Below are 288,358 nucleotides of genomic sequence, written 5' to 3'. Positions count from 1 at the left end.
CTTTTACATTTTTGACTATAGGCTTTTAGTGCAAATAAGCTGCCAGTAGATCATGTTATGTATGCATTGCTTCATATCCAAAACACAAAGTCAGATATTTTTACATACAACTGTGGCACTGGTATAAAATTCTGTACTTTCAATCAGCTTATTGGTAATTTATACAACTTACTGAAGATTTATCTGAGACTTATAGAGAGATTTGTTTGTTGTTTGTGCATAGAGCCATGCAAATCATGCAGGACTATATATATATATATATATATAGCCTGTTTAAGAAGTGTTGAGAGTGTATGCAACAATATTTCTGTGTAAAGTGGGGCAGCTGCTTTTGTGTGTTGTTGCTTATCGGTTGTGATGTTGCAAGTGTTGTTTATTAAAAAGCGATGATGTGAAAATGAAGAAGTCTCCGCTGACACCGTCTTGCTTGTATAAGATGTTTATTACAAAGTAAAACAGTATCATGTCAAGCACTATAAAGTACCTGAGAGGGGATCCGTGCCAATTCTGAAGTGTTCCTTGCTGAGCAGTATGACCTACTGTTTATATAGGGTGGTTGTTATGGAAAAAAGGAGACAGAACATATGGTCCTTCATAGAATAGTCTCATTCATCTGGAACTAGTGGTAAGTGGACCTTTGGACCAGGGGTCCCCTCACTTAAACATTCCAATCCTGCATTGTCAGATAACACCTGGAGCTCCAGATACCACACAAGTCAGCCAGGACGGCAAAATTTATTTCATCAAGAATGACAGAATGTCTCTTTCTGTCATTCAGAAACCTCATCACTTGTTAAATTTAATGTTTTTGGCCAGTTTAAAAGGTCGGTTAATCCCACTATGATGCATTGTACTTATATTATGAAGCTTTACTGATCCTACAATGTAAATTTGTCATTTTGCTGCCTACCTATGCTTAGTCTGGCAGCAGCGCAGCCAGCAGAACAGTGCCGCCTGGGGCAGTGGGGGGTTAAGTGCTTTGCATAAGGAATATCCAGGAATACCTTGGGAGTCCTGCGATTTGAACTTGCGGCCTTCCGGTTTCTGGCTCGCCTCTCCTACCCCTAGGGTACAGGCCAGCCACTTTTTTTCAGAATGGCACATCTTATGTTTAGTGCTTGAATGTTTTTTTAACTTTAACTCTGATACTCTTTGTTTTTGAGGCCTTTTATTCAAGTACAATTTTGATAGCATATTTCCACTCCTACAAAGTATCATATCTGTGTATTTTTTGCACCATTGCACACACACACAGACACACACACACACACACACACAGACAGCTGTCACGTCTCACACAGTCCTCTGTCTCGGGTGAGGGGGTGGCCACTTATTGATCTGACGGCAAACTCTTTACGCTGAAGGGCCATTAGGGCCACGAGCTGTTTCCTCCCTCGTTCTTTCTCCTCCTTACTTACAGCTCATCTCTGGGTAAGCGATCTGTGCTGTGAGTGACACTCTTACACTGTTATGACTGGACTTGTCACTCATCCAGCTGTTCTCTGTCCACAGCTCTGCTGATGGGAGGCCCTGTATTACTCACATTACCAAGGACAAGCACGAACAGAAAAACCAGCAGAGCTGCAAACATCACTGTACGTGGTGGAGTTGTATGAGCAGAAGACCTTGCACTCCTACAAATAAAGGTGCCAAAAGGGTTCTCTATTGCTATAAAACAAGCTAGCATTTTTCAACCTGGAGTATTGCTTTAAATAGGTCATAATATGAAAACTTTTCCTAGCTCTTTATGATTATATAAATATTGGTAAAGTTTCAAAACACAGCATTCACTACCCAGTCCAATTGTGGATACTAGCCTGTTTTGATATCCTTGTTTTTGTGATGTTACAAAAATTCGTGCAATTTCGTGGGCAGTTGTGTATCTGCCTAGTCAGCCTATGGCAGTTTAGCCCTGCCCATTTACACAGAAGCTATAAGGACTATTTCAGCCTGGACTGCTTTTTCAATGAAGCACAATACAGGCCAGAACAGGGGTCATTTACAGCACTGTGCAAAAGACAGAGACAACACTTTAATTCATTAAGCTTCCAGTCAAAATGGCTTTTAAGTACAATTTCATCATATTTCAGCATCAGTAAAAAACATAAAACAAGTATTCACCAGAAAATGCCACAGAGGCTTCAAGTAAACTTCAGTTAAATGTTTGAGTATTTAGAGTGTCCGTTCTCTGCTTCTGTTCTTTTTAGGAGTCTTGCTTTTAGTTTTTCAAAGAAATCTACAGGGATATCTTTCCATGCTTTTTCACACTTTCTCATTATTAAAAGTTGGCTGCATCTCTTGATCCAGTTATGATCTCTCAAGGATGAAAGCTTTATTTACTTTTTATGTGCTGGTAGCAGTTGTGGTGGCACCACCAGGTTGTGAGGTATCTCAATTTTCCCATCTTTTCATCATTATTGAACTCCAGTTTTGGAAACACCTCTTTTTATGGAGCATGTATTTTACTTTGACTTTCACCTTCCTTATGCAAGTGGTTATCTTATTAGTATATACTTAGAAATATCTCCTTTAGCCATTTTAGACGCACATGAAAGAGAATTTTGCATGGCAGCATATCATTTGCATAGTTGCTTATGTGTATGTTAGTGTGTCTTTAAAGGTCAGTGACACCTTTGGGATTTTTAGATTGGAAGGATGGAAGAGTTAAAGTGGCAGTAGAGTCCACAAAGGAAAAGCTTGGACAAATTAAACGGTGATAGATTTGATAAGATTCTCAGTGAGGGGTTTTTTGTATGTGTGACACTGAAAATTAATAACTTAATATTAAAATTTCATACCTTTTTTCCTGACTTTTGCACAGTACTGTACATATACCAGTCTGTATAAAAGGCCTGTTTCATTTTAAGGAATGTAAAAGTAAAAAAAAAATGAAAATAAAAAGGAAAAAGTCATGAAAGGTTAGAAAATAAAAAGAAAAAGTCATATAAAATGACTTTTGTTGCATAAACCTATGCAGATATCGTGTAAATTGGACCTTTCTTTATAGAAACAGAAGTGGTTCCTCTATAGAGGGTAGAGTAGAAGGTAGCCTTGGAATGCTAATTGTAATGCCTTGAATGATCCTCACTGTATATGTCAGAGGTAGTTATTGGCAGTTGTTGGCACAAGGTGTTCTGGTTTAAATGTGAAAGCTCCTTTGATGTCTGTTTCCTTCGCTAAAACTCCCTTGACTCGTGGAACATGCTCAAAGGCATCAGTAAACATTCACAGACTCTCACACATAGCGAAGTGTATTGGAACCACACAAGGAGACAACTGTTTCTGACTTATTAATGAGAAAAACAAATCTCCCCTCGAGGACATTATCTACAGCTTAACTTTATTAAGGGAGTCTGACCATGACAGCTTTAGAACTGAGGAAACAAAGATCAGCACCGGGGACAGCATCCAGATTTCAGTGCAAAGTGCTGGTGCAAGTGTAATTCTGGGAGGAACTTTTTTAGTCCCTGAACGAAAGCCTGTATGTGTGAGGAGGCTAACGCCTGTGTGTAGCTGATATTCTGAAAGTGTGGGCAGTGATGGATATATATAGAGAGAGATTTATTTATTTATTTTATTGCAGATGGCCTCCCAACAAGACTGAGAGCATACATTTAAATGCAGGATTCTGATCAAATCATTTTCAGTGTTGTTCATTCCATTACATGGGTGGTAGAAAACGAACTCAGTCAGCGATGGTTCTGTTGAAAGCAATGTTCTTAAATAAAAGAGCCCATATCATGGAGAACCAGAGGTTGGCAGAATACTTTGAAGACATAGTGATGATTAATGAATACATCCAGGACGGTGTACTCCGTATTCAGCCATCACATATTCTGTTACAATAGATAGAAGTGTAACATATTCAGAATACATTTATAATACATGAATGTGCCAAAACATTAAGACCATGCTTAGTATGCTGTTGATCCTACATGTGGTACTAAAACAGCTCCAAACAGCAGAGGCATGGAGTCTAAAGGTGCCCTTTGTCATGTTCCTCAAATTATTTCTGAACAATGTGTGCTGTATGTGCACCACCATTGGGGAATACCAATGCCATGAAGGGGCTTAACTGGTCCACAATGATGTTGAGGCACATGTCAAATTGACATCCACTTGAATGCCTAGACCCAGCAGAACATTGTCCAGAGCATCACATTCCCTCCACTGGCTTGTCTTCTTCCCACACTGCATCCTGGTGCCATCACTTCCCCAGGTAAACTGTGCACACATATCTTTATCCTTGTCCATGTGCTGTAAAAGAAAACAGGCCTCATCAGACCATGCATTCTTCTTCCATTGCTCCAAGTTCCAGTTCCAATTCTTATATGCCCATTGTAGGCACTTTCGACAGTGGACAATGGTTAGCATGGACACTCTGACCAGTCTGCACTTATGTAGCCCCATACGCAGGAAGGTGCAATAGACACTGTGTTGTGACACATTCCTCCCATAATCATCATTAAAAATGTCTGTGACTTGTGCCACAGCAGTCCTTCTTTCGGCTCGGACCAGAGAGACTTCATAGCCCTTGTGCATTGATGAGCCCAACACCATGGTTTTCCCCTCCTCAGACCACTGTTGGTAGATACTCACCACTGCTGACTGGGAGCACCCCACAAGTCTGGCCATTACAGTTTAGCCCTAGCTTACATTTTTGTGTCCTCCCATTTCTCCCACATCCAACACATCAACTCTGAGAACCAAATGTTTGCTTATTGTCTAATACATCTCAGACCTTCAGCCATTGTTACGTCATTCTCTTCATCTGTGTGCATGTCTTGATGAGGTGCGGGGCAAAATTCTTGTTGTCATTTTTATTTAACCCCTTAAATGGCCACAGTTGGGCCCAAAGGTTTATTATACACTTCTACAACATAAGATTAGCTCAACCAGTTTTCATTGAAGTCCCTGCAGTTACTGAATTATAAGCCTGAGTTAAAGAAAGTTAATTCCACTATTTTATAAAATGCTGCATAGTTCTGTCATTAAGAAGTTAAGAAAGTCTCTAGAATTGAGCATTTCACATCAAACCACTATGAATGATGTTTTTAACTGTTGTTAGTCATTTTTAATTATCCAGATGTTTCAATCAATTTTCTTTTAATTCACTCAGTTCCTCACTGTCACTGGTTGGTAGTTTCCTTATGCAATTCTTCTGTTAAGCTAATCATTTGAATGGAGTTCAGAAATTCTCAACTTTTGTTTCTTTGCTCTGCTTCAGTTCACTGCTGCTCCCACAATCCTCCTGTCTGCTGCCTGTCTCATAAACCCAGCAAAAGGCAAAAGCAGGGCACATTTTGTTAAATGCTCTCTGACTCTATCTGCTCTCTGTAGTCCATCATACAACCTTTCATTCTGTTCTCTCTCCACTGCTTTCAACCCCTTCCTTCCTACCACTGGTAGCCTGATATTGATATACAGGGAGATTCAGTTGAAAGAGCCCCGAATATTCTGTTGTAACTCCCGTTAGGATGAAGCAATCAAACGCTAACGCAAACGCTACATACCTTGACGTATGTGTAATCAATTGCATTACATGCGATGCTGGAAGTGATCTCTGTTTTCTGCCAGACACATTTCAACACGGCGCTCCATGTTCCTGAATGTGTTGGCAAGCATTAGAGAGGTTAAACGCCGTGAGGGCTGTCTGGCACCTACCTCATCACTCCGACGCAGGGGCTTCCCAGCTTGTTCAAAGCTCCATATACAGAGGAGTACATTGCATGTTGTTTCGTCCAGATTGCTTCATTCTAGCGAGAGTTATTACAGAATATTCAGGGCCTCTTTCGAGTGAATCTCCCTGTATATTTGCTGTTTAAAAAGTGTTACATGCATGGCAGTTAAAATAACAATAAATGATTGTAATAAATTATAGTGGTTTTAAAAGTGTTCCACTTTATCTAGTATGTTCAACAAAAGTAGGACAGTAGCTACATAGAGCCTAACTAGCCAAGCAGCTAATATATAATTAGACAATACATATACAGGTCATCCACTTTTGCTCAACTCACTGTACTAGTAAATTAAATTAAACAATAAATATTTTCAGTAAACAATTCAAAGAAGGTTTAATGATTTCTGAAAACTAAAAAAAAAGAAATCTGTAATTTTTTAGTTCACTTTAATTGAACAATCGTATTTGTATTTAACTCTTAGTTCTCTTAGTTCATTGTTAAGTTCTGAATGGGGAAAAAAAAGAGTTAAATTCTTAAAATGATTAGTGGAAAATTGGTCAATAGGAAATTGTAGTTCCCTGTGGTATCTAGGTAGCTTTCTAGAGCTTTCCTGTTGGTTAGGACTCCAGGAGCTGAAGAGAAGGCATAATCAGCATAATTAAAAAGTGACAGTGGAATCAACCAGTTACATTTTGATTTCCAATAGGTGAGATGGAATGTCCTTTACAAGCATCAGATGTCTGTGTTTGATCTTGAATGACCAAAAAATATTAATGCGAATTACCCTTAGCCAGGGATGGAGGAGTAGCTAAGTAGCGTGCTACTTTTTGTAGCTAACTACAGTTTTTGTAGCTAATAGCTGTAGCGTGTACAGTTTTATGAAATGTAGCTAATAGCTGTAGTGCCTACAAATTTTTGTGTAGCTATAGCGATAATTTTCACTACAATTTAGCTACAGGCTTCAGGCAGTCAGCGCAAAATTTGAACCACAGAACGTGGTCATTAACTGGGCTGGTGACGACTGTGCAATCCTGACCGAGCCGCAAACAGTCACACGCAGGTCCCATGCGCTGATCACCTCTTACTAGTAGGCTTAGCTCAGGGGTCACAACCAAAATTTGAACGAGAAGCAGGAGAATGAGAAGCGACTTCAGCTTCACGACTTGTTGCAGATTAAACATATGAGGAAACCAGCTGAGTGCTTATAAATGCAAAGAAGTCCATTCATCTCTAAATTATCAATGCTCATCTTAAATCTCTCTCTTTGCCATTTCGTTAGCTATGATCTAGGTGAGGTTATCTGCATTGCTGTGTGACCAGCAGTCTGTGCGTCAGTCTTCAGCGTTAAAGGTTGGTGAATTAGCAGTTACACATCAACTCCAGCGTTTAAGACCATTTATTACAGCAAAGGAGGATTATGTTATGTTATTTTACCTAAAAATCTAGTTCTGCTGTGGTGCCGCAACAGCTCTGCAGCAGTGGGGAGAATATTCAGCTGCTCAGGCCTGATTCTGACCCCAAACAAAGCCAGAGTCACTGATGAGAGTTTTAAGGCTGAAGTGTTGCTGAAGTTTAACAAAGGACTCTGAATGTCATGTCTGTACATATCTTGCTGAAATGTTTAAATTGGAGCAGTTTTATTTCAACAGTTTGACAAAATTTCAATTGTATGTTTCTGGCACATAATTAAAGGTACTGTCTTGTTCACACTGTCAGTTGGGCTTGTTTGGTGTGTCAAGTGGAGATACACAAACATTCTGACAATCACGCTCTTAAAGTAGCTAAAAAGTAGTGCATTACTTTTCAAAAGGTAGCTAAAAAGTAGCCACTACTTTTTCTGGAAAGGTAGCTAAGTTGTAGCTAGCTACAAATTTTGGGAAAGTAGTTACAAAGTAGCTAACTACTAATTTTTCAGCAGCTATCCCAACCCTGCCATTAGCTTAGCGCTAACAGACTACTAGAATCCCATAGGGATGCTAACAAAAATTAGCAGTGATGTAGAGTTAAGTCATACTCAAGTTTTGGCTGAGCTTTTACATATGTGGCATGAATGGTTGCAGGTTGCCCCTGATTCAGTACAGGACAGCAAATTACATAACCAATAGCTCAACCAATGTGCTTTGAAGTTACTGAATAAAAAGCCTTAGTATGCAATAAGCCTGCAATGCAAGGCAAGGGGTTAAAAAGAAACATAAACTTACACAAACATTATAAGTGAATCTCATAGAAAAAGTAGGCCCTTTTATTAACACTGTGACAGCAAAATATGCACCATCTCAAATTTCAACACTAAGTAATAATAACTTGATGCCACAAGGAGTACAATAGCTAAAGATGAATGAGATGTCATTTGTCTAGAAGAATGAAAAATCTTTTGATCTGATGGAGACCTCAAAGAAGGGCAAAGCAACTCACTTTCATTCTGAGAATTGTTCTGCAAAGAATTGTTTGCTGGGCGACTTGGAGCATCCAAACTTTAAAGACTGTCATCCTATATCACCACCACGATACATCACAAACAAAGCCAGACTTCACAAATGTACTTCTCCACTCTCTGTGAGGAAAATAAAGCCATCTGCTCAGGGTCACATACTGCAGTCATAAAGCAAGGATCACTTCTGTACACGAATCTATAGAGAAAAATGGCTCTTTAGTGTTATTCTGAGGTCAGTTCAGCCTTTGATCGCTGATGAGGGATAAAAAAGGCTTGCGACTAGTTCTCACGGGAGGAGATATGGAGAAAAGCATGGCATTGTAGAGGTAGATGCGCGGACGACAGATAGGATTGGCTTTTAGTTGCTTTAGTGCATAAGATGATTGGCAGGGACAGGCAGAGGGAAAGTGCTTGTGTTTCCGACAGAGCGCTTTAAAATCCATAAGCGTCATTGAAATTACATGGCACAGATGTCCACTGGAGAACAGGGCTTTGTGGAAAACAACATAGAAAAGCTCACCTGAAAAGGTTTTTAACATGCTTCGACAGAAGGCTGAAGTAGTGGTTACCCCCTTTAATAGACATGCCAGGGAATGAACAGAAATGTCTGGAGATTGAATGTTGTTGCTTCTGTTTGAAATGGCCTTGGTTCTGGCTTTTGTCAGAACAGTAATTCTAACCCTCAAGTGGCTTTCATGGTTAAAAATGATCTTTTACTTTAGCCCTTACCCAGATTGTTCTTAAAACGTTGTTGTCAGGATGTAGGGACAGACGATTTCCTCTAAAACGGAGTGAGGGTATAATTGGGCCCACAGTTAATGGTTTATTGGAATGAATGGCAGTATCTATTTCAAGACATGACTGTAAGCTTAACTTAGACCAAAAATGCAGCAGAAAATCTATTAGATAATTCAGTATCTATCAAAAATATTCGTATCCAATTAGACTTTTAGGTTATGTATTTATGTAAATATGAATATTGATTTGTTGCAAGGTCACAGTGAGACTACAGTACCTGTATGCGTATATTCAAGTCATAACATTGGTAGCAATTAGGCCAGTCACAATTATTACATAATCGTAATTGAAAATTGTAGCTCTGAGTAAATGTCTACTACAAGGCCCACATTGAATGTGTTTTATGGGCTTGTGTCCAGGGGCCTGAGCCATTAGGGGGCCTCCACGAGCAATTATGACTCATGGTGCTAGTAACGATGGGAACTTTACTAGCAGCACAGCTGAAAAAAAAAAGACTACTTTGTCATTGTGTCACAGCCAGTAATAATCCAGACGCACACCTAAATATTTGCTGCGTTTTCTCCTCCAATAACTGCTTAGTAAAGTAACAGTATTGCTATTACTTTGTTCAAGCTTTCAGGTTTTAGCAGTGAGCTAGTGTTACTTTGAACGTACTTTGAATTTGAAGCTCTAGATCTTCAAAAGCGAGACCTGAAACTAGAGCAGAGGATGCCCAGTTCTAAAGCCGAATATAAAATGTCACCTGAGTTAAAGAAAAAAGTTGTGTTTTCCTTGTCGACAGTGATCTGTGTCATATCAGGTAAGATATACATAAAAGTAAAAAAAAACAAAACAAAACAAAAACATTTTCCAGGGCTGTTGTGGCAGTATGCTTTAGCTAGGATGCTTGAGCATCTGGAGCGGCCAGTCAGATTTCAGAGGCCCCTGGCCAACCTGGCCACCCCTTTAAAACCACACAGGGTGAAAAAATTCACTGACCACCTGAAAAGGTTGGTCAGCTAGAGGCAAACCAAACAGTTGTGCACAGTGGCAGATAACTTGAGGATCCAGGCTTGGCTAGTACCTACCTCTAGTTAAAGCAAAGCAATCACTAAACTATGCAGTGCTATGGCCTTTCAAGACTGGACATGAAGAACATTGCTCAACCTTTATTGTATCCTGTCAATAGAATACAGATAGAGACATTGCGAGGACAAATGGTTGCAATTGTGTCAATGCACAACTTACTGAGAATGATAACATTGAGTTACCATTTTTTAATGTTAGTGTGGAGCTCTGGACAAGGTTAAATCTGCTGTTCCTGAGGCCAAATAGTCTTCTCCATGCTTGTAATTCTTCCCTTTGTGTGTGTGTGTGTGTGTGTGTGTGTGAGTTGCACACATGAAATAGCACACTGCCCTCTCCTCTGCTGGGGCAGAACGATGTAATTGAAACCTTTACGAGAAAGGAGGTGCAGCCATGGAAGGCCAGGGAAGTGGGCAGGGCTGGGACATTGAATCCATAACTCAATTTAATGGAAATATGGAATTGTGGTTGATGAAAGTAAAACCAGAACACACGTCTTTATTTTCATTTTCAATAATGGGCCGATGACGCAGCAAAACTGCAATCGATTTCGCGGTCAGTGCTTGCTCTCTCTCTCTCTCTCTCTCTCTCTCTTTCTCTCTCTCTCTCTCTCTCACTCTCTCTCTCTCCATAAAGCACCTTGCCGATAAAGAGATAAAAAGTCTCACTTCTCAAACTATACAAGATGTTCTTTTCCTTTATCGTTGCTCTTTTGTTATATCATGCCTAACGGTAAGGCAAATGCAGCCATGCTGATGCCTGAGGCTGGCTCAGTTTGAAAGGAAATGTATGGCAATACTATTGAGAGATTTTCATCAGGGTTCCTTGGCTGCCTCTGCTTCGAGAGGTGTTGGGAGTAGCCAAACGCAACCCGTGACATCAAACAGTAATACTTTTCAGGCCAATTTCCTCACCTTTACATTCACGCCAGATCTCTCACATTCATCAAAAGTCTAATTCTTCATCAATACAGCACAACTGTGTTTACATCTTTATTGAAGAGTTTTTAATAAACGCTGCTAGCTTGTTTTTCTCTTCTGCTGCCCAGAGAAGATCATTATGTGTGTGTTTCTGAACTTAGATCTAACCTAAAACAGTGATTAATTGGCTTGTTTTTTTCCATAAGCTGGGTGTCAATCCAGTGGAAGCTTAATAAGATCTGGTAATTAACGTTTACTCAATATCAGCCACTTTCCAGACTGTACAGCCTGGGTCGATGAGGTCACAGCTGTCATAGCACGATGCAGATTTCTAATTCCCATCTCTTCATTATCTGATTCTTTCTTGGTGAGACAATAATTGGTGTTAGTGGAGAACCAGTTTTAAGTGAAAGCTACAAGTTTGTCATGCTTTTCTATCATCCAAAATAGCTAATAATGTAATAAATGCACAGGTTTTAGTATCATTAGTAACTAGCAGGTCAGAAAATAATGTACACTTTCATTTAGCCTTTCACATTTACAGTCATACGCAAATGTTTGGACGCCCCAGACAAATTACTTGCTTTACTGACAAATGAAAAATAGGTAACTTCTATAGGGAACACACTTCTGCACATTTTAATGCAAGTTACCATTTATTTGCGAAAATTAAGCATATTGGAAAATAAAACCTAAAATGTGCCCTGTGCAAAAGTTATGGCACAGTTTATACTGTATGTTTATTTTTTTCCAATATGTCAAACTCGTCAAATACATAGAAATTGTGCACTAAAATTTGCAGAAAAACACATATTTAAGCGCGTTCTCTGTAGAGAACATGTTTACTTATTTTCAGTTAGAAAATCAACAAAACATGTATTTTGACCCTGGGTGTTCAGACTTTTGCATATAATTATATAATTCATATAACTGTATAATTCATAACTTCTTTTTTGTTGGTTTAGCTTCTTTGTTGTTTCTAACTCTTCTCACTTTGGAACTTTAACCTTTTTAGACCAAAAGGGCATCAAAAAGAGCAGAATAACACCTAACAAACTTTATTTCCCTGATCATCTAATTACTGATAGATGCTGATGTTTCATGAATTTCAACCAGTGATAATGATTTTTTTAATAGGCAGCTACTTTTGCACCTCAAGACTATTTATAATCCATATCTGAGAAAGCATATGCAGCCAAAAAGTTTTATATCTCTATGTGTGCATTTAGGTAGCACATACAACAACAACAACAACAATAACAATAATAATAATATTGTTGTTGTTGTTGTTGTTGTTGCTGTTGACTTTATTTCTTCTTGTGCCAGTTAAGGGATAGCATACATAGACATAACATGGACAAAAAAGAATATAAACAAAAGTGCAATATCAAAATAAACCAAAAATGTAAATAAGGCTACATCTCAATACTAAATTAACTGAGCATTATAAGTTCACTGGCAGTCTAATCTTGTGTTTCTATATGAAGTGTGGCTCTTACATTCTGGCTAAAATGAGTGTTTTTCTAACATGGAGGATTTTCTAATGTGGCCCATTCACTCCTAGCAAACTGCAGAATCCACAACCAAATAGAGGTGGACTCTACAACCGAATACAGGTGGACCCTACAACTGAAAATCTGTAGCTATTAACATTTGTTGGGTTGCTTTGGATGATATTGGGTTCAAAATAACATGCAATTATATAATCTTCAAAAAGCTTCCCTCTTTTTTGGGAATCTAACCTTTTATAACCATACCTGGAGTGAACCACTGATAGTTCACACGAAATGGGGGAGGGGAAAACAGAATTCCCACAAGATCTTTGATAATTCCCAGAGGTTTATATTCCTGGGGTATCCCTGGGGCATTACCGTATCCCTTTAAATGTAAAACAACCATATCTTACCATTATTTTTGCATGATCCGGCAATGGACTGGAGGGTGTTTCCTGGGATAGGCTCCAGCACCCTCCATGTCCCAGAGGGATAAGCAGCTTAGAAGATGGATGAATTGATAGTGATGCACGGTGATAGAGGAATCATATAGGTATCACCAGATAATTCCATAAAAAATTGACACTGAATATGCTAACCAGGTGGATATATCCATAAAGAAAATTGGACCCACAATTCCTATATCAGTGCATCCCTTCTTGTTACACTAACATAGATTAAAATACTATTTTAGTCCTTCTCCTATAAATCACCATGATTTTATTACAACAGCGGCAATACTGTGCAATATTACATTGCTATTATATATTTATTACTATGTTAAACAGATGGAATTTCTTATATAAGTAATTAAACAAATACTAACATAAACACAAGTTAATGTGTTGCATCACTTATTAAAATGCAGGCCATGATTAAAAAGCTTAGACTGAGCTACGATAATACTATTGATTGGAGCATTTACTGTTCACGCTCAACTTTAACATGCTTTCATCCAATTGATCTCCGCTTTCGGCCCGCGCCACTCTCTGTATTATCCCTCTCTCTCTGGACAGCAGCGCGCCTTTCTCGCACAGCAGCTTGCGAGACGGCACCAGGCTTAGGCCTCATTAAAGATTCATTCCAGTGCCATTACCACTGCTTTACGGCTGCTGCTGGATGAGGGCTCAGGTGCCTCTGCTGGTCCGCTCATGTGTGAGAACTCGGGGAGGAGGGAGGAGGAGCGCTAATCAGGGAACACGAGGTGACATTGCTTTCAATTAAGTTCTATTGTTGATGTGTCAGGCAGTGTCATATTAAGCTTGCAAAGCCTTGTTTAAAAGGCAGGTGAAATACAATGAGTCATTTTGAAGTTTAAAAGCAGAAAGAGTGCGTATGTAACCTCTGGAGGTCTTTATAGGCCTAAGCAACTAATGCAAGTGGTGCAAATGTGCGGGTCGGTGTTATAAATAGCACTGAAAATGTAAAGTGCTGCTACAAACTTAGCGCTTGTCAATGCTCTCCTCTTCTAGCGCATTAGAGCGCCTTTCTTTACAGCAACATGTAGTCTGACGTCTAGGAGATACGCTCTAAAAAGTCTGAGCATATTTAATGCAGCAGCCATTCATTTTTTTCAGAGGGCAGTCACTATCTCTGCCCTTTAAAAACTGCCTGATGTCTAAAGTAAAGAAAGGAGGGGGAGTGGGAGAGAAAACAGCCTACCGTAAATGTCCTTGGTGCCATTTAAAGATAATGGAAATTGTGTGCTGTGAAGTACACAGGGTTTTTGTGCGGTAATTCCATTCTGCATTATGGGCTGAGGACTCAGCACTTAGCTGCCTTGCTGCACTGATCATTATTCATGGCTGTCAAAAACACTGTGCGCAAATCCACAAAACACACACATACGCAAAAAACAAACACTCCTATTGATGGGGGACCACCACCGGGCAATAGCCTGTAGCCTGATTCAGTGTTAGCCTGTAGCCTGATTCAGTGTAAACCTATGTCTAGGCTGAAACAAGGCCCTGTGTGTACTAATAGAGGAGTACAAGTACATGTGTGTAAGAATACGCTTGGGTCTGGCTGGCTGTGGCTCTATATCTCCACAAACACATTGTGCAGTGGGTTGCACTTTGGTTTCAACATGATGTTCCATATTAAGGAGGAACAACAAGCAAAAATGCGTGAATGCCCACTTAAAGCCTGAAAAGCTGCAAATCGCCATGGAGCATTCTGCTGATGCATACACATTGCCCTCTGACCTAATGTAAATAAATTATGTGCTGACACAAACAGAACGACACAGAATGAGTAATGCACCAACAGTTTTACTCATGTCTATCAGCATTCTAGACCCTGCAGCTTCAGGTACATGTATTTCCCTAATCGGTTATAGCAGTTATTTACTCTTCATCCACTTTATTAGAAACACTTACCTTGCATTTCCACTTATTGATCATTTTATGAGCTCCACCTACCTTACTGGTCCATCATGTAGGTGCACAGTTACAGACTATAGCACATCTGTTTTCATGGATAATTTTCAGCTTTACCACATTCATTGACCAGTCCAGTCCCAAATCAACTCAGGCAAATCTCAAGTCCCAAGTCCTGAGTCAATACAGGCAAGTCTCAAGTCATGTCCTAAGTCAACACATGCAAATCTCAAGTCAAGTCCCAAGTCAATTTTGCAATCTCTAGTCGAGTCCCGAGTCAATACATCCCAGTCTCAAGTCGAGTCCCAAGTTAATGCAGGCAAGTCTCAAGTCGAGTCCCACATCAATACAGGTGAATCTCAAGTTGATTTCCCAGTCCTGATTCAATACAAGCAAGTATCAAGTTGTGTCCTGAGTCAACACAGGAAAATCTCAAGTCAAGTCCCAAGTCAGTACAGACAAATTTCAAGTTGGGTCCCAAGTCCTGAGTGAATACAGGTGAATCTCACATCGAGTCTCGAGTACTTAGTCAGTATAGGCAAGTCTCAAGTCAAGTCCCAATTGAGTACAAGTGAGTCTCAAGTTGAATCTGGAGTCCTGAGTCAATATAGGTGAATCTCGAGTCCTGAGTGCTGAATCAATACAAGCAAGTCTCAAGTTGAGCCCTGAGTACTAAGTCAATACAGGCAAGTCTCAAGTCGAGTCCTGAGTCAATACAAGTGAGTCTCAAGTTGAGTCCTGAGTACTGAGTCAATACAGGGAAGTTTCAAGTTGAGTCCCAAGTACTAAGTCAATGCAGGCAAGTCTCAAGTCGAGTCCCGAGACAATACAAGTGAGTCTTAAGTTGAGCCCTGAGTACTGAGTCAATACAGGCAAGTCTCAAGTCAAGTTCCGAGTCATTAAAAGTGAGTCTCAAGTTGAGTGCCAAATCTTGAGTCAATATAGGCAAGTTTAAGTAAAGTACGGGTCAATAAAGGCAAATCTTAAGTTGAGCCCCAGCGTCCCAGGTCATAAACTTCAAGTCCTGAACAAGTCAGTACGCATTCTTCAGCAAATGTAATTCCCATTTGAGCACTGACCACTAGAAATGTGTTTATGTTTTGTGCCCTCTTGTCCCCATTCAGCATTTAATCCCCCGAGGTAAATCTGAATTTAGTTGACAAACAGTAGAAACTAAAATGACTGTATTGATGATAATGAAGAGCTTGAGAATGGCACATTGTGCATCAGCAGATGTGTTTTAGTATGTAACTGTATACCAGCAAGGTAGAGCTACTAGGCAGGTGTTTCTAATAAAATGACCACAGATTGGTTTTAGCTACTGTAGATAAAAATCTGACAATAAAATTCAAATTTTAATTTATGTTTTTAATTGGTCTCGTGGCGAAGGAAACTGGTACAAAAGCGAGAGTCCCAAAAGTGTTGGATACTAATCAGTCTAATCTTTCTTCCAGAAGTCCTCATGTTCCTTTATTCTCTTTCCTCTTTTTCACTGGCATGGCTTTCCCTCCATATGGTGGATGCATTATCAAAAGCGTGAGAGCAGGAGATGGTCTTTAATTGGTTTCATTCAAGGTGCTAATTAAAAGGAACAACAGAGGAATCAAACTAGCCTTCATCTGTGGTGATGAGTGACTAATTTGACTAGGTGCCTGATTTACTTTATCACATACTTGGAGGATAAAAAAAAAGGAAAGACTTTTTTTGAATGTCAATAAATAAACATATTGGCTAATAATATTTACCTCTGATGAGCTTCATCTTGTGATTGTAAACAAATTAATGAAGAATTAGCATCGATATTTGATATGTTCAATGCAGATTTTTAATGAAGCTAAAACAACACTGTATACATTAGAGTATCATTTGCAGTTTCTGCTGGCTAACCTTAATGGATCACCACATTTTAGCCAAACTGCTGAGGCAATGCCAGAAAATGTTAGCTGGAGCACTTGTACTGAGTTTGTACAATTTGTAAACAGGAAAAGAATGAAGCTGAGTATCTACTGGAATTTACATTGGCACACTGGATCATTTAACACAGCATGTACGCTCCCTACTTCCACTCACTGTCCACTTTGAGCTCAACCTGCCTAACAAGTACACTGTCTCGGTGTACAATTACACAATTAGAGACTGTAGTTAAGTCATTTATCATTGGTCGGTTTCTGATCACAGGGCCACTGTTGACAGGACATTGAGTGGTGGACCATTCTCAGCACAACAGTGACACTGACTTTGTATTATACAGTCATATGCAAAAGTTAGAATACCCTTGGTCATGATACATGCTTTATTGGAAGTCTAAGTGAAAATAAGTTAACATATCCTGTACAGAGAACACAAATATTACATTTTTCTGCACTTCCGATGGTACACTTTCTATTTAACATATTAGAAAAAATAAAATATAAAATATGCCATAACTTTTTTTACAGGCTGCATCTTATATTTTTCTCCAGTATGATATTTTTCATATAATTCAGAAAATAAATAGTAATTGTCCAAATTTTAACCAGATTACTTACTTTCTAAGTTAACACACTGAATGTTTGTTACTGTGTATTTATTTTAGAAAATCAGTAAAGCATGTACTTTGTCCAGGATGTTTTGCATACATACTGTATGTAGTGCTGGTACTCTGCACAGCTGTGTTGGTGGAGTTTTACAAAGTAGCTAGAGAACGGTTCATCTGGGAGTGGGCAATATGATACTTATTTAAACATTGTGTTACATTTGCTTTAATGTTGGTAATGCTTCCTGCCGAAAAAGCATTAAGTTAGCCTTTTGTGTTACAGATAGAGCCATAAAACTGTTGCAGTATTAAAGGCTATCTTAATATTTGCCAGATTAACCTGAATGCCAGGTTAGTCGGTCTGTAAAACACAGACATCTTTTTGCTGAACTGCGTTCTTTCTAATTCCAGTTGGGTTTATCTGTTCCCACTGTCACAGCTTCCATTTGCTTCAGGGCAAAGATAGGTTTAGAGTTTGATGTTAGCTTGCTGTCACAGTCTTCTTCATCGAACCAAACAGTCCATATGTTAAATATCTTACAGAATTATCTTATATCTCCTTCTCTTTCTTTTTTATTTATTTATTTATTTTTTTGGTATGTTAGGGCATACGTCCCAGCAGGGAAGCTCTTGCGGCCGTCATCGGGGCCTGGGGGACGGGCACATGCCACTTATGTACTAAATCAAAAAAATGGTAAGTGGCATGAAGAAAGTCTTAGCAACCAGTGCTTAGTGGCATGATACAGTTATTGTTAGAATGCTTCTCAACCAACCAGACTGCGATATTGAAATTGTATCATTATTGTTATCATGATTTAGTAACAGTATACTTCTCTGAAAATATTGTGGATATTGTCAGTCGTCCCTGACCAATTACATGTTTAATTATAAATATAGCATATTTAGGGCTATTTATAGGCTTATTTAGGCATATTTAAATGTGGAACTACTGCTGCTTTTTTCAGCTTGTCAAACCTCAGAATCTTAATGTTATGGGCCAAATGATGTATCATGGAAATCATACTTCAACTTGAAGTATCATGATAATATATTTCGCCCACACCTACATCACCACTGAAAAACATTCAGCCAAAAGTAATTTTGGCCAGACACTAACCATTGGTGAAGGATGCCTAACACAAACATTATCAACAGCTGGGCTACAGCGGGGATGTTCTATCCTGGTCCTGGAGGTCTCCCACCCTGCAGAGTTCAGATACAGCACACCTGGCTCTAGTGTTCAGATGCTCCTGAAGATCATCATTAGCTGGATCAGGTGTGGTAGATTATGGTTGGAGCTAAACTCTGCAGGGTGGTGGATCTCCAGGAAAGGACTGGGCTGTACACCTGTGAGGTGGAGCTACAAGGTTGGTGAGTGCAAATGAGCATTGATGATGAAAGCACTAATATAGCTAATGATTTAGCCTGGAATACAGCTGTGGTGCTAAAGGTATATTTACAGTAGTTTGTTGATAACATATTCAGTAACAAGGGCTCAATACGTCCAGAGATGCTGAAATTGAATTTGTGTTGACTACAAACAGGCAGTTGTCTGTACTACAGCAAGTCCATATAGGAAAGTTAAAGCAAGGTTTTAAATGCATTGATGTCCAGAGTGCACTGAATGGAATAATGATTTAATCTCGTACTCATCAGGTTCATTATTCGGTTATTAATCTTATTTCAGGCCTATTATTCAGTAATTACTATGAAATCAATATGAAAGTTCTTTAGTTATGAAAGTGAGGAATGGATGTCTGTAACTACCCATAATTCCTTAAACTCAAAAGGGTTAATCATTAAAAGTCAGACTTTATTACTTTTATCTATTGCTATATTATTATTAAATGTAATTATGCAGTTATATATTTGCGTAGTGCCTTATGCAATGAATTAGATTTATAAATGATTTATAGTTTATTAGCATACGTAGCATAGATATGATTTTTCTCCTTTTATTTTGATGTCAGTTCTTTTTATTTTTTTGCAAAACAAGACTATACAGACAACAATATTTCATCAAATTCGAATGATGTAGCCTTTCTCCTACCTACAAGCACAAAAGTGGTATTGATTGTAAGTGTAAAAAACTTTAAAACCATGCTGTTGACAGAATTTCTACACCTGTAATGAGCTACAAGTGAGAAACTAAAGAGCAAAGGTTTGTGAACGAACTGGCTTGACAACTGCTGTGGAACCCAGATGCTTGCTATAGTGTTGCCAGCCTGTTTCTATGGTATCCCTGATGTTTGTTTAGGTGTTGCAAGGCCATTGCTTGCTATGGTATGCCAGGTGTTTGCTAAGGTGTTACTAGGCTGTTACTATGGTTTCCCTGTTGTTTACTAACGTGTTACTGGGCCATTGATATGGTATCCCAGGTTGCTAAAGTGTTGCTAGTGTCCAAAAAATATTTGGCTCCTTATTTACTGACTGTACTGGAATAAGAGGTAGGATATAAGCATTACATATTTTATAAGTGGAATAACTTTGAGGGTTCCAGCATGTTAAGCATTTCCCCGAACTCCCCTACACTCTCCACTCATCAGCGTTTGTGTCTGGTCATTGAGAAAAAAAGGAATGACCGTAGTAAAACCATGCTATAAAATTTAAGAGTGTGAATCACTCACCAAGGCCAAAGTAAACAGCTCTGAGTGAGCTTTGAAACCAGAGTCTCTCAGTGATGGATGAGTTTTCAGAGAGTGGTGACAATGTAGAGAATGGAGGTAGAAACAGTCACACTTTTCCTCCCTCATTCCTTCATCATAGCTGAGCCTACTTTGTTTCTGTGCCATCGGCTTCCACCTACAGTTGCCTTCTGTCACCGCCTGCCTGAGTCCTGACTGTGAAGGATTCATGCGTGGAGTATTGCAGTAACCTCTGAACAGTTGCTTTTTCACATTGTAGGCTGGCTTTACAGCGTAAAACTTTCAGACAGCTTTTTTAGTTTGAAATCTATGTGAAACTAAGTTGCACCTGAGCTCTTGTAGCATTATTCGAAACTCAGCTGCAACTGTTGCAAGTTTCATGATACACCCAATCAAAATGGCAATAAAGCGTCACATGATCACTTCGAATGACATCACTTCAAATGGTTCAGATGGTTTATCTTAAAGTTATCTGACGTTATGCAAGGTTGGTAGCTTGCATTTTGTCAGTGATCTGATCCTTGACAACATATGTAAATTTCTCAAAGCTAACCTTTCTGTAATCAGATGTTTTAACCAACCAGCTAATGCTAACAGTTGTTTAAACGGCAGCCTGTCGTCACCATAATTTCCGTAGCTGGAGTTATTTTCTCCTCTTTTGATGTACTCCACTTTTATACAGGGCTCAGATTCAGTTGGGGACAAAGAATGAAATTTATTGCAGAAGAAATTGAGAAATGTGGTCCTCACTGAACTTGCAGTGCTTCTAGGACAGGATGAGCAAGACATCATGTACAACTGTAATGACTACTCAAACATTAATTTTCAGAGGCTTAACATAAAGAAAACCATTTCAAAGAGAATATGGTAAAGAATGATGGATAACAGATAGATCGATAGACAAAATATATATAGATATAGAAATACATATGACATTATACCAGAATCGACATGGTGTTTACGAGCTGCTAATTTGGCTAACAAGTGGTACAATCAAAAGTGTTGCATGTAGCTTTGTTTTTGAATTGCTTCATATATCAGTTACAACATGCACCTAGTTGCGTGAAAGTTTCATTGTGTAAACGCAGCATTAACGAAAAGCTTATTTCTGAACTAAAAGAGTTTGATGTAGTAGAAGTATCATTTTACCCAGTTGGTTCAAAGTCAGACAAAAATCTTCTTTCTTTGATGACCCTCTACTTTAACTATGTTTACTTTATCAAAATAAATGACTGAATATTCCATTTTGCCATTACCAAAACAATCATAACACTACTGACACTTTACCAATTGTTTTGGCAGTGACAACTTTAGCTAATTTTGAGCATAACTCAAAAGTACTAGCCGTCACATGACTGGCAAACACAGCTCTGAACAGTTGTACACACAAAATCATAATATTTTTTCATTAAAATGCTAAAAAGTTTACTTAATTGCAGAAAATATGTGTTTCAGTACTGACAGTTCTTAACCTGACACACTGATTTTCAGACTTCGGAACACATTTACTGTAAAACTATGGGATCTAACGGCTCACCATGTGGCTGTGAGGGACAGGGATGCAGTCTCACTTTCTGTTTTTAAATGCAGAGCTGTGACTGAAATAAGGCTCTGACTATGTATTAAATTCGGTGTTTCGGTAGTGACATGAAAACGTGGGACAACAGTTTTTGAATAAAGTTTTTTTTTAGTTGAAAATTAAAGTTCTGATAAATTTGAGTTCACTGTGAAAGAAATCAAAGGCTGTGTCTCAATTAGCTTCAAGTTCTGTTTGTAGTTAATCAGTACATAGTAAAGATGATTCGGGCACTCCCTACATACCTGAAGGTGGGAGCATTAGGACACTGATGACTCAACTATGTGTGACACAGAAGCAAAAACAGTATGCAGTGACAAAGTACCAACAACAACAACTTGGAAGCTCGTCCACTGTGCTGTGTTTAGCCATACTGTCATTTTTATTCTCATTTTGTTTACACTGAGTCCCAAATATAGCACTGTGTCAGTCCGTATAGCAATGTTTCAATAATATTAAGCCTTTTTCAGGTGATAAAAATCGCTAGCATAAATGTTAATTCTTTAGCATCACTAGCACCAAGCTAACCGTGGTTCACCTAAGCAATTCTGAGCTGCTGTAGCTAAAAGTCAGTCAACTGACAACCAAATAGACATTCTCTTAACATTTCACTAACAGTAGACCTCATGCTTTCAAAAATGTAAAGATTTAAAATTAAAATCTGTATCTGAATATTTCTGAAGGGGCCTAGTTAGCCTGTTAGCAGGTCAGGTTACTTTTATGTCATGCTTTGTTCATAAAATAAATAAATAATGTACAATACTTGTGAAATACAGCATGTTATATTGTGTTATACTGTGTGATACTATTTTGGAGGTAGTATAGGTAGCTAGTGGCAAACATGAAAAGTGTAAATGAAAGTGTAAGGCAAAGTTAAATCAGGGACAAATGCACCTGGTTAGCTAAGTAGCAAACATGGCGCTATGAACATTTCCGTTAGTAGAAAACTGATAATGAATGAGAAACTATGATAAAGTGGCTTGCTAGACCAAAATTAGACCTTATTGTTGGTGGGCTTTTTTTCCATTCACAATTATGAAAAATATGCATTTAATAATTGTTCCCTGGTGAAGAGGCAAGTGAGATAACATACAGATTTGTCCTTGATTTTAAAACTTTCCAAACGTTGACCTGGATCCATGAGGTCATTCTTGGATTTCTGGTCAGGAAGCATAGCGAACAGTCAATGCTCACTGGTTTTTACAGTGCATTGTGAGAACTTTTAGGGACCGAAAGCTCCAGTGCACTGGAATAATTTTGACAATGAGGCTGAAAATGACAACTGGGCAAATCCCTGGGCAGTACCCTGACTTTGATATATACACGCATGGCTGCATTTCAAATATTATCTTAAAGAAGTTCTATAACGTATTCATTTTCTGTTATATATTCTAAACTACAAGTTCACAATGGCTGTCTACAGTGAGTTGTTACTTAGCACTTGGTTCTCAGTGGAATGATGCAGCTATTGTGCTATTATTTATGGTAACACTCAACCAATCAGATTGTACTTTCATAACTCACTGTCATATAAATGGAAATTGCACATTTTGAGTGTGTTGTTTCCGTGATGTCATGACAACCAGTGCATCTATGCATCTATGTACATACATAGATAAAGTCAACACATTCATATTGAAGTTCATGATGGGCTGTTTTAGCATGGAATGGCAGCCAATCACAAAATAGCTCATTAACATATGTCAACTTCAAGTACACAGAAACAAAAATAGCCTGTTTAACTCTAAGTGGTACAGGAAAGTTGGAAAATAGTTTAATAAAAGTCCTATTTTTCGGTACATATCCTAGGCTTTTTACCCTGCCATATAAAACGAGAGATCATACGGTCTAACATATGGAAACCCCGCAAAAATAAATAAAATAGGAAAAAAAGTGATATATGGTCTTTTTGCAAATGCGTCACCATATATAATCACCCAAGTGCTGAAAAACAACAGAGATGCATTGCACTTGTGGAGCTAAAGAAAACAGACAGTCCAGTGTCTTATTCATGGACAGCAGTGCTTTATGTGTTAAAGGCGTCAGTGATGTATCCGCCTGGGGGGGGAGAAAGGAGTTATAATGCAGACGGATGAATTAAAGAGAGCTTTGAGCGAGGAGGCTCCTGACAAATTGGCCGTTAACTTGATACACGCTGCTAAAACTTGGTTTCCGAGCAGCAGGGCCCATAGTCTGACAGTCGCCGTGGCGACAGAGGGATCGCGCTAACGACTCTGAGTGTTCCAGTAAATGTTATTGGTCAGACGCTGGAGCCATCGGTCTCTCCCCGGCCCAGCGCACACACACCAACATTAATCTCTCGCCTGCACTCATACACACACACACTCATGCACACAAATAAGAGTGGAGGACAGTCAATAGAGTGCAGAGTTATGAAAGACTAGCACTTTTCACTCCTTCATTCATCTCACTCACACACTCATACACATACACACACGCATATTCTCCAACCACAAATATGTTTTGTCATGGCAACTGTTGCCAGGTTGGACAAGCTTTACAGAAATCTCATTCAAACTAATGAGAGCCTGTAGCACACACTCGTTTTTGTTTAAATTATTACTACTAGTACTACTTGTGTTGTAGTATTTGAGTACAGTCTTGGTCTGGAGACTTGTCTTGGTCTCCACATCATTTGTATCAGTCTCTCGGTAAGGTAGACTCGGAAATTTTCTTCCAGACCAGCCAAGAGCAATGCCCAGGCACGGATCATCCAGTGGGCTTTACGGGTGTGTGCCCAAGGGCCCAAGCCACTAGGGCCCCCCCGTGAGCAATCATTAGAAAATCTAAACAGCTGTTTTGAATTGTGGTGGGAAATTTTACTAGTGACACAGTGAAAAAATAAGCTATTTTGTCGTTGTGTTAGGGCAGATCAAAATCCTGACACTTTCCATGTCTTTCCTAAATGTCCACTTCATTACTGCTTAGTAGCCATTATGCTATAGCCTTTACTTCGGTCAAGCTTTCAGGTTTTCAATAGTGACCTATTGTTCCTCTGAAAGTACTTTGAATTTGAAGCTTCAGATATTCAACAGCTGGGCCTGTGGGATCTGTAAAAGTAAGACGTGATACTTCGACAGAATAGAGGATGCTCATTTCCAAAGCCAAATTTAAAATGTCAGCAACCTGAGTTAAAGAAAAATTTACATCAGATCTGTAAGCTGTCATCAGAGGTAAGATATAAGTAGAAAAAAGACATTTCCATGCCTGCTGTGGCAATATGCTTTAGCTAGGATGTTTGACGGTTTGGGTTTTTAGGTTTGCTCCTTTTTCTGTCTTTAGTACATTTCAGCTGTCCGATTTTAACATCATCTTTATTGGTGTAAATGTGCTTGTGCATATGCTTTATAGAGAAGTGTTGTATTGGTTGTTGGCATGTTAACCAGTGCTCTCATTAATGAGTACATTTTCTTGCTATTGTTTTGTATTGATTGGACAAAAATATACATGCTTATAGCTGTGACACGCCCACAGACCAATAACTTGATGATCCAGGCCTGGCACTGCTTCAGTCTGAGATAATTTGCAGCAGAACTTTTTTTTTTTATATATCATTATTGAATATCAACAAAACCTTTAAACAGAATAAACCATTCTTATCTCTAAACATTTAAATTAAATCTGTTCACTGCTGGTTGAGAAACAAAACGATGCTTTTCATGACGGCTTAACTGGTTTGGTATTGTAATATTTATAGTATTATTTATTTGTTCATTGGTTCCAAAATTAAATTCAAACATCCCTAAGGGCAAATTGGAATGTTTTTCCCCCCAGTTTGATCATGGCCAATTCCTCCCATTAGCTATGCCTATCCCATGCAGAGGGGAGCCCGCTGGGTCTACTAGGCATTCAGAGAAAGGCCTAATGATTTCTGAGAACTACAAATGCATTTGCAATTTTTATTGTATTTTAATTCAATAGAATCATGCTTGTACTGAAACTCTGCTAGTATTACAGCACTACTCTTATGTCATTGTTTTAAATGGAAACAGAAAGATTAAAATTCTTGAAACAACCATTGTAAAACATATTGGCTAATCAGGAATTGTTTTTCTCCATGGTATCTATATAAATATCGTTTAATATGTAAGAAGCTTCAAGTACAACATAGAATGTCTTTTAGAAGTATCAATTATTTGTGTTTAATCTAAAAGTGCCAAAAAAAGTTCTTGTGAATTGCCATTAGTTTAAAGTTAACAAACTACTAGAATCCTCTAGTAATGCTAGCAGACGTTAGCATTATCATAGGAGTGTGTTTTTTCCTTATGCTTTGGACTGAATTTTAACATTTACAGTCCAAATTGAAGGCCTAGCTCTTATAGTCATGGTTCACCACTGCCCTATCACATGATGCTACCAAGCTGGGAGGATGAAGGCTAGCACATGCTTCCACTGAGACACGTGAAGCTCCACCATATATTTTTTAACTGCCACTAAGGCTACGTTTACAAAGCAGGTAAAAGTGGCCCAAATGTGATTTTCTCACCAAATCCGATTTTTTTGTTTGGCTGTTCACATTATCTTTTAAATGTGATCTGTATGCAACATTAGTCTGAACAGATCAGCTCCTAAGCCGACCCGCATGCGCAAAAGAACAATGCTTCATGTGGCGGGTCATCCAGAGGTGAACAGTCGTGATGGCCAGTGAACGCCTGTCACTCCTGGAGCTTTCAGTTTCGTCTTTGCCAGCATCACAGGAGCGATGATGAAGTTCCAATGGTTGACAGCTGGACTCATCACCCACAGTGTGTTCGAGTTCCCCGTAAAAGGGGCACGTTATTCAGCCACGGCCACTTTTTTGGTTTGCGTCCTTGGATTCTTTAAACTGTTCTCTGACACTGCAGCCTCTGTCTACTCCAGCCGCGTTCGGCCATTTCGTTCGAAACCTCTTTGAACACGGAGCGGTCTGATAAGTCTCTTCTAATTTTTTGGTACAGAAACATCAGCCTAAATGTTTATGAGTCTCAGCAGCGTAAAATTATGATGAATGTTGAGCTGGACTGACGTAAAAACTGCATGAATTCCGATCTGGCTGTTCAGACTGAGTCGCATTGTTGCAGATTGGATACATATCGGATTTCAGGACCACATATGAAAGCGTCTCAAATCGGAATTGAAAATGTCAGATTCAGTGTGTTTTTTGCTGTTCACACTGTCACACAGATGACACATCTGTGTCACATATGGAGAAAAATCGTATTTGGGCCACTTTTACCTGCTGTGTAAACGTAGCCTAACTCAGTGTCACAGAATATTTCAGCAAGCTTGGAGGAGACCTTTAAATGCTAAATCTGTTATGTTATCCCATTGGCTGTACTGTGGTGGATTGCACCTGTAGCCAGCTAATTATTCTGTTTATATTCTATTTTTATTCTATTTTTATCTTTCTGCCACTTTAACACCAGATATTCAAATTTGTCATCTTATATATGAGTCTTTATCCTCTATCGGGTGTTTTATAAGCATCTATTTGCTGGAACCGAGCCTATACTGAGCATTGTACAGTTGCATCAGCCTAGCCTAGCAGGCTACAGCTGAAAACACTACAGAACAGGTTTTGTTTTGGCTTTCTGTCACATCAATCACTCAACTTTACTCTTACTGTTATAAGTTTTTATTGTCTATACTTGTGATAGAAGAGCACTGGTTAGTTGGATTGAACCTATACTAGGGTGTTTTGACCAAATTAGCTAAGCTAAGTTAGCTAGGAGAGCGAAGCTGGCTAGCATTAGCTTAGCTAGAAGGCTACAGCTCCAAACACCACAGAACAGGTTTAATTTCAGCTTTCTCCACCTCTAACACCAGCTGCTCGACTTCGCTTCCTCAGAGTTGGATTATTATCTTCCAAACCTGTGTCAGTAAAGCTTTTGTTAGTCAGAAATAAACCTGTTCTGTGGTGAGTGGAGCTGGCAGCTAAGATAGCTAAGCTCATACTTAACAGTTGCTCTCACCTGATTAGCAGTGTTGCTTAACAACTAGAAACTGGTGTTAAATTGAAGCTTTGACATTTATTGAATGGTGGATTTAAAAACTTGCACTGCTTTAATTTATTTGGCAGCTGTGTGAGCAAACTGAACTTAGTTAAGTTTGTTTTTGGGTTTGAGATAACGCAGCAGGATGTAGTGGCACAATACCAACATAAATGTTGAACCAATTAGCGAATATCTAGGTAGTTACACCATCCCACTGAACATTTCTGTGGCCCTGAACATGGTTGGTTAACCATGTCAAAAAAACATGCTGAGCCTGGTTTTAAAGCGTTCTGTGTTGAACTGTGTTCGTGTGGAAATGCCACTGGAACAGTTATTCTCTGTGATCAGAACTGTTTGGCCTTAGAGTCCCTGCCAAGGATGGCTGTGGCATCACTGGGGATCGAACATGCAATCTCCCATCAACAAGGGAATACCAGCACAACAACCTTCCATAGTACACTTGTAATTTCTAGTGAACACCATAGATCACTACCAATCGTGTAACTTATAAATGGGTTCCTCATACAAAAATGACATTTTTTAAATAAAAATGACAATAATTTGCTTGTTCACTTGCTGTTGTTATGTCTCAAAGAAGTTGATGCACTCAAGGCATGCCACTCCACCAACTAGCATCTGACAGTAACCTAAATGTTTGACTATCTATTTAAAATTTTAAAATGATAAATAATGAATATATCATTATTGTTGCAGGCTGTGAAAGATGCGTTTGAAGACAGTTACCATGGATGTTATGCATTATAAATAAGAGAGAAATAAATAGACATCAAGGCTTACTGTGCAGTGTTGATGAAAGCTAAGTGGTGAGGTATGTTAAGAAAGTTGTAAATGTATAGAATTTTGTAAGTATCTTTATCTAAATGAGGGGGGCAATAACAATTTTGGGCCTCGTTCCATCTGTCCTAACGTGATTGCCCCTGCCCACCCAGTAATTACGCAGCTGACCTCTACATCAGCTCAAACCAAAGTGCATTGTGAGTCTAAAAACTGAAAGAGGAATATTAGGCTCCCTCACTTTTTAAAATGTTATGCTTGTAATATTTTTTACGACTATGAAAAACAAAGCCAACTTCAGCCTTGCTCAAGTAATTAATGTTGGTTTGTTGCTGAAACAGGTTGATGGTGAGAAAGTGTTTGAATTAATTCGTTGCTTCATGTGTTTTTACTGCTGTTGTAAACTAACTTGTTCCCCACAATATAGCACAGAACTAAAGAGGATCCATTTCAGTCATTGCTTATTTCATCATTGTTTCTATCCTACCTACAACAACATAGTCCAGCTTCATGGCTCAGCATCGTAAAAAAAAAGTTGATGAAACTCAACTTTATTTAACAACACTAAACTTTTATTGTAGTGGTTGAATGTGAAACTTTATTTTACATAAACTGACAACTGACTAACAACTACGTAACTTTCATATTAGTTTCACAGTAGCTACCAAGTAATTGATAGTATTACTAAATAATCAGTCTTAAGTATTATAATAAAATCAGATAGAATCAAGTTATATTTCTTTAGAGCTACTGTGCTAATCTTGCTAATAAACACTAAAAACCAATATTCACCCAAATCCTTTCCTGCAATTACACCCCTTAAAATCTTCTGTCAGCCAGCTCAAACTGCATCCAGATCTACATTAAGGTCACACAGACTTGTTGAAGATTTATGGGACACAGTATGGCTCACTATGAACTATAAAAATGAACAAAACTTCACTATGTAGTTGAACACCATAGGCAACCATTTTAGACAACAGTGTTGAAATTTGACTATCCTGCATGTGCACATACAGAGTAGTAGTTAATCTTGAATTTTCATATTGAGTTTACAGACAGAAACAATAGAAATTGAGAATCTTATCTAGTGTCCATATGCCTACATGCAGGTGAAGAGCAGCTGGATTCTGAAGTGGAGGTGGAATTTGGCACAATGCCATCGTCTAAAATGGCTGCGTTCAACTACACGGTGAAGTTTCGTTCATTTTTAAGTTTTACAGTATGTCATACTGTGTCCTAAAGCACATTTATAATGTCTGCTGAAAGAGCTGATGGTTTGAGAGTTTTAGGGATTCATTTACAGAAAACATTTGGGTCACTGTTGACCTTGCTGCATTAGCCTCATAGCTCCAGCGCTAACCTAAAGAAATGCAATTTGGACATTGGACATGTTTAAGTGTGTTCTCTGTAGAGGATGTGTACTTTATTTTCACTTAGAACTTCAACAAAACATGTAATTTGACTGAAACTCTTTCATATGACCATAACAGCTAGATGTTTTTGTGAGCCACGAACACAGCTGGGTCTCAAAAACCGCCTGCATGTGTAAAGCCTGTTTCACTCATTCCTCCTCACTTTGCTCATGTTATTGTTTAGTTCTGCTTCAGTGGTGTTGCAGGCTGAGAGCGTGCTCATCAGAATATTAGGCCATGCCCAGGTAGCTCTCAGATAGCTCTTTTAAGCCATGTTTTATTACATTTTTATCTCATTTTTGTCATTCAATCTTTGCTGGATGTTTAACATAACATTCAATTCTAGATTTGTACATTTTTAATAACTTACACGGTGACTTAGCATCTAATTTTCTTATTTTTTGCATGCAATAACTTTTCTGCAAATTCATTTGTTTGCTAAAGACATGCAAGTTGAATTTGTGCAGTTGCATCAGATTGACTGAGTTAGATCTACTCATATCAAGACTGTCCCTCAGATGATTTTTATGCATGCTGTTCAAACACAGCAGTGTAGAAACTGGAGAGAATCAAAAATATCATCCCACTGTGAAAAGAGACCATTATTATTATATAAAGGACTCAGTCAGTACATTGTACATGGGACATTTTGTATCAGTGCTTTGATTACAATCACCTTCTCACATCTCCCAGTTTGATTAAATATCAACTTGTAATGGACATTGATTGTTCTTGTTTTTAGAAGGCATGTTTGGGTCACGGCTACAATGCTAAAGTCCAGTGATACGTTTAGCCACAGTGACACGCTCAGCGGGACATGGACATGTTTTTGAATGCTGCTTAGTGCATCATGCTAACGCTTTATTCGTCTCTCAGTGTGGGATCAGCTGATGACACACTGTGCCATTGCTCTAGGGTGTTGAGGTGTGAAGACCCACAGAGAAGACGGCATGTTTAATACATGCAGAACACAGTGGGACATCAGGCCTGTCCTGATTAATACTTTAAACTACACAGCGTTTATCCACACACACACACACACACACACACACACACACACACACACACAAACACACACAAACACACACACACACACACACACACACACACAAACACACACACAAACACACACACTTTGCTGTTCTTTCTGTTTATTCTAATCACTCTTTCTATCCAAATCATGCCCCCTCCCACACACACACACACACACCTACACATTTTTGCCATAACAGAATTTCATGTCTCTGCAAACTTTTTGGGAAGAACAAACATTCTGAAATTAATGAACGTAATGTAACATAACAATTTGATTCATTTTTTTAAATGGTAGAAAAAAAGTAAAAAATAAACAAAAAGTGTCTTCTACAGCATGTTGGGGTTAAAATTAAATAATGAATATGAGTTCAAAGTGGATTTATTTGCAATTTGAAGGTATTTACCTCCAAATTGGATGAATCGTTAAGGAATTTCCTTTTTAGGGGCGCCAAAGTAATTGGACAGCTGGACAAATCTGAAGTCCAAAGAGCAGTCCCTGCCAGTGAAGCAAGCCATCATTAGGCTGAAAAATCAAACCAACCCAAGCAGAGAGACAACGAACATTAAGTGTGGCTAAATCAACTATTTGGTACATTCTTAAAAAGACAGAATGCCATGGCGAGCTCAGAAACACCAAAAGGCCTAGAAAATAACAGAAAACAGCTGTAGTGGATGACAGAAGAATTCCTTCCCTGGTGAAGAAAGACCCCTTTACAACAGTTGGCCAGATCAAGAACACTGTCCAGGAGGTAGATATATCTGTATTAAAGTCAAAAATCAAGAGAAGCCTTCAGCAGAGTAAATACAGAGAATTTACTACAAGATATAAACCATGGTCATTTGTAAGCCTCTGAAACAGGAAGACCAGATTGGACTGGAAAAAACATCTAAAAGCCCTGTGCAGTTCTAGAAAAAACATCTTGTGGACAAACGAGACAAAAATCAACTTGTACCAGCATGATAGGAAGAGAAGAGTATGGAGAAGGAAGGAACTGCTCATGAACCAAAGCATACCATCAACAGCTGTGAAGCATGGTGGAGGTAGTGTTATGGCATGGGCATGTATGGTTGCCAATGAAACTGGTTCCATTGTATTTATTGATGATGTGACTGCCAACAAAAGCACCAGGATCTACATACATACACATATCTGTGTGTGTGTGTGTGTGTGTGTGTGTGTGTGTGTGTGTGTGTGTGTGGATGGAGCTTCACAGTGCAAATGGACAATGACTCAAAGTATCTCGCAGAAGCAACTCAAGACTTTTCTAGGGCAAAGAAGTGCAGTGTCTGCGGGTTCCATACTGGCAGTAATTGATTGCAAAGGATTTGCAAATGACAATTTAATTTATGATTGTTAATTTATCCAGTTACTTTGAGCTCCTAAAAATGTGTGTGTGTTGGGGTAACTACTGTGAAATGAATGTGTTATGTGGTTATGAGAATGAGGAACAGAAATGTGGACACATATATGGATTAAAAGGGTTAAACTCAATTTAAAAGAGACATCCATAAAGGATCCGTTTAAGGTACCCAAATGGCTATTGATTTGTGTGTTTGTTTCAAGGAAACTTTTTGATACCTATACATTAAAAAGGTACTTCACACTTGCATAGCACATTTACAAAAATGGTTCTTTAAAGAACCATACATTGACAGGGACCAAAAGTGGTAATTTTATGGCACTGCTCCAAAGAACCCCTTTTAGCACCTTTATTTAAGAGTGCTTTTATATAAACTATCATTTGATACCAATTTTTTTATATGACAGAGGGGCACAACTGATAAAGACCATTATTTGAAAACATCTACGTTCTCCATCCTCAAAGAGAAGGGAGAATTGAAGGGTGGGCAAATTTCTCTATTCTTTGAACAGGAGTCCTTCAGGATGCTTCAAGCGCCAGACAGCGACACAACAAGAGTGTGCTTGAATGAGAGAGGAGCTGATGAGAAGGCTTTTCTAGAGGGGGAGGGGAGCAGAGAGAGCTGGGGGAATGGAGGGAAGTAATAGAAATGGCACTATAGAGCTCTATAAGTGCAAGATGCTATTGGAAGGTTGCAGTAAGAAAAGGAAAGATGTGCTTGTGGCAAATTGATTATCTTTTACTTGACCACATGAAGATAAGCAATATTTCTTTATACTGTAGCGCTACTGAAAGCAAATGAATAACAAAAGATGAGTGACAAAATTTCCTTGTAACTCCCTTTCATTACAATGATAACTCATCGAACCCCAGGCTCTTAAAAATAAAGGTGTTAAAGGGTTCTTTGCACTCACAGTTTACAGAATCTCTACATGGTATAGAACCTTTACATTATATAAAGGTTCTTTGAATCTTGAAAGGGTTCTTCACACTTACAAACACATTTTTAGTGAATGTGAAGTTGTTCTTATATGGCATCAATGAAAGAACCCTTTGTGACACCTTATTTTTTAGGTTTATTATACAGTAATTACTATGAATTATTCAGTAATTACTGTGAAACTAATATGTTATGTGGCTATGAGAATGAGGAACAGAAGCATGGACAAATGTATGGGTTTAAAGGGTTAAACTCAATTTAGAAGAGACATCCAAAAGAAGTTCATGACCTATATCATGGAAAACTCAACTCCACTGAAATAAAAGAGCTTGATGTAGCATGTTCCATACAGTTCGAGTATAGAAACTATACTGCCAAACAGCTGTTTTGAATTTGTTGTCTTTGTGTTTTCATGAAACCAACACATCTGCAGACATATCTGTCTGTTCAGCCTATAGCAGTTGAGCTCCACTCATTCATACTACAGTGCTTTTTTCAATGAGACACATACTACAGGACAGCCAATCAGAACAAAGCTTATTTACATTTACAGTCCAGTCTTAAAAGCACAGTAGCAAAAATCTCAAATTATAAGAGTTGAAAAATTAATTATGACTGTTTTGCTTAAAAAAACAAAACAAAAAAACAATGCAAACACCATAACATCATGACTTCATATTCATATTATGTTTTAGTATGAAATACAAGAAAAATATGGGCTATAGCCACTTAAATAAAGGTACTGTTTCAAAGTGTACCATTCTCTCTATATATGAAAATATATGGATCAATATGGAAAGAAAAAAAAAACTCTTTTTAAAACAGCTCATTTTTAATTTATTAGAGTTGTGATGTCACAACCAGGGAACACATTTACATATGTAACTTCCCATTCCCACTGAAGTGATGAGGAGTGCTGTTACTGCAGACAGTCTATAGCAGAGTGGGTGAAAATGATTTAACATCATGCTGTTTTTTGGCTATTAGTCTGATCTTCACAGGTTCTACCTTTCAGCCTGGACTGCGTTTTTAATGTGATGAATCTTCACTTGTGAAGACACTGCCCAGTCAGAACAGAGGTATTTTACATATATCAGCCTCCAAGCCATAGTAACAAAGCAAGATTGTTTAATACTCAGGGATAAAGAGAGGAAATTTGTCATGTAAAAATGAATTACTACTTTTTTCACATATAAAACCACACAAACATAATAAGTGGACCTATAAATTACAAGAAACATGTAGGATTAAGGCCCCTGAAGGAGCAACATTTTAGCTTTGGCCCCTACAGCACCTCTTTATCAAAACTGCTGAATCACACCAAGACCTACCCAGACCTTTAAATCTGCTGGGTGTTGATAGGCAAGGATATAAAATGCTCATCCGACTGCTGCTCGCTCCTCAGATGACCAGGTGAGCCCCTCCATTTGCCTCAGCACTACTGCGCCCGGTGCAGTCCGCTCTCAATCATTTTGACTGGCCCCTGCAGCCCGTGTCCTCTGGAGACCTGCGCATGTGACTGTGACTCTGCTTATAGCTCATCTTTTAGCTGTGCGCCTGGGGGGAAGTGCTTGATGGGGCCCGACAGCGTTACCATACAGCCTGACAGGTCAATACCTTTACAGCAGGCTCGTTTTGGCTTTCTCTCCATAGGCTCTACATGACTAAGCTCACCCTGGCTTGATTGACAGTTCAGTTCCAGAGGTGACCGCTTTGCGGAGAGAAGTGGAAATAGGGAGACTGGAATTCTACCAATTATTCAATATTTGTGCATAATTTAATATTTGAGAGGTAAACAAAGTCATTCAGGGTGGTTTGAAGTGAAATGTTCTATTGTAGAGAATCTTACTGACTCAGATTTCTTTATAGTGGTGGTGAGAGAAACCAAGAGTCTACAACACCGTAACATCCTGTCTTGTTCCGTTCTTGTCTTTCTCTGTTTTAGCCTTGGTTTTCTTGTTTCTCAGTGCCATGTGTTTTGGTGTAGGCCTGTGTTTTGCCATGTGTTTTGGTCTGTCTCCTCCCTGAGCCTGCCCCCTTGTTATCTGTTCCACCCACTTGTAGTCTGTAGCCCCTCCCTCTCATTAGTCCCAGGTGTTTCTTGTTTCCCCTCAGTGTATATATACCCATTGTTTGCTCAGTCCCTTTGTCTTGCATTGTCTATGTTACCCTGTTGCTTGTTGTCACTGATCTTGTTGTTAGATTTTGTTTCTAGTTTAGTTCTGTTTTGTTTCATTATGGACTTCTACAAACCTCTGCTACTTAGTTTCTAGACTCTGATAAATCTGATTTAAATAAAAGCAACTCGCAATTGCATTCAGCCTCATTGCTCCTATGTTACAAAAACAAATATAGCCATTTTATTTTCTATACAAAAGAACCAGTAAACCTAAAAGAGTGCTAAATTTTGGTCTGGGACTATTTTATATACAACACCCTACATGTTCCTCTCCTTCATAATAATAATAATAATAATAATGATAATAGTAATAATAATAATAATAAATGTTTTTTTTTTTCCAGATCAAAACCTTATCAAAACTGTTTCAACCATCTTGGTAAAAGGTTTCTGTGAGGCAGGTTATAGAGATCAGACATCTGGTTCCTATCACCACCACTTTGTACAATTCTGATCTGTTTGTTTTTGTTATTTTTTATTTCTAACTTGTTAATTTATTTTACACCGCTCTGCATGACTCTTCATTCATTATCATGAATGTTTACATGATAATGATTTGATTATGCAGAAATCTTGAAAAATAAGTGAAGTTCTCCTTTAAGCGTTAATACTCTTTACTACTTTAAATCTACCCCTGTCTTAAAATAGACTCGCTAAACCTACACTAACCCAAATCCGGAACAGAGGCAGCTTTCACCCACAACAAACTGTAAACAACACTTTCCCAAAAGAAGGTCATGGAGATTCTCTTAGTTGAGGATGGAAAGGAAGGAGAGAGAGGGTTTGTACAGTACATTAAGTTATATGATTTTATTATTAAATATATAATGATTCTTAAATGTAGGCTATCCATTAGGGTTCTAAAAGGGAAGGAGTGAGAGGGATTCTTACTGCAGGGCTTACAGTTTCGTGCCCTTACATGTGGTTCCTTGTGTAACTGGGGGTCCTATGAGTCCAAGGTGCCGATGCTGTATTTGTTTGGCATTGTAACACCATTTAATTAAATACATGTTAATATTTAACATTAACTTCATTACAAAGGACTACCTTCCACCTAGTTTCACCTTAATGTAATGGTCAACAATTAGAGACTGTAGCCCATCTGTTTATCAGGTACCCTCTAGTTCATTCAACATCAGTTTCTAACTACAGGAATGCTGTTGAACAGATATAATTTGTGATGGACCTCTCTCAGCAGCAGAAACTGACCACTGATAAAGTGCTAGTTGGTGGTCAACACTAATTGTGGATGGTAACAGATGAGCTGTCCAACCATGTTAGACAAGTCATTTCGAGTCTGAGTCTCTGAGGCCCGGTTCTGAGTCTTTGAGGTGTGAGTCTGAGTCAAGTCACGAGTCTCTGAGGGACAAGTATGAGTGTCTGAGGCCTGAGTCCGAGTCTTAGAGGCACGAGTCCAAGTCGAGTCATGAGTCTCTGAGGTACGAGTTTGAGTTAAGTCACAAGTATCTGAGGTGCGAGTTCGATTTGAGTCGTGAGTCTCTGAGGTGCAAGTCCAAATCAGGTTGCGAGACTCTGAAGTGCAAGTCTAAGTCAAGTTGCGAATCTCTGAGACATGAGTCCGAGTCAAGTCATGAGTCTCTGCGGCGTGAATCCAAGTTGAGTCAAGAGTCTCTGAGGCATAAGTCCGAGTTAAGTCATGAGTCTCTGAGGCCTGATTCTGAGTTGAGTCGCGAGTCTCTGAGGCATGAGTCCTAGTTAAGTCACGAGTCTCTGAGGGGAAACAAAGGGTTTTATCCATTTCCCTCATTAAGACTGGCGGTTCTATTTCTTCAACTGAAAATTTCACAAGTCTGAAGTCTCAAGTCCAAGTTGAGTCATGAGTCTGTTAAGCGCAAGTCTGAGTTGAGGCGCGAGTCAGGTCAACAGTCGACTCAAGTATGACTCTAGTGCGACTCGAGATCTCTGTCTCTAACTGTACACCAGCAGCCTATGATAAGATAGCAGTGTCTGATAAAGTGGCCAGCGAATGTATTTCAGTGGAGGAAGTTATTTAAAGCTGTAATGTGTGGTAAATGTGATAGAAAGTTTTTGTCATTACGGTCATCATTTGTGTTTTTTATACAGATCCTGATGACCAAACATTTTGATTATATTTTCGTTTGCTTGGCTGCCAGCAGGTCTGAAATAACCCTCACTATTGGCTTTCAGACCCTTCTTTTCAGCTAAAAGCCGATATAAAGTATCAAATGGTTTTTAAAATGATGAACATAATGAGTTCTTCCCAGAAGGTAGTTCTATTTTCATGTGCGTTCCAATTATTGTAAGCTATACAAAGTTCTCAGGGTTCAAGCAAATCATTTGTGAGTTAATAAAACAAGACGAATATTGAATTAGAGCAGAAAATGCCGGCGACAATGTGTATTTCCTTTGCTTAGATTAGAGAGAAAACTCTAGTTGGACTTATGGGCAAGACCTAGATATTGACAAAGTTATTGATCAAAGTATTGACGGATCACTTGTCAGGTGTCTCCAGTCAAGGATGAAGAGTTTCATAAGATATTGTTAAACGAGCTCAGACTCTATTGATTAAGTGTTATTAAGAGAAGCCATGCTCGGGTATTGAGTGGCCATAAAATGCATATCAGCAAGCAGTGAGTATGACAAATGATTGGGGTATTTACAGACTTTATTATTCATAAGCCATTCCTGTAAGATACTGTAAGGTAATAAAACAAAGCTGAATGTGGAACAATGTGGCCTGGAGACAGAGAACAGAACAGAAATAATGGAGAAGTTGGCTTCTCAAGAAGTATTTAATGTGTATTTAAGACTATTAGAATCTTTTAAAGTGCATAATCAAATGGAGGTATTTTTCTCTACCATATAGATATGGTTAAAATGGACTCGTGTATGTATTTCTTATAAATATGATTAATATAGATGCATTTACAGCACTGTAGAAAAGTCAGATACCACACATTGTTAATTTAATTTCCAGTCAAACCAGCCATTCTTTAGCAAGTTTATTTTTCAGAGTGGGTGAAAAGCAAAAAACATGTATTTAACAGAAAATTACACAGAAGCCTCAACAGCTGAACATTTTTTTCAGGCCTGCAAAGTTCAGTCTTAGAAGTTGGTTGCTTTTTTGCATCTCACGATCCAAGTAATCCCAAACGCTTTCAGTGATGTTGAGGTCTGGTCTGTGCTTGGTATAGTGTAGTGGGTAACACCTTCTGTGCTGTAGACACCTCTGCCTTTTACGCTGCAGACTGGGGTTCAATCCCTGCCTGGGTGAGCACCCTGCACTATACTAATAAGAGTCCTTGGGCAAGACTCCTAACCTTGCCCTCATCTACCTGTGTAAAAATGATCAAACTGTAAGTCCCTCTGAATAAGAGTGTCTGCCAAATGCTGTATATTGATTCTGGGCTGGCCTATTGTTCTGAGAGCACCAGCAACTTCTATGTTTGATTCATTTTTATGATTTATTTATTTATTTTTTGCTTACTTCCTATTTTCAGTTACGACTACCCCAATGGGGAAAAACCTAGATCTGAAGCTTTGAGCTTTAATTGTATCCACAAAGATGGTGACAATCTTTGTGGCCTACCAGGTCTTGCATGGTTATTAGGAGGGCCATTTTCTCTGTATCTTTTCTCTGTAATTTTCTGAACACCCCCTTTCACATTTTTCAATAATGTTCCCCTCCCTTGTTCAGGTGGATTAAATATCCTGAAAAATGAATAATTTGTACTTAAGGGCCATTTTGACTGGACATTTAAACAATGACTGGTGGTCTCTGACTTTTGCACGGTATTGTATATTCATTTTCTTTATAAATATGGTCAATTTGGACTGATGTGTTCTTTTACTAACACATTTGTGCATTTTCATCATCTTAACAGTGGTACAGACACCAAAATGTGCCTTTTTATGGTAATGAATTGAGCGAAAATGCGAAATGTTTTTTATCTTCTTGACAAGGTAGTCATAGTTCCATATGTTCCACCACATCATATGCTCTGTAAGTTCAGCATATGGCCTGCATAACGAATGGATTTATAACAGAATCATTTAGGTCATAATTCTTAAACATATGGAAGAAACAGAACAGCTCATAATTTGCAGTAGAAACAAATCACAGTAGGTACACCACGTGCATAATCATTGAATGATGGATTATTATAGCACATACATAATAATCATTGTCATACATCTTAATACAGTGTATGTAGGTTAAGCAAACAGCTATCAAAGATGATTTGTGGTCATTTTGTAAAGGGCGTCAGTAGACACACTGGTGAGTGTGGGAGTTCAGTAAGTCACAGGCGGTTGAATAGGAGGACAAGAGGAGTGCAAAAGGGGACAATTGACCTGTATTACTTGTCCCCACAAGGGGAAGGAGGCTGTTCAGATGCCTGCTGCTCCTGGTATTGATCAACCCTAAAACGTTTTCCAGTGGGAAAGGTCTAAAAAAAAAAGTCTTTCTTTTCCCTGGATTCTTCTGTAGACTGACATTGCAGTCAGTGTTTCTCAAGTTTGACAACACAAAAAAAATGCCATGCCATTTGTGATTTAGAGTTATGAAGCATTTCAAATCTAACTTGGCCAGGGATTGATCATAACAGACAACGAAACAGATTACAAGTGCACTGGAAAGGAGACCAAAGGGAATCAGTTTAGACATGAGGCTCCCACCTCAAACTTAGAAAACAGGGTTAATAATGCACACAGAACAAGAAAGCCACAAACGCAAATACATGTAATACATTTTCTATAGAAATACTTGACCCTTCTTACAAATTATTTATGTTGGCATGTTTTACAAGCTTTATTGAATGTTGGCAAAAATTCCGTTCGGCCTAAAGAGAGATTGTAGCACACTCAGGGCCAGATGTAGGTGCAAACGCGAGAGCAGCACAAGATGTGCCTTAATGTAACTGCAACATATGTTCACAATGAGAATTTAACTTTTTATTTACTAAGCCTTTACGGTCAATCTGCATGTAGCCTCGTCCTCACTGTCAAACACGATATAGGTTTACTTCCTACTAACTAGCTTTCTACTGCTTGTTTCCTATTTGATAAAAACCAGTTCACAGCTTTGTGTATTTATAGCAGTGCAGACAGACACGCTGTTCAAAGTGAGAGGTCAGCTCAACTCAAAATGATATAGTAACTGATTACATGGCTTTTCATGAGTTGACTCAACTTGAGGACACAAGAGTTCACACACCTCAAACTTCTCAGTTGAGTCAAAAGCTCTCTTAATTTTTTAGTTCTTCCTCTCAGTTAGGTAAATAAAAACAGCTTGTATTTTTATACTCAACTTCCCAGTAGTCAGGACTCTTTCAATCACACAATCCTGCTAGATGTATTTTCTACTTGGGTACATACTTATGCCAGTGGCATTACTGGGGCTCAAACTCACAACCTCCTGTTGAGGTGCTGGCTTAGTCCACTGCACCACTCAGGAACCCATAAAACAGCTCAGATTTTGTTTCTAAAAATGTTTAATACACTGGAGAAAATATTTATTGTTTTAACTTTTAAGCATGGCATCATCTCATGTGCTCCAACTGTCTAAAAACTCATCCCAACATCAGGGGACTGTGAGTTTGAGTCCCAGCAATACCATCGCTGTCCATATCTGGAAGCCCTAGAGGAAAATATGCCAGATGGGAGTGTGTGATAGAAAGAGTGCCAGCTAGAGGGGAAGTTGAGTAACAAAACACAGATTTGGTTTTGTTAATCTAACTGAAAGGCAGACCTAGAAACAGTAGCTGGGAGAATTTTTGACTCAACTAAGAAGTTTGAGCTGGGTGAACTCTGGTGTCCTCAAGTTGAGTACACTCAAGAAAAGCCATGTAATCAGTTACTAAATCATTTTAAGTTGAGCAGACTTCAAAGCACACAGTAAATATCAGATGACCTACGTACCTCTGTGTGTGTAGCATCTAAGGCTGAGACTAATTTAGTTTTAGATCTCTTTTGGAGTGAAAGTAACTCTATACTTTGTCCTTCTGTTGAAAGACAAAGATACCCAACTTGTAACTGGTCCACAAAACTTGGACTATGTGAATTAAAGCTAATTGGAGTTTGGCCTCGGTTTGTTTGGAGAGAAAATCTTTATAAGTGCCCAAAAAAAGTTAGAAAAAGTTAAAGTTAAAAAAGTTTAACTCTGGGATCTGTAGTGGAAACTGAGGATTGGAAGACGAGTTTATCTGAGCTGGCTTTCATTAAAAGATGATGAAGGCCTGAAAGCCTTTCCAGAGAGAGAAGTTGTTTTTGTCAGCAAAATGTTTCAGTTCTTCCTAATGTTTCTGCTTCGTAAGCATGTTTTTGGTACATTTGTAACAATCCTACATATTGTTTATATGGATGTCCACTTTAGCCAGAAAGCCTGCTGCACTTAGGAGGACCAGAAGACTAGAATCCAAGCCTCTTCACAGAAATGAATATTAGGTATTATACACAGTTTGCTTTATTAGAAACCTTGTGCAAATGCACTTCCAAAGTTCATTATGTAAAATACTAATATTGATGTCATCTAGAAGAAGAATTGGTTTTGTACATCCACTTCTTGGCCACTTCATGAGCTAAACCTAAATTACAGTTCACTGTAATTACAGACTGTAGTGTATCTGTTGTCATATCAAATCACCCTCTATCCAATTCATCATTGGTCAATTTCTGACCACAAAACCACTGTTGTCCAGGTATTGTTTGAGTGGTGGATCATTCTCCACACAGCAGTGACATTGACATGGAAGTGGCAGGGTAGTGTCTTGTACTTGTATGAGTATATCAGGCAGAGTGTTGCTGCTGGGGTTTTTACACATGTCAGTGCCACTCAGGCATATGCACAGATAGACCCAGGGGACTTCTTGGTCGGCTGTTATTTTTATGCCCATTCTTCAAAATATGTTTCAGCGAGGCTCAGCTTATCCTCACCCTGGGAATACAGCTAGTGGGTCGGCTTGAGTTCCACAAGCTTCATTGCTCTTGGGTACCCCCTCTTTTGCAGTATCTCAGCATATGGAGATGTCAGCTCAGTGACTTTGACCTGTCATGGATGCATGCCTCACTACAACCCTGGATATCATGCCAATAAAATACTGCTTTTTTTACAGTCCTTTAAAATCTAGGTATTAACCAGGCAAGTCTGAGATAGAAACTCCAAAGTATTGTGTAATTAATTTGGATAACATGATGGCAAGTTCGACAAAAGTCTTATCAAAAACACTGAAATGACAGGCAAGATCTAGATATTAGTTTATGTCGTACAAACTCCAGAGAGCTATGAAATTATTTGAGGTAAAAAGTATCGGGTAGTTACAGGATTGTATATTGTACCATATTGTTATATATATATTACCTATAAACTGAAACTGGGCTGCAAAGAAAGCAATGATTCTTGCTCTGGTTTTACTGGGTCCTTAACATGTACTTCAACATATCTATCTGTCTTTGTGCAGTCATTTTGTACTTGGAGTGTTTTTACGATTTACTTTCCTGCTTAAAGTGTGTGACATTATATTGAAATTTAGTGCATGTTTGTACTTACCACCTTGTCGCTCCAAACAAACATGATATATTTTATGTTCTTTATCAACTTAATAGTTAGAACCTGTTTAATTTATATTGTAATTAGCCTGGCTGTCTTGGTACTTACCATCATTTTACCCATCGTAATAACGCAGCACTTTGAAATGTGTATTACACACTTACTGAGGGAATACCAAGAACTTATTGGGCATTTCATTGTTCTGTCTTGAAACTTGCCATCATTTTAATCAAAATAATATTCTAGTATTTTGGACTTTGTACCATATAATTACCTAATTCATATATAATATTTAATTATTAAGTAATAAGAAATAAGAAGGGATTGTAAACGAAACTGTTATCCACATTCCATAATGTGGTTATTTTGAATAACAGCCAAACAAGTGGCAGTAAGGGGCACTAATTACTTGCTAAACCAAGTTTTTTGTTATTGTTAAAACAAACAAACAAAAAACAGGAATTTTTGCAAGGCTCTGGCAGGCGTCATAGTTATACCTCTGAGGTTCATAAATGTTGGATAGCCGAGTGGATAACATTACAGCTTAGAATGCTGGAGATTGGGTTTCAGATTCCTGTTTGTGTGGTAAATTCTGTCTGTTTCTCTTAATATGACATTTGCTTTCCACTGAAACATCAAAGCTGTCTCTCTTGATCATTGATGCTTTTATGTTCAAGTTACCCTTTTTCCTCTAAGCTTTAGCCCCCCAAAATGTCGCACAGGCCTGGCATCACTATTGGCTTGTAAGTTGTCCAGCACCAAAAAATATCCAGCCAAGAGCAGTTCTGTGGTCAGAAACTGACCACTGATAAAGAGCTAGGGGATAGCTAACTCAAACTGTGGCAACAGATGGGACTCTAAATGTACACCAGCAAGGTGCAACTTCAAGATGTGTGTTTCTAACAGGCCAGTAAGGGTATGTTGTGTGTTGGGTCAGAAATGCTTATATGTAGGCGATTTCACTCATTTGAAATCTTAGCACTCAGGAATTCCAGAGAAACCTGCAAATACTTCATGCACTCATGCTGACCTATCCTGGGTGGAACAAAACTCTGCTCAGTGTGAAAAATGGTTCCACTCTTCTATAACCAGGTTGTATGCCATCAATGCACTGTGTCAAGTTAGAATAGTACAGGATGGCTGAAGCTGTGGGACAGCCCCTGGGGCTCTTTTATGGCTAAGTGCCTTGCTCAAGGCCAAAATAGGACAATTGCAGGCAGAGACATACCCTACCCACCAGTAGTTTTCTGGTCGTAAGATCATTCTGTTTTTAATTCCTTTGTCAACTGGAACTTATTTTTGATTTGAATCTACATTTTATCAAAGGAAAAATTAGCAGCATCTTTTCATTTAAGACACATTCTAAAAGTATTTCCTCAGACCACTGCCTACTACGCAACATCACATCATATCAGAACATTACATCCAACTCCTACTACTATGAGAGATACACTTAGTGTTGTTTTATGTTTCACTGTTAACCCTTAGTTGAGAGGTATTACTTTTGCTTAGCTACCCTATTCAACCGTAGTTATGTAATTATATATTTAATAAGATACTGTGTGGGTGGTGCAGTGGGTAGAGCTGTTGCCTCACAGCAAGAAGGCCTTGAGTTTGAGATGTTTTTGGGGCTGTATTCACAGAGATGAGTGTGGTGACAGTCCATGTCCAGTGTTTGTTAGCAGCGTTAGCAAATGTCAGATACCAAACAGGTCTTGGCTGATTGACCGCATCTGGGGTTAGTGATAATTCATGTTTGTTTGATTTTTTTTGGCAAACTATTCCTTTAATTGCATTAAAAAAATGTGGGTAATCCATCAATAAATTAATCAATAAATTAACACAACTTTTTTTTTTCCATAATTTGAAAATTCCAGCTGATCTTTACATTTTGTGAACATTTCATGATGAACGTACCAATAGAAATTATCCAAATATACTTGGAAAGAAATATTGTTACATTTCACTTATATTTTAGAGATATTAGATTTTGTCCCGAAAGCAATGATGTTTTTCCTACTTACAAACACACAATGTGGGGCCGACTGAAAGTTTAAAATCAGCACTTTCAACAGAATTTCTCTGCTTATTTCAATAAACTACATAATGAGTGATGATGAACATTGACTTTAAACACACTTTTGTTATTGTCTGTGTGACCCCAAGAAAAGATGCACTGCTGTGATTCTGTACTTCTCTGACATTTTTAGATTCCAGGATGTTTCTACTTTAATGGCCGTGTCTGCTTTGTGGCTGCATTCTCAGTTTCTCATATCTGAGCTGACCTGCAGATCTGCTACAGGCGATTGCAGAGCTACGGAGTGACAGCAGTCGAGTCACGGCTGCAGCTCTCTGTGCGTGAGTGTCTGTACTGCACTTCGTATCTTCTATCACTTCCTCCATCTCAAAGTGCTCTTTCTCCCTGTCTTCCATCTCTCCTTTTCTACGTCTACTCAGTTTATCATGTTTATCACTTTTCCATCTGTTTTTCTTTTGTTCTGTATTTAATTTGTTTATTTGTTTCGTTTCTTTCTTTGCCTTTTTTCCTTTTTTTCCCATTCTTTCTTTTTCTCTTTTTTCTTCACCTTCTTTCTTTCTTTCTTTCTTTCTTTCTTCTGTTTTTTGTTTTTTTTCTTTAGTTTCTTCTTTTTCCTTCCTTTCTCATTTTTCTTTATTCTTTCATTCATTTGTTCATTTGTTCATTCATTCCTTCTTTCTTTCTTTCTTTTGTTATTGCTTCCTTTATTTTCCTTTCCTTTTCTCTTCTTTCTTCACCTGATCTTCTCCCTTCGTCTTCTTTCTTTCTTTCTTTCTTTCTTTCTTTCTTTCTTTCTTTCTCTTTTTTCTGTTTCTGTCCTACATCCTTCTTCTTTTTAGTTTCTTTTTCTTTCTTTCTCTTCTTTTTTCTTTCTCTCTTCCTGTCCTTTTTCTTTGTCATTCTTCCTTCCTTCCATTTTTTCTTCCTTTTTTGTTTCTCTTATTTTTTGTCTCTCTTGCTTCTTTCCTTTCTTCCTTCCTTCCTTTCCTTTTTTATTGATGTTTCTTTGATGTTTTATTGATGTCTCTATTGATTTCCTTTCTTTTTTATGTTTCTTTCAGTTGTTTTTTCTTTCTTTCCTTCCTTCCCTCCTTCTGTCCTTCCTTCCTTTCTTCCTCCCCTTGTTCCACCTTCTCTTCTTCCTTTCCTTTTCATATTCTCTCTCTCTCTCTCTCTCTCTCTCTCTCTCTCTCTCTCTCTCTCTCTCTCTCTGGAGTCTGCAGACGGGGCTGTAATGAGCTCAGCTGTATGTGCACATCAGTGAGACATTTAGTTCAGTCTGAGAGGTTGTTTCAGAGGAGAGGCGTCTTTTACCATAATCCTAATCATCTCATCCGTCTCTCAAAACCGCACCGCTCTCTTTCTCCCTTAATCACCCCTCCTTCTTCCCTCTTTCACTCTCATTAGCTCAGTCTCACTCTCTCTCTTACTGTCTCTCTCTCTCTCTCTCTTTCTCTCTCTCTCTTCGTTTATCAGATCTGTAAATTCGAGCAGTGCAAAGCAGAATATATCAGAAAGCAAATCATGTTTTGTTTTTCTCCTACACTACACTACTCTTTCTTTATAGTGCTCTTCCCAGCACGCACTACAACATTTACAAATTTTGGCTGTGTGTGTGTGTGTGTGTGTGTGTGTGTGTGCGCGTAGAACTATGCCTTTAACACCGGGTAATATCAATATTTCTTATGAATATAGAATTCATAGGAATATATGGGTAGATGACTTCACCCTTTATATCATAAGTTGAACTGATCATGCCTGTGGGGATTCAGTCAAAAGAGCATTAGTGAGGTCAGGCATTGATTAAGAAGGCCTGGAAGCATATACTTGTCTACAATGTTTTTGTATGCTGTAGCATTAACATTACCTTTCAGTGGAAGAGGCCCAAACACTGAAACACAGCCCAGACCATTATCCCTCCACCTCCAAACTTTACTGTTGGCACTATGCATAGTGTTCTCCTGGCATCCAGAATTCGTCCAAATCCAGATCTGTCCATCAGACTACTGTAGTGTACAACAAAAATAATCTCACGTAGTATTTCTACACTATTAAAGTATTTTGGGCTTTTTCTTCTGTCCTACAGCCTCAGTGCTGTTTTTACCACCTGTGTATTTAAGACACAGTCTTCAACTAGTCAACTGTTGCCCAGAGCAATTAGTGGATTTACTAGCCAACTAGTTGACTACTTGACTATGCAACCCTTAGTGCATACACATCCAGATTTACTCATTTTGTTCATTAGAACAACCCAAATCTCCTGAAATCTCCAAGTTAAAGTATTTTGCATGTGTTTATATGTATGTACTGCCCTAACTCTGTATGCATAATACTATAGCTTTTCGCCAGTCATCCCATGCATCACAACGGCTTCTTCAGACTAAAGAAAACTACAGCAAAGATGCTGTCCATCATGTCAGACTTGTTTCAACCTACAGAGCAGAAGAAGGTTTTCTCCAATTCTGCACAAGTGTGAGATTGCAGTTGATGGGAACAGCTGTTGTGTTAACAAGCAAGTTCTATTAGCCTGGAACATTATTTTTTCTTCTTCTTTTCTTTTGTGATTTTTAAAAAGAAAATCAGCGAGCTTGAAATAGGAATGGAGAGTGTAAGATTCATGTCAGTGGGTACATCTCTTTAAATAAGTACTGCTCTTTCCAGGTAACAAGCTCTGTGTAATGATTGCGTTTATAGAAATCTGCTTTTGCTCTGGACTCTAAACATCGCTTAAAGTCATTCACTCATTCATCCATTTTCCTGCCTGTGTGAAAGGCTAGTCACGGAAAGTGTTCAGTTTTCCTCCACAGGAGCAGGTGTTTTTTGGGTCATTGGGTTGTGTCCTTGAAGACTAGACTGTCTGGCTCAAGGGTTGCAGAGGGGTCTTTATTAACTTTTTATTTTAGAAATTTTCCATTTGTGGAAGCAGGAAACAGAAACTGCATTAAAAAAATCAATCAGTTTGCTTTGAGCAGAACTAATATTTTTATGTTTCCGTTCTTGCCTTACAAAAACAACATAATGTTTCAGAAAATGAACACATAATTCTGTCCTTTTTAGCATAGGCTGTATGTAGGCCTAAAATAATAATATAGGTAAATAAGACCACCTTTTATTTATTTAGTTTCCATTAAGTACAATTTATTAATTTCTCCAGAGATATTTCTAAAGATACAAGGAAAGTCAAAGGAAAGTGTTTTTTAGGTAAAATTAAAATAATCCTAAAGCTTTGCTGATCTAACACAGTTTTAACAATAAATTGTCTTAAATGCTAGAATAAATGTATAACTGCTAATTCACCAACCTTTAACCCTGAAAGTTGGCACACAGACTGCAGGTCATCATAGCAACGCAGACAGCAATCTCACCTAGCTAGTAACGAAAAGGTAAAGAGAAAGATTTAAGACAAACATTGATCATTTGGTGACGAATGGACTTTTATAAGAACTCAGCTGGTTTCCTGATGTTTAATCTGTAACAAGAAACTGTCACTAAAAAGTCATGAAGCTGAAGTCAGATTGTTGTTTGAATGTTCACGTTCCACCTTAAATGGTGCCTGAGGGGACGAACGGGAAAATTAGTACAAGAAGCTGGCGAAAGAGAAGCTGACTTCAGCCTCGTAAAAAAATTGAACGTTGGGAGACATTTTACAAGAAACTGTTGTGAAAAGTTTCCTGCTGGAGATGTGAGAAAAGCAGCAGAGCAAAGTAAGTGTGTGTTTTTGTTTAGATTTTTTAGCCAATACTAGTACATTAACACACACTGACTCATATTTACAACCAAGATAGTAAAATGGACATGAAATGTTGTAACTTCCAAGGTGGTTTGATTTTTGTTGAAAGGACAAAATGTCTCTTCTTAACATTTGGGTTGTGACCCCTGTAATAAAAAGAAAATGAAGAACAATAAGTCTGCTAACTTACCTCTAAAATATTGTATCTTCTTCTGCTTACCAACACAGAAGTGGTATTAATAGAAAGTTAGTAGAATAAACAGTTTTTCTTTGCTTGTTTCAATGAGCTACAGTTGAGAAATATGTAAATAAAATATCAGAAGATGATTTGATGGCATGTAGACAATAGGAGGACATAGGAGGGTTAACAGGAATTACATGCAGCAACGTGAATATTACAGTTTCGATCAGATTGAATATGTAACTTAAAACACATTTTTGTTTATCTGATCTGTTCTTAGACATTTTCACATCCTCTTTACATATTTGTCACATCTCCATGTATTTAAACATCAAAGCAAATATGTAAACAAAATTCAGCGTATATGAACATACAGGCAAAACGTGATTCTCTCAGCATTCAACGTGAAGACTTCCTCACCTCAGCTCAATTAGCACAACTGCTCTCTCTTTCTGCTTAGCTGAAGTGAAGGGGAAGCCGACTGTCTGCATGCATGTGTGTGTGTGTTTCTGTGTGTGTAAGCTGACCCCCAGCCAGTTGTGGTCGGCCACCACAGTATCAGCTTTTCCTCTGACATTTGTTCTCTGATCAGATTAGCGAGGAACAGAGTCCTCCCCGCGGGGCCACGCAGTTCTTCTATCTGACCAATAAGTCATGCGATGCCTCTTCTACAATCAAAGGCACCCCTAACTTCTTACACAAGCCATATCTCTCTCTGATACAACCTCCTCCACACACACATTCACACCGTTACATACGGACAGTTTAATCATGTTTCAGATTCTCTCTCTCTCTCTCTCTCTCACTCTCTCTTTCTATTTCTTTCTCTTGCTCTCACTCTCTTTCCCGCTCTCTCTGTCACTGTCTCTTTCTTTTTCTCTCTCACATTCTTGCTCTGTCTATTTTTCTTGTTTCAAGAAATATTATCATGTAAAATTCCCCAACTGCTACCCAATACATTTTTTTTCCTATATTCATTTTCATTTTACGGACCTTTTCACAAATTCAGTGTCTTGCCTGATCAGATTGAAGTTACAAACAATTACCACCCTTAATTTCCAGTCAAAAGAACCATTAATGACCAAGTTACTCATTTTTACAAGATTTCTCTGCAGAGATCAGATATAAGGTAATTCACTTGTAAGAGGAAAGTTAAAGGAAAAAACAATCAACTTCTAACAATCATAAATAATAGATTGTAAAACAGTACTGTAAAATGTAATGGTCAATCTAAAATTACCCATTTTTGCAACAAAAAAGTTAAATGCATGTAAAAAGTCATACATACACTGCATTGTAACTGCTGTTGTTAATTTACAGAAATATACTGCAAATTCACAGAAAACAAGTGATCACCTTTATTTCACAGATGTGCATTTATTTTAATGGTCATTACTATTATTGTTATGGTAAAATATAGTAAATTGCAGTATTTCTATGAAATTAAATGACTGTAATTTACAGATCTTTTATAGTACTCCTTTATTTATGAGAGAAGCTTTCATCCATGAGAGAGGGGAGAAAATCAAGCGCTGCTCTTGCTTCTGCTCTAAAAAAATCCCCACGTGTCTCTGTCCATCCTTCCACTGTGAGAAGCTGCTAATGATCAAGAGAAATAGACGAAAAGAGTAGCAATCAAACAAAGAAGCTGCTGGTGTTCTTAGAACAACGGCTGGCCACTCCAGAGTCCAGACGTCAACATCATTAAATGTGTTGGGATTTACTCGGATGATGTTACAGTCCATCTTCCCCCTGTTTGTTCTCAAATAAAGTACCAGTTCGACTATATAAAAAGTGTTACAGAAAACTGTATTAAGATTCTATGTTTTTAAACAATTTTAGTAATTTAATATTTTACTCCGAAGTTAACTTTCCCATTTACTAATGCCCAGCTTGATTTGTTTGTCATATTTTCTTGTTTCTGTGTTTTAACTAAAGAAGCAGAAAACCATCCCAAGAGTTTTCAGTCTCAAAACCTACAAGTGATGTAACCATATTAAATAACTGTTTTTTGTCATGCTCCCCCAATCATTTTCTGAGGCATTTGCATGTTCAATGTTTGCTTGTTGTCCTAACTACAGTAACCATAGTTACACCCATTTGAAAGTGTTACTTACTACTAATCTTTGTCCATCCACATTAGGCATATTATCTGCCAAACTGACCTGATGTTAAAAGCTGACCCTTGCATGCAATACAAGCGCCTACCCATTAACAAACGCTAGCAGATTCAGATTAATCTTTGTGAAAACATGAACATTTTCCTTTTCTGACTTTATCAAATAAAAGATTAAAGTGGACCTGTTATGCTGTTCTGGTTTTCCCTATTCTTTTAGTGTGTTGTAGCTTTTTGTGCATGTAAATAATCAAAGTTACGAAGCTCAGTACACACCAGAGGGAGTAACTCTCTCCCATAGAAACCACTTTTTCTCAGCTGCCTGAAATGCCTTGTTGGAATTGCAGCAATTTTCATTTCTTACAAAATGACACAATCTCGTAACACAATTATTATTGCCCATGGCACGCCCTCACGCAATGCACAGCAACTACTGAAAGCCAGGAAGAGTTCAGTTGTGTATTTATGTTGAGAAAACGCTGACCTGAGTTTCAGGATCAGAGTCTGGCTCAAACTGATACGGCAGAACTGACACAGTTGGAAAAATAGCCACAGCAGGGTTTACAGCTGCTCAGGAGAGAAGTCTGTCTGCAGACTGCAAGACAGGGCCGGAAAATGTAGAGGCGGAACTGCTCTGGCGGTTGACCAATCAGAACAAAGTGGGCGAGTTGACCAGTCAGAGCACACTGGGCTCATCGGGAGGCAGGGTACGAATAGAGATGTACAGTGTGAGAAAAATGTGTTTTGGAACACTAATGCATGTAAATCTATTCTAATAGACCCCAAAAATAAAAGTATGAACACCGAAACTGAGCGTAATAGATCCCCTTTAAAAACACAGGTTTTACTAAATGTGGTCCCAAAAGTACCAGCTTAGTACTGCAAGCCAAATGTAGAATGGCTTCAAATGTTGATTATCATCATCATCATCATCATCATCATCAGCTCTTGAAAAACAACTGAAAAGTCATCTTAACTGTGTACTTGTAAAGAATTTGAAAATTTACAAGGTTAACGAACTTATAAATATAGAAGGAATACTTCAGGTTTCCCAAAGAGAGCCACCTGGAGGCTCATTTCATTGACAATGTCAGGTACCTACAAGAGCACTTACATTTAGTTTTATTAGTATTGATGGGCCAATAAATGACAACACAAAGTGATTCATTAGGCACTTAGAGCTACAGAGCAATTAGAATACACTGTGACACTCCTGTACTTTATAAGTGGGAGGTACCATTAAGCTTCTTTCACGTTACAAAGCTGAAGTGACACAAATCCAGTCCTTCAAAGTGATTTTTTTTTTCATTCTTAAGAAAAGAAAAAAAAAAACAAACTTTAAAACAAATACTTTTCATTTCTTAAAAAAGCTATAAAAGTTAACATATTTTTTTTTCAAACTGTTTTACTCATGTTTACCAGGGGTGCCAATATTATTTTTGTCACCTAGAAAGATTAAGGACAATCATGAAAAACAATAATCTGGTGAATTATTAATATTTTCCTTAAATCTGTATGTGCCACAATAATTGGCACTGCTTCATTTAGTACTTCGTGCAGCCTCCCTTTGCAAAGATAACAGCTCTGAGTTTTCTCCTATAATGCTTACTGAGACTGGAGAACACATGACAAGAGATCTGAGATCATTCCTCCACACAGACTCTCTCCAGATCCTTCCGATTCTGAGGTCCACACTGTGGACTCTCCTCTTCAGCTCTTTCCACAGGTTTTCTATGGAGTTTAGGTCAGGGGACTGGGATGGCTATGGCAAAACCTTAGTTCTGTGGTCAGTGAACCATTTTTGTGTTGATTTTGAGGTGTGTTTTGGATCATTGTCCTGCTGGAAGATCCAAACTATGGCCCAGTTTGAGCTTCCTGGCTGAGGCAGTCAGGTATTGATTTTATCTCTGCTGGTACTTGATAGAGTCTGTGATATTGTGTGTCTCAATCAATTATCCAGGGCCTTTGGAAGAAGAACAGCCCTACAACATCACAGATCCACCACCATACTTCACAGTGGGAATGGGGTTTACGCCAAACTCACCTTTGATGTTTGTTGTCAAAAAGCTCTACTTTGGTCTCATCTGACCATAGAACATGGCCCCACTGAAAGTTCCAGTAACATTTGGCAAACGGTTGGTGCTGGAGTTGTTGGGTCTTGACAGCAGAGGCTTTCTTCTGATAAACCCTCCCAAACAACTTGTGGTTATATAGGTGGTGTTTGTTTGTAGTTTGGGAGACATTCTGACCCAAAGACCTAACTAATGTCTGCAATTCCCCATCTGTGATCCTAGGAGGTTCTTTTGAGCCCATTCGAACCATCCTCCTCTCTGTGTGTGGGGTCAGTGCATCTTCTTCCTGGCAGATACTTGACACACTTGACAGCTGTTTTAAACTCTTTAATTATTGCTCTGGTAGTAGAAATGGGCATTTTTAACTGTTTAGCTATTTTATTGTAGAAATTTCCTGATTTGTGTAGCTCAACAACATTTTGTTGTACATCATTGCTGTTTGCTATGGTCTTTGACATAGTGAAGGATGACTGAGGGAATTTGGCCTGTGTTTTATATCGTATGTATTGCCCAGCGAAAGTCATGGCTGACCATTTAAGTGTTCCTAATCGCTGAGGTGAAGTTTAAAATATTAAATAGTCCAGTTACATTTCACTCTTAAGAATGTCTAGGGGTGCCAATAACAGTGGCACATATAAATTTAAGAAAAAAAAAGTCATGACAAAATTTTCGTTTTTTCTTTTAGTCACTATAGCTTAAATAAAGGTTAGATTTTTGCAAATATTTTGGGAGAAAAATCAACAAGATTATGGAATTAAGTATATTTTACAGCTCATTTTGCTCATGATTACTGGTGTACCAATATTTGTTGAGGGCCCTGTATATATCTATCGATATTATAATAAATTTTATGACTTTTTAGAACTTATCAAAAATCATGAAAAGAAGAAAGGAAAGGAAAAAAAATATATAAAAAAGAAAAGTTATGAAAATGAAAAAATATTTAAGGTCCTGCACTATTTCTAGGTCACTATTCAGCAGCATTTTCACTAGTGGTCTCAGACTTCTGGAAAAGTATATACACATAATAAAGTTCTGAATAAATTAGACTATAATCATTGATTTCCATGAGAGACCATTTATGAATTTCTTATTTTTTTCAACAATTGCATTAAAGAACAATCCTATAACTTCTCAGTGTTATTATGTGACAGACGCCACACTCAATAACAATAACACACTCCACATTAACAACACGTGGTTGTGTCTGTTAAGTGCAACCAATTACAGAAGACTGTTCACTGTCAGACTTGTAAAACTAAAGATAATTAAGGATTTGCACTGGCTTGAACTCATTACTAAATTACTACCTATCCAGGTAAAACCAATCCAGTACGAATGAGGCCTAAGTCAAAAATAAACCGTCCTAGTAATTGTCATATTTGTTTTAAACAGTGAAAAATGATTGTAAGTTCATTCATCATTAGATGATGCATCTTGATACAAGTGGACAAAACACAAACATTTAACTTGTGGCATGCCTGCAGTGTTGGACTTCTTGAAGCTCAATACCTGTACATTACAGAGTACTGAAAGTGAAAGCAGTAGGGGTGTAACAATTCTCCAAATCCATGGTTTGGTTCAGACCTCAATTTTTGAGCCACGACTCATACACGTGTAATATAGTATTAATTGTTAAATGAAAAATGATTTTAGTGACATTAGTACCATAATGAGAACGCCATAAGTGTTGGCAGTGGGTTAGAGTTGTTGGGAGAGGGAGGCTATTGTGATTGTTTCTCCCAGAACCGCTACACAAGACCATGGATGTTTGTATTTCGGTTTCGATTTCGGTTTCAGAATGTTTACACCCCTAGACAGCACAAGAAGAACAAGGGGGGAAGAAAGAGAGAGAGAAGCACATCTCCCAGCTTCTGCTTATAAAGTAAATAAAGTTTTATCTCATACCTGTGTTGCTCTCAAACTCACCAACCTGCCAGCCGCTAATCCACAGAGATCCTCCCAGGGTGCAGGAGGCTGCAGGGGCTGACCTAATCACCGTGGAGACGACGCCTAACAGATGGCATTATGGGTTGCGGGGTTGGTGTGGGAGGGGATTTGTCAGCGCTCGCGCTGGTTTGGCTCGCAGCTGTGATTGTGAAGGTGTCACTTGCATGGGTCTGATCGCTGTGTCATACCCCGAGGAGGTGCAGTCAACAGTGAAGTGCCGCAGAGAGAGTGCAGGAGTGCTGGATAGGTGAATCCATATGCATTACACACCAGCAATCTGTCGGCCCATGTGGCTCCAGGACAGATAGGAGAATTCCTCTGTGGTGCGCTGGGGAGAGGCACACAGGGGCTAGCTGAAAGGGGCGAGAAACCACAGAGCATATCCTCAGGTGTTTGCTGGTAATGTTAGAAGTGTGGTTTGCAGAATTGTATGATACTTTTCCGATGAATAATGGATTTTTTTGGAAAAGTTGTCACTTGACAGAACAATTCCAGTGTGCATTTAGGGATGCGCAATACCACTTTCCAAACTTTTCACACTTGCCTTTAATACATTACAGAGTAATGCAAAGGCTAATCTTTTGAAGGAACAATGCAAAGATTGTTACCCGTGTACATGGTGAATTTTTATTAAGTAAATGTTGAGTAAAGAACACATTATTAATTTTTCAGCAGCAGGAAAAAAGCTGAAAATTGCACAGAACCATAAAGAGACTTTATTCTAAGCACTTTTGGAGCATTTCTATTATGAAAATTGTCATCCATCGTAAACTTTTCCCACAATGTAAAGGGCACCTGCTTTGCTCAAATAATGTGGAACAATAAAAATGGAAGAAAATGGAGATAAATGCTTTCTTTGAACTGCAATGGAATATAATATTATATTTTCAGTAATCATGGTGTCCACTCTTTGCCTTTATTACAGCTTTCATTCTTTAGGAGACTTGCTTACAGTTTTTCAGAGAACTTTGTTGGGACTTTTTTCCACACCTCCAAACTTCAGTCTTAGAAATTGATTGTATTTCTTGCTTATCATGATCCAAATAATCCCAAACACATTCAATGTAGAGGTCTGGACTGTGGGGTGACCAGTGCATTGTTGAGAGCACCAGCAGCTTCTTTGTTTTCATTTGATGTGCACATTTTCTTCTTCTTAGTCTATTTCCTTTTCTATAATCTCACCCAGTGCCTCCTGTAGAACAGAGCTGGCCCTGATGACTGTTACTGAGATAAGGATTGAACCCATCCACATATTTTTTCAAACATTGATGACTCTGTTGCTAATATTATATGTGTTTAAAATGTCTTGGGTTCTATGAGTGATGCCTTAGAAGAACAATTTGAATTCCTTAAAGAACTATTTTAATATGTTGAGGTTCTGTAAAAGGTTCTTCACCCTCACACATCTCATTTACAAAAATGATTCTTTAAAGAACACTCCACAGATTGAGAGTCACAAAAATGATTCTTTAAAGAACACTCCATAGAAAAGGTTCTTTAGGGAGCCAAAAATGATTCTTTAATGGCATCACACAAGTCATCCTTTGTGGTACTTTCAGTTTTAAGAGTGTACCGCACAAATTAGTTTGAAAAATTCTAATTTGACTTCTACACAAAAGATTGCAGTGTAGCCTGCCTTTCTGCAGTAAGGAAAAAAGGATCTTGTAAAGCAGTGAAACTCAACTATTAACAAGGCAGAAATATATAGAATACCTAGTGTTGATCACTGGAACTGTTTTCCACAAAAAAATGGCAAAGTGACCCATATTGGCAACTCACTACATGACTTAAAGTCAATACAGTGTGTATTGTTTTATTTTTCAATGCCTTCAAATTCAGCACCAAATTTAGTCATACCATTAATAAATGCATCCATGGGTGATGTCCAAAGCAGTGGTCACCAACTCTCCTCGTGGAGATCTGCTTTCCTGCAGAGTTTCCAACCTGCAGCTTACATGTTGCTCTGCCTTATCTACACTCTTTAAAAATATGGTTCTCCGAGGGTTCTTTAGTAAAAGGAATGGTTTATTTCAAACCATGTGTTCTATATAGAACCATTGCATGCTTAAATGGTCCTTTGCATGGTGAAATGGAGATCAGACCTAAATGTGGTGTGATGTATACAGAACCTTTTTGAACAAAAAAAGGTTTTGCTTACTGTTACAAGCTTGACATCATAACAATAGAGGAACCCTTTTGGTGCTATGTGAAACAATTTAAGCATGAAAAGGTTTTATATAGAACTCTTGGTTCTAAAACTTGAAGAAACATCCACCTCTGCTCCAGCCAATCAGGGACTTCTGAAGAAGATAATAAACTGGAGCAGGTGTGGCAGATTGTGGTTTGAACTGGACTCTGCAAGAAGATAGACCTCCAGGATTGGTGACCACTGGTCCGAAGGCAATACATGACAGAAGATTATGATGTACAGTTACGGTGTGACTCCATTAGCAATGGCAATAGATCGCAGGCTATTGACTTTCATTCATCTCCGCTCGGAAATTCTGTAAGCAGAGTGCACAGACTGCCTGACTGTGCAAATCCAAACACACATACGCGCACATATCTTACTCCGCAGCGTATGATCCACACAGTTTAAGTGCCTGCTCTCCACTCTCTAGGGAATATATCAGCAGTCCAGTCCAAGTCTCTCTCTCCTCTCTCTCTCTCTCTCTCTCTCTCTCTCTGTACACAATGAAAGTCATTGATGAAGTAGCTCAGTGATCCCTCTCACAGAGTGAAACGACTACGAGAGGGGGAGAGAAAGGGCGTGCGAGAGAAAGCCTCATATAGCGCCTGAGCTTTTACAACAAGGGTGGACACCAGATACCTTACATGGGTCCGCCAGGCAGGTAGGCAGAGTGAGTCGATACACTTGTTAAAGATTGCAGATAATGAAAATATGGAAATATATATTCCTCTCGTCAATATTTAATGGGATAAAAGTCTGAGGATGCAAAAAGCTGCAGACCCAAATGCAGAAATAGTATACTAGATTAATAATTGAGCGAGTACCGTTATTGATTCATAATTTTTTTTTTTTATCATTAAACTTTTTTTGTTACCATTTCCCCTACATTTCTAATCTCCAAGAAGGAAAGCTTCGGTCTGAAGAGCCAGACACTGAGGTCAACGCAATGTCAGTTGTCTGAATGTTTGACAGATTATTGCTTTTGATAATCTTTGGCTTCCTTACATCAGCGCACCAATTTCTTCCATGTTCTGCCCTTCTAAAGCCAACTGTCGGAGGGTTAATCCCAATTGAGATTTCTGATGTTATGTGCGGGAAAGCCTCTACATTTCCTTTTTCCACTTTGCCTTTGCTTGTTTCAAGATTTCTGTCAGTCTGCAGCACTTCATAGAACATCCAACTGACTGATCCATGCTCCGCCTACAAATGCTTTCTGTCATAGCAACTGTGTGGTTGGACAAGCTTTACAAAATGTAGGAACAGTGCCACTGAGTCACTACATTGCACGACTGTGTTTCTAGTTTAAAAGGTTACTCTACCTAACTGGACCACGTTGTTGTAGCTGATCAAAACTAGGACATTGAAAATGTCAACCAGTGTTCCACAAATGCCAATGTTAGCTCAAATAATGACAAGAACTTTCACATCTATCAGAATAAATAGCACATTTACATAAGCCTAGGGTCTAAAGCCCATTATACACTTATGCAGTAAGTGTACTGCTTGATGCGCCATGTATAATGCTCCTAGGTTAATCAGTAGAGGTGTAAAAATGCATCATTATATCGCAATACAAACTGTGATTATGTGCGTCATGGAAAATGGACATTTTGTTCGTTACGCCATCTAATGCAACTGCACCGTTTGAAAATTTGCCAATCAACAGCTCACCTAGCTCTAGTATTAAGTTATGCAACAACATTACTATAGTTCAGTGTATCTCTATTGAATCATGAACCCTGTATTGTGAATTGAATTGAATTGCAGACTGAGCATATTGTTACACTCCTGTTAATAAATGTATCCCTTTAATCTGGCCACATGCATCACTCAGCGCTGCAGCAGTAGTGCATGCATGAAGTGAAAAAATATGCATTGTGTCTATTTTTGACACTTGCTGTGTGTGGCACGCTAAAGGTTTCCAGCTACAAACAGTTTAAAATTCAGTATTCTTGATATATTGTGTAATCCAGTCCCATAGATTGAACAACATAGCAATCTACAAAGTGTAGCTATTAAGCTACACAGAATGTATAGCTGTATTTGAATTCATAGTTTGCACTAATACAACCTTGAAAAGGTTCTACAGTCTGTTGAACCACTAAGGAAAATAACTGAGGAATCAGCCAATCAAAACCTCTTTCAAACAGTTAGGAGCTAATAGCTATGCTCAAAGGCCATCTACATAAAGTGTAATTAATTGTTAAATGAAATGAGCACATCTGCAGGTTATATTAACTAATTTATCACTGGATAAAACAAATGTGGACGTTCTTTGCTTCCTCAGTGAGAGTTGTGTCCAGCATCAAACGACAAGTGTTACAGAGCAGTTTAGGCTTACTGCTGTGTCAAACTGGTGAAAAAGTAATGTGATTTTCAAAACCACCCGGAAAACAAGGCAGTTCAATGCCGAAATGTATTGTCCTGTGTACACTGAATGCTGAATGTCATTAGATACAAAATATGCAATGAGGAGCCCTGAAGGTGTTCTAGGCCTTCTGAGAAGTCCTAGAGATATCTGTGAAATAAAAACACAAATATCTGTATTTTTTGTACAACAATCATCATAATTATTGTATTTAAATTCTGCACATTTGGTAGTAATTCATTATTTCATTATGTTTTGGTTGAAAACAAAAGGGATACATTCTTGAAGCACCACACGGAAAATTATCCAGTCGGGATTCTTTTTTCAGTGATATCTGGGTAGATAAAGCCAAGTTAGCTCTTCCTTTGGTTAGGCCTTCAGGAGCTGAACAGAAGTCCTAAAGTGTCAGTCAATCACCAGCATAATTAGGAACTGACAGTCATCAACGAATCATGTTTGATTTATGAAAAGTGGGACCAATTTTGAAGGAAAAAAAGGCCATCTGGAAGTCCTAGCTTCATCTCTGACTGCGACTATGAGTGGTAGCCTGATCAATGCGTTTCACAATGGTGGCTCTAAAAGGCTCTACAAGGTGAAATATTTGTTCATATATCTGTTACAAGCTTTAAAAAACATACAATGTTTTTACAAGCTTCAAATGTCTGATTTTACTCTAGAATGGCCAAAAAATCATGTGAATCACCATTAGCTTAGTGCCTAAATGTTGCTAAAATCCCATAATGGTGCTAGCAGAAATTAGCTTTATTGTAGAGATGTTTTTCCTCATTGACAGAGTTTTAATACTTGCCACTGAAAATATAAAAGTTGCAACATACATGCTACTTGCAAGCTAACCTGTACAAAACAGGTAAAGTGGCTTTGGCAGTAGTTGCATATAGTTTAAGTAGCTGGTGTCGTTATAGAATATTGCAGATTTCTGCTTTATAGTATTCTATAAGCTCCCATCATGCCGAGCAGCATCAACTTCTGTTAGTTTTACATTTCCTCTGAACAACAGTCTAGAAATACACTCATCACTGTGGAGACGCAGTCAGAAATGAAACCTTCACTGTGTGTCAGTCATAGTCATTAAACCAGAAATGTTTACATATGAGATCTCAGCAGATGCCACAGAAGGACATGCTATTGTTTAACACCTGTTTTTCAGGCTGTATAATTTTCTCGAGTCAAGATGCTGACGCTAAGTTAACCTGATAATGATATGCAGACCAGACAGCACTCAAACGAGCAAGAGAGACGAAGGCGAGACAGCACTTGCGTGGGGGTGCTGGAACTGTCTGCTCCGTCAAGATAACCTTTACATCAAACAGAGCAACTGAAAAACTCATATGAGAGAGAGACTGGAAGAGAGAGAGAGACAGAAAGAGAGAGAGAGACATAGAGATAAGACTGGAGCAGGGCTGCACTTAACTCAGAGTGGCAGTTTGATGACATCGGCAGCAAATTCTTCAGCTGATTTTTATGCTGAACTATTTCTAACTCTGTTCTAAATGTACTTTCTTATTCCATTATGAGAACAAAGACATTTGTCTATGACCTAACACTACAACTTTATCTGCCATTGACAGGGATGCAAAATTCAAAATGTCTCTCTTTCTATATATTTGTCAGAAATCTATAAGAGTTCTGCTCTATAGCGTTCTGTAAGCTCCTAACATGCCGAGAAGCATTAACTACTGCTAGTTTTACACTCCCTCTGAACAGCAGTCTTGAAATACACTCATCACTGTGGAGACGCAGTCAGAAATGAAACTTTACTAGCACTTCAGAGAGAGGGAGAGGGAGAAAGACAAACAGAGAGAGAGAGAGATGAATACAGAGAAATAGAAACAGATAAATACAGAGAAAGTGATAATGTTGGATAATGTGTATTTCAATTAAGTATTTTATAGCATTTTCATTTAGGTGTATAATTTGGTTCTTCCGAGGTGTTGGGTGTCCTCTAAGTTGTACTTCTTGGGTGGTTGGTTTAGTTGATGGTCCAGGGTGGTGGTTGGTTTAGTCGGTGGTCCAGGGTGGTGGATGGGCCTGTTATTTTGTTACTGATGAAGGTTTTGTAGTGAAGGGAGTCTGAATTTGATCTCGCTCTTCTCTCTCTCTCTCTCTCTCTCTCTCTTCTCATGCACTGCGTTGAGAATGTTTGAGCAGTTGTGGTTGCCAGATTCTTTGCAGTTTCTCATCAGGCGAAACTGTTGTGCTGTCCGCCATGGAATGAAGGGCAGCAGTGATGAGGAAGATTATGTTAAGGAATAAAGGACAGAAGAGATTGTTTGCACTTTGAGGGGCATGCTTCATTTCTCTTCATTTACTCTGAATGGCTCCTGGGACTGTTGTGGAGTTTGGACAGGCGCAGCGCCCTTCACTGTGCCCTACTGTGCCTGCATTTGTTTATCCTCAGCCTCCTTCAGGAGAACTAGTTCATCACATGAACAGAGGTCATGTTAGGAACTAGAGTCAAGATGCAGTCTTACACTTTTGATTCCCTAAAGAACCTTTTAATGGAATGCTTTCAAATGAGTTCAACAAAGGTTCTATGGAACCTTTAAAACAGACCATTTTGTTCATCTTTATTTGTAAGAGTGTATACAGTACCCGTTTGCCTTACAATCATTGCTTTGCTCACTTGTATGTACATTTGTATGCATGTATGTATATGACATTTATTGCATGCATCTCTTTCCTCACACAGTATCTAGTTAATACTTTCTGTTTTTTTTTGCCTCATGGCTTATTTATTCAGTGCATTTGTTTATTTCTTGTTTTTAGTCAATTCTAGAGGGTGGTTTTTGGCATTTTTCGGAACAGCTCTTTGAAGTGGCATGCTTTGATCTCCTTTTGACTTTGACTTTGATTTATGGCACAATCATTTTTGATCACATCCAGCACATGAAATATTACCTCATGCACATGTGCACTAAAAGGTTAGATATTCACTTATTTACAAGCAATCTCTCAAAACATGAAACTCACTGGGTGTCATCTGAGCCCTATGTCTTCATTAATGAACCCTACAGAGTTATGTGCACTACAGGCCTGCAGGGAATCTTGTTCATTAGGCGCTGTTGCAACCCAGTCGAAGGTCAGCAGTGAAAAGTACACAAATGGGTGTGGTAGATGAAAACACCAGTTATAATTATTATGTTTAGAATATGTGTTAATTGGTTCAAACAGCATACTGGCAACAGGCTTCAGAGGTGACCCAGGCCAAAACAACAAATAAAAACCACACTAGCTCCAGGACAAACATTAAGTACTCCACATACGAAAGGCTGAGTACTAACCTACCTCCCTGACTAGGCATGCATATGTACAAACCCCACTCCCAAACAAAAAAGCAGCCTCTCCCTACAGCTGGTGCACACTGACTATTTGCAATATACAATATATATGTATATATATATATATATACAACTAATAAATTACATGGGAATCGAAGTCTAATACAGGCAAATTCAACAACAAGCAAAACAAGGCAAAGGATCGAGTATTAACAAAGTGTACAACTGGCAAAACAGCAGATAAGATGAGAAAGTCTCCTTCCGACAAAGCTGCGGAAGGGAGGAGACAAAACGGAGTGGGGAACAGCAGGATCGCGGAGCGAAAGGGACAAAGCAACAGGATAGAATCTGGAATGCACACACAGAAAACACAACACCAGGTGAAAAACAACACAGGACATAAAAGCACACAGGATGTGTTCACTGCTTAAAAACCTTTAAACAAATCCATTTGGTTGCATATTTAATGCGAGTTTAAGCCCTGGTGATGCCAGAGCCATCCGTGGCTGGAAGTCCAAGAGAGCACAGTTAGCCTTCCCCATATCCTCCCATCACTCAGTGCAATGCTAGCCAGCGCAGGCGTCTGTTAGCTGACGTAACAAAATTGGCGGTTGGCGCTTTCCTCTGAGCGCGTTCAGCTGTCCAGTGACGTTGTCTTAGCAGCAGTTTGAAAAGATGCAATGGCACTTCGCAGGTCTCAGAGGAAACCTGTGCTAGCCTTCGCCCTCCTAGCGCTGGTGGTATTGTGTGACTGGGGGAGTGAAATTGAGTATGTCTAAATTGGGGAGAAAATTGGGAAAAAAGTATTTAGACCTTAGATATCTATGTTAAAAATTATGTTAATTGGGATAGTAATAAGCTAAATATATATAAAATGATCAATTACAGCGTACTTTCGAATGGAAGCTGGCTGTCTTAAATCCTAATCCCTAAATTTCCCTAAATCCCTTTTTTTCAGTTTTTCTTATTGCTTTTAAAGTGAAATTGAAAGATTCAAGAGTTTAATTTGAGAAAATATCAAAACTATAGAAAAACTATAGAAACTATTCAAAAAATGCCCCATGCTATCATGTCACTACAGAAACACAGCATTTTAGTGCACAGGCAAAGCCTTATTGTAGCCACACCCCTGCATTGTAGAGCAGGAAGTGAGACTGCATCCCTGTCCCTCATGGCCACAAAATGAGCAGTTAGAGCCCATTGTTTTGAAGTAAATGTGTCCCAAAGTCTGAAAATCAGTGTGTACCATAAAGAATTGTCACTTCTGAAACCTTTTCTGCAATTAAGTATTTTATTTTTCTTTTAATAAAGAATTTTATGTTTGTATTTGTGTACAACTGTTCAGAGCTGTTTGTCAGTCATGTACTGGCGTGTTTGAGTTATGCTATCCAAAATTATAACTATTGAAACAGTCACTGCCAAACCGTTATGATTGTCTTTGTTATGGTAGTAAGAAAATGGAATGTTCAGTCATTTATTTAAATAAAATAAACATACCTGAGCTTTAGGGTCACTCAAGGCAAAAAGATTGTTCTTTAATAATGTTGATAGAATATAATTTTATTAAAACTGTGTTTTAATTATTTACAAAAACAGAAGCAGACTGGTTGTTTTTCATAGCTGACCAAGCAAGTCAGCATTTGTTTTTGTTGCGTTTTTTATTGTGACAGTTGTACACAATTTTTTCATGTAATGAAAATTGCACGTATGCTGTCTGTTTTATCTCAGGACGGCTATCTTTGTTTTCACAGCAGGGGGTTCTCAGTCCTCCCCCTTCACCTCTCATTGCTCACTAGCAGCTCAACATTTCACACACAGAGAGCCAACAGTGTCCTAGTTCTGAGAACAGAGTTATAGGGATTTTTTTGATTAGATTAATCTTACATATCAGATAAATATCCAGAAATAACCCGAAAGATATATTGATTTCCTTTCCACTGGCTGAATGGCCACTAGGCGGCCTGCAGAAAGAGGTTACCGTGATGTCTTAAACATAAAGGTGCCAAAAAGGTTGATTTGGAGCAGTGCCACAGGATAACTTTTTGGTTGCCTAAGGAACTTTTTATTCATTAAAGAATCGTTTTGGGGGCTTTCGAAATTTTCCTTAAGTAAAGTGCTTACTCAGGTATGTTTGGGTCCAGACAGGTCCAGCACCCACCATGAACAATGTTGGCTGTCAAAAACTCCATAGTTGCTTTAGCGGTACATTTTGGCCTGTGTGCTGCTGCAAGGTGAAGTGCTGTGAATTGAATTTTGAGGCATTTGATTGGATCTGAGCAGTTAAGGTGCTTCTGCACAGTTTAGAATACATCATGCTGCTGCTGATGGAGGTCACATCATCAATAAAGACAAGTGATCCAGTTCCAATAACCATGCATGCCCATGCCATCATATTTTACTGAGGAGATATGCTTTGGACCCATTTTTCTCCTTTTTTCCCTTTTGTCCCTCCATACTTTCCTCATTTCATTACTCTGGTACAGGTTAATGCTTTTCCTCTCATCTGTCCATTAGACTTTGTTCCTGAACTCTACAAGCTTTTATGTACTTCATAGGCTGACCTGTGGTTTATTTCTTGTGCTAAACTCTCATATCATGATGTTGCATTCGTCTCTGTATGGTCTTTGACACACCCATGCCTACATCTAAAGGTGGGTAATATGGTAAATATTCAATGTTCAATCAAAGTAAGTACCCCTGTTCAATATTAGTAAACTGTTTCATAAATTACAAATGATCTCAGCTCAGTACAACTAAATTTATTTTTATTTAAAGAAAAAAATGATTAAAGCAAGAACTGTTTGACTGGGTTCATACATTGCAACAAAAGTCTGTACAGCCTTCACTAGTGGGATTTCATTTGTTTAATCTGTTAAGAGAGACTGATTACAGTCTACAGTGTTAACAGAGTGCAGCAGAGACTAGTTCTAGCTATTACACCCAAACTAAGAGGGAGAGCCAGAAGGTAACAGAGACATGAGGGCTTCCTGAGAAGTCAGCACCCCTCCGCTCCACCGTCAACAAACTTGAGTGAAAGCGTGAGCAGCGGGACGACAGCACCAACACTCCCAGTTTACCATAATACTCTACGAAAATGAACCCCAGATCTGCACCTTTTATCTAGCAGGAAAAACAAATTACCAAAGGCTTGACTAAACACGCAAGTTTTTAGCCTAGACTTAAAAACCAAGGCTGTGTCTGGGTCCCTAACACTGACTGGAAGGTTATTCCAAAGCTGGGGGGACTTTGTATTAAAAAGCTTTATTAAATGCGTTCATTCTGGGTACTAATAATAAGCCAGTACCTTGTGATCTAAGTAGGCTTGGCAGTTCATAGTAAGAGATTTGTTTCGTTTAGGTACTGAGGGGCGAGTCCGTTTAGAGCTTTATATGTCAGTAAAATAATTTTGTACTCACTGCAGAATTTAACTGGCAACCAGTGTAGGTTTGATAACACTGGGCTGATATGGTCAAACGTGGACTCTGGCTGCAGCGTTCTGGACTAGCTGAAGCTTGTTAAGGCTTTTGCAGGAACATCCAGCCAGCAGGGCATTACAGTAATCCAGCCTTGAGGTTATAAATGCATGAACTAGCTTTTCTGCATCCTGTAGAGACAGTGCATTTCTTAATTTAGCAATATTGCAAAGATAGAGGAAAGCTATTCTAGTAATGTTGTGTGTATGTGCATCGAGGGACAGATCGGGATCAATTGTGACACCAAGGTTTCTTACAGATCTACCTGATGCAACTGAGAAACTGTTGTTTTTGAGCCCACTAGGCAATCTATTACCACAAATAACATAATGTATACATTTCAGGAGGCCTTCAGGGGAACTTCTGGTTCTCTACCCAGACTAGAAACATCCACAGACCTCCAAGATCTCACGCAATGGAGCAAACATCAGCCTCACATGGTACCATGAGACACAGCAAATACATACACTACAATATTAAATTAGACAGCTTGTTTCTAGCAGCTTTTGGACCAAGAAGAAGAATCTCTGTTTTGTCTTAAGTTAAGTAGGAGGAAGTTACTCAACATACAATCTTTTATGTCTTTTTTGCAGTCTTATCTTATTAAGTTGAAGTTTCAGTTATTTTGATTTGGTTATATACAATTGTGTGTCATCAGCGTAGCAGTGGAAATTTATGCTGTGTTTACTGATAGTATATGTAATATGTATGAGAGAGGTCCTAAAATAGAACCTTGTGGAACACCATACTTCACTTTTGTAAGAACAAATGATTTGCCGTTTACATTCACAAACTGATAGTGATCAGTCAGGTAAGATCTGAACCAGAAAAGAGCTATTTTTGTTACTCTCACAAGGTTTTCTAGGCTATCTAGTAGGATAGAGTGGTCTATCTTATCAAATGCAGATCAGGCAGAACCAGCAGAGATACGTTTCCTTGGGCAGAGAATAAGAGACCATTTACAATTTTCACTAGTGCTGTCTCTGTGCGGTGATGAGACCTAAATCCAGACTGAAATGTTTCATGTATGTGATTCCTGTGCAAATAGGAAATTAGTTGTTGTGGGTTTTTTCAAAATCTTTGATATAAAGGGAAGATATGAGATCTATAATTTGATAGCTCGCAGGGATCAAAAGTAGTTTTTTTTAATTACTGCTGGTTAAAGAGTTTTGGTATATAGCAATTGTAGTAATTGAATATAATGTGCAAGTAGAAGATTTTGAGGAGGAAATCATTTTAACTGGCTCAGTTTGTTGAAGTAACATAAAAATTTCAGCCTCTCTGCAGTAGTTAGTTTATTCAAGCTCTGGATTAGCTTTGTAGGGTGGCAGGTTTTGTAGAGGTTAATTGCACATTTTTTTTTTTTTTGCCTGATCGTTTCAATTTTATTATTGAAGAAATTCATAAAATCATTGCCGCTGTACTCTGATGGTATCTGGCATTCAGTGGCTGTTTGGTTCTTAGTCAGTTTTGTGCTAAATAATAATGCAGGATTATTTTCAATCAGAGATGAGAGATAGGTTGAGCTTGCTGCAGTAAGTGCCCTTCTATAGTCTACAAGGCTGTCCTGCCAGGCGCACTGAAATTTCTCTAGTTTAATCAGGCGCCATTTAGGCTCTAATTGTCTAACAGTCTGTTTGAGCTTGAATATGATCATTGTACCATGGGGCAAGCTTTTTCTGCCTTATTCTTTTACTTTTTAATGGAGCCACATTATCTAGAGTAGAATGAAAAGTATCTTCTAAGCACTCATAATATCTAATTCAGTAGGTTCAGACAGACAGATGATAGGAGTTACTAGATCTGGGAGGTTTCTGATAAAGCTACTAGCTGTGGAGGATGTTATGATTCAGGTAACACGATATATGAACATATATTACGACTAAAGTGAATTTCATACAAGATTAGGTAATGATCTGAGACTGCTGTGCTGTGGTGAAGAATGGTTAAATGATCTGTGTTTACATCAAAGGTCAAAATCAAGTCAAGAGTGTGGCTGCAATGATGATTGGGCCCCTTTATATTTTGAGTAAAGCCAACAGAGTCTAAGATAGATACAAAAGCCTTACTTAGTGGATCCTTCATTTAGAGCAAAGTGTTCATCAGGTCAGATCCACATTTCTGTGAGGCACAGAGCATCAAAATCATGATCAGTAATAAGTTTATTTACAATATGGCCATAGATGGCCAAGAGATCTTATTTTCAGCAGTCCTAGGTGTGAATTTGACTTTTGTCTGATATTGATTAGATTAGTAGAACAAACCTTTCAACATTTTTTGAAATTTTGTTTCATTAGGGAAACAGACAGTCTCAATTGTGTGGAACCTATTTGGCGTCTCAAGGCAGCTAGCAGATGGTCGGTTTAGCCTGTTGGTCTGCTGCATGGCCTTGGCCCTGGTTTGTCAGCACCTGACTGTCCTACCCTGGTGGCTATCTGAGAGACTACGTGCTACACTATGCTAACTCAAAAGACCAGGCTTGCCCTCAAAGATAGACCAATTATCTACAAAGCCCGTATTGTTTTCTAACCAATATGGACCACTGGTTCCTCCTCAGTACTAGCCCAAAGACCAACAGAAGGTGCTTCATGGCCCGCTTGTGGTCTGCGGCCCAGTAGTTGAGAAACCCTGTTCTATAGGATTCTGCCAGAATGGTCATTGTCAAGTTGGGACATTCCCATCAAGTGTCTTGAGAGTGGGAATCATGTCTTCATTGAGCATTTTGGTGTGTTCATTATGCTGTCTATAAAAGTCAGCTCTCCTACACCTGCCAAACTCACACAGCCCCATATTAAAACACTACCTCCACCATGTTTCACAGTTGGCTCCATGTAGTCACTGTGATAGTTTTGGCTAGGTTTATGACATACAAGCTAAACTATCTGATCAAAATTAAAAAGTTATTTTTAGTTACTTTGGTTACTGATGGAACACTGATATTGATAGTAATCCTTCTGCTTAGTAATTTGCCAGTGTTGTTTGACCTTTTTCGATCTTTGTGAAGTTTTACTATTTGAAGTTTGCCACTTTCAAAAAGAACTACTGTCTAAAAGTACGAGTACAATGTTTTTTAACTCCCATTTGACTCCCATCTCAAATTAACCAGGCCAGTGTTCTTGAGTGATGATATCCATGATATCCTCAGAAAGCACATTTTGAGACATTATGCATTCCGAATAGTGTTAGTCTTCATGTCTGAAAGTAATCTTTGTTCATCTGCTGTAAGAGGTGGGTACAGAATTTATACTAAAAAGCAAAAGAAGCCAAGCAAAAATAAATAAATAAATAAATAAATTCTTCAGTAGGAATAAAAAAGAAAAAAGGATAGTGTCAAAAAAAACTCTTCAAGTACTGAGACGCCTATAGAACTGTTGTGGAATGCACGTGTAGCATCTATCAGCACAGGAATTGAAGCGTGTTATGTGCTAGATCCTTTTGGTCTAAAATAAAATGCTACAGCTCATAATGAGAACAGCAAAGGAGTTCAGGTGCTGTTGAACCAAGAGTGCAGAAAGAGATAAACAGAAAGGGGGAATAAAAACATTATAATTAGTGTGAATGGCTAAAATGAGAGTAAAACAAATTAAATAAATAATATCCACACTAATAAGTGTTAGTCCAAGCAACAGAACCTTTTGAAAATATTTTAAAAAGTACATGCCCATCAAATAGTATGGTGAACTCTTAACTTTTTTTGGTTTACCATCCAGTAATGTTCAATTATTATGACCTGTATTAGTACATAATTAAAGGTTATGTGAAAGCCTCTAATTACAACATGATAAGCTCTGCAGGACCCATATCCTACATTTTTTCTCATATTTCATTGTTTTTGCTTTAAGGTCTGCTTATAACATTGTGTGGTTTTATGTACCAAAAATCCACCCATCCATCCATCCATCATCTAAACTGCTTATCCTTCTGGGTCGCGGTGGGGTGCTGGAGCCTATCCCAGCTGTCATTGGGCGGAAGGCAGGATACACCCTGGACAGGTCGCCAGTCCATCGCAGGGCAGACAGACAGACATACACATTCACACACACACTCACACCTAGGGGCAATTTAGTGTGTCCAATCAGCCTGACTGCATGTTTTTGGACTGTGGGAGGAAACCGGAATACCTGGAGGAAACCCACGCAGACACGGGGAGAACAGGCAAACTCCACACAGAAAGGACCCTGGTCGCCCGGCTGGGAGTATGAGCTTTCAGTCTTTTTTGGCAACCAAAATGCCATCAATATGCGTTGAATTTGTGATGCAAAATGACTTATTGAATACTTGGTTAGTGCTTTTTAGCTTTTATTAGTACACAAGTATAAACACCAAAAGTAACCTAGATCCAATAAGAATAAAATGTTGCCAATTATACACTAATATGTTGTGAATAACTGCTAACATGGTGATAATTCATGCTCACAAATTTTCATAACAAGCTCTTAGTATTTATTGTGCATTATGACAACCAATGATGCAAGAACAGACCTCCAAAATGTATGTCATAATAAATAATGCCTAATACATATGTAGTTAATAAGCCATATAGAAGTGTGTAACATCTATATGGTTCATTTATCTAACTTTACTGAACAAGGAAGCTTAATAGATCCTCAAAATGTGTTTCTTAAAATAAACAAACACTGGGATGTAAACAGAGTTATTCAGAGTGGTTAAATGTGAAATGGTTAATTTGCAGAGAAACCTACCAACCTACTAGATTTCTTTGCATTAGAACCAGGGGTCCCGTTGTCTACAACACAAATATATATTATGTACCATCTAAAACCACCAGTGAATCTATACATCGCTTTTGAGTTTTAATACTTTATTTTGATGGTGACAAATATAGTATAGTATAAATCTGAAAAATAAGGTTTTTGTGGGACTGTTGTGCCCTACATGTACCCTCCCCCCTTAATAAATAAATTAAACAAAAGAATTCAAATATATTTTAAGCTAAAGCTTTATCACAAAACTATCTTAAAACAATGTGTCAGACAACAGGCAGCATCTACCTAATCATTTAATGTAATAACTTTCTGTTAGCTTTCAGAAGCATCGTCTGGTTCCTATCACCATCACTGTGAACAATTCTGATTCTACAAGTTTCTCTAGAGCAAAGCATTTCACATCACAGCACTCTGAATAACTTAGTTTACATCTCAACCATTTTTTATGTAGAACTTATGAACAATCAGTGGAGTTCCCCTTTAACCACATGCAACTGAGTGGATGGAAGTTACTATGCACCTCTGTCCACTACTCTGCTCTTCCATGGTCTGTCAAGTTGATCACTATCACAAACCTCATCAGTGCTTTCGTGCTGTTCAGTAATGGACCAAACAGTTGATTTTGACACATTTAATTCTTAGGCAATGTAGCTGTTTGAACTGTTATGATTTTAAGCCTCACTATTGCAAAAGATACTGGTATTTACATTTCTTTGGTCCTCCGGGTGTAAACTCTGCTTCTATTCTAGACTTTTATTCAATAATTTCTGCATGAACAACTAAGCAGCAAACTGTCTACTTCCTGGAATGGGGAACTCTACATAAAAAGGTGCTGCATGCAATAAAATGAAATGTACTTAAAAATATTATGCCAAGTGGTTCCACACAACTGTGTCAAGTAGCTTCTAAGACACTTGATTGAATAATGTGTACAACAAAAACACTGAAGTGATTTGAGTGAATTCTAATTATCTGAACTGATTATTTTTATGTATTACGCAAAAAAGGAATAGTTGGATTTACTTAAAAATGTGATGTCTATGTCTATTGTTTCCACACAGCTACTGTGTTAAGTAGCTTTTGAGATGCTCAGTTGAGTAATACCCAGTGAATTCAAGTAAATCACACACAAGTGAGTTCTAATTAACTGGGCTGATCATTGTTATGCATTACTAGGTTTAATAGGTTTAAGTTAGGTCTACAGTGCTGTGAAAAAGTATTTGCCCCTACTTTCTTCTATTTTTGCTAATTTGTCACATATAAATGTTTCAGATAATCCAATTAATATTTATAAGATAAAGACAACACAAGCAAAAAACAACAATTAAGTGATGTTTAGATCCAACAGGTCTGACAGGAATCATGCCTGGGTAGTGTTAGTGAAATTGAACTCAATAGTCAATTGAATTTGGTTAACTGGTTGATTTAGTAGCTAAGGGGGCAAGTACTTTTTCACATAGGGCCAGGTAGGGCTGAACTGCTTTTTTCCTTCAGTTAATGAAATGATCATTTAAAAACAGCATTTTTGTGACTAATCGGGTTGATTTTGTCTAATGTTAAAACTAATTTAATGATCTGAAACATTCAAATGTGACAAATATACAAAAACAGAAAAAAACGGAGAAGGGGCAAATACTTTTCACAGAACTGTACATAGTTTTGTTAAGTTATTACTGTGCTAATGAGCTGACGGCAGTAAATGATATGGTAACTTGCACTAACAGCCAACAATACTGTGGCTGGGCAGTTACTTCATGTAAGAAAGATGCACACCTAAATGCACAGAAAGACAACACCAAGAAGGTGAGCAAAACAAGTAAAACAGTATGCAGATAGAGGATGCAGGAGCCAATGGGGAAGATGTTAAGTCTCACTCAACAAGATTACACTGACCACTCAACTCACTTCATTTCATTGAAACAACACAACTAACTCAGTTTTTTACATTAACGTCAATGAGAGAAACTGATGGAAATCTTTTTTTTTTTTTGAGTGATTCTTATACGGTTCTGTCCGTAGTTGATACCCTGCGCTTCAACCTCAGGCTTTTTATTATATTAGAAAGCTTATTATTGAGTAATAATTATAGCAGTGAGGAACTGAACCTTGGGCAATAAGGAGTTAGAGGCATTGTTTTATTTCAGATCTAATATGCTGGAGGACACAGATAAAACAAAAAAGCCTGTCTAATTATTTTTGCTAAATAATATATAAAATATTTAAATGCTGGCAAGTTATAGCACTGAAACCTAACCGTTGTATTCCTGGATGAGTGGTTTAAGGGTGCGTTTAAGGAGCTGTCCAGTGCTGAAACTTAGGAAGCCCAGCAGCTTCACGCTTCGCTTTAAACACAGAGTATCAGTGCTTTTTTATGTATTCTGTGAAGTCAGATGCAGCTCTTTATGAGAGAGGGAGAGAGGGGGAGAGAGAGAGAGAGAGAGGGAGAGAGAGGGGGAGAGAGAGAGAGAGAGAGAGAGAGAGAGAGAGAGAGCCTATAAGAGGCTCAGTGGAGACGCTGAGCGTTCACTGGTGGCCGCCCCTCTCTGTGGCTCGACACAGCAAAGCAAACGGCTTGGAGCTATTTTCTCAAAGGCTGGAGTTACCGAGGTGCGCTGGAAAGTAGCTTTGGCTCTACAGCAGTAAAGCGGAGTACTCTTTACAGCATGGGCTCGCAGAACGACACGCGGATGCTCCTCGTCGCGCTGCTGAGTGTTCTGACTTCAGCGCTGCGGGCCAGCAACTGTGAGTACATTCATTTCAGTAGCCTGTCTGAAGAGTTCTCAATAAAACGAGCCCCTGTTTGACTGACACGCAGAAATTTCCGTGGTCGAAACTCAACAAAATGGCAAACGGGATCGCAAAAGGGCGACCAGTGAGCTGGTCACGCAGTTTGGGCTACTGTAAGCCCAACAACCCAAAGAGTCATATTTATACAGTTTATCGCGCTCCGCTGTTGCGCGTGCTCGTCGTTCTAAAAGAAACTTTCAAAGCCTTATTTTAGCCTTTTATACTGAAACATGCAAATATGTTCGTTTCCACACTTCTTTACAACAAAGTTGACGCTCGGGCGAGTGAACCGCAGCCCTCAGATCATCTGAAGCATCAGTGTCCAGCGTGAGGGCAGTCTACTGCGTCATGGTCATGGAGAACTCAACCCAGAAACTTTTCCTATTTCATTATAGTCGCTCAAATGGTTTCTTCCACGGTTGGCTTCCAGGCTAACTGGGCAGTGCTGACTCTCAGAAAATACAGGCTGACCCCTCAACTGTATTTTTCACGCCAAGCCTAGCCAGGACTGCCCAATAGGTCAGATCAAGCGCAGCACGAGAAGAGGTGAGAATAAGTGCACAGGAATACGGACATGTACTACAGGCTGGGTGGGCTGAGGCAATGTGCCAAAGCTTTGCAGGGGCTTTCTTGGAAATGACGCGAACTTCACAGTTAGTCATCGCGAGAAACAAGAGCGCCAGCGCTGACAGGGAAAAAAGGCTTTTTCACCGGCGTTCCGGAATAGAGTGGCTGAATATGTCGCTCGCTTTTATTTCATCTCTCTCTCTCTCTCACGCGCACACACCCTAACTCATTGAGAGCGCTCTGATTTCCTTTCTCACTCTCCTTTATGACGTAATTGGATCCAGTCTGAAGAAGCGCGCGCGAGCTGCACTGAATGGAGGACTCTTCACTCGCGAGCGGCGCAATTAGGGCCAGATGTGCTGAGCGTGTTGAGCCAGTTTTAGGCACAAACATGATGCATTCTGCTCGCGTGTTCTCTACCAACCTGGCAACATGTTTTTCTCTCCGTCATACATGTGAAAATGGGCGGAGTTATTGGAAGTACGGCTGATTAGGTTACATATTCCACTCCACTTACTAAAGCTTGAGCAATTAAGTGGCGCCTCTTGAAGGGGAACCACCACCATCTTTCAAAATTTTTGCATAACTCAGTAATTGAGACAGTTCAAAGTATTCTGATGTGCATTGTAGATTCAGATTTCTTAACAGTGGTGGTGAGAGGATCACAATGTCTACATCACAAGCATATTTTATTAACAGTCCAAAACCACCAGTAAACCTACACATGTCTTCTGAGGTTTTTATATGCAGTGTTGTTAATGAAAAAATAGCGGTAGGTTTTCTTTAGAGACTATTGGTAACACTTTATTTGGACTGGTCCCTTGTAGATGATTAATAAACTCTTAATAGAGTATCAGTAGCGCATTAACAACATATCAGTGAAGTAGCAGTAGTGAAGCATCTGAAGTAAATATCTTGAAGATGTACTGTTAATATGTTAATATGTTATGCAAAATCTAACCCTAGCCCTAATCCTAACCCTAACCTTAACCTCAACCCAGAACCTAAACCTAACCCTTACAAGTTTTGGTGTGTTACTGAGAATCAGTTGAGTGTTTCATCTAAAAGGACCACTCAAAATAAAGTGTCACCAGACTATTTTGTTTGACAGTGTCCAACATGTACCGCTCTGCCACAAATATATTTTAAAAAGTACATTTTAGGACTAAACCTAACTGGAAAACTATCATAACACAGCATATTTGTAACCATTTTATGTAATAAATTTCTGTAAGCGAAACTTTAGAGGCATTAAACACTTCAGACACTTAGTTCCAGTCACCACTACTGTGAACAATTCTGATTCGCTATGTTTATCTACAACAGAACATTTCACATCAATCCAGTCTGAATGACTGTATTTACTTCTTAACTATGTAATCATGCTGAGATTTTGAAAAAATTGGTGGAACTCCCCTTTAGTACCAGATGTAAATTAGCAGTGTGTCTCAAGAGGCATCCGTTAACATTGGCAGCAGATACAGCAGCTAGACGGGGGGCGTGAGCCTCCAGCATATGCTGAAAGAATATTTACCAGCTGGCTAACTCGATTTCAACTCACAGGAGCAGATGTACACTTGAGAAGGCGCAGTGCAAAATGTGCCTGGATGTGGCCACAGCATGTGTTGCTGATGCTCAAATTCTTTGTATGTATGTACATCTAGACGTTGCTGTGCTTGTATATGCATGTGTGTGTGCCTGTGTGTGTGAAGAGGCTCTGATTCTTCAGTTTTTCTTTTGAACTCATTTATAGCAGCTGCCTACAGCAGTTTACAGTAGTTTTTATTTATTTGACAAAACTTTCTCAAGTTGTAATTGCAAAAGTATTGCAAAAATAATTTCAAGCCAGTTCTGAGCAGGCAAGTAACCCTGATCCACTATGAGGCCAGCAGGCTAACAAGCAGCACAAAGCTGGAGGAGGAAGAGTTTACGACTAAGCAATGCCAGGATGGGTACTCGAGAGACTCGGGAGAATTCCTGATGGGCCAGGAACATTTTGGGACAGTTACAGTGAGCTAATGAATAAACTCACAAGTACAAGAGCATGCAGACAAACTATTAATGTTACATCCAAGTGAAAGGGTTCTTTAACGGTTCTTTAAGAAAGACAATGGTTCAGTATAGAACCATGAACACCCAAAGAATCATTTGCTTAACCTACTGCACACATGATGAGAGCCATTAAAAAATCAATTCACTTTTCTTGCATAAAATGGTCCTTGATTTATTTTTTCAGACCTGATTATTAAATTCACAAACATAAAAAAATAATAATGTGTGCAGGGGTCCTTTTGGAGTATACTGCCTGGAGGCAACATTGTGCAACAATGGGAAAAAATTATATAGAGCTGTGTTCCCTGAAGTGGTGAGATGTGGCTTGTAACTGGCTAAATCCATGAATGATATTATGATGATAAAAATGAGTTTTAAAAAAAGATAGTATCACCAAGTACATGCCTATTATTGACTTACTCAAACTCTTCCCTTTATTGTTAACCCTATCATTGTCTTTAAATATGTATAATGTTATTGTTAAGTGAGGAAAATGAGTTTGTTGCCCTGAGGCAGCATTGTGCAATGGAGGGTTAAAGGGTTCTTTGCATGGTGAAATGAAGGTGTTATATATTTTGAAAAGGGTTCTATATAGCTTTAAAAAGGGTTCTGTTATTGTTACAAGCTTGACAGTGGAACAATAGAAGAACCTTTTTCAAAAAGGTTCTGTGTAGAACCATATCTTTTTGAAAAATGATTTCACCATGAAAAAAACATATATGCATACATATGATTCTTCGAGTGTTCATTGTTCTTTGTAGAATCTTTGTATTTACTAAAGAACCCTTGAAGAACCATGTTTTTTAAGAACCAGTGGCCCCCACCTCAAGTTATACTGATTTGTTGAATTTAGATGAAGCTGAAGTTAGCTTCTTTTATTCATTTCCCCTTCCACCTTAAATGATGTAGCAGTCACATGAGACACCTGTAGGGGTGCTAGCATGTAACTGCTGCACAATTTATGGTGGAACAAGTATTCAAATAAAAAGTCAACATCAGCTTTACAAGATTAGAGTATCAAATTTAGCATGACAGAGTAAATCTAATACTGGCTGATGCAGCAGGCAGTGCTCTACAGAGTTCATCACTTTATTTTGCATTACTGATATAGCAAGAGTTCCACAAAATCAAGATAGCACTGAGAAGACAAGAATGAAAAAGCTACTTAAGGAGGATGAGGACATATCCGAACACTAAACTTTCTTTACTTAGCTAGCATTCATTTGTAGCATATTGAAAGAGTAAGTTTGGGGTGGGCTGGTCTGGGCTGGCTGAACAACATGATGTACAAAATCAAATTGCATTTTGAGTTAAATTTCTAAATTTCTAGAAATTACTTTTATGCCTAGCTGGTAAGTGGAAATGTCCCACACCTACACTGGCTTTTACCTGATGATTCTCATTATTTCATTACATGTTTGAAATGATAATTCTGATTATTTTTCCCAGAACCTACTCAGACCTGAACTAATCAGCAATGAACCTCTTATTCAGCGACACTTTTGAAAGAAGTGCAAGTGACCTTTATTCATACTTTCCATTAGGGGAAAATCTGAATAAAGGAAGAAGAAAAGGGCGAGGGAAGGGTACTGTGAACAAAAAAAAACAGAAAAAATATTAAAATAATAGATGTGTTAAAAAATAAATCTCTCTACTTGACTGTGCTGAACCAAGTGATTACTGCAAAGAGGAGAAGAAATGATGAGATCTTGCTTCAGTGCATCTCAGCTCCAGCCCTTAGTGATGTCCAACTTGTGAATGAACCTTTCTTTGAACCGGTTCTTTTCAATAAATCAGTGGAATTGATTCACAAGTCCAACAGATGCTTGTTATGCAATGTTTTGTAGGCTGGCTTCTTATAAAAGTCAAATAATACTTTTTCACGATTGTGAAATCTTAAAGTTCTATCCTGCAACATATTAAGCCTCTTACAGTTTGCTTATGTTTTCTCTCTGGAGGCTGTAGATCCCTCTTTTCTATTATGCGCTGGTTCTGCATGGATTGCAGGCCTGCGCTTCAGGAGATGAGTCTGATTCCATCAGGGAGTATAACTACACTCTCAAAAAGATGGTTCTTCAAGGGTTCTTTAGTAAAGACAATGGTTCTGTATAGCAGCAAAAAGGGTTCTTCTATTGCTGTGATGTCAAGCTTGTGACAATAGAAGATTCATTTTGGTGCTCTATAGAACCATTTTCAAGAAGGTTCTATATGGAATCATCTACAGCACATTCTCCATCAATCTGAAGAACCCCTTCTCGATGGAAAAGAACCCTTTAATCATGCAAAGGGTTCTTTGAGTGTTCATGGATCTATATAGAATCATTTCCTTTACTAAAGAACCCTTGAGGAGCCATCTTTTTAAGAGTGTAGCTTGTACCATTTGGTGCTATATAGAACCCTTTACCCTCCAAAGTTCAGTCTTAGAAGTTGGTTGTATTTTCTCCTTCTCAGAATGGAAGTAATCCCAATCACAAATTTAGACTCATTAGTCCATAAAACAGTATTCAAGATCTGAGGTGTCCAGTTGTGTTGAGTTTTTTTTTATTTTGTTTTGTTTTCTGTTCTTGACACCTACACATCCTTTCAGACCCATAGCTGAAACTTTTTTTAATTTTGAAGAAAGAGTGGATCTTGATTTTTCTATGATCTCTCAAAGATGAAGGCTTCAAGTACTGTTTATCTGAAGGTGACAGGCTTGGTGGTCTTCCAGGTCTTGTATGGTTGAGTCCCATTTTCTCTGTATTTTTAAGTCATTTTTGAGGCCCAGTTTTGGAAACTTCACTTATTTTCCTTTGACTTTTTATGTTGGTGTGGATTACCTAATATCCAATTTCCTCAGAAATGTCTTGTGAAAAATGAGTAACTTTTACTAACCCCTTGTCTTTAGTAAATACTAAAGAGTATTATTCAGTAACTACAGGGACTTCTATGCAAACTGGCTGAGCTATTCTTAGGTTATAGAAGTGTGTAATTAAACTTTGGGCTTGCCGGCAGGCCCTGGTTATGTAAGGGGGTTATGGCTGTTTTGACTGGAAGTTGAATGAATGGTGGTTTCTTTTGCACAGTACTGTCTCTTGAAGATGGGAGGAACTTTTGAAAACCTACAAACACTTTTGGGAACATACTTGTGGATGTGCTGTTTGAAATGCTTTTTTCCTGCTAGCTGACTAATGCAGAAGGAAGCCTGATAGCTAACTTACTGTTAGGAAGCCAGATATCACGTGTGTATTGATTAGCCTCTACATCAGCGAGTATGCTGGCAGTCAAGATTTCTTTATTACTATTGGGGGATTCCCAACGGTTGTAGGATGTACTTGAATAATGCATGCTGGGTATTGTAGTGAGAGAACAGTGATGGATGAAGATACAAAAAAAATCTTGAATTCTGTCAAACCGATTGAGGCTGAGGGATGCCTACAGAATATTACATTACATGACAAATAACAGTAAATGCTAGTTTTAGGACACCCTTTTATGACAAAGTGACTATGAAGGAAGATGTAATTCAAAACACTAAAATGTTAAGACTCTCTAAAATGAGAACAATGAAAACAAGAACATGCTAACTGATGTCTATTATGGAGGTGCATTTTTGAGGGGGGTTCAAAAATAACCATAAAAAGGTAGGCTATTCTGAGCTATTGCTGAGGAGACAGTACCATTTTTTTCTTTTTAGTTCACTGTATTTGATGCAGACATTTTTCTCTGTCCTTTCTCTGACTTAATATCAGCTACAGTTTTTTTGATTACTTCCACTCCAGCAGGGAAAACTTAAAACTGTTTGGGGCAAGCCTGGGAAGCACTGATATAAAGTATGTCAAACTCACTTTGTACTTCACGCTTGGGGAGTTGATATAGGCTGTGGAGCGACAGGTTAGTTAAGTTCAGAGCACACCTTATTAGACGGATGGTGGGTGAATTGTGGATGAGTCTTTTTTAGAAACAGGTAGGGAAGTGTTGTGGAATGGACCGGTGGAGCTACACAGACTGTGAAGTCGCTAAACTCTTTTGAGCAGAGGATGAAACTCTTTTTTATGTATTCTTCTGATCAAAGAACGCTATCAAAGAACACTGTCGCTTTTCTTTCATCATGACAAATCAGTAGATTTTTACATAAAACTTTATACAAAGGCTATCTACAGGGAGCTGACACATAAATAAACACTGAATAGTTTATTTATGGAGTTATGAACAGCTTATGTCTGTATTTGTAAGGTCTACAAAAGATGCTTTCAAACTAATCATTTTCATACATATTTTTTTTCATAATAGTTGGTTGGCACCTTTCATAGAACTGACATATAGCATTCTTAATTAGACCTGTGCCTTATAAGTCCCATTACTGTGCCTTATAAGTTCCATTGCTTGGAAATGATGCTTATAGCAGTGTTATAAATGAAATAAAAATGTTTATAATTTAATTATAAAGACCTTTATGTCAGTACAATGTCATTGAAACGTACTTTCCTCTATTAGTTTAATGGCATCTTTCATAGAATTGATAGAATACGTTCTTACTTTGACCAATACTATGGAGATGATGCTTTATAACACTTTTATAAATGGAACAGATGCTTGTTGGTTAAGTATAATAGCCCTTATGTCAGTATAATGACACTCATACATATTTTCCTGTATTATTTTCATGGCATCTTTTGTAGAACTCATAGCATTCTCACCTAATCCCATGCCTTAAAGGTTCCATTACTTGGAAATATATATTTTATAAAAATGGATCAAATGTTTATAAGGGTCTTTATATCAGTACAATGTCATTTAGACATATTTTTCCATAATAGTTTGATGGCATGTTTCATAGAACATAGACCGATCAGGCATAACATTGTGACCACCTCCTTGTTCAGTGTCCATTTTATCAGCTCCACTTACTATATAGGTTCACCTTTTTTTTCAGTGGTGCTGTCTGATATTTAAAATGTGATAATTGATCAGTTGTAGATGCCAGTGTCTCTACGCTCTCAGAAAAAAAAAATGTGTGAAGCTGTCACCGGGGCAGTACCCCTCTTGTCACTGCGGTGGTACCCTCAAGGGTACATTTCAGTACCTTTAGTCAGGGAACATAATTGTACCATAATCCATTGAAATTATGTTTTCTAAGTTGTATTGACTCCACACCCCCCGTCTTGTCTCCAGGTTTTTTGTTTCATTGTTTGAAACATTTGATTATGAAAAGCCACATGTATGTACGTTTCCACTGGGAAAAACTTATTTAAGGTACACAATTAGACTGTTGTACCTTTGAGGGTACATTTACATTGTTCGTGCCTTTATGAACAAAAAATGTACCTGCACAGCACCTTTATTTCTAACAGTGTATCACTAGGGGGCCTGCATAAAGGGGCTATGATCAGAATCTAAACCATACCAGGTTGATACATTTTTAGACTTTTAGAGATTCTGCAGTTTTTATATTATTGCCTCTCTCTTCCCATGTGTTTTTTTCTTCTTTTGATTGCCATCATTATATACACTAACACCTGTGTGAGGCACTTTGAACAGTGGAAAAGACGGCTATTAGCTCACAGCTGTTCCCGTGGAACAATTTCCAAAGCACAGTCCAAATGAACTGAACTTGCTCTTCCCGTGTGTTTGCGTCTTGTTTACCGTGTTTGCTGGCATGCGTGGGTGGGTTTGTGTTGAACACATTGCGGGTGATTATATACTTGTTTGCTATGAATTGGCATGGTGATCAGGTGGTATGGCTTAAAGCTAGATAACTCTCTGGAGGGAGCTTTGCAGACGGACATTTGGATTCAGACAGGTTTTTCAGATGTGAAATGAACATGAGAGGGGGACCCAGCCTGGCAAGTAAACTCAATTGGACATTCTTTCCATTCAAAACAAAGCTTTTAGACATTACTTTGACTCCAGATTAGCGCACATACACAACAGGACAGTTCTGATGGTTTGCAATTCCCTGGGAAGGTGTCTAATTATCTAAGATGTGCGACCACGGTGTGTTTTTTTTGTTTTTCTTCTGACAGCAGATCTATCTATCCCTGGGTCTCTCCTGAGATGCGGGAGCCGTCTTCATCTGTAATTACAGCTTTGTCTCAGACAAGCTCCAGCAAAGACCTTGAGCCCAAGATAATGTACCGCCACGGAAATGAGACAAGAAGTATTTTACAGGAGGAAACATGCCAAGCTGTGTACCAAATGCAGGCGTTTAAATCAACATACTGTCGGCTCATGACGTGAGCGACAGAATAACTAAATGGAGCCATAAAAAAGGAAGTAAACAGTAAATAGGGATGCTAAGACTTTATTTTCATTGGCCATTATAATGTCCTTGTAATGCCCTTATTAAGACTTATAGCTGCTAATGAATTGGCTGTCTATGGCTACTTTATTAAGCAATAACTAGAGTGAATTATGGATCTTCCAGAGTGTCTTTATTTGTATATTAGACCTCATAACCTTGTGCACATCCTTTGCCTGAGCACTGGATCTACATGAAGTTTAGTGTTCTTAAATATTTTTTATTTTCCTTTGATTTGTATCAAAACCACAATAGTAAATGGTCAGTTATCCCTAAATTAGCTCTAAATAAAGATAAACTGACCCCCTATTCTAAAATGAACAATTCTAGTTAATTTATCAACACTTACGTGCACAACCATTATTTGAGCATGGAATCTACAATACATATTAACACAGCCTTTAGTCAACACTTAACTGAGTCTCAGTCTCATCAGATTGGCTTAGCAAAGCATTGTCTTCATTAGGGACTGACCGATATATCGACTCACAGATAATATAGAGGTATATAATGGCTCTACTTAAATATTTATATAATTTAAGACTTTGTGAATGTCTGCTAGAGTTTTAAGAACTTAAAACTAGAGTTTGTTGTTATTTGTCATGTTATGCACTGTGACATTGTATCCCTCAGCCTCATCAGTTTGACAGAATGCATGATTTTATATTATTTTCATGCCTTTGTTCATTAGTGTCCTCTCAATACAATACCCAGCATGCATTATGCGAATAGATCGCACTACCACTGGGAATCCCTGTGGTGTCAACCAATCCTGACTCCTAGCCCAGCCACTTATCACTGAACGGAGCTCGCAGTAGCATAACAACTTACCTCAGTCATCAAACACAACTTAACACGGATTCCATCTTTTTTTGCACAAAATGGAAACCAGAGACGAGTTTTTATCCTATCAGCCAGGGAAAAGAAGTCAAACTCAAACTGAAGTAAGGTATCTAGATAGCTTAGCTGGCTAACTGTAGCTTTTAGCTTGCTGTCCTCCTCATCTGGTGAGTCATTTCTGTCGTTAGCTATGTTTTTTTCCTTCTCCATTCACCAACTAGCAAAAGCAAACAAACAAATATATAAATAAATACACAGTCCTCCTCCCAAAACTTGTAGTTTTTCAAACCTTCCTAAGATGCATCATCACAATGGGGGTTACTTAGTCTGCAAATTGGAAAATCTCACTATAGAAACTACTACAGAACCACTGTGGTAGTGTGAGTTAGCATAAAGACAGCATAGAGATGGTCAAAATTCTCACTTTAGCTGTATTGTCCCTTTAACAGCTGCCCAGCCAGTAAAGCACTGTTGAACACGGACTACTGGGGTCTGTTTAATTACATCAGAAATTATTATCAGCAGTTATCAGACATTTTAGCTCCCTAAGAAGTTGGCATTGAATTGTGTATTTGATCATGTCAATAAATGATGTGCAAAACACTTTGATGTATAGTGTAGCGTCGACGTAAAAGAAGATGCTAAAAACAAAGTGCATAAGCGCATATTTTGAACAGGCAGCAAGAAATGCCCAGCCCAGCGCTAACCCCAACATGAAACACAGGGACGGGGTAACATGGGGGGACATGACAATAGGGGAAGGTAGACACTTCTACCTACTCAGACACAGTAATATCACCAACAACAACAGCAACAATGAACGTCCTTCTTACCCGGGAGCATGGAGCTTTCCTAAGCTCCTCATGGCTGCACAGAGCCTGTGGTGGACATCACAATAATACACAAATAACGTGCTCTGGACAATGCTTAATTCACCCTAGTTATTGCTTATTAACGCAGCAAATGGCAGCCAGTTGATTGAGAAGGGCATTTCAGGGGCACTGTAATACATCTAAAATAACGCGGAGCTTTTTTTTAGAGAGATTTCTGAAGACTCCCAGAAATCTGCTTCTGAATTCAATCACCAGTGAGTGAAAATACTGTTGTCATCCAAGCTGCAATAATCAGATTCTGCAGTGACAGACTGTATTATTGTCTGTCTGCTTGCACTTCACTGATCCTTATCCTTGAAATGATGTCAGTCGTGTATCAGTCAAATCCAAAGAGACGATGTGTAGGCTGTGCTGCACATTTCATTTCTGCTGTACGTATTGCTTTTTGCTGTGATTAAGAGATCTTATGATCAGGATCTAGTTTGTTCTCTCTAAATCCTCCCTCCAAATCTCACTGTTCTACAGATGGAGTTTTGAGCAATGGCAAACTGGCAAACTAGACAGAAGTTCTTCTGAGCTTTACATTTAGGAAGTAAAGTTGTATATAATGGTATGTCAAAAAAAAATATGTCAAGTTGTATATAATGATATGTCAAAGAAAAATATCAATGTAAAAGTGTAGTCATACTGGGTTTTATGCAAAAGTATTTCATAAAGTGATTACAGTGAGGGGAAAGTATGTAGCCATCTTTGTTTCTGTTATTTAATATACTTCCAGTGTATATATCCACTTCAAGTTTATATGTGTAATGTACTGTATTTTTTTTATAAAACCCTTTTTTATAATTAAAATTAATATTAAATTTTAAGAAATAATGTTGAATTAAGAAATAATGTAGAATAATTTTTCAGACACCACAAATTAATAACTTTGCCACAAAGCTGTTGGCACTTACAGCTTTGAGTTGTAGTTACCTTTTTGCCCCCCCCACCCCCCCCCCCAGAGGAACAGCCCCATGTCATGATGCTACCACTGCCATACTTCACTGTGGGTGTAATGTTCTTTCTCCAAATATGATGAGCTAAATTATTGCCTGTTTTTGTTCTATTTTTGTTTCCAAAAGAGTTTTAGTTTGTCTAAATGCTTGTGTGCAAATTTTAGATGCACATCTCTGTGCTCCTTTTTTAGCAGAGGAGTTTTGTGTGGGGTATAAGAATGGAGATGATTGATTATTTATTTTGCTTTGTGTACCTTCCGTATCATTAGTCTGAGAGAAATCTTGCATGGCACAGCTGTCTGGGGGAGATTAGTTGTGTTTCCAGTTGCATATTATGGAACCCAGTGTACTGACAGAGATGGTTAAGGTCTTTGCTATGGATCTGTAGCAAGAGTTGTTTAATACTGTTGTCCCTGAGAACTTTAGGAAGCTCCTTCACCTTCACCATGTTTGCTATTTTATAGTGTCTAAATACTTTTATTCCTATCAGTTTTGTTTGTTAAACATATCTTTGCTAATGCGTATGAATGCATACATTTTGTTTATATTTAGAAGTGCAAAGTCAAAAGATGTACGCACTGGAAGGATATTAAGTAACGAAAAACAAAAGTGTTTTAATCATTGTTTTCCTCCAGTATAATGTACTGTGTTTATTGGCTCATTGCTTTTAAACAGAAATATCTCAAATACCTACCACAAGCTGTGAAATGCAGGCGTGAAGCACCACAGCATGTATTCTAATGGATTCTTACCGAGAGTGAGTTCTGCTTATTATGAAAATAGCCATCTAAAGGTGAACATTTTCTTATATTTCCTAGCTCACATCAGTGGAGAGTGGAAAATTGTGGATAATAGTCAAGCTTGAAACTATTGGTACTTTTTACCCTTTTTTATATCATGAAAGGCATGTTGTACGTTGATGCCTTTATACATACAGTGTGCTGTTATTGTATATCATTTCATTTGGTGGTTGTAGCATGCAATTTAAGTGATTGTGGGATATTTACAATTGATATTATTTACTAATCATTGCAAACAGATGGATGGCTATTTCTATTTTACACTGAAGCCTAATTTACAAATGGTTTGCTTGAGTGAAAACATGCAAACTTGAAAAAATTGTCCAAACTGATGTACCAACAGGGTCTATAGAAGACGGTGGCTTTCAAATAAGCAAAAAAGCTTATATGGTTTGCCATAAAGAGCCCATGTCCTGCATTGTTCTTGCATTTTATGTTTTCTCCTAAGGTCCACTAATTATATTTGCATGGGGTTTATAAACTGAAGACAATCAGAAACCATTTTTCAACTATATTTACTAATATCATTAACATAATATTAATATCTCTGTTTTGATTGGCTGCCTTATGTTGTGCTTTTTTCAAAATGCAGTCTGTGCTGAAACACTCCAACTAGGCTGAAACTTCAGTCTAAGGGCCTGATCTGGACTGGTGGTCAGTTTTGAAACTTTAACAATGTTTACACACTATATCAAACACTTTTATTCATAAAATGGAGGATATATTTCATAATATGGGCCCTTCATGAATATGCAGTCTGGGGTGTTTCTTTCAAAGGGTGTAAAATATGAGGCAATAAATATGTGTCAATGCAAATAGATAATTTACTAAGCCTGAAAGTCATTTTGAGAATGATAATTGTGTGTGTAAATAAATATCATTGAAAGGTACTAATCCGATGAGCGTTTTATAGCTTGGCTGCTGCCATTGTATTTTTAATGGTTTTAGTTTACAAATAATCATTTAATGTAAAATATGTACACATATTAAATATGTACAATGTAAAAATTAAATATGTATTTCTTCACTCCATACTTGCTTGATCACTGATTCAAAAAATCCTAAAGCCGTAAGTGTTGGTAATGAGATTTATGTATGTATGTATTTATTTATTTATTTATTTATCATCTATAGCTCTATTATATAGTCATGAGCAAAATCAGTGCTAAAGGCACAGAACCAAAACAGCCTGTTTGCCTCTAAAAGATAAAGAGATGGTGGAAAATAGTCATGTAAAAATGAATTATGACTCTTTTGGTATCTCAATGTTATTGTTACTATAGTCATACATAGTAGTATTGCTATTATTATCATTAGTAGTAGTAGTACTAGTAGTGGTAGTAGTAATAATATTATTATTATTGCATTGATTCTGTTACGGAAAGAACAGAAAACAATATGATATAATACCATTCAGACCTTGATGTCACATTTTTGTTATTGTATTTTTTCCAACACCTATTTTCCAACACCTAATATCTAGTCATACTGTTACTTGCCCAAGCTTGTTCACCAGCAGACTGAATCCAGCTGCAATCACAGCAGGCGAATGCAACATTTCCTCTCTTTACAAAAGCACTAAACAAAGCTGTGGTACATGGAAAGCTGATAAATTACAAAAGGAAAGATTTTACTGTGATGGATATTGATGTATAACTTTTGTTAATGCATTTTTCATCCTCCAGTAATGTGCTTGAGTCACACAGACTGGAGGTGCACATGAAGTTATACTCTGAACAAAATTCCTCAAAATCTACCTAAAGTGTTTTATTTAAAAAAAGGAACATTTAAAAAGTAGCTTCAAGAAAATGACCATGAAAGGATTGATCTAATTCAAAAAATGCAATGCTTAATCATAGTATCATATTGCATGGCAATAAAATCCACTTCAGAAGGGTATTTATTTCTGCCGATAAGGCCTCCACATTTGAAATGTAGAGTTTTTACAATTCACTTATGGTCCATGTATTACTTGATCTTCTTTAAAGCATGGCAGCATGATGAACGTGCACTAGATGAACTAGTTTAATTTTTTTGCCTTTATAAGCTGAAGAGACTGCAGACTCTTCTTTGCTCAGACGTTACATAGAATCGTTGTCACCTTGAGCTTCCACAGTCTTCTTCTGTTGTCTGTAGTCATTGTGTGTCAGCATTACTGATCTGAGCCACCGCTTTGTAGACTTTAGACTTTCAAGCAGATGTATTTGTATTGCTCTCTTCCAGGAATCTAATAAATGCTTTCATGGTTAGCTGAGGATGCAGCCAGTCTGAGTAGCACTGACTGAAGTGAAGCTAAACGGCTTTGAATGCTCTTTATAGTTACAGCACCAGCACAATGCGACAGCAGTTGTGGCATGATCGTGTTTCAAATGGAAGTATCAATGGCCAAGGACCCCAACTTTTTACAATTACCATACTCCCTCAGACATTCAACTTCCTGATGAGTACCCCTTCTTACTCCTTATACACACATACACATGTATATTATCATGATGCATATGTGAGACATATAGACCTATAAAATCAATCCACCTTAATATATATGTTTATGATGGGACAACACAACCCACCAGATGTACATTCTCAGAAAAAGACGCTAAACTGTCACTGGCTGTGTTTACATGCAAAGGCTCTCGCCAATCCTATTAAATTCATTCCAGTTATAGATTAAGGCTGAGGTGTTTATATACACATTCTACTTAACAGTCTGTTTAAAATCAGACAAAATTGTAGAGTACCACTTAGTGTAGATGTTGACATGGTCATCTACATGTTGACCATGACAACGAGCGTCACTTGAGTCCAGTCATGGTGAGATGTTACCTTAGTTTTAAGTTGCCATGCTTGTGTTTTTAACTGCTTTAAAATTGTGGCAGACTCAGTCTTGCTGTTGCCCTGTACCAAGCTATGCTCCTTGTACTGTGTTATCTTCAACCAGTGTCTATAAAAGCACTATCAAGAAATTTGTTCGTCTCTTCTGCGAAGGAATGGTACAGTGGCCAATGAAACAACTTCCAAAAAAGTTCCAAAGTTCCAAATGAAGAAGAAACTTTGCACTTATGATTCAAATGCATATGTGTGAAACATACTTTAACGTACTGAATGGGAATGTAATCAGGAACAGGTATTTACAATACTAATATTCTTCCATTTAACTGATTATTTACAGGATTACTGACGTCATTCAAGCAGATAGAAATTCGAAATGGCCTTAATCGGATTAATCTAGTCCGACTGAGGCGTATACATGGGCTTATTCTATTCTGACTGAGTTTTTGTCAAAATCTCTGCATTATTCAATTATTGAGATGGAAACAAAGTCATTCAGTGTGGTTTGGTATGAAATGATTCATTGTAGAGAAACATATAGATGTTCTTAACAGTGATGGTGATAAGAACCAGGGGCCGCGATGTTTAATAAAAAATATAGTCACTACCACTAAACCTACATGTGTTCTAAAGTTTTAAATGTAATGGCGATGATGGTAAAATAGTGGAAAACCTGCAGAAATAAGTTTTCTTTGGGGACTATTTTGCCTTATAACACTTTGCATGTACCTCACCACCAATAATAAATAGGAAAAATACATTTCAGGCCAAAACTGTATCTCAAAACAATGTATCAGGCATCATATTCGTAATGATTTATTGTAATAACTGTGTAAGGAGGTTTTAGAGACAGTAGGGTCTGCAGATGTCTGGTTTTTATTACTACTGTTGAAGGTTCTTGCTCAGTAAGTTTCTCTTGAGTGGAGCATTCCACATCAAACCACTCTAACTGACTTTGTTTACATCTTAAAGATTGAACTATGCATACATTTTGATAGGTGAAACTCCCCTTTAACTGGTACAGAATCTTCACAAAATGATTTTTCAAACTATTAAACAGTTCCTCACACTCACACATCACATTTACAGAAATGGTTCTTTAATGATCTCTCAATTGAAGCGTTCTTTTTGGAACCAAATGCGGTTCGTCTGTAGCATTATTGCAAAGAACCCTTTTATCAGCTCTATTTTTAAGACTGTAGCAGTGACGGAAGTGAGTGATAAGTGGTTTTATCACATGGCTGTCAAAAAAAGCTGGAGGTGATAACTGAATGCAGTCTATGATTGGCTCTCGGAATTGCTGGTTGGTGTTCATAATGCACTCGAAGGAACAGAAAAATTACTTTCTGTTCATCATGCTCGAGTTTCCTCACCTGTTCTAGTTTTGCTTGCACATATACAGCCTGGGCTGAATTCATGCTAAGTTCCTGTAGTAGGGCTTCTGACTTACAGTGGCTTCTCTTATTCTTTCTTTGGTCACTTCTGAATCTCTTATTGCTTTGGTCTAAGGTTGCATCAATCTGTGTATTACTCAAGTGTGAAATTAGTGAAGTTTGCTGCTACTAAGAGTGAATGACTTTGAGATAATGGTCTTTGCAGATATGCCATAATAAAGATTCATATATGTACCTGTACATCCGCCTACCATCTCCTCATTACAATAAGTCCATTTAAATTCATTCTAAGGTTTTTCCTCATACTGTGCCTTAGAGGCTTTCATCGGAATGAACGTTTCGGCATAGCAACAAGCTCCATCAGCTGAGATCTTCTCATTACGTTTGAGCCACTGACTGCCAGTTCCTGCAAGCTGGAAGTAATCAGGTAGCATGTCTTTCTTAACTCTTGGTCATCCTTGCACAGTACGTTCTCATTAATTTAGACAAGTTTTAGACATGTTTTCCTTGCACCTGCAGGCTTTTCGGAAACAAAGAAAGTCGTATTTCCACATGCAGTCCTAATGCCTGTGATGCTCCTATAGTAGCAGGTTCAGGGCCTGATGATTAGTTCTCGAAATGAATTGTCTTCACCTCCGGTACATTCCACACCTTTCTACTAATGAAGTGAGAGTCAAGACCTCTTTATTGTCTTGAGTAAATAAAGGCTGTGAGATGCTAGCTTGTGCATTGGTGCACTGAAGCATAGGTGGACACATAATATGACTGTGTTAAAGGAATGAAGATGTGATAAAAATCTGTGACCCAAAACAATGAAGACTTAAAAATAGACTTCCATTGCTGATTAGATACATTACCCTTGGCACTCTAGTTTAATCTAGTTTAGTTTCTTTAAACCAGGAGTTCTCTTTTTTAGTCTGAGACCCCCTTAGTGGATAGTAAGTGCCACTGCCTCCCACCCAGACATTGCTGAAACTCTGAAAAGCAAAGGATTTTAACTTATATTAACAGATGCTGACTGCAGAATACCACCCCCCACCCCCCACCCCTTCTTCTTCTTCTTCTTCTTCTTCTTTTATAATGTTTCTATTTGGGAGATATGAGGTTTTCTTACGATGAAGATAAATGGGTAGACAGGGTCTGTGGAAATTGTTCAGAAAATGAAACACTGCATGGATGATGAGTATGGTTTATGTCTTCATTCTACAAGTAAGATTTGATGATTTTTACTCTGAAGGTCGATTGTAGAAAATTTTCTTTTGCACTTTCGGTTCTGGAAAAAAGTACAAAGAATCTACAGAGCTAAATTATGAGTGGGGCAACCAAAACCCAAATGTAGGGTGGGAAACATTTTGTGAATCTGTCCAAATTTGGCACATATTCAGGAGACAACAAGAGAGACATAAACAGAAAATTACCAGACCTATTTAGGAAGTCCACCTATTTAGGAAGCTTGTTTGCTACTTTATATTTCCACAACATCCAGCTCATCCACAAAATGAAGCCAATAAAAAGTGATCCTCTTTTAAAATATGGTACATTTTATTTATGGATGCTATTTATTGGATTTAGTGGGCCATGATGATTGGTTGGTGGGGCACTGCCCAACTATAACTTTCAATAATGACTGGCTTTTTTGTAGCTTTTGTAGATTTACACAAGTACTTCTTGTCTTTCACTATAAAAGTATGTATAAGTAGTAGTAGTATGTATATATAGGTAGCAGCTTTAATGGGCCATGATGATTGGTTGGTGGGGCATTGCCCCACTAAATGTCCCCTAGCTTTTGTAGATTTACACATATACTTTTTTGTCTATCTAGGTTTCTACAGGTGCAAAAACATACCAACTCACAACTCCTGAGGCTGCAGCTAACCAAAAGAAATGTCTTTTTTCCTGTGGATATCTTTAGACTCTTTCTAATTCACACTCAGAAGGATGGGAATGTAACTTTTGCCATATGGTTTAATTGTCTTGTCAGTCTGTCAAAAAACGTGTCTTCGCTCATAAACAGGGATGACAATTACATTTCACACTTTCTTAATAGCACTTGTCTGTGCTGTTTGCCACATTGCTTGCTTCTGGAAATTTGTCAGTTTTGTGCAGTTGCTTCACGGATCTACAGTCAAGCAGGTTTTTTGTTTAGGGGCTTGTTTCCCCTGATAAAGAAGTAAAAGCCATAGCAGGTTTATCAAGTAAGGCACTGGATGGTTAGATAGCAGTCAGTGCTGACTTTATCTAATAAGCAGCATAAGCAGCTGTTTACAGCCCTGTAGCTGCCATTTCTCGCTTATTATTGTACCATTATGTTGTCTGAGACTCTCATGAGGGCAGAAAAAGCAACCTAATCATGTCTGATGTAAGCATCTGGAGAAAAAGAGAAGATGAGGAGAAAAAGCTAAAAGAAAGAGGTTTTTTGTGACTTGTAGTTGGACAACAAGAAGTAGTGGGTCTGGGGTCAGGTTCAGCTTCTGTTTCAGTTTCTGACAAACACAGCCACTTGTTTTAAATCAGTTGTTAACAACATTCTTTGTTAATCCAGGTTTAGATACTTAGGCTGAGATTAATCCTTGTGTTTGTGCACTTGAAAGCACGACGTCTATAATGAACAGCCAGTCGTGTGAAACATGAAGAAAAAGTGACAGATAAAAAGCATTTATATCAGTAAAAAAGCAACATTGCTGCTACTGCCACCAGGGTTAGATCAAACTAAGGTCAAAGTTAGCCAGGTAAGCATCAAATACTGTACCGTACATCTGGATCAAGAATGCTGAGAAGGTTATTTGTAATTTAACTGTAACTTATTGCTTAGTTTTCCATGATATGATATGGGTTGTTGTAAAGCCAACAGAGCACTAAGGTTGAGCTCCTGTATCCTCAACCCAGAAACTGCAGTATGCTATCCAAAAAGAGGAAAAAACCAACATTGCTTTGATCCATCCAACCCCAAGCTTTCCTGCCATGCTTCTCTTTAGGGCTCCAACAGACAGAATCCCAGAAGTGCTCTGCATTAACACGAGGGTGGTAAACACAGTGTTGAGAGGGAGAAAGCGCTCTTTTCTTTTTTTTTTAACGATGCAGCGTTTGGCAGTCGCTTTGTTTGTTTGCATTCATCTGACGCTCAGCCATGGCCTTAATTTCCCCTCATTAAAACTCGGGAGGATTTTGTTTGTCCTTCGCTTCGCTTTAATCTGTCTGAAATCCCCGCCTGCCTCCTTTGATCTTCATCTGGTGAGACTAGGCTGGGTCCTCATCAGTGCGGGGCCCCTGTGCCCTCGTCCGCCCTCCTCATCCCCCCTTATCCATCGTTCCTTTTCCCACTTCCCTCCTGAGCATCCCTCCAGTTTGCGTGTGTTTCTCAGTGGGGAGAAGTAGGTAACCTGTGTGATCACACTGTGTGAAATTCGTGTGTGTGACAAATTAGCTTGTGTGAAAGTAAATTACTGTTTAAGGTTGTTTCGGGTTACTTTGCAATCCTTAAAAGTCACAGTTATTGGCTGCAAGGAGTGATTGATTTTAAAGGATTTCTAACTAGCAGCTCACTGAAACAAGCACAATCTGTATATAAGATATTTAGTAATGCTTGATGGGAGCTACGTGTACATGAAGTTAGGGGCGTGGCCTGGCCTGGGCTTCCGTGGCTGTAGCCTTGAATATTTTTTAAGCAGGCTGGAGCCTTATGACATATTAAAGGGGCACGTTCTCCCACCCCAAAAGAGACAGAGTAAGAGAAAGAGAGAAACGCATGCACAAGAGAGTGTGAGAGAAAGAGAAAGAAAGATAGATAATGAGTGAAAAAGCATGTGTGAGAGAGAGAGAAAGAGAAGTGGCTCCATAGAGAGTTATCACGAGCGCGAGAGAAAAAGAAAGTGCATGAAGAGAATGCAAGGGAAAGAATTCACTAGGGCTTAAAATTTCTGTAAAACAGGCAAATCTACTACACTTAGTAGTAAGTCAGCTGGTTGTTTTAAAAGTTCAGGTTGATTTAACATCAAATTGTGAGTTAACAGAACATGTTATCATGTGTTTTGCATGCTGTTATATCATTATTGGAAGTACAATAACATTAAAATTTTAAGGCAGCCTAATCCAAACCAGTTTTACAGTGTACTTCAAAAATCACTCATTTGAAATCCGATGTTATAGGTGAAAAAATGCTTACCCAGTTTTCTTTTGGGCTCGGCTGCAAATAAATTTTGTCAATTTTAACGTAACACTTACGTTTGTAAATCAAGCTGCAGACCTTTAACAGCGTTTATCAGGACACAACATTACCCTGATGAAATGTTTTGTTTTAGTGGTCATTTATAGCTAAAATATTGTTTCTTGTTCGGTTTTAGGCAAGAAGAGTTTTACTGAAGGGCTATTCAGCAAATGTTCTTCTGTTAGCAGGACGTTAAAGAGGAGATGCATAAAAGAGACTCATGTGAAGGAAATGTGCAGAGGATTTTAAGTAGATCCACGTTTTGTTGATGTGTAAATCCTCACTTTAAAAAAATTGCAGCTGCACATTTTACAAGTTAATTTAAAAAACAAAAAAATTATGGGGGCCAAAATCCCAAAACTATTCTACAATAAGCTGGACTGAGCCCCGAATCTATACATGCCCAGCCAACACCCCTGCAAGACATATATGTAGTATGTTCATAAACAGTAGAGTAACACTATATTACAATTACATAATCATTTAAAAACATTCATTAATGAGTAATGAACATATAATGTATGAATTGAAAAACTGTTCTATACTGCATTCAATGTTGATCCCTTAATAACATTCAAAAAGCATTCATTTTGAAACATAGTATAAATTAATGACATTTCACATTCCCTACATTACATCAAATTGTGCATGAGTTTCATAAAATATTCATGAGGTGATCATATTTTTATATTTCATAAGTGATCATCTGGAATATGTGATAATGTTATTTTACTGTAATGTTTCTGTACAGTTCATAAATGCTGCATGTAACAGTAGGTATTGTAATTTGTTTGGATTTCATATCAATCATGAATGTTTGTGACCATAAATGAATGTAATTTGAATTTTACCATGTGCTTAGTGTCGTAGGCTGTTTATTCCTTGAACAGATTGTTTATCAATATATCATGAAGTATATACATATATCACTGAGTGTGTTTTCAATTCATTACATTATATTTTCATTGCTTCTTAATAAATGTATTAAATGAATGTTTATGTAAATGATGTATGTAACTGTAATGTTACAATAGGGCAAAACCTTACAGGGTTGTCTACTGAGAGGTAGTGATACTGCTAATTTTAATGAAACTAACTATTTATCTTCATCACAGCAAAACAGAATAATAAGCCTTAATATGTAATAAGCCTGGGATTTTAAGGGATTAATAGCTACAAAAGCTAAAATGTCAACATGCGTTGAGTCATCAAAGGTAAGACATAAGTTACATATTTTTTCATGCCCACCGTAGCAGTATATCTATTTAAGGATAGCTATGTTTAGGTTTTTAATTTATTTGCTATGTTATTTTTTCCTTGGCTTTGTACATCTCAACAATTTTAACTCAATTATGTCATCTTCGTTGCCTGTGGTGAGTGGATGCGTGCTTTATAGTGAAGGGTGCTGTTGGTTAGTGAAGTGAAGTGTTTATTTAAATCCTATATTCTGTTTGATTGCTATTGTTTTGTGGTGTGACCACTTTGTAAATCACTAAAATGCAGCACATTTAGTTGTGTAGTACATGCAGAGTTAAAGACAAATCAATGAAACACAGGTTACAGCAAGGCTCAGATGTGTAAATAGTGGAAACTTCATATTTAATCTTCTAGTCTGAAGCTGGACTGTAGGTCAGTATGGGCCTGCCCCCCCAATCACCCCTGTAAAAATTTAAAATCTAGTGCTGCCCCTGTTGCCTGTACATTTTCAGTGTAGTTAGAACTCCCTAGATTGTATGATGCTGCTAACACATAATTTCTTGGTTTCCCATTGTGGAAACAATCTAAATATGGATGTCATGACTGACATTAGAGAACTGACAATAGAGAAATTTTCTCTGTTTTCACCTGTATTTTCTAATGTTTTTATGAGTCGTCATATATACAATGTACAATATTTTGACTGTGAAAGACAGTGTAATCAAATGGAAATCAAATGTAAATGTATTTACTTGATTTAACAGCTTCTTAGTGTTAATGTTACTAATTTCAAAACATGTTACATTTTTCATATGTCTTGCTAAATATTCTCAGTGACACCAGATGGAGAGCATAAAGAAGGGGCTGATTTACAAATATGAGGAAGGGGAGACCTGGGAAGAGGGGACAGTGGGGAATGTACAGTAATGCTATTTGCTACTCTCTTTGAAGTGATAATGAATATGAGCTCAGCGGTGGAAAAGATCACAGCTGGTTCAGTCATCTTTGCTGCGTGGAATGAAATATCATTAAGAATTACTATTACTTGCTAGTCATCAAGCCAGCTTATGGTTGTAGGAGTGGTACTGAAACACTATGTGCTAAAAGACGTCAGCATCTGTTGTTGGGGAGGGGGGGCTTACCAAGTCATTATTACTGCCTACAAGACTCACTGCATTATATGACGCATGAGTTAGACAGTAGTAGCAGGCTGCCAGCTTAGGGACATGGAGGATAAAATGCTCAGAGATCGGTTGGTTGCATGTGCATAGCCCAGTACAGGAGTGGGTAACTGCTGGAGATGGAACTGACCTTTACTATGTTGCACATAACAGCCTAGGCAAGATTTTTGTCTATTTCTGTATAAAAATTTTAACATTTGTGGTCCAAATCTAACTCAATCTCTGTGGTACATGACTGGCCATTTACACACTGGACCACATTGTAATCGTACTTTGTTTAAACTGTCTAAAGCCCTATTAGGATGAGATTAAATTTACACTGGATCCTGGGGTAATTTCCTCTTCTACAGGTGCTACTTTGTGATTTTATTTCCATCTGGATGGGTTATTACCATTACAGGCCGAATTACCTACCGTTTTTCACCAAACTCAGTGGTTGTTTGATAAATTTGGTCCTGGTCAGATGGAAATCTCTACGATTTTGATGGATATTCCAGATAGGTATCACACTGCATTGGACAAAAAAAGTCTTTTTTTCAACAGATATTCACTGTATTTAGTCTTACAGCATACATCTGCATTTTAAATGCTTTCGAATCACAAAATGGTGGGTGCTTTGGAAGTCTTTTGACCATTTACTTGAACTGGGCGGTAGAATGTCATCTCCACCCTCTTTACACTGGCAAAGCATTAGCAGGAGGAGGAAGAAAATAATTCTAATAGCAGCTACATGTATAAAGCACTTTATAATCATATAGCTACACAATATCGTCAAAGCATTACTTTGCGAGTTTGGACCACACCCCAAACTGAGCTTGAGACGGAAGAGGTAAACTCTGAGAAGCATGAACAGGCAGCTTTTGCTGTGTTTGAGGAAGCCAAACTCCGTTTTATATGCACAATATCGTCAAACATCCAGGTTTGTAGAAATTACAGCCCAAAACTTGTGTCTCCTGCCGTAACGTTATTGCCATCTGCATAGGTTTTCTCCCTGAGGAGATGTGTAAAAGTTTTCTTTTCCCTGGTAAATTAATGCAGTCCAAATAAGATGTAAGACTTTGGTCAGAATATGACAATCAAACCATGTTGTTTGCATGATTATATCTTAGACCAGCAATCTTACATTTACATTTTTGCATTGGTAATAATATCAATAATGTAATATATTCTCATTGGGCCTCATTCACCAACCATTCAATTATGCAGTGGGTTCTTCTTACAGTTTTCACAAAGATTCTGACATTCACCATTGTTTTCTTATTTGAGATTTGTTCTTAGGTAAGAACAGAATCTACACACACTCAAGAGCACAAAGGTGTAAACAGTTCTGCAGTTTAAGAACACGTCACAAATCTGATGTAGACTTTTTCTTAGCACCTTTTCTTAGAACACATTTTAAAAACAAAGTTAGGAAGATATTGGAAACTGAGGCCCATTGATTTCTATGGACCCTTGTGGCAGTTGTTTTCAGACCATTGTGGGAGCAGCAGCAGTGCAAAGCAGGCAAAGAGAGTAAAAGAAGTTGAGTTTTTTTCAATTTATGCAAAAAGAAGTGTATTTTGCCAGGTGGCAGCCTATCAGATTGTGTAGTCATATTTAAGTAACAAGTTGAAATCAGTGCTGGGAAAATGGAGGAGAAGTTAGCAAGAGCTTCTTACGTTGTTTGACATTTTAAAAACAGTACATATACTTTCTTCACCTGTTTTTATCGGAGCACAGAACTAGCCCAGAACTCTGCATTCACTTTTACTCTGGACTTGCATTTCTTTGGCTTGCATTACATTGCCAAGCCTGCAGTTTGGTGAGTGGTTTAAGAGTGCTTTGCTGTACAATGCTAGTTAGACTATTATCAAATCATTGCTGTGCATGTAAAAGCAGTAACCATTGCTATCAGGGCTGGCTTGAACCTTTTGGGGGCCATAAACAGAATGTTTTGGGGCCTCTATATTGCTAGCAAGTGCGCTGTAAAATTAGAGGATAACTGCTAACAATGTCTACCTCAAGCTGCCTAGGTTATGTAATTTGGGCATTGCTAATGATTGGATGCTCATGTGGGGTTCTAATAAGTTAAAAGTTTAAATTACAAATAACTTTCTTAGTATTCTTAATCTGGAATCTGTCTCACAGTGCATTGTTTCTTGTATATCCAGCTAACTTTAAACTTAGTTCAATCTAACACTGGTGGCTTTTTGCCATCATAAATGCTCAATTATCTACATATTTGGGTAGTATGGTTTCTTTTTACTTCTTTAGTAACTGCTTGGTAACGAGATTGGCTGTTCGTCATAAACGTCACACTTTCATAGACTAATGAGTATCCACATCTAGATTAACAGAGAAAGGTGGTAATTGCTGCTGTAAAACGAGTTAACCATGGCTGTATGTAGGTTTTGTGAAGCCAAAACGTAAGAAAGCCTGTCTAATCTGAATCTGCTTCATTAGACAGACCCCAGATCCACTACTTCTTCTTGTCCAAAGCAAGTGGCATAACATTAACACCACGAAAAAGCATAACTTTATCTTTAAGCTTTTTATGCTAATCTTCTCCATTTTTCAGCTCTAGATGTGTGTCGTTTTCAAGAAATGATTAACCATTTTTTCCTCACTCAAGCATCTTAGACAACATAATGGTACAGTAAAAACCCAGGAATTGTTAGGGGCCCCCTGGTGGTTGTAGTACAGCTGAAATAGAGAGTGTGTGTATTTTCTATGTAGGCCTTGCTTGCTTAACAATTGTCAATGATTTTGCCGTTTTTGTCAGTGCTTGTTAACATTAGCAATAATCAGTCCAGAAAGTAGCGATTTCACTTGCCAAACACTGAAAGAAATAAATATTGTCTTGTTGGGAATCAGTAAAACTTTTAATTTCTGTGTTATGATGGCTACTCTCGCATCAAACTGTTAAGCACACAGAATATACATCGATTCTCCCAGCAGACTTGGTGGTCATACAGTCATGAGCTCTGCCCATTCACATTTGAGTTATAAGGTTTTAAGTGCAGCACTGTACTGGGCAGCCAGTCAGAAGAGAGGTCATTTACATATATCCATTGTAAAAGTGCACAACCTGTTTAAATCTAAAGGGAGGTCTGGCAAAAAGTATGATTTTGGTATATAACCCCTACACAAACATCGTATTAATAAATTGTCAAAATGGTCATTTGATTTCTGTTATAGGTTTCAATTCAAACTCTAACATGTACTACTTACAGTAAATCAACTACCACCGAACCTCAACATGATAAAATAAGCATGGCTGGAAATGCGTTCCATATGAACATACATGATTACTTGCACAGCTATTAAGACTGAAGTGAATGGGCCAACTTAATCTCTAATAGGCTTTGCTCGTTTAGTTATCCTGTTATAGAAAAGCTCCTGTTTACACAGCCCCACTGCCGATCTATGACATGATGGGTGGAAACACTGCAGAAACCCTGTAATCGCCCATTACTCTCTGTCACTAATCAGAGCAATCAAAGTGGCCTGTCAGATGAGCGAACGATCCCAGGAGCTATAAATGGCTCAGAGCTGTCGGACTAAAACAACAGCCGTGATGTACATTAATTAGACAGGATTGTGTGAAGAGTGGAGTGCAGGGATTGTACACGTCTATTTGTGCTTTTCATCTTTGTCTTATCTCCTTTTCGCCACTTAACTTTTAGAGGTCTCTTAAAAGAGTCACTACTACCATTTTGCTATGCTGTTTAAACATTCAGAATACACTTAGAATACATACTGATGAGGCAGGATGGAAAACTCTGCTGTTGTCATTTTTATTTAATTCATGCTCTTCCTTGTAGCTCTTGTAATTATTCTGTTAATATGTTTCATGAAAAATTCACTTCTCTTCACAAAATTCTTAACATTATTTTGGCTCTTATCGCCTGCTTCAGTCCACTGCTGTTTCTGTAGTCCCGCTACTGCTTCCATAATCCCACTGCCATCTCCTGAATTCAACAAAAAATATCCCAATGACAAAATCCTTCATATTTGACAATAAAGTGCCTAGCTGTGATTTTCAGTTAATGGCATATGTAAATTACCATGAAATGTATGGAAGAGTCCAATACCACACCAATGCTGGGCTTATCACTCATGAACATGGTAACTATTAAGGACACCAGGTTGTTCAGTCATCCATCAAAGCAGTTAAGTAATGCTAAGATTAATAACTGGCTCAGGCTTTAGCAGAACTCAGTAACACTGAGATTAATACCTGACTCATCACATTGATTTATCAGTGTACTCAGGCTTTAGCAGAGCTCAGTAACACTGAGATTAATACCTGACTCATCACATTGATTTATCAGTCTACTCAGGCTTTAGCAGAGCTCAGTAACACTGAGATTAATACCTGACTCATCACATTGATTTATCAGTCTACTCAGGCTTTAGCAGAGCTCAGTAACACTGAGATTAATACCTGACTCATCACATTGATTTATCAGTCTACTCAGGCTTTAGCAGAGCTCAGTAACACTGAGATTTAGCTCTTACATAGCCACTCCTAGTGGGTCCGAAGTTTTGCTACACACTTTTATAGTGTGTAAAAAATAATAATGAATAATAATAGTTTGTTGTAGTTCATATAGTTTCAGAATAATAAGCTTTACTATGTAATAATCTTGGGCTTTAAAAGGGTTGAATCTTAAAACACTGAGGTATTGACAAAATATTATTGTTTGTTGGTATTGTCAACATGAGTCTTTGGTGACGTTTGTGCAAATAATGAGCAAATTAAAATTTAAAATAGGCTACATACTTGAGATATTCTGTGCATTTCTCAAGAGAAAAACTTGGTGAGTAAATAAGTTAATTTCTGTTTTTTAATAACATTTATAGATCTAATAAACTAGAAGTCATTGTTTTCTTGTGTAAATTTATAGTAAATGACTAATTTTACATGTGTATTGTAAAAATATGGGCAGCTATGTCAGTAATCTTGTGGTCCAGGTGACTGTGAAGTTACAGTCTACAGTTGCTATTTTACTGTTAGTTACTGATAATGTGGTGCAACAAATCACTGTGAAAGTAATGCACCTAGTAAATCAATGTGTCTTTCATTATTCTCAGCACTAGTAATTTTTTTTTGGTGTACACCACACATGCACCCTGCATTTGTGGAGAATGTGAAGGATGCATCTAACCATATCACTTCTTTTCATTTCCCTGTAGAGAGATGTCTATGGTTTTTACAACACTGAACTCTCAAATGCACATTCATCTTTGTAATGAGGGGTTTATACACTGCAACCCTACTGTGATATCACTCTGTGAAAGTTGTGAACAGACTGTTCTTGCTGACCTGCAACCTCACCTAGATTCATATTCTCAGTGACCTAAGGAAGTTATTCTGTTTTTCCTTACACGTCGCACCAATGCACAAGCATCACAGTCATTGAATGTGCAATTTCCAGTCCTATTTACAGATGTCTTTCCCTGTTCAACAGTAGCCAGTTGAGCAGTTTCTATGACCCAGTGCCAGAGTCTTACTTTCTTTCTTTCTTTCTTTTTTTCTTTCTTTTTTCTTTCTTTCTTTCTTTCTTTCTTTCTTTCTTTCTTTCTTTCTTTCTTTTATTCTTTCTTCCTTTCTTTTCTTTTCTTTTCTTTTCTTTTCTTTTCTTCTTGCTATCATCATCCAAAATCATTTGTCTGTCCTACTCAGTATTTTCATACATGCCACAGAGCATGGTAGAATATCAATTGTATCAATTGAATATCAACTGTAGCATATAAGACACCTGTGTAGAAGAATTTTTGTATTGTATTTTTGTATTTCATATTCCATTTAAATGGAATATGTTGGAAATATTGGGGATACATATTATAATATACATAGAATACATAAATTAAGTACTAATACACAGTTTTGTAAGAGCAGTATTCTGAATACAGTATCATTTAAAATTTTTAGGAATTTGTATCCATTAAATTAAAAAATGTATCTTTAAAAGAAACACCATCAATGCTTGTTTATTAACTGTTTTAAAATCATTGCCCAGTGTGCAAAGACACACTTTAACTAAGAACTAACGCAAAAAATAGGTTTTCTTTACAAACACTGTAAGCCTGAGCAGACTGATATCATTCATCTCAGTGTTACTGAGCTCTCCTAAAGCCTGTGTAGACTGATAAAACAATATGATGACACAGTAATTCATTCCTGAAATGATTGTTATATTTTAATGCCTGTTTAATCAGTAATTAATAGAAAACAATACAAACTGTCTGAGTTATTATATGAGTTATGGGATGTGATGAAGGAATGCCTAGACCTACCCATAGCCCCTGGCCACTTAAAGGCTTATATACAAAAAATTGCAGTAAAATGTTGCGAATTCCTGTCAGAAATGAACCGTGTAAGTATTTAATGCTCTATCTGCTTTACTTTTTTCTAGTCCTTTCTCCACATTTTTTCCTCTTTACCATCAGCAATGTGCCCTCAAACTTCTCCCATTTACATCCTCCTCTCTTCCCTTCATTTCTATCTCCTTCTCTTCCCTTTTCCTCCCACTCTTTCTTCCCCTGGTATCTTTTTGATTGCAGTCCTTGTGCTGCAGGTTCTGTTTGATAGGCCATAGTCGGTATGAAGGAGCAGGGCAATAACAACTGACCTTTTGAATAATGACTGTGCGGGTGGGTCAGAACGGAGGGCCCTTTCACAGCACCCCTCCGGAGGGGCAAGTCCGGATGCTCAGAGACCAGTGCTCAGATTCACCTTTACAGCGGCGTACCTCCACTTAATATCCATCATCCAAGCACTTCAAATGCTGCAGGCACTCTGCACTGCCTGGATTGCTTGACGTTAGAAAAATATAATTATGCCCTCGTCACTAGGCATGCTCTTGACTGAGGGACCACTGTGTCATTCACAGCTGAGGTTTTAGCAGTAATTTAATATGAGAAAGTATGCATGCTGTGTGTGTGTGTGGTGGGAGGATAGTTTGTTGAAATGTAAATGTGACGTTTGGAATGAAATGTGAAAAGGTCCATTAGAGGCTTGTGTTTTAAACGAAGTGTTGAGGAGGAGTTGTATACAGTATGCATTGACCATATGGGCCGCAGATATCTTTCAAAGAGAAAATTTCAATTATAGATACAGTAAAATGACCTTGTCAGCAAAACTTTGAAACTTCATGGAAAAGTACAGAATCCTGTGGAGTTTGCGACTCATTAAACGTAAACATAATTAAGAATCTTGAGATGCTGGGAAGTTGTTCATCAAGTGTCGCTGACCTTTAGAAATCGAGTTATTATCATTTTATTTAGACTGTTTCAATGTAATTACACTATTAATTACGTTGTTCATTACATATATTTTTAGAAATAAAATATACTGTCACTGGGGCGGTACCCCTCTTGTCACTGGGGTGGTACCCTCAAAGGTACCAAAGATAATTGCACCATATTCCATTGAAAAGGTATGAAAAGGTACAAATATGTACCTTTTCCCTGAGAAAAAAAACATTTAAAGTTTCAAAGTTAGATCTTAAAAACCACTATTATACTTGAAAGTACACTTCCATTATTTGTACCTTGATGAGTGAAAAACGTACCTGCACAGTGCCTTTTTTTCTGACAGTGTAGCAAATTGCATTTATATTCAATTTATGTTCTGTATTAAAAAGGTTTGTCTGCATTTCTGACTTCTTCCATTTGTTTTCATGTCAACAAAAGACAAACACATGACAAAAAGTTGTTTTTCCTTCTGCAAAATAAGGCCACCACTCTTACTTTTCATCAAATTAAAATAATAATAAAATATAACTTCTACTAACAAACACAAATGTAGTTTCGATAAAAAGTTAAGAATCCACACTTTTGACAGAATGACAGCTTGCTTCAGTGTGCTGTAATATCATACGCTGCACTTGAAAAGTTTGGAATGTTTTTAATAAAAAATGCAGAAATTATGTCATAAAATGATGGTAATGTGTTAGTCCTGTCAAGAGTTTTTAGACAGGGTGTTACATGAAGCAGATCAGCCTATCCTAGCTTCTAACAGTATTTCTCCTGCTACACACACACGCACACACACACGCACACACACACATACAGTATTGCCTTTGTACAAAATGACTTTTTCTAAAATCTGTGCATTTTCATCTTCTTCACTTCTTACTCTTGTTTATTGTTTACATGCTATATTGAGATAAGCAAGGTGGATAGCTAGTGATGAAATGAAAATTGGCAACCACTGTTATCTTAAATGTGACAAAATCATGACAGCTAATATGCTAGAAACTAATGCTTTGTAAATAAGTTAAGGACAGCATTTTTCACTGCCCAGCTGCTCAGATATGTCCTCATCCTCTTTAAGTAATGTTTTCATCCACCTGTTTTTTTTTTTGTTTGTTTGTTTTTTTTGCATTTCTTGCCACTGCTGTTCATCTTCACATGATATGAAAATTGCTATATTGTAAATGCAAAATAAAATAATGAACCCTGTAGAGCACTGCCCACTGCGCCAGCCACTACCGGATTCATGATGCTGTATTGAAATTTGATACTCTAATCTCTCAAGGCTGATGTTACCTTCTTGTTTGATATGCTAGCACCCCTACAAGTGTCTGAATGAGACTGCTACATCAGTTAAGGTGGAACAGTAAATGAGAATAAGATGTTAACTTCAGCTTCATCTAATCTCTATTCACTAACTTCAGACATATACTTAAATGTAACATTCATAGTTTGTCTGAGTGCTTATATGCGTGAGTAAATGGCCCAAAATGCTACCAGCCCACCTTCAATTCTCCCAACTCTCCCAGTTACCCACACTGGCACTGATCCTGTGCAACTTCTCAGATTCCAAATAATTAGTAGAAAGAATCATCTAAGATGTATAGAGCCATATAAAAGATCAATCTGAAGAACGATTTCGCCATGCAAATAATCACATAAGCCTGCAAATGATTCTTTGAATGTACATGGCTCTATCTAGAACCACTGTCTTTACTAAAGAACCTTTGAAGAACCATTTTTTTAAGAGTGTTGAGCAACAATATATTAATATGAGAAGTGATTCCAGACTTTTGACAGTGTGCATCGCTGCTGGTGCTTCAGATGGGCTCAGAATGTTTCTTAGCACCTCTTTTATTTCTAGATTATGCAAAGACAGGATTTATAAAGCATTAAGAGGCTGAATGGTGCGGTAATGGAATCAGTTTTTCTTAGAAGTCTAAATGGGTGTCTATTTCATGTTGCGCTGAGGTTTAAATGGATTCTGAGACTCACTCGCAGTCTGATGAGAACTCAAGGACGATTCCTATTCTTTGTTGAATGGAGCTTTATCGTGCACATCATACTGTACGATCTTTGCGGGGTTCAGCACTTTGAGTAAATTCATCTCTAATCTGTGCTTCTGATAATTAAATCCAGCGCAGGCTTTATGTGTTCTGTAGCATCTCTCAAAGCCAGATGCTCCACTGGGAAATTAGCTTTGTTTACTCAAATATCCTGCGAGAAAAATTCCTAGAGCTGACAACACTTATCATTAATGATTACAGTGACTAGGTTTCTTGTTTATTCATTTCCGCACACAAACAACGATCAGCTAACCAAACGGAACAGAAAACTTGTGATATTAAGAGAAGTTGAAAAATTATATATTTTAAAGGTTTACGTTCTTAAATCTTATGCAGGATCAGATTCAGAAGGCCTGAAATGCTGCTAAAACTCTTCTTATCTACAACTGTCCTTAAAGGAAGTCCACTGATTTATCAAAACTTCTCCATAATTCAGAGGCTGAGATGTAAACATCATTCAGAGTGAGTAGATGTGGTATAGCTCATTATAGAGAAACTTACAGAGTCTGATTTCTTTACAGTGGCAGTGATAGGAACCAGGAGTCATGACAATGCAAATATGGCCATTTTATTCACTATCCAAAATGACCATTAACCCCTTAAATCCCAGGCTTGTTACATGCTAAAGCTTATTATTCAGTAACTACGGGGAATTCAGTGCAAACTGGTTGAGCTATTCTTAGGTTATAGAATTATGCAATAAAACTTTGGGCCCAAAAAAATGTTTTAGTCCAAAGTCTCGTGTTAAAAATATTGTAAAACAGGGTGTCGGGCATCAGGCAGCATATTCATAACCACTTTGTGCAATAACTTTCTGTGAGGGAGCTTTTAAATGCTTTGGATGTCTGGTTCCTATCACCACGGCTGTGCCTCAGTAAGTTTCTCTAGAATGGTGCATTTCTCCTCACACCACTCTGAATAACTTCTTAAAAATATAATTATGCAGAAATGTAGAAAAATGAGTAGAATTTCTGTTTCTGTTTGAATGGATGTCTTCACAATAATCTTAACATTCATAAGAACAGAACAGAGATGCCATATTTCCATAGTAAATGTTTTTATAATAACGTAAAGCATAGTTTGCAAAGAAAATGTTTACTCTGCTACATACCCCGTCCACTCTCTGACTTGCCCCACCCAGTTTACCAAACAGTGCTGTCCATTTTAAGAAATTTCAGATGCTCTGAAATTCATCATAGTTTGTACATAACTTGTACAACCCCATTTTCAAAAAGGTTGGGATGCTGTGAAAAATGTAAATAAAAACAAAATGCAATGATATGCAAATCATTTAAACCCTATATATTTTATTGAAAATGCTTCAAAGACAACATATTAAAAGTCGAAACAGAGAAATTGTATTGTTTTTTGAAAATATATGCCCATTTTGATGCTAACAACAAGTTCCATAAAGGTTGGGATGGGGGCAACAAAAGGCTGGTAAAGTTGTGTAATGCTTAAAAAAGCACCTGGTGGTTACTTGGCAACAGGTCAGTAATATGATTGGGTGTAAAAAGAGCATCTCAGAGAGGCTGAGCCTTTCAGAAGTAAAGATGGGGAGGGGTTCACCACTCTGTGAAAGACTGCGCAAGCAAATAGTGCAACAATTCAAGAATAACATTTCTCAACATAAAACAGCAAAGAACTTTTGCTTTTCATCATCTACAGTACATCATAACATTAAAAGATTCAGAGAATCTGGAGAAATTTCTGTATGCAAGGGACAAGGCCAAAAACCAGTATTTGCTGGCCATGATCTTTGGGCCCTCAGGCAGCACTACATTAAAAACAGACATGATTTTCTAGAGGAAATCGCTGCATGGGCTCAGAAACACTTTTGAAAACCACTGTCTGTGAAAACAGTTTGTTGCTGCATCCACAAATGCTAATACTAAACTCTTAAGTGCAAAGAAGAAACCCTATATAAACAGGACCCAGAAACGCTGATGCCTTCTCTGGGCCTGAGCTCATTTAAAATGGACTGAGGGGAAGTGGAAAAGTGTCTTGTGGTCTGATGAATCAACATTTGAAATTCTTTTTGGAAATCATGCACACCGTATCCTCCGAGCTAAAGACCACTCAGCTTGTTGTCAGTGCACAGTTTAAAATCCAGTATTCATGATGGTATAGAGGTGCATTAGTGCACATGGCATGGATGACATGCACATCTGTGAAGGCACCGTTAATGCAGAACAATATATACATGTTTTGGCAACATATGCTGTCATCCAGACAATGTCTTTTTCAGGGAAGGCCTTGCATATTTAAGCAATACCATGTAAAACCACATTCTGCATGTATTAGAACAGCATTGCTCCATATTAAAAGAGTCCGGGTGCTAAACTGACCTGCCTGCAGTCCAGATCTGTCACCCACTGATAACATTTAGCGCATTATGAAATGAAAAATACAACAAAGGAGACCCCGAACTGATGAGCATCTGAAATCCTATATCAAATAAGAGTGGGAAAACATTTCACTGTCAAAACTACAGCAATTTGACTCCTTAGTTCCCAAATGCTTACAGAGTGTTGTTAAAAGAAGAGGTGATGACAGTGGTAAACATGCCCCCATCACAACTTTTTAGGAATGTGTTGTTGGCATCTAATTTAAAATGGGCATATATTTTTCAAAAAACAATAAAATTTCTCAGTTTCAATATTTGATATGTTGTCTTTGTACTATTTTCCTTTAAAAATATAATTTACATGATTTGCACATCATTACATTTTATTTTTATTTACATTCTGTACAGCATCCCAACTTTTTTGGAAAGGGGGTTGTATTAAGAATTCATTTGCAGCAACATAGCATAATATACTGCCTTGAAGGGGAATTCTGTCACTTTTTCAAATGATCTATATAATTCAGTCATTACAATGTAAACAAAGTCATTCAAGGTGATTTGATTCAAAATGCTCTAGAATAGAGCGTTTCACATCAAACCTCTCTGAATGACTTTCTTTACGTCTTAACCATTTAAATATGCAGAAACTTTGAATAATCTTTGGAATTCCCATAGAATTTATCTACAAATAGCTGAGCAGAGCCATGTGATGTTCTTGCTATCTGTGCACTTTTCACTTAGCAGTTTAACTTCTGTTCTTATCCGGCTGTTTCTTTTTAAAAAGGAGACAGTGTGTTTGAGATTCAAAGTAAATACACCAGATGAAACCCAGAGGAGAAGCGTCCACGCGTCCTCAGAGACGGGCCGGGTGGACCAGCAGCTGCTTAGACCAACAGAATGGAAAACGCTGCTGACTAGCATTATGGCTCCCTTTTGGACACAGTAATAGGAGTGAGCATTCAGCTTTTTCAATAAGGGGCAGAGAGGAGAGGAGGGATTTGTGTGCGCAGGTTAGTTTTTGTATACTTTAAGGATAAAAGTCAGAAAAAATCACAGTGTCAGAGGTCCTGACTTTCAGGATTCCAGAGGATCCTGACTTTATCTGGTGTTTTCTATTTTTTGCCCAAGCTAATGAACCCTGACTATTAACCAAACTCTGACTGTTAAGACATGTAAGACTCAGTATGGTGTACTTGTCCAGTACTGTTGAAATATGCTGTATAAACTAAGCAGAATAATTTATTTACTTTTAAAACTTGACTAAATTTGTCTACTACAAGAGACGGTCAGCTAAAGATCTAATATATTGTAGTGTCCTCCTGCTACTGACTTGTGCTGCCTTTGAGAGGCTCTGTAGTGGCGGAGAGGGCCTTGTGAGGAGGCTCATGGTGGCATGCACTCACTGTAAAAAGGGACATTTATGTTGTAAATGTCTCTGTTTATAAATTTAAAGGTATGTGTATGTGTGATTTGTGTTATCCCGTGTCGGTGGGTGTAGGTTTTTTTGTGTTTGGGGTTGGTCACCATAGGGTAGAAGCCTACAGCTGGTGGTGATCTCCCCTGTGTGTCTTATTTTCCGTAGGTGTCATGATCTCCCCACTCTGCTTCCCAATTTCTGTTTCTGGCCGTGTCTAGTCTTTCTCCTCAGCTTCTGTATTTGTTTTGTTTTTTGTTTTTTCCCTTGTCCTGCCTGTCTTATCCTTCTCACCTGTGTCTAGTTTGTGGCCGCTCTTTTTCCCCAGGAGCTCCTTGATCAGTCCATGTGTTTATCTACTCCACTGTTTGCTCCTATTGTGATCTTGCATTGAATGTGTTCTTTTGGTTGCACGTTCTGTTTTGGTTTCCTTGTCAGTTTACTGGACCCTTCTGCACTCACCATGTCTGCCTGCTCTATGTCCCCTTTGGATATTAATTTGTACTCTATTAAACAGGCTCAGCACTTATATCATCTGCCTTACCTGCTCAGTGGTTACAGTAGGACTTCATCGCAGCCATATGACATCACCACAGTACAACAATGCCAAATTTAATTTAGTTCTCATTTTTTAAATAGTGAACAAAGCATTTTCATTGAGTTTAAATTATATTTTAATAGGATTGGAAATGTACACAGTTTAAAGCTTAAAATTCTTAACAGTCAGGTTTCCCTCTAAAACTGCATACTGAGGTTAAAGGAGAACCAATTTTTCCACATATGTACATAATTAAGTGGTTAACCTCTTAAAATGTATTATTACACACTTAACCTGAGAATATATCAACCAGTTTATATTGAAGTCCCTGTAGTTACTGAATAATACACAATAATAGACAATAGAGGAAAGGGGAGAGAAAGAGAGAGAGACAGAGAGAGAGGAAGCAAGAGAGGAAAGAGGAAAGGGAAGGAAGAGATGAAAGGGAGGAGAGAGAGAAAGAGATAAGAGAAAGAGAAAGAAGAGACAGGGAAGGGAGGAAAGAGAAAGAGATGGAAAGAGTGTTTAAGAGAGAGAAAGAGAGGGAAAGGAAAAGAGTGAGAGAGATAGAGAGCGAGTTGGAGGGAGGAAGGCAGAGAGAGAAAAGATGAAAAGAGAGACAGAGAACGTGAGATAGAGATAGAAAGCGATAGTTGGGAGGTGGGAAAGAAAGGGAGAGATCGAGAAGGAGAGGAATAAAAGGAAGGGAAGCGAGAGAGAGTAAAAGAGGGAGAAGGGGAGGAAGAGATGAAAGGGAGGAGAGAGAGAAAGAGATACGAGAAAGAGAAAGAAGAGACAGGGAAGGGAGGAGAGAGAGAAAGCGATAGAAAGACAGTGTTTAAGAGAGAGAAAGAGAGGGAAAGGAGAAGAGTGAGAGAGATAGAGAGCGAGTTGGAGGGAGGAAGGCAGAGAGAGAAAAGATGAAGAGAGAGACAGAGAATGAGTGATAGAGAGAGATAGAAAGAGAGAGAGGGAGAGAGCTAAGAGAGAAATATAAAGAGAGCTGGAAGGAGAGAGGCAGAGAAACAGAGGAGAGAGCTGAGAGAGAGAAAGAGAGCAGATGTTGGAGGGTATGGGCAGTAAGCAGTTCAGCACTGAATGATGGTCAGGCATATGTTTGAAAGGTAAAGGCAGCCTTAGTTGGAATATATATTTACTCTGTATCACTGAAAGTGCTGTAAAGTGCTTACTCCACTGAAACTGGAGAGAACATCAGATTGCTCCCTGGGCATGGCTAATGGCTCCCTAACCTGCTGTTCATTCTGTTGTTTTTCTTGCATTATGAGCATATTTTGAGTCCCAGGCCTAATGTGTATCGCCTGCACAAACCAGCTTCATTAGAGCAGCTCATATCTGAATGCTAAGACGAAATGCTGTGGATAGATAATACAACACATTAAAGGACCTCCCTTACACTGTACCAGCACATGGAATTTTAAGCATAGCACATTGCCCGAGGAAGATTCAATAGCGGCAAGCACGTCCGTCTCAATGTTTCAGAGGAATTAGGTGGGCGGTTGCTGCCATATTTTGAATTACATTATTGGTCACTTTAAAAGTCTGGATGAATGATGGACCCCCTGTAGAGAAGCTGAAGCAGCACTAATTCACCTGCCACAGCTTCAGCATATTTCCTGCCACCTTCCATATTAGCTCAGGAACTAGGTACCAAATAAAGGTAGGAGATATGGCAAAAAATATAACAGCAAAATGCTCAGATGTTTTTAAGATATTTAATAAGAATCACAATATTTGATTTTCTGTGGTTTGTAAGCACATTAGAATGAACAAAGTACACCAGCAAATCAGTACTCACATTTAGAAAAGGCTGAGAAACTGAGTTCAATTATTATTTTTAATTCTCTGCTAAAATGCTGCATCTCATCTGTCAGAACAAAACCTTCTGTCCATTTTTATTGTTTTCTGTTTTTTAGAATTTGAAAATGCCAGCTGCCCTTTAAACTGTGTTAAACTTTCATTATGAATGGAGAAATAGGAACTGGACATAAATTACTTGAAAAAAATAAAATCCACTCCAAGTTAAGAAAGTTTCCTTCTCCTGTAAAGTTACTATTTATAAATAGTAATAGAAATAGTTTGCAAAAATAAGCCGAAAGAAAAATCGAATAATCAGTAAAATTATGAATATAATGACTTAATAATAAAATGAGCAACTACTTATTACTATGTAGTTTATATTACATATATTACAAATTATAAACAAATAATTATAAACTAATTATAGTTATGAACAAATTATAGTTATACATTGCTTGTTGTTGTTTATAATTTGTCTAAATCTGTCATTTTATGGCACATGCAGTTCTTCAGTTTTCTAGAAGAGCTGGGACACTATGGCTGGGATAAAAATGATAAATCAGGACAAATTTATATATCGCTGTTGTCAGAATAAAACCTCCTATCTCCAAAATGGCAACTTTACAGGAGAAGGAAAAAACATACTTTACTTTTAATGTAAGTCAAAGGAAACAGAATTTTTTCCACGTCATTTTTGGCCATTTCTTTTAGTCCATTCACCATTAAATTTACACACCATGTAAAGAGCAACAGGCATTTTCAAATGATGTCAAAAACTGAAAACGACAAAAATTGAGATATGAGGATTTCTCCTGACAGCTGCAATATATTTTTCATTCCTTAGTAAAATACCACTGTTATTTTAGGGAAACATATCTTGCTCAACTCCAAAACAGTAACTTTATAGAAAAAGGCAAAAATGTTATTCACTTTTATTGTAAAGTCACTTTTTTCACTTTTACATTTCAAGTCAGTGTAGTGAGAAGTAACTTTGGACCATTTCTATGAATTATTAAGCAATTTTTGTCCATTAAGTAATTTTGGTCCATTCATCAATTTTTGAGAGGATGTAAAAGACAGCTGCTGTGCTCATATGATGCTGAAAAAAAAGAAAATAAATAAAAGAGATACATGCTTTTCTTTGGACAACAACGATATTCATATCTCAGACATGGGGAGGGGCAACATACTCTTTTTTGAGTCTAACAGACAAAAAAAAAGGAACGTCAACACGTTTTAACACATTAACTCTTATGCCGTCTTTCACAGTCAGGCTCATGGCTGCTTCTGGTTTGTTTGCTCCTTTTAACACTCTGAGCTCTGAGCTGAAGCAGAGCCTCAAACTCTTGCAGAGCATGGCTGCCAAGCTCCTGTGTGAGTTAGTGAGGATATTTAGCAGAATGGGCTGTTACCCCATTGCCTGCATCTTTCAATTGCACTGGCTGAATAATAAAGGATTACTTTGATGTTGTTTCTTCTGAAACCAAGGGTATTAATAAGGAGATCCCTGTTTGCTGCAGTTATATTTTCTACTCTTCTGGGTAGGCCTTACACTAGGTGTTGGAACATTGCTGTGAGGATTTGTTTGCATTTAGCCACAAGTGCTTTAGTGAGGTCAGCTACTGATGTTGGATGATTGGTTCTGGATCTCAAACTCCACTCCAACTCATTCCAAAGGTACTGGATGGAACTATATCACTCCAGAGAATGCAATTCCGCTGCTCCACAGCCCAGTGCTGGTGAACTTTATACCCATCTACCCAATGCTTGGTATTGGGCATGGTGACCTTAGACTAATGTGCAGCTGCTCCAGAGTGTTCCATTCTATTGGCTTTTTTATTGCCTTTCTGTGGAGATTATTCAAGCTGTATACACAGCTGAATGCCTGTCTCAGCAATGAGTGAACCTTAAATTAGCAGAATTCACTAGTTAGAATGGCTGTCTGATACGTTTGGACATATTGTGTAGCTTCATGTTGGGCAGATATGGATCTTCTATCCTGAAATAAACTAATAGGGCTTTAATCTTGTTTAGCGACACTGGCAGTATGATTAGTATTAACAGGGGGATCGGGCAGACATGTTTGAACTTTTCCTGCTTTTCCACAAAGAACTTTTCAGTTAAGTGGTTTCAGTTTAGTTATTTTCTTAATAAAGCATTAGTTGAAACGTTCTTCAGGGAAAATGGCACCGCTCCAAAGAACCCTTTATATTTAAGAGCATACCTGATCAACTTGCTATTATGGGAATCTATTGCTAGTGCTTGGAATAAGGAATTGGATCATGTATTTTGTCCTTGGAGAAACACTCTGCATTAATTTATTTACAGGGCCTGTGTCGTTCTGTTATAATAATTGAAACTGTCTGCAGATCTTTACTGCTGAGTGATCTTGGGGCACTGTCATATATGTGATATCAGTTTAGTCCTAAACCATACGCACAGCTGTTGGTCCATGTCAGATATGCTTTGCAATGAGTGATGGACCTCCTGATATAAGTAGCTTCTTATCAAATGCTATTGCTTTGATATGTGATGCCATGGCCGTTCATGTCTCTTTGATGTCTGAAGCCATTAGTGTTCATGGCTTCCCCCACCCCTTTCCTTTTGAATATACTACTTTACTGCAGCTCTATAGTTCACACCACAGAATCCATCTTGCTGATCCCACAGCCATAAACAGTGCACTACATACATGACTTACCTTTACTGAGTTCATGGACGTTCATGTTAAATCTTCTGCATGGCTATATTGGCGAAACCATCCATACCGACAAATGAATGCTTGGTTCAAGAGAGGTGCCATGTACAAGATCAAGAATGCTTTATTGTCATCCCAAGCAGTAGAACGAAACAGTGTTCCTCCAGGGCCTCGGTGCAACACGCACATGGCCTGAGTTTACAGGATCACACAATTCAAGTCAGAAAGACAGGGGAACGTGTGATTTTTCCATTGGCCATCAGTCCAGCACTGAAGGGCCTAATTCAGGGGTTGCAAACATGCAGCTCTGGAGCCACGTGTGGCTCTTTTACTGCATTGTTACAGCTCCGCAGCAGAATTAGATTTTTAGGAAAAAATAAAATAATCCTCCTTTGCAGTAAAATAAAGCTCTGCTGTTTGTTTTAACAATAAATGGTCTAAAATTCTAGAGTTAGTATGTAACTGCTAAATTACCTTTTAACTCTGAAAGTCGGTGCGCAGACTGCTGGTCAAATAGCAACGCAGACAACAACCTTGCCTATTTAGTAGCTAACGAAAAAGCAAAGAGAAAGATTTAAGACAAACATTGATAATTTGGAGATGAATGGACTGGTTTGCATTAATAATCACTCCAGCTGGTTTCCTGATACATTCAATCTGCAATGAGAAACTGACAAACACTAAAAAGTCGCAAAGCTTAAGACACCTTCTTGTTCGCCAGCTTGTAGTTCAAATTTTCCCGTTCCAGCAGCAGTACGTTCTCAGGCACCATTTAAGGTGGAACAGGAAAATTCAAACAAGGAGCCGGTGAATGAGAAGCTGACTTCAGCCTTGTAAAAAGTCCAACGTTGTAAGACATTTTACAAGAAAGTATTCTACTTTTGAGGAAAATTTTCATGGCAGAGATGCAATAAAAGTGACTATAGCTGAGCTAAAACACACACAGCTAAAGCCAACAAAATTTTATCAAATTATTTACTCATTCAATTGGGGACAAAGTCACTAAACACTATTACTTGACCAATAAGTGCACCACAATGTTAACTCAAATGTTGTTGTGTCAGATGCTATTTTTATAGAGGTATTTAGGCCATTATACAAAAAATGCAGCATGAATAAATGAAAAGTTCTTTGCTTATCAAAAAGCTATTATTTGTTTCTCAAGAATCAATCAGTGACATTGACCAGGCTACTTTCCATTTTGGAAGTGAAAGATTCAGAGAGTTTCACCTCCTCATTCAGAAGATGAAACTTTATGAACTTTTTCACTGTCCGTTACTCAGTTTCATGCAGCTGAATCAGAAAACAAGCAGATCCTTCTGACATTTATGAAAAAGCTCTTGTTGCTGGGATACAGCTGATCAGTCATCTTGGTTGTTGCCAAGCCAGCGGCAGAAACAATGGTAATTGGTGAAGTAAGTTCATATCGCTTGAATGCGAGTAAATTAATGTTTTCACTGTCTGAAAAATCACATTTGGTCATCAGCTATACAATTATCTTCTACAATTAATGTTTGAATTAATTTCTTCAGGTCCAAATAAATTATCCAAATAAATGATCCAAATAAATTATGCTTGGTGTGTAAAGGTCTTGTAAGGTTGCTAAGGTAATGAAAACTAGTTAGGAACCTATTAGCATTTATGCTGTTCTCTGTAGAATGAATGTTTTGCTCATATTTTCACACTTGAGAGGGAAAATGTAAGCTTTACACATGTTTCTGTGTTATTGTAGACATTTATGTAAGTGTGTAAGTATGGAAGCACAGCTAGTCTTAAGCTATGCTAGTAAGCAAGACAGCTAATTTGGCAGTTCAAACTAATCATACAGAAGTTTCATACAGAACAGTGCAGTATATCATTTTATGTCAGTCAACTTAGTGTAGCCAATAAGCTAAGCTAATAGTAACTACAGCGGCATAAATTGACCAAATAGATAATGAAATGATTAACTGCTGTTACAGTGACGGCTCCAGCTATTTCTCAAGCATATGGAAAATGAACTAGAACCGTAAGAAGTGCTGGTTCTCATTTGGATCATTTCTTGTGTTTAGACAAGATAGTATGATACAATACAATCTTATACAGTACTAAACAACTTAACCACACAACCTGATAGTTCTACCTTTTTTATTTTTGACGTAATTTGAAAACTATTGTCCTTTACGTTGTATAAACAATTGTTGATAAATGGACCAATAAAAATGCTCGAAAAGTAACTAGGATATCATCTTTTACCTAAACTTACATTCAAAATTCTCCTGTAAAGTTGGCATAGGTTCTATTCCAACAGCAACCATATGCAGAAGAAGACATTATGAGATACACAGTAAGTGTGCAGTCCTAAGTAGACAGATCATAAATACATATATATATATATACACATATAAATATACACATATAAATACAACAATGCAGAATGCCATTAAAATCATAAAGTTTCGCAGTGCCACTGTTTTCTCAGCATGATACCTTTTGGCACAGTTATATTTTATTTATTTGCTGCTCTTCACCTCTTGTTGTTCTTTGTTTCTCAGTACTTTATTCTTACCCTAAAGACCTCTGTTCTGGAAGTGTTGATTGCCTTTATAAACGTTGGCAGCGCTGTTGTCCTCATGGTATCAGTGCAGGAAATTTGTGAAAGGGTAATTGGATGCGCGTTTCTTGGATAAAAGTCTGCAAAAACCCCCAACTGCTTTCTTGCTCTTTCATGCAAGCATTAAGGCCTTGAACCTTTACCGATGGCTGGATTTCTATAGAAATATGAAGTGTGAATGAATTTACTCTAAAGATCTGAACACAAATGTAGTCAAGGACATACTTAGAATGCTGTGTGTTCAAAATACAAAGCTAAAAAACATGTTGGCTTGGATGTAGGTGACCCTTAAAAAATCTGAAAGGAAACGTTTAAAAAGAAGATCAGGTTCATTTATGGATGAGCAAAACTATGTAAGAAAACAAGTGCAAAGTGCTGGACTTAATGCTCCTATTCTCAGAACAGAAGCATATTTAAGTTCATACATAGATTTGAGAAAAAATATTTATTTCATGATAAGATATAGGGGTTTTATTTTAAACACGGTAGTTCAAATTAAGGTGAGATCTGTGTTAATATTTTAAATTAAAGCTCAAAACGACAAGCAATAATTAATGTTTTATACAGCCTGTTTTCCTCATATTCACTTGAAGTACATAGAGAATGCTACAATACTGAAAGTACATTTTTAAATTTCACATATGTTATGGAAACGTTTAAAATATACTTCGGGTAGAAGTTGTGTCCTAACAATTGCTTAAGTTTACTTCATTACAACATAGAAGATGTATCTCAACATTATGTAAGTACTATTGATGTATATCGCTGTTGTCGGAAGAAAACCTTGTATCTCCAGAATGGTAACTTTAAAGGAAAAGGAAAAACCTACTTTACTTTTAATGTAAGTCTATGAAACGAGACTTTTCTCCAAGTAATTCTAGGATATTTTCTTTGGTCTATTCATCATGAAATATACACACCATGTAAAGAGCAACAGGCATTTTGAAATTATGTCCAAAACTGAAAAATGACAAAAATGGAGATACAAGGTTTTCTTCCGACAGCAGCGATATATAAGTTGTGCTTAGTTATCCCTAATAATATATTTAATTATTATTTATAAAAGTACAAAAGTTAAAAAAAATGTTTTTTTTGTTGAATGTAATTAAATGTACTGAAATCATTATGTCGGTACATTCAGTAGTATATTTATAATATACCCCAAGTGTAATAGCAATACAGTAGTATTATTTGTATATTGAAGTATTGAAGTAATACCTTTTGGATTAAATACACTTTTGAAAAGAATATTTAAATGCATTGTTCTTTCACAAGCGTTTATAAATGTAGACATATCCTAAAGTTTAGTATACTCACGGAAAGAAATACAGTGGCCAGTGAAATGCAGTGGACAAAAGATTGTTGGGCTGCACAAATCAGGAAACGGATACAATAGCTAAACAGTTGGAAATGCCCATTTCCACTATCAGGTCATTGATTAAGAAGTTTAAAGCAACTGAAGATGTTAAGAATCTTCCAGGAACAGGACGTATGTCTATACTGACCCCATGCACAGTGAGGAGGATGGTTTGAATGGGCAAAGAACCTCCAAGGATCACAATCACAGACATTAGTTAGGTCTTGGGGTCAGAGTCACAATCAAACACCACCTACATAACCACAAGTTGTTTGTTGGGTGGGGTCAGAAGAAAGCCTCGGCTGTCAAAAACCAACTTGACAAGCAAACTCAAGTGCCTGCAGTTTGCCAAATGTTAATGGGACCATCAGGGGGACTGTGTTCTATGGTCAAATGAGATCAAAATAGAGGTTTATTGCAACAAACACCAGTGGTGAGTTTGGATGGACACAAAGATAGCCATGCAGAAAAGTACCTCATCCCCTCTGTAAAGTATGGTGGATCTGTGTTGTTTTGGGACTGTTTTTCTTATAAAAAGCCTTGGAAAATTTATTCAGATACATGGGATCACAGAATCCATCAAGTACCAGCAGAAACAAAATCAAAACCTGATGGTCTCTGACAAGAAGGGCAAACTGGACCATACTTTGGATCTTCCAGCAGGACAATGATTCAAAACACACCTCAAAATCAACACAAAAATGGCTCACTGACCACAGAATTAAGGTTTTGCCAAGGCCACCCCAGTCTCCTGACCTAAACCCCTTACCTGTGGGATGAGCTGAAGAGGAGAGTCCACAGTGTGGACCTTGGAATCTGAAGGATCTGGAGAGATTCTATATGGAGGAATGGCCTTAAATCTCTTGCCATGTGTTCTCCAGTCTCAGTAAGCATTATAGGAGAAAACTCTGAGCTGTTATCTTTGCAAAGGGAGGCTGCAGAAAGTATGAAAAGGAAGGGATGCCAATAATTACGGCACACATAGATTTGTGAAAAATATTCATTTCATGATAAGATTTAGGTTTTCTTTTTTTGAACATAATTGTACATCAAATAAAGGTTAGATTTCTGTAAATATGTTGAATGAAAGATCAAATGTATAAGCAACCTATTTCACTCACATTTACCAGGGGTGCCAATATTTGTGGAGGGCACTGTACATATGTGAGAAGGTGCAATATAAAATGTGCCTTGATGTGGCTGTAATATGAGCATGAAATGCATCTGGAATAAATGTTTAATTTGCTAAATCTGTAGCTAATCATGCAGCTTGTACATAGGGCTGCCTACTAATCACAGTATGCGTTTAGGTGCAGTGTTTCAAAGGCACAGTGAAATAGTGGGGCTGTCAACAACAACAAAACAAAAGTTGCAAGTTCTGTGATGAAGAGATTGCAGTGTTAATAAAAGAGCTTTCCTACTAAAACATTCTGCAGGAATGTAATCGTACTCTAGCTCAGCAAATGGGTTTTGGAAAGCAATAACATGGATAGTGAATGCCATAGGAGTCACTAGGTGAGTTCTGGTTGTAGATGTAGTGTTATTCTGTTGGTAAATATCCTTTTGTCATGAAATTATTAAAGCACAGAGCATGGCTTTGTTATGTTACTACAAAATTAATTCAATGGCCATCAAATCTAACAAAATATGTAGGTCAGAGTTGAGTAAACACTGACTGTAATACTGATTCCTGAACAGTGCTTTCTTTTAAATACAAAAAAATCAAACACCTTATTTTTAATAGTCATTTGTACATGATTAATAAACTCTTAACAGAGTATCAGTAACACATCAACAACATATCAGTGAAGTAGCAGTAGTGAAGCATCTGAATACATTGAAGTAAATATCTTGTAGATGTACTGTTGATACATCGCTTACGTTAAGTAGATGTATTGTTAATATGTTGCTCCCATTACGTAAAACCTAACCTTACCCCACCTTACCCAACACCTAATCCTAACCCTAGCCTTTACCTCAACCCAAAACCTAACCCTAACCCTCATATGTTTTTGACATGTTGCTGAGAGTCTGTTGAGTATTTGTTTCATCTAAAAAGGACCAATCAAAATAAAGTATCACCAAAAAAATCCAATAAAAACAATTTGCAATTTTGGAATTTTTGTCAAACAGACAATCAACAGTCTTCATTTTGGAAGAATGATGTGTATTGGCTTACTCATGCTGATGCAACTGACTGTTTAGTAGAGCTGTAATCGGGCCTAAAATTATGGTCCAAATCCAAATACAACGTAAGAACTTTCTGTCTGAGCACAGACCGACTCAAACCATATAACTGAGTATTGCGTCCAGACACACTGGAGGCTGACAAAAGTTTGTCCGAACCAGCCCACGTCATCAGGTTTCGAGAATAAAACTTTCTTGAGCTCGAGAACATTCCATCTGAAACCGATACAAACTCATCTGGTGTATCCAAATAAAACCTGATAGGATAGTGCCAGATAAAAAGTGTCAATAATATCGGTCATTAGATCATGGGTAGCAAAAAACAACATGATATAATCAAGTAATCACCTGTCTAAACTAAGTTTATAGTGCTTTAACTAATTTATTCATTAAGCAGTGCTTTCAAATACCATCCCTAATGTTTACAGTCTGGATAAACTTTGCATAAATCACTCTTCTCATGCTCTGTGGTGCTGATATATATAATCCTTCAGCTGTTTAGTTGTAGAAATGTATGAATGCTGTACATGACATATTGAACATATAACACCAATTTATGGTCAAATGAAATATATATATATAAACTTCCCAGAAGTGTGGTCTTCATGGACCACTATAATAAATTGTCAACGACCTGAGTGGGTAACTCCAGCATACCCTATTAAAACAGTGTTAAAGACAGTAGGGAAGAAAAAGTAAAGAGAAAAGCTAAAGCAGGAGAAAATCTGAAAGGTGGGAGGCGTGATGTGAGAACCAAAACTTCAAATATGTCAAGGTCTACTGTGTAGGTGTTGAAATCTGGCTTTGAATGATTTTTTGAACAGATTTTTTCAGTTTAATTAATTCATAAAAGTGCCATAAAAGTACTGAAATTTTGGCCTCTCTACTTCCAGTATCCCTTCTTTATCCGGTCCTTTTGCACATTAAGTGTAAAACACACAGGTCAAAATATTAGATGGGAGAGCTAAAAAGAATAACATCTATTAGTAGCTCACACACTGAAGCAATCGCATTTGAGAGCTAACGGTTATAGCAGACTAATAGAACAATTATACATCTCACAGTAGCATTGTACTTCTTATTAACAACAACATCCACAGAACTTGACAAGATTTAAGCTCAAATCATTACATGTGTTATAAGCTCCAGATATCTGAGTATAGCTGTGTAGCACCACTGTTAGCATAATACTGCAAAACCAATAGAAGTGCTAATAGAAACTAGCATTGTTGATGTAGTGTGAATTAGGTAAACGTAGGATTCTTATGATGCATGTTAAAATGTTTCTATATTAAGCATATAAGAAAATGATATATGTTCACAATTAGACTGTTTTGACTCTTAGCAAAATTGGGTAAAGCAAATTTTTTTGGAGCGAGAAGAATCGGACCTATGAGTACTGACCTCAGACTGCGGAAGGCAGAGCTAAGCATTGTGGGCTTATTTTCAGCTTGGGCTAGGTGTAAGGTAGCCCCATCTTAGCCAGTTCTTACTTGTCTTATGGCCTTTTGGTGGCAGTATTGGTGTCAGGTCCGCAGAAGTGCAAATGTCCATAAGCTTCTAGTCAATTTTGAACTGCAGTAAAATGATGTAGAGGACCCCTCCAGGCCATTTATACCAGCCACCCCTGATAACATGCATACTTTTTTTGGGCAGAATGTGTTGTACAGATACCAGCAGCAGCTGCAAACGCCATTATGTCTACAACATGTAGTCATGTCTGTCTTCTATTCTCTCTCTCTCTCTCTAGATTACTGCGAAGATCCACTGGTGGCATCACTCCCCTCGGGCTCCTTTCAGAGTTCATCAAGATCCTCTGACAGCCACTCAGCACACTTTGCGAAACTCAACAGAAAAGATGGTACATGGTTAACTCCACTTCTATTATTTCAGCAGTTAGCGTGGGTGACACCGCACATATTGTCAGCTGTTACACAAGGCCCATTTGCTACATCTTTCTGAATGCCAGTGCAGGAGTATGTGCCAATAAGCCATGAAAACAAAGAGTGGAGAGAAATGTGTCCTTGTCCAGAATGTCTCAACAGAAAAGCTTTTTTTAAATACTGAGGGTAGTGCGCTTCAGCCCCCACGAGTACTGCCAGTCTGCAAAAGGTATCACTTTAATGTCAGGTAATGTGAGAGTGAATGTCTCTGTCTGGTGACCTCCAGTCAGGCTGGCTGTGTTTTAGTGGCCACGTAAGCAGCATTGTTGGTGTTGTCTGTATTGTTCAAGGGTCACTAAAGTGAACCTCCTGAAAGGCCTGACAGAATGCAGCACAGACACTCCGTTTTCCACTTTTTTATGTGGAAAGATAAAAAAAATGAAAGAAAACTGATCTAACAAAGCCAAAAATTCAAATTTTTGCATTCCAAAAAATTCTCTGGAATACATTTAGACTTCATTCACCTCTTAATGCTAATCTGATTGAACAAATCGTCGCTGTTGGAACAAAACACTGTATCTCCAAAATAGTCACTTTACTGGAGAAGAATAAAACATTCCAAATATTTCAGACATTGATGTAACACGATTTTACTGGCAGTAATTTTTGAGCGTTTCAATTGGTTCATTTATTATGAATTGTTCACAAAATATAAAAGGCAGCAGGCATTTGGTTCAGTAAACACATTTCAGACTTTTAATTGACTTGGACTTTAGTCTTAAATCTATTTGCTTAAATGACTGAACATTTTGTCACTACCAAAATTTTACCAAATGTTTCAGTAGTGTCAATTTCGTAGTGACTGTTTCGGTAGTGACAATTTTAGCAAATTTTTAACATCTCAAAAGCGCTAGCTAGTACACGGATAGCAAACACAGCTTTGAACACACATAAAATCATACTATTTTTCATTAAAACATAAAAAACGTTTACTTAATTGCAAAAAATGTGTGTTTCGGTAGTGACAATTTTAAATGTTACACTCTAGTTTTAAGACTTTGGGACACATTTACTTCAAAACAATGGGATCTAACTGCTGACCATGTGGCCATGAGGGACAGGGATACAGTCTCACTTCCTGCTTTAAAATGCAGGGGTGTGGCAAAAATAAGTCTCAGCCTTTCTCTGACGTGAAAGCGTTGGACAGCATTTTTTGGAAAAATAATTCAAATTAACCCTAACCCTAACCCTAACTCATGAAAAATCTAAATCTTTCAACTTCACTTTTCTCTCAATAATTTTCTTGATTCCAAAAATCAAGACATAAGCTTTCCGCACCTTTCACACATGCACTTTTTTTTGTCATGTCCTATTCCACCTTCTAGTTAGGACTCCCCCAATGACACTGTACCACCAAAGCTCAGAGGGCAAAAGCTAGCACAGACCTGAGAGAAGCGCCACTACGTCTTTTTGAACAGCTACTAACGCAACATCACTCGACCTCTGAACACGCACCAACCGCCAGTTCAGTCACATCAGCTAAGGTGCTGACTAGCATTGCACTGGGTGATGGGGGTGTGGGGCATCCTACCCATTTGGGGAGCGAGGCCAATTATGCTCTCTTGGACTCCCAGCCACGGACAGCTGTCGCATCACCAGGGATCGATCTGATGATAGGGCCAGCGTTTAGATGGTTGCGCCACTAAGGATCCCCCACAGATGCTAAATATAGCTAAACAGTAGTGGTTGCTGTAGTGTACTGGGTAACACCCCTATCCTCCACACTGCACACTGGGGTCAATCCCCTTCTCTGCCTTTACCTACCTGATCAACATGATCAAACTGTAAGTTGCTCTGGATAAGAGCATCTGCCAGATATCATAAATGTAACAGGAGGGGGTTAAATGTACAAACAATCTAGAGTTGAAATGCCAGTGAGACTGAATGGGAAATTTACCTCCCAAGACCTAGTAGAATTAGCCACTACATGAACAGTTTCACACGTGAAAAATGCAAGCAGAGTGTATTTTGTACGAAAAATCAGCCCCTTGAGTGTCTGTGGTTGCTGCTGCGTGAGAGTGACACAGCATGGTGTTTCGGTGAGGCTTAACTATAAACATATCAATTGTAAGTTTGTTACAAGTTTTACATTTCAATTTGTTTCCTCTTGGTCTAAAGCAAAATGCAGGCAATCTACTGATGTATGAGGTGTGGAAAGATGTATTTTTCAGACAGTCAGTCAGAGCAAAATATCTCTCACTCCGTGTGCATGTGGGTGCCGACTAAAGCCCAGTCCCAAATGGAACCTTAAGCCCTGCAGTCCTCCTCAAAGACTGTAAGAGACCACGAGTGTGTTTGGTTCAAATATTGAATTTAGATCAGACTGTATGTGCCACATGTGGCATAGTGGTCATACCCCTTCTGTAAACAAGCTACTTTGCTTATCTACAGTATCTAAATTCAGATTATAAAAATAAAGCAGCTCAGTAACAAGTTTAATTAATAAACAAATGCATTTTCTCCCATCTGAATATCTTTCTGTTCACCATGTTGATCAGACAGCTGTAAACAAACCCATCTACTTTGATTGGTCTTCACCAGTATATCAATTTTTTTTTAGGAAAAAGGCAACTAAGTCTGCGTCATTGCATCCTCAGGCTGCAGTAAGTGTACAAAGAGGGCACTAGTGAGCACTCTTTCGAACGGCAAAATGACTTACAACAAGCGTTGCCCAATCCTGGGTGGTGCTGAGATTTACCACCTGGCAGTTTAGCTCCAACCATAGTCTATCACACCTGATCCAGGTACTGAAAGCCTTGAGAAATGTCTGAATAATAGAGCCTCAACAGGTGTGTTGGATCTGAAGTCTCCAGGATGGTAGATCTCCAGGACCAGGATAGGGCACCCCTGGCCTATAGCCTTATGATCCTCACATGCATTTGTGGACTGCAGCACCATGAGTTCATGAGTGCACCATTTTGGGCTGGGATAAACTTGAAAGTCACTTTGTGGAATCAAGGGTAAAGCTTTGGAGTCAGTTGATTCCCAGAATCAACGCTTTTTGGGATTGGCTCCCAGCCCCACTGGTAGCGTTAACCCTGCTTTTTGACAGTATCGCTTTACCCACTGACATATATGGTTTAATGAAAACTAAGCATTCCTGTGCCAGCATCTACTACATTAGGGGGCCTCTGTGAGAAGGCTACCAAAGCCATGCATTCAGCTTTTGAAGATGAGCAAATGGGTAATCTTTCCTAGATTACTGTTAAAGAAAGTAAAGAAAGTCCTGAATTTCTGTGATTTTCCTTCTGGTCTTTTGATAGACAAAGAAAGACCCAGATACCTTAACAGAATGTAGTGTTGTCATCTTCCAGCAATATCTCAGACCTCTTTAGCTTTCTTTGAGTGCTGAGCATACTAATGGGTGTTCGATAAGCAGGCTCAATTAACACTAATTAAATGAACAAGTAAGACAATAGGGGAAATATTCTCTGGCTGTCTATTCTTACAACAGCAATGTCAGTTGATACATGTGTTGGACAAATAACAATTAAACCCAACAGGAACAAAGTGGTTCTACACAATTAACCTAATGGTTGTATACTCCCCAGACTTAGCATGGTGCCAGCGTTAGCATTGTCAGGCACTGTGCTTAAACAGAGGAGTGCTTCATGAATTCTGTTGACGTTCTTTTGCTTTCTTGCTCATTTTATTCCAGGGAGGCAGCAAGCAGTTTGATTAATGTAATGATACAAAAAAAGTGATCATCATTTGTAGAAACACTTGAGAAAGGTCCCCAGCCCATTAGGCCCTTAAGTGCAGAAACAGCATAAATACTAGCTTACACTAAAACTCTTCGTGAGCAGAGGTACTGCATATTCTCCCAGTAAGAGGCAAGATTTGACCTCATGCACACATGCAAAGTCATTGCTATAGTCAGTATTCTCCAAGCATCACCTTGCTTTAATTATGATGGACTAACTTTCTGGAATGAAGTCTTCCATCCGTTTCCCTACTCCCCTCAGACGCTCAGTTATCAGCTTGGCTGCGCTATGTTAGGCCAAACCCTCCATCTCCCCCAGGCGTTTGCTGCTCTCTCTATGGCACTAAGTCAGGAGCAGCAGGGGTCTACTCTAATGTGAGACAGGCCCCCCTGCTCGGTTCCAGTCACTGCCTGCCTCTGCTGGACGTGCATAGACACCAAATGCTAGGTTCTCTTAGTGTGCTTTCAAAGGTGTGCTGCAGAAAACCCGAAGACAGTAGCATCCAGGTGCTTCAACAGATACATACATGACGGCTTATTAGACACACAGACCTTGTGCTTGCACTCCTACCATATAAGTGTCCTTTAGATATACATTTACTGACTGTAGTCCAGCTGTTGCCAGACAGTTTGTCACCCACCCCCACGGTGTCCATCAATGGAAAGGAACCACCATAGTATCACTGCTGAACATGAATGGTAGAACCTTTCTCAGCACAGCATTGGTAATTTGACCATAAACTGACTACTGTTTTAGGGCTAAAGGACGATTAACGCAGATTGTGCACTGATTAAGACAACTGTACATGTATAAGGTGGACGTACAAAGTAGATTACCATGCAAAAGTCTGTGCAAGAGTCTCACTTATTAAAGTACCAATCAAAATGGCCATTAAGTACAAGTTTTTTCATTTCTTGGGAAATATTTTTGAGGAGATTAGATATAAGTAAGGGGCAAGTTGCATAAGTAAGGGAGACAAATTAAATAAATGAAACAAGATTTTCCAAAACTGGTGTTATGTATTTTATTACAATATATAGGGAAAACGGGACTCTTAACAACCATGCAAGATCTGGTATACTACCAAAACGGTCACCATCAGATAACAAGTACTTAAAGCTTTCATCTTTTTTCATTTTGCTTCATATCTGAAAAAAATCCACAGGTGTTTCTGTCTTTCCTTCTACTATCAGAAGACAACTCAATGCTATGAAGCCATTACTGAGAAAAGAAAATTACAAATCAAATAAAAAAGCTGTTGATGTTCTCAGAACAATAGACTGACAACCACAGTGACCTCAACATTAATGAATGCATTTGAGAATACTTAGATCACTAGAAGCAGAAATTGCAGCCAATTTTAAGACTGAGATTTGGAGGTGTGGAAAAATATTCCTGCAGATTTCTGCCAAAAAGTAAAAGCAAGTCTCATGAAAAGAATGGAAGGTGAAGTAAAGACAAAGCTTTATGTGTGATTTTCTGTTAAATATGTGCTTTTTTTCCTGACACTGAAAAATGAGTTACTTACACTTAATGGTTGTTTTGACAGGAAATGAAATAAATGAAAGGCTGGTCTTGGCATGGTGCTGTAGGTGTTTCTAATAAACTGGACAGTTCATGTACACAGTACATAAAAAACAAGCAATGATGCTGCATCTGATGCACTCATCCCAGCGCCGTGCCCAGTGCCATACCAGGCCTTTGCATATACATTATGGGGGCAGGGGCTCAAATTGACAGCGTGACTGTACTTTTAAAAAAATGTGTGAAATGTTAAATGTTCCCCTAAGACAGGCAAGAATACTAATGTAGCTGCCTATAAAGGGATTTCAACCTCAGTTGTTAGCATACAGAGCTGTAACATTATCCACTAATATCTAATTACCAAGAACTTGTGATTTATAACTCTTTTAACAGAGCCTGGCATAAATCCCTGTTTTTACAACAACAAAGACTTGGTTTAGCAAGTTTTTAGCACCATTACAACTGACATTATGTTTGGATGTTGATCAAAATAACCAGTTTCGTGCAATGTGATGCTTTCTTATAGAGACTATTGGTGCTTTATTGACAAGAGCTCTGGATTACTGTGAGGAAATCTCAAAAGGCCTCTGGTGCTGCACCAGAGATGGAGCATAAGAGCAACGAAGCTCATAGAACCAGAGCTAATCAATTAGCTCTATTCTGTTCAGCTGCTGAAACAAATCTTGAAAAATGGCTATGTATACACAACTACTATTACTATCACACATGTCAACCAAGAGGGCACTTGTACAGGCTGGGGGCAAAGGGGCAGGGGCTCAGGCTTTCCTTTGGAGTCTATTTGTGCACATGAATATAAGAATGTTCCACCACTCAGATCAAAAAAAAAAGTCAGTGGTGGTCCTATGGTGGTCCCTCTTCATTGATGGGAGGAAAGAGGGTGACTGACAAATTGTAAATATCAACGAATAGGCTACTGTCAGTAATAGTACACCTACAACATGCATCTAACAAACTGGCAACTAGATGTATTTCCTTGTACAGCCTTGATTATGCTTTCCTATTTGTACAGCTTTGTGGATTGGACATGGCTTAACTAATGACCTTGGTTGCACAATCCAATTACTCTTGGTATGTGGGGCCAGACCTATGCACCTGTCCTCAGGCAAAAAGCTTCACAGCTGACAGTGACCGAGCGATAGAATGTTGCTAATGAAAGATGCATCGCCAGATCTCTGCTCCAACCTGCCTGGAGGCAATACCAGTGAATCCTTGACCCGAAGCTGACCTCTGTCCTTCACCATCGCCACATTGACAGTCTTTTCATCAGCCAGAAATTCTCTCGTCCTGCTCAATTCGACCCCTCTGAACCCCAGCCTGTGTAGCAGCTTAGACTAATGTGGCACTTACATGGTAAGGAGTTATTCTCCAAGGCAATGGATAGTTTCCCAGCGGAGCTTCTTAACGGATGTGGCTATTTATATTTTTCCAGGCTTTATTCCAAGCAAACAGTGAGGCGAAGGGGGAGTGCCTTGGTGGGAAGGTCTGCAGTGGCTTCTGTGTTTACACTAGCAGAGACTGAGAAATTATATTTTGCAGATGATAGGTACTGTTGGTACTGCACTGCTGATGGATCATGCTAGCGAATTAGTTTAAATTGCAGTACCACAATAAACAAAGAACATTTAAACAAACAATTAAGTATTCAGATGATACATTTTTACAAGGATTAGGTTATGTTCTGTTTAAACCCGAGGGATTAGTTGAGATGGTAATAAACCAAATATATACAAAATCATCATTTAGAGGGAGATCGCTGTCCCAAACTCTAACCTCGAAATTTCAACTACTGAAAATAATACTTACATTTTTTTGTTTTGATTTGATTTTTCAATGCTTTTTAAAAGTTATTTTCAGTTTGTTTAAAATGAGCTTAAAAGATTTAGATTTATAATGAGTTTAATTCTTTAATTTGTTTTCAAACTTTATTCAAAAGATGCTGTCCTATGTCTTCATGTCACTATCAAAACACAAAGGGTTTTAGTCTATAGGTGGAGCCTTACTCTAGCCACACTCCTACATTTTAGAGTGAGAAGTGAGACTGCACCCCGTCCCAGGTGGCCACATGGTGAGTAGTTACATTAACATTTACATTTACAGCATTTAGCAGATGCTCTGATCCAGAGCGACTTACAAAAAGTGCTTTATTGTCTATCTAGAGAAAGTATCTTTGCTAGGTATTAATAGGTTAGAGAGAAAGCCAGTCCTGAGCTCAGATACTGCTAGAAACAAAAGCCCATGTTGATACCCAGAGAAAAAGGAACAGAATTAAACACAGAACAGTGCAATACATTTCATTAAGTGCAGTACAGTAGTAAGTGCTCACTTAAGTGCTGTAAAAAGAGGTGTGTCTTCATTCTGCATTTGAAGACAGCGAGAGACTCTGCTGTTCGGACAGCCAGTGGGAGTTCGTTCCTCCACCTGGGTGCCAGGACAGAGAACAGTCTTTATGCTTGTCTTCCACGCATCTTGACGGATGGCGGGTCAAGCCGAGCTGTACTTGAAGCTCGAAGGGCTCAAGGTACAGTTCAAGTTTTGACCATTGCCATCAGGTGGGGAGGGGCTGGTCCGTTTTTGGCTTTGTAGGCATCAGGGTTTTAAATCTGATGCGTACAGCTACAGGAAGCCAGTGAAGGGAGCGCAGCAGTGGAGTGACATGACTGAACTTAGGAAGATTGAAGACGAGCCGTGCTGCTGTATTCTGGATAAGTTGCAGAGGCTTGATGGTCTGCATAGACTGAACTAGCACCTGGCTGGCCTCTTGAGTGAGAAAGGGTTGAATCCTCTGGATTTTGTACAGGAGAAACACTTTTTTTAACCACTGCGTTGATTCAGGTTCGCAGTATAAGCTGAGAACAATAACTGGCCATCCAGAATCACACCAAGACTTCTTGCATCTTCAGACGGAACAATCAGAGAGTTCTCGAATGAGATGGCAAGATCATGATGAGGACCTGTAGTTGCAGGGACCATGCACCGAGCCTTGTGGGACACCAGTGGAGAGCCTGCATGGAGAGGATGTGGACCCTCTCCATGGTACCTGATAAGAGCAACCCTCCAAATAGGACTTGAACCACTGCCATGCAGAACCAGTGATTCCAAGGTTGGTGAATCACTGGCTCTGAGAAGGATTGTATGGTTGACCATGTCAAAAGCCGCTGATCAAGAAGGTCAAGAAGAATCCAAACAGATGACAGTTTGGCTGATCTTCCTGCCTGGAACTTCTCAGTCACTGCTATAAGGGCAGTTTCTGTTGAGTGCGCCGGTTTGAAGCCAGACTGGTTGGGGTCCTGTCTCTGGTTCTGAGTGAGAAAGAGAGAAAGTTGATTATAGACATCATGTTCAAGAATTTTTGAAAGGAAAGAAAGGAGTGATACCAGTTTTACCTAGTTAGATGCCATTGTTGAACTAAATGTGTCCCAAAGTCTCAAAAACTAGTCTGTCACCTTTAGAAGTGTCAATAGTGAAACACATATTTTCCACAGTTAAGTAACTTTTTTTGTGTTTTAAAGAAAACATTATGATTTTATTTGTGTAAAACTGTTTACAGCTGTGTGTGCTAGTCATATACTGGCTGGTATTTTTGAGTTAAAATGAGCTAAATTTGTTACTACTGAAACATTTGATAAAGAAATTATTCAAGAAATCAGTGCTATTAAAAAGCTTCTAAATATGTATCTATCAAGTTCTGTTTCTTACTGTAAAAAAGAAAATTGCCAACTAATAATTAATTTTTAATTGGGTTTAATAGATTAATCACGACACTGGGTTCACCCATGGAGTCAAGCGTCTTGTTTTTATTTACATCACATTCACGTGCAGCGATCACGAAAAGGAGAGATGATACGGGCTGAAACCTTCAAATCTACTGCAACTGTACAGTATAATGCAAACAAAAGCGGATCACTAAGCAGCTATTGGGTCAGCCACACTAGAGGTCATTGTGTTTTTTTAACCACTGTGCTGTAATATTACACTGCTCTGAGGTCTGTCCACTGTCCTCTAGAGATGGGTTAGAGATTGAATGAAAAGAAGATAAGGGTGAGCCACAAAAATGCCAAAATAGATCCCTTTTTTCACTGACATTGGCATCTTTCCCTCCTTTTCTCTCTCTTTCTCTGTATCTCTTTCTTTCTCTAATCTCTCTCTCCGTGCCTTCTCCAATTCCTTCTGCAGGCGCTGGTGGGTGGTCTCCAGACAGTCAGGATCATCGACCCTGGCTACAGCTGGACCTAAGGGATCGGCTGGAGATAACGGCCATTGCCACCCAGGGCCGATGGGGCAGTTCAGACTGGGTGAGCAGCTACCACCTGCAGTACAGCGACTCTGGCCGAACCTGGAGATCCTACAGACAAGACGACGTGCCATGGGTAAGTGTGAACTGTGACTGTATCCTGCAATAATGAGCAAAAGGTATGGTGAGTCAAGACATGTGGTTTATTTGGGCCTATTGTTCTCAGATGGATGAATGTATTTATCTCATGACAATATTTACTATGGAAAATACAGTAAAAGTACTAAAAGTACACTAAGTCATACCCTGACTATCAGCTCTTTGATGGACCACCCAGAGGGCTGGCCTGTAAGAATCAAGGTGTCTTACTGAGGTTATAGCATTTCCCTGATCTTCTTTATTGGAACATACATGCAGGCATTGCACAGAAAAAATAGTGGCAGAATACACATGATTAAATGAGCTTTTTCGAGAAAACACATTCATTGAGGCATGTCAGAGAATTTAAGAAAACCTATTACTTAATAATTGATGCAGTAACACCTTTCAAGGTATAGTTTGAGCTGTATTTGTCTTTAGTCGGAAGTTCTGCTCTATGTTGTGGTTGAAGCCAACTTTTTTGAGAAACAGTCACAAAAACACAAATAAATTCTTCACTCTTGCAGGTGAGGATAAAGACCCCAGGCACTGTTACGTGTGCACTAGAATGTAAAACTGAATAGTATATTGATGTGTCTCTTGCTATTTTTAGAATTATCACTTCATAAATAGTTCACTATGGTAATGTTAGCTACCTCAGTACCCCTGCTAATGTTACTAGCATGCTAGCAGCTAGAAAATGAATGTTTTTGCTTACACTCTCAAATGAAATTTTAGGATTCAGTCATTTAATCTCTGTATAATCTAATGTTTGTACGTTAAGCTAGCTAGCTACCAAGTAAATTAACCAGGTTAGCTGCAGCCACTGGTCTTTGAGGTTCTTTGCTAAAAGTTTAAGACTTTACATATGATTGTGGGAAAGTGTGTGCATGTACAAAAATGCCCATGTTCATGTCCATACAACCTGGTTTTGGCTACCAACAATCAGCCAATGTAATCACTGGTCTTGGGTACAGCAACACAATGTAAATATGAACTGGTAGATTTATTGATTATTTTAATAAATAGATATAGTGGAACAAGACGAAATGAAAGCAGTGAAGCAGTCTGAGAAAGTAGGAAAGGCAATGCTTTAAACATTTGCAAACAGTTAAACATTTTATCCCTTTTTACTTTAGGTTCTGGTTTATGTGTAAATAATAAAATCCTTGAAGATAATGCAAGATTTTTAATATCCTGTTCCACAGACACTTGCATGACAAATGCTTTGCAGCCGATGGCGATCCAGCAAAACTAGGCTTGGTTTTCTCTACTCATTTTCATATAGAACTCTCACTGAGGTTTGTCACAATGTCTCATAAGCTATTTCTCATTTTTATACCCCAGACTGTTTATTAATATTAATATTTCAACAAGTTTTTACATAGATTTGTGGAAACTACTGAATCTATATACTATATTGCCAAAAGTATGAGGACACCTCATCTAATTATTAAGTTCAGGTGTTTCAGCCACACCTATTGCTAACAGGTGTATAAAATCAAGCACATAGCCATGCAATCTCCATGGCAGTAGAATTGCTCGCTGACTTAGGATGTCACCTTTGCAATAATTCAGTTCATAAAATTTCTGCCCTGCTAGATCTGCTCTAATCAACTGTAAGTTCTACTGTTGTGAAATTGAAGTATCTTGAAGCAACAACAGCTCAGCCATGAAGCAGTAAACCAACAAACTCACAAAGTGGGGCCGCTGAGTGCTGAAGTGCTTGTCCTCTGTTGCATCACTTACTACAGAGTTCCAAACTGCCTCTAGAAGCAACATCTGCACAAGAACTGTGCATCAAGAGCTTAATGAAATGAGATTTTATGACTGAGCAGCTGTACACAAGCCTAAGGTCATTACGTGCAATACCAATTGTTGGCTGGAGTGGCATAAAGCTTGCTGCCACTGGACTCAGGGTGCAGGGGAAATGTGTTCTCTAGAGTGATTAATTATGCTCCATTATTGGGCTGATGGATAAATCTGGGTTTGGTTAGTGCCAGGAGAAGGCTACCTAGCAGAGTGCCAACAGTAAAGTTTGGTGGAGGAGGGATAATGGTCTGGATATGTTTTCAGGGTTTGGGCCTCTTAGCTCCAGTAAAAGATAGTGTTAATGCTACAGTTTAGACAATTATATGCTTCCAGCTTCATGGCAACAGTCTGGGGAAGACCCTTTCCTGTTCCAGCATGATTGTGTCCCTGTGCATAAATCGAGGTCCTTAAAGATGTGGTTTGATGAGTTTGTTGTGGAGGAATTTTAGGGGCCTTTACAGAACCTGGACCTTATCTCCACTGAACACCTTTGGAATGTACTGGAACATTTCATTGTGAGCCAGGCCTTCTCATCCTACATCAGTGCCTGACCTCAGAAATGCTCTTTCGACTAAAATTTAGACACGCTCTAAAATCTAGTGAAAAGCCACCCCAGAAGAATGGAGGCTAGCCATAAGGGGGGGCAACTTTGTATTAATTCCCATGGTTTTGAAACGTCCAGAGAGGTCATACAGGTCAGGTGTCCACATACTTTTGGCCATATAGTGTATCTCAAGGTTTTGGCTAGTTATTCAAAATTAATAAGTGGATGCATATATAGATTTAACAGGCCCTTGTATTTGTATAATTAGTATTATTATGTTTATGAAATGGCAATATTATTAATTAGCTGCAGCAAGCAGTCCCACTGTTGAATGTATAACAGCTGCAGCGTTCTGTCCTTTTGAAGCTTGATGGTTTTGTGCTTTGTGAGCTCCTCTTCTCTCGAGGACACCATAGTCCCCTTCCCTCTAATGAGTCATGCTGGATGAATCTACAGGAGAGAAATCAGCTTCAGAGGCTTAATTACGATTGGATTCTTAAGTGTCCGTTATCAGCTCTAAAGCTTTTGTTTAAATGGTGTTAAAACCATGACTTGCTTGTTAATTAGTGTGATGAATTGGTAGTTAATTTGCTTAATCATTTCAGATTATTAATTAATTAGCTTGTTAGTTGTTCTTCAGGGTGACTTAAGGTAATTAGCGTGGGAGCATTCGCGTGGTTCTGCATAAAATATGGTGGAAGAATAGGGAGGTTAACAAAGTTTCATTGTGACAGTGTAAAATGAATTTTTTGAGCACTTGGTTCCAAACAGGTGAGTCAAAAATGCTTTATTCCACACAGCAACTGTCAAACTCTTTTCCCACTGAGACACTTACCGTTCAATAGCATGGGTGGCTGCTGATGAACTCGAGGACCTGCGCTGGCGTCGTTGTGTGTCCTTGGCAAACTGTGCCAAGACACATTCAGAGGGGGAAACTTTCTCGCAGAGGTGTCAGTCTATGCCAGAGCGATGCCTGCGTGCCAGCTGGCGTCAGAGGCAGACAGTCATGCATGGTCTGATGCCATCTGTTTCATGCCGGTGTACAGCCACCCGCTTTGACTAACAAAGCGCACTGCCCATTACCCAAGAGCCAGCTCGTCTCTATTGCTCATCAGCTCATAGCCATTAATCATATTAAACAAGTGAATCACTGAATCATTTAGGAGCAAACCTATTTAGCCCTTAGAGGTCGAGTTCTATCTGTTGTTTTGCTATAGTGTTTACACACTATATGATCATCCAATTGCATGATTAATTACATATAGTACTGTGCTGTACTGTAGTACTGAAGTAGTACTGTAGTATACAGCAGGACTGTAAATGAAGTGCCCTTCATTTATTTATTTTTCAGTCAAAATGGCCATTAAGTACAAATTATTTATTTTCAGGAGATTTTGCTGAAGAGATTTGGGAAATAAGAGAAACAACAGGAGTTTCGTAAACTGGAGTTGAAAAAATGATTAAAGATATAGAGAAAATGGGACTCCTAACAACCATGCAGGACATGATAGACCACCAAAACTACCACCATCAGATTAACAGTACTGTTATCTGTAAAGGAAGAAAATCAGGCTCATTTCTTGCTTCAGATCTAAAAAAAATCAACAAATGTTTCTGTCTGCCGTGGAGGTCAGTGAGAAAAGGAAAAAAGCACATTGCATGGCTTTCCAACGATTTCTGTTTTTTTTTGGTTTTTTTTTTATGTCATTTGAGCTCAGCAGCTGCCCTTTACATTGAGCCCTTTACACAATTTATGATGATTGGACCGACAGAAATGGTCCAAAATTGCTTAGAATAAAATTAGAATAAATTTTATCTAATTTTATTTTTCTGCACTATTTGAACATGGCAGTTGTCCTTTATATTCTTTCAAAATTTCATGATGAATGGAACAATAAAACCTCTTTACATTAACTTATATTAGAAGTACAGAACTTTTTTGCCTTCTTTTGGAAAGTTACCATTTTAAAAAAAGAATTATTCATTTTTGAACAGTGACCATGTGTGATCATGTGTTTTCTGCTTTTTCCACATTCTACTACAGCGTTTCACTAGTTGTGACTGTTCTAGACAGTCTGTCCTGCCTCTGAGTATCATAGTCCAATCAGCACCAAGTTGTGTTCCATACAGTACCGCCCCTTTTGGCAATTTTCAAGCAGTCTATCAGAGTGCATCGTCTGCATTTGTGGAGGACTGCATTTGTTGTTCAACCCAGAAACCGAAGCAAAACGTTGTGCAAAGTCTGAATGTGCAGCTAGCGGCCTAGTGCCATCTGGTTGTTACTATATGATGTTATATAATTAAGACTGAATCAAATTTTTTTAAGACTGACGACTTTATCTAATTTAATTAAATTAATGTTAAAGCTGATCACTCTTTCCATATTCAAAGGTATTTGTGAGGCATTGTGATATATGACAATTCATCTGTTGATGACCACAATTGACTGAACAGTCATTGTGGAGCCAAAATAATTTTATTCAATAAGGCGTTTACAATGAACTCCTGTATATAGCTGTCCACAAATACTGTAAAGTATGTAGCTTGAAGAGAAATCTTGGTTTATGCCAAATGGCAACAGGCATCATTGCCCCCCTGAGAGATCTGGCAGGAGCTGCCACTGGTTTGACTTGAAATGAAATAAATGAAGGGTGGTCTTTTGGAAAAGTAATGTAGATACATAAAGAGAAACATACAGAAACAAAATATTTTACATTGACAAAATCTTTACCAAAAGTACATCAACTGGAAGACGAGACTGCTTTCATGTAACACATTTTATTCATGTGGGAATAAAACTATAAAAATATAAAAAATACAGCTAGTGAAGATTATGTGATACAGTCAAACTGCACTCAAAGCTGACCACTTATAACTATAAAAGGCTTTCTCCAAAAAGTAGCCCAGGCTTTCTTCAGCTGCCAGGCTTTTATGCATGAATACCTTGTGAATAAGCAGATATTCAGGCCAATGACAAGTGTCCTTGGTCCCCTCCATTGCTGCCTGTCTTTCCAAATGGAACAAATCCAAAGGGTGGCAAAAGCTGAGGCTAGAAAGAGGGGAATTAGTCACGAATCAGTCAGATTCCTGGAAGGTTGTTTTACCCATTCCGTTCTGGTGCTGGTTGCTATTATTGGAGTCATACTCAGCATGTGATGGAGACGTCACCCCCACTGCCTTTCTGAAAGCTTTTTTTTATTTGGTGGGGTGGAGGACCCTTGGAGTGAATTTGAGTTTTCAGACCTGTTAGCTTAAAAGCCTTTCAATCATACACCGGCAAGAAGTCGCGGCACTCAATTAAAGCATAAGTTCTCTCAGCCTCTCTCTCTTTCCAAAATGAAATCTCCAGACAGTGCTAGCCTTCCCTGGAGGGCCTGAACAAAACTTGACTAGCCCCTCCTTTTTCTTGGGCCAAAGTCATAGCTCACGGTTAACCTCATGACTTTCTTCATGGCAAGTCCTGTCAAAGTGGCTAGTCACTTAGCTAGCTAGTACACTAAATGGAGTTTAGAACTGAGTTTGGGGAAAGACCATGCCTCCTTCCAATCTAATGTCCTATAAATTCCCGTCTCTACCTTCCGTTTCCCGTGAGGAAGTTTTTGCAATCACCACCACTCCATTTCTGTCTTGTTCCTCTGCCCTATATCAGTCCTACCTCTGTCCAAAAAGGGCCTTCTGGCTTCTGGCCTTCTGGCTTCAAGCAGAAGCCTCCCAGAACTCCAGAGGTCTCTCCCTCAAACACAGCCTCCCTCTCATAATACCGCAATACATTGAAGGCACAGTCCAAACTAATGTTAACAAACTGCTGATAAGCTCTGTTCAAATTCACCTCGTTCACTATTTAGGTCAGGAAAGTGTGACCTCTTCGCAGAAACAATGTGACGAGAGACCAAAATGATCATTTATTTGAGCAACAGAGTAACGTACTAACTGCTTGTTGTATCACCACTAATTTCTCTGGGTTAAAGAGTTTGTTAAATGCCGGATGTCTGTGGTTCATTTCTGTAAAGAATTCTAAGTGAATATCAATCATTCTATCAGGGAGTGCAGCTCTGTTTCTGTTTTATTTTGTTGGCACTGCCTGTGTATTCTCTTTTCCTGAGGCACCCAGGATTTCTTCAGCTTAACGGTGCTGTATTGGCATGAATGTAATAAGATACACTGCTGCCAAAGCAGTTAATGAGAAAGACAAACATGGATAAGAGAAAGATAATATTCTAGATGACAATTAAACACATTAATTAGAATGAACATAAATTAGAAATCAGTTTACTTACAGGATTATTAGTAATCAATAAAGGAAAGGGAAAATAAGGCAATGTCCAAATATGTGATAATCAGTAATAATGAAAAATCGATTTCTAATGGGGTCATATGTAGAGCTCTCTGTCAGGAGGCGCAGCTCTGTCTCCACCACTACGAGCTCACTGAGTAACCAGCTCTGTCTGTGCCGGCCAGTTTCAATGGCCAGACTGTGCTCCTTGAGTTTGTACATCATAAACATCTTCCTCCCAGAGCTTTTCCTCTGTAATTGTTGTGAGGTAAGTCGCTAATGTGTATCTCGATTTAGGGCCAAATAGCACTGACGTTTGTGTTGTTGTTGAGTAGTTTCAGTCCAGTGAGTGAGGTAATTGTGTTTTTCAGTTGGTTATAATGTTTACCTCTCCTCTCTCTCTCTCTCAGTCGTCTCCCTTACTCTTTCTCTCTCTCTTTCTTTCTCTCTCAGTTTCCCTCTTCGTCTCTGTCTCTCCCTCCCTCTCTTTTGCTGTCTTTCTCTGCCCCCCCTCAGCCTGTATCTTCACATGCTCACAGATATTGTGCGTGTGTGTGTGTGTGTGTGTGTGTGTGCAGCAGATAGTAAATGAGGGAAATCCGTAATCTGAACAAAGGCTTAGACTGAGTGTGTGAGTGCGACTGAAAAAAAGCAGAGAACAAGGTAATGTGTGTGTGTGTGTGTGTGTGTGTGTGTGTGTGTGTGTGTGTGTGTGTGTGTGCGCGTGTGTGTGTGCTTGTGTGTGTTCTAGTCAGAAGCTGATTAAAAGCACACTGCTCTCTACCTTGCCACCTCTGTTGTCTCGGTGTAATGAGACACGGCTCAGAAGGAACAACACAGAAGACTCCAAACTGCCTTCACACACTCACACACACACACACACACACACTCTCTCTCAAATCAGAGCTGTTCTGCTACACTCACTGACACGCCTGAAAACAAAACACAAGCTGAAAACAGCCACATTAAAATCTGATTCAGGTGTAATTGGCTAAAGAAACGCTTAATGTTATGAATTTTACCTGTCCTGTTCTCTTGGTGTGCGCCACATATGTACTATTCTACTTGTGGAAAACATGGTGAAGGATGACTCATCTGACCAGATCCCCTTTTTTCCACATCTCTGCCCATGGTTTCTGCAACGTGCATTTGTCTTTGTAATGAGGGGTTTATACACTGCAGCCCTACTGTAATATCACCCTCTGTGTGGATTTCAGACTGTTCTTGCTGACGCAGTTTCCATTTAATGTCTTTCCCAAAGATCTAAGTGCAGATGTCACTTTAGTGACTGTTCCTATTGAAATTCTAGCCAGTTTCTTTATGACTACTGAAACTCCTTCCATCCGTGCCCAGATAATGCCCATGGATATAAACCATTGTACCAAAGTAGCTCAAACTGCAGTATACAGACCTTCTATTTAAACTCATTAATTATTAACGGAGACAGTTATAAGCTAAATATTTACAAAGTTATCATTTATAGGGTACTTTCAATTAGGAGGTTGTTGTCCCACACCTTAACCCCTACATTCCACCTTGTAAAAATAATAATCTCTTTGATCCCTTAAAGTGAATTTGAAAAATATAGATGTATCAAGAGATAAATTTTATATGTATATATATATATATATATATATATATATATATATATGACAAAAATGGAGATACAAGGTTTTCTTCCGAGAGCAGGGGTTTGCTAGTCATGTACCAGCTAGTGATTTTGAGTTATGCTCTAAATCAGCTAAAATTGTTACTACTGAAACATTTGGTGAAAGTTTGAAGGTTTAGCCATTTGTTTATATACAATAATTAAGGTGTAGAGCAAAAGAATTTTAGTATAAACTCTGTTCGAAATCTGAAATGTGTTTTCAATTCTGACTTTGAACCAATTTGGTAGAATGATTCATATAATAGATTGATGTGCAAATTATGAGTTTATGTATAAAATTAAGATTTTTAACTGGTTGCTAGTCATGTACTGGCTACCCAAACACTTACTAAAAAAAACATTTGGTAATGTTTGGTTGTGTTATGATTGTTTTATTAGTAAAGGCAACAGATATTTTCAAATTATGTCAAAAACTGAAAAACATCAAAAATTGAGATACAATATATATATATATATATATATATATTCGTATGTATATACACACATTCGCAAGTTTAACTGCAATTACTCTTGGCCTTTGAGCCGGTAAAACATGGGGGTGAACTGACGGCCTCAGCATAGTTATTGTTTAGTTTGGAGTGATTTCTCACAGTGACTCCAATTGTCTCTCGTTTAATTTGAACTTATTTTGACAGCCCTGAGATTGATTGCTTCAGTCTGTCTGCACCACACTGCTGACCTGTGTTCCCTTAAGCCTGAACACACACACACAAAATCAGTGTGTTTAATTTCAGAACTCTATTCTCTCTGGTGCTACTGAGCCTGTCTTACAGGGACATGGTCAAGAATAGATGAACCTATACAGCATATACCATGACCTGTTGATTTAAGACTGGAGGGATGGAGGAGTGGTATGGCAGCATATTCCTAACTTTATTAAAAATTTAAAAATGCTAGTAAAATGTGGACTTAAAATTGCGCTTCCGTTGTGAGCGTGCATTATTTAAGACATTCAAATTTAAATGCAAAATGTGTATTTGCATTTGCGTTTTGTGTATAATGGCTGGGAAAAGTTAATATGTGACGGAAAGGTCTTAACTTTGGGAGTACTCGAGCATTTGCAACCACTGCTCGTGACATTTTAACACCCCCAACCAGGCCACGGATAATTCTATCCAAAATGATTCCCTGTTTTTTCATGCAGAAGTGATTCTTAACCGACTAGGAGAGCTTGTGGCTGCACAAGCACCAGTGGTAGTGACCTTGTGACCGGCTTCGTGCAGCGGCTCGCAAGACTGTTGGAGGACCTGCACAGCCAAAGATGAATATCCCCATTAAGGAGATGCTGGATTAGCCGGTTGCTTCCCAACCCTGGTCTTGGAGGAACTCTGCCCTGCATATGTTAATGTTTTCACTGCTTCCAACACCCCTGAATCAGCTAATCAGAACTGGATCTCCTGAAGCATCTTAGCACAAAGATTATTCTTAAATGACAGTGCGAGCGTCACAGTAAACACTTTATTTACTGGTACTGTTAAGATCTTAACATTGAGAATTTTGGAAAACCAGGTGCAGCTTGTTAACTGCGCTGACTATTTGTAATGTATTAAAGCAGGGAAAGCACTAAAACATGCAGGGCAGTGTTTCTGCAACAGTACTGCGAGCCTCCAGTCATGATGTTGCTAACAATGGTGCTTGTAATGGCCATAAGCTCAGTCAGTCAAGAATCACTACCATACAAAACAACAGCTCGTTAACAACTGCTCACTATTTATAATTGGCATGTTAAAGCAGGGAAAGCATTAAAATGTGCAGGGCAATGTTCCCCCGACAGTCTTGCAAGTCTCTGCGCAAAGCTGGACGAAATCACTAAAACACACCCGAATGTCCCACCCACAGCATTTCATTATCAGGAAACCTCATTGACATCAAAAATGCAATTGCATACAGGGCTGCAAAAACATTTTATTTTGGGAGAGCTGCAGCGCCTTGAATAAAGTTGCAGATCAGGGATTGTTATTCCATGAATTGTTAGACCATTAAGACAATGAAAATGAAATGTCAAAAGCACTTTGCTTTTCCATGTTAACTTTTTCCAGCCATTATACACAGAAATGCAAATATACATTTTGCATTTGAATTTGGAATGTGTCTTGAAGCCCCAAAATCACAGGCTTATTACATACAAGTCTTATTATTCAGTAACTACATATATATATTATTAGAGTGTGACATGTTTCCATCTCCATGTGTACCTTTGGCTTCCTAAACATCCCCAAAACCTGCTGGTAAGAACATGCTACTTATACATTTATTTATTTTTCTTATTTTGAAACCATTGCACAAGCAACCATGCTTCTCTACCATATAGAGCTATTTGAGCACTTTCCATTAAGAGGGGGTGTAGCCTTTTCTGGACATCTGTCTCTGAATAAGTGTTTAAAAGTGGCAGCATTCCTTTTAAAAGTGCCCTTGTCTCCTCCTCAGTCCAGCTCTACCTCTCTGCCATGCTGTTTGTGTTTGTTGTAAGAGGCACTTGAGGGAAATCTGTAACATGACACTGAATGTAAGTGTAAAGGTGTTATGTCAGATGGAAAAAAAAGGTTTCCTTTATAGGTTTTAGAAACATTTTGGATGTTTGCAAACCATTCATAAATGTAGATCATTTCTATTTCCATCATGAAAGTTTTCCAAAGCATTAAACAATTTTTTTGTACAACCCTATTTCCAAAAAAAGTTGGAACGCTGTGCAAAACATAAATAAAAACAAAATGCAATGATGTGCAAAACATTTAAATCCTATATTTCATTGAAAATAGTTTTAAGACAACATATCAAATGTTGAAACATTTGATTTTATATTTTTTTGAAAAATATATGCCTGTTTGGAATTTGATGCCAACAACACGTCCCAAAGAAATTGGGACAGGGGCAATAAAAGGCTAGTAAAGTTATGTAATGCTAAAAAAAAAACACTCGGTAGTTGATTGGCAACAGGTCGGTAACATGATTGGGTATAAAGAGAGCATCTCAAAGAGGCTGAGTCTTTCAGAAGTAAAGATGGGGAGGGGCTCACCACTCTGTGAAAGACTGCACGATCAAATAGTGCATTCATTCAAGAATAATGATTCTCAATATAAAGTAGCAAAGAACTTTTGCTTTTCATCATCTACAGTACATCATAACATTAAAAGATTCAGAGAATCTGGAGAAATTTCTGTATGTAAGGGACAAGGCCAAAAACCAGTATTTGCTGGCCGTGATCTTTGGGCCCTCAGGCGGCACTGCATTAAAAACAGGCATGACTCTGTAGTGGAAATCACTGCATGGGCTCAGAAACACTTCTGAAAACCACTGTCTTTGAACACAGTTCATCACTGCATCCACAAATGCAAGTTAAAACTCTAAAACGCAAAGAGGAAACTACACACACCGATCAGGCATGACATTATGACCACCTCTTCGTTTCTGCGCTCATTGTCCTTTTATCAGCTCCACTTACTATATAGGTTCACTTTGTAGTTCTACAATTACAGACTGTAGTCCATCTGTTTCTCTGCATACTTTGTTAGCCCCCTTTTACCCTGTTCTTCAGTGGTCAGGACCCCCATGGACCCTCACAGAGCAGGTACTATTTGGGTGGTGGATCATTCTCAGCACTGCAGTAACACTGATGTGTTAGTGTGTGTTGTGCTGGTCTGAGTGGATCAGACTCAGCAGTGCTGCTGGAGTTTTTAAGCACCTCAGCCACTGCTGGACTGAGAGTAGTCCACCAACCAAAAATATCCAGCCAACAGCGTCCTGTGGGCAGCGTCCTGTGACCACTGATGAAGGACTAGAGGATGACCAACACAAACTGTGCAGCAGCAGATGAGCTATCGTCTCTGACTTTACATCTACAAGGTGGACTGACAAGGTAGGAGTGTCTAATAGAGTGGACAGTGAGTGGACACAGTGTTTAAAAACTCCATCAGCACTGCTGTGTCTGATCCACTCGTACCAGCACAACACACACTAACACAGCACCACCACATCAGTGTTAATGCAGTGCTGAGAATGATTCATGATGGTATAGGGGTGCATTAGTGCACATGACATAGGTGATCTGTGAAGGCACCATTAATGCTGAACGATATATACATGTTTTGGGAACATATGCTGCCATCCAGTCGACGTCTTTTTCAGGGAAGGCCTTGATTATTTCAGCAACACAATGGCAAACCACATTCTGCATGTATTACAAAAATGGGCATATATTTTTCAAAAACAATAGAATTTCTCAGTTTCAACATCTGATATGTTGTCTTTGTATTATTTCCTTTTAAAAACATCGTTTACATGATTTGCATATCATTGCATTCTATTTTTATTTACATTCTGCACAGCATCCCATCCCCATTCAAAGAGACAGTAATATTCACACAAGCAACTACCTGGGTATACACGAAAAATAAAGACATTGCCACATTAAAAACATTAAATACTGAAAATGTCGATATAATACATTTACTGTTGAGGCTTTTATGTATATTCTTCTTCATAATGGCAGTTTTGACTGGAAATGAAAAAAAGGAACAGGTGATCTCTGACTTTTGCACAGTATTGCATATTCTTCATGTATTACTAATGCCGGTAAATGAAGGCCAATATATTACTATTTAAATACTAGTATTTAACTTACAAAACAATTACCAGTGCAATGAAATATTAGTGAAAATAGTGCAGTCTGCTAGCAACACTGAGACCTTTTTCAACAGACGACTACTAATTTTACATCTTTCTTCATTTATCCTTCATTTATAATCTTTGTCTTTTTTCTCTGCTCAGTGTGTTAATGTTTCTTGCTACATGAGCTTTAAAAAACAGAAAGAATCATTAGCCCAATGCTTCTTTAGAAGGCAATCTGGCATTTATGTGTAGTATTGCATATCTAATAATATCCCTTTTAATAACTCCTGTGCAATAATGAGACTTAAATAATCATGTTTTTTTATGGTTTGCAGAAAAGACAAATGTCTCTTAAATACAGTGCCCCGCAGTGTTTTTACTGCGGTCAGTTCCTGGTGTTCTGATAGCACTCGTGTTCTCTTTTGGCTATTTGTGGAAGGCCTCATCTGCATCAAACAGAGCTTCCCTGCTATTCAGATGTGGTGTGACAGTTGCTTTCTTGGCTTTGTCCATATTAACTACATATTTTTAGATTTCATACCATTTTCAACTCTGATGCCTAGAATCCAGTCAATGTTTGATATTTTAAGTATTACATATGTCTCGATTCTACAGTGCATTGGCTTGTTTACATGCAAAGATTTTTGCCAATCTGATTATAGATTAAGACAGAGGTGTTTATAGGCACACTCTACTCAACAATCTGACAGAAAATCTCAGTTTGCCTGCACACTACAAATAATCCGTTCCATGTTTTACACGCCTTCGTAGAGCATCACTTAGTGTAGACGTTACCATGACAATGAGCTTCACGTGCGTCCAGTCGGAGACGAGCAGCAATGAGTTACCTGAGTTTTCAGCTGGCACGCTTGTGTTTACAATTGCTTTAAAATTATGACAGACTCAGGAAAATGTACTTCACATGTACTTATTAAAGAAGGAAGATGTCACGATCTGAGACACATAAGCTGGACTCCAGTCCCACCGCCATCTTTTAAAGTTCAAAGCATAAACTTCATCTCCTCTGCAGACCAGTTTCTGCTCCCACCATGTTGAACATTCTGAACTTTTGCTATGACACAAACACACATGCACAGAACATACTTAAAATTTTCGATAGAGAATATAATGAAATACAGACGTTTACACGCCTATTATTCATCTGTTCAACAGATTATTTACAGGATTACCCACCTCGTTCAATCGGATAGAAATTGTATTCCGAATGGCTTCAATCGGACTAGTCTATTCTGATTGAGGTGTATACATGGATGTATTCTGTTCCAATTGAGCTGTTTATTAACAAACTATCAGGCTACAGGTAAAAATGGCTACTAATTATATACTACATACATTATATTGCCAAAAGTATTCGCTTGTCTGCCTTCACATGCATATGAACTTGAGTGACATCCCATTCTCAATCCATAGGGTTTAATATGATGTCGGCCCACCCTTTGCAGCTATAACAGCTTCAACTCTTCTGGGAACGTTTTCCACAAGGTTTAGGAGTGTTTATGGGAATTTTTTTCCATTCTTCCAGAAGCGCATTTGTGAGGTCAGATGCTGATGTTGTATGAGAAGGCCTGGCTCGCAGTCTCCGCTCTAATTCATCCCAAAGGTGTTCTGTCAGATTGATGTCAGGACTCTGTGCAGGCCAATCAAGTTCTTCCACACCAAACTCGCTCATCCATGTCTTTATGGGCCTTGCTTTGTGCACTGGTGCGCAGTCATGTTGGAACAGGAAGGGGCCGTCCCCAAACACAAGGTTGGGAGCATGAAATTGTCCAAATTCTCTTGGTCTGCTGAAGCATTAAGAGTTCCTTTCACTGGAACTAAGGGGCCGAGCCCAGCTCCTGAAAAACAACTCCACACCATAATCCCCCCTCCACCAAACTTTACACTTGGCACAATGCAGTCAGACAAGTACCGTTCTCCTGGCAACCGCCAAACCCAGACTCGTCCATCGGATTGCCAGACAGAGAAGCGCGATTCATCACTCCAGAGAACACGTCTCCACTGCTTTAGAGTCCAGTGCATTCGACGTTTTGCATTGCGCTTCGTGATGAAAGCTCTAGAGCTCATGGCATGTTTGGATTTTGTCCATCTGTTTCTCTGCATACCCTGTTTTTCAGTCAGGACCCCCATGGACCCTTACAAAGCAGGCACTATTTGGGTGATGGAGCATTCTCAGCACTGCAGTAACACTGATGTGGTGGTGGTGTGTTAGTGGTGTTGCACTGGTCAGACACAGCAGTACGTACATTATGAAAATGATCACACTGTTTTTCACAGCAGCATAGTACTGTTTATCAATCAGATCTGAATATCACATTACAGCAGTTATATGCGCTTATGGCTGTTGTTAAGTCTAGAAGTATGGCATTAACCAAATAACTTCCAATTATAACGTTACAGGATGAACTAGCTAACTGAAACACATCATGATTGGAATACGTTCAAAATACATGTAATACGTCTTTAGGGTAAGAATAATATGTTGTAAAGAAAAAAATAAGCCAGTGAAAAGAACTGGAGATAAAAAAATAACAAAAATAACAAAAGGAATGTGGGGAAGCTCCACACCCATCACTACAATATTCAGAGACAGGCTGCTCAAGACTCTCTAATCACTTTTCCAATATGCTCTGCAAACAACAGTTAATTACTGTGAAATTAAACATTTTAACTTCTTTGATGAGAAGCTTGACCTACAAATTGATTACAAATCCCATCTCGATCGATATGAGATGGGTCAACCATCAATTTTTACCTTAACAGCTTTGGCGGTGCAGCTGCTGTCTTTCTTTTTCTCAGGTACTTTGGAGCATCTTCTGCACAGACCACCTCCTCTTTATCCCACATAATAAGATTTTGGTGTCCGAGTCAGCACCCACTCCGAATCGATGGCATTGACCAGCGGGGGCTTCAGCTCGAGCCACTAACGGTGGCTAACGTGGCCAGGCGCATTCATCACACAGTGACAGATCCCATTATCACACTCTAAAAAGGTCAATCAAATCAAAAACATGTTTATGGATATTTTCTCCTGGCCTTTCAGGGAGACGCCATTCCATCTGCCTCACTCTAAAGTCGTTTCCCTATTCATTAAGGACGATAAGCAGAATGTCTTTGTTTTCTATAAAGTAGGAGGGAGCTGCTGTGAGTGCCCGGTGGGTATTGATTATAGCACACCAACGCTGTTCTCAATGGCCTACTCAGATCTGAGTGTTGTAAAAGTTTTCATAAGGGAGCTTATCTTCTTATCTACCAACAGAGGGAGGGGGGAGGAGGGGGCATTGTTCCAAATCTGAGGTGTTTTAGTTGGAGATGTTTAAAATTTAATAGCAAGGGCACATAATGTCTTGTGTTGAGAGATTTTTATTGTCCATCTTGTCTTTCCCATATCAGTTATATGAACTATTCTCCCAAATTAAATAAAACTGCGATCCTACAGTACAAAAAGTCTGAAAATCAGTATGTAACATTAAGAACTGTCACTACTAAAACACACATTTTCTGCAATTCAGTAAACCTTTTTTTGTGTTTTCATGAAAAATAACTGTTCAAAGCTGGGTTTGCTGGTCATGTACATTCTCTGAAAAAAGGTACGAAACTGTCACTAGGGTGGGACCCTCAAGGGTACTAATACCTTTAGTCAGGGCACATAGCTGTACCATAATCCATTGAAATGATATAAGTTGTACTGACTCCACACACCCCGTCTCATCTCCAGACTTTTAATTTTATTGTTCTGTTTTCAAACATTAGGCTATCAGAAAATACAAATATGTACTTTTCCACAGACAAAAACTTATTTAAGGCATACAATTGGACCTTAAAACCATTGTTGGGCCTTTGATGGTACATCTACATTGCTTGTACCTTGAAGAGCGAAAACTGTACCTGCACAGAACCTTTATTTCTAACAGTGTACCGACTAGTGATTTTGAGTTATGCTCAAAATCAGCTAAAATTGTCCATTACCGAAACAATGACTACCAAAACATTTGGTAAAGTTTTAGAGGTTCAGTCATTTGTTTTGATAGAATAAACATAAGTAAGGTATAAGGTCACTCCAAACAAAAGGATTTTTGTCTAAAGTCAGTTAGAAATCTGAAATCTGAAATGTGTTGTAAAACATGACTTTGAACCAATTTGGTAGACTGATTCATATAATAGATTAATGTGCCAATTATTTGGATGGTTAATTGAGTGATAACTGTTTCTTCATAAAAGGCAATAAGATGGACTTTACTCAACAATAACAAACCACGCAGGCATGGAAAATTATGAAGTAGTTGTACTTTGTTACTCAAGTATTATTTTGGAATATTTGTACTTTGTAAAGTATTATTGAAATTCAATACTCATCCTTTCACTCAATTACTTTTTTTTAATTAGGATCTTCAAATTACTTGTTACAAATTTCAAAGACTATGAGATTCTATCCCACTTTACCAAACAGCTTCCTGTGAATTGTATTATTTTTTAACCATCAGATTCATATCAGTGTAAAATATAACTGCTCACAGCTAATTCTTCTTTCTGCAATTAGTTCCTGCACTCATCCACACTATTCATGCATGCCGAGTTTATCCTTGTGTTTAAATGTATTTTAATTTGTATGAACATTTAAGGGTTTTTGACAAGATTAGGCAAGACAGAGTAATCAGCTTGTGTCCAGCGTTAAAGTTACTTTCACAAGTGCCGTTCCACCGGTGAGATTTGCTGTGGCTGGTCCCCAGACAGCACAGTCCCACCAGTGGGATTTGGATATTAGAATGTTCAGCTTCTACAACCAGCTTGGGTTCTACTCTTTAATGAAATTCTGTCTGCTAATTTGTCTTTTCATAGCATACAGCAACAGCTAAAACATGGTGATATTTGCAACACATCTGTGTTAATCAGTGTAAATTGAAACTTTAAAGCCTTTATTTTTTACTAGCTGTGAACAGCACAGCTGCACACAGGAAGCCCATGTTAATGCTCAAAGTGCTGTCAGAACAAAACCATGTATCTCTAAAAAGTAACTTTAAAAGATGTTCTTAACTTTCAATGCAAGTTACTGTAAAGAGATCAGGGCTGGAATGAGACTTGCTTTCAGAACAGGAGTTACATGATGCAGATCAGCCCACCCCAAACTCTACACACACACACATACACACACACACATACACACACACATACACACCCACACACACACCTTTGTGCAAAAGACCTTTTCTTAAATCTGGGCTTTTCATTTCCTACTCTTATATGTTATTTTTTTGCTATACTAAGATAGCCAAGGTGGCTAGCCAGTGATGAAAACTGGCAAATGCTTTTGTCTTAAATGTGGCATAATCATGTCAGTCAGTATGCTACAAATAAATACTAGCTAAGTTAATTAAGGCCCTGTCAACATTTCTCCCTGCCCACCTGCTCAGATATGTCCTCATCCTCTTTAAGTAACTTTCTCATTCTTGTCTTCTCAGTGCCACCTTTTTTATAGTTCTGCCACTTCTGTCCATCTTCAGATGATTTACATATGAAAACTGCTACATCGGTGATGCAAAGTAAAATAATGAACTCACTAAGCACTGCCTGCTGTGTCAACCAGTACCAGGTTCACACAGTCACACCGAGTTTGATATGCTAATCTCTCTAGGCTGATTTTAACTTCTTATTCAAATTCCACCTTAAATACTGCAGTAGTTACACGTTACCCATACAGGTGTCTGAGTGTAACCACTACATCATTTAAGGTAGAATATGGAATGAGAATGGGAAGATTTCTTCAGCTTCATCTGATCTCTCTCAACTGTATGACACTCAGTTACAGTCAGCAAAACAGGGATGTACCACTTAAGGTAGAGGCCACAAGTTTAACCCCTAATTTACTGCAGATATGCACTTGGATGTAGCACTTGTCTGAGCGTTCTTGTGCTTAAATGCATGAGTTTGTATAGTAGCTCACCATCACCAGCCCAAAATGCTACCGGCCTACTAGCACTTCTCCTGTGTCTCTCGATTACACACTTTGGCATTTTTTAGTAGTAAACTCTTCATCAACAAATCAAAAAGACTTGTAATTTGACTAAGGGGGTTTATACATCGTACAAAAACAGCTGTTGAGCTATTCTCTCAAAAATTTCTCTTATACATTGGACTTGAAAACTGTCTACCCAGGAATGCAGGAAGTAGGGGTGCTGAGGGCACTAATAATTTTAGTGTAGTAAAGATCCATGTGTGCTTGTTTTAGAGTGGTGTTTATAATTTATGTTTATATTTTCAAAACCTGCTGTATCCATGCACTGTTTAAGAGAATGCTGTTGTTCCATCACAGTGAGCTGAACCCTTCCTTGTTCATCCTGAATGAGAGAGCAGAGTGATGATGTGCATCAGTGGTTTGATGTGTGAGTTATATGTATTCATTGTTGCCTCACATATGCAATGACATATTTTGGTGTAAAATAACGAAAAAAAAAGTAAAAAAGGCAAATCTTTTTGTATGATGTCATCATTCACATCACAGATATGCTGCTCAAACCTTTTAACGTCTCTGAATCTACCACTACACTTGAGCTCAAAATAGCATGTCAGACTGGTTAACACACACACACACATACATACACTGTTCTGTGTCTCCTCCCTGGTCCTGCCCCCTTGTTATCTGTTCCACCTGCCTGTAGCTCCGCCCCTCATTAGTCCCAGGTGTGTCTCATTTCCCCTCTGTGTATTTATACCCCTGTGTTTGTTCAGTCTTTGTCTTGCATTGTGGATGTTACTCTGTTGATGTTACGTTGTCTCTTGGTTTTGTAGTTTGGTTTTGCTTTCGTCATGAACTTGTCAGTTATTCAAACCTCTGCAACTCTGGACCCTATTAGCTCTACAATCAATAAAAGCAACTCGCATTTGCATCCCGCCTCCAGGCCTCAAACGTTGCAACAGCGCACACTTTTTGAGCTTGTTTTGACCTGTTGAACATACCTACCCAGTGCAAGCACACGGTTCAATGTCAGTGCAGCAGCGTAAAATTTTGGGAGTGTCTATGCAACATAAATGATGGAACTAACCTAACTTTGTGTAAATAGACAGCAATATAGAAGTATGTGCACATATGCAGTTGTGACTGACGTGTCTTTTTTCTGAATTTATACAAACACCTTCACATCAGCGTGAGACTAATTAATGACATTCTATTAAACATATTGGTTTATAAGAGTGACACGAGTATTTTCACCTAAAATGAGTTAATGGAGCAAGAATCTTGTTACAAAAATGGTAATAGGACATTAAAGTCATAATTAATCTTTTAGTACTTTTACTTTTGATATTTAAGTACATTTAAAGGCAAATACTTTTGTACTTTTACTCAAATGGAGGTCTAAAGGGAGGACTTCTACTTTTACTGGAGTAATATTTTACCCTGGGTATCTCTACTTTAACTCAAGCATGATTTGTGTACTTTGTCCACCACTGTCTAACCCTAACCCTAACCCTAACCCTGACCTTAATCTTACCCTCACCTTAAAATTGAATGAATTATGTCAGAGGAAATACACATACACATGTCTGTTTCGGTGAACTGTGGAGACATTACATAGACTTCCATTAATTTCCTGGAGACTTACCCAAACATTGAACATAACTACTACTACCCTAACCCTAAGCTTAAAACATGCCTTTAAAATGTAATGATTTATATTGTGGGGACCAGCTTGTGGTATCCAGAAGGAAGAAATGTCCCTTGTGAGTGTAGAAACAGATTTTGGTACCTACAGCATAAACCTGACCCACCCACACACACACACACACGTCATGACTTTTTTTCCCAGGCATCCAGTTTAGCAGCCATCACCAAATTCTCACCGTCTCACCAGCAATCAGTGAAAATCCCCACGAGTAATAGTCATACACATACACAGTCATATTTATACCTTTTCAAGTTGACTCTAGATTAATTATGCATACAGTGCATATTTAGAATGTGGTACAGGATTTACAGTGGAGGGAATGATCATACTAAAGCAGGCTAATAGCGGCACCACCTCCAACCCACTGCGTGTGCTAAATGAGTGCATAAGTAGTGAGTATTTTGTTCAGTGGGAGGATTAGACACAAAAGCCTTCATCTCTGAATGAGAAGGTGAATTACTTTCAAATTAGGTTGGCTTCTCTTTATCTTCCATGTTGTGCTTATATCAACTTTTTTCACTCTACCCCTGCATTAAAGAACTGGATTAGGCTGGATTTTGAATTATTATTATTATTATATTATTATTATTATTATTATTATTATTATTATTACTCAAAATGCAAGTGAACAAAACTGCATATTGTTGACTGCACTTGAAAGGTATGATGTACAAAAATTCTAAATAATACTTCATCGTGTATTCTTCTTCTACTTCTTCTTCTACTTCTTCTTCTTCTTATTATTATTATTATTATTATTATGATTATTATTATTGCTTTTCTGGATGCTGGATGTGAGAGGCCTGTCTATTCAGGGTTGTGCCCATTTAGAAATTGTTCTATTATCTGCTAGACTACCAGAGAATTTCTTTCTCCCTCTCTGTATAATTTGCTGCCCCCTTTTCTGAAGCCCTTTGCCATAAAAATGAATTAGTATAAAGTACAATGGGCTTCAAGACAGCTAAACCACAGTGATCAAAATTAGGCCTCTTGTACTAACTGTTAATTAAGCAAAGAAAATTAGTCACGCTGTCTCATTAAACTTTCATTATAAATACATATTTCTCATTCTCTTGATAAACCCACCCTTCTCTGCATACTTCTCTCTCTATCGCTCTCACGAGGTTTCTCTCTCTCTCTCTCTCTCTCTCTCTCTCTCTCTCTCTCTCTCTCTCTCAGGGAATAAATACCCTCATTGTCCTCTCCTGTCCTCTCAACCTCACAAATCCTTCTTTCACTCTTCAAAAAAATTCTCTAGCACTTACTTTATTTTACAATACAGCAAGTATATAGTATTCATTATTACTAGTAGTATTGTTATTATTAGTAGTAGTATTACATATTTAACAGTTAAAACTAATGTCTGGTACATATTTCTCTGGAATCTTTTGATGATATTCTGCACTGTAGAAGGTGGAATACCTAAAATCCTTGCAACTGCTTGTTGAAGATGTTATTCTTAAGCTGTTGACAGTTTTAGCGATGTGGCGAGCCTCAGCCCATATTCGCTCATAAAGAAATTGATTTTTTTTGGAACATTTTACTATGTTTCTAGTCTTAAACTGCCCCTGTTCCAACTTTTTTGGAATGTTTTGCATGCATCACTTTCAGAATGGGTGAATATTTACAAAAATAATAAAGTTCAAAAGGTAAGACATTAAATGTCTTGTCTTCAAAGTGAATTTATAAATCACTGCTTTCTGGTTGTATTTGCATTTTACCTTCTGACTTTTTTTGGAAATGGGTTTGTATCTGGGAGTTTTCACACAACTTAATATGTACTTTAATTCCCAACATGCAAAATATGTACCAGATATTCAGACATTAGTTACTACTTTAGTACTAAATACTAGCTGTTAATTATACTGTGAGATAAAGTGCCATAATATCTCCTTCACTCTGAGTTTCTTGTGTGTTGATAAAGATTGGAGGTGTAGTGATGTCAGTGTTGTGAACTCCCCGCTTATCTCTATAATTGAACGCACCCCATGAAGCTCAGTTCATTTACACCATTCCACAGTGTTATAGAAGCCCAGACTTCTCTCCCTCGTTTAGTCTAGCCAGTCTGCGGCGTTTCTAAATTGCTTTGCAGTGAGCAAACATTACGGCAATCATTCCCCGCACTAAAGCTATTGCAACCAGACACTGTCTCCTGCTTTCACCCACACTTTCATTGCTCTCCCTGTCTTCTTCTTTCATCTTTCTGCCCCTCCGTCTCATCTGCCCATGTCGTACCGGATCTCTTCAACATCACATGCTGCTTTTGTGATCTGTTCTCTTTCCCTCCTTTCTTTCATCCCTTCTGTTCCCTGTTTTGCCCGTCCCTCGTCTCATGTCTCATTACGTTTAATGATGCACATAAGATGCCCACTATCTGCTGACACTTTTCTGAATGCTGTCTCTTCTGTTCACCTTTGAGGTGCTTCTGAAATGGCAGCCATGTTTGTAACCCTACCCGCTGTCTTGTTCTCAGCGAGGGGATTTATAACTCGGGACACTTTAATAAAACTGACAAAACAAAAGCGGCCCTGCAGACGTTAGCGGCGAGAGCGGAGAGCGAGCCGACACTCATCAGAAATCATTTGGTCTAATTGCATCACCGCTGTGGGATCAAGACGCAAATATCAAGTGGAGCGGCTCAAACAATAAACTCTGCTCTCAAAGCACAATCGCTGAAGCCCTTCTATTAATAACGCAAATGTCAATACAGTGAATCCGAATATATCTTGAAATACCGGATACGCAGGCGCAAGGTGACAAAATGTACAAATGGCCAAAAGTATCCAGATGCCCTTTCTAATTAGTATTGGATTCAGTGGCATTAAAATTTCCTCATTTTGTTGAAATAAAAGAGTTTAATATAGTGTGTAAACATTATGTCTATTGTTTTTGTGATGTTCATTTACATATAGCAAAAAGTATGTGGACACCCCTCCTAATTATAGAGTTCATGTGTTTCAGCCACACCCATTGCTAACAGGTATATAAAATCAAGCACATAGCCATGCAGTGTCAACGGACAAACACTGGCAGCTGAATGAGCCGCACTGAAGAGCTCAGTGATTTTACACGTGGCACATGGCCACAAGTCAGTTTATGAAATTTCTGTCCTGCTAGATCTGCCCTGGTCAACTGTAAAAGCTATTGGAACTGTAAATGCTAAATGGAAGCATCTAGAAGCAATGACAGCTGAGAAATTAAGTGGTAGACCATGCAGTTGAGATGCTTGCAACTGGTGCGGGTAAGTTGCATATGAGTTGCAGGATGCTTTATGTTACGCAGCTCAAGTGCAATTTAGTTTCAGGTAGGTTTCAGGCAACCAAAGTTGCATGAAAGTTTTACCATGAGGTTGGACAATGGCATGTAGACATGTAGAAATGAATTATGACTGTGGTGCATAAACCCACACAACACAAACACCATAAGTGGAAAACGTAAGATATATGCCCATCCATTGCTTACATACACTTATAATAATAAATATTTCTTCCTAATCAGTCTAAAAATGTTACATTATGTAAAACTTTAAGACTATTCTTTACACACATCTCATTTACAAAAATTCTTCAAAGAACCATCCTCTGAAAGTTCTTTAGGGAACCAAAAGTGGTCTTCTCTGCCCCCCTCCCATTTTAAAGAATGCAGATATTAACATATGCACAACCATGCAATCTCATAAGAAAAGCTTATGCAGTACAGTAGAATGCTCTGGAGCAGCTGCATACAAACCAGGGCCCACCACACCACAGTGCCATCCCCCAGGTAGAGAAGGGTGACATTCTCCAGCATTGGGCTACAGAGCAGTGGAACTGCTTTCTCTGGAGTGATGGAGCTCCATGGAACACCTTGGGGATGAACTGGAGTGCTGTATGTGAGCCAGATGTAATCGGCCAACATCAGCACCTGACCTCACTTATGCTCTTGTGGCTAACTCTCAGCAGCAGTATTCCAACATCCACTGGAAGGAGGACCACTTTCTTATTAATACCCTTGATTTCAAAAGAAATATTGAAAAAACAGGGTGCTGGAGTACATTTGGACATACACATTGCCATTTTATCCAGCTATAGCCACCTTGCACCTACACCCACTGGTCATTATAAAATCAATGGTTCTAAAATCTGATTGGATGGCTCTGGTTAGCAAACTGTTCTTATAGACGCAGTGACACTGAGGTGGTTAAAATTCCAAGCAATGCTGCCGTGACGCACTTGCACTTGTCCCAGTACAATGCTACTAGTAATGATACTACCATGTCAGTGCAAAGGTCAGGGACCACCCTTCATTTATTTAATTTCTACTTATAGAGGCCAATTACTTGTTTTTCAGTGTAAGAAAAAAAGAGAAAGCATATTGTCACTGTCCAAAGAAAAACAAATATCTCCAAAATAGTAACTTAACAGGAGAAGGCAAAAACCCTCTCACCTTTTAATGTAAGTTAATTTAAAGAGATTTTATTCTAAGTGATTTTGGAGCATTTCTTTTGGTCCATTCATCATAAAATGTTACACAAGGTAAAGAACAGCTGGTGTGTTAACATGAGGTAGAAAAATAAAAATTGGCAAAAATGGAGATACATAATTTTCTTTAGACAGACGACATATTAAACAGAAAAATGACACACAAGTGTCAACAACTAAATATAATTTCACATTTTCAGTATTGTGTTCACCCTTTGCTTTTATTCCAGTTTCCATCCTTTTAGGAGACTTGTTTTCATTTTTTGAAAGAAATCTGCAGTTTTAGATGTTCAGTCTTAGAAGTTGGTTGCATTTTCTGCTTCTCACTATCCAAGTAATCCCAAACATACAATCATCTGGGTTTCCCAGTCTATTGCTCTGAGAACAGCAGCAGCTTTGTTTGATATTCAAATTGTCTTCTTTTCTCAGTAGCAGCTTCTTGGAAGCTAAACATCCTTTCAGACTCATAGTGTGGAGTTGTTTTCTCGCAGTTAAAGGATGGAGAAAAAATACCTGTGGATTTATTCAGATCTGAAGAGTGGAGCGTTTTTTTCTTCTAGCTCTCAAAGATGAAAGCTCTAAGTGCTGTTTATCTGATTGGTGACAGTGTTGGTGGTCTACCAGGTCTTGCATGAGCGTTAGGAGTCTCATTTTCTCTTTATCTAAACTAAATTTGAACTCTGGTTTTGGAAACTTCAGTTGACTTCAGTTTTCCTGCAAATGGATTACATCTAATATCTTCAGAAATATCTCCTGAAAAGGAAAAATTGGACTTTGAGTGGAAATTAAATAAGTGAAGGATGGCCTTCGACTTGTAGGTGTACCTGATAAAATGGCTAATGAGTATAAGTACAAGGAAGGTGCCAAGTACAGTGTATTTGTTTGATGGTTGCCATATTCCATATATTTTGTGTGTGTGTTTGTGTGTAGACATTTCCAGGTAACACAGACACAGACTCAGTGGTCCAGCACAAGCTTCTGCACTCCGTCAGGACCAGATACCTGCGGCTAGTGCCTCTAGAAGGAAGCCCGAGTGGAGGCATGGGGCTCAGGCTGGAAATCTATGGCTGCACTTACAGTAAGGCTACTTACACACATACACACCCAGCCACATACTCAACATATTAATGATTCAGTGCATGAATATGCATGTGTGCTTTTCAAAGAGGATTATTGAAGTAATTTCTTGTTCCTTCATGCATTCTGAGCATTCTCTCCTTTGCAAGATTTTTATTCTTTTTTAATATAGATCTCAAGAGGTCTGAAATTCTTTGCAGCTGATGGGGATTTGATGTGACCTTATGTTCCCTCCACAATTTTGAAGAGTCTCTTGACTCATCTAAGCTCAGATTCTTTCTTTCGTTCTTTGTAAGCCAACCATGACAGTCACTGAAGATTAAAATTACTGACAAGGTCATATATATATATATATATATATATATATATATATATATATATGTACTTTTCATGCTAGAGGGTGACCTCTAAGACCTCATACTGATTATGATTAGAAGTAAGATGACAATGACGTTATTCATCCACCCCACCACTGTAGGTACTTGACCTTGTGCCATGCATTAAGCATCAGCTTAATTGTAAAGCTCTCACTTGTTGACACTGCCTTACAAGAACATCTTCAATGTTGTAGGATGTAGGTGACATGTTCCAGCTGCTCATGCACCACTCCTGAGGCTACGTTCAAGGACTTCCTATGAATCACGTATAAAGCTTTATTAATGTGTTTTTAAGGCGTTATATGGCATACGTAATACCTTACAATGCCTGGCATAAGCTTGTATCATGGCTTATAAGTAGTTTTACATGCATAACAGTTGGAAGAGTATATAAGTTTATAACGTCAAGTTTCATAATGCATTATAATGTCTGTTCATAAGAACATTGTAAACATGTATGTTGTAATGTACTATAACACAGGAATTGTTTAGGAATTTAGCAAATGTGCAATAGCTTTAAGCTAGCATTGCTAACTCAGGCCTTAAACCATTTCTGCACTGGCAGATGGAGCAGAGTGATCCACATCTGAGTGTGTATGACAGACCCCTCGATGGCATGAATGACTCCCCCACACCACACAGTTTGCTTTTAGTTTTCTAAGAAATTGAAGCAGTGCTTCACTTCATGCCCTGAGATTTCTCTCATTTTATATAATATTGAATACACAAAAGTTGTCTGTCCTGTATTACCAGTTAGATGTGATTATCTCACTTCATGAGTACTTACAATGTTCTTTAAGGTATTATGTGCTGAAATGAAATTTCCTTAACATTTAAAAGACCTTTAAGAAACTCATTTATTTAAATCCAATAATGAACTGGCATAAAGCCCTATAAAGTGCCATGTGTACATTACAGCATTAGTGTGTACAGTGTTTTTCAACTGATAATATAATGTTTTATGGAAAATGACTTTATGATGTCATAAACTCTTGCTATATGAATTATTTTGCATCTAATTATCTGATAACAAGCTTATTCCTGGAATAATAAGGTGTATCCAATATAATACACTTTAAATGAATTTTTAAAGGATTATAATTTCAACATTCATAGGAAGTGTTACTTTTTTGTATCTGTCAAAAACACATCACTTGCCATTGATTTTAATGAAAATTATGCATTACAGACAATAAACACCAACTTTTAAGTAAAAGAGAAGAGGATGTATTATGATTTGAATATGGAGAAGTTGTATTGTTTGTAACATTCTTTACATTTTCCTCATTTATACAGAACGTAAATCAAATGTATAGTGGTATGACAGTAACTAGTGATTTAAAGGTTAAAATTATAATTAGGCCAAAAATCTAAGTTACACAATTTTCCCTTCACCCCAGATGTAGTCGATCAGCCAAGACATGTTTGGTGTCTGAAGTTTGCTTCTTTTGTTTTTGTACTGGAGCTGAAAGGCTAATGAGTAGCGGAATAATGGAAGTTGATAGCTGCTCATTAGCATCAGCTCCAGTTCCATACTGCTTTGACTGGCAGAGGGGTAATGAAATGTAATGGGTGGGCATGTCTTTATTCAGAATATGAAAAGCCAGGACGGCATAGTGCACCAATTTTACAATTCTGTGTGAGTAACTTGTGGCTACATGCTTACACTACTTCATAAACTACAGAAGCAAACTTCAGTCACCCAACAAGTCTTGGCTGATCAACTACATTTGGTGAGGGGAAAACTGCATTTGATGTTTGACTGAACCTTTGCTTTAATGTGCTCCTCAGAGTCGGACGTGGCGGATTTCGATGGCCGCAGCGCTCTGCTGTACCGATTCAACCAGAAGTCCACCAGCACGGTGAAGAACGTGATCTCGCTGCGCTTCCGCAGCAGGCAGGCGGAGGGTGTGCTGGTTCATGGCGAGGGACAAAGAGGAGACTACATCACTCTGGAGCTCCAGAGAGGCCGACTTGCGCTGCATCTCAACCTGGGTACGAAGTGTGAGAGAAAGTAAAGGAGACAGAGAGATAAGCATTGTACTTTTCTCTCACAGAGGTGTCTCATGATACAGAAGCACCAGAAAAAGAACGTACATGCAGTCCAAACCTTCTTTGATATTGTATCTTGGTGATAGTATCACTTAGATGTGTTGAACCACCAATCAGGAGAAGCTCTGACATTAGGCAATAGTCCTTTTTACAACAGATACAAAATATGACAAGTTATATATTCTGACATTTACGGTGAATGCCATCTTGATCAATATAAAGTGGGTGAAATGTTAAAGGGGCATTCTGGCCTACAACTAACATTTAATATGTTTTTTGTTGTGTTATGCTGTGCAATTTCACAATTCCTTGAGAGTAACTTGCGGCTGCAGGCTAAAGTACAGCATTGCGTCCCTTGTTGTCATCAGATTAACAGAGTTCAAAACTTTGTGTACTTTTTGTGTCTTCGTCTATCACTGAATATTACCATTTGGTGGTATAGAAATCCTGGCTGCTAGCATAGCCACTGACATAGAGGCCAATAAATACAGCTGTGATATTTAGCTTCCTAGCAGGAACATTAGTTTCTGCTTTAACAAGCCTGCTGAAAAACAGCCTTCCCTCAGGTATTCGCCTCAAAGCACAGGAGGTTTTCAAAAGTTCCTCCCACCTTCATGATGCATGATCAAAAGGGGGTTTTCCTAATATTTAAACCAGAAAATCCTCGTCTAGAGACGAGACGCAAATAGGCATGTTTACAACAGATGTAGTGATGGTTTAACTTGAATAGCATTTGCATTGCAGCTTTCTTGTTATTAATTGTTAGGCCCTTGATGGATAAAAGGTCTGCAATGATATGGACAAGTTAGGGTTAGCGTTAGGCTAAGGGATAGGGAGTATGTCTTGCAATATATACACCATTTTACAAGTACAGTCCCACCAGTGGGATTTTCCTTGGATGGTCCCTACATAATACTGGTCCCACTGGTGGAATTTATACACTGTGTTACAACTTTTAGCTTCAAACGCTGATGCGACAATCAGCTTCTATCTGTGCATCAAATCTGTCTAAATTGCAGTTGAAACATATTGACATTTGCAACACATGTCTGGGTTAATCGAAGTTAAATGCCTTTAGCCTTTACCAGCTGCACACAAGTTATGACTCCAAGCTCTCTGCTACCAGAGTCGATGGAGTCGACTTCTCAACTCCACCTAATTTTAACCAAAACAGCACCAGAGCCACAGATACACAGATGTAGTGACAAGTAAAGCATCCTACTTGTAGTTTACCCACTTTTAGAGCTGTAACAGATCATAGTCATACACCGATCAGGCATAACATTATGAACACCTCCTTGTTTCTATGCTCATTATCCATTTTATCAGCTCCACTTACTATATAGGTGCACTTTATAGTTCTACAGTTACAGACTGTAGTCCATCTGTTTCTCTGCATACTTTGATAGCCCCCTTTTACCATGTTCTTCAGTGAACAGGACCTCCATGGACCCTCACAGAGCAGGTACTATTTAGGTGGTGGATCATTCTCAGCACTGCAGTAACACTGATGTGGTGGTGGTGTGTTAGTGTGTTGCGCTGGTCTGAGTGGATCAGACACAGCAGTGCTGCTGGAGTTTTTAAACACCTCAGTGTCACTGCTGGACTGAGAATAGTCCGCCAACCAAAAATATCCAGCCAACAGCGTCCTGTGGGCAGCGTCCTGTGACCACTGATGAAGGACTAGAGGATGACCAACACAAACTGCAGCAGCAGAAGAGCTATCGTCTCTGACTTTACATCTACAAGGTGGACTGACAAGGTAGGAGTGTCTAATAGAGTGGACAGTGAGTGGACACAGTGTTTAAAAACTCCATCAGCACTTCTGTGTCTGATCCACTCAGACCAGCACAACACACAATAACACACTACCACCATGTCAGTGTTAATGCAGTGCTGAGAATGATCCACCACCCTGCTCTGTGAGGGTCCATGGGGGTCCTGACCACTGAAGAACAGGGCTTACAAAGTATGCAGAGAAACAGATGGACTACAGTCTGTAATTGTAGAACTACAAAGTGCACCTATAGAGTAAGTGGAGCTGATAAAATGGACAATGAGCATAAAAACAAGGAGGTGGTCACAATGTTATGCCTGATCGGTGTATGTTCACTGTGAGTAAAAAAGAACTTGGACTGTTCATTAGTTGGAACTTATTCTACTTCTACTGGATTTTCTTCTGATGGAAGCTGGCTTAAATCATTATAAAAAGTAAAAGATTTTTAATGATTAAAACGGAAACCAATACCACCAACTTCATAAAGATAAGCCATGCAGAAGGGAGACAGAGTGACTGGATGTTCTACAAGACAAAATTCCAAAGCCTTGTAATGGGAAAATCAGTAAATTCATAAAACTGTAGTCACAGTTTTATGAAAATTAACCCGAACCAAAGAATGCTACTTACTGGTTAACCATGTTTAAAAATAATGGTTTCACTCCAAAACGGTTTTTGTTTTCAAGTTTTCTACAACATTCTCATTTCGAATCCCTGTTTATAGCAGCCATAGTGTGAAGAATATTTGTGAAGAGCTTAGATTTCCATAGCGTAAACTGCATATGCAGCTGCTTAAGGTGAAGTGCAGACATCTAGACATTTTGTGGCCAGAGTTTGCACTTACTGCAGGTGGTCAGCAGCGCTGGCATAAAATAGACAGAAGGACTTGATTACTGTAGCAGGGTAATGCTGACTTGCTCGCCAAGCCTGAAAATCCAACAATAATTGCTTCACACACAAACATTTTACATGCCAGAGTTGACTCCAGTCTTTTTGAATCTCAGAGTCTCTTGCCAAGAGTCGACTCTGATTCCTAGTCGGAGTTGAAGAATCGGATCTTTTGGGATAGACTCACTATCACTACTGCACACAGGTTGCAGTGCAGCCGTGCACAAAAAGCATTTGCTTATGCTTTAAGTGTATTTTAGACTCATATCACTCTAAAAAAATTATTGCAGAAGAATTATGCTTTATTGGTTATGTTATGCATTTCTGGAATCAAATAACCTTGCCTAATATGTGCTGTTGATATTTTATGCTCTGTAGTATGTTTCAGATACAAGCTAGCCAATGTTAACCTCTGTTAGCCTAATACAAATGGCCCTGAGAGCCACCAACACAAGCTTAGCCTCACAATGATTCTGACTACTTTTGATATTTGAGTATCTGCAAGAGTTAATTAACAGATACCTGGTTAGCCACAGCGAAGGAAAAGAGTACTTTTGGCTGAAATTAACTTAAGGCTGGAAGCTTAACATTAGTCTTTTTGGTGCCAGCTGCAGTTTTAAGAGGCTTAAAAAATCAATAGCACAACAATTTAGCGGCAAACAAAGAAATATATATGAAAACATGCTTTATTTTTCAAAAAACAAAACAAGGGAAATCGGTAGATTTCATACTGGACGACTAGCTAAATGTGGGCTAACTTGCTTCAGCTAAGTGGTACAACACTAGATGAGGACTCGTCAACTTACATGGGTATTTTATCCTCAGTGGATCATGTACTCACATTATAGTTTGTCATAGAAACATATTTCCAATGTTTCTGGATCTAGCTAATATCAGCTAGAGTAGTTAGCCTTAGCTGTCTCTGCCTTCTCAGTCACGTAATTAACAGCATTAACATACTTGGCAATGTGCACACTTTCAGTCACTCGTTTTTCAGAGTGGCACAATGTCATATACCTGCCCATAAATACAAGGAAGACCATAACAAACGTGTTAAAAGATAAAAGCAACATTCACTTGTTTGTATCTATATATAGTACATTTTCTTATCATATCTAGAATGCTGTGATTCCTGGCAATCCTTTGGGCTTCTTGTATTTGTATCTTTAAAAAATTATTTTAAAACACTTTTTATTTGTCAGTTCCAAGGAATAAAAGAATCAGAAGTCATGAAGTGAAGTGCACTTCATTTATTCGTGCAAGAAACAGCTAATTAAAAAAAAAATCACTTATAATAACAATCAACACAAATAACACATAACAATTTCTTCTGGATTTATGATCTGATCATGTTTACATATAGGCTGCTAATTCCTTACAGTGTTCTGCCGATGTCTTACAGTCAATTTTGGATGATGGACTGTTGGAGATGGCCAGAATTTCTTGTGAAAGGGTTATATTTTATTTACTTTGATTCATTAATGCATCAACAGAAATGCTCATCTAAAAGTGTGATTCCATCATTTTTCATATTAGCCATGAAATGCAATTCCCTCCTGTTTTGGAGGTCCCTCAGTTGAAGTCTGCGTTATATTCTTTCCTCCAGTAGCGTTGATGGAACACATTTCAATAAATAAATATGTGACTGATTTTCAAAACAGAATCAACTTGAGCTCTGTCTTCAAAGATGAGCAAGCTAGCTAACATTTATTAAAGTGTTTTTATAAGGTTTAAATGCTATTTATGACAGGTGTACATGGGTTTGTTTAGGGATGCATTAATATTTTTTTTTCAGACCAAATATAGGTTGGTGATATTTGCCAATACTGCCCATAATAAGTAAATTACCTAGAATTAAGATGTTAGTGTAAATGAGTATGATGTACAAATAAATTGTTACAATCTAGCTGATTTTAAATGAAGTGCATTAGCTAGATATGTTAGGTTAGCAACCTTGGATCAAGTAGCTTTGCAGCAGAGAAGGGTTTTGTTGCATAAAAGAAAAGTACATTTCATAGTTTTGATTCCTGCTCATCATCTGTCTCTTTCAACATCAGTGTAGCACAGTGTCAGCAGGAATCATATCCTAGGCTAATGCATCCCAGAAGCTCATTTGTTGAGTTTATCATGCTGTTGAAGTCATTTGTTTGGTTGATTGAGTTGTTGAGTGTCCTCTAAAGTCAGGCATTCAGTGTGTGATTTTAGAGATCTTGTTCTTTTGTGACAGCTCACACTGTGTATTTAAATAGACCATCATGCATGGACAAAGCCTATGATTTATATGCTTACACTGTACAAAAATGCTGTCTGATTGCTGCAACATTAGTGCGCACACTGCATGTGAAACATAACCCCTACAGATAACTCTGTCTGTAGACAATGTCAAATAAAGCCGTTTCATTCAAAAGAACATGTTGTGCACCAGAAGGCCAAGCAAACATGCTGAGAAATTGAGCTACAGCAGCTTTGTTAACTTGTGCCACACTGTGCACTGAAGCTAAAAGCAGGCGGTGATGTACTTGGTAGAACAATATGGTATCTCTATAGCGTGTTTTACAAAGACGATTCAAAAAAATCTACGTTTTTATTAACGTTTATACGTTTAAATTTTATTAATTCAAAAAGGGTAAATTTGGCATGTATGGACTTTGGTACTGCAAATGATGACTTTCTTGCCTCTGTTTTGTTAGCCTACATGTGCCTTGTGCCTGTTTTGTTAGCCTACATTCACCCATATTCAGGAAGCGGTTGTGTTTGTGGTGTTTCCAAGGCAAAATGTATAAAGTGACCAACGAGTTTGCGTCCCACAGCCATGACGTCCGCAACACTTCACTGTGCTGGTAGACCCTTGTTCACTGCCAGCTTAAGTTGTTTGTTCGTTTGTGAGGCAACATACACTAGACTTACATCACATGGTATCAGATGGTAACAGATGTTGTAATCAGTGCATTTTTTAGAGCAAGTAAAAGTAGCAAGTAAAAGTGAATGAACAACCTTTTGTTGATATGACGAACGTAGCACTTGTGCAGTCCTTTTTAACTTGGCACAGTCGTCATTGAAGAGAGGTGTGAATTGTTTTCACTGCAGTGGGTTCCTCATTGCTCACTAGCAGCTCAACACAGAGCCACACCATTTCAAACATACAGAGTACCAACAGTGTTCTGTTCATTTTTTAGAGTTCCGTGGAAAAAAAATATTTGATGCCATTTTATTCATTAAAAACATCCAAGATGATTTCCATTTTACAGGCGCAGTGGATAGAGAAAGAGAGTGAAAGCGAGCCTGAGAGACGGTGGGAAGGAGGGGGAGAGGGAGACGGACAGACAGAGAGTGATAAGGAGAGAGAGGGCCAGGGAGGGAGAGAGAGAGAGAGAGATGGGATGACAGATAAGTGTGAATAAGAGGGGATTGGGTTTTTGCAAAGGAATTGAAATTGGAGAAGAGAGTGATGGTGAGAGAGTGAAGGAGAGGGATTAAGGGGGAGCGGAGTGAACGAGTGAAGAGGACAGAGTGCTGAGATGAGGAGAGCGAGGGGGATGTTTACAGCGACACTGGGTTCAAGTGCTCACACGCAGGCTTTCACACTCACCTCCAGTGCTACCCAGAAAGGTGTTGCTATAGCGACCCGTTCTCTCATACACACACACACACGTTAAGATGCTGCCACAAGCTTTCAGCACAAAACCTCATCTTTAGTTTTACCCTTTTAGACATCGAGTCTGTACACACAAACATAAACCTTTCACATCTGCTGAAACTGTATTTGGCAAAGTCTGAACATTGTCTACAGTAGCCACTTCAGCTGGGCGTACACTACATGACTTCAAATCCTAACTCCTGGTCAGGAGTAATGAATGAATGATTGAATGATGTAGCATTCAAGTCTTTATAGCAGAACTTTCGCTAAAGCTTCCATTTCCTGTCTTTTTTTTGGTGTGAGGACACGCATACTGGATGATAAAGTAAAAAGAAGGTACAACACATAACAAGTTTTGGCTACGAAAAGTACTCAAAATCCCAGAGCCCACCTATTATCATGTGATACTAACAACGTTCAGCTGGCCCGGTATAACGAAAACACAAACTGGGGATGAATGAGGTTGAAAGCAGATGTCACTATCAGAGCTGAAGAAAAATGTACTACGAACTGGCTGTGACTTCAGACTGTAAAGAGAGTAATTCTTTGCCTGAACTCAACAGGCAGCTCCTCTATCTGAGTGCATGCACCTTTCTTCTCTCTCCCCTCGCTGTCTCTTTGTCTGCCTTAATCACTCATTCAGTTACATCGCTTCACATCTCGATCTACAGGACTCGTGAATGTTTTGAGTCATAAAAATCAAAGATGTTTGAAAATATTGGAGGGATTTAAGGTGTGAAATACAGGAGGTCCTTAGGGGTCCGAGACCCCCTAATTAACCTCTTGACCCCCTGAATGTCTCAAAATCAAATTTCTGGAAGGGGGAGGGTGTCCCTGAAAATAAACCCAATTATGATTCTGTGCTGTCTGTTAGGGAAAAATAGACCCTCAGATATAAATTCAACAGAAAGTCTTTGTTTAGCTGCTTCACCCACAGTCTTTGGTAATCTTAAATAACTAGAGATGTAGCACTGGTCTGCCTCAGGCCAAACTAGTTCACTCAGTTGGTTCTTCCTAGCCTAGCAACTGTAACTATGTCTGGAGTATCTCTGAAGAGCTTTAAACTATCCTGTAGCATGTTTGTAAATCTGAAATCTCACCCAGTTTCCCAAGAGTTTGGTGGAAAGAGTGAGTGTGTTACTCATTTCTCAACCAGAAGACAAAAGAGAAGATGTCTAAGATCTCAATGAAGAGTGCATTACCAATCTGGAAAAGAACATTTCCAGAAGAATTGTTAAACTGATTGGTTGCAAAAAAATAAAAAATAGCACCAAAAATTTGGTTTCCATTGAAGCTAACATCTGCACCACTATGGTGAGTGAGTTAGCAGCCAGCCATTGCTGGAGAGGCCAGGCAACATGGGAGCACTTGAATACCAGTGAGTTTCACACACTGGAGGGCTTCTAATCACCTCAGAGATCAATCGGAGGGTTAAAGATTGACTCATTTCCTCTCTCACATCAGATCGTCTACACTGTCAGTCGCTTCCATTCGAGCGCCCAACCTGGAAAATCGCTTTAGGTTGCGAACATTTGTCAGAGGGGGCAAAACGAGGTCAAAAAAATTGCATAGTTTAGGCCCAGCTTTAGAGTGTAATCAATGAACATACTGCAAGAAACTGTTTTGGAATTTCCAAGTTAAAAAACAGACTCCTAAGAACCATGCAAGACCTCGTAGACCACCAAAACTGTCACCATCAGATAAACAGTAAGCTTTCATCTTTGTAAGAAAGGAGAAAATCAAGCTCCTCTCTTACTTCTGCAAAAAAAAAAAAAAAACACTTGCCTTCCTGAACAATGAGCACCTCAGAGCCCAGACCTCAACATAATTGAGTGTTTTTGAAGTTATGTGGATCATGACCAACCAACTTCTAAGACTGAACTTTGGAGATGTGGAAAAATATCTTTGCTATTTGCAATGGAAGGAAAAAAAGTTGTAATAAAAAAGGGGAGAGACACTGAAAAATATGATATATTTAGTTGGTGAGACTTCTGTGTAATTTTCTGGTAAATAATGTTTACTACTTTTTTTTCTGACACTGAAAAATGAGTGCATGTAAAATGGCTGTTCTGACTGGAAATTAAATAAATTAAGTTCCTTTTTAGCAGCCAACAAGTGCTTAGCATATGTGAAACATCATGTTTCTTGGAAAAACGTTGCAGATGGCTCCTCACGTAGCAGCTTGAGAATATGCCAAAGACTAGAGAGTGAAGGAGAGAGATTAAGGCGGAATGTAGTGAACAAGTGAAGATTTGCATCAAGGCAAACATGGGCTACTTTGATGACTGTAAAATATAATTTGCACTAAAAAAGCACTTTTTGGTCATTGAATATCGCTTTTTGGTTATTAAGTAGTCCAAATTTTTGACTGGTACTGTAGTTCAGCTGGTTCAGGTGTTCTTATTTCTCCCAACAGCCAGGAGACTGATATTCTCTACCCCTCTATTTATCTCTCTCTGTCTTTCTCTCTGCACAGATGATGCTAAGCCCCAGTCCAGTGGCAGGCACACCTCAGTAATGTCGGGCAGCCTCCTAGACGACCACCTATGGCACTCTGTTCTCATAGAGCGTTTCAACAAGCAGGTGAACTTCACAGTGGACAGAGACACCCAGCACTTCCGTACACAGGGTCAGGAAGACTCTCTGGAGGTGGACTATGAGGTGAGGTTTACAGCTTATGTTACAAAACGTTTTTTTAATTAAATCTTAAACTTTTTAGATGTTATTATCCTATTTTTTATTACATTCAACCAAAATATCTGTGAAAGTTTTTGTGCTACTTTTTTAAATTTAAGTAAAACAAAAACACCAAAGCTATTTTTGGATTAGGCCAACATGATCTATACTGAAACTTTCCCAGGATTAGGCCTGATCTACACTGAAACTTTATCAGGATTAGGCCTGATCAATATTGCATCTTTCTCAGGATTAGGCCTGATCAACACTGATCTTTCTCAGGATTAGGCCTGAGCAACACTAAAACTTTCTCAGGATTAGGCCTGATCAACACTGCATCTTTCTCAGGATTAGGCTTGATCAACACTGCATCTTTCTCAGGATTAGGCCTGATCAACACCGCATCTTTCTCAGGATTAGGCCTGATCAACACTGAAACTTTCTCAGGATTAGGCCTGATCAACACTGAAACTTTCTCAGAATTAGGCCTGATCAATCCTAAAATTTCTTCAGGATTGGGATTGTTTTTCAGTGAAAGATCCTCAGGATTAGGCCTAGTACATAAAATTCAATGGATAATAGATGCACAATCTTTGACCAGTTGAGAGTCAAAAGCAAAGTATTACTGTTACATCTAAGTGATCAAAGAAATAGAAAAAGTGCTCTACTCTCTTAAAAAGAAAGGTGTCAGAAAGGTTTCCTTGGAGAGACATTATAGAAGAACCGCTTTTGCTTCCCTAAAGAACCTTTCAGTGGCTGCGTCTTTAAGGAACTGTATTTGTACCTGAGATATGGGAGCATTCAGAACAATTTTAGCACAAAATTAAAACCCAGGGGAGTAAAATCTGTGTTTTCTTTCTAAAGCTCTATTCAGAGTAGATCTGTATATGAGGGCGGCATATGTAAAAAAAAAAAATAATAAAAATTCTGCCCAGAGATGAAACTCTCACATCTGGACAGCAATAAAGTTTACACATCAGTTTCTAATGGGTTGTATTTTTAATTTTATAAAAATGTAACATTAGATATTTAAGGAACAGTAAGGCAACTAATCTTTACTTCTACAGAATGTTCTAAAAAAAAGCTTTAAGAAAGTTGAATATATTGCGCATGTGTGTATATAAAATAATGCTTTATACCTGTAGCTGCCATTACAAACACCCCATTAGTGAGCTTACAAGATCTCGCTTTTCTCATAGGTGTTTTCTTTTTCTTCCTGATAACACTCATCCAGGCAGCATATGGTATCAACGTTTTAGTGAACAGAATGGCCACTTGATAATGTCTTTAGTTTATTAGACAGTAGAGTGCTCCAGAGTGAGTCCAAAATGAATGGGCTGCTAGGAAGCTTTTATACAAAATCGGTTTGCAAATGCTTAATATTTTTTTTATAAAGAACAATCAATCTTCTGAACTCAGAACAGCATAAAAATATTTCAACACTGCTGTTATTTTCGAGCGCTTTTTAAGTCCAATTGTAGGACTTTACAACAATACCACATTCATTCATGATGTCAGTGAGCAGTAACTGCTTCACTCAGCCAATGAGCTGATCAGCTTGCTAACCAATCAACACTCAGTAGCATTAATGCTGACCAGTCAGCACTCAGTAACAGTAATGCCAACCAATCAGCACTCAGTAGCAGTAACACTAGCGTCTTACCGCCTAAAACCTGCATGCTGTAGAGAAATGGAAAAATACAGTAAGTTTTCTCTTTTTTAACAAAATGCATTTTTCCACAAACAGTTCAAAATAAGTTTTTTTTTATTTTATTTTTTTTTTTAGCCATTTGGCTCTGCACACCACCATTTGTTGAGGACTTGCTCATGGGCGCCCTCTAATGTGTCACAGTCATGGTTTAGATACAAAGAGAGAAATAAGACGAGACCAGGCTCCCCTTAAATTGGCTCTGGGTTTACCACCCAGACCAAGTGATTCTTCAAAAGAATACAGTTTAGGTTTGACTTTGACTTTGAAAATGTTTAATTTCTGGTGGACGGAGGGCCTTTGATATGCGCTCTAGGAGACCTAATACTTGATCTTCCAAGTAGCAAATCTTTCTTCCAAAGCGAGGCGACGTCTGCATGGAAAAACACAGAGATTAATATCCGGATGGGGCTAAAATTATTAGAGCCCCTCTGAGTTTGGTGAAAGACAGTAGGTAATTCAGTTTGTAATTTCCTCAGGGGAGGAGTGAGAACAAAAAAAAGCAACATGGCTGATCTGGGCAGGGAAATTACCTCAGTACCCTCACTAATCACAAGGCTGGTGTGGGTTGTTCTGCCCACAGAGCTTTATCAAAACAAGTGATTCTTCAAAAGCATAAATTTTTTGTTTTGTGATTCAGAAAGCATTTAACATCTGGAAGAAGGAGGGTCTCTGATATGCACTCTAGGAGACCAAATATGGCAAGCAGCAAATCTTTTTTCCAAAGCGAGGACGACGTCTACATGGAAAAACACAGAAATTTTTATCCAGACAGGATTACAATTCCCAGAGTACCTCTGAGTTTGGTGAAAAACAGTAGGTAATTCGGCCTGGGGAGGAGTGAAAATTAAAAAGAAAATAAAATCCGGACGGCTATAAAATCACAGAGTAGCACCTGTACAAGAGGGAATTACCCTAGGAGCCCAAATAAGTTTAATCCCATCCAAATTGGGCTTAAGTAGGTTCATTCTGCTCTTGTGTACAACGTAAGTCATGTACACTAGGCAGTCCTAATCTTGAGTCAAACTTACATAAGCATTATCCTCACCAATCACAAGGTTGGTGTGGGTTGTTCTGCCTATACAGCTTTAAGAAAACTGTGCTCCCTACAGTCTCTCTGTGGGTTCATGAACGTGACCACTTCACTCATTTCCCTCTGCTTGCACTGTTGTGTTTACTTCTGCTTCAGTGGTGATGCAGGATGAGAATTTTGGACTGAGGAATGTCAATCAAGCATGCTCATCAGAATATTAGGCCACACCCAGACAGTTATAGGATAGGTCTGATCAGCTGGTTTTAAGACATGTTTAATTATATTTCTGTCTTTTTTAGAAATATGTGTGTGAAAAATATCATACAAACATTTTAAATATTTTATGCTGTTTCTTGGGACTTTACAGTGTTTTCCAAGAAATGTACATCAAAGCTGAGATTTATTTGAAGAGTGCAGTGCACAGTTCTCTGTACTTTACTGTACACAGTGAACTGATCAAGCCTACATTACTATTTCATATTGAACGCCTCACAACATTTGAGAGGAGTCACAAAAATAGAACAGTGAGTCAGTGAGCCTGCCAAGCTTTCTGTACTTTTCTGAATGTGATTGGCAAGTATTTCTATGCTACCGAGGCACCTATTTGGTGTGATATGTACACCAAAACCATAACAACACCATATGGCATTTCATATTGCATGTTTCACACTGTTTCACAGAAATTTCGGAAAGAGAATTAGTCATACTTCCAAACAGAGCATGGAATGCTCCACGTTTTTTTCCCCACAAATGCTTTCACAAGCAAATAAAATAACATGAATAAAAGCTATTTATGAAGGATTCTCCACCATCATTGCCTTCAATCTTCCGTCAGGCCTCTTGTACTCTTGTGAATTTGTCTCTAACACTCCTCATGTGTTTTTACTATTCACTGTTCTTTTTCTCTTGCTGCCTTAGCTGATAATTATCCCTGACAAGAAAGCACATAAGTTCTGTTTTCTTAAGCCTCCTTGGCCTAAATGATTTATGGCTTCAATTTTGCCTAGAAACTGACCATTTATTATAGATACCACTCTTAACAAATAGTTGAAATATTTAGCAGCTTCGCTTTTTTGTGAGCCTTCAACCTTGACTAGGAGCAGGTCGGGTTATGAGTCACCTGTGAGAACAGACCTAGATAAGACCAACGTGATTAAGAACAGACGTTGTTAAATAATGCCACATTCCTTACATATGCCCCTATTATACAGCTGCAGAGCAGGATAAAAAAAACAGTCCTCTCTAAAATCAATGCACAGCAAATGTATATCCACTCCCAATTTCCAAAAGCAGGCCAAGAACAATCTATAACATATCGATTCCATTAAAACTACAATCAACAAGAAGTAAAACTGAAGGCAAACAAGTGTGAAAGCCTATTTATAAAGTGCACATGTTATTCGTTTGCTAAATCATTAGAAAAATGTGGTAAGCAAGAACTTCAGCTTACAAATACAATACAAAAACTTTGCTTTACCTTTTTCTTGCATTTTGAATTTTATCCCCTGAGGTTCACTTATAATATTTGTGTGGTTTTATGAGCCAAAAGCAGCCATAATTTTTTATAGGAGCATTTTACAACCTTTCTTTATCACTTAGAATTGAACCAGTTTTCAAACTGATATATATGTAAATAACCTCTGTCTTGATTGCCTCGTTCAAAAAGCAGTGCAGGTTGAAACACTCCTTATGCTGAATACACGAATGTATGTAAATGCATTGGTTTTCATGATAGCACAATAACAATGAATATAAAACAGGCTGTTTCAGCCCCAATAAGGAATGTTTTGTCAGTTAATACGTATACATATTTGACCTCTTCGCTTACCATAGTCATCAGCTAAAAGCAGCCAATAGCAACCGGCAACCACAAGCCTGTACACGGACATGACATAGGTTGTCTATTTATAATCACATCAAATTTATTTATCTACATTTTAATGACAAGAATTGAGCCTATGCTACTATAATACAACCCTGTTTCCAAAAAAAGCTGGGACACTGTGCAATAAGTGAATAAAAACAGATTGAAATGATGTACAAATTATTTAAACTCTTTGTTTAATTGAAAATAGCACGGAACAACACATCAAATTTTGAAACTGAGAAGTTTTATGACCTCTTGCAATGATAATTGGGTGCCACTTTATATTGTGTCTCTAATAACTGTGTAGTTACACATGAATAACATATGCAACAACACTGTAACTACTGATGATTTAGTCATTGCTACAGATGGATTACAGAGGTACAGCCTATGTATTACACATGTGTATCAACTTTTTGCCTCATGTAATTACAAAAGTGTATCTTTTATACAGGAACTTTCCTGTAGTGTAGTGTTAAAGTTACGCTTTGGAATAAGTGGACAGTTCCTGTGTAGTTGTTTTATAGGTACTGTATAATAATTGAGTGGTAATATATAAATTGCTTTGGGGTAATGCATCACATTGAATTAATGTCACAAAAGTTATGTTTTAATATAAATGGACATCTGCTGTACTGTCACATTACAGAATGGTTTAAAGTTGAAACTCATTACAATGTTACAGCACTAGCCACATAAATGCTAGCTAAATGTTAGGAAAGCTTTCAGATCCAGTGTAAGTACGTCTTAATGTAAGTTATTACATACTTCCTTTTACTACTGGAAAAAAAAACAAAACTGCTGCTCCTGTCTGATTACCAATGTAATTACATTAATGTTATTACCCTCATGTAATTACATGAGAGGCTGTTACAACTATTAAGATACACTTGTGTAATTACATGAGGCAAAACTGAAGTTGATATGCATGTATCATTACATAAGGTGTACTTCTGTAATCCAACTGTAACAGCGACTAAATCATTAGTAGTTACATTGTTGTTGCATATGTTTTTCATATGTAACTACACAGTTATTAGAGACACTTAATATAAAGTGTAACTGATAATTGTATTAATAATAAAAAATATCAATAAACATAGATGCCAGTATTTTCTCTGGAACCAGGGAATGTGTGACCATTGGGAGGACTGGGATGATTCCCAGGGAGTTGCTATGTGCTGCTGAGAGAGCGAGAAAGAGAAACTGCATCGAAGTATTCACGTGGCACATGTGCCGTATTGTCATTTCTAATGTAGTTCTGTATAAAATGAATGGAGACCATCCAGGACAAAAAGCATGAGCCAGGCTTATACCTTCTGCATATCTGTGTTCTTAGCATAGACAAATCTGAAGGCTTTCCAGCTATCCAGCCCTGGCAGGAGCTGAAGTTTGTTAGGCTCTGTTCCTCTCTTTTTGGCATCCTTTTGGTCAAAAATCAAATGGTAAAGCTCAAAGTGAGAGGTTTGAGAAACAACACAGCAGTCCAGATGCTGAAACAACACAATCATATGAGATTAAACACAAAGCATTACATTAAGCACAGACCACATTTTATGTTTTTTTTTTTCCATTGACTTTTGTTTCTCTCCCTTTTTTGTTTTTAATATCCTTGGAGTACAGTTAGAAAATGCTGTGCTATTTGTTTTCACTGCCCATGCTTCTCTCACTCCTCCAACGCGACACCAGATCTGAAGTGTAACTCTAGTAACAGGTATTTTGATGACACCACTGTAAGGGTAAGGGAAAGTATGATGAAGATTGAGTTGAATTGATGTAGAAGCATACATTCAGATCTGACTGTTCAGACAGGGGTCACATTGCTCTGTGTCAGATATGTGTTGGATTTCAGTACCACACACGAAAGTGGCCCAAATCTGAACTGAAACAGTCAGATTCAATGTGTTTTTGCTGTTCACACTGTCACACAAAAAACAAAGCTGTGTCACATATGACCAAAAAGTCCTGATTTGGGCCACTTTCACCTGCAGTGTGAATGTAGATATAGAACATCAACAAAACATGTCATTTGACCAAACGTTTTGCATATGTCTGTATGTGTTTACTCAAGCTCAGTTTTGGCGGAATCCCTCTTCCTGGCAAGCCTGGGACCTTTCTGCGGGAGAATTTCCACGGGTGCCTAGAGAACCTTTACTACAATGGAGTCAATGTCATCGACATGGCCAAGAGACGCAAACCTCAGATCTACACTGTGGTGAGTTTCTAGATTTACCCTGCAGCACTTTTTAAACACATCACAGTGAGCATTATGTGATTTAAAGCCCCTGTCAACATGGTTTCAAAAGTTTGAATTTTTGTTTTGACAGTAACTATATGCTGTGGAAAAAGCATTCAGCAGTCCCACATGGAAAAAATATATGAAACATATATTTTATATATTTGAAATACGTTGCAATCTATGCCAAAATACATTGGAAATATACATTTAAAATGTATTTTAAAAATGTATTTAACAAATACATTTTTTGACCATTTTTAGATATTGCAAAAAAATTCGATAAATACATTTGGAATATGCGTTTTTCCTTATCAGGTTTTATATTCAAGAAATTTACATAAATACGATACAAACAGAGATTAATAGCAGATAAATGCTCCAAAGATTTCAAGCTGCTGCTCATGGCATGTGTGCTTGTCAGAATGCAAAATGATTGACAGTGGCATCTCCGAGGCAGTGTAGCAGCTCCAGTGGCAGTGGTGAGCAGCACTGCCAATCAGTGTGGTTCAGCTGCACATTTGAGCCTCCCCCCAAAGAAAAACAGACCACTTCACTCTTCTCGGCCACTCTCTGAATGGTGAATAAAAAGTGCAAAACGGAGATCAAACTGTCTGTTGACTATTGTAGAGATATAATTACATTTCACAGCTAATATTCGCAAACTCAGGCTTTTATCCTATGGCAGGTAGATCACGGACATACCGACATTTGAACGCAAGCTAATGTTATCTCCGTAACCTAAAGCTAACGTATATACTAAACTGAGCTCACACAAGCTCCCGTTATGAGTCAGCATGGTCATATTTGTGAACACTGTGGAGAAATTTCTTGTGTGCTTTATTGTGTGCCACACCTGTAAATTACAACTGTGGGGAAACACTGTGAGCTTTGGTATTGGCAGGGAGGGTAGCTAATGAAATACTAAGCTAACATATGATTTCTTTCCTACAGTTAAGGTGGGCTGCTAGGTGTCACACTTGTGTAAATGAAGTTAATCACTTATAGTAGGATCCCGCAACAAGTGGCTAACGGCAGTAGGAAGCAGTGTCTAGCTATGCTACAAACAGCCATGTAATAAACTTTCATAACAACCACTGTAAAATTTAGAAAAGCTAAAATAATCTACTTGCTGGGAGTTTTGGCTGAGACTCAGCAGAAGGGCGGTCACTTTATGTGAGGGAGAGGAACATGAGTAGCTAAGGTATATTGCTAACTCTGATTGGTACATTGGAAGATCTCATGTCACCTATGCCAAATTTAGTCCCACCACACAGCAGAAAAAGTCATTTCAAAAGTTTCTAAACAAAAAATCCCAACGTCATTCTTTCTCTCCCAGTTCATAGTAAAACATCACAAAAGCTATAGATAATCATGAAATCATCCAGGAAAATCATGAATTTTAGGGGGGCTTTAACCCTCCTGTTATGTTCAACTGTAAGGAACAGCAATAATAATATTCCCAGGTCAAATTCACCTGATGCATGTTTACTGATCTAAAAGAAGTTAAAAAATATATTTTTGTCCATAAACATTATCTTTTGCTCAGTTAATATCAGTGTAGTGAACATTTAGTGTTGTCAGGTTTTTAACACCGTACAGATTGTGGTTTACTTACTTTAATTTACTCATTTTTCATTAAAAATAATTTTCAACTGTTTTTTTTTAGACATTCAACAGATTTATTCATTATAATTGGCTTTTTTCAACATTTTTTCAACATGGGGACTATTGGTTAATATAAACAAGTCATCTCTTCTGTTCTGGGTCAAATTGACCCTTTCAATTGAAGTCACACTAAATGAGCCAGAAGTCCAGCAGAAAAGGTTTCATGCTCCAAAGATTATTATATTATATATATAAATTATTATATTATATATATAAATATTTTTTCTTGTATTTTTCCACTTTGAAGCAGGTCAGTTTGACCCATGACAAAACAAGAGGGTTAAGAATGGCCAGGGTCTGCTGGTGGGCCTAAAGTTCTATTACACACTTCTACAACCTAAGATTAGCTCCGCCAGTTTGCACTGGAGTCCCTGTAGTTACTGAATAATAAGCCTTAGTATATAATTTGCCTGAGATTTTAAGGCGTTGAACTGGGGAAAGCTCGGTAAGACACTCATTTAAATTTTCCAGTGTACTGCTATTAGTGTAGTACTGGCATCTTCACAAAGGCTGTTGTCACTACAGAGTGTAATTCCACTGCTAATACGACTCCATCACACCAACCAGTAAACACAACTCGGGAACTTGCCATGTTTCTTTTTTTTTTTTGTAACTGTGTTAAAACACTGTGTTTTATGCTGCTGTACATGTGACCCCACAGTCAGTCAGCTGAGCTCTGCAGAGCTCTTCTTAATTGGAGTGATAGTTTTTTCTGTCGTCACAGTGTCAGGATCAAGATGGTGTGCTTATGTGTGTGTGTAGGTTGCCATGTTCATGTAACTGTAAAAGTGTCTTTTCTGGGCCTAATTAACAGTACTGGCTGCTCTCACTCTCCCTTTGTCACTCTCTCTCTCTTTATCTCTGGGGGATGCTTTATAATCTGCATACTTTAACAACTCCTTCACTTATCACTCTATTGGATGCCAGAAGGAAAGTGCTTTAGATCTACAGCTTTTTTTTCCCAAGTTTCCAAGCCACCACTACCAAAGAATCAGAGAATTAGAGCCATGTGTTTGAAGAAGGTTCTGTTAACCCTCCCATTCAGTTCTGTATTTGTTCGTTGGTGGAAGAGGAAGATGTTTTATGGTGATTTGGAATTGATGGGAAGTTACTGTTGTGCATCTTGTTTTACTTCCTTCACATTTTTGCTGTGTTTATCATTTGCTGATGTCACAGCAAACAGGAAAAAGTCAAAAGTGGAAACTCAAAGCTGTTGATATGTGTAAATTAGATGTAAATATGATACTGATTATGTTATTACCTACGGTGCTTTTGAAAAATCAACCTTCTATTTATTAAATTTCCAAAATTTTAAAAACAGCCATTAGTACAAAACAAAAATAAATATAATATCAGCTTTTTTCTGTATTTAGTGTGTCGACTCTTTACCTTTATTACAGCTTACATTCTTTTGTGAGAGCATTCAGTTTTTCAAACTAACCTTCAGGGATATTTTTCACACTCTAAAGTTCAGTCTTAGAAGTTGGATGCATTTTCTGCTTTTCACGATCCAAATAATCCCAAACACAGTCAGTGATGCTGAGGTCAGTCCATTGTTCTGAGAGCACTGGCTTCTTTGATTCATTTTCACATCTTCTTCTTGTTCGCCTATTTTATTTTCTCAGTAACAGCTTCTCAGCAACTGCACATCCTTTCAGTGGAAATCTAACACCTGTAGGTTTTTTCAGATCTGAAGCAAGAGTGGAGCTTGATTTTCTGCCTGAAGTACTGTTTTGGTGGTTTAGCAGGCCCTAGATGGTTAAGAGTTTCATTTTTTCTTTATCTTTTAACACCATAGATGGCCAGGGCCCCACTGGCAGGCCCAAAGTTTTTTTTGCACACATCTATAACCTAAGAATTGATCAACCAGTTTACGGTTAAGTCTCTGTAGTTACTGAATAATAAGTCTTACTATGTAATGAATCTGAGATATTAAGGGGTTAATCATTTTTTAAAACGCCAGTTTTGGAAACTTAAATTTTTCACTTGTTTTCATTTGACCTTCCTCTACCTTATGTAAGTTGATTGTCTTATATCACCTCAGAATGGACTCCATTTTAGATGCATATTGGAAAGAGATTTGTTAAAGTGGAAGTAGTGTGTACAGTAGTAAAAAATGGACAACTAAAATACAGAAAAAAATTAATATTATATTTAGTTATTGAGATTTCTGTAATTTTCAATGAAATATATTTCCAATTTTTTTTCTGAGACTGAAAAATGAATAACTTCCACTGACAATTTGACTAAATATTTATATAGTCTAAATATTTAAATTGTCAAATGTCTATCTAATTTACTTTTTATTTTTTTTGTAGAGACTTCTTAACAGTGTCTAAATGTAAACAACCCCAAAAGCTGTCTGTCTAGCACTGTGTGGTAAATTGCAGGCAGGTGTGTCTGCTCAATTAGCAGCCTTGAGAATAGTTTGGCAGCTAGCTGATATAAAACAGTAGGACATAAATAGCTCCAGCTAAATCACTTCTTGGCAGAGGCTTGAACTGCATGAGGATTTAAAGCTGTGACACTGTGTACCTTTCCCTGCTTTTCCCCACCTTTCTCCTCCACACCCACTCTGCCATCCCCATCCTCTACATATATCTCTCTTTTTTATCCTCCTATTGCTTCCCTCCCTCTGCTATCCGTCCCACTCTTTAATTGGATGCCTCTCTTCTCTTCTTCTCCTCCTCTCGTTGATTCCCACGTCCATGCATCTGTCTTTTCTCTTCCACTCCTCCTCCAACATCCCTCAGTCTCATTTTTATCACACTACTGTTTTTTCTTTATCTTCTTTCTTTTCTTTCATCTGTCGCTCCTTCTCTCCACCTTCTGTCTCTCACACTGAGATATACTGTATACTGTACATGCTGTTATGTACTGTATGTACTGTATAATACTGAATAATACTGTTTCCTCAGACCTTGCACACATTCTGTTATTTATCATTTTTTTGTACTTCTAATCTATTATAGCTATATTTTATACCTTTAGAAAGCAAGTGTTTTTATAATAATAATACTAATAACAATAATAATAATAATAATAATAATAATAGTAATAATAATAATAATAAATAATAATAAATAGTTCAAAATGATTTAGTTACTGGTTATTAGTTAGGTCATTAACACTTCATTGAGCATTAATAAGCAGTTATAATGCATTATTAAAAAGGGCAAATGTGAGCTGATGAATATGAATGTGATGAAGCTGGCAGGTTTAATGCTGACTGATCAGTAAACATCAAAATCTGAGCTTTAGCAGTAGAAATGAATGTGGGTTCATTATTATTATGCAAACAACAGGTCACTGTTGCCCTTTTTATTTAGGTGTTGTAAATGCTTCTTAATGATTTTAAGATCTTTAAGACCTAATCAATAAACATTTTAAACTATTCATGGACGCTTTATAAAGGTAGTCTTACTTTAAAGTGGTATCTAAGCCTCAACAACTAAATATAATATCATTTTTTTCAGTATTTAGTGCCCACTCTTTGCCTTTTATGACAGCTTCAAAGAAATCTGCAGGGACGTTTTTTTCCACACCTCCAAAGTTCAGTTGTAGAAATTGGTTGCATTTTCTGCTTCTCACAATCCAAATAATCCCAAACACATTCAGTGATGTTGAGGTCTGGACTCTGGGGAGGTCAGTCCATTGTTCCAAGAAGACCAGCAGCTTCTTTGTTTGAATTGCAAATGTTTTTCTTTTTCATCTGTACCCTTTTCTCAGTAACAGCTTCATGACAGCTACATCCTTTCAGACCTATGGTGTTGAGTTGTCTTCACTCAGTGGAAGGATGGACAGAAACACTTGTGGATTTTTTCAGATTTAAAGAAAGAGTGGAGCTTGACTTTCGCTCAAAGATGAAAGCTTAAACTGTTTATCTGATGGGGACAGTTTTGGTGGTCTACCAGATCTTGTATGGTTGTTAGGAGCCCCATTTTCTCTGTATTTTTAATGATGTATTTGAATGGTTTTGGAATCTCCTGTTTTTGCTCTTATTTTCCTGTGTAGACAAAGAAATACGTTTTCATCCAATTTGAATTATAATATCTCCTCTTATAATATCTCCTCTTCTATTTACAACACAAAAATAACACAGATCAAAAGTTTAGAATCTGCAGTTTTCACATAATTTCTCCACTTCTTTAAACAGGCTGTGATTGAGAATCCATTAATGTGAAATCATAACTTGCTTTGGTTTTCACAGAAGATAACTGTAACTTCTAAGTGTTGATTATACCCTTATTAAATCATATTTAATATTTCCTTTGCACAGTTTTAATAATGTTGTATGCCGACTTAACCTGTGAAGTATGTTGTATATTAATAATACTGTGCACTCACCAAGACAGATTCCTTACAAAAATAGAACTGACTCTGATTCTCATTTCTCAGGGTAACGTGACGTTCTCATGCTCTGAGTCGCAGCCAGTTTCCGTGACATTTTTGAACTCCACTGCCAGTTATCTGGCCCTGCTCGCTGACCCTGGAATGGAGGGACTGTCTGTGCGGCTGCAGTTTCGCACGTGGAACCGGGACAGTCGGCTTTTCTATGTCCCGCTGACACGTGGCCTGGAACCCGCTTCCCTTGTCCTGCAGCTCAGCAAGGGGTCACTCCAGCTGTCTCTCCGAGGACCCCCACAGGGCACTACTCAAGTCTCCACTGGTGAGAGAATCAATCATTCACCTACAGAAATCTCACTGGACATGCAGCTGTAATTTATCTCTGCTAACTGCCTCAAAGTTCCGGTGGGTTTGGACGATATTTTCATGAATTCTCAAGGTTTTGTAAGTTTACCCAAAAGAAGCTGCATTTGAATTGCTCACAAAGTCAAAAATACAAGTAGTAAACTTCAGCGTGTTGCTAGATTAGGAGCTGTGATCAGTGATCTTATGGGCCCCAGCCCAAAAAATAATTAATGTGCCCCCCATACAAAAATTACTATAATGATAAAACAAGGGCAATGAAATTAGCTTGTGTGCTATGTGTCAACCAAGATGGGTTTTTTGTGAGTGGCCTACTTAGAATTAAGTAGTAGTTAGTGTAAATTAGTGCAACATACCTTAGTAGTGAAATTGTTCAAATCTAGCCAATTTTAAATGACATGCAATAGCTAGCTATGCTACATTAGTTACCTTAAATCGAGTAGTGCTGCAGTGGTGAAGCCTGGGTTTTGTACCATGTTGGAAAAGTGCTTCTATACAGCTATAAGTAAAGTACGTTTCATAGTTTTGATTCTAAGCTCCTGGTTGGTGGTTGGTATGGTGTAGTGGGTAACACCATTGCCTTCTACGCTGTAGACTGTGGTTCAATACCCTGCCTGGGCAAGCAACCTATAATATACCAATAAGAGTCCCTGGGCAAGACTCCCAACACTACCTTCACCTACCTATGTAAATATGATCAAATTTTAAGTGTCGCTGGATAAGAGTGTCTGCCAAATCCCATAAATGTTTCAGCAGCAGTCTCTGTAGCACAGTCACAGCAAGAATCACATCTGAGTCTAATCCAAGAAGCTCATGTTTTGCGTCTTATATAGTGTTGTGTTTGGCTGGTTGAGCTGTAGTTGTGATTTTAGAAATCTTGTTCTTTGGTGACTCACCCTATAGACCATCCCTTTTATACCCACACTGTATGACAATACTTGGCGCATGCAAGGTAAAATGCAGCTTCTGTGCACAGTTTGGTCTACAGACAATTATCAATGTAGACGTTTCATTCCAAATAACACGCTGAGTACTGAGTAAACACAAGAAACTGGATGACTTTGCTAACACTGTGCACCAAAAGTAAAAGCAGATGGTGATGTGTATCATAGGACAATACAGTCTCTCTACACCCTATTTTACAATATAATATTACAATTACAATACAATTATAATAACGTTTATCCTTGCAGTTCTGTTCAGTCAAACTGAGTATGTTTGGCATACACAGACTACACCAGTAGGGACATGCTTGGTTGTAACATATCACCAGTCCGTATATTCTCTGATACCACATGAATACAGTAGGCCAAGTTGCCATTGGTCCACTCCAGTGCATATACATATTGTTCATGTGGTAAATTTACCAGTCGCCAATGATTATTTGGAAACAACAATGCAAACAACTGGTAGTAGGTTTAATGCGTGGCAATTTTCTGACTTTGAGGTCCATCCAATGCACCATTAGTCTGTTTTACTTTAATCTTTTCTTTAGCATCTTGCAAATCCCATTCAGACTCTAGTGGAAAAGCTGGGAATGCAGGGAGTTGATGAAAAATAAAGTACTTCTCAAAGAACCAAAATACACTAGATCAAAGTGTGAAAGGCGTTCAAGGGCAGCTGAAAGTAAAACTGCAGAGATACAAGCCTGAAATGGATGGGTAAACAACATACAAAATTTAAGGAGTCATCTTTCTCTGCCACTCTAGACCTTTCTCTTGCCCTCTACTCGAGGCTCAGTTCTTTAATTAGGACTGAAAAGCCACCAAATCAGGCCAACATCAAACACAAAAGATAGTAATAAAATGTGGCTGTAAAAATGAACATATTCCAAAGAGAATAATAATCTTGCATCCCAAAGAAATTAAGCAATTCAAAATGAATAGAGCAAGATATTTCAGTGTAAATTCCAGCATCTTAAAATAGCACAGACAGGACAACAGATCACTGCCAAACATTACAATGAAGTTGTTTGATAGTTAGTTAATAAAAATCAATGTATAATTCTGTGTTTTAAGGTTGTCCTAAAGAGGTGCTGAAATAATATCAGTTTCAGAAAAAACAAAGTGACTATCAAATGTTAAACCAGGTCTTAAGAAGTAACACAGTACTCTGTGAATCCCTACATATGTATATATCCCTGTATATACATATACAGTTGTATGCAAATGTGTGCAAAAGTAAGAAGAAGTGAAGACATCCTCTACAGAGGACACACTTTTTACACACTGTGCACAATTCTGCACAATTATTATTTATTTATTGAATTTAACATATTGGGAAAAGTAATATGTAAAAGATGTGGCACATGATCAAAGATGGGCTTAGCCACTCAGTGTGTATGAAAACAAAATGCTTTGCAATCTGAAGTCATGTCTGATTTGTGCCAGCTGGGAGACAGATGTGGAATGAGGAGGTGGGCTAATGGTGGAGCAGGTGGTCAGTATGCCAGTGAAGCTGAGCGCTGAAGCATGGAAGGAGGAGTGGACAAGGGTGCGATGATCAAGATGTTCTTTGTAGTTGTGATGATGTAGTTTTTGTTTTGTTTCCTTCACTTTCTAAGTTAACATTGAAGAGACACTCCAGACAGACTAGAAAAATCCCTTTCTGATAAGGCCTCAAAACATGGGAGGATGTTTTGAACAACTACAACTGTATTGGCGTGGATTTTTAGGGGCTGTATAGAAAGTGCTGGAGGGCTTTGTGTCCATGCACACCTTCGCTGCCTTTTATATGCTTTTTTGCTAGCTGGCAAATGCAGAAGAAAACAAGCTAGCTAGCAACACTGCTAGGAAGCTAAATGAAGACATTTCAAACAGCCCACCCTAAAAAAAAACCCCAAAGCAGTTGCAGTTTTTCAAAACTTTCTCCAACCTTTTGATACATCATCAGACATTTCCCTATTTCTGATGGTGGGCTCCAGCTTCATAGTGGAGCCCACCATCAGACATACCCCTCCAACACGCGCATACATACACACTCACACACACACACATACTTCTGAAACCAAACTACACACTTGGATGTTCATAGAAGTTTGGTTGACAGTAATGGGTGTTGCTTCTGCTTGTAGACACGTTCAATAAGCAAACTATTTCCGCACTCAGTGTAAACTTCAACTAATCAAAGTTTGGAGATACATTTAATCCCTTTCTCGCTCATCCTCCAGCTAGACGTGCTGTAAGCCGTTGCAGTGCTCTAGGTTTGACTGCAGGATTACGACTCTTTGACATAATCCTATGTGGATCTGAACCACCGCTGTCTGCTCTCAACTTGGTTGAGCCGCTTAGTCAATAAGAGCTAAACAAACCAGTCTAAACTAATCTAAACCATGATCATCCATTTCTGATTTTCTGGCCAGCGTTTCAGTGTGTTTTTGTCTGTTCACTAGGTCGAAGTTTATGTGATGGACAGTGGCACTCGGTAACACTGGAGGTCAAAGCTCAGCAGGTCTACCTGTCTGTGGACAATCAGAAGCCAGCGGTCATGGAGATCATTCGTTTGACTGAAAGCCTGCAGAGGACAACCATGTTCTTGGGAGGTAAATTTTCAAGAAGACATTAAGGCACTCAAGGAAGCATTATTTGTATTTTCTGTGGTCCAAATCAAGTGGATGTGCATTGTCCTACATTAAATGCAAAGGCATAGATTTAGGGCGGCAGGGGAGGTGTGTCTTCTTCAGTTTTTTGGGGGGCGGGTCTGCCTAGCTGTATCTATGAACAAGCAGCCAAACAGAGTGAAGTTGTATTTACTAATTGACCATGGTATGTACAAACTCCTGATGAGCACCTGAAGGCAGCATGAGTGACACATTTATCTAACTAGGGTTGCCAGGTGTCCAGTTTTGGACTGGAGAGTCCACTTCTGAGCTCCGTTGTCTGGTGCCTGGTTGAGGCTGCTGACCGGATATTAAAATGTCCAGTTGATTCTCAGTCTAGAGGCATGACAATGCTAATAACAGTGCTAATGACAAGGCTAATGACAAAGGCTAAGGACAATGCTAATAACATTCTACATTCACTTAAGACAGCCAAGTAGATGTTTGTACATGTTTTCTACATTGGAAAAAATGGTGCTTTGAATTGATTAGAATTTATCAGTCGTTGTACATGAAAAAAAAAATTTAGTACATGAACACAATAATTGCCAAAACCAGTAAACTTAAAGAAAGCAATTTTGTTGATGCAACATACTTTCTTTGCATGCAACTTGAGACAAAATCATAAATCTTTTTTAGTGTACTAGTGAGCAGCTGAATGTATTACATATTGAGCCTTTTTTCTAGTGACAGCAATGCCTAAATGACCTAGACACTCCTATCTCTAATCTACACTGAGATTATCCCGTGTGAATCAGTCATTAACATTATAGAGGTCGTGTGGTAACATTATGTATTGTATTACCCCACCTCTCAATGTAAGACTAATCTCATACAAATCAAAACTAATTTTCCAATTTTCTGTTTATTTTTTACACCTTTGATGTCAATTGCTCTTTACATTACAATTTCATGATAAATGGCCCAGTAGAAATGTCCTTAAATTACTTGGATTAAAATCAACAATAGTCATTGATACTGTCATTACTCTTTGTTAATTGTAAAGAAATTTTAATGTGAAGATCATGTTGTGTAATAAAGTATCAGGTTAAGTCACAGGGGTCAGTTTGTTTTCCTTTGTTCTCATTCCTTGTTTTTTTTTAAAACTGACCCATTATCTTGTTCTATTGTGTAGAAATTTCATTACTTTATTGCTTTAAAGAGTTTTCATACACAAAAATACAAGAACAGGGACCAATTTTGATATTTCATTTCTGACTGTAAGTTCTTGGTTTGACAAATTGCCCTGACCTACTGGCTGCCTGCAACAAAAGTAGTTACTACTCACTTCAGAACTGCACCTTAGATGCCCCCTTATGTCTTATGTCCCCTTATGATGAGTTTGTACTCTCAAGTTGTGGAAGTTAGATTAAAAAGGTCAAAAAGGCAAAAAGCCCATTTCTCATGTTATTTATCAGCCATTAATGTTTCCTACTCACCTCTTAGCTTTCTGGCCTCCAGGAAGTTCTGGTTCTTTTAATTTTGTCATTTTCTTGGCAAATTCTGCACAGAATGCAATCCACGTCTGTAACCAGTCTTTATTAAGGAGTGCAGTAATTACTGTTGTAAATAACTTAAAGCTATTTGCTGTAATCTTTCTCCAACCTCCAGTGTCTCAACCAAGAGCTCTAAATCCCTCTGTGCACTATCTGACTTAAAGACAATGCAATTCTGCTAATAATGAAATAAGCTGCTTTGTGTGTGAATGTTATTTTCTCAGGATAGGATTTATTTATGAACTGTGCCTTTTTTCTCATTTAAGCACTTAAATGTTGCCATTGTCTTGTCTTAGGCTGCCCTGCGTCGCAAAATGGCCTTGTCTTTGAGGGATCTTGTGAGAAACCGCGCGCAGGGTATCAGGGATGCCTACGTCTAATCTTCATCAACAACCAGCCAGTGAACCTTGGCAGGATTCAGCAGGACAGACCAGCAAACTTCAGCCAGCTCAGCTTTGACATCTGCAGCATTCGAGACAGGTCAGGATTAGAGCCCCACCTGTATATCGGTTGGCCGATAATAACAACAGATGTTGACAATCAGCAATATTAAAGGTATTGATTTTTTTAGTTTTGGCATTCCTGACATCAGGCTAAAACTTTAGATACTTGTAACTATTAACTATAATAGCATAGTAATAGCATAGTAATTAGCATAGTAATTATAACTTTTTTTTTTTTTAAATCAGTGCTCCTCAGCCTTTCATTGCCAAAGCAAGGAGCATCAGTAGCCTACTTTTAATGTGGACTTGTCACGTGTGCTCCTCTCTGAATATGAAAACTGCTCCCACAAACACACAATGTCTTTCTTGGAAAAATTCCACAGGTGTGAAAAGTGTTCATACAGGCTGAAGTGGTTTTATATTATATTATTTAAGACTATGAGATTTATGTGTGTATGTTTGTGTGTAGCTTTCCTCTGGATTAAAAGCCGGATTTAATGCCGTAGCATGGTTTTAATGTTAGCTTGCTGGCTAGTTTAGTAGGTCTAGCACAGTGGTCGGGAACCCCATATTAAGAAGAGCCATTTTGTCCTTTCAACAAAAATCAAACCACCTTGGGAGCCACAACATTTTATGTCTATTTTACCATCTTGGCAGTAAATATGAGTCAGTATGTGCTAATGTGTTAGTATAGGCTAAAAATATAAACTTACTTTGCTCTACTTTAAGCTTTAGCTCAGCTATAGCTGCTTTTCTCACATCTCCAGCAGGAAACTTTTCCACAAAAGTAGAACATTTTCTTGTAAAATGTCTCTCAACGTCCCACTTTTACGAGCTTCTCATTCGCCAGCTTCTTGTTTGAATTTTCTCGTTCCACTTTAATTGTGCCAGAATGTAACTGCTGCACCATTTAAGGTGGAACGGAAAATTCAAACAAGAAGCTGGGAAGTGAGAAGCTGACTTTAACTTCACGACTTTTTAGTGTTTGACAGTTTTTCACTGTACATTAAAAGTATCAAGACACCAGCTGGAGTGCCTGTAAACACAAATAAGTCAATTTGTTTCCAAATTACTGATGTTCTTTCTCTTTGCCGTTTTGTTAGCTACTAGCTAGATGAGATCGTTGTCGGCATTGCTATGATGACCAGCAGTCTGCACGCCAGTATTCAGGGTTACACGTTGGTGAATTAGCAGTTATAGGCTACATTAACTCCGGCGTTTAAAACCATTTATTGTTAAAACTGTGTTGAACGATCAGCAGAGCTTTATTTTACTGTGAAGGAGGATTATTTTATTTTTACCTAAAAATCTAATTCTGCCACGGAGCTGCAACAGGGCAGTAAAAGAGCCGCATGCGCACCTGATTAAACCTAGAAAGCTTCTCTCCATCTAAAGATGTACTTCTGTGTCTGAGTGACACTTATGTATGTTTTACTAGCGTTGCTGTTTTTGATTCGCAGCAAATGCAGTTCACAAGACACCTCAGTTCATATTCTTCAGTTAACCCAGAAATTTGGGTTAAACAGGCCAAAGACCCAATGATCACTCAGTGTTAACATGTTATTTATCGTGAATTAATGGTGAGACACCACTGATATTCCTCCCTGGCTTGGCCTACAGGAAGGTCTGGTTCTAATGCATTTAAAATTGTTGAAGTAGCATTTCAGTATTCACTCTGAGATCACATCAGTACATGAATGTCTTAAATTCAGTATTTTCATCTGTTTATCAGGTGTGTTCCCAATTTCTGCGAACATGGCGGAGTGTGCTACCAGTCGTGGGACCATTTTCACTGTAACTGCTCAGGAACGGGCTACACAGGAGCTACCTGTCATAACCGTGAGTTCTCCACAAGTCTCAAACTTTACGAGTGCTGAATGATTTGCAGTTAAACTGAACATTACATACATTAAATGCATTAATACATGTTACATTTAAAATAAACTGAAATAATCTTGCCAGTAACTGTTGCTGCACAATTTTTAGTCACCCTGTTTCCATTTAAACCACAGGACCACCACTGGCTAGATATTTTTTGTGTGGTGGATCGTTCTCAGCACGGCAGTGACACTGACATGGTAATGGCATGTTAATGTATGTGGTGCTGGTATGAGTACAGGTATCGAGTACAGGAGCGTTGCTGGGTTTTAAACAGTGTGGACACATACTGACCACCCACCTTGTAGATCCAACATGTTGATGTAAATTTAGAGACCGTCACTCATCTTTTTCTATGCACAATTGGAGCAAGTCATTCTCTAGCCTCCTGCAGACCACCCATTGTCATTCTACAGGCAAGATGGAAATCAACTTGGATATTTTTAATGAATATGTTAAAATAAAATATTTTCCCTCTTATCAATATCAACTGTTATCAGATTAACTAGGACGCTGTTGGCTCTTTGTGTGTGAAATGTTGTGACTCTGTGTTGAGCCGCTAGCAAGCAATGAGGGGCAGGATGAGAACCCCCTGCTGTGAAAACAATTAACTTCACAAAGACAGCCGGGCCAGGATAAAATGGACAGTGCACCTGTAGCTTTCATTATGTGACCAATCTGAGCTGTAGTTTTTTGACATACATAATATGAGGCATGACTGACTGTGTGCAGTCAATGTGTGCAGTGCTGATTAGCTTGTTTCCCCTTACTTTCTGTGTAGCACTTTATTGAATTTGTGTTATTTAAATAGTCAACTGATTTTTTCACTTGAAGGGTCCATGTTGTGGAAATTTCCCTTGCTTTATTTTTTTTTAAAAAGGAGCCTACAGCAGTTTAGCTCCACTCATTCGTATTAATGTTCTAAGGATTGTTTCAGCTCTGTTTGCTTTTTGAAAAAGGGACAGTACAGGATAGCCAATCAAGACTCAATTAGCTTATGGCAGTCTTATAGGCACAGTCACAAAAACAGCCTTTTTAATTCTAATTAATAAAGAGAGGTTGTAAAATGGTCATGTAAAAATGAATTATGACCATTTTTGGGACATAAAACCAGATGAGTAGAAAAATAAATGAAAGACAAAGAAACTGTTGGATGGGCCCTTTAAGAACTGCAAGCGCCAGTTTTGCCCTTTAGAGAGCAAATAGTGTTGTTTATATTGTAAGTTTGGCCAGTAGAAAGTACAGAAAATCTGCTAATCTTTGTCATGTATTTATTTAGGCCAAACAGTGCACGCTTCAGGTGGAAAAAGGGCTAATAAAGCCCCAGATCAATTTGTCCTTAAAGAAATCAGAATTAACTGAATCAACATAATTGATGTTGAGTTAACAAAACTCAACATCAATTAACTTGAATACAGTCTTTCAGTTTACTTATTCTTGACAATTATTGTCTTGGCATATTTTATTCAAATATAAATGATGTACACATTTACAAATCAGCACATTACTTCAGCGAGCACTGCACACCTTGTCTCCAGCTTGGCATTAAAAGAACATCCACAAGCTTTTGTGCTGTCACATTCAACAAACAGTGCACAGTTTCACCCGCTGGCAAGCTTGCGTGGCAACTTAATCATCCGACCTTGACCCTGTCACACCGCACACCCAACGGAGCAAAAGAATCTCGTTTATACTGGCCCCAGATTCATCCATGGGTGTGAAATTTTGTTTGCTGCAGCAAGATTGTAGCCACCTACCGAAACGTTATGTGACCATTTTTGAGCCAAGGAGCTGGCAGATCTACCAGTGAGTAGAATTTGTCATTAATATGCAAATTTTAGTGAAATTTGCCAGTTTAGCTCAGTGTACCTGTGAATTTACCATTCAAATAATGGTAGACCAGTAAGGTTTCAGTAAGGTTAGACCAGTTGCTTATTGCACTTACATTCTATGATCTGCAAAATATTTAGAACAGTTTGTGCTCTTTTTTTTGCTGCTACATGCTCGTTCTCATCATATGTCTCTGACCACACGGCCCCCTGAGGAAAGAGGCGCGACGCAGTCCATCTGTTACACTTGTTACATCGAATGACAGAAAGAGAGAGAGAGGGAAAAAAAGAGAAATCACAGCTTACAAAACCTGCCATGCAATATCGACTCAGGCAGCCAATGTGTGCAGTCAATTAGCCATCTCACTACACAGAGGGCTGTTCTCTCATGACAAACAGATCCATACAAATAGTAATTACCACTGTTCGCTAAATAGATTGCTTAACAAAGATAGATTTGTTGCTCATCCATATAGGGATATGTATGAGTATGGCCATATTTAAGTCAAACTTACATGCTTTATTGAAGCTATTTGTCAGAATTATGTAATAGGACAGGAAATATATTCAAAATCTTGTTTTGTTTCATTACGTGCTCAACTGTGATGGAAACAGTGCTGTTGTGGAAACCTTATTTTTGCAGTCATCACCTACAGGGCAAGCCTTCAGCAAGCCAGGCAATAGCATGGGCCAGAATGACCCCATTTTCCAACCTATCATAGTGCTTCCACTGAATTGTTGTTATTTACCTCTCTTATTCTCTTCCATTCTTGGCCTTTTGCAGCAATATATGAGCGATCATGTGAAGCCTACAGGAAAACAGGAAGCCCTGCAGGAGTCTTCACGGTTGACCCAGATGGTAGTGGACCATTGGAGCATACACAAGTGAACTGTACTCTGGCAGGTAAGCTATACGATGAGCAAGATTAAAATGATGTGATTTCACATGTTCTACGCTTTCTGTGATGTAGTGCGCATTAGGTGTGGGTGAGATGGCAAAATATGACATTGTGATACTTGAAAGACGTTTTTTTTCACGAAATGTATTACTGAATTTAGTAGGAGTGATCTGATCTGAAGTATCGGTATCAGGGCCTATTTTAATGGATCAGGTATCTGCTATATTAGGCCGAACATTGTCAACGTTGTTTTACTCCGTGGTTCTGTATGTACGCCATTGTTGTGCCTGGGCCATAAATGAACATTTTCCGCAGCTGGCGGCAGTGCATAGGCCTAGACAAGCAACCTGACGGCGATGCGTAAAAGGTGATAATCGCCGTATTGGGAAAAGAACTGACAGAGAAACTAGAGATGACTAATTTATCACTATGCAGCTTGACAAGTATGCTGGGAAATTGGAGTTCATTGGGAACATTAGGGTGCATGTGCCAGAATAGTCAGTTTTTTTTCTGTTTACCAGAAATAGAGAGAGTACGAAAGAGTGAGAGAGAGAGGTTTGTTAAGATCTCATTTTAATTGACGTTAACTTTGGCTTCAATGCATGGAACCGAAAATAAATGCCAACGTACTTTGGAACTCCAGTGTGACTCACTGCAGTAAAACAACTGAGCTAAAGTGACTGGGTATTTACCCTAGATCAGCTAGCACCAGCCCTGCAGAGAAAATTCCTCTGATGCCCGTCTACAGCCAAGAAACAGCATCAGAAAAAAGTAACAAATAATATTAATGATATGTACACAGTTTTTTTTTCATATTTACTGTTAAAACTTTGGGTTAATGTGGAGTGATTTATAGAGGAGTATATATATAGAGTAATATCTAGTGTCTCAGTGGGCTGAATTATCAAAACTCTGTTATAACAAAGGAAATTACCACTTTTACAAATATGTAAAGCATGTGGACATAGCTAGTCTCTCCTGCAGGAGCACTATTAGCATGCTAGTCAGCATGAATCTACACCAGATAGAAGCTCATGAATGTCTGTAGTGCATGAAGTAGTTTTCAAAAAATGTTGGGTAACTTAATATTATTTCATATGTGTTTTTTCTTAAAGATTTTCTTTGAAACAGTTAATGTTAAAAAAAAAAAACTAGGTCTGGCAGAGAAGCATGTATTCAGAAGCTCACATGCTGTAAATTGTCTGCAATGTGGAACTATTTCAAAGTGGAAAACAAACCAGCACAACAGCCACATGCACAATATGCAAAGCCAGCGTTTCACAACAGAGCTGCTTTCAACACGACCAATATGATAAAGCACCCGAAAAGAAAACAAGTGAAAGGATACAGTGAGCTCACACAGGTCACTCAAGAAAAAGCTGCACTGAAGCAACAAAAAAAAATGAAGAATATTTTCAAACAGCAAGAGACGTTGGTTGAAGTCGTTGCTTTGGATGACCAGTCAATCTCTGTAGAAGAGAATGTAGGTTTTCGCCGTCTTCTGGAGTTTGTGGAGTCACTGTATGTCCTTCCCTCTCAACACTACTTTTTTTTAGACACTGGCATACCAGGGATTTTCAATAAAGTTTGTGACCACCTGTAAGATTGCACTGTGGACCTGACTGCAGTCAGTTTTACTGATATTTAGAGTTTGGATGTTTGCCCAATGTCATTGCTTAGCCTTACCACACACTGAATTGACTCCAGTTTTTACTTAAAATGTGTGGTATTGCATGCTAATCAGTCTCACGGATCTCATATAGCTGAGCAGTCAAGAGGATGTTGAAATAGACAAGCGGTGGGTTCATGAACTCTAAGGGACAAGCAAGAAATTAGAAAAAGCAATGGATGACATTAGTTCAGCTGTTATAGTATGTTTATGCAGAGCTGTACCTGAAATGACATTCTTTGGAGTGTTCTATCATTTTTGTTAATGTAAGGCCTATTTATTTATGAAGATATTTTATATAGAGTTTTAAAAAAATAAATTAGAACATTTAAATGATTATTTGCCTGAATTGAATTAGTTTTACTTACTTAAATATACTTCAAGTACAAACACAGAAGTATTGGATCAGGAATCAAGTATTCAGGTCAAGGCCAAAAAACTGGATCAAGACATCCATAATATTCTGTTTTCCTGAGGTTTTGCAACTTGGAATAGACAAAATGCACCAGCACAACAGTAGTGCATGGGTCATTCTACCATTGCGGTGGCAAATGGGGTATGAATTATTAAATATATTTTAAGCATAAAATAGAGTCTTTCATATTAAACAATACCAGTAAAGTTACACCACTGACCATCCAAACACCAACAAAACTGCTCACATCTGAGCTTTTCTAAACTTCTAAAACATAGTTTATTGTCACTTTAGACCATTAAGTCACATTGTGTGTAGAAAATTATAAATATTACAATAAAATTTAAAATCACTTAATGTCTCATTGGTAACACCACAGACACAATCTTTTTTTGTGACATGTGTCACAGATCATCAGTATTTTATCAAACTTTATCAGAAATATAAAATGACTAAAAGATTAATTTCACAAACCATGGGGTAAGTCCAAGATTTGTCATCAAAATAAATTTAGAATAGTACATTTTTAAAATTCTAAGGACAGACAACAATTTTTGCAGTTTGAACTGGAAAAATATTGTTTTCAAATAAAAATAATTCTTCAGCATCTGTGAAGTTACTAAAAATAACTAAAAATAACTCAAATAAAAATTCAAGCAGAAGTATAATAAAGAATGTATGAATATAATCTTTTTGTGGTTTATTCTTGTTTTGAGCTCAATTTCATGGCTTCAGAGTTTACCAGTTGCTAGTAGATAGTAGAATGACCCACGTATGAACAGCTGAGTACAACAAATCAAGTTTTACCAAACAAACATAATCAAACATAAATTATTAAAATAACATGGGTTAACACCCAATAGATATTTGTTACTGTGCAGTTTATGCAGCTACTATGCACTGGTTATTGTTGTTGGTTACAGGTTCTCTATAATTACATCTGTTTTTTATGATATAGGCAGTTTTTCCCAATAGCCATTATTTCAGTGTTTTATACTAAATTCATATTGATTTACAGCTGTTAATATCTAAACTATTTAGCTAGCCTGATCTCTGTATTTGTCTCCGTCTTCCAGCTCCAATGGCAAGTAAACAAGTGACTGAAGGCAATGTCAGTTACTTTACTTGGATGTCGTATAACAGTCAAAACTACATATCTGTTGTTAGGTAATTGAGATTTTTCCTGCTTTTGTGATTTTGTTTAAAAAGAAATAATCCTCTACCTCTGAAGCCTCAAAGGCTGACTCTACACGGTAAAACTTCATAATTTCCATGCATGCAGTTAAACAAAGCAATTCGAAAACAAAAGTTTTAATGTTTACTTGACTATTTAATCTGTTCTGTGTATGTTAAGCCTTTGAAAATTGATGTTTAAGTAGCCATGACAGTTAAATTCTGCTTGATGCCTTACTCATCTGGTGCTGGAAGCACAAGAAGTTCAGCAAAGAGTGCATTTCAGTCTGTCCTTCTGTAACAACCTTTTTTAGTGTTGCATGGATATCGATTTCAAATGGGTATTGCCGTCGATACTGACACTTAAACACAGTATTGGTATCAGCGATACCAATACCTGTGACCTGAGTGTGGGATGACAAGCAGCAGTAAAAATGCTCATGGCAGAAGCAGTAATGGCATTGTTTCATGGAAAAAAGACACTAACAGGATCCCCTTACATGAGTGACTGAGCTCGGCTTCTTTCAGTAATCACTCACCTGCTGCTGTGTAGTCACTTACAGTCTGAGTTAACGTTAGTCCAGATTGTTATTGAGGAAATGGAAGGAATGGCCAGACTCTCTGCATAATAATAGTCTTTAGCCATGATTTAGCCTTTACCATGTCAGCTTGTAAGCCGGGACTGTGTGTCCACTAACCCGCTAACCTGCGGTGCGCCTCCGTTGGTCATCTGTATCATTCAGCAGCGGCGTCTCAGCGCATTGCTTCAACCAAGCTAAAAAAATGCTGAAAGTCGCTGCTACTGACCCTGAGAAATACAGTGATATGTACAACTCCAGCAGAGTCTGACACTCGACGATGTAAGCGCGAGTGAACGGGACGCATGTATGAGACAAGTGACTCGAGAAATTCAGATGTGAAACAGCATTCAGCACCATTTTAACTGAGACAGAGAAGCGAGTAAACGATGGTGCTAGCAGCAATGTAAACAGCTGTCACCATTAATGGGTGAGTTAAGCCAGCTGGCTACAGAAACTTTAGCTTCAAGGAGCTCACATTTGTTGTCATGGCTCAGATAACTGCCTGAAAACTTTGCCTAACTACCAACTGTAAACAACCAACCTTGCATTATAAATACCCAGTAAACCATTCCAGTGATCCAGAAAAAAAAAATTAAATGATATAATTTGATATGATCACATTTGTTGTGGTCTATTTGAAATGATATCATTAAATATGATCACAGGATGCATTTGCAGTGTTTTGATTGGCTTCATGAACCTTATTTTACAAAGTTGAGATGACAGAGTTTCAGGACGCTTCACACCATGTAGCTGAAGTGCAATTTAGGTAGGTTTCAAGCAACTAAAGTTGCATGAAAATTTCACCATGTACAGCCAGCCTGACTCTGAACTGTCCGCAAGAGTGTTCTAGATTTCAGGCGGGATCTGAAGGGTTAACAAAAGTCAAACTTTCTGAATACTAAATAATGGTAATGATCACTAACATAATGAACAAATATTAGAGTATTCAGATTATTCAGGCCTGCCCAAATTTCCAGTCATTAGCTGCTGATGATTAGATTGCCTAAACTCACAAATCAGTTTGCATTTACAAGCCTGGGGGTGGAGAGCCTGGACAGCTGTGTCCTCAGCAGGTCTGGGAAAATGCCACGCAGAATCACACATCTCATTAACTCAGTTCAGCATGTCTTCACATCTCTGTGTAGTTCAGCAAGCTGCACTCGAACATTCCTGAATCAGCAAATCAGCTCCTGAGAAGCGCCAGATGAGTATAAGTGGGGCTGCAATAAACTGGATTGTGTATGCATGGATTGAGAGAACTTGCCCTTTGCAATGCACTGAGACTGCACTCTCACAAATAACAGTTCTTGGCTTGGGCATGCAGTTATGGGAAAAACTTCAACTGGTCTAGCAATTGGTATAGAAGCTTTACATTATGTGAAAGTACAAAAATGGCTTTTTAAAGAACCACTCCTTCAGCAAAAATCTCTCCAAACACTCTTTTGGGTTCCATTTTTGGCCACCTTAACATTCACCATTCACCTACACAGAGATGTTTATTTTTGTTATAGACTAAATTAAGTCATACCCTTAAGTAAACCACATTGATGCGTCTGTGTCAAACAAATGAAGCTCTGGATGCGTTTTGAACAGATGTTTTTGGGCATGTCTTTATGAAGATGTGTTTGGTGACAGTCTAAGGCCAGTGTTTGTTAGCAGCATTAGCCTAGCATCTCCCAAACTAAAGAATCTCCTAAACGAAAGAAGCAAACTTCAGATACCAAACATGCCTTGGCTGAATGACTGCATCTGGACTAAGTGTTAAAACATGTTCTTTGGATTTTTTTGATGAACTATTTCTTTAAGGTATTAGCAGGGATGTGGGAAGTGGGCATGCTTAGAATTTCAGGATTGTTTAAAGCCCCAAGAAACATAAATCTATGTTTTCTTTCTAAGTAGGTTAATCTTACCCTTGTGGGCACACAATAATATGCGTAAAGGATGTCCTGTGAAAATCTTTCCAGTGCCCAGTAAATAGCCAATGTATTTTGCCAAAATTGTCCTCTCTCGATGTAAGCTGGGTGGTCCTAATTTTGGCTCGTTTGCATAAACAGTATCCCCACCAACTACTGGACTGATGCAGGCGCCCCACACAGCTTTAACAAAATTCAGTTACCTCATCGACGATCTGATTGGTCGCCATTCAGCTCATTTGCATAATGTTCATTCAGAAGAAGAGAGCAGAGTGATCAGTGTGTACAAGCTGCATTATAGCACATATAAAAATTCAAATAAAAACGTGAATCACTCTGTATGATGTCACAGTGTATGTTACATAGATGCACCCCCAACTTAAAGAACCATTTCTTGGTATTAGTTGTGTTATAACGTTTATACCTTTATGTCATAAATACATACAGATACAAATACAAATAGCACAAAACATGCTAACGTTAACCTGTTTATCTAAATGACTGAATCAGAGATGTTTCAGCAAGCACTCTTCTAGCACTGTGTAGTCAGTTGCTGTCTGATGTATATGGAGGTAACCGCAGGTCTAGCCTTTAGCCCAGCATGGACACCAGCCTCATTGCTGTGCTTCAGTTTCCTCTCACACCACCTGTACCTCATCACCACAGGCTTGGGGCCTGGTTCTCACAACAAGCAGCTTGTCATCTGGTGATAGCATGAATGACTGTGATGTTTACCAAGCTCCAGCAATGTCTGCAATGTCTGTAGATGTAAGTGCAAATGTTTTGGATGCACGTATAAGGCAAATGAAATTCAGAGGTGAATCTAGCACTGTGTTAGAGACGCCATAGGTTTATCTATATTTTGTTCAGTACAGTTTTTACTATTCACATTACACATTTTGTTGATTTTCAATGTGAAAATAAGTGAACACATCCTCTAGAAAGAATGAGTTATTTTTAACAAAAAGGTATATATATATATATATACACTCTTGATGAATCAAAGAATTGAGGCAAGTAGTTCAGCCTTGTGTCTGGAGAATAGACTTTATTTGCACGCTCGTTTCACAGACAACAAGGCCATGTTTATATAGGCTCAGACACATAGCTGCCCTTGGACCATTGCTAAATCTCCTCCCATTGTCCTCAGGTACAACAAACATGAAACATATACAGATCACACTGATCTCATACATACCATAACACATCATCATCCTTTCAACATATACATATGCCATGAAGCCAAAACACATGTGTATGTATGTGCATATATACAAAGTTTCATTCCAAAATGCTGCATATCTATTTGTAATAGTTTTCCATTATAATGAGTTTTAAAGGGAATAACAGCTGGCATTTAATGGAAATAAAAAAAAAATTGATTTAACTAATAAAAGTGGTTTAATCAGAAAATCTCAAAACCCAATAAATCTGTTCTGCGAATCGCAACACTGCTGCGAACTGTTTCAGGTAGAAGCTCAAATCTACCTAAACTTGTATGCGCAGATGGAGAGCTGGCTGATAGTAATAGTGAAACAGGATGTGAAAAAACAACTGCTCTCCAGATAAAACAGTAGTTGACCTCTCTTTTGAAAAGCGTGCTGTGCATCCTGCAGTATGGGGACGGCCACGCTTTTCAACCTCCTCTGTCAAGACTCATTACGGATTTCACCAGTCTTGGTTTTTACCTTTTGACATCCTCTCAGCCTCTCCCATCACATACGGGGCTGATTTGTCTCCAGGATGAGCCTGTAATACAGTGTGTCGTCTCACAGGAGAAGAGAGGTCCATTATGTCAGCAGCAGGGAGGAATGTAGGTGGAAGAAGGAGAAAATCAGAGAGCGTATCGGCCCACTGAGACTGGCAGCTTGGCCTGACGAGACTGCTCCATTATTCTTTGTTTCTCTTGAGGCCTGCCACGACTGCAAGAGCACTGCGGTTTGCTAGCAGAGAAACGAGTGCTGTAAGCACAGCAAGGCTGCTTGTTTGGCAGTACCACACACTCAGCAAGTTAGCGTGGGTGGGGTGGTTTTGCTTTGCTAAGGCCTATTCTATTAGCTTTGCTTACACCGTTTACTTTACCAGCTCTGGTTGCTTAGCAGCTAGCCGTGCTAAGCTGTGAATGCTAACAAACCCTAATACAAAAAGACATTTTCTCTTAGCATTTGCCAACCAGCTCTGGCAAGAAGATTGTTTCAGACTGACCCCAATTACAGGAGCTGTTAGCCATGCTAATTCTTCAAGGCTCAGCAAACAGGCACTTTCGTCCATCACACATGGGGGATTTTAATTTGCATAGAGAGAGGGAGTAAGTGCGGACTCCCTAACTCTCTTCATTTCACAGGCCCTGAATGAATGACCTTCTGTTCCCCACTTAATATTCATCAGGTATTTGCATCTCACTCCATCACACTGCTAATCTCCTTTTCTCATTCATACACACATCTGGGCAATCGAAGGCTGCTTTGAGAGGCTCGAGGGGGGAGAACAGGAGGGTGCCACAAATGATGGGGATTGCAGCATGTGCTTCTTTCTTTTAACATCTTCTATGTTTGTCAATGTTGTTTTCTTCACAGATGACAAAATTTGGACCGTTGTAGGCCACGATCACCTGCAGCCTGTTAGGGTTCAAGGGTCCACTCCCAGAAGCCCCTATGTTCTCATCTTCAACTACTCCATTTCGCCCTATCACCTCCGCTCCCTGGTGGCCTCCTCAGAGCACTGTCAACAAGAAGTGACTTACCGCTGCAGGAAGTCCCGCCTCTTTGACACCTGGGGTGAATCTTGCTTTTATTACTGAGTTTGACTAATTTTATTGTTTTAAGTTGACCACATCATAGATTTTACATAGATTTATCGAAAGGATAATTGAGCTGCCAGTTTATTGTGTCTGCACTCATTGGTCATTTTATCAACCACACCTACCATATAGATGCACTTTATAAGTCAGTTATTGACTGTAGCCCATCTGCTGCTGCACAGTTTCTACCCTGTTCATCAGTTGAAAGGGGCCACTGCTGACCAGATATTACTTGGGCGGTGGATCATTCTCAGCACAGTAATGACACCAACATGGTATGTGTTAACAGGTTATCAGGCACAACAGCATTGCTAGGATGTTTAAACACCTTAATGTCTATGCGAGGTAGAGAATCATCCACTTACAAAAATATCCAGCACACAGGGGTCCATAATCACTTGATGGGGATTGTGCTAAGAAACTGACCACCAGTGAAGTGCTAAAGGATGACCAACACAGTGGGCCAGATGTACAAAGTTTCAGGCACAAATCAGACACATTCAGCTGGTACTCAAGCTTAAACATAGTTTATGGACATGAAAAAACACAAAATGCTTGTCTCTTTCTCCTGTAAATCATCACTGTCCACAAAAAATAAATGTCCATTTTTTATTTTTCTACACCATTTGAACATGGAAGCTGTCCTTTACATTGAGTGTAAATTTCATGGTTAGTGGTCCAGCAGAAATAAACGTATTTAAAAATTACTTGGAATAAAACTTTTTTACGACGGCATTTTAGGGCCACTGTTGAAAAAAGTTATAAATACTAGACTTCAAGAAAAAAGTCGTAATATTTTGAGAATAAAGTCATACAATTACAACATTAAAGTGCAATATTACCAGGAAAATTTACAATATTATGGCCAAAAGGTTTGCAAAGGAAGGTAGCAACCTCCTCCTGTTAGAATGAGCCATGTTGTTGTAGAGTTACTTTCATATCAGTTTCACCCATGAAGAAATACTCCTGGCACATCAGCACCAGATTGTTATTTGTATAAGAAACGGCTGTGCAAGAAACTGTGTTTGTTAAGAGTAAAGAACCAGGCGGACTTGGATGAAAATTGTCTCTTTTGTTGAAGGAGAACTTGCAAGCAGTGGTCATCTACAAGGCTTTCTGTGCCATTTGAAGAGGCCATGTAGTTTCACAGGAGAAACTGAGAATGATAATGAAATTGATCGATCCTGAAGGAGTGAGTCGAACTCCGTCTTCATCTTTGTCGTCGACAGTACAGCAACCGAGGCCCCAACGCGTTATGACAGCCCCCCCTACAATTAGCCTACTTTATTCCTTGAAATATAGCCAGTTTATTCTTGAAACTTTATGACTTTATTATCAAAATATTCCGAATTTGTTGTCAAAATGTTACATTTATTCTCAAAATATTACAACTTTATTCTCAACGTCTATTGTTTTTATTTTTACAGGGTCCCTAAAGCACCTTTTAGTGCTGCTAGTATTTTAACATGACCTTACGTTAAAAGTTTTTGGCTTCTCCTGTAAAGCAACTATTTTGGAGATATTTTTGGAGTTTTGCTTTGAATAGTGATGATATGCATTTGAGGGATAAAAAAAAAGTGCAAAATATGGGAGAACAATAAAAAGTGAGTGCCGATGTAACTCATGTGGCTCCTCCTGATTTACTAACATTTGAGCAACATGCAACAGCCAGTTTTACATAAATTTTCCTCCACCTTTTACAACCAGGTGTAAATTTGAGATAGACGTGTTGTTGCAAGAGCCTTGAACATGTGCCGAAATAATGTTTTCAATCAGAATAGCACAATGGTTGAAAGTCTCTGGAGCAGATACATATATATGTATGAGAAGATGTGGCACAAAATGTGATCTGATGCATCATCATGTATGCGCAGTACATCTTCGTAAAGTTTTGGTGGAGTTAATCTCTCTCATTTCTGAGCTTTCAAATTCTGTTTTGTCTGCAGCTTCTTAACTGCTCCATTATTTCACTCAGAGGCTTAACCAAAGGGGAAGGGGCCAGGGTGGTACTTCGATTTATCCCAAAAAAGCCAAAGATGCAAACCATCTTTAAACCTTGCTGTACTTTTAACATGCGCAGTCACTGCCATAAGATTTTGTGATGGAAAGAGTAAACTGATACAGTCAAATGATGTTATGAATCACAGGATTCAGGCAGCATCTGCATCCTTTGCAGCAGCTGCCTGCAGAGAAGCTTTCCTCCACAGCTAGCACCAGATGATACGGTCTATCAGCGATGTTCAACTGCAGCAGCATCATAATTCCTGCCCCAATTAACTGTAAGGGTAATATTTTATTTAATGAAGAGCTTCGTTTTAGGCTCAGCTGCAGCTTCACTCCCTCGTTATTGGTCGTCTTCGCTACAATAGTAACCCATTACATTATACACTTAAAGTAATGTGAGCTAGACTGATGTGACAGTAACCTCAGAGAGCAATGCTGAAAATATAGCCAGTTGCCTATAACCTAACATTTAACTTAAGGACACTCATTCGTTATATCCTGTACAGATATACAACAAGACAGTCCTGTGGAAACATTTTATTGCGGTCACAGAAGCTCATGCAGTGTATAAAGTAGCTATAATTTGGTGAAAGTGTCTGTAGTCATTTTGCTAGGTTTATATTGAGAGATTTGTAGGTCAGGAACAACGCAGCAGATAGCTGAGGTGCTGGATGAGTAAGGGAAAAATAGGTTGGCCTAATTTAAATCAAAATATACCTTTTTTTAACCTTTTATCTTGTTAGTTAATGTCCTTGGTCTTTTTAAGCTCAATCCATTGTACCATATCATTAAAAAGACAAAATTCTTGTTTCTCTATAGTCTTTGATAGACGTGACCTCTAAAATCATGTCCCACACGCAATTATTTCCCACCCAAGTGTTCTGCTTCGCTTAAAAATATCTCACATTAAGGAAGAAATATGCACTCTGATGTCTGATTCCCGTTGACTTTAATAATGTAATAGCAGCATCAGATCAGAGGTTGACCTATGTAAGATGCCCTGCGCTTGTAATAAAAAGGTCAAATTTTTTGAGGAAAAAACCCACCGCATTTAATAAGCTGACTATTAAACTGGTCACTGCCTCTTTTAAGCCCTTTGCCTCCCAAGCAAGCAGTTACTGGGCAGGGAATGATAAACTACAGTCTTAGTGAATCTAACATTGAGTTTAGCCACATTGTGGGCACATATTGCAGTCGCATTTACACTTTGTGCTACATCTATGCTTGTAAGTATATCTGGCCCTGTGTATAAAAAATCTCAGCAACATTGCTGTATGATTCACTTGCAGTAGTGCAGCTTAATATCTGATCAGTAGGGGTCCTATGGTGGTCGTATTCCATCAATGGATAGTGTAGAGGGGGGCTGATAAAGCAACACATGGGCTACAGTTGTGCACCTGTTACTTGTACCTAAGATCTAAAAGAGGCAGATCTAAAAACTGCCAACTGTATATCATCTAGAAAGATAAATGTAAAACAATCTTGGTGATCGCAAAAATCTCAAAAAGAAAGCACAGCATCCATTTGTTTGTTGTCTGTAATTCTAGCAAAGTAAGCAGTATTTCTGCCATGAAAAGCATTTATCCCACCATATTTACAAACGTGGAAGAATCTGGCCTATTAACCTGTTACATAATGGCAAAATGTCACTGTTCATTTTTGTTGTTGACTCCTGTGCGCAGCCTTGATTTTCTATGTTTTATTGTGTTTATGTTGATGTTCTTGGCCTCTTAACTGGAGACTAATAAGACTGTAACTAATCCTCAAGTGCACAGCTCACTTTCTGGCCTCAGTTCAGTGTTGATCTGCCAAATTGAAAGCCCCTACGAAGTCCTCGAGCAAGAGATCAACCTTTTGATCATTCTGTACACAAACACTTCTTGAAATGGACTCAAACAGATAGTGAACCCCCAGCAGCAGACATCTTGCATTTCAGATTTCGTTTTGCAGGGGACATGGCTCTTGGCTGCGTCTCTGCACTGTAGAGATAGCAGATGCCCACTCAACCGGAGCAGTTGCACTCTAATGGCCATTAGGCAGAATAGAACCTCAAGACCTCCATTACGGATCCTTAGGGGGGGACAACCAGCTGTCTCTGTCCATGAACAAACTGCATTAGCTCTCAGTCCACAGTGCTATCATAACCCAGCATATATTAATAGATTAACAGGGGTGAATTGTTAAGATTTGGTTCAATCTTATTGAGACAGTCTTGATTCAAGCTATCACGTTTTAGTTACAGGGAGCTAGAGGGAGAGATCAATGCACACCGTTCTTTTCACACCACTGAGAACTCGAGCAGTAGAATTTGGCACCAGCTGCAGACGTGACAAGGACATGTGGCTCACTTCAATATACAATGAGTTACAATAATCTAACCTTAATGAAAAAAAAACCCTTAAAAGATCCTTAAAAGATTTTTTTTTATTATTATTTCATGAACATTCCTGAGATGGGCTCAAATTTGGCTATAGTAGATGAAGAAGAATGGTCACCAACATTAACTGAAAACAATCTATTCCTGACATATGAAGTAAACCAGAGCTGTTCCCTTAATACCTATGCAATGTTCCTGGCCTTTGTGGTCTAGGGGGGTGATCAGCAGATTCATTCATTCAACATGGAGGAAAGGCGATTTTTTTAAATTCAATGAATTCTTGCTTTTTTCTGCATTTCATTATACAAATGTTATCTATTTTCTCAATGTAGGATATTATGTGTGTTTTGAAATTTTTATTGATCGTCTCGGTAGTTGGCATCTCTCAAATCCACCCCTTAAGAAGCATGTCCTGCTTCTTTTTAAGAAAGAGATGCTTTAGATGATTAAAAAAGCAGTCATGTGTGCGGCCCCTAAGGCTGCATTCACAAGAGCATTTTATTATCTGTCAAAAAAAATGCATCCGAACATGTTGCTGGTCTGTTTCATCATGTGACTGACTGAAGCCCCACCCTAAACAGTCCCCTATTGGTTGATCAATATAGTACTGTGCAAAAGTCTTAAGCACCTAGTTTGTTTAAAACCATTTATCTGGGCAGTAGGTGTGTTTGGGCTTGTAAAAACACCATATATCGCTGCTGTCAGAACAAAACCTCCTATGTCCAAAATGATAACTTTACAGGAGAAGGAAAAAAAACATACTTTACTTTTAATGCAAGTCACTGTAATCAGTCCTTTTTCCAAGTAATTCTGGGCCAATTCTTTTGGTTCATTCATCATGAAATTTACATATATGTTTCTTGTTTTTAAACAAGTTGAGATGTTGTGAGCTAGTTAGGTGAACAAAGTTTGGTTTTCTTATATCCCTCAGATCACATAGATTAGTTCCATTCCATCACCAGCTCACTTGATGTAATTTACTGAAGCACTGATTAGGCAAATCAGATATTGGGTGATAACTACAGTTCACACTGGACTTCCTCAAGAAGAGGAAATGTTTAAAAAAACACAATGACAAATATAAAATCACTGTGCACTGTATTAATATTATTAGTCTTTATTTAAATATTAATGTTTTATAAGCTAATAAATGCCCAAATAAGTCGATTTTTAAAATATATTTTTTGCACAATACTGTAGTTACATCTTTTATAACAGATCATAATTTTCACACATTCCATGCATTAGTGTCTGTTCTATGTCACTGCCAAGACAATGCCTTTCAAAAGTCTGTCAAAGTAAAAATTGTTTGTAAAACAAACAAACAAATAAATAAGCCAAGGAAAAAAATCATGACAGATGACACCTGTCCACCATTTGAAAAGCTTTTCTGCTCCCTACTAGCTTTTACAGTACATCTAAGGACCAGTCCTTATATATTGCATCCAGTATGAATAAAACAGTTAACATTCACATTAGTAATCATTTCACATAAACTGTATTTCTATGATTACCTGCTTCTGCCCAGTCAGCACTGGGATAGGCTCCAGCACCCCACCGCGACCCAGGAGGATAAGTGCCTTAGATAATATATGTGTGTGTGTGTGTATATGTGTGTGTGTGTGTGTGTGTGTGTTGCTATGATATATACCAACTGGCCACTCCATTAAGTACACCTCATTGTCCATTTTATCAGCTTCACGTACCAAATAGGTGCACTTTGTAGTTCTAAGTACAGATTGTAGTCCTTCTGGTGGTGTTAGTGTGTGTTGCACTTGTACGAGTGGATCAGACACAGCAGTGCTGCTGGAGTTTTTAAACACCTCAGTGTCACTGCTGGACTGAGAATAGTCCATCAACAAAAAATATCTACCCAGCAGCGTCCTTTGTGCAGCATCCTGTGACCACTGATGAAAGACTAAAGGATGACTAACTCAAACTGTGCAACAACAGATGAGCTACTGTCTCTCACATGTACAAGGTGGACTGACAAGGTAGGAGTGTCTCAAGGAGTGGACAGTAAGTGGACACAGTGTTTAAAAACTCCAGCAGCACTGTTGTGTCTGATTCACCCGCACCAGCGCAACACACTCAAACACACCACCACCATGTCAGTCCTGTGGAGGTCCTGACCACTGAAGAACAGGGTAAAAAGGGTAAAGTATGCTGAGAAACAGATGGACTACAGTCTGTAATTGTAGAACTACAAAGTGCACCTATATGGTAAGTGGAGCTTATAAAATGGCCAATGTGTGTAGCAACAAGGTGGTGTACCAATCAGTGTGTATATGGCCACCAATCGTAACCACTATAAAACCTCAGGATGGTTGGACAGTTGCAGCATAGATGGAAATCTGCTATTTTTCCAGATGGGACCCCTCTGTCTTGGTGGCTGGACCGGGATGGTGTGAAGAGGACATATTGGGGAGGTATCCTGCCTGGAGTTCAGCAGTGTTCCTGCAGCCTTGAAGGCAACTGCAGGGACATGAACTACTTCTGCAACTGTGACGCAGACCAGGATGCATGGTAATTCTGTCACAAAGCCCTGTGTTTCTCCACATGCATATTAATAGGCTTTCTATTGAAAGAAGACAATACTCAAGTTTGCCATTGAATGACAGAGTACTTGAGTATGCAAATGACTTGATGACTACCATATTAGCAGGACAGTATTAAAGCCCTTCATCAGCTTTTAGTCACATATAAATAACTCACCTTAGTAAAGTGAATATAAATATGTGGATGAGGGGGCTTAACAAGCTAGTGTGTCATCGCATGCCCACTGTTAGCACCATTTCAGCAGCTGCTGAATCACGCAGTTCAACTTTCACCAGAGGGATTTTTTCTCCCTTTTAAGAGAGTGAAAAGACACAGATGGAATTTCTGAAATTTCTTATTCCTCCTTCACTCATTACTAATCACACTCTCGCTCACTCTCTCCTACTCTCTCTGCAGGGTGAACGATACCGGTCTGTTGTCTTACAAAGACCATTTACCCCTCAGTGAGATCGCCATCGGAGACACAAACAGAACAGGCTCGCAGGCTCTCTTCCAGATTGGACCACTGCGTTGCTATGGAGACCGTGGGTGTTTTGTTTACTAATTCAGGGCAAAGACAAACTGTTCGCTACTGAATTCATTTTCACATTCATAAAGGAGTTTATTATTATTATTATTGTTGTTGTTGTTGTTATTTTTCTTTCATTTGATTTTTGAGTTCACTTGATTCATTTCGCTCTGCTCCTGCCTTAGGATTTTTCTGGAACTCAGCCTCCTTTTTTGCGGAATCTTCATACCTGCACTTTCCCACGTTGCAAGCTGAGCTTAGCATGGATATCTCCTTCTTCTTTAAGACGAGCGCACCTTCTGGCCTCTTCCTGGAAAATGTGGGGGTGCGAGACTTCATCAGGCTGGAACTTAGCTGTGAGTGAAATACAGTGCAGCAAGTCCACACCATAATGTTTCATTACAGCATATGTCACATACAAATATTTGCTGTTTACTCTAATTAGCTGTCATGACATCAAACATTATGACATCTTTCATCACAATTGCCAGTAATGGTAACCTGACATTGTTATATCACTGAACACAATTTGCCATCTGACAGCTCATGACAGCATATGACAACTGCAATATATATATATATATATATATATATATATATATATATATATATATATATATATATATATATATACATACATATATATATATCCCACTTCTGACACCAATGTGGTGTCATGCAGGAGAAGAGTCAGGAAGACCATAATATGTGCAGTTTTTATTAAGAGAAATACACTCGACAGTTAATACTAACTAATAAATTTGAGCTACTTTGACTTATATAAACTACTCAAACATGAATTCGCAATTCACAAGAAGCATCTGATACTAAACAAACCTCCCAAAGTAGAGATCTCAAAATACCTACAATTATTTGTTAAATAATTGTTTATTTGCATAAAGCTGGAAAGGGTTACAAAGTAACCCCAATGAGTATAGATATTCATCAGTCTACAGTTAAATAAATGGTCTATAAATTCAGATGATTTGGTACAGTGTCTACTCTTCCTAGAAGTAAGTGCCCAACTAAGATCACTCCAAAAGCATGATGCCGAATGCTGAATGAAGTAAAAAGGAACCCTTTTAAAAAGCTTGAAAGAATCACTGGAACTGGTTAACATCGCTGCTCGCCTGATGTTTGCCCAAGAGCATCTTGACACTCCAAAGTTATACTGGAAAAATGTTTTGTGGACTGATGAAACTAAGGTTGAGTTGTTTGTAGAGGACATGCAGCACTAAATATGATGCATAAAGGACACTGCATACCAACATGATAACATCATTCCATCAATGAAGTATGGTGGAATGAGCACAATGCCATTGGGACTGTTTTGCCGCCTCTGGACTTGACCTGTTTTCTGTCATCAGCAGAAAAATAAATTCCCAAGTTTATCAAGGTATCCTATAGGATCATGTCAGGGTGGCTGTACGCCAGCTGTAGCTCAGTAGAAGCTGGGTGATGCAGCAGGACAGTGACCCTAAACATCGAAGTAAGTCAACTACAGAATTGCTCCAAAAAATTAAAATCTGCCTTTTGGAGTGGCCTAGTCAGAGCCCAGACCTTTACCCCTTAGAGACGCTGTGGAATGATCTCAAGAGAGCCGTTCACCACAGACATCCGAAGAATATGGCTGATCTGAAGCGGTTCTACAAGGAGAAATGCTCCAATATACCTCTTGAACATTGTGCATGTCTGAGCAGCAGCTACCAGAAGCACTCACTTGAGGTTATTGCTGCCAAAAGAGGTTTGACCAGTTATTAAATCCAAGCATTCACTTACTTTTTCCACTGGCTCTGTGGATGTTTAGTTGATGTGCACAATAAAGACATGAAAGGTTAAAGTGTTTTTATGTGTTATTAGCTTTAGCACGTTGTGTTTGTCCACACATGTGACTTAGATAAAGAACAGATCACATTTTATTACCAATTAAAACAGAAAACCAGTTAGTTCTAAAGGGTTCACATACTTTTTTTGTATATATACACTTGTAAGCAAAAGTTATGGTGGCACTGGTCCAATGTTTTGCTGATTCTGTTGGAGTGAAAATAAGTATGCATCCTCTTGTAATGCACAATGACTGTTTTTTTGCTGAATGTAATATAATGAAAAATTGTGGCACAGTTTAAATTTTATGCTTGAAATAAATAAAGAAGTATAAATGTATAGCGCTATTTAAAAGCTAAATAGCTTTTCACAAGCCAATTAAGTGACAATGAGAAACGAGTGAGACACATTAGCACTCACGTGCTTTACCCTCCCCAGCTCCTTCCGCAGTCACCTTCACCTTTGACCTCGGGGACGGCCCAGTGGTTTTGACGGTCAAGTCACCTATGCCTCTGAATGACCGGCAGTGGCATCATGTGCGAGCAGAGAGAAACGTTAAGGAGGCCTCACTGCAGGTTGATCTGCTGCCCCTCCAGCTGGTAGAGGCAGCACCTGAAGGACAGTACAGACTCCAGCTCAACAGCCAGCTGTTTGTAGGTAAGAGATCAAGCCCTTATTCAAAAATACAGCAGAGGGACATGCTTTAACCCCTTAAATGGCCAAGGCCCAAAGTATTATTATACAATTCTCTAACCTAAGAATAGTTAAACCATTTTGCATTGAAGTCCCTGTAGATACTGAATAATTAGCCTTAGTATGTAATAAGCCTAGGATTTTAAGAGGTTAACCATTATAAGAACAAAACCATGATGTAATGTGGTTTTAACTATTTCTTACTTAGAGCTCTTTGAAACATGCCGAGCTATTCTGTTCAAAGAATGTGTGCTACACTTTCAATATGTACATAAATAGAAGAGGAGATTTTATCATGTGAAAAGTTATTTCTGTGTGTTTTGTGGCAATGAAAAAAGTCAAACCTGTCTATACAGAATGTGAATTGAGTGTGCTCAGTGGTAATATTAGGGTAACAGACTTCTTAGGGTTAATACATGAACTTTGTTTGTAGTCTGTGGGCTTGGAATCATGGTGGAAGAGGTACTTTCTATTTTGCTGAAAAACACGCAGAATATTTTCATTTTCAAGCACTGTCTCAAGTTGCACACTGCGTTATTTTTCCACTTTCTTCTCCCAAGTTGATCTGCCTAAATCCAGGCATGCACTGCATGATTCAAGCCTGTTTTAAAACCTGATTTGGCCAATGCCAATTAATCTCCAGAATCAGGGAGAATTTCAGCTTCATCAGCTGTTGTTTGATGAGTAGTATTAGAGGGTAGCACAAGCTGCCCAGACGAGCTCCAATTAAGCTGTGGGACAATCAGATGAATTTGTGGCTTGTTAGACATGTTGGTTGGCAGTCTTACACTTTGAACAGTCTCACAAACTGAAAGTGCTTATTGTTTTGGACAGAACCCCTTGACTACCACACAGACACACATTGTAGCTAGCCACTTGTACCTGTGCAGTGTATGGCCATGCAAAAGTTTGGGCACCAATGTTAAAATAATATGTTTTGTTGAATTTCTTTGTGAAAATAAATGAACACGTTCTCTAGAAAACACACTTCTGCACATGTTAATGCACAATTACTGTTTATTTGCTGATCTGAACTTTATATGTACAGGGGTGTGAAGAGTACTGAAAGTCCCTACTCAAGTACAAGTACTATTACTGTAGTGATAATTTACAAGTACAAGTAAAAGTATTAGTAAATAAAATTACTCAAGTAAGAGTAAATAAGTAGTTTGTTGAAAAACTACTTAAGTACCGAGTTACTTAGTTACTTTTTTACTTAGTTACTTAAGATGGACACTAGCTTACGTTAACAGGTGTGAACCTCTACAGACAGTAAACACGTTCACAGCCTTCAAACTGTATATTTTCACTGATATCTGTTCAGAACATTTACACCATTAAAATCAGCAGCAACTTACCCAGCTTTGATTTTTACTGTAATATATTTCACCAGTAATCATGCTGATCACTTCATACAGAATCAGACATTCTAACTGTTAAATGCAGTAATAGAGGATCAGATCAGGCCAGTCAACGGCAGCGCGACAGAATCACTGTCCAGAGTTTATGAAGAGCCTGTATTAGACTAGATTTCTTGTCTCACAGCCGTAAACGATCGTTTATCTCCAAACAGCAGCTAAACTAGGCTGTATTTTAAACGGGTAAACAGCAGGCTGTGGGCGACACCTGTTAACTAAAGTAGCTCATAGACACTGTAATAAAATATACGCAACAAAAAGTTCAATAAACAGAAACATTATAAAAGAAAGAAGAAACCCGTAAACACAGTACCTGTATAGCTCAGATCAGCTAGCTTGGCTAACGCTCCCTCAGGCTGGAGTCGAGTTGTGAGAGCGGATCTCAGCAGGTTTCGTGTTTGGCCGCTGATAATAAAGCTGTTTTCTTTAGTATGTGTGAAAATGAACACAAATGACCGTTTGGACGCGGTCTGTTCCTCGTGTGTGCTGGTTCAGGTCTCCTCTTTCCTTCTCGACTAAACTGGACATCTCTGTAGTGTTTTTCCTGCCAGAGCTGCTGTTTCTTTGATTGGTGAATCATTTAAATTTAACCGCGCTTTATTATTATTGGGTGATAAGCTGATACGCTCATAACTTTATTTTTACTCTGTAACGTTATGAAAATGAAAGTAGCAAAGTAGAAGTATTTCATTAAAAATTAACTCATATAAAAGTACTATGATTTAATTCTACTCCAAAAAGTACCGTTACACTGTACTCAATTACAGTAACCAGAGTAGATGTAATTCGTTACTTACACCTATGTATGTATATATATACATATATATATGTGTGTGTGTGTGTGTGTGTGTATATATATATATATATATATATATATATATATATATATATATATATAGAGAGAGAGAGAGAGAGAGAGAGAGAACTGAGTGGTACACATGCTTTGGACAAGTTTACAGAGTGAGAGAATGTCACTGCTCACTGTAAAACTCATTGAATGCAGTAGTACATGATAGGCTGTCATCGATCCCACCAAATCTTTAAGACTGCCAGGATACTCAGATAATCCGTCTCTCAAATACAGTTATGTGGCAAGTGGTATTATGTAGCTAGATACGAATTTGCACTCACATTGAGACTTCTCATAAACCACAGTGGATATATAAACTGGCTTTTCCCACTCTCAGTCTTAAACTGCAAAACAGGCACATTTTAACTTCATTGTTTTTGCAATGTCACCAGAACCAGTTCGTTTATATACAGTCATATGCAAAAGTGTGAACACCTCTTGACAAATTGCATGTTTTGTTGATTTTCTAAGACAAAATAAATTAACACATCCTATACAAGGAACAAACCTAAAAAATGGCATTTTACTGCAAATTTCAATGCTCAGTTTCAATTTATTTGAGTTTAACTTACTGGAAAAGAAAATAAGGCATAAAATATAAAACCGTAAATTTTGCACAGACCACATTTTTCCAATATATTAACTTCAGCAAAAAACAGTAAATGTGCATTTAAAAGTGTAGAAGTTTGGAGATTTTTACTTTTTACTTTTTAAATCAACTAATTTGATCAAACTTTTGCATATACACAGTTTAAGTCCACCCATTTACGCTGAAGTTATAAGAAGTGTTTCAGCCTGTGCTGCTTTTTGAATGAGGCATAGGGCCAGTCAGAGCAGAGCTCATTTACATATATCAGTCTTAAAGTAACAGCCTGTTTAATTCTAGGATATAAAAAGAAATTGGAAAATGGTCATGTTAAAGTATATTATGACTGTTTTTAGTACATAAACTGACAAACATCATACGTAGGCTTTGAGGGAGAAAATGAAACAAAGAAAAGTGTAGGATATGGGCTCTTTTAAAGGATAAATTTGAGCCTGTCCTTTCAAAGGTACGTGAGTTCATTTGAGTGACTCAGGGATTCATCACTTTCTTTGTTTTATGTTTGCTGACTTCTGAATAAGGCATACTTGATGTGTTTATATATAGGTTATGGTTCAAACAGCATTGTCTCCTGCATAGTCCATGTTGTGGCTTTTACAAAAAATAGCTGTGCAATAAGGAGCCCTTTATCAGGCACATGTAAATCCCTATTGAGTTTTTCAGTTGATCCCCATGTGGCTGTGTTTCTTTAAAAAAAACTATTAATCCACATCAGTTCTGTGGATCTAGGTGTTATTACTTCGCTTGAAATTTGAGGCATTTCAAAACCTCATCAGCTCCTGAATACAAATAAAAAAACAACAACAAACTTTAGATCATCTAGAAAATATATAGTACCTATAGTGAAAGTAATAAGCTTGGCTTTTCTAGTGTTCCCTTGACTAGCCTCAGATGTAAACAGGGTCAAACTGATAAAGATCCTCGCTTATTAACTGTTCAGGGGATTGGTTAATAGCAAGACGTACACCTCTAAATTACTGCTCCATTAAGCTGTAATTAGTCCTCCAGTCTCGAATTAGATTTCATCTCTTTGAAGAATGACTTGATTACTGCAGTCACTTGAGTTGCAATGGACTAAATTTTATCAAGTGTGTATTTGAAGTGCCTTTGTTCTGTGATACGCGATTGAGCCAAATGCTATTCACTGACAGCCTGGGCAGTGCCTTTCTGAGCAATTATGTAATCAGAATGAATTATTCATCGCTGGCTATAGTGCCTGAGATTTCCATACAGTCTGAATGACAGCTGGGAGTTCCTGATTACATGTTCATTTTGTATCTGTAGGCTTTGTGTGATTGACATACAATGTAATTGCATTTTGTTGGTCTGCGCATTTGGAAAAACAATCAGATTTAAAATGAGCTGTCTGACCACAATCTGCATATTTCATTCCACAAAACGTTTCCATCCTTCTCATCTTTCTTACTTATTTTTTCAAGTTTTTTTATTCAGCTGATAATAAAGCTTAGCTGAAATTAAGGCAAGTGGCTTTTACATACATAAAGAAGCATATGCAACATGTTACAAGTAGTTGTAAAACACACCGCAGTAGAGTGTGTACAATAAAATACATGTATAATTACACCTACAACTGCTCAAAGCCTCAGCTTGGGAGGGAGAAACCTCAGCTTAGACAAATGTAAGCCAACCCCACTATGTATCCAAAAGTATGTAGACACCCTTTGTAATTAGTTCATTCATCTACTATAAAGTGCACCAAACTGTGCACATACAGCTGGTATAATCTCAATAGAAAAACACTGCTAATAGAACAGATCACTCTGGAGCAGCTGCACATCAGCCTATGGTCACCGTGCCCTGTGCCAAGCATTAAGATATAAAGCCTAGAGAGGTATAAGCCCCCCAGCATTGGGCTGTAAATCAGTGGAATTGTGTTCCAACAGTGTATCAACAGTGAAGGAGCTCCATCCAATACCTTTGGGATGAGTTGGAGTCGTGTTTGTGATTCAGAACTGATCATCCTTAATGCTCTCTCGATAATGCTCTTGTAACTGAATGCAGTCAAATTCTCAATGTTCCAACATCTAGTACTCCCAGAAGAGTAGAGGCTGTTACTACAGCAAGGGGGGGGGGCTCCCCTATTAATTTGCTTGATTTCAAACACTGGAGAAGCAGCTGTCTGCAAACTTTTGAATATGTAGGGGAAGATTTTGTTTTGTGCTGTCACAAACTCCATTTTGGTGGCTGTCATGATTTACTAAACAGGCATACTGGCGCTTCAGCGCCTATAATAAGACCAAAAGGGTAGCTACTGCTGTCTTGTGCTTGTGCCTTATTACATATACATTTGTAGGCATTTTCCTCTCAAAGCACAAAATATTGGAAGGGAGATTATTAAGATGAAGCACCGGTAAGACTGGTAAACTGATAAATACTGACTGTGCATTATTTAATACCTGGGAAAAGCTTGTCTAATTTTCACTGTTTGTGCTCAGAGACAGAAAAAAATTATCTATTTTTACACAAAAAAAACCACGTATAAACACCTACCATGCATTCCACATTATTTTTAATTTGATAAAGGAAATAAACAAACAAAATAGTTTTAGAACTGTTTAGAAAACTGTTTTTAACTGCTTTCTCCTACTATTTGGGTTTTACAACACTATCACAGAGCAGGTTTGCCTAAATAGTTTACATTTACATTTGTGGCATTTGGCAGATTGGGCTTAACCAGAGCAACTTACAATTTGATCACATTGCACAGATAGGTGAGGGTAGGGTTAGGAGTCTTGCCCAAGGACTCTTATTGGTATAGTGTAGTGTACTTGCCCAAGTGGGGAATTGAACCTAGTCTACTACACAGAAGGTAGAGGTGTTACCCACTACACCATACCAACCACCAAAAAATGATTCTCTTTTGATCAATGATTTTCTTTTTCTAAATGATTGTTAAACGCACTTATTGATTCTCTTTGGTTTTGCGATTTATGCTTTAGTTAATTTGTCACAAATTACTGCACTCTGACAAATCGTTTTTTTTTTTTCAAAATAACTACTCATGATCTTAAAATAATCACACACCGTCTTGCTTTTTTTTTTGACTTAGTCATTATTCTGACTTACTAAGTCCAAATAAGTAATTGTTAAGTTTGAACCTGAAATACAAAAGGATTAAAAACATTTTTCTCCTATGCGGTGGAAAGAGGCTTTCATACATGAGGCACTAAGCTAAACATGATTATATTGCGCTGGTCATATGTGCTGTGTTCACTTACATGAATTCGCTTAGTAAATAACCTGTTAAACTCGCCACCCCCAGAGGCACTAAGTGTTGGTAGATTGTCACTAACTAGTCAGCTTATAGGTAGCTTACAAGGCAGCTGACTAACTTTGGCCTAAGCTAAGGCTTCTTCTGCCCAAGCTAAGGCCTTGTCCAGCCAGGCCTGCAGGACTACAGCTAGATGTCACTCTGCTGACCACTGATTGCAAAGCAACATAATATTTGCTAAATCTGCTGTAATTACTTTTTTAGGCAGAGAAAATTGCCAATATTAAAAACAAGTACTAAAACTACACTCTTTTCTTTTTTGCTCATTTGTCCTTTCCTTTGCTGAACTGTTTTACAAAAGCAACTCAACTCTAGGCCTTCTATTATCAAGAACACACACTCCCTCTCATGTTCTGTTTGCTTTAATGAAGTTTAAATTGCCATTGAGGAAAGCTATTTTCACTCTCATCCCTCAGGAGGAGCACCTACAACTCAGAAGGGGTTTCCTCGGTTGCCTGCGTGCTCTCAGCATAAACGGAATGACCTTTGACCTTAACGAGCGGGCTAAGATGACCCCCGGCATGAATTCGGGTTGCCCGGGTCACTGCAGCAGTGACAGCCTCTGCCATAACGGAGGAAGATGTGTGGAGAACAGGAACAGCTATGTGTGTGACTGCACGCATACAGCCTTTGACGGCCCCAAGTGCAAAACAGGTGAGAACCCTCCTCAAAAGCGTTTCATAACTGGTTTCGGATTTGCTTCTGCTGGATTTGGTGTTTATAAGTTTGCATGAATAAGTTTGGTCAATGCTGTTTGGGGAATAAATAAAATGCACATGAACGGCATCACAGTAGGCACCAGGCAAAACATGCAGCATCCATTTATCTAGTCCAGTAGAACACTTGCACAATTGCACCTGATCTGTATTGTTGTAAATACCCTGTAGATGTACCTTACAGTTGTATGGAAAAGTTTGAACACCCCTGATGAGCTTATATGTTTAGTTGAAAAAGGGAACTTTTAAACCCTAAATAAGGCATTTTGTCTGCAAATTTTGGTTCACGGTTCATTTTTATCTTCTGATTTTAACCCTTTAAATGGCCAGGGCCCACCAGCCACCAGACCTAAAGTTTTATTACACACTTCTATAACCTAAGAATAGCTCAGCTAGTTTGCATTGAAGTCCCTGTAGTTACTGAATAATAAGCCTTAGTATGTTATAAGCCTGGGACAACTTTTTCACAAGCCACATTTTATGTTTTTTTTTTCCCACAATATGTTAAATTCAGCAAATAAATAGATTTCAATAGAGTAATTGTGCATTAAAATGAGCAGAAATATGTTCTCTGCAGAGAACGTAAACAACAAAACGTAATTTAACCAGCGTGCCCAGATTTTTTGCATATGACAGTACTGTTAGGATTGTAGTGAACTCTTACCATATATTTTGTGATACTCTCGTGTAGCTGTACATTATATTCATTATATTTATTTTGTATCCATAAATTAATTGCATAAATTACTCACATTATTTTTATACCTGGTCATATGTAATCATGTTGATCTTATTTGCTCAAATTTGACCCTGAAGAAAGATTTTTTTTCTTTTAAAAAGCAGTGCAATTGGTTATAGGAGTTCATAAAATAAGCTTTATCAGAATGTATTTATTACTTTCAGTAATTCAATAACGTTGTTTACATTGTGTGAACGCAGGGTTCACATGAACCTGAACATGAAAATCACATGATTTCCATAGAGTGAACAGTTTCTAATTTTCATCTCTGATGTCCAGTGAGAGCAACAGTGGCTGCATGTTCCAACCCATATAATACAGTATATACACCGACCAGCCACTTCATTAAGTACGCCTCCTTGTTTCTACACTCCTTGTCCATTTTATCAGCTCCATCTACCATAGAGGTCTACTTTGTAGTTCTACAGTTACAGACTGTAGTCACAGCCGCACAACACTAACTAACATGCCACCACCATGTCAGTATATTTTACCTGCCCTGTGGTTGTCCCGTGGTGGTCCTGAAGAACAGGGAAAAGGGAGGGGTAATAAAATGGACAGTGAGTGTAGAAACAAGGTCGGTGAACTTAATTAAGCGGCTGGCCAGTGTGTATCAGTCAACAGTTCCAAATCTTCTACAATTGTAGCCTTTAACTCATGTTCATGTGCAGCTTGGGGATTCTTTTTCAGTGGACACTATTGCTTTTGCTATTGCTCATTGATTTATCTATAGTTGTCCCGTGATCACTGTCCAGTGCAGCCTGCTGGTGCTGGAAGTACCATTTTAAGAGGCATTTAAAAGCTGTATTTCAATGAGAGGCCTACAGTCATGGATTCTATCACAGAAACATACAGCCAGTGAGCAGCTGGGCTTCAGCCTGTGCTACTACAGACAGATAAAAACTTCTTTACTTTTTAAAATGTTTACGTTTGTCCCCTATAGAAGATGTGAACTTATTTTCACTTAGAAATTTAACAAAACATTGAATTTGATTGGGGTGTTCAAACTTTTGCTTACAACTGTTTATTTTATTCATGTGGAAATGTTGTACACATTTGAACTCAGTAATTTCCCTGTATTACTTTTTTTTAGCGTATGAGAAACGACTTTGATAATGTGTTTTCCACATTTGTTCACAAGGATACATGTGGTCACATTTTTCAGCTGTGATCTTGAGTAAGGGAAAGGCCCAGACTAACCGTATGTTCACAGTAGCAGGCGACAAAGCAACTGGCGTCCAGTCAATTCTTATAGGGGTACACAATTTGTACATTTAGCGTCAAGCAGCAAGTGACATGGCAGCGAATAGCGAAGCAATAGTCGTTTCTATTCCCAATAGTATCACACAACAATGGAAAAAAATAAATTTATATATATATATACACACACATATATATATATGCATTTTGTTGACAGAGGCTTGAAAGCGTACATGCCCATATGCAATAAGTAGCAACTTGGCAGCTCAGAATGTAAACAGTTCAAGTACAACGTGCTTGTTCTTGTATCTCCCCAGTTAGATCATCTGCGAATGTTGACAGCAATGAGACAGATATTGCTCATGATTCACACTGAAGACTGTTTTTATGTTTTATACATGTTTTCATCATAAGTGATTTTCAGTTGCTGAGTTGTGAGTAGAAGTCACTCCTGTATCATAATAACATTTTGAAGCATGTAAACATCTCAAGCAAGACCAAACAAGCTAAAGAACAGCCTCCACATGGCAGGGTTTTAACGCAGGGTTACAACTAAGCCTTCTACAGTAAACACTGAGAGAAGTCTAAATCCCACCCATATAAATTGCAAACATTCAAAATGTTTTTTTTTTTTCAAAAATGAGTTTTTTAATGCACATTCACCAAACACACCATAAATAACTTGTAAATGCAACACATTGCAAGAGACTGGTGCAATCCTTACCTGACATGATTGATGCTGTTATTAAGGCAAACTGCCGAAGGATTAGAAAGGAAATCTTGCATGTGATACATTGTGCCTGGTGATCTTAATTTTATGCATTTAAATCGGAAAGTTCATTTGGTTTAAATGACATTAAAATAATGGTGTTTTGCAATATTTATCAGACTTTTCAAACTATCAATTGTTACAACTAGCTCCTCCATACGTTACAACTGACCCTGCCAATGGGGTAAGCTGGCTGTTTGCACTCCAGCCACTTTCAGATCAATTGTTCGATGGTGATAGATATTGGAAACTTCTTTATTTGTAGCAGAGATATGTAAGTTACTGGTATAAAAATATTAATCTATATTGTTCAAATCAAAAACTGTACGTGTCCCACTCTTCTCAACAACTATGAGTGTTATATGATGACATGCAGGGGTTAATTGGGACTTTAGAGAATGGATGTCTCCAACATGGGCACATTTCTATGCAGTTGTCAGCACAGATTTCATGAACAATTAGACTAAAACTTTCTGTTTCTGTTTTATAGTCTTAACAGTGTTTTGGTATTTCTTGTTTGTTTTGGTAAAGTCTTACTATTGAATTGTTGCAAACAGTGATGCCACCCATCTGACAGCAGGAACCCTTCATAACTAAGCAATTTAACTCTACAAATACTATTAGCTGCCTATCTAGGTGCAAATCTGTGTCTTTGAGAACATTCAACAACAGTTAGTTGGCAAAACCATAGGCTAAATAGTCATGAATGGCTGTAAAATGTAGAAAGAACCCTTTTACACGAAACAGGCCTACTGTATGAACAGACGTTTGATTTAGCTCTTTAGTTTCCTCCATCATGACCTTTGCAACAACATGCTTTGGAGTTATTTTGGATTTAACAGGATAAACAACAGCAAATGATCGAACTTAAAGGTTGGAGCATGATTTATTTAGTTAGGTATCTAGTTGCCGTATTTTAGTTTAAGTTCAAACATCATGAAACAGCAAGAAGAATTTAATACATACTTGTCAAATTTGGTAGAACGATATGAGGAGGGCAAGTGTGCCACCACATGCAGCGACAAAAGACAGATGAAATGGGGGTATTTATCAAAAAACTCAAGATTTTTCTGTCAGTGCAGTTATCACATCTGATAATGAAGTGAATCTCATGAAGACGGTGCTGAAAATGATTTACACTTTCATCAAGTTAGAGCACCTGAGCTCAGTGCTATTTGCTGTTTACTCAAACAAAAGGTGCACTCAAGCCTACACGCTAAAAAAGAGCTCTGCAAGGGTTCTTTAGTAAAGAAAATGGTTCTGTATAGAAACATAAACACTCAAAGAACCCTTTGCATGAGAAAAGGGTTCTTTGCATCATGAAAGTATTCATTAGATTGATGGATAAAGTGTTATATAGCATCAAAAAAGGTTCTTCCATTGTTACAAGCTTGACATTATAACAATAGAAGAACCCTTTTTGGTGCTGTGTAGAACCATTTTATAAATTCTATATAAATTTGAATTTGAAGAACCCTTTCATGATGCAAAGAACCCTTTAATCATGCAAAGGCATTTTTGAGTGTTTTCTTTACTAAAGAACCCTTGAAGAACCATTCCAAGAGTGTAGTTTAACCCCTGATCATGTGATTATAGAACATAAAAGATCATAGACAACATGTAGAAACCCATTTCAGAATGCTACACTGTGAAATTACATGTGTATAAAAAGGGAAATCTCACTTGTTTACATGCAACAAAAAATGAATATTTTGATAAAATTACCACCATGTGAAAAAGCAAGACCAGAAGCCGTTCCCATTATTTTGAGCTACAGTGAGCTACAGCAATAAATGAAAATAAGTGATATAATAATGAAGATGCAGAACACCAGCATGGGGTAGAAGATTCCATTTGCTGCTTCAGAGTCCAGACCAGCATGTTTCCTTTTCCGGTGGTTGAAGGTACCGTTGTGCTTCCATAGAAAGTCAGACTTGCATGTGCTGTATGTGACTACATTATCATTCACTCTAAGATGGGGTCGTCAACCCAAATGTTAAGAAGAGCCATTTTATAATTTCAGTAAAAATCAAACCACCTTGGGAGCCACAACATTTCATGTCTATTTTATTGAAGTAAGATTTTACCATCTCGGCTGAAAATGTGCCTTAATATGTGCTCGCTAATGTCCTAGTGTAGACAAAAAAATAAACAAAAACGCAGACTTAACTTTGCTCTGCCTCAAGCTTTAGCTCAGCTGCAGCTGCTTTTCTCGCATCTCTGGCAGGAGAATTTTCCACAAAAGCAGAATAGTTTCTTGTAAAAGGTCTGTCAACGTTAGATTTTTTACGAGGTTGAAGTCATCTTTTCATTCACCAGCTTCTTGTTCTAATTTTTCCATTCCACTTTAAATTGTGCCTGAGGTGCCAGAATGTAACTGCAGCACCATTTAAGGTGGAATGGGAAAATTTGAACAAGAAGAGGCTGATTTCAGCTTCACAACTGTTTAGTATTTGACAGTTTCTTGTTTCAGATTAAACATATCGGGAAACAAGCTGGAGTGCTTATGAACGCAAATAATTCCATTCATCTCTAAATTATCAGTGTTCATCTTAAATCTTTCTCTTTGCCGTTTTGTTAGCTACTGGCTAGGCAAGATTGTTGTTGTTGCTATGGTGACCAGCAATCTGCGCAGCAATCTTCAGGGTTAAAGGTTGGTGAATTAGCAGTTATAGGCTACATTAACTCCAGCATTTAAGACCATTTATTGTTAAAGCTGTGTTGAACGATAAGCAGAGCTTTATTTTACTGCAAGGGAGGATTATTTTATTTTTACTTAAAAATCTAATTCTGCTGTGGAGCCACAACAGGGCAGTAAAAGGACCCACATGTTGCCGGCCTCTGCGTTATAATGTGTTATAAATGTGAAATTCCTGTCATTTTTGAAATCTAAAAGGACAGCTGAAACTGTCCTCTTTGATCTAAGAACTTTCAACCATCATCTCAAGTGTTCAGAGCTGTGTTGTATAAGGTCAGAAGGAAGGCTGTGTTGGGATGATAGCGCGTCCTTGCTTCTCTCAGCTCTCCTCCATTCCTTTGATGTGGAGTTGGCAGGCCATGGAAGAGAAGCTTCACCTGCCAAGGAGAATCTAATTACACCCTCCGTGCTTCTCCTTCAGACCCACCCAACAGCCGTCAATCAGATTACTGATGTAATGGCTCTGTATCTGCACGATTACAGGAAGGGTCAGATTACGCCGTGACTGTTTACAGACAACTGTGTTGGACAGCCTGTGAACGAGAAAGAGACGTGAAAAGGAGTTAATAATTCACATCACAGCAACAAGCTTCCATCCGCTGATTCCCTAATTAGATGGAAAATCTGTAATGAGGAAGAAAAGATGCTAATGCTGTGTTTTTGTCCCATGCATCTGATTGAAATTGATGAGGCTGAGTTGTTGATTCACTGATGCCTGCACTCGCACTCTGCATTTGGTTAGATGATAATAGTCTCTCTAATGTAAAAGCTCTGTTTCATGGAGATTTTGTTTGTGTTTCATGGGATCGCCTGGTCTTTCTTTCTCTGTCTGTCTGTCTGTCTGTTTTAGCTATCTCGGCATCCTTTGAGAGAGGAACGTCTCTGATGTACGCCCTTCAGGAGCCATTCTCTGTCATGCGGAACCAGGATGCCAAACAGTTGCAGAGCGGCACGTACTCTGAGGCTGTCAAATCTCGAGAAAATGTGGCATTTGGGTTTCTGACCAGGCACGCCCCGGCTTTGCTGTTGACTGCCCAGTCCAATGACCAGCGCTACATGGCCATCACACTTACACAAAACGGTAAGAAATAAGTGTTTTTTACCAGTGGCGTTTCATCCATTATGGACTCTGGGGCGCCTCCCTTCTGGTCACCATGAGCAACAAAGAAATAACCATATTGAAATGCATAACTATATAAAATATGTATTTTCCTACTAAATATGTACGTTTTTGTTTGGACTGTGTCTGTGAAAGTAGCTGGAGGGTCAAAAAAGTTACTGTTGCTTTAAAAATCATATTTACAACAGCTAGAAGCTGTGGTTGTTCTCCAGCCTATGGATTTCCCACTTTTTTCAGATTCAGTGCACTGCCCTTAGCCAGTCAGCACCGGCTCAAAGCACTGGGGAAAATGCACTTGGTCAGTCAGGCGGCATTATTTGGCAAAACTACTGGCTACATTTTCTCCAATGACAAGCTTCAGGCACCAGGTTTAATAAACATGGCTAATGTTACCTAGCACCAATGTTAAATCCATTTGAGAGAACTCATTTTGAAAGATTAAATGTTTCGGCAGATATAATTCATGTTTAACTAGAACAAAGACCAGTTTTAGTGGTGATCCCAAAAGGGGTTTTATAATTGAAGTTATATTTTATAATTGTTTTTCCTAATTTTTTGACCATGTTTTGACATTTATGGCCCAAATTGAAGGGCTAGTTCTTATAGTCACAGTTTGTCACTGGGCACCACCCTCCCAGTTGGCAAAATCATCATGCTTCTATTTACTAAACTTATAAATAAGCAATACTTTGAATGAAACTTTTGTTTGATGAGCAAAAGCAATATTTTACATAAATTCAAACCTCAAACAGACTTCAAATCAGTGTCTGTCCTGTTCTACTTTCTACAGTTTAAACATCTTTATCAGCATTAACTGTTAAAAAAAGGCAATCATGGTTGTATTGCAGGAAGTAAATGTTGTCTGCATAAACTTTATTTACAAGTGGAAGCGCATGTTTATACAGATCTGACAGTCAATAAAAACATTTGCACATTATGCGCCGGATAAAGCTCAGAATTGTGTGGTGATAAATGTTCTCTGGATTGTTTTTCGAGTCACGTTGCTCCAGTTTAACTGCCTTCAGGAGTGCAAGAGGAGAACGAGAATCACATTTTTATGGTGAATCTTAAGATGCTGGGAAACTTAAGATGCTGGGATACATTTGACTTTAAATTGGCAGCAGTCTTGTGAGTCATATTGTGATATTGCACAACGTTAGCACAAAGATATGACGGATATATTCCCAATTTGTCCAGCAAACTGCATCATTCCTGAATACAGTGAGTCCGTCCCGAAAATTCCTAGCAGAAAAGAAGTCGTCTTGCTTCATGGAGGCTTTCTTCTGGCTCCAAAAAACGCTCTACTATGCCACAGGAAGAAATACACAGCTAACAGCATCACATCACACAATGAGGCTGGATTTGTGACAGGAATGGATCGAATTTATTTCTATTTTTTCCCTGCGATACCTGATCCAGCCTTTTCCGCTGATATAGTCTCAATACCGATACTCATTGAAACGTACATGCCATCAAGCTATGTGTGAGTTGAAGCTTGAATACTACAAGGGTGGCAAGCATTCTGAATGACATAATTATAACACAGAAATCTAGAGCTTAATTTTGAAATGCTGTGTAGCAACAAAGGTCATGCCCACTCCCGTAGAAAACCGGCACTATTTGTCCCACTTCCCCCAGCAACCCCCCAGCAAACATTTTGTCCCATTCCCACCCGTAGTCCTGTATAACCGTTTTCTAACTGTGTTAGTCAAAAATTGAAAATGACTGCTGTCTGTCTAAAGGCTCCGCCCTTTCTGTAGCCTACAAGAATGTAATTTGTGTGTTGTTCACATGATTGGTTGCTTCACAACTATTTAGAATGAGTGTATTACTTGTTATTATTTTGCTGTTTGACATTGTTTATATATTTTCATTATTACAGGATTGTTATCATTTTATTAAGTCTATTCATTAATTTGTAGAATTTCTCTACACATATAATGGGGCTGGTTAACCAACACTCCCACACATGGCACTGAAAATTAATGCCATGGTGCAAGATACTGTGGTGAATGCAGAACTCTAATGGATAGCCATTTTATTTCTCTAATAAGGGTGGCATTGATTATAATATAGCACTGATATTTCTTACATGTGTAAAGCCAGTCCCAACAACATACACCATAAAAAATGGTCAATAATGACAGATAGAAATTGAAATATTTGCTTGAAAGAAATTCATCAGAAAAAGTAGATAACTTTGAATGGAAGTCTATTAATAAACATTCTTTTTGCCACTAGACAAGTTATTATATTATATTATATATTATAGGGCTTACCAGGTACACCCAACCAGCCAAACCAGCCAAATATTCTTGCATTGCCGAGACAGCTGCCAAGTGGACGGACTTGCCAATAAGAGCTTCAAATATAATTACTTAGCATCACAGTTAGCAGATATCCAACATATTCTTCACAGTGTTGTGAAAAAGATGATAACAGGACCTGGTGAACAGAGATGCGCTAATTAAGCCAACTAAGCACAAAGCTGTTCTAAACTGGCACGCTCCCATCCAAGCCAGTGTCACAGGCCTTGACTCTCAAACGCTGTAAAGAAAAACAATGACAGTCTTCTTTCTCAAACCTGCACCTGCCTTGATCACCTTTTCTTGCAGACTGACACATCCATCACTGTTAAATTCACACAAACACACACCTCCTTCTGAAACGAGCTCCTTCTGTCAGCGAGAGGTGAGCACGGCGGCACTTCATTCCTCTCTGCTGCTCACTTCCTCTTCCACTCTGCTCAGGTTTTTATTGGCCAGCAGAGGAGAGTGAAAAGCCATCTCCTCAAGTGACCATGACTGGCTTTCATAAATCCCTTACTGCAGACAAGGATCTGTGGATCACTCACAGAGAGAGAGAGAGATGGAGATGGAAAAGGAGATGGCAGGTTAGCACTGGACTAGTACTGTCTACCTGAGAATCGATAGTAAATTACTTGAGGCGAGAAATGTAACAACAAGGCGCCAAATCCCAATCTAGACCCAAAACCCCTGCATTTGAATGTGTTACGTATAAGCAGTGCAGATTGCTAACTACAGCTCCTGAAACCACTAGACATAGTGGCTGTGCATAAATATGCTCTTAGAAAAGATGGGTTGTCAAGGGTCCTATAAAGGGGTTCTATATAGAACCATGAACACTCAAGGAACAATTTGCATGCTTAAACAGTTCTTTGCATCATGAAATGACTCTTCAGATTGATGGAGAATGAGTTGTAGATGGTTATATAGAACCTTTTTGAAAAGGGTTCTGTAGAGAACCACTACTGTTATGATATCAAGCTTGTAACAGTAGAAGAACCGTTTTGGGCCTGATTTACAAAAGCTTTCCAAAGAAAAAACTTGGCTCTTAAAATGTTCTCTTAAGAAAGTTGTAATTATTTTCTTAAGAAAATCGTAATTGTTTTCTCATGTAGGTTATTTAATTGTCATGTAGTCTGTTGATATCATGTTACATTGGCAATAGAGCAAAAACAAAATAAAACCTTTCATAAACTTCTAGAAAATGAATTAGAAGTGGTCTATTTTAACAGTCATATTTTGTAAATTTCAGTAGAAGTTACAGTTTTAGAGGCTTATATTGTCTATTTGTACAGTCTAAGACAAAAGTGAGGCTATTGTAGGGTTAAGAATATTTAAGAGGTTTTTTATTTTTCAAGAACACAAAAAAAGCTGGATTGGATCCAATCCTGTCACAAACCCAGCCTGAAATAGGGCACACTCACCGTGACGTTAGCTATGCATTTCTTGCAGTGGGGTAGTGGAGCATTTGAGCAGTTTGAGCAAGATTGTCTACTTTTAGATGCTATCTTAAGTGAAGGGCTTCAATTTAAAAAATGGCCATTGTAAAGCCTAGTAGCTTTTAATGGAACAATATTGATTGATACTCCAGGTTTCAACATCAGTATTGGTTTGGAAAAGAAAGAGTAGTACTGTGGCATCTCTACTACTAAAGCACTGTTCTGAAGGGGGTTAGTTTTACTTGGTGAGGTGGGATCATTTTGACTGGCATTTCTTTGTGATTTTAGTCTCAACCACATCTGCCATGTAAATCATTATTATAGACTGCGTGCTCCAACACCAGCAAAGATTCTTGCTATAAATCAAGTCATAGAAATAACACCATGTTATATTAATCCTGTGTGAATTAACATGTCGCTAAAGATGGTATCCTGTGGAAAAGGAGCTATTTCATTATTGAGGCAGAAGTGTTTACTTATACTCTCTGTGGCTTAAGTCAAGCTGATATATACTGTCCTTCCTCAACTGTGCAGCTCAAACCATCAAAACATAAAAAATTAGAAAAACGTTTGATTTTATGTTGTGATGTTGACCGATAGCTGGTTAGAGTAAACAGAATAATGGCTGAATTAAATGTTTTGACATGTTTTCTGCCTTTCCTATAGTAAAGGCAGTATGTTAATTGAGTAGCCACTCCCATCTCTATCATTTATACCAAGATTTCTCATCCCATGCGATTTGATTATAAATATTGCAGATGATAAACCCCAGTCACACTTGCACTTAGCACTGTCCACTTATGATCTGATTATCCAGGACATATGTTGATGCCAGGGGTGAACAGGGTCACATATGGCCACACAAATTAACTGAATGTTGCATTAATGATATTCATGGAATGATCTTTGATCATTATGGGCAACACTTCCTACGTATACTGTATCCATGATACATTATAAATGTATTAATAAGGTGTTATCGACAATATTTTTCATGTGATCTCTGTGTTTCAAAATCCAGTAGTGAATGGAAGAGTCGTTAAACATTGTTTTGGAGAAGCCGGTGCAGCAATGTGAGCTTGTTGTCATTTTATTTTAGGATAAATGTCTTTAAGAAGTTCAGGGACTACATGTGGGGTTCATGGGTATCACCACAGCTGAGCAAAGCTAAATCAGTGTCTGGAGACAGAATGTTTCACAAACCTCTCGAGAAGGCCCAGCGCTCCCTACTGATGGTTCTTCATCCATCAACAGCCAACTGCAAAAAACAGTAATGGAAGCAGTTTCTCAGATCACAGGACAGTTTCTTGCTTCGCAATTGTACAAAAAGTGGCCCACTAAAAGTACTCATTCATTTATTCATTCATTCATTTGTTTGAAATACAAATATGTGTAACTTACTCCACTCCATTCACTATAATCCCTGCTGCATACATCCTATGATCACAAATTCAACAGCTTTGCCAATAAACATCATGTCTCAGTTCAACATGACTAAGGTGATTTAATTTCATTAAATTAATGAACAATTTAGTTTGGTGGCTAAACTTCCATAAAACAGTGGTGGCATGCCTACTTGACCATCTTGCTGTATGAACCTCTCCTGTCTCTGCAGTATCCATCCACTCATGGTGGTGCGAACTCTTCAGGCTCTGGCCGGGCTCAATGTCTGCTTTTAAGTAAACAGATTTGTCTACTGTCTTGACTAGAACCCACCCGACCTTATTGCTATGAAGATACTGGCATGCCTCCAAGCTCTTTAGGTTATTTGTAGCCTCTCTGCCACTTGCTAATTATTCCACAAAGTATGTAAAAATATTTCCTAATGTGAATAGCCACCTCTTCATATCATCCTCCAAGCCTTCTATGACAGAAGGATGAGGTCAAACAAAATTAACTCGGTTTAACGCTGTGTTGGTATGCTCCAACATTTTTGTTGTTGGCGAGCCTAAGATTTAATGCATCTGTTTACAGATTGCTGAGCGTTTTGCACATATTTTGTGCAAGGCGTGATGGAGCATAAGAATATCATGGATATGGTAAACATAATATCTTGTAATACCAGGCATAAGCCTGTACAATTACAGCTGTCTGTGCTGCTAACAATTTAGCTTTGGTCGATGACTGCTAACAGTCTAGCACCTGAAGCCAGCTAGCCTAGGATTACATTTTCCAGTTAGTTAAAATTGACAAAATTTATGAAATTCACACAAAATATACACGTTAAAAAAATATTTTAAAAAAGAATTTAAAGCAGTGCCATGTCCACCAAAAATTAGCTCTTTTTCTCACATTCCATATAGCAGATGTATCACCTGGCCTGGGCTTCCCAGGCTGGAGCCCAGAATATCTTTTAACCGGCCCTGAATCTTCAACCACTCCTTAAAAGAGAGAGAAAGAAAAAGAAAGACAGGGATATAGAAAAGAAGAGAGAGAGAGAGAGAGAGAGAGAGAGAGAAAGAGAGAGAGAGAGAAAGAGAGAGAGTGGCATGATAGACAATGAGAAAAAAGAGATACTGAAAGACAGACAGGGCAAAGAGAGAGGAGAGTGTGCGTGATTAGAATGCAAGGGATTAAAAGTGTGAGTGCCTGAAGTTTCTGAGAAAAAAAGGCAAATCTACTACACTGTAAAAAACATCTTTTAAAGTTATAAGGGTAAATAAGCTGTTTTAAAATGTCAATTTCATTCAACATCGAATAGTAAGTTAACATTACAGTTATCATGTGTGTTAATTCCCCTAACTCATAATTTGAAGTACATTAATGTTCAAATTTTCAGGCAGCCAACATGCCTAAAATGTTAAGTCCAATCAGTTTTTAGTGTACATAAAACATCACCCATGAAAAACTATGGCTGAATATACAAAAGAGTTTTGCACACCTCGAACAACGTTTATCAGGACACAAAATGACCAAGACGGGATGCTTTGTTTTAGCATGAACTTTTATATTAACATTATATAAAACATATTATATAAAAACATGTTTGGTTTTAGGCAAGAAGAGTTTCACTGAATGACTGTTTAGCTTTCAAAACATGTAAAAAACTACAGACGAAATGTTGCAGTTATTATGACATTTGAGAAGAGATGTGTAAAAGAGATGGAGAGAGCTTTAATAATGTCATTATTGGGGAAACATCTGTTTTTCACACATGGCTTCTGTTACAGTGTTTTCACTTTTCTTTTGCTTTTTGATTTTGGTTACAAGACATACCAGTCAACATTGCTGAATTGATACACATTTTGGTGATGTAAAACCTCACAATAAATAAAAAAGTAACAACTGCACACAGGTTAATTTGCAGAATATTTCTGGAGGGAAGATACCAAAGCAATTCTACAGTGAATTGGCTGAGCCCTGGATCTTTTCATGCCAAGCCAACACCCCTGGCGTTAAGTATCTTTTATAGTACCTGGATGTAAGCCTGGGTGTGTTGTGATGCAGAAAATATACCAAGACCTTGTTATAGAGTGTCAGAGTTACAGAGTTACACAACAAAGTTACGTACTCTTATTTTATGATGCATTTAACCTTAACAGCTTCTAAAGAATTGTACAAGCCTATGCCAGACATTATAAGGCAGTATACACTGATCAGGCATAACATTATGACCACCTCCTTGTTTCTTCGATCATTGTCCATTTTATCAGCTCCACTTACTCTATAGGTGCACTTTGTAGTTCTACAATTACAGACTGTAGTCCACCTGTTTCTCTGCATACTTTATTAGCTCCCTTTTACCCTGTTCTTCGGTGGACCCCCATGGACCCTCAGAGCAGGTACTATTTGGGTTGTGGGGCATTCTCAGCACTGCAGTAACACTGATGTGGTGGTGGTGTGTTAGTGTGTGTTGTGCTGGTCTGAGTGGATCAGACTCAGCAGTGCTGCTGGAGTTTTTAAACACCTCAGTGTCACTGCTGGACTGGTCATAATGTTATGCCTGATAGGTGTAAATGCCATCTGCTAGTGTGATGGCACTTCACATGTCAAGTGTTCAAGTGTGTGCTAGTCTTCACCCTCCCAGCTTGGTAGCACTGTTTGATAGGGCACCTAGTTAACAGGTGGAATTGGAATAAAATTGGGTAAAATGTATTTCATATCAAACAATGGTTTACTTTGTTAAATTGTATCCTTTTGCTGCTTCACATGCCTAATGACGGCCCTTAACTGTGGTAAACAAAACCTCTCTCTGCTGTACACTACATTCTGAGCTCTTTCTGTAGTAATTCTTTGTCACCCTAAAATTAAATGTTTTAATTCTATAAGCTTGCCTATGCTCTCCCAGGCAGTTTGCAAATCTGGTACAGGCTGAACCAGGAGAGAGGTCCGGACACGTTTAGCCCTAGCTCTGCCAGTCTAGCTGATGGACAGTTCCACTGGATCCGAATGAACCGTGAGGGAAAGGAACTTTATGTCCAGGTGAGCCCTCTGACCTGTGCGTCATTCTCTGCGAGGACAGAATGATATCAAAAATAAAAATTATTAGATGAATATTTAGTAGAGGTGCATGTATATTCTTCACTGATAAACAGAAAAATGCAATCATTATAAGTCCAGTATTGGAATTTTAGCTGATAGTGTTGAAGTGCAGTGGGAGTCTTATGCAGCATCAGTTTAAAGGTGATTCCACGATTGGGGTGCCATTTGTGTCCCACTGATATTACAATTATTACAACTTTTAACATGTCTTGCTTGAAATACCCCTTTTCATGAGGCATCTATTATAGTTTATGAAAAAAAATGTACATTTTAGCTGTGTCCCATGGCAGTCACTCAACCCTGTTACCTGAACACATTCAACCCTATGAAATATACTGGAATATTCCACAAGGCACATGTCTGACTGAAAGCCTCCTAAAGATCATGGGAAGAAGAAATCAAAGTTCTCTATTAATTTTTCTTTATTTTCAGTGATGTTGTGGTATTGACTGACAAAGTCACTTTGAAAGTGCAACCCTGTTACCTAAATTAATTATAGATTAAAATCCAATTATTCATTTGGAATAATAAATTTTAATTAAGTAGTTAACTATATTCTCTGTAATTCTGTGCTAAAAACTCAACCGTTACTTGTGTTAACTCACCACTGAGATGGTTAATGCATGTTTTTTTTTCTTAGATTTTGCACTGAAAATGAAAAAAAATTGCTTTTAGGGTCTGCAAGGATAATTTTTTGACCATTTGTTTTGCTTAATTAACTTGCTTGTCCCACCAGCGGAAACTTTTCTTGGGCCACCCAGATGCAAGTCATAAAAGAACCACAGACATACAACCTTCTGCTTTGAAATTGTTTGCTAGTTTGGATGTCAGCCAGCATGCCTAATTTCTTCTCTCGGTACTCTTATCAAAACTGTACTGTAGCAAAATTAGCTGATTCAGTGTGTTGGCCATTGTTGTGTTGATTGCAGTGATTAAAGACAGTAAGTTATAACTTTAAATGAGTTATTAGTCAGTTTAGTCTGCAGATAAAGTAATATAGTGGTAGAGTGAGATGCTGATCACATATAAACTGAAATATTCAGTGACTTATCTGCATTTACCGTCGATATAAAAGTGTTTTGCATTTTTGCTGTAAATCTTTTTGAGTCTTTCATCCTAAATGTGTCACTAACTTTTAAGAATACCCGACTTAATCCACCCTTGGAACATTCTTTATATCGATGGCATCATTACTCGAATTTCACAGCGGCCTTGTCTAATAAATCTTCATTTTTCAATAAGTGGTATAAATGATCTCTGTTTGATCCCTCTGTGCGCCTGCAGATCGATAACACAGTGACGCAGCAATACAGCCTGTCTCCTGGCTCCGTGCTCGCACCGATGAGGACGTTAACCCTGGGGAGGATGCGAGGTGAGTTCCAGACAGTGCAGAAGAATGTTTTCTGTTCTGCTTGTTCCCCATTCGCCATTTTTTATACCGCGGCACTGGGCTGAGTGGAGCGTTTCTGGCACCACCCGAAAAGAGGCGCTCGCAATCAGTGCTACTATAATTCCCCATGAATTTTAATGATGAGTTTCACTGATTTATCTCACCTTCTCTCTCTTTCTTTCTCTCTCTCTCTCTCCCTCTGTCACTCTGTTTCTGTCTGTCTGTGTCATACTCATTTTTTCTTTCTCTTTCTGTTTCTCTCTCTTTCTCTCTGCCTCTCGCTCTCTCTCCTCTCTCTCTGGCACTCTGTTTTTGTCTGTGTCATACTCACTCTTTCTTTCTCTCTTTTTCTCTCCTCCCTTTCTCTCCTTTCTTTCTTTCTGTCCCTGTCTCACGACTCACTTTCTCTCTCTCTCTCTCTCTCTCTCTCTCTCTCTCTGTGTCTCTCCCACTCACTTTCTCTCTCCATCTTTGTCTCTCTGTCTCTCTCTTTTCCCATTTCTCTTTCTCTCCTCTTGTCTCTCTCTCTCTCTTTCTCTCCCTCTCTTTCTCTTTGTCACTCTGTTTCTGTCTGTCTGTCATACTCACTCTTTCGTTCTCTCTCTATCTCTTTCCTTTCTCTTTCTCTCTCCATCTCTCTCTCTCCCTCTCTCTCTTTCTGTCCTCTCTCTTTCTCTCTCACCCACTCACTTTCTCTCTCTCATTCGCTCACTCTCTCACTGTTTCTCCCAAACATGTTCTCTCTCCCTGACTTTCTCTCTCTTCCACGCTCTTCTTTCTCTTTATCTTTCTCTCTCTCTTTTCCCATTTATCCCTCTATCTCTCTCTCTCTCTCCCTCTTTCTCCCTCTCTCTCCCACTCTCTTTCACTACACTCTGTCTCTAACTCTCTCTCTGTCTCTCTCTTTCTCTCTCCCACTAAACTGTCTCTGTCTCTCTCTCTGTCTCTCTCTCTCTCTCTCTCTCTCTCTCTGTCTCTCTCTCTGAGGCAGGTTAGAATGAGGTGGGTGGTTGGCAGGGCTGTGAGTGAGAGCAGTTTCTGAGCTGTCAGTGCAGAAACAGATGGGTTGAGTGAAGGGTAAATGCATTTGCTCGCCGTTGCCTAGGAGACCTTTCTTTTAATCGAGTAACTAATAAGTAGAGCTGGATGTGGCGCGACCTTTGTATTTTTGGGGAGAAAGGGCACTGTTAGAGATAAATTTGCAATAAAACACCTGCCCAAATACTACAAGCTGCATCAAAACTATCAATAGTCATTAATAGTGAAACAACGTAGCCAGAAAGACAAAGTGCTCTGTGGGAACAGAAATGGACTCATTGATTTCTTCAGTTGGGCTGCAGCCTTGGCAGAACTCTCTCAGAAATTAGTAATGAACTGGTCTATACTGATGATAAAACCCATCTACGATTGGAATGATCAGAATGATTTGTGCTCGCTTGCGAACAGAAGTCAGATCTGATAATGCTCAGAATCAGAGAGAATTTTAACTTTTAATGCTGAGAGGAAAACAGGCTATTTCTGCCTTTTACACTTCTTTGATAATGACTTGATTTCTCAGTGCAGTTGACACATTTTGAATATTTCGCACTTCAGATGCCTTTTAATGTTACTGTGATGAAGCAAAACAGTAAAAAGCCATTTGTGATCTGAATTCAGTTCTGAATGAATCCAATAGTAAAGCAGAATTGCACTTCTTTTATACAGTGATAGGAAACACAGTAGCCCACAGAAAGCTCTAATTCCACATTCTGATGAATTTTAATATGTGGACATGCACACATCTTAACTAATCTGGTGCAAATTTTAAGAGGGTTAAAGGGGAAAAAAGTCTCTAATCGTATCACCAACAAGACATTAGATAAGATACGTTTACATAGGACACTGTGATTTTAATCTATAAAACATGTGCAGCCAAGTAACATGAGGTTGAATGAATGCTACTTTTGCCTTGAAGCCTAGGCAAAAGCTAATGGACCTCCCTGGAGGTTTAATGTCCAGTAAACACTGATATTAACTCTGAAAACTCTTTTCAGAAGCTGACAACCTAAGCTGTGCTTTGATATAAATGGTTAAGAGGTTTGCAGAGGGAATTTACTTTAATTTTTGAGTGAAATATTGGGGGAAATGTCTCACTGGCCTCACTCTCTGCTCTCTGAGAAAACAGCTAAGAAGACCCTGATGACTTTCACTATCACCTCAATAATATATATATATATATATATATATATATATATATATATATATATATATATATAAAATATATATAAAATATATATATATATATATATATTGTTTTTTATTATTATTTTTTTATTTTTTATTGTTTTTATTGTTTTATTGTTTGTCAGACTTTATATTTCTACAAGATTTTTTTATATATTTCAGTCAGATTTGCATGGGTTTCTTGACAGCTTTTTCTCTGTGGCACTTTATATTAGGTGCTCTAGTAGTGTATTTACAGTAAATACATGTAGAAAAAACGCAACTGATTTTCTACTATATACTATATTGGAAAATGATAAGTTAGGAACTCATCTGTTGCTCTATTGATGTGTTTGACACGTCATTTTTTTAGCCTTTAACTTGGAAATTGGACGTTGGACTCAAAATTACTGTCTACTGGCTAGCCACCTAACTTTAGTGATGTAAGTGATGTATGTTAATTAATCTAAAGTAAATACCGCTGTTTCCATCTTCTTTGGTTGCAGGAAGTGACATCACTGACGAAGAGGTGGTCCGTGCAGGATCGAGAGGGTTCATCGGCTGTTTGTCCTCTGTCCAGTTTAATGAGGCTGCCCCTCTGAAGACGGCCCTGCAAAACAAAGGAAGCTCATTGGTCAGCATACACGGCCGATTGGAGGAGTCAAGCTGTGGCATTACGTCAAGCACAAACACTCTCACTACCACACACACACTCTCAGGTACATAATGGTCATGGCCACTTATTCAGTGGACTGCACTGCAAAGGTCTTTCTATGTCTGTAACATCTGATACATTATTAAGCCTACATGCTTATTTTATTAGATATATTATATTGCTGTAAATATCAGTCCTTAAGAAGAGCCTCTCACCCACAATCCTTTCTCCTTTCCAACAGACGACTCATCAAAATCAGACCGAGGGAACGCACCGCTGAAGAAAGCAGCACAGAATGACTCAGCACTAATTGGAGGTGAGGAACCTCAGGAGGCTACGTTGCTGGAAAGCTTTGTACAATGTTCTCTAGAAATTATGCTCAGTAGTCTTTCCTGTACGAAGACACATCACTGCTGATGCACTGGTCTATTTTCAGTGCACTTTGCTAAAAATGCAACTGTAACATTTCCACCCACCAGTTATTCCTGATTAAAGTGATAGTTTGGCAAAACCTTTCACAATTTTCCCCTTACCACAAATGTAGTCACTATGTAAGTCACAACAGTAAAGGCCCTGTATGGTTGCACAGCTGAAATAAAAAAAAAAATCCACTTTCAAAACTGGATAATTTGGTTTCTTCAATCCCTAAACATTTATTACGAAAGATGATGTAACACAGCAGTAAACATGCTTCGGTCCCAACTTTTTTGCAACATGTTGCTGGCATCAAATTTGAAATTAACATATGTTTGCAAAAAAACAATGAAGTTAGTAAGGTATAACATAAAATGTGTTTTTGTACCATTTTGAATTTAATGCAGTTGTTGTTTTTATTAGCATTTCACACACTGTCCCAACTTCTTTGGAACTGGGTTTGTATAACACCAAAGTTGCTAGTATTAGAAGCTTACACCCCACCAACTAGCAATTGTGAAAACTGCATACCTAAGTCATCACATACTTGACTCAAACCAGGTCCGGATTATAGCCTGACACTGTATGACATCATTATTTATAAAAATTAACAAAGTTCAAGCTTCAAAATGGCTGATTCTGCAGTTTTTAGCTGTGTGACTTTTGTCCATTTTATAACAATGTCATAAACTGTCAGAAATGACATAAACAAGTCTATTTAAGATGATGAAACAACTTCTGAAGTAAGTGTTTATGGTGTAGGCATGCCGTTTGCATGATGCTGAATATGTTAAGCGACTGCATTCGCTAAACTACCATTCAAAAGTTTGAAATTGCTGTTCAGAAGTGTGGAATCAATGTTTTTTTATTAATATAGAGTCAGTTTTGTTGCAGTGTATATGCGTATAGATTTCAAACAGTTTGTGGGAAGCAGTAAAATGTAAGACATTGTTGATGAACAGAGCTGTAGATGATCTCATAGTAACTGATAGAGTTGTTAACGTCTAGAATGAACCAAGAAATAAAATTAATATCTGGAATGCCTCATATTTGAAAAGTGGTGACCAAATCTCACTGATCAAATAGGTAGTAATTTTGCGATAAGAAATTATTCTAAATAGATAATTAGTTGTTATCGCAGTTAGTTCCTGTTATTTTACAGTTATTACAGTTACTATTTAATACCAGTTTCATTTTTTTTACCCACATCAAATTTGAAGCTTCATCTTGCCTGGCATCTAACCAATAAATTTGATTCATTTTTTCCAAAAAGTACTAAAATATAAAGTAAAACCTAAATCTAATAAAATGTTTTACTTCTGGAATGACTTGTCCAATATGTAGGAAGCTTATGGAATGACCGGCTTCTGCTTCCCCATCTCATTCTCAGGAGTCGTAGCTGCTGTAGTGTTCACCACTCTGTGTGCGTTGGCCGTGATAATCCGTTACCTCTACCGACACCGGCAGACCCCACCACCTCAGGTCATCACAGCAAAGAATCAGCGACCCAGCCTGGAGCCTCCAGTCTACCGGCCAGATCTAGACCCTCACAAAGCAAGCCGCATCAGCAAGGAGTACTTCATCTGACTGGACTTTACTTCTGCACCTGTGTCAGGCTCACAAACAGCCTAACATGAGTGCGTGCTGCCCACGCCTAAGCCTTCCGACCCCTCTGCGCCATCTTTAAAACAGGCTGTCAGTCAACAGACGGCCGCTGAGCCTTGATCCAGGTTGGATGGGATCATAGGTTTTTGTTCAGCTGGGATTGAAGGACTCCCCTGTTGCTGGTTATGCTTTACAGAAATCTGGCTAATGGAAAGAGTAATGTGAAAAAGAACCTATTCTGAAAGGTGCTGGGAAGAAGATTAATGGTTTTAAGAGAACAGTGTGGCATCATTTATATGAGGAGAAATGGATTTTTTTATGCGCTGTATGATATTACTGAAATGCATTAAGATGCAGCAAGTCATGCCCAACCCACACACTTCTGATGCAGAAGCCCAAGACAGGAAACAAAATGGTGTTTTTGTCCAAGAGGCAAACTTTACTTTCTATGCTAAGCACAAGTAAGCTGTGGCTTCTAGCTTATGAACAGAGCGTGGGTTCTCTAGCTAATGGACCCAGACCACTAAGGGGGGCATTTCAGAGAGATGGATTTTTGGTATCGGTGGCTGCATTTCTCAGATCTTGTTTTAGAGCAGTGGTCATCAACCCAGTCGTCCTGGAGATACCCAAGCTGTAAAGGGAGGTTCACACTGGACATGTTTTTGGCAGAATGAGGCGCCTTTTTTCTATTGGTTTCAAAAGGAGAGATGCGTTTTGAGAGACTGACTTCTGTACGGAGCACTCTGCGCACCCTGAGTTCAACTCGAAACAAACACGTAGTAAAACTTTTATTTCTGTTCTGATCAATTCTATCAAACGGAAAGTGAACTTTGAGTATCCTCAACTGTACGATCAAAATTAGCACAAAATAAAAAAAGAAAGCAGCTGTTTTGGTTTAGCTTGTTTTATTAGCAACACCTTGTTTGCTAGTTAATAGTAGATCACTTTATAAAAGTGAAAGTCGCCAGAGCATTCTGGAATTTAGGGTTGTGCACAGGCACTCGAGCACTCGGTCGATCATTTGAGACATCAGTATACAAATACTGAAATCATTATTTGTTGCATTTCATCATGGGAAGATATACAGGCGAACAATTCAGCCAAACACAAGGGTTTTGCACGTATTTGCGAGGAAGTATGTTATGTAGGACGTGGCTGAGAAGGAAGATGTAGCAGAGCTCTGTCACTAACTACGCTAACTACTCTTGCTGATGTTAGCTCAGTCCAGAACCAATGAAAATATGTTTCTCTGACAAATAACATGTTGGCACATAAACCACTAAGATGAAAAAACTTGTGTAAAAGATAACTTAAAGATAACTTAACCCTAATCTTTTGGCTGTTTCTGAACAATAAAACCTTAAACTATATAAACTATTTTTTGTGCTGTTCCCTAAAAAGGTAAGCCTACATTATTTATGACCAAAGTCCATTTTTTAGTCAATACTCGGATACTTGAATATCAAAATTAGTTGGAATGCACGTAAATATTAAAGGATAGCTAGCTAGCACATGCTACTGCAACACAGCGTGCAACACAGCATGAGCATGAACTCAGAAGAAAACAAAGACTGTGCACTCCGCCTACGTTTTTCCACCGTAATAAAAATGCAGTGTGAACCCCCCCAAGCCCAGTTCACCATCATCTGACAAGACGAGGCAGCAGAGACAGCTTTCAGACATTGTAGACAGCAGCTTTAAGGGGCTATGTGATGGAAACCTGTGTAAATATACACAGGTTTCCATCATATATATATATATATATATATATATATATATATATATATATATATATATATATATATATATGTATATATATATATATATATATATGTATATATATTGTTAAAGCTTCAAAACTTACCATTTACTCCCCAGTCAATATAAGTTAAACTGGTAAAACAACCAGTTTTGAATTCATTGTTTTTATGATGTCACAAGCCCAGAATATTTATATATACAGTGTCCACTTCATTAGATACACCTATGTTGTATCTACATTCATTGCCCATTTTATCAGCTCCACTTGCCATAGAGGGGCATTACAATTACAGAGTGTAGTCCATCTCTCTTTACCCTGTTTATTAATGGTCAGGACCCCCACAGGACCACCATAGAGCAGGTATTATTTGGATGGTGGATCATTCTCAGTACTGCAGTTACACTGGCATGGTGGATCAGGTATCTTATCAGTTGTTAGTGCCTATGAGCTGAAAATATAAGAATTTTAATGATGGCTTATTCTATGACTTAAGTGAATGAACAAATATATCTTTAGCATAAGGCAGCAATGTTTTTTAATGATTTTCTCTCCATGCTGAGGGCTAAAACTCTGATAGCCAGCAAAGCAGGTCTTAGAATATTAACCTCAGGGCCAAGTTAAGAACTTTTGAAATAAGTTTTATTGTTCAAATTTACACGCATGAGGCAAAACATTATGACTACCTACCTACAACACTGTTAGTCATTCACATGCTGCCAAAACAGCTCTGACTCAACAACACCTCCGAAGATGCCCTGTGGTATCTGGCACCAAGGCATTAGCAGCAGATCCTGTAAGTCCCTTAAGTTGGAAGGTGGAGTGATCATAATGTTTTGGCTTATCTGTGTACAGGGATATTTACTCTCATCAGTTTATAATACTTGGAATCAATTGAAATTGAAAGATAAAGCTGAACATCATGTATTATTAGTGTATTTATTAGTTTTTTTTATTAGTTTATCTGTTCACTTTCACTCTCTGAAGCTATTGTAATAGAGTCTGTCTAGTCTGCCAACCAAAAATATTGTGTCCGCAGTGTCCTGTGGGCAGAAACTAACCACTAATAAAGGACTTGAGGTGTAATAAGTGGACTTGATAAAATGGACAATGAGTATAGACACAAGGTAGGAAAACCTTATAATGTTGCCGGTAAATGTATATCCACATATTTGGATATACTCACATTGAAGTTATGAGGTATGTGTCAGTGTGGACACAATGCAGGGCAGCCAATCAGAACAGATATCGTTTACATACATAATAAATACAACAGCATGCACTGCAGACATTGGCCAAGCGAGGAAATGAAGTATCTTTCAAAAACTAAACGTTAGACTTAAAACTCCAACCAGCATACCTATTATGTTCTAACGTTCTAAAACTAGAGTCACACTCATCAAATTGCTTTGTAGTACGTTCTAAAACCATCGTCTGTAGTTGGGTAAAGGTGGAGTAGGTGATTTATTTCAGATTCATTTTTGGTATATTTCTTGAAATATTCTTTACCTCCTGAAAGCAGTTGATAAATCAAATGCTCTGGCATTAAAAAAATATAATCATGTTCTGATAATCATTATCTGTGGAGGCCAAAGGACTGTAAAAACCTGCCCAACCCTGCCCAACCCTGTCTATCCCACCTACCTCATGACCTACCCACATGTGCACGTTCTGAGCTTGTACTCATTTGCATATTTGCGGAGTCCTTCGTATATCTTTACATACACACAGCAGAAATATAGCAAGCTAGGTCCACAAGAATGGCAGAGAAAGTTACACAGGTACCTACAATAGCTTGCACTACTAAGGAAAGAAAGAAAAGAAAGACAGAAGTAGAAAAGGCTTTGAACAAAAGGGCTGGATAAAGCAAGAGGGCAAACCAGAGTAAACATCGGTGTGGCTTTCCAAGGGTGGCGAAAACTGAGAGAGTTGAAAAGCCTGGAAAGCGACACCAAGGTTGCTATTTTTCTGTTGGATCAGTAATTATCTGGTTTGTTTTTGTTTATGATGGACTTTGTGATTTTCCTGAATTGTGTAGCCAGCATAGCTAGCAACTTATATAGCTACGTTATGTATCAGTTCAACGCTATGTATTAGTTTGTGTGCATTCATGTGTTTTGGGGAGGTGTGGGTTTAGCAGGAGGGCTGAAAGTAGGGATGGGATTTTTTTCAAAAACTAGCTTACACTTCCTGGTTTCTCCAAAATCACCTACTCCAGCTTTAAGTGTGAACTGTGTTTCGCTCACCTGATCCACTAGTTCACCACATGTGACTAAAAAGATGAGATGGATCAGATATGGTAGGCTGAGGTTAGAGCTAAATTCTGCAGGGCAGTAGATGTCCAAGAGCAGGGTTGTTGACCACTGTGTTAGAGGATCGATCGTGTGTTGTCTTGTCAAAAAAAAAAAAAATGTGTCCACATCTCACAGTGAGGACTTGATAATACAAAATAATCAATTCAACCAGTAGACCCAGCACAGAGGGGGATTAGCACTGAAAAAATTGTTAGCATAAATCACCACTAGCTGAGGGGTGTAATATGAAAGCTCTGTGTCTGTACAACCCTCCAGCACGTCCAGCACGTCCAGCAGGTCAGGCAGTGTGAGCTTTATACACTCTCCTGCCTTAATGCAGCCAAATCCATGACTGAATGTGCCCAAGGCAACCATGGTAAGATTTTCCTTATTGAAGTGCATTATGTCCCCTGACAGTAAAAGCAACCCTGTCATGCCCTCTAAGAAAATAACACGCTTTTCTTATTGAGAACGATTTCTTTTAGTCGGCGGTTCGTTTTTCTATATGGCTATTGTTGTAAATGACTGTTGTATATCGATTTCATAAATATATTTAATAAAAAGAGCTTTTTTATAGCCTCTGAGCGTGCAGAGACCCTTTTCTCGGAGTATTGATTTTGGAGTTGGAGATTTTTTGAAGTCTCTCCTGGAAACTCATACTGTAAAGTGTATTATATTGGTGACGTAACGATAAGTACCATGGGTCTTATATGGCGGCATATGGCTGGCTACCAAAAAAAAATTTTAAAAATCCCTTCCAGCATGTCGTTATGGCCAGATTATGTTGTAAAACTGACATATCTTGTAACTGCAAGAAAGTCTTGTTGTTATGAGATGTCGCAAAAAGACATCATAATTATTCACTAGAACATCTTGTTCTTATGAGATAGACATAAAAGTTACATCTTCTCATAACTATGAGAGATATTGTTATTGCAACATATAATAATAAAATTTTATCATAATTGTGACATAAAATGTCATTTTTATGATGCATCTCATTATAATGAGGTACTCTCATAAATACAAGGTATGTCATTTCTACAACATAATTCTGTACTGGACAATAATCAGAGACCTCTTTATATATGTAATTTCCACTCAAAACAGATCATAAGTTTCATTTTTCCAGCAGATGTTTCTGAGGAAATTAGGTATAAAATAATCCACCTGAGGAAATGAGGAACACATGAGGAAGAGGAAAGTCAAAGTAAAACAAGAAAAAGTAAAGAACAGAAAAGTGAAAATCAAGAGTTTCCAAAAATGGAGTACAAAACAATGATTAAAAGTTACACTGTCCCCATCAGATAAACAGCACTTCGCTGTTGTCAGAACAAAACCTAGTACCTCCATTTTTGTCACTTTTCAGGTTTTGACCTAATTTGAAAATACCTGTTGTCCTTTACCTTTTTGTAAATTTCATGATGAATGGACCAAAAGAAATGGCGCAAAATGACTTGGCAAAATGTCTGGTTCCATTGACTTACATTAAAAGTAAAGTATGTTTTTTTCCTTCTCCTGTAAAGTTACCATTTTGGAAATACGAGGTTTTGTTTCGACAGCAACTACTTAAAGCTTTCATCTTTGAGAGAAAATCAAGCTCCACTCTTGCTTCAGATCTAAAAAAATGTGTTTCTGTCCATCCTTCCACTATGAGAAGACAACTCAACGCCACCAGTCTGAAAGGATGTGTAGCTGTGGAGTAAAAAATTTGCAAATCAAGCAAAGAAGCTGCCGGAGTCCAGACCTCAACGTTACTGAAAATATTTGAGAAAATTTGGATGGTGAGAAGCAGAAAACACAACCAACTTCTAAGACTGAACTTTGGACATGTGGAAAAATATCTCTGCACATTTCTCTGACAAACTGAAGGCAAATAAAGGCAAAGAGTGAATATTGAATTAAAGTGACATTATATTTGGATGTTGAGGCTTTTATGACTGAAAAATGTACGCTTTCTGCTTTTTCCCAATGCAGAAAATTGAACAGGGTGTACTTAATGACGTTTTGGCTAGAAATGAAATAACTTACGGTGGTCTCTGGCTTCTGCCCAGTAATGTCTGTCATAATAATGATCTGCTGAAGGAGAGCATATTATGCTTGGCAGTAAAATGCATCCATAATCTTAGACTGTAAGATAAATGGCAAGACTGGATCCGAATTCTGAATATAAAAAGCCACGTGGAGAGATGCCAACACAATACGGACGAAATTTCGTCATGCTTGTTCCGGTCTGTGACGCTTAATTAACAGAAGCCTCAGGTAAAAGCGTCCTATTCGCTGGAACACCAAGATAGCATGATGTCATCATCCCTGGCCCACAGGAGGCAATCTCAGAAAGAAAACCACAGTGAGCCGACTGCAATTTCACTCTCCTGGTGATGAAAGAGAGAAGGAGTGACAGAGAGAGAGTGTGTTGATTGAGAGCCCCGAGGATGTGGTGGTAATGAAACAGCCTCTGTTTGGCCATCTGCTGAAACAGACAGGCTGAAGACAATGCCAAATTACTAGGGAGCTGCATCTCGGAGCTACTGCTGGAAACTTTAAAAACCATGCCTTCTGTTAAACAAGGCAGGGTTCTTGTTTTATTGGAGACTTTGCCATTAGACTGAAAGTACTCAAGAACCTGGAACATCACAAGCACACTATTAAAGCCACTTTGGTTCTTTAAACCACTCACATTTCAATAATTTACCGCCATTACAGGCTCTTACCAGCCCCTGCATGAAGCCGTTTCTTCTCAAGAGTAAATATTTGGGAGACTAAGCCCAGAAAAAAGTGGGTGCGGGAATATCTAAGCCAAATATGCATCCATAGTCAAGCTGTGTTTCACAAGCAGCAGGCAAGAGCTTACTCTGGAATTCCCTCTAAGCTTAGATAAAAGCAAACGGCGAGAGAAAATGGAGTCTGAAGATTGAATTATTGACTGGTCCAAAATTCAATTAAGTCCAAATAGTCGGTCTGCTCAGGAAAAAAGGTTTGAACACCAGATCCTGCATATGAAATATCTGCGCAGACACATGGAAGCGGGTTTGTGAGTGGGGTTTAGTCCAAGATGTGATATAAATCCACTTTTGAGTCCTGGATGCAAACGGAGAGGGAAAAGATGAAGAAGAAAGAGAAGGGGGGGAAAAAACAGCGATTTATCATCTCCTCGCAGTCAGACGGCCTTGAGAAGGCAAGGCTTTCAGAACGGAGAAGCTAAACGAGACTGAAGTGCAGGAGCTGCTGTATATACAAATACATTCCTTTACTCATCTATTCTACACTTTCTACATAAACAGAGTCAAGAGCAAACTGGAAAGTGGCCAAGTCATTGGAGGGGGGTGGGTGTCAGGGGGTGTATGGGAGGAAATGGTTTTGGTATTATTCTTCAGGCTACACAAAATGCCTGTGAAAGCATTTTTTTTTCCCTGAAAACCTAGAATAAACAATCATCAAAATTTGGTTATGCAAATTTTCAGTGCAAAATGAGTGTCTTTGAAAGAAGTTAATTAGCTGGAGCAGGTGTGGCAGGTTATGGTTGGATCTAAACTGTAGGGCTGTGTTTGAAATAGCCCACTACGTGCTGCTTGCATACTGATTGCACCCAAAAGTTGTAAGCAGTATGCAATATGTGACCAATATGAATTTCTCTAGTACACCAAAGATACCTGGGGCACGTTCTGTCTTGAAATGTTGTGCACCATTTTGCTACGGTTTCTGGGTTGAGCGCCATATTTTGTTGAAACAGTGCAAAACGATGTACAATGGACTGAGATGCGTTTTCTCTCATTTGATGGTCATGTAAGAGGTGTTACCCAGTCAGCAGCGATGTGTAAATAAACCCTGTTGTAGTAAAATGGCAGTGCACACAGTGGGTTCTAATAAAGTCCCAAACAAATGCAGCCTCTCCAGCTTGGTGAAGCAAAAACTGAAGATGGTAGATTTTTTTTTAAATAAGCTAGAAGGACACCAAGAATGGCCTTCACAGCTGCCACAGTTGCAACATTTGAGTACAACAACAAGTATTCAATGCACTACTGTTTCCTTTTCAATAAACGTCTTGCTACATTTTGTCATGTCTGAATGCAGGCCTGGATGATGTACTGCTCAGATGTACCGCGGGCATATTTACTGCATCCCAAAATGGAATGTGGCCATTTCAGGAGGACATGATCACTGACATCACTGCCTGGTTAGCTCAGAACAATTTAATAGGCTTGTATGGATACATTCATGAAAGGAAAGGAAATAGTTTGTCCTGCTACTGTACTCACGGCAACGCTGAAACCACATTAGGTTTCCCTGCTGGTCTTGCGGTGGGTTTGCTTACTTCATCTATTTAATGAAGTTAACTTGCTGCATAGATAAAGTGGATAAAGCAATAGCTTACTAAAGTCGTTCTCAGTGAAACAATGCGCTCAGCATCACCTTTTCACACTCACATGTGACTCACACTGCTTCTTTTTCAGTCAAAGCTCATATTAACAACTAATTGACCTTTTAGCAAACTTAGGAAAACATAAGTGTCTCTGGAAACCACACAGGTTACAACACAGACAAATCCAAAGCTGACATTTTTCTATGGATATGAGCTAGAAAATAACACCTTCTGCTCTGCCATGATATCTTCCAAAACTCAGCAGGCGCATCTCTTGACTATTGCCGTAAATGTTGCTAAAGAGCTGAAAAGCAGCTAACAATGGTTGTTGCTCAGCAGTGAAACTGAGGCGGGTCTTGAGATCAGTCTGACTGACTCTGTCCCTGATGTTGGTAGTATAGTCGCGTCCCTTCCCCCAGTACGGTACATGGGTTTGTCATGTACTGGCTATTACACTGTATACTACTATGGACTGTAATAAGCAGTACCAAGTACGTACTGGTGTAGTAAGCATTGTACAGTGCACAGTATGTTATGTCAAACAGCCTAGATCTCAAGTAACAGGGTTGGAGGCTGTAGTGTACTCCTTCAGGAGGTTAAAAACTCAAACAACAAAAATAGGCTCATTTTAACTCCGATTACAAAATTAAAGCTGTTTGTAACCGATGGCTGAAACTTCAGTTCAGCCCATGTTGTTAAGGGCATGAATCCAAATTACTCCAGATTTGAAGCTGTAAGTAATGGTCAAATAATGAATATTCCTCACTCTTTCACACACAAGAACCAAAAAAAGTCATGACACAAATTATTTTTCAATCATCACTTTTTACTGAACTTTTTATCACAGTGTCGCTCGCCAAAAAAAAGATCTAAATTTTTCTTTTCTATATATATATTTTTATCATATAAGCACACCAGCTTCCTTTTCTGTTGTATGAAAATTTCTTGATGAATGGACCAACAGAAATGTTCCAGAATAAAATCTCTTTACACCAACTTCCATTAAAAGGTGAGAATGTTTTTGTCTTTCTCCTATGAAGCTGCAATTTCAGGGGTTTGTTTTTCTTTATGATATTATGTGACATGAATGTGTTCTAGACACCTGTAGGAACAGGGATGCAGTCTTTAAAATGCTCTAAAATGCATAAAATAAGGCTCCGCCTATGGAGTAAAACTGTTTTTATTAAAAAAAATTCAACTCATAATAAATTTTTAAATATCCTTCTAAAAGAAATAAAAAAAATGTACAGTAAAAATACAAAAATATGTGAAAAATATTATTTTCAGAAGTGTAAATTTAGGGGTTGGGTTTGGGACAGCCACCTCCCAATAGAAAGTATCCTATAAATGATGATTTTAAATATATTTAACTTATTACTATCTCAATTAATGCCTTAGGTTTAAAGAGATTATAACATAATGCTTGTAAATATCTAAGGTGTTAATACTTCATTGTTCTTTAATTAATTTATTTATTTTTTATTAACTGTAGGACTGCAGTTTGAACCTGAATTCTGTAGAATGATGCATGTATGTACTATTTGTACAGTTTATATACAGCTTTTTTGCATTATCGTTCATCATAAACTGGAAATAGAATCCATTCCTGCCCATAGCTGTATAATCCTTTTTTTAAAGGAGGTAAAGGCATTTTTGTGCCTTTAGAATAAACCATACATGAGCGATTCACTGCCTTACAAAGCCAGCTGACACCTTCACAGCTGCACAGGTCTAATGATATTTCCATTCCCTGAGCAGCCCTACAAGCCAATTTCAGCTCACATCACGGAACACTAATAGATTATTAGTGAACAAAACCAATTACTGCAAAATACAGTTATGCTCCACTTTGATAGGTCATACAGTGGACGGTCGACCCCCTGGAAGGGACAATAAATCAACAGCGGTGACAAAGTCCCTTTTACCACAGCACCTCTTTAATGCCTTGATTAAATCCATTGCGCTCTTCACTTAACAAAAAACAAAACAATTACGTGCATGTTGATCAGTACCGGCAAGGCCAAGAAAGCTAATTAACCTCAGCTGCCGTTTGCTTTAGGAAGAGATTCAAATGAAGCCTGACTTGGAGTGCTTTAGGCCTCAGCTAGTGTGTGGTGTCACCATGAAAAATGTGATAATTAGTCACAATTTTGGGCACATGTTGCACCGGGAAAGTGAGCCAGAGAGATTTTTTTAGCCACAACTTTGAGTTGGGTGCTGTGCTTAATTTTACAATGTGTTAAGTGCTTTTTTGAAAGAAGAGTTTAATGTAGTATACGACCAGGTATGCAGAAAGTGGGGGTGCTGAGTGTGCTCAACAGCTGCTGGCCGCTTTGGGGCCATGTCACTAAAACGCAAGCTGGCTGAGGTGCAAAGAGGGAAATGTGTGTAGAATTATGTGCCATTTCTGAGCCCCAAAGCAGCCCATTATCATATTGACTATATTAAATATATAATTAATAATAAACTTGGAAAAATAATCAACCGTACTGACGGTTTTATGATCTGTTATATCTCCCACTTAGTGTGGCTTCCAGTGTTACTGACTATGGGTGTGGACGTGAAACAATCGTTTACAGCGCCACATATGCCACAAAAATCTGATTGGTCACCACTTAGCTCATTAGCATAAAGTTCATCCAGATGCAGAGCAGAGATTGGATGTGTAGCAGTGGTCTGATGCGTCAGTGTGTCACGTTCTATGACAAGTTCTATTCCATGTAAATCTAAAATGCAACAACAAATCAAACAAAAAATCAAATAAAAAAAAACCTAATTTTGAATGACATCGTCTTCCACATCATGTATATGATAACATTTTAGCACCCCCAACTTGAAACACCTTCCCATGTGCCTGTGCATAAATGCTGTTAAAGTTTAATTTACCATCCAATCCCCATACAGTCCGTATATGAAAGCACCCAGCATATACGTTCAGCCATATTTCTAAATGAGGCACAATACAGGGTAGCTTTAATAGGTTTACCTATTAAATACTTTCCATAGTTTAAATAAAGTGGTCCTGATTTGAGGCTGAAGATCTGAAAGGCCGTGACAACTTTATCTGCATCACATCTACTAAAACTCCTGTTTCAGCGCCCCCAGTGGCACTTATTGATTTAATTACTTCAGAGTACCTGCATTTGACAGAAGGCCATATGTTTGTCCAGCTTGTTTGCCAATTGTGAATGTCCATATCAGTGGTAGTCTGCTGTGTGTGTCCATCTGGCAAACATTCGTAAACACAGACACATTCGCACACACACAGAAACACACATCCCCAACCATGGTTTGTATTTCTGACTTCATGGGGTATTTTTCACTGTAGCAAAATTACACTACATACATAAACCCAACCTGAAGCATGGAAATCAAAAGGAAATCTTCTTTTACTACAAGATTAAGAACTTTATTTTAATCCCAACCATTTACAAATATAAAGATGGATGAAATAATGTCCTTCCAGGCCTCGGTGCAATTGCTCTGTGCAATAATGTTAGCGCAATACATTAGAACAGGTGTGAATAAATGCTGAAGTTGGTATCCTAGTTTGCAAATAATTGAGTTAATTTTGAGCTAAATTTTCAAATAAAGTGTAATCTAAAAGCAAAATGGTAAGAATCAAAGTGTCCGAAATATGTTGCAAATACAAATAATGACAGTTAAATTTATTTTTCAAAAAGATTACTACTTATTTTCACTTTACTATAAATGTTTTGAACGAATCTGTACCATCTTTCGGGTTTTCAGATGCTAGGGCTAACTGACCTGGTAATGTTCACTAAAGGGCAAACTAGGCCAACTTTGCAGCTGTTTAAATCAGTGTTCCTTAGCTCTGCTTCTGGTGACCTACATCTCTGCAGGGTTTCAACTAATCCTTACCTTAAAACACCTGATCCAGCTCAACTGATTATCCAGCCCTTCATGTGCTGAATTTATGTGTTGGGGCAGGAAATCCTTAAATCTGTGGTGCTGGGGGTAATTAAGGTAATTAACATAGTGCTGGTGTGCAGCATACAAAAGAGTGGAAATTACTTCTGATTGCTGCCAACTACCCATTACTAGACAGTTGATGGTCATGTTTAATCACTACAAAAGGGAACAAAGTCAACATGTCATGGATGACTGTTCTGTTCTGGTGGTTGTGAAGGTCGCTGTGTCGGTCTTGTTTCGACCCATGGAGTGCCTCCGTATCAGTCACTGAAAGAGGCTTTCTATCTTAGCTTACGGCATATTCCGCCATGATGGGGCAGTTCACACCGAGCGGCTACTTGTTAGGAAGACCTGTTGCTCCAAATCAGAGACCCATCCCTGTGAAAATGTGCCAAAAGTCAGAAGCAAAGAATTTTTCAACAAAATCAGGAATCACAGAAAAAATGAAAGCAAAAACTGGCGTAATGAATAATACTTTTATATCACAATGAGTCAAAATGTATGGTAATTTTTCAAAATTAAGCTTGATTTAACTGTCATTATCTGTGTTGTGCAATATATGTTGGACACTTTGAAACTGAACATTTTGTTTGTGGATTTTATTTGAAACTTTTAGCATAAAATCAGTCCACTTCCTACCAAACTGTGGCGCAGTTTATTTAAAATATAAACACAACATGGACAAAGACAAATTGAAAAGATTCATTTCTGATGCTGTCTAGACACATACATGCATTCATGTGCATGAAGCGTTCCTGGCATATTCATAAACAGTACAATAACACATTCATTCATTAAATGCATTCATTAATTAGCAATGAACATATAATATAATGAATATAAAACCTATTCAGTGATGTTTAGCAAATACGTCATGATCATGAACACATTCAAATATACTTTCCTTCTTTTTAAGGAGCAAACAGGTTTCTAAGGACATGATCCTCAAAAGATATGCCTATTCCATTCATAATTGATTCATAAAGTGTTAATTCATGAAAAACTGTGTATGAGTTTCATAAGATTTTCACCAATATTCTATAAGGTGATCATTCTGAATGTATGATAGTGTGGTTTTATTGTAATATCACTGTACTATATTATAGATTTATCAAACTGAGATAAAGAACTAAAAGATTAAGAGAACTTTTGACCAAACTAAGATGTTTGAGTTGAACTCGTGTCCTCAAGTTAACTGAATAATACCTGTGTAATCAGTTGCTTTATTTTTTAAGTTGAGCTGACAGTGTGCACACATCAGTTATGCATGTATATTACATACATAAATGCAACAACCTTTTGACCTTTTATTAACAAGTAAGCCACTCAAGGCCTTGTATTACTGTGGTTTTATACTGGTTTGTGCACAGACTCTCATGGCTTATTGCTCTAGCATATCACAGCAAAATCTTATAAAATCCTCAAGCTTGTGAGTCACTCAGTATCTCCACAAAGCCAAGGAGGGCTGCGTGTCTTTAGTTCTGATCCTCCTTGACTTGTCAGCCTCCTTTGAGGTACTATATACTGATTTTGACCCTTTCAGAGTTCAGCATCAGCAGCACTGATCTGGTTTGGTCCTCATTTTATCTCCAGGCTCTCTCTTTGCCCCACATAGTCTCACTACTGGAGTTCCCCAGGGCTTAGTTTTTGGTTCAGTTCTGTTCTCTCTTTTTAAAAAAGAACCTTTTAATGGATGGCTCTTTAAGGAGCCATTTTTGGAATTTTTGCAAATGAGACGTGCAAGTGTGAAGAAGGTTAAAGAAACTCTACATAATGTCATAGTTCTGGGAAGAACTCCTAAAGTCGCAAAGAACATTTATATTATGTGAAGGCTTTTTAAGCCTTTAAAAGTCTCTTTTTTAGGTTCTTTTTCAAACAAGTTTCTTTGTGGAAGAAAAAAGTGTGGTTCTTCTATGGCATCACTTAACAAACCCTTTGCAGCACCTTCATTTTTTTTAAGAATGTTAGTCATATACAATGCTTCTCTAATCACTGCTACACTTATAACACCCAGCCGCACTTCTCGATTCTAACAACCGCCTCTGGCATTTCACAGCAAATGTCTGACTGTCTTTCTGATACCTCTTCACGGATGAGACCTACCACCTGAAACTGAATCTGTATACGACAGAACTCTTGCACCTTCCTGCAACACACTCCCTTACACTGGACTCCACTATTCACCATCCATCCATCATGCTTGGCTAAAAAACCTTGGAGTTATCGTGAATGATCAGCTTCAATTCTTCATGACTGCAGAGGTTGCTCAAGTTCTTGTTGAAGGTCCAGCCATCTCCAGACTTGATTATTGCATTTCCCTCCTTGTTGGCATTGCATCATATGCATTTTTTCCACCACAGAGCATTCAGCATGCCTAAGCTTGTCTGGTCCATAATTTCCCAACATTCTCCCATGTGACTCCTCTGCTGGGATCCCTTCCCTGCCTTTCTCTGGAAGCAAGTATCAGGTACAAAACTATAGTTCTTATTTTCCAGGCTTCAAAGAGTTCCATTTCTCACTACTGTTAACTCATCCTTGCTTAAAATTTAAACACTGGTAAGGTCGGGCCTTGCTGCTTTAGTTCCCTTGCCTCTCAGTGGTCTCCCTGAATGTGGAATTCACAGTCACTCAGTTATTTTGCCGTGGTCTAAAAACTCACCTCTACAGCCAATAACTTGGTTAACATATTATTGCATTCATTGGCATTTCTTTCTTGAATGCTTGAGGGAGGGGGGGTAGAGGGACAGATAGTTAGTTAGCACCAACATTCCCAGATTACCATAGGACTCTGTCCCAGATCTGCGCCTTTTTCTAACAGGAAAACTAATTAACCAAAGGCTCGACCAAACAGGTAAGTTTTTAGCCTAGACTTAAAGATGGAGGCTGTGTCTGAGTCCCAAACACTGAATGGTAGGTTATTCCAAAGCTGGGGGGCTTTGTATGAAAAGGCTCTTCCCCCTGACGTAACTTTATTTATTCTAGGTACTGATAATGAGCCCGCACCTTGTAATCTAAGCGGGCGTGTCGGTTGAAAGTAGGAAATAAGGTCACTGAGGTACTGAGGAGCAAGGCCATTCAAAGCTTTATACGTCAGTAGAATAATTTTCGTACTCAATGTGGAATTTAACTGGCAACCAATGTAAGGTACACAAAATTGGGCTAATGTGGTCAAATTTCCTGGTTTTGCTGAGAACTGAGAGGCTGCAGCGTTCTGGACTAACTGAAGCTTGTTAAGGTTTTGGCTGGAACAACCAGAGAGCAGAGCGTTACAGTAATCTAACCTGGACGTGATGAAGGCATGAAGTAATGTTTCTGCATCCTGTAGCGACAGTGCATTTCTTAATTTAGTGATGTTACGCAGGTGGAGGAAAGCTATTCTGGTAATATTGGTAATATGTCCATCAAAGGCCAGATCGGGATCGATCATGACACCAAGGCTTTTTACAGATGTGCCTGGTGCATTTGAGAAACTATTGAGATTGAGAGTTAATGTAGGCAGATTATCCCTAGCAGCTTTTGGACCAAGAAGAAGAACTTCTGTTTTGTCAGAGTTTAGTAAGAGGAAGTTAATTGACATCCAGTCTTTAATGTCTTTGACACAGTCCTCTATCTTATTAAGTTCAATTTTGTCCTCTGGTTTAGCTGAAATATACAATTGTGTATCATCGGCATAGCAGTGGAAACTGATGCCATGTTTTCTAATGATGGTACCTAGTGGTAGCATATATAAGGTAAATAATATGGGTCATAACACAGAGCCCTGTGGAACACCATACTTTACTCTTGTGAGTGCTGATGGTTCATCATTTACATTAACAAACTCATAGTGATCACTAAGGTAAGATGTGAACCACGAAAGAGCTTTACCTGTCACTCCTACTAGTTTTTCAAGCCTGTCTAATAGAATGGAATGGTCTATTGTGTCAAAAGCTGCAGTAAGATCAAGTAAAACCAGTAAGGATATGTTTCCTTTGTCAGTGGATAATAAAAGATCATTTTCACTAACGTTTCAGTACTATGGTGAGGCCTGAAGCCAGACTGAAATTTTTTGGTCTGGCCTGCCTGCAGTCCAGACCTGTCACCCATCGTAAACATTTGGCGCATGATGAAACGAAAAATACAACAAAGGAGACCCCAAACTGATGAACAGCTGAAATCCTATATTAAGCAAGAACGGGAAAACATTTCACTTTCAGAGCTACAGCAATTGATCTCCTCAGTTCCCAAATGCTTGCAGAGTGCTGCTGAAAGCAGAAGTGATGCAACACGGTGGTAAACATGCCCCTGTCCCAAATTTTTTAAAAATGTGTTGCTGGCATCAAATTCAAAATGGACATATATTTTTCAAAATACAAAAACATTTTTTTAAGTTTCAACTTTTAATATGTTGTCTTTGTATTTTCAATTAAACTTGGGCTTGCATTAGGCTTTTATTTACATTTTGTTTAGCATCCCATTTTTTGGAAACAGGGTTGTAGTATCTATGACACTTTCTGAAAAAGAAATTTTATTTTTTGATCAAAAGTTAAAGGCATCCTTACCAAATAAGTTACTATTACTTGTCAGCAGTTCTACCTTCAAAATTTGTAGCTCTGTTTCTGAGAATTTTGGTTTTCTTTGTTCTTTCGTCATATTCATTTTGGCAGCCAACCAGAGCTTCACTTGGTGGGTATGAACTCATTTACATGTTGATTTTGATTAGCTCTTGACACCGGTGAAAATATTGCAGCATTAAGAGACACTGGAGCACTAACCACTGCCATGGTGAGTTTATGAATAGCTCTTATTTACCCTTCTGCACATTTTGAGTAGCATAGCACTGTTACCTCCAAGTTTTATGAATCTGGCCCATTGTGTCTAAACTCTTTAAATAGACAAGAGCACTATGTATGTACTGTTAAAGTGTCACTTTTCATACTGGTGGCAGCTCAAATTGCTTTACATACAGGTCGTAAAGTTTATCAGTAATAGAAGAAGTTAGAGTTTAGTTTGATTTTCTTCTGTTGTAGTTACTGTTTGGTAACAGCAATATGAAGAAAAATAAATGAATGAAAGTTAAAAGTAGGCTATTAATTTAAAATCTTATTAAGCGGTGACATAAATTAAAAAGACAAATACAAAAAGAGAGCTAGACATTCAATTAAAAGCTAAATTAAAGACCTATGTTTTTGTATGTTTTTCAAAAGTTTGTACTGAGCTTGACTACCTAATAAAAGATCCACAGTTTAGAAGCATAGTAGCATAGAAAGCATAGAAAATGGGCTTTACAGAAGGTATTTTCATAGTATCTGCAGCTGTATGATCACAGGTTGAAACATAAACAGAAAGATGTTTTGTGAGGCATGCAGGTGCTTTAAAAACCAGTTAAAGAACTTTAAAATATATCCTACAGGCAGTCAGTGCAGTTATTTCAATGGGGGGATGATCTGAGCTCTCTTAGGATTCATGCTGCTGTATATCGTATGAGTTTTGTACTTCTTAGGAAGCCCTCATAAAAAAATAAAGCAATGCTTTACAAGAGCATTACAGGAATCAATTCTGATTGTACCAAATGCATGAAGTTTTTTCTGCTTCTCTCTGAGATAGAAAAGGCAAAACATTAGCAACATTTCTGGTAACAATTTCTATGAATACTGTGTATTAAGAACCTATGAACACATCGTTATAATGCATCCATAAGGCATCACAAACATGGCTGTAAGTATTTCTAAAGATGCATTACACTTTAGAGCCTGTTATAAGAGCTTGTAAGCTGTATTTGTCAGCTCTAAGTAAAGTGAGGCATACTGTCCGAAAGCCTCTTCCAATATTAAGAGTGAGGCTTCAAATTAAAGCATCTACTGAAAGATTTACTGAAACACCAACATACAAAGTAAAGCTTACAGTGTCAGATTTTAAACTAGTGGTACCATCAGTAGTATTTTACCCAACGTACAAAAGTCAGTGTACACCACTGTTAGCTTGGTGCTAACTTAAAACTGCATGTTCAATAACTGCTAGCAGAAATTAGCATTACTGTAGTGATGATAATCGGACAAACAAAGACTGCTTACAAAGTGAAGGTTTCTCATGGTTAATGTGGAGCAAATGATGATGAAGGCTGTCTAACTTGCCTTTCACTCCCCTTGCCTTCACCCCAAACAATAACTTCATGCTCAGTGTGATGCCAGAGGGGGTTTCAGGGGAGGGGTCTGGTGGGTACTTGGTTTGCTGTGATGTAAAAAGTGAGATCGCTGGTTAAGGAAAGCGCATTGTAGTAATAACTTTGTGGGAGGACAGCTTGTTTGGGGCTGGCATCTAAATATTCAACCCCTTAAACTCCAAAGGTGCAACCCTAACAACACCCATGGTGAGAAATGAATTATTGGAAATGCCATGGTGTAAATAAATGTATTTGTCTTTTGACTCTACTGACTGACTTCTTTGGCACTGACAATATAACATGCTATTACTGCTATTTATAATGCATTATGCATAATAAATGTTGCCATAAAATGTAATTCAGTTTTACAAATATTTATAGCCATGTTTAAAATGCCTTATGAATGCATTATAATATGTTATGATGGTGGGTGGGTGATCCCGTCATCAGCAAACCAGAGAACAGAAGAAGGACATTGTTACTACAAACCGTGTAAAAGTATACTTACCTGTGGAATGTGTATAGGCCTAATGACATGTCAGTTTTAAACACGGTTTAAAATACCTACCACTTTGTGTTAACTGGTTTAACCCGGGGCTGAGCTAGAGACATATATACACAAGGAGGTCAGCCTAGCAGGGAGCTTTTTGGAACAAGAGCTTGAGAAAAGTCTCCTTGGTCTCACGACCTCGAGACATGAAATTAAAACCTGTGCTGAGGTTGAGTCAGGGTATTAGAGTTTGGACCAGGCCAGTGGGCATTTGAGGTCCCTAAGCTGTCCTATGTACATTGTTCTATGTGAGAACTCGTTTTCTTTTCATTTTCTTCCATTTCTTTTTTCTTTTTCCTTTTGTAATTCACTTAACATCGTCGTATTTGCACTTCCTTTTGGAGTTCCAGTCCTTCATTTTGGTAAACCCCGGATTCCCGGCCTACCACTCGACCAGGCATGAATCCGAGCATTATCCAACATCACAAAGTGTTAGCATATTTCTTAAATCCTGAAAGCTACTTTAGTGACTGCATTTACACGTGGAATGAAACAGAGCTTAAAATCTCCAGGTTACTTTAAGTTTGGCATACGAAGTAAAAGAGCCTAGTTTCTCACAGCACAGCATTTGGTCCTCACAAGCTAAACACAGATACATGCACACACTCTCTCCACCACTGTATTCCATTCTTTCCACCACACGCGCCGAAAACTGGATCCACCTGTGAGCTCTGCGGGGTCTCCGCACACTGTGGGTGCATACTAATGGTGGTATCAGAAACACATCCACGTTCCAGGAATGAGCACGCTGCTCTGTTTTGCATGTTCGAGGTTGCTGAGTTTTCTCTCTCCGTGCATTCACATGTTTGCTGCCTTCTTTTTTTAGTAACTTTAGGTTGCACGTTGCGTCTGCATTGCCTGGTCTACCACATGCCTCAATCTGCAAACCTGGCAGGATATGAGGAGAAGCTGGAGCCCACCCACAGCACAGAGGGACCACAATCACTCCAGCTCTCACACACACACACACACACACTCCCACAGCCTCCGTCCAGCTATACAGCTTTCCCTCGTTTCCAGCGTCTGTTTACAGCTCGGAGAGGCATTGATTACCCGAGTGGGATAATTGCTCAAATTTAGTGCAAAATTGGCTCTCCCCCCGCGCTGCTGCGTTTCGAAGGCCCAGACGATTTAATTCCTCTTCTCAGCGCGCCTCTGATGCGGCTGGATGGACAGAAAGAGAAACATCTTTCCTCATCGTGCCCTGCTGTGGATGTTCCTCTGAGAGGAGTAGTTAAGTTAGAGAAGGAGCTGTCCACATTATCAGCAAAAGTTTGAGGCCACCCTTACCCTCTTTAGAAATGTGAATTTTCTCTGTTTTAAAAGGGCATTCTGGCCTAAAACTAGCACTTAATGTTATTTATTAGCTTTGTAATATGCTGTATCACAGTATTGCATCTCCAGCCTTATAAATTTGACAGAATTCAAAATTGTGTGTTCTTTTTGTATTTTGTTCATCTCTCACCACAGTACCATGCTTTATGCAAATATGTCATAGAACCACTGAGAATCCCCTCCACAGTGATAAGGAAAGCCTGATTTCTAGCATATCCACTGATGTACAGGCCAAAAAAATACAGGCATGACATAAAGCTTCCTAACAGTTTCTAACAGTTAGCTGTTTGCACTGCAAAAAAATGGTATCTTGTCAAATAAAATGATCTTAAATCTAGTCAATATATCTAATATTTCCTCTGTTGAGATCGTTGCAAGTTTAAATTAAGATTCTTTAATTTATTTCTAGACATTTTAAACTTGTTTTAAGATTTATTCAGTAAAATTAATTTTGCTCATTTAAAAAAAAATGTGCTTGAAACCAGCAAAATGATCTGCCAGTATAGTGAGATAATTTTGCTCAATAAAATGACCTAAAACAAGTAAATAGTGTCTAGAAATAAGTTAAAAAATCTTAATTTATACTTGCAACAATCTTAACATCGGAAATATCAGATTAATTGACTATATTTAAGATAATTGTACTTGGCAAGATACCACTTTTTGCAGTGTGACTTCTTTCAGCATTTGCCAACTAGCAGAAAAAAAGCATTTTAAATATCCTGAGTATCTCCCCCAAAATAGTTTTTCAAAAGTTTCTCCCACTTTTAAGATACATCATCAGATGGGGATTTCCCTAGTTTTTTCCAGCAGCCCTGTAGGACACAAGTAGGCATGTTTACAAGAGATGTAGCAATGCTTACATTTTTTTCAGAGTGTGCCTTTAATTTCAAATAAGAAAGAAAAAAATATTTCAAAACAGATTTTCCAGTTCTAAAATTCAGTTGTCTGATCTACATTTGGAATATTCGACCACCCACATCAGCGGAATTCTGTATTAATGCATCCAATGTATCTGGAATAATCTTTGATTATTACGTTACTTGGCAACCAGAGTCTATGGTTAACTATTTCTCAGTGGAAAAACTATGTATTCTGTTTAGAATTGAAATGACATACTTACTATATTTTATTTTGTTGCTTCATTAGAAAACCTGTCCTTTGAGGCCTTGTGTTATAGATATTTTACCACATATAAGACTTAAAGGCTGGTTTAGTGCTTCATTTACTAATACTAATATTTACTATTAGTATTATATTTAATACTGATATTACTAATATTCATTAAATTTTGCAGCACTCAGCTTCATGTTCATGTTCAACTCTCAACAGACTCTCAGTAACATATTCAACAACACATCAATGATGTATCAGCAGTGAATCCATTCAGTAGATTATCAAGAGACTTTCAACTGCGTAAATAAAATAAGTTTAAAATCTGCTGAATTCAGGTGTTTTTCACATTATTTGATGTGTCCAAATTCATGTTTGCAGAGGTTTAACCTGACAGGTCACTGAACATGTTTAATACCGACCATCTCAACATCCTCAACAAGCTGTTACAGACACACTGCTGACACCGTTCTGTAAATGGAGTTTAACTGGATTAGGTTTTGGTTAAAGTTAGGGTTAGGATTAGGGCTGGGGTGAGGGTTAAGATTAGGTTTTGGGTTGAGGTTATTGTCAGGATTAGGGTGAGGATGAGGGTTAAAATTAGGTTTGGGTTGAGGTTAGGATTAGGGTTAATGGAAGTAACATATTAAGTCTACTTCATGTAAGATATCAACAATACATCCACTTAGTGTAATGTATTAACAGTATGTCAAGATATTTACCTCAATGTCTTCAGATGCTGCACAACTGCTACTTCACTGATATGTTGCTGATACTCTGTAAAGAGTTTCATCTACAAAGGACCACTCAAAATAATGTTTATTCATTTCAATGTCAAAACATTTTTCAGCATCAGGAAAAAAATGGAAAACATTATTTAACAAAAATATTAATAATAAAAAATTTATAATTTTTTTTTTTAGTATTTCATGCGTCTTTATTATACTTATTATTCTTTTCAGAAATTGCTTACAAGTTTTCAAATAAATCTGCAAGTATAATTTTCTTCCACTTCCAAAGTTCAGTCTTAGAAGTTCATTGCATTTTCTGCTTCTCACCATCCAAATAAACTCAAACACATTCAGTGATGTTGAGGTCTGGAATCTGGGGTGGTCAGTCCATTGTTTCAAGAACACCAGCAGCTTCTTAGCATCTACACAGCCTTTCAGACTCATAGCGTTGTCTTCTCACAGTGAAAGGATGGACAGACTTGTGGATTTTTTCAGATGTGAAACAAGGATGAAGCTTGATTTTCTCCTGTCTTTCAAAGATGAAAACTTTAAGTAAGTAAGATTATCTGAAGGTGACAGTTTTGGTGGTCTACCAGGTCTTGCATGGTTGTTAGGAGTCTTATTTTCTCATTTGTATCTTTTAATTGTTTTTAGAACTCTAGTTTTGGAAACTCCTTTGTTTTTTTCTTCTTTTATTTCTTTTATTTTCCTTTGACTTTCCTCTTCCTTATGTAAGTGGATTATCTTTAGTGTCTTCAGAAATATCTCCTAAAAAACTAACTTGTACTTAACGGCTGTTTTGACTGGACTTATGCACTCTACTGTAATGAGGTGTGATATTGTCTTCTTCAAAAACAACCTGGCAAGTCTTTAGCATTTTAAGATACCACGAAGCGATAAATAAAACATGATCGTTTGTATTGCAAATATTTGGAAAGCTTGGTATAACCAAACCTTTGATGGTCAGCATTACTGTTCTTTCAGCAAAGACCTTATTCTCATATGTGGAGTGAAAATCTGAGAGCAGTTAAAATTCCCACTGGCTGATAATACTACACACGAAGCACAGTCAATCAAACAGTGGAGCTGAGAGGTTCACTATAAAAGGGTATATAATTAGGAGAGACTGTTGTGAGGTTTTTACGTCATCCAAATACATGGAACACATGTCCATTAGGGCATGGATGACCCGAGGAGCAAGATGGAGCTAGATGGAGATGGGTGTGCATACACACACACACATACACATTAAAGTGCACATTCTCCCATCCGCATGCACACAGTGGCTTGGATCAATACTGCAATTACTATAAAAAGAAATTGTCCTCCACAATAACACACTATAGGAAGGGTGTTTCAGTTTGATGTGGTTCATTATAACCAATCTCTCCAACTGGTTTAGAGTCTTCATACATGACCATCCTTAGTACCAAATGTCAGAATGCCTTCATCAGTCAGAAGAAATGAGAATTTTGTGCTCCAATGCTGAAATAATGGCTTGTATTTTGAATTTTTTTTCAGACAGTGCTGGTCCTATCCTTACCAGGGCCCTAAGAAAAAATTCCACCCACAAATGGTGCATCATACATCTATAGACAGCTGTGTACTCTACAGCTGAAACTCAAATAGCTTTAAATTGTGCTTATTTTGCATTATTAGTTGTGACATGTGCAAGCTTACACTTTGACTGGACATCACAAATTGTTTAGGCCTACTGGGGGACCCTGCACTCTTCAGATATGTATAGTAGCTTATCTAATAACTACAAAATTATAAAAATATAAAATAAGTAATTTTGCAAGGTTTATTTTGCATGGGTCCATAGCAGTTAGTCTGAGCGTTGTCTTTTATTCTGTCTGTGTGGCATGCAAGCCTGTTTTTGCCATTTGTTATGAGTGTTCTCCGACTAGAAGCACTCACAATGCACTCTCATCCAGGCCCTCAACCCCCCAACACATACAACTGAAGCCAAAAAACAGCAAAAATGCCCAAACCGTTGAGAAACTGATGGGATTAATAAGAGACACCACTTGGGGGGAAAAGCTGTGTCTTGTTGTTATGCTTTGAATTGCCCTGAATCGTGTGCCAGAAGGCCAAAGTGAGAGAAGTCAGCAATGATCTTGTTTACACCTTTTCTGGTCCTGGAGTCACAGCAGCTCTGGAGGTTGGGCAGAGTACAGATGATTATCCACTGTGCTGAGTCTTGTGCATTGTAGTATCTTGTTGCCTCTTGTAGTGGATGACCCAAACCCAACCATTATTGAAGAGGTTATGGAAGTGTAGAAGTAGATCAACACATATTTTTATTTGAATCCTGTAGTGAGCCTTTTTGGCCATGGAGTAGATATGAAACTGCCATTTAAGGTCCTGGCCCTGTATACTTTGGGAGGAAATACAAGTTTGTTTTTTTTTTCCTGAAGTCCACAATCATCTCAACAATCTTGTGGGCAGTTAGTTCCGGATTTTGTGACTGCACTAGGACTCCAACTGCTCTGTCACGCATTCAGCAAACTTTGACAAGGAGACGGACTCCATTTCCCAGAATCCTCAGGGAAGTCACGTGACCGAGCAACTTCCCTCCGACTCGGATTCAGACATGGACTCCATTGCCCACAATTCAAGGGGAGATCACATGACTCCTGACTCTCGCCCGTACTCCAATCAGCGCTCAAACTCCCCAGAGTACTAACTGAGAACACCTGTGAACTTAATCATATGACTAGTTAGTCTCCTTTATAAGCCCGGGCTTGAGTTAGGTTCATTGCGAAGTATTGTATCGTTACGACCTACTGAGCGCTTGTTTTTCTGACTGCCTGTATTCTGTTTTGCTGACCAACATTTTGTTCTTCTTGACTTTGTCTTTTGCCTGATCCTTTTGTACTGTTGCCTGATTTGGACTGAACCGTGTTTTGAACCTTTCTGCCTGTTTTTGACCCTGACTTCAGCTCTGCCCTTTTTGCTTTGTTTGCTCGATTATATTAAAACTTGTCGTTTTTACATCCGCGAGCGTCTGTATTCTGTTGCCACATCACATGCTCAGTCTTCTGTGAATGTGGACTCATTACTGTTGTGTGTTTTACAAAAGCTTCCCTTTAGATGCAGTCATTGGTATAAAGAGAAAACAGAAGAGGTGACAGTACAGACCCCTGTGGAACTCCTCTGCTAAGTTTAAGTGGATCTCACATGTGCCAGTCTCACATACTGTTCCCTGTTTGTCAGAAGTTATTCCACCTACTCAGGGGGTCGGGTACAGACACAGAGGAGAGCTATTTCCACTACAAGGCAGTCATTTCTGTCCAGCGACTCAAAATAACTACAGAACATTTCAGTGACAGTCATGTCTTTTTCCCCAATCACATTCACTAACATACTCCACATCTGACAATTACAATAGCAAAATGTTTGGAGCAAAGGTGGACAATACGGCGAAAGTATATCACAGTAATTGAAGAATTGAATTTTCATAACACACAATATGTACCACAATATTTAGTTTTTTTTTCTGAATTTAGAAGAGACCAATGATGTTGTGTTTAAGTAATTACTATAAAATCCGTGAATGCAATGATTTTTCTTCTGTTTCACATATTGCACTACACTGAATCCAATTAAACAGGCATTAATTATACTCTTTGTAATGAAACATGCACTAGACCAGTGTTCTTTAAGTGCTGACAACATACACAAAATGCACCGTGTGATGTAATTTTTCACTATAACGATGGATTGTTGTCTACTTGCCCAGCCCTTTTCTGGAGTGAACTGTACATTCAATGGACAATCCACACTTATAACAGCAGGCATTACAAGCTAATGATTCTGATATACAGGGTGATTCAAAAAGATTCGTCCGATTTCAAAGCGCCATATTTTTACAACGGTGAGGCGCCTAGGAACCAATCACATACCAACTGAAAGAGGGGGTCATAGAGTTTCTGACTGTCACCGGAAGATGACTCCTTTCAGTCTGCGAGGAGATGCGACCCCTGAGCAGAAAGCGTTCTGCGTTCTCCACTTCAATAAGAGTGAATCAGTCATAACTGTGCAACGTGATTTTAGTTGGCAGTGAACCTCCAACAGTTCAGAGTGTTCGTCGTTGGTTCCACAACACTGGATGATCTCTGAAATCGCACTGAAAGAGCCGTGAGTACAGCAACACCCGACATGCTCAGTGGAGTATGGGATGAATTTGACTATGGCGTTGATGTTGTCCGTACAGCTGGAGGAGGTTCATATTGAGCACTTGTAAAATTACATAATAAACTTTATGCTCACTTAAACCACTTACAATTTACTGCATTGTTCTGTACCTTATTTTGAAATCAGATGAATCTTTTTGAATCACTGTATAATCACAATCTACTTTATTGGAATCACCTGTGCTTCCACTCACTGGTCACTTTTGGGGTTACCTACCTTGTACAGCCACTATATACAGCGGGGTTTAAAAATTTTGAGTCCACATTAAAAATGTAGATTTTTTTTTTCATTTAAACAAAAACAAAAGAAAACAAATAAAAGTTATGACAAGTAAAATGAAGACGCAATATTTGAGACTGCACTGTTTCTAGGTAACTATTTAAATTTAATTGTGACACTTCCCATCAATAACCCTTCTGTGATTAAAGCTGTCTCATTTCTTTTTATCTGCGAGGGTCTGACACGTTTGTGCAGCATTATACTAAGCAAATTTGTGAAAATAATTGAACACACCCTCTACAGAGAACTCTGCATAATTATTATTTATTTGACGAATTTAGCATTAATGTATACAAAACTAAAAATAAAATCAAAAAATAAAATAAAATAAGTAAAAGTTATGGTAAATTTTATAGTCTGTGTTTTTTCCCAATATTTTAAATAAATAGGAATGTGCTTTGAGATTTGCAGAAGAAATTAAGTTTGTTCTCTGTGGGGGAAATGTTAACTTATATAAACCTTATTTTTAACAAAATATTGTGATGGGGTGTTCAGAGATATTCTGACATTCATGTAAATATTTCAAAGACTCTACTTTCCACTCATATTGTAATGCCGATCATGTAATTTCCAATTAAACATTTTGTATTCCATTAGAAAAGAATGCAAAACAGAAGAATTTTCACTAGTGCTCGCTGACTTTTAGTCCCCACTATAGGTGTACAATCATAGACTGTAGCCCATCTGCTGTTATGCACAATTTATCAACTCTATTCATCACTGACAACAGGACTGCTACTGACCAGACATTATTTGGGTGTTGGATTCTTAACACAGCAGTGACAGTGGCATGATAGTGTGTATGATGCTGGTATGAATGTGTCAGGCACAGTGGTATCCCAGCCTGGAGCAGTTCTGTGGTCAGAGGAAGCTAGAGGAAGGCTAGCACAAATTGTACATCAACAAATGGACTACAGTCTCCAACTGTACAGCTATGGAGGTGTACATAATAATGGAAACACCAGATGAACATTTTTTCAAGTATACCTGTCATACTGGTGCACTTTATAGCTTTACAAATAGCTGTTAAAATCTGTTGCTTCACAGTTTATCACCCCTTTACCCAACCCATCAAAGGAAAAGGACCACCATATTATTTAGATGATGGGCCATTTTCAACACAGCTGTGACACTGACACGGTAGTATGTGGTGCTGGTACAAGTGTGTTATACACAGTGATGTTGCCTAAGTTTTTAAACACATCAGAGCCACTTCTGGATGGAGATTGGTCCACTACCTACAAAATACAGCCAAGAGAAACACTGTTGTCAGAAACTGATGAAAAAAAGAGCTATTATCTCTAAATGTATACCTACAAAGTAGACTGACAAGGTAGGTGTGTCATATTGTGGACAGTAAGTGTGCACAGTGAGTCGTAAGTCTTTTGTAGAGAATTTTTGTTTACTTTGGTCATTACCTGCGGTCATTGCATTGTATAAAAGTAAACTTCACAACCTGTCAAGTGTAACACGTCTTAAAGTAATGAGCCTTTCATTATAAAAGGACCATCTATCTCAAGGACAGAACATGAAGTAAATGCAGTGTTGAAAAGAAAGAGGAGAAACAAATTGAAACAGTTGGTTATTCTGTGGTTTACTCAATGAGTAAGCTAGCTATCTGGCTAACACAATAACTCATCCAGCTGAAACTTTAATGTGTTTTAAAGAAAGTGATCTAAACATGTTTCCAAAAAAGTAGGGACAACGTGCAGAATCGTTTAAACCATGTGTTTAATTGAAAATAGTACAAAGAAAACATATCAAAAGTTGAAACTGAGAAATTGTATTGTTTTTTGTAAAATATTTGATGCCAGCAACATGTTTCAAAAAAGGTATATATATATATATATATATATATATATATATATATATATATATATACCTGGATCTGGATCTTATTACAGGAGCATGGCTCCATAGTAAGAGAGTCTGGGTGCTAAACTGGCCTGCCTGCAGTCCAGACCTGTAACCCATTAAAAAACATTTGGCACATTATGAAGCAAAAAAATAAATAAAGGAGATCCCAAACTGTTGAAATACTGTATTAAGTAAGTATGGGAAAACATTTAACTTTCAAAACTACAGCAATTGGTCTCCCAAACAGGGTTGTGCTAAAACTTCAGCAAGATTAATTTAAGTTATAATAGCTAGTGTGCTAGCTAGCATACTTCCTATCCAAACTGCATGCTAGCCAACAGTTACAAGTTGTTTTGTCTCTTTTTTTAAAACTCTGATGTGTATGAGTATTTCCTGAGGTGTTTCCTTTATTTTGTATACCTTCTGTATAAGGTAAGTGTTTCTAATAAAGTGACTTATAAGTGTAAACATATGAAAGATTCTCTAGAAATTGCATTAAAAACAAGAAAAATCCATGAGTGAGTAAACGAATTGAGAAGAAGTTGTCCAAGGAACAGAATGGGATAGAAATTAGATTAATATTTGAATAGAGCGCTGACGGTTCTTATTGGCAATGTAATGTTATTGATTGAGAAGTGGTTTCAAAGTGCAGACCAGATTGGAAAGGAGAGAACAGGAATATGCTGGGATGACTCCAAGCTTAAGACTTTGATAGTCTTAAGACAATTTGATTGGATGTGTTCATGGAATGAAAATGCAGTCTGAAATTCATTCACTCTGTTTCCCTTGATCTGAGCAGAGCCAAAAAAAGCTTGTTTGCAGCCAGATATTTCTCAGAGATACAGTGTGCTTGCTACTTGGCAAGGAACATTTCAACTCCTGTAGGACACTGATGTAGGAGAACGATGTTGCCTACCGTCAGAGAAATGTGTGTGCGAGTGTGTGTATGTGCAGATGAGAGAATCAGATAGACGGACAGACAGCAGAGGACCATTACTGCATGCTCATGGTGGTGAAATGCAATCTCATCCATCTATCCATCCACAGAAACAGGATGTTCCTAAAAGTACATGAGAGAAATGGATTCAGAAAAAAAACAGAACATGATAGCACATAATTACAAGAGCACACACTACCCCTTAAAAAGAGTTCCAAATCAGATTCTTAATGTGTTGCTAGGATGGCAGACTCTATGAATTGCTAACTCTATCTCTAGGGCCTAAATTTTGCATAATGGCTTGGTGGGATTTCAAGTTGTTTTGAAAGCCTGGTTATGCATTTTGGAGAAATGAAATGAATGTGCAATTAAAGAGCTATTACAGAAAAACATGCTATTAGAGTGTGCTTTGAAAATTAAATGGCAAAAGGGGACATTTCTGTTGGACCATCAACATGTCTCATTTGGCCTGCCTTGCACTCCTGATAAAAGCATTATGCTTCCAGTACCTCTCGTACGTCATGTACTTTACGAGAGGTTGTGCACAATTAACTCATAGACAGAGTTGCTATTGCGATACATTTGATTGACATTGTAATTGCATTAATTATGTGGAATTACATAAGTACTGTACTATGCCAAAGTCTGAGACCACCCTTCACTTATTTAATTTCCAGTCAAAATGGTAATTAAGGAGAAGTTTTCAAAGATATAAAATAATCCACTTGCATAAGAGGAAAGTCAAAATAAAATAAATGGGGGAAAAAACAGGAGTTTCCACAACTGATATTCAAAAAAAGATTAAAAGAATTTGTCACTATCAGATAAACAGTTCTTAAAGCTCTCACTTTTGAGAGAAAATCAAGGTCCACTCGCTTCAGATCTGAAAAAATCCACAGGGGTTTCTGTCCATCTGTGAGAAGACAACTCAATATGTGAGTCTGGATAGAGCTGCAACTGAGAAACGGAAGTAGACAAAAAAGAAGCAAGCAAAGAAGCTGCTGGCATTTTCAGAACAATGGACTGACCACCCCAGAGTCCAGACTTCAACATCACTGAATGTGTTTGGGTTTATTTGGATTGTGAGAAGCAAAAAATGCAACCAACTTTGTAGTGTGGAAAAATATCCCTGCAGATTTCTTTAAAAACTGTAAGCAGATCTCCTGAAAAGAACAGAAGCTGTAATAAAGGCAACGAGTGGATTACAACTAAAAACACTGCATTATATTTAGTTGTTGAGACTTCACTGTAATTATCTGTTAATTACATATTTTCTGCTGAGGCAAATTTGTGCCTAATGGCCATTTTGACTGTTAATTAAACACATGAAGGCTGGTCTCTGACTTTTGCACAGTTTAATAACACTGTTTGTTACATAATATGTTACACTTACATTCTGTATTTATAGGTTCAAACCTTCAGTTTTAAAGGTTTTCTATTTTACATGGAAACATGATGGGTGTTTTTCTTGCAACAAAGTAAGACTGTATGTCGTGGTCGATATTTTCATTCCATCCATATGTTAGATTTACACAACAAGTTGTTGCAATTGCATCATGAACAAGTTATGGTCAGTGCTGTGCATGCGTGCACCATCAGAGGAGGAGATTATGTAGAGATGCATGCTTTTCATATGTTATTCTTATAGTCAAGTCTAATGGCTGTAGAATAAAGAGCTTATACTTTATTTGATATCAACAAACACTCAAACCATGATGTAATATATATCTGAAAAGTTTTTTTGTTTTGTTTTTCCTGAGCAACGTCCAGTTTGACCACTGAATTTCATCAAATTCAAATTATAACAAAGTATCTCCTGTTACTTATAAATACAAATATGTGCAGCAATTCAGACATAAAGGGCAACATACAAAATAAACAAACGCCCAACACATTCTATACAAACATTACAAATATTATTATTGACATTAATTATTCCAAAATATATGAAGATGGAGCCCAATACAATAACACTTACCATCACTATTGATCTGTATCCTAGAAATATTTACTGTCAACTTTGTCAGTGCTGTCAAGCTTGCCAGACTTATTTACTATGGTAAATAAGCCCTTGAATACTGCAATACATGAGTTATGATTTCTCTCTTTTTTATCCTTGGAATTTTTATTCTTGGAATTTTTCGATGCACCAGAGAATGTTTAGGCAGACAGGACTATTTGTACACTTTTGAAGCCAGCAATTGGAGCAATGGAGAGCCTTCCACTAGGCCCTTCTGGTACCCTCTAAACAGGTAATACAAGGCTCAGCATTGACCAAAAAGAAAGCTTTTTGATGCTAATTAAGCCCTTTTGCCTCTGCCACCAGTTTGGATGTTGAGTCCTGTGGGTTTGAAGTGTGTTGGAGCTTGGTTCCACTATTCAAAGCTTAATTTGCTCTATAGGCTGTTGCACCTAAGGCTTCTGGTTATATCTTTTAATGGTTGCAACCACTTAAGCAGTAAACTTACATAATGCACTTATAATTGTATAAATTGTATAACTGCATTCATCGTATGGCAAAGACTCCTTTGACCAGTGTGTTTCAAAACACTGCATTTATTTGCCAACTGTTTGATGTTATACCGCTGAGAACAGTTAGAGAACACAATACCCGCCTGACCTGCAAACAGGTCAAATTAATCATTAAGCCTGTCACAACAACCTCACAGGAGTCACACAGTTCAGCTAATAGAATTCATGCAAAAAAGGCAATATACAGTTCAATACTGTTGAAAAGCCAGAGACGACTCTTCATCCAGTCAAAATGGACATTAAATGCAAGATATTTCTCAGATGATTAGATATGAGATCCTTTAGCAAAAGGAATGGAAAGTCAAAGGAAAATGTCCAAGGCTGGAGTTTGGGATTACTTGAATCATGAGAAGATATATGGAAAATATAACAGACTTCTAAGACTAAACTTTGAATATCCCTGCAACTCTTAGTTAATGGTCAGTTTCTGACCACACAGCTCACTGGTCATTTTCAGCTGGAGAACCACTCTAAATCTAGCAGAGATAGTGACGTTTGTAGAAAACTCCAGCAACACTCCTGTGCCTGATACACCTGTACCAGCACCCCACACCACCATTTCAGCATTACTGTGTTGAGAAGGTTCACCACCCAAATAATGCATGGTCAACAGCGGTTCTGTAATCAGAAACTGACCACTGAAGAATGTAGTAGAGAGGGGCTGATTGTGCATGACAAAAGAGCTGCAGTCTGTATGCCTATATAGTAGACATATAAGGTAGATGAACCTCAAAGTGGCCACTGAGTGGAAGCATAATGTAGGTGTTGCTGGTAAATTGGATGATGAGTGTGGAGATTAGATTAGATTTTAATGAAACAATAAAAGGTTTGGAATCAGTGTTTTAATAAAATAACACCTATTTCATTTCTGATTAATGCATTAAATGTTAATTTGCTCATCCTGTGAAACTCAATAAGTTTCAAATAATTAGTAGTAAATGTCATTACTATTTTTGCAAACCTCTAAAGTTCAATCTTGGAAGTTATATTTTCTGCTTCTCAAACTCCAAGTAATCTCAAACACCTTAAATGAGATGCAGCTTCTTTGTTTGATTTTTTTCTCTGCATGGTGAACTTTCAGATGGAGAATGTGCCACATACATTTGAAAATAGTTCTATATAGCACCAAAAAGAGTTCTTATATGGTTACAAGCTTGTCAAAGTAGAATAACACCTTAGGTGTTCATAGAACCATTTATAAAGAGGTTCCATATAGAACAAGTTATCCATCAATCTGAAGAATTCATTTCATGCTTAAATGGTTCTTTGCATTGTAAAATTGTTCTTCATATCAATGGAGAATGTTTTACATACATTTGACAATGGTTCTATTTAGTACCCAAAAGGTTACAGTTACAAGCTTGACAACATAACTGTAGAAGAACCCTTTTTGGTGCTATGTAGAACCATTTCTAAAAAGGTTCTATAAAGAACAAGTTGTCCATCAATATGAAGAACAATTTCACAGTGCAAAGAACCATTTAAGCATGAAATTGTTCTATATAGAACTCTAAATAGAACCACTGCCTTTATTAAAGAACCCTTGAAGAACCATCTTTTTTAAAAGTGTACTGTTTGTCTGACGGTGAAGGTTTTGGTGGTCTTGCAGGTCTTGCTTGGTTGTTTAACATCCCATTTTCTCTTCTTTTAATATCTTTTAATCATTTTTTGATTGTCAGTTTTGGAAACTCCTGTTTCCCCTGAATGAATGAATTCATAATACAATTAACATCCAGAAAGCCTCATATTTCTAAAGTAGTGATCAAATCTCAAAGCAGTTAACTACATTATACTGTTTATCATTTCAGCATTTGTTTGTTGTCCCTAACATACATGAAATATTGAGTTAAACATCTTAAAATACCTTCTGATATCCAGTTTATGATATCTAAATATACACTAAATAAGTTATTATTGAATAACAAAAATCATTAATATGACAAGTGAAAGACATACTTTTGAACTGAATTGTACGTATTGATAAATGTAATAATCATAGAAATCTGCCTCATAAACACTGTATATCTATCCTTTAAGGTTGTCTGAAGAATAACAAGCCTTATAGTTTCTTAACACTGTGATTAACAGTTTGATCACACTTATCACCCACCTGTCAGTATTACTGTCTTTGAAAATATTACTCTATAATAAATAAATGTTCATTTCCTGTGCTTGAACTGTAGTTTTATCCTTGCAGCACCTGCTATACAGTCAGGAGCTTTAAGTTTGCTCTTACAGTCCACTTTGCTACTAAAAGAGTGCACAAATGTGTTTCTTATAAATGTACCATAAAAGCATACTTTCTATTTTGATCTGGTTATTTATTTGTTTATTTGTTTGTTGACAGAGAAAGAAATCAGACCCTTTGGTTCTTAGTCCTTTAGTTCTTTAGTTATTTAGTACTTGAATTAGAACCATGTTTCTCCTCTGATTATTACTTATTGTTCAGATCAGTGTTTTATTGTGAAGTGTAAGTGTCAAGGCAGTTTCATAGAGCTTTATTTGACATTCAGCTATTAAATAAACCTGTAATATGGTGCAGTTGTAATGCAATAAGAATCTAGACGTAAAACTGACTGTTAGTTACTATAACAGCCACAATGTAATTTGTCATATAAATAGTTGTGATCTAATTATTTTTTCTTGTACATTGTATGCATCTAGTAAAGTGGGCAAATTGGCTTACTAGCCATCTTGCTTCCTAGCTATGTTACTATGTAATGCTACATAATGTTACTTAGTATGTTTACTTGTTTATTTTCTGTTTAATAATGTTACAAAGCAAAGCGTATGCAGAGTGTTCACAGGCCTATCTAATCAAATGGGAAGGGTTTTTTTATTAAGCTGCATTTTTTAAGTTATTAAAAATGTATTTGTATTTCTGATCTCACTGTATCATGGCCAACGAAAATCATTACTCTTTCTGCATCATTCATGAATATGCAAAGTATAGTCCAATTGACAAATCCCCAGCTCTGCCTTGTTTTCTCAGCTTTGCATTAAGCCTGAAGCTGTGGTCAAAAGATGTACCTGGAGGACCTGTAAGTGAGATCCCATTCATAATAGAGTGTATCATTTTCTAAACATCTAAACCTAAAATTTCGGATTGATTATAAAATTCTCTTTGCTGACTTATAAAGCACTAAACGGACTCGCCCCGCTGTACCTGAGTGAACTTCTCTCTCACTATGAACCATCCCGCCTACTTAGATCACAAGGTGCTGGCTTACTATTAGTACCCAGAATTAATAAAGTTACGTCAGGGGGGAGAGCTTTCTCATACAAAGCCCCCCAGCTTTGGAATAGTCTTCCTGTTAATGTTCGGGACTCAGACACAGCCTCAGTGTTTAAGTCTAGGCTAAAAACCTACTTGTATATTCAAGCCTTTGGTAATTAGTTTTCCCTGTTAGTTCTATACCTGCCAGAGTCTCTGCTAACACTAATTTGTGATCGGTCACCCATTACAGAACTGACTCTGTGTGTTTTCCTCTCTGTGTGTTTTCCTTTCTTTTCTTCGCCGAGTTGAACAGCTGCCCATCCTGTGCGTTCTGATGCTGCTGCCTTTTCTGCCTCGATCTGGTGCCACTGCTCGCCAGCCCTCTGGACCGGGTTACCAACATTGAGCCTCCTGCTGTTCAACGCCGTGCAAACCTCACCCTCACAACCTGACCCCACTGATACTACTGCTGTTGCTGCATGAACTATTCAAAATTATTCACTTGAACCAATCAATCATTCAAACTAATTCAAATTAATCAATCACCCATTGACTGTGTTTTTCCTCTCTTTCTTTTGCCGAGTTGAACAGCTGCCCATCCTGCTGCTGATGCTGCTGCCTCTGCTGCCTTGATCGGGTGCCACTGCTCACCGTGCAAACCTCACCCTCACAACCTGACCCCACTGATGCTGCTGCTTCTGCTGCATGAACTGAACTATTCAAATTAATTGTTTCCTTCACGTTTTACCCTGTTTTTTGTACTATAATACTTTATACTAACAATGTTTACTATCCGGTGTCGACCAGAGGAGGATGGGTTCCCCTTCTGAGTCCTGGTTCCTCTCAAGGTTTCTTCCTGTTTCTCTTAGGGAGTTTTTCCTTGCCACTGTCGCCACTGGCTTGCTCATGGGGGCTCGGACCCGGACTTCTTTTTGTAATGCTCATTTCCTTGTAAAGCTGCTTTGTGACAACACCTGTTGTAAAAAGCGCTATATAAATAAACTTTACTTACTTACTAAAATTCACAGCTGTCTTTGATGGTCTGTGGATGTGGTACAATGCTCTTTTACTACTAAAGCTAAAATGGGCTGTATCAGAATGTCTAAAACATTGAGTCATCAAAGCTAAGACATAAATGGTCTATGTTTTTCATGGCTACAGTGGCAGTAAGCGTTAGCCTAGGATGCTGTTTGCTGTGTTGTCCTTGACTCCACTGTATGATTTTAACTCTGTTCTGTCATCTTCATTGGGAAAAAGTTGTAACTTTGTGAATGCATGTTTTATGATGCCAAAGGCTACAGTCTGATGTTATGACACTGACTTTACATTTACATTAACAGTATTTTTATTCATTCAGCCTTTTTGTGGCTGGTTCTAAGTGTAAACTATATTAAAGATGAAAAGAAAAACACACTTTATGACTTAGAATCTGACAAGAAGACACAATGACAAGTAGGTCTAATAGCTTACTTTTTCTCAGTTCATTAATGAAAATATATTAATTCATTTAGTTGTGACAGGCAGTTTTGGTGGGTCCTATAAGAAATAAAATTGATTACAATTTGCTGGACAAATGGCTAAATTTCTAGTTACACCAATCAGGCATAACATTATGACCACCTCCTTGTTTCTACGCTCATTGTCCATTTTATCAGCTTCACTTACTATATAGGTGCACACTTTGTAGTTCTACAATTACAGACTGTAGTCCATCTGTTTCTCTGTATACTTTTTTTTTTAGTGGTCAGGACCCCCATGGACCCTCACAGAGCAGATACTATTTGGGTGGTGGATCATTCTCAGCACTGCAGCAACACTGATGTGGTGGTGGTGTGTTAGTGTGTGTTGCGCTGGTCTGAGTGGATCAGACACAGCAGTGCTGCTGGAGTTTTTAAACACTGTGTCCATTCACTGTCCACTCTATTAGACACTCCTTGTCAGTCCACCTTGTAGATGTAAAGTCAGAGACGATAGCTCATCTGCTGCTGCACAGTTTGTGTTGGTCATCCTCTAGTCCTTCATCAGTGGTCACAGGATGCGGCCCACAGGATGCTGTTGGCTGGATATTTTTGGTTGGTGGACTATTCTCAGTCCAGCAGTGACACTGAGGTGTTTAAAAACTCCAGCAGCACTGCTGTGTCTGATCCACTCAGACCAGCGCAACACACACTAACACACCACCACCACATCAGTGTTGCTGCAGTGCTGAGAATGATCCACCACCCAAATAGTACCTGCTCTGCAAGGGTCCATGGGGGTCCTGACCACCTAAGAACAGGGTAAAAGGGGGCTAACAAAAAGAGAAACAGGTGGACTACAGTCTGTAATTGTAGAACTACAAAGTGCACCTATATAGTAAGTGGAGCTGATAAAATGGATAATGAGAATAGAGTTATGCCATAATGTTATGCCTGATCGGTGTATATATTGGTTGTTGTGTAAAAATGTGTGTAATGACATGATAGACTAGTGTGACCCAGTATTGTATGTTTTAAAACACCCTAAAATAAAAAAAAAAATCTTTGCTACCAAAAACATATTTGTTGGCTTAAATCATGTCTACTAACAGTATAAATTGTCTTCGTCTTCATGACTGTTGCTTGTCAGTTTCAGATATGCTCAACCTTCAATGTTATCAAGTTTTAAATTGGAGTGATGCAGCTCAGTGCGCTAGATTATACGGTTACATTACATGTTAGCCCCCTCCCACACAGTATACCCTGCATAGTTTACCCTTTAAAAATGTAAATATCCGTCAGTTCAGGCTGTGCTAACCTGCACTTTCATTTTAAGCCCATAGTCGGTGTTTCATTTCAAATCTAATGGAATGAAGTACAAAGCCAAAGCAACAAAAGTGTCTTGCTGTTCAGTTACTAATGGACTGAGCTGGATGTGGGGGAGGTAAAGATATATACATTAATTTCCTAGCATCTATTCACAGTTCAGAATTGATTAACACTCTAGTTAAATGGTTCTAGACCCATAACAAAGTGCATTAGCCTTTCTGGCTTTGCCTTTGTACTTACTCTTCAGTCATGTGACACTGACTCCATGAATCAAACGAGCTTCATGTGCCAATGGAGTCTAATTAAAACTGAACCTGTAGGGTAAGAGGAGTGTGCCATAGTGAGAAAAATGACAATTAAATAAACTATTTTAGCATAATATTTAACCTTTAAAGTAAGCAAATAGTTGTTTGTTGACTATGTCAACTCATTAAGGCTGGAATATGCATAATTAGTCTACATATAAAAAGCATGCTGGTTCTTTCAAAAGAAAATGAGAAAGTGCTTTATTTTGAGACAAAGCAATCATGGAGAAATGAATATGATCTTGGGGCACCTTGCTGTGAGTGAAGAATTGTATTTACAGGAAGGGAACACAGCATGACCGGTGAAAATGAACTGGAAAATAAGGTGCATGATCATGTTTAAAAGCAGATTGACAAAAGGAAACAACAAAAACTTAGCAAGCACTCCACCATATTCCATACACAAGAAAGCTGGCCGTTATAGTATATGAACAAGTCATGGTGAATGAACCAATAGAAATGGTCCAAAATGATTGGGAATAATATCTTGTTATATTAATGTACAACCCCATTTCCTAAAAAGTTGGGATGCTGTGCAGAATGTGAATAAAAATAGAATGCAATGATGAGCAAATTATGTAAACCATATTTTTGAAGGAAAATATTACAACAACAACATATCAAATGTTGAAACTGAGAAATGTTATTGTTTTTTGAAAAAAATATGCCCATTTTGAATTTGATGTCAACAGCACATTCCAAAAAAGTTGGGACGGGGCATGTTTACCATGGTGTTTCATCACCTCTTCTTTTAACAACTCTGTAAGTGTTTGGGAACTGAGGAGACTCTGCTGTAGTTTTGAAAGTGAAATGTTTTCCCATTCTTGTTTGATATAGGATTTCAGCTGCTTAACAGTTCAGGGTCTCCTTTGTTGTATTTTTCATTTCATAATGCGTCAGATGTTTTCAATGGGTGACCGGTCTGGACAGGCAGGTCAGTTTAGCACTAGGACTCTTAATACAGAGCAAAGCTGTTATGATACATGCAGAATGTGGTTTGCCATTGTCTTGCTGAAATAACTAATACCTTCCCTGAAAAAGACATCATCTGGATGGCAGCATATGTTACCAAAACATGTATGTATCGTTCAGCATTAACAGTGTCTTCACATATGTGCACATCACCCATGCCATGTGCACTAATGCACCTCTATACCATCATGAATACTGGCTTTTGAACTGTGCACTGACAACAAGCTGAGTGTTTTTTAGCCAATCAGTGTCCATGATTTATAAAGAGATATTCAAATGTTGATTTGTCAGACCACTTCCCCTCTGTCCATTTTAAATGAGCTCAGGCCCAGAAAAGGTGGCAGCGTTTCTGGATCCTGTTTATATACGGTTTCTTCTTTGCATTTTAGAGCTTTAACTTGCATTTGTGGATGCAGCGACGAACTGTTTTTACAGGAAGTGTTTTTTGGAAGTGTTCCTGAGCCCATGCAGTGACTTCCACTACAGAATCATGTCTGTTTTTAATGCCAAAATTCTTTGCTGTTTTATGTTGAGAAATGTTATTCTTGAATTGTTGCACTATTTGCTCGTGCAGTCTTTCACAGAGTGGTGAGTCCCTCTTCATCTTTACTTCTGAAAGACTCCGCCTCTCTGGGATGCTCTTTTTATACTCAATCATGTTACTGACCTGTTGCCAATCAACCACCAGGTGTTTGCACAACCTTACCAGCCTTTTATTGCCCCCATCGCAACTTTTTTGGAATGTGTTGTTGGCATCAAATTCAAAATGGGCAAATATTTTTCAATAAACAATAAAATTTCCCAGTTTCAACATCTGATATGTTGTCTTTGTACTATTTTCAATGAAATATAGGGTGTAATGATCTGCACATCATTGCATTTGGTTTTTATTTACATTTTGCACAGCATCCCAACTTTTTTGGAAATGGGGTTGTACATTACAGTTAAGAACATTTTTCTCCTACAAAGTTATCATCACAGTGAAGGAATGACTGTGTGACATAATATGTATGTGATCTGTGTATGTTCTCTGTTTGCTACACTCAAGGACAATGGGAGGACATTCTGAACAGTTATGCCTGGCTGTCCGGGACTATATACACACAACCTTCACCAGTGTTTACTGGGTCAGCTTGCTGTCTGTGAACCAAGCACTAGACAAAGTCTATTCTCCAGATGCAAGGCTGAACTCCCTGTTATGATTCTTTGACTCATCAAGAGGGGTCGAATTCAACAAAAGGTACAAAGTTTACAAAAATGTTTTGGCTCTATACTCCAGCACACTGGGTTTAAAATATGACCATGAACATGAAGTTAAATGCAGAATATGTACTTTAATTCAAGGTTATTTACATTAATATAGGGTGAACCGTATAGGAACCTCAGCCATTTTTGTTCATAGTCTCCTCATTCACTGGTACGTAACTGGACAAATGATCATTATCTTAAATCAGGGGTCAGTTCCAGAGCCACATGTGGCTCTTTTACTGCCCTGTTGCGGCTCCATAGCAGAATTAGATTTTTAGGTAAAAATAAAATAATCCTCCTTTGCAGTAAAATAAAGCTCTGTTGATCGTTCAACACAGTTTTAACAATAAATGATCTGAAATGCTGGAGTTAATGTATAACTGCTAATTCACCCTGAAGACAGCAACACAGACAACAATCTTGCCTAGCTGGTGGCTAACGAGAAGGCAAGGAGAAAGATTTAAGATGAACATCAATAATTTGGAGAAGAATGGACTTATTTGCAATTATAAGCACTCCACCTGGTTTCCTGATACATTTAATGTACCAAGAGAAACTGTCAAACACTAAAAAGTCACAAGGCTGAAGTCAGATTCTCACTGGCCAGCTTCTTGTTCAAATTTTCCCGCTCCTCCTTAAATGGTGCAGCAGTTGCATTCGGGCACTTGAGGTGCCATTTAAGGTGAAACTCGATAATTTAAAACAAGAAGCTGACGAATGAGAAGCTGACTTCAGCCATGTAAAAAGTCAAACGTTGAGAGACATTTTACAAGAAAATATTCCACTTTTGTGGAAAAGTTTCCTGCTGGAGAGGCAAGAAAAGCAGCTGTAGATGAGCTTAAAGCAGGCTAAGCTGAAAGAGCTTAAAGCAGAGCAAAGTAAGTCTGCATTTTTGTTTGTATTATATTTTTTAGTCTATACTAGGACATTAGCGAGCACATATTAAGACACTTTGCAGTTGATGACCGCCTGAAGTCTGCAATTATGTATAAAAAGAATGTCCTATAATTTTCACTTTATATACCACCTTATAATACCAGAGTTCTAGTTTTTTGGAGGCCTTAAGCAGGGTGTTTTTTGATGCTTGTATAGGGTTCTAATGAGTTTAAATTACAGCATTCTCAGTATTACAGTGCAGTATTTCTTGCTTACCCAACAAACTTCAAGCTTAATTTGATCTAACCTTGGTGGCAGTGGGGACAGTGTTGCTGTTTTACCATCATAAATGATTTACTTTCTAAATATTTAGGTAATATGATTAATTTTCCTATTTTGGTGACTCCTCCTCATGTGATTAGCTGTTCGTCATAGATGTCAGAGTATCCTGAGCAGCCTGAGTATCTAAACATAGCTTAACAGATAAAGTTGTTAACGTTGTAGGACAGCAGTGTCTACGTTTGTTCATTTAAAAGGTTTTGTGAAGCTGAAACTCAGCCAGAAGGCCTGTCTAAGTTGAAGCTGCTTCACTGGACAGACCCCAGATCCACTACTTCTTGTTATCCAACTACAAACCAAAAGAAATCTTTAAGCTTTTTCTCCTCATTTTTTCATTATCTTTTCTGTTTTTTTTTGGTTTTTTTTTGGCTCCAGTTGCATACACTCTTTTCTTAAACATGATTAAACAGCTGCTTTTTCCCTCTCACTCAAGCATCTTAAACATAATGGTAATAACCTAGAACTTTTTAGACTTTAGTTTTTGCTTATTAGCTAGAGCTTGAATTAAACATACTTTAACACACACTTGGATTCAAGTGCCTAAATAATGGAAAACTGAGTTTTCCCCATTTTTAATTGTTAATATACTGTGCAAAAGTCTGGGACCACTCTTGATTTATTTAATTTCCAGTCAAACTGCTCATTAAGTTCAAGTTATTCATTTTGTCAAGAGATATTTCTGAGGATACTGGATTTAAATAATTCACTTTCATAAGAAAAGGTATATGAGTGAAAAAAATATTCAAGGAATATGAGTGAAAAAAAAAACAACAGTTTCCAAAAGTTATAAGATATAGAGAAAATGTGACTCCTAACAACCGTGCACCTGGTGGACCACCAAAAGTGTCACCATCAGATAAACAGGACTTAAAGCTTTCATCTTTGAAAGTTCAAGCTTCACACTTGCTACAGATCTGAAAAAGAATTCACCAATGTTTCTGTCCATCCTTCCACTGTGAGAAGATAACTCAACGGTATGAGTGTGAAAGGATGTGTAGCTGTCAAGAAGCTCCTTTACTGAGAAAAGGAAATAAACACTCTGAAAAAAGAATGGAAGGTAATAAAGGTAAAAGATGGACACACTAAATACTGACAATATTTGTTATATTCAGCTCTTTTGTGTAATTTCTGTTAAATATGTTGTCTGCTTATTTCTGACAATAAAAAGAAATTGTATTTAATGGCTATTTTGATTGGAAATATGTTTTGCAGTACATAAACATTATTACAGTTTCAAAATGTACTGCTCATTTTTCAATCTATACAGTCCAAATATGAAACTAAGTTGCCGGTTTTGAATTCATTTTTTTGTAAACACCTATTCAGCCTACAGCAGTTTGGCTCCACCCATTCACATTGGAGTTATGAGGAGCGTTTTGGCCTGGATTGTTTTGTGATTGACGCACAACACAGGACAGTCAATTAGAGCAGAGATTGTTTACATATCTGTCTTAAAGGCACAGTAACCAAAACAGCCTAAGAGACAATGATAGGTGGGAAAATGGTCATGTTGAAATTAATTATGAATGTTTTTGGTACATAAGCAGACTTCATAAAGGCCTAATAGTGATTGTTGAGTGATTTAAACTCCAGTCACTTATAGACTGCAATTGTTTAATTATATATGGACTAAAACAGTCTCCCTAAAATATACCCCTCTTTCACACCTGGACCTGGTGGGAATACCACTCAGTTGGGAAAGAGGCAGGAAAGAACACAATCTAATTTGGTATTCTTGTCAATTCTCCCTAGATTTGTCTGGAATAATCAGGTGATCACGCTCGCGGTGTCGGATGTAAAATCAATGGCCTGCCTTTCACTGTTGTCTCCCTCGCTCTCACTGAGAAGGACAGAACGTGTTAAAGTGGACCACCAGTCCGATAATGCATTGCATCAAAGGTTAACTGACTAGTAAGGTTACTGAATTAGGTAGTTTTCTAACACATCCTCTACAGAGAGCACACTTCTGCACATTTTAATGCACAATTACTGTTTTATTTGCTGAAAGTAACACATTACCATAAAATGTGGCTTACGTAAAAGTTAAGGCACATGTTAAAATTTAAGTGCCACATTTACATTTGTAGAGAATGTTAACACCTGAAAATCCCAGCCTCTTTACATTGTAAGCCTTATTATTCAGTAATTAAAGGAATTTAAATGTATTCTGACTCGGCTATTCTTAGGTAATAGAAGTGTATAATAAAACTTTGGTCCTGCCGGTGAGCCCTGGCCATTTAATGTATTTTAATTTCAAAAATCAACAAAGATGTAATTTGTCTGGGGTGTTCAAACTTTTGCAGTTCACAGTCATTGTGAACCAGACGTCTGGAGAGTTTAATACCTCTAAAAGCTACCTCATCAAAAGTTATTGCATGAATTTATGAATACAATTAGTAGTGGACAGTGATGAAGTACAAATACTTTAGTAAATGTACTTGTCTTTCGATGTTTTGAGACTTCTACTTTCACTCCACTACATTTCATAGCCAAATATTCTCCTTCTTGTTCCACTACTCTCTGCAAGATTGTAAAACTATATATTCAATAATATTTAAAAGAATATGGAACTTTCACAATAAAAAAAATCAAAACCAATCAACCAATTAAAAGCTTTTACTAAATCCCTCCACTAATACTGAAAGTCCAATCATGGCTAAGCAGCTGTCAATAGGGCCAAGCACATTTGACAGACTTTTAAATTAAAGAAATTAAAGAAAAAGTTGTGCAACATTTTTAAATGTCATATCCGATATCCTCAGAGTTTGGATGGGGAGTGAAATTTTACCCATTTCCTAAACTGAAGACTCAAAAGGAGGAATGTTGGATTTTTTTAATATCTTGCAAACCTAAGTACGTTTGTAGGCCTAAAAGACAAAAATAGAGCACTTACACTTTTACTGGAGTTATATCTCTTCTTTCACGCCATTGAATACTTTGTTCACACTGAATATGCTGCCTGCTGTCTGAGGCATTGCTTGATGGTAGTTTTGTGACAAGATTTTGGCATAACGTGTTTCTACAATACCTGCAGCGTGGAGAGGTACATACTGGGCATTGTAAGACAAACTAGAACCCGAAGGAAACCCTATTATTTACCACTATTTTCCCAGTAACAACATTATATATAAAATATTACATAAAAAGCTTCACTGACTGTTTAGGTTAGTAAATAAAATGGTTATATTTGTGTTGTAGATTTACATGCATGTTATAATTTCATCGCAACCAGATTTTGGCAGTTATCTGATTATTCAAATGGTCGTGTAAACAGCATACTCTGATTTCTTAGATCAAATTAAGGCCGTTATCAGATTTCTATAAATCTGACAGAGACCTGGATTTTAGCTCAGTAATCAAGTTTTTCAGTGCATGTATACCCTTACTCTGATTTCTTTCATTTTTCTCAGTCTGTGCACGTGCGAAAACAGAGCACTGTCCCAGAAGCAGTGAAAACCCATGAGATGGCAACAAAATACTTTTTGGAAAGAGGCCAAAATTAACTATATGCTTAACAAAATTGAGAATTTAAATATTATTCATCGCCTAGATGACAAACGTTCATATTTTCCAGTAAAGGGATTCGACATGTAAAAAAGCCACAGTATGACGATGACTTTTACATTACGTTTATGTCATGTCTTACTGTAGACCTGGATTTTTCCCAATTATCTGTTTACCCAAGTGCATGTAAACGCATTGAATAAATTACTGATAAAACCTGATTTTCTTTAGTTATCAGATCATTAAGTGCATGTAAATGTGCTCACTGTGACTCCTGGTTCCTATCACCACTGTAAAGAAATCCAGGCCAGGAAGTTTCTTTACAATGAAGCATTTCACATCAAACCCTCAGAATAACTTTGTTTGCATCTTAGTAGGGGTGGGAATCTTTAGGCACCTCACGATTCAATTCGATTACGATTCAGAGGGCTGCGATGCGATTATAAAATGATTATCGATGCATCTCGATGCATCTTTTTTCTCTATGCATGATTTCTATCTTCCTACTGTCTGAGGACTTGGTAGTTTTAAAGCAAAGTATTTGTAATGATCCATAATGTAAATGCATTACGGATCATTACAAATACTTTGCTTTAAATATCTAAAATATCTTTTATTAATAAATCAAATGGAAGTGATGTGGCAAGTGGACTAGAAGGCTCTCATTCAGAGACGCTGCTGCCACTCATCTGCAAAAAAATGCGCTGTTGCCCTGAAATAAGATCCAGAGGCAATGGGTGTCCACGCAGCGCGTTACAGCCACCCTTTTGGTCTCGTAGAGAGTGGGGGGGTATTTTCGAGACTGGACGCTGAATCTCGGCTCCAAAGTGTGCAGCATAGCGCGAAAGCCCTGGTTCTCAACGACTGAGAACAGACAGCAGACAGCAGGTCACATAGCCCCGAGGTCTGGCCTCGCCAGTAGCGAACGAAAAAACAGATTAAGACGAACATTTGGAGGACTTATTCGCATTTATAAGCAGCGCGGTTGGTTAAATCTGCTGAGAGACTGTCTTTCTCTAAAAAGTTGCGAAAATGAACTCGCTTCTCTTTCGTATTTTCCCGTTCCACCTTAAATGGTGCAGCGGTTACATTCGGCGCCTAAGGCAGAATTTAAGGTGGAACGGGAAAATTAGAACGAGAAACTGGCGAATGAGAAGCGACTTCAGCCTCGTAAAACAGCCGCATGCTGAGACATTTTACAAGAAACTCTTCTAGTCTTGAAGAAAAGTTTTCTGGCGGAGATGGGAGGAAAGCGGCTGTAGCTGAAGCTTAAAGCAGAGCGAAGTAAATCTGCGCTCTCCTTTATATTGTTTAATCTATACTAGGACATTAGCACACACTGAGACATACTGGACATTAAATGTTGTGGCTCCCAAGGTGGTTTGACTTCGTTGAAAGGCAAAATGGCTCTTCTTATCATTTGTGTTGTAACTCCTGATCTAACCTGTCTTTTAATGCAGAGGGAGCCGATCGGATTTCTCGCTCATCCAGTAGTGTTTTTGTTATGTGCCGCCACAGACTGTCCGGGCGCTGCACTTTCCCACTTCCAGTTCAGCCTTTTGCGTTCCGTCAACTTTACGTTATAAATTAAATATTTAGAAAATCGATTTTTGACGTTGAATGAATCGATTCAGAATCGTTCACGTCCGCATCGCGATGCATCTAAGAATCGAGTTTTTCCCGCACGCCTACATCTTAGTATTAAAATATATAAATGTGTCTCCCCAGTAACTAACCCCCTAATAAAGAAGTAATGACCAATTAAATCTTAATAAAAAATAAAAATTTAAAAATGATTCTAGGGCTGCACAGCATAGCGTTTCCAAGGAAATGGACAGTTTTTTTTTCATGTTAAAAGTGTTTATAGTATAATTACTTCTGAAAGAACAAAGACAAAATCTCCACCAAGTGTGAAGATATGTTATTGATGCACTGAGCTGAACCAAGAAAAAATAAAAAATTACAAGGCCAAAATTATTAGCCCTCTGACAATAAATAGTCAACGGTGTAACCTTTCTGACTCACAACTGACAGCAACCTTTTACTGTAGTTCCTAACTAGTTTGGCACATGTCTCTTGAGGGATCTTAGTCCATTCCTCCATTGCAAATTGTTCCAGCTCATCCAAATCACATGGTTATCAAGCATGGACCTTAACCTTGAGCTCCCGCCATAGATCCTCAATAGGACTGAGATCTGGCCACTCCAGGACCTTCATTTCCTTTAAAAAGCTTTTGACCAACATAGATGTGTGCTTCAGGTCATTGTCTTGCTGAAAGACCCAATGGTGACCTAAAGCCAGACTGGCTTTCCCATGCACCTGAACAAGGTTCCCTGGGCCTGAAGCAGCAAAACAGCCCTACAGCATTACACTCCCACCACCATGTTTAACTGCAGAAACCGTGTTTTTAGGGTTGAAGGTCTCTCTCTTCTTTCACCAAACAAAAGCAACATCTGTATGCTTAAACAGCTCCAGTTTAGTCTCATCAGACCAAAGGACAGACTTCCAAAACTCATCCCCATGTTGTAAAGATCACAGACCTCAGTCTCGCTTTGAGGTGCTGCTGTGTGAGCAATTGGGCTATCGTTGTGTGATGACCTTGAAGCCCACTGCAACAAAGAGGCCTCACAACAGTCTTCCTTGAAACTTCAAATCCAGAAGAGGCCAGTTCAGCAATATTCATCTTCGCAGAGATCCAGGGGGCCATTTCTGACAATTCTTCTCCCCAAAGTCTGTGATATCTTGCACCTGCGACCACAACCAAGTTTGTTTCTAAGAGAATGAGTCTCCTTGTACTTTGTGATGATGCAACATACAGCTGTCTGGACAGCATGAAACACCTGGAAATGGCAGTATACCCACCCCCCCCATAAGACAGGCATCCATTACCTTTCCATACTTATTTCTTTGCACTTTGGCATGATGAAGTTACTTGTCACAAAGAATGTAAGAGTTGTGCCCCTCAATGTAGCCTTCAAGTGTTACTAGCCCTCTTCATTGGAATCCATTCAGTAGACTTCAATGCTGATTGATTGCACCTATCGAGTCAGATGGGGTTCAGCTGTGCTTTGAAAGCTAAAAATTTCAATTTGCTACATTTTATTGAAGAATTCACACATAATCACATAGTAATT

At 38.2% G+C, this 288,358-nt stretch overlaps 1 protein-coding gene across 1 annotated transcript; it reads left to right on the top strand.

Annotated features, from left to right (window-relative positions):
• The first annotated feature begins 73,516 nt into the window (after positions 1–73,516).
• Positions 73,517–240,630, top strand: cntnap5l (contactin associated protein family member 5 like). The gene is given in 25 exon segments (XM_036587197.1): positions 73,517–73,599; positions 122,830–122,940; positions 132,445–132,638; positions 158,616–158,763; positions 160,931–161,134; positions 169,970–170,154; positions 176,849–176,992; positions 183,080–183,350; positions 186,783–186,932; positions 188,782–188,965; positions 190,661–190,767; positions 193,420–193,539; positions 201,865–202,065; positions 208,839–208,995; positions 209,425–209,552; positions 209,722–209,892; positions 211,799–212,017; positions 218,634–218,653; positions 218,655–218,871; positions 225,190–225,420; positions 233,493–233,626; positions 234,971–235,058; positions 237,785–237,997; positions 238,175–238,249; positions 239,738–240,630. Coding segments are annotated over 25 exon segments (3,948 nt in total). The 5' UTR covers positions 73,517–73,520; the 3' UTR covers positions 239,935–240,630.
• Positions 240,631–288,358: the final 47,728 nt, after the last annotated feature.

This window comes from Colossoma macropomum, unplaced genomic scaffold (assembly GCF_904425465.1).
Source record: "Colossoma macropomum unplaced genomic scaffold, Colossoma_macropomum, whole genome shotgun sequence".
NCBI lineage: Eukaryota > Metazoa > Chordata > Actinopteri > Characiformes > Serrasalmidae > Colossoma > Colossoma macropomum.
This window is presented reverse-complemented; position numbering and strand designations above follow the sequence as displayed.